Source organism: Eumetopias jubatus, unplaced genomic scaffold (genome assembly GCF_037043125.1).
Source record: "Eumetopias jubatus isolate StellerSeaLion01/CBP00866 unplaced genomic scaffold, mEumJub1_p1.0 scaffold_7, whole genome shotgun sequence".
Taxonomy (NCBI): Eukaryota; Metazoa; Chordata; class Mammalia; order Carnivora; family Otariidae; genus Eumetopias; species Eumetopias jubatus.
Window position 1 is genome coordinate 12,975,315 of NW_028274813.1, and position 223,902 is coordinate 13,199,216.

Consider the following 223,902-nt stretch of genomic DNA (forward strand, 5'->3'; position numbering starts at 1 on the left):
TGCAGAACAGAGAGCAGGGCTTTACCCATCATGGTGTTTTCTTTCTTTTTTTTTTTTTAAGATTTTATTTATTTATTTGAGAGAGAGAATGAGAGAGAGAGCACATGAGAGGGGGGAGGGTCAGAGGGAGAAGCAGACTCCCCGCTGAGCAGGGAGCCCGATGTGGGACTCGATCCTGGGACTCCAGGATCATGACCTGAGCCGAGGGCGGTCGCTTAACCAACTGAGCCACCCAGGTGCCCCCATCATGGTGTTTTCTAAGTAGATGCTTTTGAATAAGAGAATGAAAAACAAATGATCTCTTCCCTAGACTTCTTTATATTTCTCAGAAGAATGAACACTGCACGAAGCACAAAAAAGGTATTCATATAGCTATTGATCCTTTTCCGAAAATTTAAAGCATGCCTACATTTTCACCAGGACACCCCCCCCCCTTTTGTACTGGTTTCACATTTATAGTTGAAGGCTTTTTATATGAGTTTGGGACTGGTTGGATAAAATGGGGGAAACCATTAAAAATGGCAACACCTTCTTTAAACATTTCTTTTAATTTATATAAATGTGTAAACATTCACCAAATTTTGATGCATTGACCAAGGACTTGGAGTATATGCTAATAGGAGTTCCTTCTAGTCACTTTTGTCTAAATAACATGCAAACCTCATCTGTAATTTCCAGTTTTGGTCTCTATAAAATGGTATGATGTTCCTTAAAAAGTTAAACATAAAATCATCTATTTCCAAGTGTATAAAAGAATTGAAAGCAGAGAGTAAGCCACATGTACACCTATGTGCATAACAGCATTGTTCACGATAGTCAAAAGGGGGGAAACAACCTAAATGTTTATCAACAGATAAGTGGATAAACAAAATGTGTGGTATATACACCCAATGGAACACCACTTGGCGATAAAAACAGAATGAAAATTTGTTGGATGGCCCTTGAAAACATCATGCAAAAGTGAAATAAGCCAGTAACAGAAGGGAGATTATCATATGATTCCACTTATATGAAGTCCCCAGAAGAGACAAATTCATAAAGATAGAAAGTAGAGGTTACCAGTGGTGGGGGAACAGGACATGTGGGGTTATTGCAGAGTGGGTATGGAGTTTACATTGGGGATGATGAAATGTTTTGGGTACAGATAGTGGTGATGTTATTCCAACATGGTGAATGGGGTTAAGCCATCGAACAGCACACTTACAAATGGTTACAATGATACATATTAGGTTTTATATATTTTACCACAACTTTTAAAAGTTGTAAAAAACATTTGAACCTCTTCTCTGAATCTATTCTAGTGCAATAATATAAAATGCAGGCATTTTTTTTTTTTTTCAGAAGGCTCTTCACCACAATGTTGTTTCTAGTTATGAAATATTCCACAGAACTTAAAAGTCTATTAGCTGGTGATTTGTTAGGCTACTAATATATATCCACATTACGGACAGCCATTAGAAATCATGCTCGCAAAGAGATTTTACTAAATGTTAGTTTTATGAACATTATATTATAATATATGTTATGATTTTAAAAAAAAGGCAGGGTATACCGCTGTGCTTTGTATGATTTCCAGGTATGTTAAAAATAAAAAACCTAGAGGCGTCTGTCACGCTCAGTTGGCGGAGCGTGTGACTCTTGATCTTAGGGTTGTGAGTTTGAGCCCCACGTTGGGTGTAGAGATCACTTAAAAAAAATAAAATCTTTAAAAAAATTTAAAAACCTAGGATAAAAATATTAGGAGAAAGTATCCCAAAACAGTAGCAGAGGTTGCCCCTACCTGTTTGGGGAGAAGATTACTTTCCCCCATTTCTTTATTACTTCCCTGTGTTCTCCAGTTTTCTTCAGAAAACATGTATTACTTTTATTTATTTATTTATTTTTTAATTTTTTATTTTTTTTTAAAGATTTTATTTATTTATTTGACAGAGACAAAGCGAGAGAGGGAACACAAGCAGGGGGAGTGGGAGAGGGAAAAGCAGGCTTCCTGCTGAGCAGGGACCTGAGCCGAAGGCAGACGCTTAACGACTGAGCCACCCAGGTGCCCCAAACATGTATTACTTTTAAAGACCAAAAGCCAAAACCCAAAAATGTCCCAAACCCCAAATCTTCAGTGCAGCATATTTGTTGCTTATTTGAGGCTGCCACATCCTCCCGGGTACAAGACTATCTTCTTTTCTGACAACTGCTACTTTAATCCTAGTTGTTGAGGTCAATCTAGCATTTTCACAAAGAGGCACAGGCTTGTCCACAGAAACGCACGCAGATGAACGAGTCAGTGAATGAATGAGTGAAAAGACTCTAAGGAGGAGACCAGCTGGGGTGGGGAGGAGTGTTTCATTCTCCCCCACTGTAACCTCACCATGAAAAATTAGGTTCTAAAACCACCGGTTTCCGTTTTCAGGATAAAAGCAGATGACCAAGTCCCTTGAAAGTAAATGTAAGGTCAAGGTATTAAGTTCAGTTTTTGAGGTGAGTGCAATTTAATTGCTCCCTAGCATACCATCCAAAGTAGATTTATTGACGTTGATCCTGCCTTTAAAAATAATTAAAACAAAATAGCTTCTTCTTTTTTTAAAAAAAAAAAAAAGCCTGCCAATGTGTATTGCACCAGAAAGACCCGGTAAGCAGGGTCTGTTTGTCAGGGTGTTATTAAAAAGAAATTTATGTTACTCGGCCATCAGTGATTTCTCAGCTCCTGCGGAGTTGCCATGGCCGCATGGCTTGGCATGTGACCCCCTCCCCGCCTGTAGCCTCATGATTCTGGGCATTTGCAGTCCCTGGTACTTCCTGGGCTGTGTTGTGCCTTTTTGTTTTTATTCTTACTGCTCTGTCTGCCTGGAATGCCTTCTCCATCCCTTGCCCGCACCCACACATCTTTCAATACTTAACCCTACCATGGCTATCCCTGTGAGTTTTCCCCTCCCCGCCTCTCCTAGTGGGCTTGAGCTTCTCGCCCCTTTTGACTTCCACTAGGTTCCTATCAGAACCCCCAAGACACTATTGCACACACTCGTTCCCGGGTCTGTCTCCTCTTGCCGTGAGCTTCCTGAGTGGAGGCCTGCTTGGGATTCAGGTTTATAACCCCCGTAAGTGGCCTCGGCATACAGAAAGCTTCGCCTCGGGAAGGACTGTTGAATGAATGAGAAAACCACCCAATTGCTTCTTTGGTGGTGTTGAGAACTGACTTAAAAGGGGATATTACAAGATGCATTTGGTCAGGAGGAAGGGGCAGCCCTGACTCCATTTCTCTGTTCCCACGTTGGCCAGCTCCAAAGTCAGGCCATCCTGTCTCTGAGACTCAATGAATTGCCTCCTAATTCGTCCCCCTGTCACCTGCCTCTGTGCCCTGACAAGCCACCCTAATCGCCCGTGGTCCGTTCCGTGCACACCCCAGGGGTGATGAGAGAGATCACGTGAGCATGCCCCGGAGAACAATTTAGGACTTTGATTATCATCCCCTCGTTTTAAATTCTTCTTTGTTGTGCACAAATGATAATACAATGTTTGTACCATTATTAATAACTCTTGTCATTTCAGGGATTGTTCTAAGCACTTTACATCTATTCACTAATTTAATTCTTGCAACTACCCAATAAAATAGATACTATTTTTATCCCCATTTTTCAGAGGCGGAAACTGAAGCACAAGGGCTAGGAAATTTGTCTAATGTCATAAAGCCAGTAAGGGGCAGGTCTGGGATATGAACTCAGGCAATTTGACTTGCTAGCTCTAACTATATTCGTAGTGCTGACTATGCTGTTTGTAGACATTAGTAATATAGTGTGCAATAAATATTAAATAATATGTACATACAGGACATGCATGCCCCAATTTTTTACTGGTGAGAGTGTATGCAATAAAATAATTATACTCCGTGACTTTTTTAAGATTTTATTTATTTATTTGACAGAGCGACACAAGTCAGAGAGGGAACACAAGCAGGGGGAGTGGGAGAGGGAGAAGCAGGCTTCCCGCAGAGCAGGGAGCCCGATGTGGGGCTCGATCCCAGGCCCCCAGGATCACGACCCAAGCCGAAGGCAGATGCTTAACAGCTGAGCCACCCAGGCGCCCCACTCTGTGACTTTTTTCAATCACTGATTATGCCAGAGGTTGGCACCATTTTTCTGTAAAGGGCCAGATAGTAAATATTTTAGGCTGTAGGCCAAGAGGCAAAATCAAGAACATTATATAGAGAATCAGAGAACAAATTTTCACACATTTTTATTGAAGTCAAAATATAATAGTAATTGAATATTTTATTGTATCGGTCTACCAATGAGAAGAGTGGAATTATTTTCTATGGGGTATGTGGGGTTCAAAGTTCGTCAGATCGATGGTGAATGTTCACCTGTAAAAACCGTTCTTAACTCATGGCCCAAAAACAGTGAGCAGATTCTGCCTATAGGCCACATGTGGCCCATCCCTCTGCCACTGTTGCCCAAATTAGTGCAACCTCCTCCACAATACAGCCCCAAGGATCTTTCCAGCTTTGACTATTGCTATTCCCCTGATGATTTTTTTCCATCCAACTGGATTACTGGTGTTCCTCGGACGTTCTCTGGTTTCTACTGAAAGGCCTCGTGGTCCAGCAGAACAAGCAGAAGTAAAGAAGACCTGAGTTCACATCTGGATTCTGTCACTTTACAGCTCTATGCCTTTGAGCAGGTGATTTAACCTCTCAGTGCCTCAGTTTTCCCATCTGTATGTAACCTGGTTTTAAAGCCTCAACATATTGTGGGTAAAGATGGAGTCACCAGTTTTCCTGGTATTCATCCCCACCTTCTCATTTAGGGTCCTTGGTCCCTGTTGAAGCTTCCCTCATGACTTCTAGGGGTCCCACCCCTATAAGCCCATACCTGTTGGGCACCACCATTGTCCAGCCAAGGCACCATGGACTCTTCTGGTGCCCTGGGTCCAGACCCCACCAATGATACCAGAGTGATATGGTGGGTCATCTGGGATGACTTGGGAGGGAGGTTGCCTTGTCCTGTCTATAGTTCACTGTTAGAGGGGCGCCAGAGCAATCTACTTACGGCTCAATATTTAAGAGTTTCTGGTGAAATAATCCTTCCATGTCAGCCTCTACTCTACAGAACTCTCCTGGAGCCTGAGCCAGGAGAAGCCTCAAAGGCCCAGTCCAGAGACTAACGTCAGAACCACCCTATTTCTCCAATGACCCTGAAATTCTTATCAGAGAAATCTCTCTGTGCCTGGTTGGGTTACTTTTTCTCCTGGGATGTTCACTTTTGAAGGCTTTTTAGCTCCTCTGAAAATGGTCTTCTGTTGAGCTTATCCAACCCATTCCCTTGGACTTGAGGTAACACCCCCTCCCCTCCAAACATTACACGTCCCAGGGTGAAGAATAACAGCAATGACTTATTGCAACTTTCTTTTGCATTAAATAACAGCTTAGAATAAGCATACAGAGCTCCATTTCCGCTGATACACACTGCTGAGTTCCTCTTAGATCTTTCGTTCCATGTTCTGGTGACCTGGCTCCTCTCACTCCAGATGACATAGCTGATGGTCGCAGTGTCCCCACATGCAGCCTTCTCAGCAAATGTCTACTAATGGCTTCTGGGGGGGTGGTTCCCAGATGCAAGTGTGCACAGGTTATGCAGGGTCTGTAGCATCCATTTCCCCTCGAAGGCTCCAGATGTGTCTGCCTGGGGTGAACAGCATCACCTCTGACAGGTGCAGCCCTCACCTGTCTGTAGGCTGCAGATACTTAACAGCACTGCACAGCTGTGCTGCATTATTTAAAGTCACGATTCCGTGTGGTCTCAGCTGGCTTGTACTGGATAGAAGTGGATGTTCCCAGCCTGCTTCGGACCGGTCCCCAGAACTACATCTGTATTGCTACCATTCCCCCATAGGAATCACTGTGCAAATATACTTTGAATAGCTGCCTAATCCTTCATCATAAAAATATGTTTTATTTAACCATTGTCTTATTGTTAAGCAAGTATGTTGTTTTCAAATGGTTTGCTCTTGTAAAAATTGCTTCAGTGAACATATTCGTGCCTGAATCTTTGTTTCATTCAGTATGAAATATACACAATAAAGATGAAACTGAATGACAGAGCAGACACTGTTTGAGTGTTGGTCATAATCTCCCAACCAAAAGAAATTTAGAAGTCCCTGCTCTCCTGATGGCTGGGTTGACTTAGAACTCAGTGTGGCCACACCACAATTCTCCGTTAGTTCCCCAAAAGACTGTAATTGTAAAAGGGATTCTTCGGGAGGAAGGAGACCAGCACATAAACAGAGTTCTTGAAAACTTAAGGAGAATCCATGTGTTCTAGAAATGGTCTTTGCACATCATCATTTGTATATGGAGAGTCAGCATATTCCAAGGACTTCCGAGGACAGGCTCACTTTCTTTTCCAAAGTATCTTGTTATTTCAAGTGCCTTGTTATTTAAAGAAGTTTAATTATATAAAATAAACTGCAGTCCATTGCATCAGATGGGATGACATCAACCCTGAAATGACTGGAAATTTCATCACTGAGTAACCTTGGGATATTTCTGAGATTTGTTTCCTGCCCCCACCTGGTACAATCCAAATGCATGCTTAATTTCTCCAGCAGAGGTGAGACTGTGTTTGCAATCACAATACCGCCACTTTGCGCATTATCTCAGTTGATTCTCGGAATAATACTCTGAAGTACAAACAGCTATTTTTATTATCTCAGTTTAATAGTGGCAGAAGCTCAGACTCAATGATGATAAAATGTTTCTGGTCCATTTCCCAGTTTCCAGGCAGGCCTCTGGCTAAAAACCACCCCTTGTCACCAGAGTATGCAAACTGAGCGGAGAAGCTACTCAAGCACTAAATCACTCCTGGGGTTTCTTTTTATTTATTTTATTTTATTTTATTTTATTTTATTTTATTTTATTTTATTTTATTTTATTTTATTTTATTTTGAAAGAGAATGCAAGCAGGGGGAGGGGCAGAGGGAGAGAGAATCTCAAGCAGACTCCTCACCGAGTGCGGAGCCCAACATGGGGCTCAATCTCAAGACCCCGACATCATGACCTGAGCTGAAACCAAGAGTCTAACACTCAACTGACTATGCCACCCAGACGCCCTGGAGCTTCACTCTTAATTAAGAATGGACAATGAAGAATCTCCAGATACTTCAGGAAAAGACTCCATAATAAAAGAGGGAAACTAAAGTAATCAGAAAAAAAATGGGTGTTAGCCAAAACTACTGTGGTCCTCATTTCACAGGACATGTAAATCAAACCATCACACTGTATGCCTTAAACTTATACAGTGATTATTTCTCAATAAAACCAGAACAAAAGTAAAAGTAAACAGGAAAAACACAAAAACCTTGGAGGAAACAATTATTGGAGGACGAGAACATAAATCAAAGCAAACTGAACTAAAAAGCTCCAATTAATATATTCAGAAAGACTCATGAAGCTATTTCATCTATAAAAGAACAGGATGCTGTGGCAAAGAACAAACAAGATGAGTTCCTATAAATTAAAAATATGCCTGTTAAAGTCATAAAAGAATCAGTAGAAAGTGTGAACATTAAATTATGGTATTCTCTCTGAAAGTAGAACCAAAAGACAGAGATTTTTTAAAAAAGTAAGAGGGGCACCTGGGTGGCTCAGTCGGGTAAGTGTCTGCCTTCAGCTCAGGTCATCATCCCAGGGTCCTGGGCTCAAGCCCCATGTCTGGCTCCCTGCTCAGTAGAGAACCTTCTTCTCCCTCTCCCTTGGCCCCTCCTCCCTGCTCATGCTTTCTCTCTCCCTCTCTCAAATAAATAAATAAAGTCTTTAAAGAATTATAAATAGGCAAGAAAGAAGACATATAAAATAAATACAGGAGGTCCAATATCCAATTAATAGTAGACTCAGAAAGAGAGAGCAGAGAAAACCAAGGAAGAGAACAGTAGCAAAGAAACACGACAGAGTAATTTTTCAGCACTGAAGCCCATACATCTTTAGACGGAAAAGGCCCACTGATTGGTAAACACAGAGTTTGAAAAAAAAGATCCACTTAGTCACATAATCTGATTTTATTTTATTTTTTTAATAAAGATTTTTATTTATTTATTGAGAGAGAGAATGGTAGAGAGAGAGCATGAGAGGGAAGAAGGTCAGACGGAGAGGCAGACTCCCTGCTGAGCAGGGAGCCCGATGCGGGACTCGATCCCGGGACTCCTGGATCATGACCTGAGCCGAAGGCAGTCGCTTAACCAACTGAGCCACCCAGGCACCCCATAATCTGATTTTAAAACATCAAAGTTAAAGAGAACAATGGAAGCTCCCCCCAAAATAAAAAGTTCATCTACAAAGGAGTGAAAGTAAAACAGATATCTCATGGGCAACCCTGGATACTAGAAGGCAAAGGGTAATGCCTTCAGTATTCTATAGGAAAATGATTTTACCTCTAATGTCATACTCAGCCAAACTATCATCCAAGTATGAATGTAGAATAAAGATCTTTTGGGACAAACAGGGCTCAGAAAATTGACTTCTTGCACACCATTTCTTAGGAAGATATGTGAAAATGTGCTGCAGCAAAACAAAGGCATAATCTAAGAAGTAGGAAGATGTGGATCTTGGAAAGTCTGGAATTGACCCAGGAAAACCATCAAGAGAAATTCCATCATGTCAGCTATACAGCAGGAGGATGGTGGGCCTCAGATGGGAGGATTTAAAAACTCCACAGAATATCTGATTGGATGAAGAAGCTTGGGGGAATACAGAGCAATAATAAAGGAAAATGCCACAAGATAAAAGAAAGACAAATGGAAAATCCAAAGGAACAGAAAGTTGTACCACGAAAAGAAGAACAATCTTCATAAACATTTTGCCTCTTCAGAACACAATATTTAAAAAGCCACAACAATGTAAATGCTGTATAAATGATTTTCATTATTTATGATCAGTTTATGGGAGAGTTAGCTATCAAGAAGATAATGTAAATATTCTTTATCCTTAAAATTGTATATGGCAGAGATTGAGAGGTAGACACAAACGGTAAGTGTGGTGTTACCTTCATCTTTTTTGTGAGCAGTCAAGAGATAATTGCCCTTAGTTGACAGAATAAGAAATCAAAGGAAACCTATAAAAAACAAAATTTCGCGTAACCTTATAAAGAGGAGAGAGGGTGTTGGTGAAAATCATTAAAGCCTCATTTATCATGTAAGGAGGAAACAAGATAAGGTACAAAATAAATCAAGCAATAGCGATAAAAGCAAATTACTTAAGCTATAGAGGTGACACCAGAAGAAATACCTAAAAGAGATAAAAATGATTGTTTCCGAGGACTGGGAGAAAGAGGAGGTGGGGCAGAAATATGTTCACTATGCTTGTGTATTCAGTCCTGCACCATGTTGGTGTCCTATTCACTAATCACCCATTCCCACCCTGTCTCCTTCATCTCGAGCTTTCCAGCCCTATCTTGTCTCTTTGTTCATTTAGAACCTTTGTTTGTTTGATTGGTTGTTTGGTTGGTTGGTTGGTTGGTTTAAAAAGTCAACTAGTACAAAAGGCATAACCTGACTCCAAGTCTCCACGAACATCTGATCCCAAACTAGAGTCTTCTAGCTGTTAACACGAAATGGTCCGTTTTTTCACGGAGTATGTAGGAACATCTGGGGATGTTCTGAGCTCTGCAGACAGAGGAATAAGGACTTGCAGCAGGGTGAGGATGGCCCAGGCAAGATGAGCTAATGATGATGATGATTCTGATTCTGTGTGTCTGGCATGAAGAAAAAATGTTTACTACCTTTTTTTAGTTTTCTATGCTGTGTAACAAATGACCGTGACCTTAAGCAGCTTAAAACAACATCCATTTAGTATTTCACAGTTCTGTAGGTCAGAACTTGCCAGATCAAATGGGGTCCCTGGTAGGGTTTCACAAAGTTGCAGCTGAGGTGTAGGCCAGGTGGGGCTCCTGTCTGGGGGCGCTGGCAAAGAATCTACTTCCTAGTTCATTCGGGGGGGGGGCTGAATTTAGGTCCTTGTGGTAGGGCTGAGGGCCCTGTCTTCTTGTTGATTTTTGACAAAGGGTTGCTCTTAGCTCCTAGAGGCTGCTCTCAGGTCCTTTCTATAGGGCCCCCTTCATTTTAAAGCCAGGACCAGAATATCTCTTTTGAATGGGAGACTTTTTACACTTCTAATCTCTGTGACTTCGGCTGCCAGCTAGAGAAAACTCTCAGCTTTTCAAGTGCTCACATGATTAGGTTGGGCCCACCCAGATCATCCCAATCTTAAAGTCAACTAATTAGTAACTTCAATGACATCTATAATAACCTTTTGCTGTAGAACATGACATAGTTACAGGAGCAACACCCGAGGACAAAGGTCACGGGGGCCATTTTATCATTCTACCACACTACCCCGAAAATGACTGTTATTTTTATATATGATGTACTTTATGATAAAAATAACATAGAAAAGTACAAAGAGGAAGTTTAAAAAAAAAAAACATGCCCCGCATCTCACCAGAAATAGCCATCAACATTTGGAATGTATCATCTCAACAGGTCCTTGTGCATACAACCCCAACAAAAAGATCAATATACAACAGTGGGATTTTACTTTGCAAATGACTTTTATTTTTTATTTTATTTTATTTTTTTTAAGATTTTATTTATTTATTTCACAGAGAGACACAGCAAGAGAGGGAACACAAGCAGGGGGAGTGGGAGAGGGAGAAGCAGGCTTCCTGCCAAGCAGGGAGCCCGATGTGGGACTCGATCTCGGGACCCTGGGATCATGACCTGAGTCTAAGGCAGATGCTTAACGCCTGAGCCATCCAGGCACCACAGACTTATTTTTTTTTTACAGGTTTTATTTTCAAGTAATCTCTACAACCAACGTGTGTAATCTCGAACTCACAGCCCTGAGATCAAGAGTCACACGCTCTACCGAGTCAGCCAGGTGCCCCTGCAAATTACTTTTAAGTAAAATGATCAAAATTAATCTTACAGAAAAAGAAACAGAAGTAAAACAGAAGTTGCTGAACTTGAGCTAGATGTTTCTATACCACAAAAAATCTTACAAGATCCCCTTTGAAGATAAGAAAAGCTAATATAAAAATCATCAAGGGGCGCCTGGGTGGCTCAGTTGGTTAAGCGACTGCCTTCGGCTCGGGTCATGATCCTGGAGTCCCGGGATCAAGTCCCTCATTGGGCTCCCTGCTCGGCGGGGAGTCTGCTTCTCCCTCTGACCCTCCCCCCTCTCATGTGCTCTCTCTCTCTCATTCTCTCTCAAATAAATAAAGAAAAAAAAATCATCAAGAAGTTGGTATCATGCTTGCTTAGAAAAGCTGCAGTGATTATTTCCCTGCTGTTAAAGATGAATAAATGTACATCCTTCCAGGTCCTCCCACTGCAACTTTTCCCTTACTTCCTAATTTTTGTTAGGTATATAATTATTTTTAAAGTGTAAGCGTTTGCAGTATTTACATTTTGTTCTTTAACCATACATTCCACAGCTGTTTAGTCTTAATTCCGTATTTAAACAATTCAAAATTTTTCAAAATTTTTTTAAATCCTTAATTCTCTTGATTTCTTTTGGTTCATCCCTTGGTTGACTGGATTTCACTAAAAAGGATGTTTTTCAAGAACGTGGCAACCCTGAGTTCTTTCATGTTCGAGAGTGACTGCCAATAGCCTTTATACTTAATAGACAACTTGGCAGTATATAAAATTCATGAATCACATCTTCATGCTCCTAATGTTTTCAGAGCTTGCTTTATTGTCATTTAATATCAGGTGCGGCTTTTGATTTTTTTTATCTGGTATATTTTATTATTGATCAGTCTGAACAAATTTTACCTTGACACAGTGTGTGCTTTCTACCTGCTGACTCAATCTTCATTTCAGTTAAGTTCCTTCTGTTCCGTGTGTTCCAGGTGCTACTTCAGGCATGCCAGTTGCTCATGTACTAGGTCTCCATTGTTTATTTTCCATAACTATTGCATTTTTATAATTTTTAATATTTCTTTATTATTTTCCACATTGTTCCATTATGTTTTTTACTTGTATTCATTCTATTTTGGGTTGTTTTTTTTAAGGATTTTATTTATGTATTTATTTATTTATTTATTTAGAGAGTGTGCACAAGCGGGGGAGAGGCAGAGGGAGAGAGAGAATCCCAAGCAGATTCTGAGCTGAGCGCAGAGCCTGACATGGGGCTTGGTTCCATGACCCTGAGATCATGACCTGAGCCAGAATCAAGAGTATGGATGGTTCAGCCAACTGAACCACCCAGGAGCCCCCATATTTGGTTGATTCCAAAGTGGCTTTCCTCTCTTTACTTTCTTGAGCTCTGCCACTCAGTTTCATCATCTTTTGTTGCTATATAATTCTTTATTTGTACCCCTGAACCTCCTCTTTGAGATTTTTTTCTGTAATTTTGTAATTTCCCCACTGAGATGGGGTATTTTTCTTCTTCTTTTTTTAACATTTTTAAATTTACTTTAGCAGTGGGGAGAGGCAGAGGGAGAGGGAGAATCTCAAGCAGACTCCATGCTGAGTGCGGAGCGCGCCGCAGGGCTGGATCTCATGACTCTGAGATCATGACCTGAGCTGAAACCAAGAGTCGAATGCTTAACTGCCTGCCACACAGGTGCCCCGGGGCATTCTCTGTTAAAGAATTACATGGAAGGGGTGGAAGAAGAATGTTGATGTACTTGGCAGCTTCCTTTGGTGCGTTTCCAAATCTGTTAATTTCTTCTCCATGAAAGAAGGTCTCTTGGATTCTCAGGTTTGGGCCTTGAAGAGGTTACTGAGGCCCCCAGTGCAGCCCTCTCCGTCTAAAGCTCTCTGGGTTATAATCTAGCAATTACCTCTGTCCCTTACCCTATCACCTCCAGAAGACTCCTTTGGTGAAGAGGCCAGGTCACAGACAATAGAAAAAAAAATGAGCATCTGCCTGGTTTCTCCTTGGCATTGACCTTCCCTGCTATCATCCTAGTTCTTTGCTACAACACTACCTGTTTCTCCTGTGAGGTCCTTGGATCTTGTTACTCAGATCTAAATTTCAGTTATTTGGGTACTGTTTCTACAATTTTTGCATCTGCATATCACCTCTATTATAATCAAGGTTCTTCTTCGAATCAATTCCTAAATTTTACTTATTTAAAAAGGGGGCATATCACTATCAGAAATGAAAAGCCAGGGGCACCTGGGTGGCTCAGTCGGTTAAGCGTCTGCCTTCAGCTCAGGTCATGATCCCAGGGTCCTGGGATCAAGTCCCACATCGGGCTCCCTGCTCAGTGGGGAGTCTGCTTCTTCCTTTTCCTCTGCCCCTCCCCCTGCTCGTGCTCTCTCTCTCTCTCAAATAAATAAATAAATAAAATCTTAAAAAAAAAAAAAAAGAAATGAAGAGCCAGTACTGTTTGTGACAAATAGGAGGTAACTATGAAATGCAACTAAAACAAAACAATGCTGGTATGTTTTAGCCAGGCATGGGTGTCTGCTGGAAGCCAAGTCTGAGGGCCACATATTCCTGGTTAGAAAGAGAAATTACTACAAACTAGAAATAAGTTAAAGACTATTGGCACCAAACCAAGACTTTCTTTTCTAAATGAATCACTTTTTCGTTATGTTATTTGATGTAATTAAATGACTGTCTGTGTGCCACCTAAACTTGTTTCCTGTTCCCCCAGTCATACAAGGCCCCCTGGCCTTTGAGAAACCCCACTCTAATTCAAGGATCAGTGACCCAGTCCCTTAGGACTGTGACACTAGCATCGAAGAAAAGGTGTTTCCTCCTCAAGGCTGGAGGCAGTGTAGGTTGGCTTTCAGCATTTCACCAATTTCAGTCCCAATTTTACAGTATTTGGCAGGCAAACTTCATGGCTTGTGGTTTGAGGTTTTGAGAGTTTCCTTGTTTCATTAAAAAACGGAGCTTTTTCTGTGTTTTCACTTTGTTTTGTTTTTTTGTGGCTTCCAGCAGGTTTTGAGGGTGGAGGGAGTGCTGGGGAGGTGGGGGGTAAAAATATCTCGACTATCACTGGATACGTCTCTGAGGTGCATTCCTCTGAAGTTGTTTCTGCTGTGCACCAGTTGGCACAGGTCCACAAACCAGAGCTCAGACCAGATCTTCCAGCTCAGCCCAGCACTCCATGTCTGCCACATTCCAGGATTTCTAAGCTCCTATCTGGGATGCCAGAAGGTAGAGTGCGAAACTGTCTTGATGCTGCTGCCCCCTCACCGAACTTTCTTCCCGTTTGCGGACCCCAGGTGTGTGTGCCTTCCCAACATCCTTGCTGACAACAGTGGCCATATGTCAACTTCAGCAGTGGATGGGTGTCTCCCGAGAGTATGAACCTTACACCCACTAACTGTCGGTCTCTGTATCCCGCAGCGAGTCCCTTACAAGTTACTGGATCTCTAGCGCACAGAGAAGGTTCTGACCAGGTCAAAAACAGACTCAAGATGTTGATCATGTCACTTTTGACTTTTTTGAAAGAAGTTCTTTCTTCTCTGAGTATATATCTGAATGTTTTGATAGAGTCAGTTGGGGTGGGGGGGGCAAGACGTAGTAAGCCTCTGGTGTTCCCTAAATCTTATAAATCCAAAGGTGAGGAGCTTCTTGCTCACAATGCATGAATAATGAGGTCATTAAGCCCTAATGGCTAACACCAAGTAAGGTTCTTCCCGACTTTGCTTTGACCCTTCCCCCCATGCTAAGGAAAAGGGAGGCCAGAGCATGGCGCCACAGACACAGGCCCACAAGATAAAGGGGTGAGCAGGGGCCCCATTCTGGCACCAGTAACCAGCAAGCCTGGTGGAAAGGCAGTTTCTAAGGGGGAACAAACATATTTTCAAGCTTTTTCTCTATTACTCTTCTGGGCCTTAGCAGAAACGGATGTTCTCCTGGACACCTTCCCTTTCCCAGCCTCTTCACAAACAGGTCTGTCCCTACTACTTGTCCATCTCTCAGGGTTAGAGGGAACAGTGATGTTTTCCTTAATTCCAGCAACTACATCCAGACCTTCATTAACCATCTCATGTGCCTTCAACAACTTTTCCTCCTTGGATTTCAAGCCATCCTCTCTGTCACTGTCAGCTAAGCTCTTCCCACCCATTTCATTTGGTGTGTTCAACCACTGATTTGTCATTTTTCTTCCTAAACTATCTAGCACCATCACTACCTATGAACAGTTGTTATTGTTTCAAAACTCCAGTGTGCTCTTATTTACCTCCCTCTACTCTAATGGTTGTGCATTAGAGTTGTACATTACAAAATTGGTTCTACCTAACAATCACTTTTTTTTATAAAATATTTATTTATTTTTTAAGATTTTATTTGTTTATTTGAGAGACAGAATGAGATAGAGAGAGCATGAGAGGGGGGAGGGTCCGAGGGAGAAGCAGACTCCCCGCCGAGCAGGGAGCCTGATGTGGGACTCGATCCCGGGACTCCGGGATCATGACCTGAGCCGAAGGCAGTCGCTTAACCAACTGAGCCACCCAGGCATCCCCCTACCTAACAATCACTTGAGGAACTTTAAAAAACATCCCAAAGTTTATGCCTATTCTAGAAGCTTGGATACTGAGATGAGATGACTAAGTTATCCCCAAGTCTACAAGGTAATCCCTGCCCACTTCCAGCCCCTCCTCCCTCTCATGCACTTTCCCAATACTTATTAATTACAATGGGAAAAATAACACCTTTAGAATAATCTGGCAAATGCCACCTTAACCAAATGTTCAAGGATAACATCACAAGTATTAAGAATATAAACTTCTTGTACCCCTGATATGGTGAATTGACAACGAGCATATCACCTCTGTTACTCTTGCCAAAAATGCATTACTTCAAATTTAATCATAACAAAATATCAGACAAACTCAAATCAAAGGGTATTCTTCAAAATACTTGACCAGTGCTTTTCAAAAGAGTTAAGGTCATGAAAGACAAGGAAAGGAACTTGCCAAGGACTGGAGGAAACTAAGGAGCCATGACAACTACATGTAATGGAGGATCCTGAATTGGATACGGGCACAGAGAAAAGACATGGTTGTGTTCCAATAAAACTTTATTTATTGACATTGAAATTTAAATTTCACATAATTTTCATGTGCCATGGAATATTCTTCTCTTAATTCTTTCCCAACCATTAAAAATATTAGATCATTTTTTTTTATGGAAAAAGTTGTGAAATTGGTAGAATCTATAATTTAGTAATGTACCAATATTAATTTCTCAGCATTATTGGTTGAACCATGGTGTGTGACAATAACATTAGAGGAAGCTAAGTGAAGGGTATGTGGGAACTGTATTGTTTTTGCAACTTTTCTGAAATTTAAAATTTTTTTGAAAATAAAAAAAAAAAAAACACAACAAAAAACCTCTCTGGGTCCCTCCAGCTAAGGCCTTCCTTCTCTGTTTTCCTCCAGGGGAAAATTCCTTGAAAAATATGTCCACACATACTATTTCTACCCCTTCACCTCCCATTTGCTCTACCAAAACCACTCTGGACATTGTCACCAATGGCACCCAAGTTGGCAAATTCATGGGATCTTTCCAGACCTCATCTTATGTGACCTTTCAGGGCATGTGACTCAGCCAACCACTACCTCCTTCTTGAAACACTTCAGCTTCCAAAACACAAAACTCTGAGGGTTTTCTTCGAATACCTGCAGCTCTACCTTCTCATTCCAACATCCAAATGTTGAAATTCCTTAGCTTCAGTCCTTGGGTCTTCTTTTCTTCCTTCTGTACATTTTTGCCCCAGGCAATCTTATTCATATCTCTGGCCTCAAATACCATCTATCTGCCAGTGATTCCTAAATTTATATCTATCTCTATGCTAGACCTCTCTGCAGAGCTCCAGACTCATATATCCACATAGCTACTTAATATTGGCTTGGATGTCTCAAAATCTTCACTCTGATAATATGCTCTTCCCTTTGACTCACCCCTCTCATTAAATGATACCACCATCCTCTTACATCCACCTAGTTGCTCATGCTAAAAAACTTCAGTGTCATTTCAGGGGCCCCCTTTTCCTCACCCAGCAAATCCAATCCTTTATGATGACCACAATACATATCCAGAAACATTCCATTCCTTGCCATATCTACTGCACCCATTGCCATCTTTTGCCCATACTACAGTTATAACCTCCCAACTGATCTCCCTGTATCCTTTCTTGCTTCCTCCAGCCTAGGCTCCAAACACTACCTGCAGTGGCCTTTTGAAAATCATATTCCATTATATCATTCTCCTGTTTACATTCCTTCCATTGCTTCAGACTTCACACAGGAAAAACTCCAAAAATATTAATAAGGCCTTCCATACACTTCATGGTTGTGTCTCTGCCTCCCTCCCTAACCTCATCTCTCGCTCACTGTGTTATGGCCCCACGGGCTTTCTCTCAACCCCTAACATACATAGACGCTTTGCCTGCCTTGGGACTTGGCATCTGCATCTTCCTAAAATTTTCTCCCCCACCCTTCCTCCTCCAACAATTCCCTTGTGAAATAGTCAGGATAGGCTAGATTTTTCTTTGGTAGCAAACAACCCCAACATCTTGGTAGTTTATATCTGATGTTTATTTATTGTTCACATCACAGTCTGATGTAGGTCAAGGGGCTCTTCTTCTGGTGGCACCCCCATATTCAAAACATGGCCTTTGTAGTTGCTGTGGGAAGAGAAGAAAACGTAAGTGACTATGCAGGGGGTTCTCTGGCCAGGCCTGGAAATGGCTCACATCATGTCTGCCCGCACCCCGTTGGCCAGATCACAGTCACATGACCCTCACCTAACTGCAAAGGGGAAAAAAAAGTAGTTTTCCTGTGTGTCCAGGAAGAGGAAATGAGATTGGTGAGCAGCAGACCAGTTCCTGCCACATCCTGGTTAAAACCTACTCATCTTTAAAGAATCAGCTTAAATAATACTTCCTTATTAAGGCCTTCAGGTTCCTCCAACCTAAATCAGCCCCCCCCACCATTATATTTTATTGTAGCAGCCTTTTGTTTTCCTTTACAGCATGATCACTATGGAAAATTTACATTTCTTTATGTGATTACTTAATATTTATTTCCATTTCTAGACTGTAGGCTCTATGAGAGCAAGGATTACATCTGTTTTGCTTCCACTGTGTTTCTAGTGTCTTTCACAATACTTGGTATATAGCTGGTGCAAAAGTTGTTGAGTGAATAAGTGAACAATTGCATACAGTCATTCCCTGGTTCCAAATAGCACACTACTTATGCAGGAGAAAAGCAAGTGAGTCGACAGTCATGGTTTAGTGGGATAAATGTTCCAGACAGGTAAGCCTAGGTTGCTCAGGCAACCTGGAGGGGCTGTCAAGCCTTCTCTGCTTTCTCTTCCACGGCAGTCTAATCTAGGAGTCTGCAAACTATGGCCTGCAGGCCAAATCTGGTTACTGCCTGCTTTTTATAGCCCAAGAACTAAGAATGGCTTTTATATTTTTAAATGGTTGAAAGGAATTACAAGGAGAAGAATATACTTTATTATATGAAAATTATGTGAAATTTAACTGCAATGTCCATAAATAAAGATTTATTGGAACATAGCCATACCCATTAGTTTACTTATTGTCTATGGCTGCTTTCACACTACAATAGCAGAGTTGAGTAGCTGTGAAAGAGACCACTTGGCCTGCAAAGCCTAAAATATCTATTGCTTGATCCTCTACAGAGAGTGTTTGATCTTTGACCTAATCCATGCTTAGTTTAAAAGGTCACTTCTATGTGAAATACATCCAAATGCCCATCTTTAATCTTCCCCCTTTCCCATTCTCAGGTCCACTGCCAGAAATTAGGCCCCCGTAAATTCTGTGAAAATCAAAAAAAGGAAACCTCACCAAAGTGGAGTCAGGAGGTGAGAAGGGGGAGCCTACTATTCCACAGCAATTAGGGGGGAAAATTGGCAATTACCGACTCCAATAGGTGAATAGACAAGAGGAAAGAACCCTCAGTTACAGGCTCCAACAGGGAAAGATGTACATTGCCTCTCCTACATGAAATTGACTACCCATGCAACTCAGCCAATGAGAAACCATCATCCCCCTGAACTCTTGCTTTTCTCCAATGAACTTTCCTTCAAAACAACCCCGGCCAACTTCCTCCTTCTCTATTAAAAAACATTCCTCTCCTTTGTTTATTGGAGTTGCCTATAGTTTTACCACAGCTTGTGCATCCGAAGTTGTAATTCTTTGCTATTCCTGAATAAACTCCTTTTGCTTGTAAAAGTTTACCGCATAGTTCCCGATAGTTCTCAGGTTAACAGTTCTATCTTTCCAACGGTATTCTCGCCCTGTTAGCTTTCTCCTCTCCTAAGTCCATCCTTCTCACTGTAACTGAAGCTAACTTCCAAAAGAACAGCTTTGATATTGTAACTACTCTTTGGGACTCCTCAACCTGTACTAACTAAAACCTGCACTGTTTAGTATGGTAGTCAATGTTCTCCGTTGTCTGACAGCACCTTACCTTTTTAGCTCTCTCTCTCTTGGGTCATGCTTCCATCCAGTCTTATTAATCATTTAACCCACCCTTGCCTTCTCTACCTCTAGGCTATGCTCACAGTTACCATTTTTGCATGAAAGATCTGCTGCTGATATTTCTATCTTACCCATCCTTTAAGTTGGTTATCTCGAATTCCTCCTTGCCCTAGAAGCCTTTCCCAGCTCCCCTACCGAGAATAATTATTGTCATCTGTGTCATTCTGTTTGTATGTTTTTTTCCCCCAAATTCTGCTTTATATTTCCTGTGTATATACAAATTGTTTCTCACGTTTGTATTGAAAGCTGTTTAGGGGCAGGGATTGTATTGTATTTTATTAATCTCTGTATCCATTTGGTGCCTTGTATGTATCTTGTACAAAATGGAAATACCTATCCTTTGCAAACGTCCTCATGGCGAGCTGGGATTGTGAATTTTTGCAATGTCTAAGAACTACCTGCACTTACGCACAAATTCCACTTAACTGGTATAGAGCACACTAGCTCAAGTAACACCTTCCTAAGACACGCCGTCTTCCAGCTGGGCACACCCCTGAGGTTCGCCGGCTGGGACCCTCAGACGTCCGCAAACACGTGTGTGAGAAGCGCCTCCCTTCAGGCCCCTCCTCTGTCCACGGTGATTGGCGGACCAAACATTCCAATCAGCCATCCCCGCCTCTTTCAGCAATAGCCAATCACAGACTCCAAGTCCTCCTGACTACTAGACACTGTTTACTAACAGATCGAAGCTGGGGAATAAGGGGTGTGACCGTTCTGGGTAGGTCAGGGAAGGGAAGGTCCTGAATGCGCGTGCGCACCAGCGGGAATGGGCGGGGCAGAATCTCAGTTCTCACCAATCGGAGCGGTAGCGTTTCTCCCTCTCCTGCCTCCCCGCCAAGCAACAACAATTCGAGGAGCGGGGCGGGGCGGCCCCTGAAGCGTCAGAGAGGACTGCCCAATGAGAGCCGGCGTTGACAGATGCGCGCGCCCTGTGCCCAATAAGCGATAGCGGCTAGAATGGCTCCTCTACCTTGCTGACTGTGGGCGGAGCGGCCCGAAGGAGGAGGCGGCGGAACAGGGGGCGGTTTGGTTGCGCGGTACTAGCGGTGCCCGCCGAAGGGGGAGGAGGCGGAGGAGCGAGCGGTGCGGCCAGAGCGGGAAAGAGACTCGTCGCTGCGTCCGAGTTCTGGAGCTGCCGCACCCCGGCTCCTGGGTCTGCAGCGGGACCTCTGAGGGGCCGGGCGTCCGCTGTCTCCTGGATCCCCGCGTAGGACCCCGCGGGATCGGAAAAGGGAGAAGATGGAGGAGGGCGGCAGCGGCGGCGGCGCCGCGGGGACCAGCGGGGACGGCGGCACCGGGGGAGAGCAGCTCCTCACTGTCAAGCACGAGCTGCGGACGGGTGAGCGACCTCGCCCTCTGGCGGCCGGGCCCGGCGCGGGGGCGCGCCCCGAGGGCACGCGGGTGCCTGCGCGGGCTGGGGGCGCGGGGCCGGGAAGTGGGCGCGGGGGGCGGGCCCGGGGCGGGGCCTCGCGGGCGGGGCTGAAGCCGGGGGGTACCTGGCGGTGGGGGCGCACCCGGGGGGCGCGGGCCGAAAGTTTTCCCGAGCCCGGGAATGCGCTGCGGGTGCAGGGCGTTGGGGCCCGCGAAGCGGCGGACAGCTGCCTGTTGGCACTAGTCTCTGAGGATGTCTTCGCGCCCCCTTCCCGCACAGGTGACTGATCGGTCACTGCATCCTGTCCGGGGCGAAAGGTGCGCCTGCCTCTGTGTGGGGTGAACGACGCTTTGTTTTGGAGCCTGACTCGCTTCTCCTCCACTCCTCTGCTTCCCTAGAGGTGGTCCCGGTGGGGGTTTGTGGAACCATCCCCTGAGGTGCCAGGGTCCTGTACGAGCTCAAGGGGTGGCTGTCCCCAGGGCTTTTCATGAGTCCGGTCTGTAGTGAGGCAGAGAGGGATCGCGGGCTCAGGGTCCGAGCGCTTTTATTTGCAATTATCATGAAACACTATACTTGGCCTTGAATTCTTTCAGAGGTCTTTTGAGAAGAAGGCTCTGTAAATGTAAAGCTCTAAGTAAAAGCGGCTAAACCAGTCCGCTTAAGCGCTCACGTTCTAATGTTCTAACGTTTGAGATCACTAGAGTTGCTCCAAGCTTTATACTTGTTAGATTACTTTATTCGTTGTGTGGGTCCGAGTTGTTCATTTTGGAAAATGTTTATTTGGACTAATCAGTACAGTTTGGGTTTAGATTTGTGGAGCCCGGTCTGGTATTAGAGATATTTTTTCATTTCTGGACAATACATTTTAATACATTTAAAGAGTTCATTATTACTATTCAGTGTTCGTGTGAGCATTTATTAAGGTTTATGATTCAGCTTGTTTGGCATATAGAGATACTCTTTTATTATGTAGAAACAGAGCTTATGCAGCAGATTTCAGGTGTATGCCAAGTACACCTTGTTACCATTTTGAACAGATTGTAAAGTTAGATCTGTCACCTGTTCCTTTTCGTTTTTATTTCTAATGAGATGGCTGGTTAGCATTCCACCGAGTGCCCGTGTGGTGAGTTAATTTAAGAGGGTTGTCAAATGCGTGTTTACTCATTTCAACGTTTTTTTTTTTTTTTTTTTGGTGGTTGTGAATTTCTTACGTATCTTGCACTAGTTACCCCATAATCTTTTGAGTTCCTAACATAATCTGTGTGGGTTTGGTTGGTTTTTTTCTCTTTTCATTTAGTAGACAACTTACGTTTTCAGAAGGCCATTAAGTCATTTTTTTTTTCAGTAAACACTTATTCAGTATTAATATCTGATTTGTGCCAGGCTCAGTGTCAGGTGCTCTCTGCTGTGGAGATACTGAATTTCTTTTTTAAAAATCTTATGTAACACTTCACTGATTTATATAGGTAGAATTATGCTGTATCACACAAAAGCTACTTGAAGTCATATGCTCCTCAGCCCCTGGCCATGGTGCAACAAGGAGCTTTTTGCTAAATGACCAGAGAGCAGCCTACTTGTTATTAGTAGTCAACCAATTGCTCAGTTTCTGGGTTTTGCAAACAATGCTAGTTTTGTAGAAAGCAATGAGTACTGCTTTACTTCTCCTTCCCGGCTAACCATGTGAATCATCACCTTCAAGTTTGCGTTTTAGAAATTTTTCTGATAGATGGTGAGATTATACTGAATTCATTAGTACTGTTAACTGTCAAAGGAAATGAACAGTCATTTTGATTTATTACTGAACATTGGAACAACTGACCGGATATAGTGGTCAAAAGTACTGTTAAAATATAGCTTGAAAGATTTGCTCATCTTTAGCCAACTGCACTCTTGTCAGCACATGATGTTATAATAGGCACCAAAGTAATTTGATCTGATACAGTTCTTTGCTTCTCAAAATGTGGACAAACATTATAGCCGTATCAAGTCAGCAGTTGGTGATTGCCCATATGAGCCCAACACTGTATTGTATGCTCTAGGATGATTGAAAAGCCAATGAAAGCCACGTGGAAAGTGTTCCAGTTGTGTAGATTGCATAGCATGGTATCCTCGGACATGGAATTGGAAGACTTAATTCTAAATCCTAGCTCTGCCACTTACTTGCTGTGTAGACTTGGGCAAGTCACTTCACTCTTTCAGACTCATATCTCTCGACTACAAAATGTGAGAGTTGAATGCGAGCCTGCTCAAAGAGTGCAAAGCAGTTTGCTCGGCACACGTAAGGCACTCAGGAGATGTTGGTTGCATGCAAAGTCTGAAAATCACTCCATGGTGGTACCTTTTCTTAAAGTGTGCAGACTAACCCCATGTAACTTAGAAAACAAATCACTCATTTGGTGCTTAGCCCATGTCACATTGCTGGCTGTCATCTTTTTCTGTGTCTGTCTTGCCTTCTGAAGTAGAACTCCCCATGATCCCTGCTACTGCTTAGCAGCCTGTGTGTATATCTTCAGTAACATCTAACACACTGTAATAGTCAATGTACTTGTCTGTGCTAGACTGTAGGGTTCTTGAGGGCAGACACCATGTCCTTTTTCCATTTTCAGCCCCTGGCATATGGTAGGTACTCAGATATTTGTTGAATGAATTCATTGAATTGATGAAAATGCACGACCAAGCCACAAGCAGTGGTTTATCCTGTCTCCCAGTATCTTGTAAATGTTAGGAGGTTGATAAATTGGGGACAGTAATTATAAAAACTGAAGAATGAAGAGTAAAGGATTGATTACATCAGTTAAACATATATTTCTTGACACTTTCTGTTTTCTAGACTAAATGGTGCTGATGATACCAAAAATGACTAAGCAAATATCTTGCCCTCTGATAGTAGGGCAGGAGGCCATGTGAGCCAGTAATTAGGATATATTGCCATAAGTATAATAATAGAGAGATACAGAGTATAAAGGTAGCAAAAAAGAGGTTAGGACTTTTAGTTTTGAAATACTCAAATCTCTCTATTGAACAACAGCAAAGAGAAAGAGAAAGAGGGGGGTATTATAGGAAGGATATTGGATTATCTTACCCATTCATTTATTTCAGAAATATTTCATTACCTCTTAAGTACTGAGTGCTGTTGTAGATGGTGGGGTCACAAGACAGATACATTCTTCCATAGTAAGGGCAGGGTTGCATCAGGAATCCTTGGAACCAGAGACATATGTTCTGTACTCCCTCCATCTTGAATCTTTTCTTATTTCCACGTGATGGGCTTCATCCCTCTCCACTGCCATCTACCTTTTCCCACATGGGAAAGAACATGGCTGCTGGCAGACCCCAGGTTTTACATCATACAAGCTTTAGGCAGAGATACTGCCTTTTCCACAGCTTCAGGTATAGAAATTTCAGGGCAGGACCTTACTGACCTGGCTTTGGTCAGATGCCTACTTTCAGATCATCAATTAAGGCCAGGGAATGGGATCATGATTTACTAACATGACAGCTACTACAGTGAACATGCTGATGGAGGTGAAACCAAACTTAGGAGAGGAAGGGCTGCTGGGAAGACATTTCCTTAGACATCCTTCATCAGGAGAGAGAGCCTAACACTGAAGAGAGGGTCAGGGAAGGGGTATTAATTATATACTGCTGTGTAACAAATTACCCCAAAACTTAGTGGCTTAAAGCAACATGATTTCTGTGGGTCAGGAATTCAGGAGATGCTTAGCTTGATGGTTCTGACTCAGGATCTCTCAGGAGATTGTAGTCAATACGTTGGCCAGAACTGCAGTCACCTGAAGATTTACTTGTCTGGGGCTGGAGATTCCCCTTCTAGGACAGCTCACTCTCGTGTTGTTGGCAGGATGCTTCATTTCCTTCCATGGGGACCTCTCTATACGGCTGCTTGAATGTCCTCACGACATGACAGCGGCCTCCCCCAGAACAAGTGATTGGAGAGAAAGAGAAAGGTGGATGCAGCAATGTTTGCTTTTTTATTTTAATTTTTAAAGAAGATTTTGTTTGTTTATTTGGGAGAGAGCATGAGAGGGGAGAGGGTCAGAGGGAGAAGCAGACTCCCTGCTTCTCCAGGATCATGACCTGAGCTGAAGGCAGTCACTTAACTGAGCCACCCAGGTGCAGTGCAGCAATGTTTATTAAGCAGAATTTTTGAGATATAATTTACATAAAATCCACTTGTTTTAATTGTACAATTTAGTGAATTTTTAGTGTATTTATAGAGTTATACAACCATCACCACAATCTAATTTTAGAATGTTTCCATCACCCTAAAAAGAAACGTCTTGCCCATTTATATCACCCACTCCACATTTTCACCACCCATCCCCAGCACTAGGCAACTGCTAGTTCTACTTTCTGTCTCTCTGTGCATTTGCCTAGGGACATTTCATATAATAGAATTTTACAATACGTAGCCTGAACATAGTGTTTTCAAGATTCATCCATGTTACAGCATGTATCTTCACTTCATTTTTTTTAAATTGACAGGTACTATTCCATTGTATGGATATGCCATATTTTGTTTATCTCTTCATTAGTTGACTGACATTTGGGTTATTTTCACCTTTTGGCTATTGTGAATAATGCTGCTTTGTACATTAATGTATAAGTTTCTTGTGTGGATCTATGTTTTTGTTTCTCTTGAGTACATTCCAAGAGTAAAATTACTGCATCACACCTTAAGTCTGTGTTTAACTTTGTAACTTTTCCAAAGTGGCTGTACCTTTATGGTCCCAGTCCCAGTGTACAAGAGCTCCAGTTTCTCTACATCCTTGTTAACATTCGTTATTATCTTTTTGCTTGTAGCCATGCTAGTGAGTATGAGATGGTATCTCACTGTGGTTTTGATTTGTGTTCCCCTAATGACTAATGACGTTAAGCGTTTTTTTGTGTGCTTATTAGCCATTTGTGTATGTTTGGAGAAATGTCTGTTCAGATCCTTTGCCAATTTTTAATTGGTTAATTTGTCTTTTTATTATTGAAATGTGAATCTTTATGTATTCTACATATAAGTCTCTTACCAGATATGTGACTTGCAAATATTTTCTCCCGTAAAGTGAGTTTTTTTGCTTTTGTGCCTTATAGGCACAAAAGTCTCTAGTTTTGATGAAGTCCAATTTATCTCTTTTCTTTTGTTTCTTGTGCTTTTGGTGTTGTATCTAAGAAATCATTGACTTACCCAACCTTAAGAAGGCTTATGCCTGTTTTCTTCCAAGAGTTTTATGGTCTGAGCTGTTACATTTAGGTTTTTGATCCATTTGTTGAAAGACTATTCTTTCCCCATTTTATTGTCTTGGCACCCTTGTCAAAAATCAAATGACCGTAGATATATGGATTTATTTCTAGACTGTCTATCCTTATGCCAGCACCACACTGTGTTGACCCCTGCAACCTTTTAGTAAGTTTTGAAGTTTGGAAGCATGAGTCCTCCAATCTTATTTTTCTTTTTTCCAAATGGTTGTGGCTATTCTGGGTCTCTTGAATTACCATAGGAATTTTAGGATTAGCTTGTCAGTTTCTGCAAAGAGGCCAACTGGCATTCTGGTAGGGATCACATTGAACCTGTAGGTCAGTTTTGGGAGTATTGCCATTTTAGCATATTAAGTCTTCTGATCCAGGAACATGAAATGTTTTTTCATTTATTTAGATCATTTCTTTTAACAACATTTTGTAGTTTTCTTTTCTTTTCTTTTTTTAAAGATTTTATTTATTTATTTGAGAGAGAGAATGTATATAAGCAGGGGGAGGCACAGAGGGAGAAGCAGACTATCCAGGACCTGGGATCATGACCTGAGCCAAAGGCAGATGCTTAAGAGACTGAGCCACTCAGGCACCCAACATTTTATAGTGTTCAAAGTATAAGTTTGTATTTCTTTTGTCAACTTTATTCCTAAATATTTTGCTGTAAAAGGATTTTTTTTTTTACTTTAATTTCTGGATTGTTCATTGTAAATATATAGAGATATAATTTATTTCTGTTTGTTATCTTGTATCCTGCAACCTTACTGAATTAGCTTATTAGTTCCAATAGTTTTTAGTGGATGTCTTAGGATTTTCTACTTATAAGAAACTTGTAAGTTTTCTACTTATAAGATCTGCAAATAGAATAAGATTTTCTTCCTTTTCAATGTGCATGTCTTCTATTTAATTTTTTTGCTTGATTGCCCTGGCTGGAACCTTTAGTACAATGTTCAGTAGAACTGGTGAGATCACTCATCCTTGCCTTGTTCCTGATCTTAGGGGGGAGGATTTAGTCTTTTACCATTGAATATGAAGTTAGCTGTGGGTTTTTCATAGATGCCCTGTATCAAGTTGAGGAATTTCTCTTCTTTTCCTAGTCTGTTTGGGTGTTTTTATCATGAAAAGGCATTGGGTTTTGTCAAATGCTTATTTTGCATCGATGCAGATGATCATGTTTAGATAGTAGATATTTCTCTAGTGTCCCTAAAGAGTGCAGCTCAGTATCACCTTGATTTTAGCTCTATAAGATCCAGTTTTAGATGATCATGTGGTGGTTGTTTTTTGTTTTATTGATGTGGTGTATTACATTAATTAATTTGGAGATGTTAAGCCAGTCTTGCATCCCTGGGATAAATCTCAGTCCTCAGTCCTTAAGTCAAGAGGGATTCAAGTGTATTTTGTATTTGCAGTCTACTGGGGAGAAAACTTTCTCAGGTGGCAAGTCTCCTGTCCTCTCGGACCCAACATTAATCTCTACTCCATGGCAAGAAAGAACCTTGAAACCTCAGCTTCCTGGAGACACAAGTGGTTTGGTGGGCAGGATTGAATTCTTCCTGTGAAAAAGAAGCTGATGCTTGGTGAAAACTCCTCTAGGGAAAAATCTAACATAATAACATCATGTGTTGACTGAAACTTCGCAATTAAATACACTGTTGAGAGATGTCAGTCCCAGAATGCAGTGAGAGGGAGGGGTTGTCACAGTTATTTCCTTTGAGCTCCCATAATGATTTACAGATCTCTTTATGCACCTCAAAGGTGTGAGCACTCCTACATTCCTCTGGTTTGTCAGGGAAGATGAATAGGGTCTAAAATAGAATCTTTCCCTCATTAGGTTTGTCCCTAGCAGTGTCCCTTTGGGCTCAGTTATAGCTGTTCCTCCAAAAATCAAGTAAGCTGCCTGGACTTTATACCTTCCTAAAGTACTGAGTGAGCTGGCTGTCTCACCTTTTTTTTTTTTTTTTTTTTTAATATTCAGTAGGCATTCTCCCCTGTGACCGCAGAGAGAGAAGGGAGGTAAAGTTCCCAATTTTTAGTACAGTACTTGGTATTGCAGTTACTTTACTTCACACTCAAGTTTTTGTGTAGGTGTGCTTCTTTTTATAACCATTGTGTTCCTGACAAAAAAATTGTGTAAATAATATTTTTGTTGTATCATATTATTTGGAATACAGAAGGTGAACTTGCTACTTAAAAGGATTCTGTGATTAACTCTTGAATTACAACTTTTTTTATTAAGTTCCCTATTGGTTGCTTTACTGTTACCATATAGGTTTGGCCTTGCATTGCTGTTTTCTGACACCATCCTTACAATTTAGGTAGCTGCAAATGGATAAATGATGGAGTCTTATGTGGTAGGCTGAATAAAGATACCCACACCCCTCAAGATGTCTGTGTCCTAACCTGAAACCTGTGAATATGTTTCCTCGCGTGGCAAAGAGACCTTGCAGATGTGATTGAGTTAAGTCTCTTGAGATGAGATTATCCTAGATGATCCAAGTGGGCCCCATGTAATCACAGGGTCCTTATAAGAGGGAGACAGGAGGGTCAGACTCAAGAGAGGGGAATGTGAGATGACAGCAGAGGGAGAGAAGGGGATGTGGCAGTGGAAACAGAGCCTGGATTGATGCCATTGCTGGAAGGGGGCCATGAGCCCAGGAGTGTGGGCAGCCTCTGGAAGCTGCCAATTAGATATTTCTCTAGTGTCCCCAAAGAGTGCGGCTCAGTATCACCTTGATTTTAGCTCTATAAGATCCAGTTTTAGAATTCTGATCGCCAGACCTGCAAGAAGACAAGTGTGTGTTGTTAATAAACCATGAAGTTTATGTTGATTTTTTTTTTTTACAGCAATAATAGGAAACTAATAAATTGTGCTTAAGATTGGATGAGGCAAGAGATCATTTTGCCCCAGGCCTGGGTAACTGGGTATGATAACAATGTGGAGCAGTCAGTTATTTAAGCAACTATTTTAGTAGAAACTGGTAACAAGTGTTCTTAGTAGAAGTAGAATGGTGTCCTCTCTAAGGAATCTCCAAGAAGACATTCCTTTCTGATCTTAGTACCAACCATAGCTGAGCTGCTTTTGACCAGCTGTTCTGTTTTCCATAGGAATGCTGTGAAGTGGGTCCCTCTTTTATCAAATTGGGGCTAGAAAGCCTCACAGCTCAAGCCTGTATCGCATAAAATTGTGGTCTGGCATGCATCTTGAGCCTCTTTCTAATATCATTTTATGTCTCTAATCTTTCTTCTTTTCCTTTCTTCGTTAATCCAAATAATTTGTCTTGAACCTTTTCTGGACCATGGGAGGAATTAAATGCATTATATACACAAAGTATAAATAATATGGACAATATGGGAAGATATTTGACTTTCTATTCAGTGTTTTGCTTCTTAAATAAAATCTTTGTCATATGGTGTTCTTGCTATTTTTTTATTTCTCCTAAAAGAAAATAAGTGAGGTCTTTGATTAACTAATAGCACTTTTGATTTTTTAAAAAAATGATAAAGTGAGAGAAGTAATGAGAAATCAGTAAGATAGAGGCGTCCTTTTAAAAACAAATTCTATTGGCAGAAGGGTGGAGAGCATACACAGGGCTGTCTTTGTCCCAGGTGGTTATTTACATTGGTGGAATATCCCTTCGTTAGCTAGAAAATTCAGTCAACTGAAGCACTCTGTCCTCTAACCATATCAATGCTGGAGTGAAATTATGTTTTTCCTAAAGGAAAAACTATTTAAAATATGCAGTAAGGGTAATGTTGCACCTCATATCTAAATATGTTGTTTCCTTAAGAGGGCGTGAACGCGGAATCCTAGCAGATTTGCCCTGAGACTTTCCCATGAACTTGCCCCGTTTGTCCTTTATATTTACATCATTTGTTTTGTAAGGAAGCATCATAATTATGGCTAGATTAAGATAAATCTAATGGTCCACACACAAATAACCTCATAATCTTGACCTAATTTTGCCATGTATAAGTTGGGCAAAATAGGCACAGTTTTATTCATCCATTAAAGATTGTTGAATTCCTGCTGTGTGTCTGGCACCGTACCAGATGCTGGGTTTTCGCAAGGAACAAATTAGGTATGGCTCCCACCCTCACTGAGCTATATCTAAGAGAAAGACCTTAAATACATAATCATACAACCAACTGTGTGTTTGCAATTGTGAAAAACTCTGTGAAGAGATACAGGGCTCTGTGAGACAGTCTAATTGGGTGGCCTGGCATCATGTTAGGGGTGAGGAAAGGCTTCTGTGAAATAGTAGCATTCAAGCCGAGGCCCTGGCTATCACTGGGTGCTGAGTGGGGGAAGTGACACAGATGGTCCTAGTATGGGAAATGGCTTGGCACACCGGGGTTAGTGGAAGACAGGCCTCTGTGGCTCGTGCATCATATCCAAGCAGGTGAGTCACAGGAAATGAGGCTGAAAAGGTAGCCAGGGCCACTTTGTGAGGCATTTGAAGGTTATGATAAGGTGTTCAGGTATTATCCCGAGTGCAGTGTGAGGTCATGAAGGATTTTTCCAAGACGAGTTTTGCACTCTAAGAAATGGCTCCCACTGCTGTGAGGGGAATGGGCAGGAGAATTGTGAGAAGGGAAACCAGTTAAGAGCTGTTGCAGAAGTTCAGATGGGACATACAATTTGGGGTAGGGAACAGATTAAGAATTGTGAATATGTTTGAGATGTATTTAGGAGATAGAATCAGCAGAACTTGGTGTGGTATTGATGGGAGTTTTCTGGCTGAAACAAATATATGTTTGAAGGTGCTTTTTGTTCAACTGGTACATTAATTTTCTATTGCTGCATAACAAATTACCACAAATTTAGGGGTTGTAATAGCACCCATTTATTAGCTCACAGGTTGGTGGGTTAAAAGTCCTCCCAGCATGGCTGAAATCAAGGTGGTAGCCACACTCTTCTTATCTGGAGGCTCTGGGTAAAAATCCACTTCCAAGCTCATTCTTGTAGTTGGCAGATTTTAGTTCCTGTAGTTGTTGGCCTGAGGTCCCGGTTTCCTTGCTGGCTGGCAGCCGGGGGCCTCCGTCAGCTTGTAGAAGCCATCTGCATTCTTTCTCCTTTGGCCCTTCCACCTTTAGACAGTGGAAATTCAAGTGCTTCCATGCTTGGACTCTGACTTCTAGATCCTCTTCTCTAGGCTGTGTCATTAGGTCAGGCCTACCTACATAATCTTCTTAGCATTAGGTCAGTGATTTGGGACCTTAGTTATATCTATAACAATGCCTTGATTACAAGAGTGATATCATATTCATTCACTCAAGGGGAGGAGATATGAAAAGGGTCATGGGGGGCTCATCTTAGAATTCTGCCTTAGAACTCACAGATGGTGAACCAGGGATGATGTGTATGGGGTGGGCAGAAAAGATAGGACCCAGTTTTATGTGGATCAAAGCAAGTTTGAGATGCCTTTGCTATATTCTGATGAACATATATGGCGATAGTAATCAGGGATAATGGAAGCTTGCCGTGTGCCACCTAGTAGGTGCTATCACCAACTCACTGAATCCAACAACCACCTTATGAAGTGAGTATTATTATTATTCCAGTTTTACAGATGGGGAAACCGAGTCTTCAAGAGGTTCCATGACTTGTTCAGGGTTACCCAGGAAGTAAGTACAAGAACTAGTTTTGAAATACAGGCAATCTGGCCCAAGGCCCATCTAAACCACCGTGTGTTACTTCATTAGTGGGGTATGGGTCTGAAGCTTGGAAAAGATGTCTGTGCTGCAGGGAATGATCCTAGCTTCACTGGCATTTAGCTGACATGGAAAGCCCAAGTGGAAGTGAGATCATCTTAGGAGAGATTGTAGAATGCAGAGAGGAAGAAAACTCAGAACTGAGCCCTGAGAAACTCTCACATTTAGAGGATGGGTAGAAAAGGAGTTGCCGCGAAGGGGCACTGAGGGGGAACACCGAGAAGGAAAGCCGGGAGAGAAACTAGGAGTGCTGTGGCTTGTGGAAGCCCGGGAGACATGGTGCTTCCGGGCGTGTGTCAGATCCGACTGGTCAGCTTCCCACCTTACCTGGAGCAACTGTGGTGGTGAGTTGGTGGGGTAAACCAGGAATGGAACAGGATGAGGAATGGGTGCAAGTGAAAACAACTTTGAGAGACTTGGTTCTGGAGGAGATTAAAGAGAGAGACTTCGCCGGAGAGAAGCGGGGGGGGGGGAGGGGAGGGTTCGAGGTGGGTATTTTTTGTTGTTTTAAGATGAGTGGTGCTAGAACAGTCTAGGTACCACTAGTCTGAATCCACCACAGAGAGAGATTGAAACTACACCAGCGAGGGTGGATAGGTGACGGCAGCAAGGTCCCTGAGAGGAAGGGGGACATGAAGTGAGGGCAGAGATTGGCCTCTGATAAGAGAAGACCATTATTTCTAGTATAATAAAAGGGAAGAGGGAGAGGATACAGGTGCATTTGTGGATTGGTGGCAGGGAGATACGGGAGTTTTGAGCCTGTGTATTTTTCTCCTCTGTGAATTGTGAAGCAAGGGCAATTCTTCATTCAAGAAGAGAAAAATCACTTCATTGTTTTAAAAAATTGTTATTCTGGTCTTTTAAAAATTCTTAGATAAAGAAAAACACGCAAAAAGTTAACACAACGTACACGCTATAAGATGAGAGTTTACGGAATGTTGTAGAACAGCTTACAGAAAGGAGTTTTCAGGCAGAGCCATTGAAATGCTTCTGTGCTTTCACAGAGGTCAGTTCTCTGAACATGTTCTCTGGATCATGCCAAAATTCTTAGTAAGCATAATGTTCTTTTTCTTCTTTTTGAAGTGTTTTATATTTAGTTCAGTTCTTCTAAGTTAAATTTATTTGGTACACGTATTGGAAAAAAAGGCTGTTTGTTACTGCTTTACAAGCATTTGTTTTCCTATTGACTCAGTTTTCACATTGGCCCAATCATGTCATTCCAAAATCAGTTGGATAAGTAAACACTGCTGTTTTATACCCCAAAAGTACAGTGAGTCTTCAAGGTAAGTGACCCCAGCAATAAGAGAAAAGTGGGCAGCATTGTTTTAAAGTACACAGATATTAAATATAACTTTGTTCTGCCTCCAGCAGAATGCTGTCCAGAGACATGGTTTGAGGCCCAACCACAAATCTAAACAGCTTCAGAATAGCTTACCACCTGGCAGTTAAAAGGAACCTGATGTGCTAGCTATTTAGCGTATTTTCCAGCCCAAATACATTCCCTGCAGTTGGGCTAATTGGACCCTGCAGACAGGGGTTAAAGATTCGAGAATTCGCAGCTATGTGTATGCTGTCAGTATGGTGCTGGACACCCCCTTAGGTTAGAGCTTATCTGATAAATGGTTTTAGAAATCATTTATTTCCCCCTGAGAAAAAGAAAAAAGAACTAAAATAGCAGAGGAAGAGTTGTTTCTCACTGCATACAATTGTCACCTTTTGACTGAAACTAAAATTAATCCAAGAAGCTTATGTTTTTGTAATGTTGAGTAAGAAAAGACAAGATTTCATAAGAAAAGTTATTTTATAACTTTATTAGGTTGGTCTCAGCAAATTAGATGCTAAATACATATTTCCTAGTTAGTGTATTAAAAATAAATCCAAGCATATTAAATAAAGAGGATTGAGTCAGATTGTGCTCTCACACCTCTTTTTGCAATCTTCCACTTCCTCAGAGAGCTTACTCCATTCCCCCCCTTCCCCTCATCCTCAAACTCTCCTTCCCACGAACACATTTGAATCGTCTTGTTAAAAAAAAAAATCTTTGGTGGCCCTCTAGTTTTTGCTGTCATTCTCTTTTCCACCCGTTTTTGAGAGAGCAGTTTATACAGCTGTTTCTACTTCTTTATCTCCCATTCAGTCTTTGATGTGCTGTTAACATCAGGCTTCCATCTCAGTCTGCCTGGCATCACGGTTCCCTCTAAAGTCCCTGAGGTCTTCCTATTTTCCTGATCCAGTGGAAACGTCTCTGGTTGACTTAACCTCTTTCAGAGCAGTTGGTACTCAAGTGTTGCTACTGTCTTCCCTTTACCCAGGGACCCCGTGCCCTTCCTCCTGGTTCTTCTCTTTCGCTAGCTGCCCCATCTCCGTTCCCCATCTCCCTGGCCTCCATCTCTCTGCGTGTCTCGTAAATGTTCATAATCCACTGTCAGCCCTCTTGTAAATGTACATGCTCTTCCCGGGAACTCCAACATGATCATGGCTTGAACTACTATCCAAGTCTGTTTTCAGCTTAGCTTTCTTCATTGAGTTTCTGATCGGTTACTTCCAACTGCCTGCTGAGCATAAAACATGTGGGTAGCCCACAGGTCCCTTACACTGTCAAGTTGAGTAATGCTTCTTCCTCCAGCTTTTCGTATTATATTTAGTGGCACGCTCATTCTCCATCCTGCCAGGACCCTAGCTAGAAACATCCTGGACTTCCTCCTCTACCTCACATTTTCCCTGCCTACCCATTTGCTCTCCGCATTCTGTCCGTTTTTTAACTCTGAAATACGTCCTTTATCTGTTTCTTGCTCGCCCATTGCCACTATCACAGTCTAATAATCAGTGTCTAACCTAATGGTAATAGCTATCATTGCCACTGTCACAGTCTTATATCAGTGTCTAACCTAATGGTAATAGCTATCATTTTTTGAGCTTTATGTGTTAGGAGATCTGCCAAGCATTTTGCCCATCTCACTGACTTCTCACAACACACCTGTGTGGTTAGCGTTGTCTCTGACAGCTGTTAGTGCACAAGCTCCTATCCTGTCTGCCTCGCTCTGGAGTCCTGCTGGCGCCAACGATTCTGTGTGGGCTTCAGCTCACTAACTCACTTCAGTTTGACGGTGTCTGATTTCAGGTACACATGCTGCACATTTTTCACTTTCTCACCCAGGACTTGCACTCCTGCTCTAAGGTTTAGGATCCTAGGGGGAGCTGGCTCAGCAAGCAGAAGTGCATATCCCAGAGGTGTACAGAGTGAACGTCCCACTGGGGCAACCTTCAGCATTGGGGGATGGAAGCTGATAATAAATGCTTCTCTCTAGTGACCTGAGGGTGGAAAATTCTGAGGGGCATTCCATACATTCCTCCAAAGGTCCAGATTAGATTGAGTTGATAATGCATCCTTGTATGGGCTTTTCCATCTTCCCTCTTTCACTCTCCTGAGTTCTTTCTTCCTCACTACTCACTGGGATTACCTTCCAGATCAATCACACGTGCACGTGAGCCCCAGCGAAGACAGTACCTAAAGTGGCTCTAGGAAGCATACCTCAGATATGGGGGATTGGGGTGGGTCACTCACGGGTGAGATTGCAGCAGGGACATATATCATTGGTGGTAACTCCCGGCATGTGTGACAGAACAGTTACCGAGACTCTTACCTGCAAGGCATTGGAACTGGCTGGCATTGAATGGAAGGTGAAGTGTTGGCTGATGGGGTATGGGGACAGTGGTGATTATGAAAGGACTCTGAAGTTGACTGACCTCTTTTACCTTTGGAAACTTTGAAAACAAGAGAATGACAGACGTAGGCCTGCCGACTATCAATCAGTGCAGGGTACGCTGTGAAAAGATCCTCTGTGGCAGCATTTGAAAAGAGATTGCCTGCAACACTCGGACCGATGACGCTAAAGAAGCAGGCCTGGGATTTGATCTTAAGGGTGGTAGAGCCGTATATCTTCTTTGGTGGGTTTGTACTGTGTCAGCTGAGCTGAACTGAGAATGACGTTTCCCAGAACTCCCCTCCGGGTTCTGGGTTAACACTGGCCGCAAGAGCTATTTTGCACAAGATTTGAAGGCAGAAGTAAGGCAGTAGCCGTATTTCTTTTACATGGGAAGGCTGGTGTGAGGCACTGTTGCATCTGCCCCACATCCTTGCCGATCTGCTGTGTCATATTGTTGGCGTGCAGGTTTCACCAGGCCTGCAGTTCTTTTAGCTCCTTTGGGATCACCTGCACCAACTTCTTAGAATCCTTGGTCTGGGTGTGCGGCTTTCCCCCAGGTTACCTGTCTCATCGCAGATGGAGGCATGAAGGTAGTGAGAGACAGACAGGTTCTTCTTTGTCTTCGTGGGTTCCAGCTTGTCTTTGAGATTGTGGTTTATCCTGGCTCCTTCCCATATCATGTCCACCTTTCCTTTCCACTTGCCCGCCCTGCTCTCTTCAGACTCAGCCCCAGATGCAGAGACAGTTTAACTCCCATACCTGTGTGAGGTCAAACCCTTATATAAGTCCCTTATTCTATATCGTTCATGGTAGGTCTTCTTCTTTGTCCCCTCGACAAGTGTTTAGGGCCAAAGTCAGCACCCTCATATGGGAAGAATAGGACCCTGAGATATGTGATGGGAACATCTGGGTGGATGAGCCTGACAGTTTTGGACCCCTGAATTTCCCTGATCCTCCGGACAGGCAGAACTCATGCCTTGTTAGAACAGAACAGCCTTCCCTTGTTTGGAGACGATGCAAAGATCTGGCTGAGGTTCATGCCTCCCCAAATGATGCTTATCTTCTTTGGAATCTGCTCTGCCTTCTACACCTCCTGCCTCTAGGACAACTAGATGCAATCCTAGCATAATATAATCAGGGATATCCTTGTTCTGGGAGGAAATACTCAGACAAATAATCCCAGGACCTAGCTAATATGTACCAATAGGAACAGAGGAGTATGTTGGGGACTGGATCTTGAAGGTATGGGGCCAGGTGGTAGTGGTAGAATAATGAGGCTGGATGGGGGAGATTTTATTAACATGGGAGCACTGTTCATAACTCAGGATTTAATATCCTAGTAACCTGGTCCTAATATACTGCGGGGATATTTTCTTGAATCTTGGGCATGAATATGACCTACAGTAAATGAGATAAATATGCAAGAATGGCTTTGGCAGAGTATCAAGGTCAGAAGTCTTCGAGAAGAAGGAATATTAGAAAGGATTTATTTTATGAGACTAGAGAACGTGCTATCTGATCATGTTCCTTAGGCAGGTCCAAAGAAAACACTTAACTCAACAAGGTAATACGGAATGCCCTGGTGAGGGGAAATAGGCTGGGCTTGATAGGAGATGCTTCCGTGGGACTAGGTTCCCTAGTGTCCATAGACATGATAGGATTCTGGAATAACAGAGGCTGGATGGCGGCACTTATCAGGAGCAAGGTGGATGTAATTATCATAATGGGCCGGAGTGGCATTCAGGGTGCTCTGACCCACAGACATCTGTGGCAATGGCTAATAGATCATGGGACCACAAAAGATGGACAACAAACCAGGATGTTAACTTGATTAAGACCTTCATCTCCGAGGGATCTGAGCCTTCATTTGACTTGCCCTTGGACTGTGGTTGCTCCAAAGGCATCTTCAGCGTTATTTATCAGGCACAGAGCAACAACAAACACCCTTATGAATTCCTTGAGTTCAAGATAAGCTCCTCCCTGTCACCATTACGTAGGAGCAATGCTAGCTCCTCCTTGAAAGACTCTGGGACCAATTAATTTTTTTCCAGCTTTATTTGAGATTTAATTGACATATAACGTATAAGTTTAAGGTGTACAATGGGATGATTTGATACACATGTATTCAGTGACCCAGATGGGAGGGAATTTGAGCTATACTCTATCCGTTGGGTCTGAAGCACCACCTCACATCATCTTCCAACTCTTTCATGCAGGCTTTGACTCACTGTGCCCTGACAGTGGCTTATCTCAAGTATGCTTACTGCCCATCTTTTCCTTTCTGCTCCAGGGCTTCTCCAGAGCCACCTAGCAGGAGATAAGAGGTAGAAGGGCTCAGAGGCTTGTTCAGCCTGGAAGTGCCTGCGAGTGAATGCTCCTCCTAGGGCAGCCCTTAACTAGAGGGAGCAGACGCCAATGGAGAAATGCTCTCCTTGTCTTTGCACGGACAATTCTAACAGCTTTCTAAACATTTTCTGAGAGTCTGGCAAGATTGAGTTCCAGTTGCCCACAGCAGTGGGCATCTCAATAGGGTGTCCTCATATTGGCTCATGCTCCTTTCTGGCTTCACCCTCTGTGGTCCTTTACCTCTCCTGCCAATTAAATTGTCTCTCTACAAGTCCTTTTGTGATGCTCTGCTTTTGGGAGAAACCCAGGTTCAGACAAGTACAATTGCTATTTGTGTGTGTATATGTGTGTGTGTGTGTGTGTGTGCGCACGCGCACGCGTGTGTCTGTCTGCTTACCTATCCATCCATCATCCATCCATCATCCATCCATCCATCCATCCATCCAACCAACCACAAATTAAAAATAAGAGGCTTAGAGTGGTAGGAATAATTGCTCGGCACAGCCTTAGTAACTGGTAGAGATTGAGTTCATCTGAAGCCAAAAACACGTGCTCTTCTTCCTTGATTATACTGCCTCCCCACCTTTGAAGATGAAATCAATAGACCTTAGCTTGTCCTTCGAAGTCCTTTGTGATCTGGCCCTACCTGCCTATCCATAGGGGTTGTTCATAGTTCACCAGTCTGCAAGTTGTAATGTAAACATGCTCATTCCTTTGCCAGTACATTTCTTTCCTTTCCCTATGTTTTATTGTGGGGAGATGCACCCCTCACAGTCTATTTGGAAGAAGTGTACTTTTTCTGTTTCTTTTCTAAGTTTAACTCTTGTTGCATTTCTTTTTTCGGTTGTTGTTTGTTTGCTCATTTCTGTTCTTAGTTTTTGTATTTCTGTTTCAGGATTTTTTTTCATATCACAAATGCTTGTTTGAAGATTTTAAATTGAGTTTGGAATGTTGTGCTACCATTTTCTTCAGCTTTGTGGCTTTTGAAAAGGAGGGGGAGGGATTTATCAGCTGAAATGTTTTTATTAGCATTTTCTGATTGTCATAGTGGTTTTTCTCTGTCTGTGACCTGCTTTTTTTGTGTATCTGTCTGTTCATTCCCTACTTGAAGAGTTCTGTAACACCCTTCTCTGTGCACTTTCTTTTATGGATGGTGTTGGGGGGGTGGGGGCATGTCTTGTTTCTCTTTCATTTCTGTGGCATCCTTAATTCTTTTCCTTTTCTCTTCTTTCTCTTCACTTCTCTATTCCCAAGGGTACATCTCCTTCTACCTGGTTTGCCCTCCAAAGCTGTGCTTCTCCAAGTCTCTCCTGCCATTTCTGTCCGAGCCCTTCTTTCCTAGCTAGTGCTTTAAAGTCCTGGCGTACGTGTATAGTCTTTTGGCTTTTATTTTGGATGCTTTGGGAGCATGATTTTTTTCTTGCTTTGTCTAAGTCCTTGGTGCTTCTTTGTTCTTTTCAGTGTCTCTTAGGTGTCCCTCCCTGTCTCCAAACCTCCAGACTTGGTTGTGGGGGTGGTAGGAGCTCGGTTGGAATTTGGTCTGTTTTTCTATTACAGGTCATTTGAAGGTTGTTGTATTCCCCCCCTTTTTTTAAAGATTTTATTTATTTATTTGAGATAGAGGGAGAGAGAGAGAGAGAGTGCATGTGAGCACAGGAGCGGGTGGGGGGGGGTGGCAGAGGGAGAGGGAGAAGCAGGCTCCCGGCTGATCAGGGAGCCAATGGGGCTCGGTTCCAGGACCCATCAGGACCTGAGCTGAAGGCAGATGCTTAACTGACTGAGCCACCCAGGCACCCCAGGTTGTGGTATTCCTTAATCTTGCTGAAGGCATGGTTCATAATGTGGTTTTATTTCCTCTCTTTGTTGGTTTTATGGTAGGTGTTTTTTTTTTTTGGAGGGTGAACAGGAAGATTTGAAATCAGACAGCCTTTATCATTTCCCTTACCCAAAGTTTCTCTGTACTTTGAAACCCTGAGCACAGACTTTACATTCTTCTCTTCTTTTGAAGTCTTCCCTATAGTTTTCCAGGTTCCATGCTCAGATATTTGTTACTTCTTTGTGTTCCTAACTACTTTTACTTCTAATAATTACATTTTTTATATTGCATTGTAATTATATGTTTCCCCTCCCCCCATCAAATTGTGAATGTCTCTAAACCAGCAAACCACATTTCTTTGTTGTGTTACCATAGTACTTACCCACTAAATAGATGAATTTACTTAAAGCAGAAGAGAAGCAATCAGTTGATGAGTGCCACCTCTATCAGCTGTGAATAATGTGAATATTTAAAAATCATACTGATCTTCAGTTTTAAAATTTGAATGTACCATTTAAAATTTTTGAATTGTACCATTTTAAGTAGAAAATCTGAATAGTGATCAACTTTGTATTATAATACCACTAAAGTTTAAGATAACAAATGTACCACTTTCTCCCATAGAGTTTCTAATATTAATTGATGAATTCAAAAAAATTGCAATGACTTTCATATATATCTTTTCTTACCTCTAAGATTGTTGACTACTTAAAACTCTAGAATCTAAAATGATTCATGGTTTGTTCTTTTTTTTTTCTTAAACATTATTTGCGAAAAGGTTCTGCAAAATTAATGTTTTTAATGGATTTTTTTAATGTATAAGTGTCTTTCTGCCACTTTCTATGTAAGACATATTTTATGTGCTACATGGCTAAAATTCCATACTTACAAAAAAGACAAACTTGGGTTCTTAAATACCCAACGCTCAATTTGTCTGATTGACTTTGGGTGTAGATATGCCAGAATCCCATCCTGTGGTCAGTTACTGCTACTTTTTAGCATCTTGCCAATCTCTAGCCTGTGCTTTTTCTGTAACTGGTTTTAAAATGAAGAATTTCACAATAAAGAATTTAAGGAAACTGGATATGTGAAAATTCAGGCCCTTTACATAATAATTATTAAATATTCTGTTGATAGAATTTTCTACCCAACTTTTTATAAACATTTTTTTTTTAAAAGAGAGCAATTTCTTCTCAGACTAAGGGGACCCATGTACTCCATGTGTTACTTACAATATTCCATTTGGTATTGTAGGCCATGATTATTAGACACAAAAATTAGACAAAATTTTGGAAGATAAGTAAGATATATAAAACTTTATTGTAGTTCATGGGATGAAAAAGGCTGACTTCATCCAGAATTCCCTGCAGAAGGATATTGTTATAAATAGCAGGCATTAGTCAACATTGTACTGCATTGATTTACTAATGTACAGATCAGAAGGGAAATTTGTCTCTGTAAATGAATTTGTTCAGAAAATAGATTTGTTAGTTTTCCATATTCTGAAATTAATAAGGAAAAAGAGAAAAGGGAACAGAAGGGACAGTTGCCTGATATTTGTGTGCCGTAAGTAATAGGCATTCTTTTCAATATTTTTTTTTTATTGAAAGATCATTTTCTTAGTTTTACTATTTGTAAGCAAAATTTAGAACTCTACCATTCTGTGTTTTGACTATTTTTGCTCTACTCAAAAGAAATACTAAGTAAGCCACATGAAGCTAGAATTATGGAGTAATTTCTTTGGAAACACTTTAATTTTAGGTGGACATGACAAGAAGACATTTGACCCTACTATTTTTATCATTGTCACTGGTGAGCCATTCAGAAGATTGGAACAAACCACTTTTTTGAGGCAGTGCATGAGATTTACTGTACCATAATCAGTTGTGATTGCGTTTTTAGTAGTATAATTCAGGCAGGTGCTCTACCTATGCATTCTCATTAATTCCTCAAGTGCCCTGTGCGGTAAGTGCTGTTACTGTCTTTGTGGTACAGAAGATGAGACTAAGGTTAAGGGCTTTCTCTGCTTGAGTTTACACAGGTTGCAAGTGGCAAAACTGGGTGTGAATACAGATAATTTTGGACTCCAGAAACAGCTCTACCTAGCATTTTTTTTTTCCATGACTGATTTTTCACCCTGCCTCCGAAGCACATACCTTGATATATTCATTTATTTATTTTCAAGTTGGAGGTGGTGCTAGGTCTGTGGTGGTGAGGAGTGAGGGTGGCAAGCCAAGGAAGAAAAGCTGTTTTTGTATCTTTAGAAATTTGTCAATTCTCATTACTTTAGTTTTTTGTTTTGTTTTGTTTAAGAGGTCACTTTTAAAAGCATGTATCTTTTCTGATAGCTGTAATGAATGAACACCCATAAACCTACCAACTAGCATTATCTAATCTTAATATTTTGTGATGTTAAGCTAATACCTGTTTTTCAGGAAACAAAGCATTGCTAATTCAGTTGAAGCCTCTGAACCCCTCCTTGATCCCATTCTTCTCTTTGTCTTGTTTTTCAGAAGTGACCACTATCCTGAATTTAGTTTTTGTCATCCCAGAACTGCTTTTATACTTCTATAGCATAGGTATATGTCCATAAATTACAGTACCTAATGATGTTTTACATGTCCTTCTCTTTACATAAATGACATTATGTTATATACGCATCTTTATTACCCATAGGTGTGTCCTTATTACCTATATTATCCACATCCTTCCTTGCTAACATTGTAAGTGAGAGTTGTTTGTATGGACATTTTATAACTTTTTAAAATTTATTTTCACTGCTGTATGGTATTCACCTGTATGATTATATAATAATTTCTTTATCTTTTGTCCTGTTGATGGACATTTAGGTTTTTAATTTTTTGCTGTCATGAAGTAATATTGACTGTTGTATATGTCTTCACATACATATGTGCAAGGGTTCATCTATGGTATATACCTTTGAATGGGATCACCGAGTTGTAGGTATGCACACCTTCAACTTTATTCAGTATTGCTAAATTGCCTTTGAAATTGATGCTATCAGTTCATATCTCTACCGGTATGACAGGAATTAATTTTACTTTATTTGCCAACTCTTGATATTATCAGGTTTTTAATTTTTATCGATTTAATGGAAGTAAGGTAATCTCTCTTTTTGAATTAGCAATTCCCTGAAGTTGATAGGTTTAATAGGTTTATTGACCGTTTGGTTTTCCTCTTTTGTGAAATTGTTGGTTCTTGTTACTTGCCCCCTTAAAAACTGGGTTTTCTGTTGGATTGTTTGTCATTGTGTAAAAGTGGTTCTTTATGCTGCATGCCTTGTGGTTACATGCCTTGTATCCCTTTCTTTTTTATTTCTTCCAAGTTTTTATTTAAATTCCAGTTAGGTTTTTTTTGTTTTTAAGATTTTATTTATTTATTTGTCAGAGAGAGAGAGAGGGAGAGAACACAAGCAGGAGGAGCAGCAGACAGAGGGAGAAGCAGGCTCCCCGCTGAGCAAGGAGCCCAACGTGGGGCTCTGTCCCAGAGTCCTGGGATCATGACCGGAGCCAAAGGCAGATGCTTAACTGACTGAGCCACCCAGGGTCCCCTAAATTCCAGTTAGTTAACATACAGTGTAGTATTAGTTCTGATGAGTACTGGGTATTATATGTAAGTGATGAATCACTAAATCCTACAAATGAAACCGGTATCCCTTTCTTAACAGAGTTTTCTGGATATAATTTAACCTTTTCTTTTTTTTAAATGACTGTGAAAAACATTTAATATGCTGTGTTTTGATAGCAGTGCTGAAGATGTGTGAGACTGTTGGCGTTCCCATATTCAGGTGGTCCTAGACTGCTGTGCGTTTTAGAAGTATTTTGTTTACTTTTTATAGTATTTCCTTTTTTCTTCCTTTGTTTCTTGTTTCCATTCTCTTGCTTGCCCTGCATTTCATTGCTGCTTCTCTGCTGTCTGATTTTAGATAAAATTATCTGGGGGAAGCTCTAAGGATTAATGTTGTCTTCTGTGAAGTGAATGTGCTTTCCGCAAATCTTGGAGGCCTGTCTTTCTCAGTTGGGGGCTTGTATTTGAACTCTGGGTGTTGAATTTGCTGAACCTCCAAATTAGTGTGAACATTGCTACCTTATCAGTAGTGATGGTAAGCTTTTGAGACTGGCATGTATTGTTGTAAACCAACGTAAAAGTTATCTTTAAAATTCTAAGTTACAACTTCCCAAAGTCACTTTTTTTCTTTTGGGTTTCCCAGTGTAGCTGGATCAGTAAAGAAATCTTTCTGATTTTATGTGTTTGGCTGGGACCCTCCAACTCTGCTTAACAATGCTTGTTGAATTTTTATGTTCAACAGACTTTTCTGTATGTTTTGTTTTGGGCCACATGGTGTCATATGGCCATCCTTCTGCAAGGGAGGCTGTGAAATTGAGTATTTAGCTTCCTGACCTCTCTAGACAAGAAGGAGGTGGTGGAGACCAGTGTTTTTAGGTGGACCAACCTGTAGTGTCTGCCATAAAGAGTACGCAACAAAATAATCCATGTCGATACTTAGATAGCACTACAAGGCTTACACCAAAGCAAAATCAGTCCCTGACCCTCCTGACCTTCCATTCTCAGTTTGTAGTCTCTTCTAATATTGCCTACCAATTATAAGTGACATTTAAAAGCTCTTGAGTCCTCAAACGTAGACCTTTATTTCTTTGCCCATCTACAATAATGGAATTACATTACAATTTTGGTTGAATCCATATTCAACCCTTAGTAGATAGCTAAATAAATATTCATTGCTGAGCTAAATGTTTCATGTTTTTGTTTCCTTCATTACATAAACATTTTTTTCCTAGAGTTAAATTACCCCAGTCTTTTCATTTATTTAATTTTCTCCGAGACTCTGAGTGTTACCACATGTTTTTAACAGCTCTGTAAAATACTTTTCAATATGATTTTCTGTAGATGTGATAATCCATGAGCTCTACTTTTTTCTTGATGACATTCCTTCTGGAACCTTCTGTCTTTTTTTCATCAGGATTTGTTGCCCTCTCTACAACTTCATAATTGTCATCATGGGACTTTACTTCATTATCATCTTGGGAATGATGCACTTATTCCTGTTTTCTGGATCCTGTGGCTTTTTTCCCTTAAATATTTCTCAAATCTGAAAATGTCTTTATGATGTTCTCATATGTGTGATAGGTTGGCTTGGTACAGAATTCTAGATTGAATTGTCACTCAGGATTTTGAGGCATGTCTCATTATCTTCTAGTTTCTAAGGATGCTGATGAGAAGTTTGATGCATTCTGATATCCAGTGCTTTGTATATGATTTTTTTTTTTTTAAATCTCAGGAAGGTTTTAGGATCTTCTCTACATCCTTGGTTTGGAATTTTGGAATTTCACATATACACAGAAATATAAATTTCACATTTACATTTGGATACTATATTTTTTTATTCATTATGTTAAGCACTGAGTGTACCCCATGAAACTCTTGTAGTTCTCAGAGTGTTTTTTTAATTATAGATTTGATAATTTCTTCCTCTTGGTTCTTTTATTCACGCTTTCTAGAATTCTGTTAGATTATTTTGTAACATTCTTATTTTTCTCCCCTGTTGTTCATCTCCTTCCATTTTTTACTTTACTTTTGGCCTCTTTCTTTCACTTTATCATCCAGATCTTCAAGACATTTTTTTCAGATATTAAAAATTTCTAAACACTTACTTTTTACTTTATTCTTTTTTTTTTTTTTTTTTTTTTTGAGCAGGCTCCATGCCTAGCATGGAGACCAGTGTGGGGCTTGAACTCACAATTCCCAAGATCAAGACTTGAGCTGAGATCAAGAGTCGGCTGCCTAACTGACTGAGCCACCCAAGGGCCCCTCCTTTTTTTTTTTTTTTAAGACTTTTTATTTTTAAGTAATCTCTACACCCAGCGTGGGGCTTGAACTTAAAACCCCATGATCAAGAGTTGCATGCTCAACAGACTGAGCCAGCCAGGCGCCCCATCGGTTTATTCCTTTTAAATTGTACCCCATTTGTGTTTTATGGTTAAAATATATTTCTTTAAGGATATGAATTATACTTTCTATAAAGCTTTATTTTTCTTGTACCTTGCGTTACCACTCTTTCTTCTGTTTCCCTTTTTTCTTGTTTATTTTGATGTCTTGTATGTTAGGTATTTTCCTCAATTACTTTGTGATCCTTGACTGGTAACCTGAGTGAGACACTAAAACACTGGTTAGAAACTTTGTGTGAGGGATACTTCCATTGCTAGTTGGAGGCTTATACAGTAGAGCTTTTGTATTGGGAATGCCACATGTCAGTATCAATATGGCTTTTACTCAAGATTGTCCATTTCTCCCAAGAAGGATCCTTCAGACTATTATTTGGGGAGCACTAGCCTGGTCCTCTGCTTTCGGAGTGAGCAGGGGATATGTGGGCTTCTATTTAATTTTTTGTTTTTGGTCTCCTGCCTCATCCTTGTCCCTTGCTATATCTGATAACCACAAATCTGGTTCTTTCCATCTCCAGATTATTAATCCTGTGTCATGTGAGTGTGGGGACCTGTGGAGTAAAACTCCTTGAAAGGCTTTCAGCCATTTTCCCTGTTTTCATGTTTCATTGCCCTCCTCCCAGTCAGTCAATGGTTACCTCTGCCTCCATATCCCAAGCTTTGTTGGGGTCCCCTAGAGGTAATTTAGCTTGCTCAGGCATTTTCACTTGACCTTTTTCCCCTCTCCTGAGTCATTTACCGTTCTTTTTTTTTTTTTAAGATTTTATTTATTTATTTGAGAGAGAGAAAGAGAGCATGAGCAGGGAGAATGGCAGAGGGAGAGAAGCCGACTCCCTGCTGAGCAGGGAGCCCGATGTGGGGCTTGATCCCAGGACCCTGAAATCAGGACCTAAGCCGAAGTCAGACACTTAACTGACTGAGCCACCCAGGAGCCCCACGGTTCTTTCAAATGTTTTCTATCCTCAATGCCTTGTAGCTCAGGATTATAGAATTCTTTGGGTATTATTAATTGTGGAGTGTGTTTCTGTTTCTTGTTTACCTTGTTTGGGAGCAATTTTTTGGAAAGACTAGGATATCGAAAGGTCTTTCCCGTCTTGAAATTAGAAGTCAGTAAATGATTTTATTTCAGTGACTTATAGCCACAGTTAACCTGTGTCGTGCACTTACTATATATATGTGGCGCCAGTGTGTGCATGCATTAGCTTATTTAATCTGTACCGTATCTGCTCTGGCCAGGCGCTGAGTTTACTAAGAATTTTGAATATTTTAGTTCTTTCCATCCCACAGCAAATTTTTATAAGGCTGGTACAATTAGTATTCTCATTTTACAATGGAGGATACAGAGATACAGATAGAGGTTAAGCAGCTTGTCTGAGAATGCATCGCCAGTAAATGGAGTGTGGATTCTGATCTACACAGTGAGGCTCTAAGCCCCTACTGTTTTAGAATGCTATGTGTAATTAGAAGTGGTTAAATATTTGTAGAACAAATGTTTCAAAGTGTACCCGGGGTTTTAATTTTTTAATTAGGATGAAATTTTTATAGGTATGCTTTTGCTTAACTGTTGCCCAGTTACTACCCTTTTTGTTAATATGAAATCTTAATATCTTTTCTCTGTTTTTTTGGCAGACAATTTCAATATCATAAATAAGGGCAGCTGAGCAAAGTGGAAAGCCCTTTTTATTTTATATTTTAATTTTTTTAAAAGATTTATTTATTTTAGAGAGAGAGAGTGTGGGGAGGGGGGTGCGGTAGAGGGAGAGGGAGAGAGAGATTCCAAGCAGACTCCCCGCTGAGTATGGAGCCCCACACGAAGCCCAATTCCATGACCGTGAGATCATGATCTGAGCCAAAATCAAGAGTTGGGTGCTTAACTGACTGAGCCATCCAGGTGCCTGTGGAAAGCCCTAATTTTTAAAAGCCAGTATGGTTTTCATCTTCATTTTAGTAGCTATTGAAATAGAAGGCAATAATAAAGCAAATAATAGGAAAGCAAAATTGAATTTTTTATGTTACTTCCCACAAGGAGTCTATGGGTATTCAGTTTTTAATTATTGTAATAGTCCTTTAAAGTTCCCTTTTGCAGGTACATAGCAAAGAAAGAAAAAATCTTTTTCTGTGGTTAATCTTCCTTTACCATGGATGTCCTTGACTTATAAAAAATGTTTATGCTTATCAACTTACTATTGTCGAGATATTATAGATACTTTAGAACTTGCCTGTTTATCTTCCTGATATATAGCCCAAATTAAGAACTACTATAAATCCAAAATTAAATACTTTCCTCTATGTTTACTACCCTTTCAGCTATGCTGATATATTTAAGTTAAACAGGTAATTAATAACATCTAAATCTGTATGTAGGTAAACATCTCTGGGCATATAAATGTAAGCCTATGTGTGCATATATTAGTGGTTCCTTTTATTAAAAATTATGTAATTCTCTCCAGAAGGGTCTTATGGTTCAGTTATCTTCCATAATTTAATGTTGGTAATAGGCTTTAACTTTGGTAATAGCCAAATTTGTTTAACGGAAATTCTGATTAAAGCATTTTAGTTGCCATCATTTGGCCAACTAAAACATTACATGTATTTGACAGGCTTATTTGGATTTACTGCATGTCATTTGAATTTCATTAGATCATGATTTCTTTGGTTTTAGTATTAAGAGTCAGTCTAGTTTTCACATGCTAAGAAGTACATTTTCTTATTGCTGTTAACAGAATTGTATAGGCATCTTTTAGGTTTAAGATGCATTTCTATTGTAGGGATTTCTGGTTCTCCTACTGGCACAAGACAGGTCTATTTGTAGCTGAGTGGAGTCATGTGACTAGTTCAGAAGAATGAAATTGATCAGAGGTCACACCTAAGACTTCAGGCCTTGTGCCTTTAATTGCCACTCTGACACCTGTCAGAATGGCTAAAATTTAACAACACATGAAACAACAGATGTTGGCAAGGATGTGGAGAAAGGGGAACTCTCTTATACTGTTGGTGGGAATGCAAACTGGTGCAGCCACTCTGGAAAACAGGATGGAGGTTTCTCAAAAAGTTAAAAATAGAACTACCCATCACATCACATGCCCTTTCAGTTTTCCCTCCATTCCCCTGTGATCCTCTGTGCTGTTTCTTACATTCCTCATATGAGTGAAACCATATGATAATTCTCTTTCTCTGACTTACTTTGCTCAGCATAATACCCTCCAGTTCCATCCATGTCGATGTAAATAGTAAAATTTCATCCTTTTTGATGGTTTAGTAATATTCCTCTGTGTGTGTGTGTGTGTGTGTGTGTGTGTGTGTGTGTGTGTGTGTGTACACACCACATCTTCTTTATCCATTCATCTGTCTATGGACATCTGGGCTCTTCCCACAGTTTAGCTATTGTGGACATTGCTGCTATAAACATTGGGGTGCAGGTGCCCCTTTGGATCACTACGTTTGTATCTTTGGGGTAAATACATGGTAGTGCAATTGCTGGGTCGTAGGGAGGCTCTATTTTTAACTTCTTGAGGAAGCTTCATACTGTTTTCCAGAGTGGCTGCACCAGCTTACATTCTCACTAACAATATAAGAGGGTTCCCCTTTCTCTACATCCTTGCCAACATTTGTTATTTCCTGACTTGTTAATTTTAGCCATTCTGACTGGTGTGAGGTGGTATCTCATTGTGGTTTTGATTTGTATTTCCCTGATGCCAAGTGATGTGGAGCATTTTTTCATGTGTCTATTAGCCTTTTGTATGTCTTTGGAGAAATGTCTGTTCATGTCTTCTGTCCATTTATTGAGTGGGGTATTTGTTTCTTGGGTGTTGAGTTTGATAAGTTCTTTATAGATCTTGGATACTAGCCCTTTGTCTGATATGTCTTTTGCAAATATCTTCTCCCATTCTGTAGGTTGCCTTTTAGTTTTGTTGACTGTTTCCTTTCCTGTGCTAAAGCTTTTTATCTTGATCAAGTCCCAGTAGTTCATTTTTGCCCTTGCTTCTCTTGCCTTTGGAGACGTGTCTATCAAGAAGTTGCTGTGGCCAAGGTCAAAGAGGTTGCTGCCTGTATTCTGCTCTAGGATTTTGATGGATTCCTGTCTCACATTTAGGTCTTTCATCCATTTTGAGCTTATCGTTGTGTTTGGTGTAAGAAAATGCTCCAGTTCCATTCTTCTACATGTGGTTGTCCAGTTTGCCCAACACCATTTGTTGAAGAGACTGTCTTTTTTCCATTGGATATTCTTTCCTGCTTTGTCAGTGATTAGTTGGCCAGAGTTGAGGGTCCATTTCTGGGTTCTCTGTTCTATTCCATTGATCTGTGTGTTTGTTTTTATGTCAGTACCATACTGTCTTGATGATTACAGCTTTGTAATAGAGCTTGAAATCCAGAATTGTGATGCCACCAGCTTTGGTTTCCTTTTTCAACCTTTCTTTGGCTATTTGGGGTCTTTTCTGGTTCCATACAAATTTTAGGATTATTTGTTCCAGTTCTGTGGAAAATATTGATGGTATTTTAATAGGGATTGCATTGAATGTGTAGATTGCTCTGGGTAGTACAGACATTTTAACAATATTTGTTCTTCCAATCAATCAATGAGCATGGAATATTTTTCCACTTCTTTGTGTCTTCCTCAATTTCTTTTGTAAGTGTTCTGTAGTTTTTTTAGAGGATAGATCCTTTACCTCTTTGGTTATTACGTTTATTCCTTGGTATCTTATGGTTTTTGGTGCAATTGTAAATAGGATTGATTCCTTAATTTCTCTTTCTCCTGTCTCATTGTTAGTGTATAGAAATGGAACTGAATTCTGTGCATTGATTTTATAGCCTGCCATGTTGCTGAATTCCTGTATGAGTTCTAGCAATTTTGGAGTGGAGTCTTTTGGGTTTTCCACATAAAGTGTCATGTCACCTGCAAGGAGTGCGAGTTTGACTTCTTCTTTGCCAATTTGAATGCGTGTGATGTGATGAGCACTGGGTGTTATATGCAGCTGATGAATAACAGAACTCTACATCTTAAATTAATGACATACTATATGTTGGCTATTGAATTTAAATAAAAAAATAGAACCACCCTAGGAGCCAGCAATTGCACTATGAGATATTTACCCAAAGGATACAAAAATACAGATTCAAAGGGGTATATGCACCCCAGTGTTTATATAGCAGCATTATTAACAATAGCCAGTGTAGGGAGAGAGCCCAGGTGTCCATTGACTGATGAATGGATAAAGAAGATGTACACACACACACACACACACACACACACACACACAATGGAATACTACTCAGCCATCAAAAAGAATGAAATCTTGCCATTTACAACAATGTGGATGGAGCTAGAGGGTATTATGCTAAGTGAAATAAGTCATTCAGAGAAAGACAAATACCATATGATTTCACTCATATGTGGAATTTAAGAAACAAAACAGATGAACATAAGGAAAGGGGACAAAACAAAAGAGAGAGAGGGAAACAAACCATAAGAGACTCTAACTACAGAGAACACACAGGGTTGCTGGAGGGGAGGTGGGTAGAGGATGGGTTAAATGGGTTATGCGGATTAAGGAGGGCTCTTGTTGGGGTGGGTGCTGGGTATTGTATGTAAGTGATAAATCACTAAATTCTCCTCCTGAAACCAATATTACACTATATGTTAACTAGAATTTAAATAAAAATTTGAAAAAAATTTGCCAGTATGACACCCTCCAAAGCTTTTTATTCCCACTGCTTTAGCAACTGACAGTACTCTAGATGGTGGCTTCTCTGTGATCCTAGGTACTGGAGTAAAGAAGACACGGAACAGAACCCCTAGGTAAACCACAGTGCACATGAAGAATGAATGAGAAGTAAACTTGTTTTGAGCCATTGAAATTTTGGGGTAATATGTTACTGTAATATAATTTAGATGATTCTCAGTGATAAAACCTCCTGCAGGGAAAATCTCGTATGAAGGCATTTGGAATTTTTTAAGACTATAATGCTGCAAAGGATCCACCTTTTTTTTTTTTTAACAGAAAAAGATACTGACATTTAGCTTTCAATTGAGGGTCAGGTGGGGATGGGTTGGAGGGTTTTTAACTTTTGGAACACTTCTAAGAGACTCCCAGACCAAGCTGGAAACTTCCTAGTTGCCTTGAAGATTTTTGGGGGGTAGGAGAAGAGAGGACTTCAGAAATGACACTTTAACCATGAGCAAGGATAGATCTTTTAGATTTGGAGGATAATGACAGTTGCCTGATTCCAAATCTCCATATACATCGCCCCCCCCAAAAAAACTCATGATATTAAATAGAAGATAAAACTACTTCTGACCCATCTCATCGGCTTTGCTGGAAGACAGGGAATACCATACTCTTCAGATTACATCTAAGTAGGGAAAGAAAAACCATACCAAATTCTGGCAGAGCTCTTGCTACAGAAGTCCTGTGGGGCATAGAGTGGGAGAGGGAAGTCTTAACAGAGTCTTCGAAAAAGAAGAGAGAAGCACAGAAAACTGAGGCAAAACACAGGCAAAGATCACCCTCAGAAAGAGAATGTCAACAGTATGTTGGAAAATACTGATTCCAGCCCTGGGACTTGGTAGCTCACAGCTTTGAGCAAGGAAGGGGCAAAAAGGAGGAGGAGCAGAAGTGGCAATGTGAAAGAAGAACTGCTTCTGGAGAATAACTGAGGAAGGTGTGAGCATCTGGGGGATGTGGCCAGTGAAGGGAAAGAGAGAAAAGGAGAAAATTACAGACCTTGCAGAAACAAGGTAACTTACCTACTAATGCTTTCTTGTCACCCATTAAACAAAGTGAACCCCACTAAACTGATAGGCTCCTTTTATACCACTAGGAACCCTGTAGACCAAAGACCTAAAAATAGAAGAAAAAAGAAAATACAAAGCTATTATAAAAAGAAAATAGAAAATGCAAATTGAACATTCCAGCTGATGCAGTCTCCCCTAAATCCAGCTGTTATGCAAAACAAACATAGGAATACAATACTCCCAACCGAATAAATATCCTTAGAAAAGCACTAGGTGATGTTGAAGAACACCTTAAATCAGATATTCAAAAACTAAACAAGAAATGGACAAAACAAAACCCTCCAAAAATTCAGCAATGAGAGTTGATCAGATGAGGGGGAAAAAAAAAAGAAAAAGAAAAAACAATCATATCGGAATGAAGACTAAATAACAAAGACCCAAAGGAAGAATAGATTCCAATGAAAATGAATAAGGGGCATTGGAGAAAAGCTGTGAGACATATCCTAGTAATACTATTAGACTTTAAAGATTAAACAAATTCTCAGAGCTTCGGGCCAAAAGATCAAATAAATTACACAGTGGTAGAATAATTATCTGACACCAGACTTCTCAAAAGCAACGTACACAGCAGGGCAACCCTGGAGTGACTTTAAAAAAAAAAAAAAAAAAAAAAACAACTTAAGGAAAGGAAATGCAAACCAAGGATTATACTCAGACAGTTGCCTTCAGGATTGAGGCTATAGAAAAAGTTTTGAGTATGCAAGAACTCAAAGAATATCCTACACAAGTGGTCTTCCTGCGGAGTCTGCCAGACAGTGAGTTCTATCCAAACAGACTGGGGAAAAGGACTGTTGATGAGCTGGTAATATTTATTTCTAGAGCTGGGACTAAAACAAGATGGGGCCGTACATAAAAGAACAGCATGTAAACCTTAAATTACATTGTGTATATAACTATTTGTAATTTGTATTGCATAAGAACACTTAGAACATAAGTATGTGTACATGTTTGTTCCCAATTTTAGATTTGATTTCAGTTTTACTTGAGGTCACAGCAAAAATCTAGTTTTTCACAATGAAACATCCAGAAGCAGAACTAAGAAACCATGCAAATCATGTAAACATTCTCAAATTTATGCATTTATTTCCAAGCTAAAAAGATGGTTGGAAAGGGGTGTTAGGACCTGACTCTTCAGATTGCTCAGCCTCTTTTTCTGCTTCAGCTTCCCCACCATGTATCCTCTAGTTGCTGACATTCGGATATTTCTTGGAAGTATACAGGGAGGTGAGCACCGGTTATTTGATGGGAAGTGGCTTAGCGATGGCCTGGCAGACTATCTTAGAAACATGGACATTATTGGTGTACTTCACATTCCATTGGTTTGACGTTATAATATTTGGGTTTCATCATTCAGAGTTAGATCATTACTCTTGTACTCATCATGATCTTATTTTTCTGGGTGAGTTGGCCATATGCTTTTTGGTTCATTTCATATGACTTAAACCGGTAAATAAGTTTAAGGTCAAATGATTTCATATACAGGTAATTTTATACACTAGAAAATTATAGGCAAATAGTTTACACCAACTCAGTGAGGCATCTCTTACAGTATTTTGAAACACACATACTACATGTGTATACAATATAAGTCCGTGTACAACATAAGTCCATACACAGCATGAGTATTTATGTACAGAAGACGTAAATACATATAAAATGGCATAAATATACATATCCTAGCTCTGTTCATGAAAAGGCCTAGAAGGCAAGATCTCCCAGTATCAGTGAGCACATCTGGCACCCAGATCTTGGCTCCTAATACCATTTACCCTTAAAAGGAATCAAGGCGGGCGCCTGGGTGGCTCAGATGGTTAAGCGTCTGCCTTCAGCTCAGGTCATGATCCCAGGGTCCTGGGATCGAGTCCCACATCGGGCTCCCTGCTCCTTGGGAGCCTGCTTCTCCCTCTGCCTCTCTCTCTCTCTCTGTCTGTCATGAATAAATAAATAAAATCTTAAAAAAAAAAAAAAGGAATCAAGGCTACTTGTAAGAGGAAGCAAAGAAATGCTAAAAAGGAAGGAAGGAAGAAAATAAATGAAGGGATCATGTCAGGACACAGAGGCCAGCTTGAAGATGCTTCCACAGACCAAATCTGGGTCAATTTCTGCAGGAAAATATTAAGGACAGGAATGAATTTTAAGCCACTGAAAAAATGGTCATCCATGAATATTCTGATGATAGGTAGGAAGAAGGGAGGACTCTTCTTAAAGTACGGTGCTAACTGATAAACACAGAAGGGGTGGAAGAGGTGGAAAATTATTATTACAAAAATTATTATTAAAATTATTATGGTTATTGTTATTATTTGTTAAAGATTTTATTATTTCGTAACCATATAGTAAAGATTGGTTTAGGCAAGAATCATCAATGGATGCTAAGTCTAGGTGTGGGAGTTTGATGAGGAACAGGATATCTTAGTGGCCCTGTAGTGTCTCTCCACAGATTGCTTATTGCAGGGGGAAAATCAGTACCTATGTAATCGAGAAACTGGACCACCTTGACTGGATGATCAAAACTAACATCACCAGGGTGCCTGGCTGGCTTAGCCGGTAGAGCATGTGACTCTTGATCTTGAGCCCCATGTTGGGTGTGTAGCCTATTTAAAATAAGAAATAAAATAAGTAAATAAAAAATAAATCAGTAAAACTAATGTCACCAATATGGGACAGACAAACATTGTACGCTTCTGGTTGTGATACCCTGAGAAGTACACATCATTTAAGTAGTACTCGAGCTGGTATGCACAACCTGAGTCATGAGCAGACTTCGGTCAAACAGAATTCTGCTTAAATAAACAACAATAATGATCTCTATGTTTCAAAAACATCAGTTGTAAAAGACCAAGCTTGAGGAAGTCTTCCAGATTAAACAAGATTAAAGGGACATGACAAAATAAATGCAATATGTGATTGCATACTGGATTTTATACTCAAGGAGAAAGTGCTATTAAAGGATGTGTTCGTTGAGGTTCTCCAGAAAAAGAGAACCGAGAAAGAGAGAGAGTGTGTATAAAGAGATTTATTATAAAGAATGGGCTCATGTGATTCTGGAGGCTAGCAAATCCAAAATCTGCAAGGGTGGGCCAGCAGGCTGGAGACAGGAGAGGTGATGATCCAATTCTGTTCTGAAGGCAGTGTGCTGGAGAATTCTCTTCCTCAGGACAGACTGGTCTCTTTGTTCTATTGAGCCTTTCAGCTGATCATACGAGGCCCACCCACATTGCGGAAGACTATCTGCTTTACTTAAAGTCCCTAGATTTAATTGTTATTCAAAAACACCATCACAGAAACACCCAGAATAGCGCTTGACTATTTGACCAAATATCCATATGCCATCTCCTTAAATCATACTTAACCTCCAAGTAAAGAGAATAACAAGGTGAAACCTGCAGCTAACATGATACAGCTATCCTGTGTACAACAGAAAACACATTAACCATTTTGCAGAAGAGGATTCACAGTTCTTGAGTGATGTTTACTTTTCTCCTTGGTATCCGTCCTGTAAATTAAATACTATGATGTAAAGTCAATACATCATATGTTACGTGATAAGGGAATAAGAGAGGGGAGAGAACAAAGATGCTTGTTTTATACAAGTGCATGCATGCACGCGTACGCTAATAACAAAATACGGAAGAAACACTTCTTCGTGCAGTCTTCATTTCTGTGCCTTCACAGTCCTTGAGGAATATCCCAGAAAGGAGCTGTGGTGTTGTAACCATCCACTTCCAGGTGGTGGCTGCATGTTGTGTAGAACCACCTGTACCCAGGCCTGGGTCTTGTCTTTTCTGTCTCCTGATCTTAGGGACCTCCTCATGAGGCCATAGGTGCAGGCTGGGAGAGCAGAGGTAGAGTGGCAGGAGTGAAGACCACAGGCATTTGGGCCACTTGCTCAGACTGTTTGCTTTCGGGGCCTACTCAGCCCCAATCTCATGTGTACCACTTCCATTTGATGATGGAGACTTGTGTACACACCTGACTTTATGGAAGACAATCGGCTTTACTCAAAGTCTACTAATGAAATACTAGTCTTATACAAAGAACACTCTCATAGGAACACCCAGAATAATGTTTGACCGCATATCTGGGCACCATATAGTCCAGCCAAGCTGACACGTAAAATTAACAATCACAACGAAGATCAGACGGTTGACAAATCAGGGTAGGGAGCATAGATTAAAGTATTTTTATCAATATTAAATCTTTGAATTTGCTAACCAAACTGAGGTTACTTAAAAGCATTTTTAGAAATACCGAAATATTAAGGGACAAAGATGCATGGTATGTGCAAACTACTCTGAGTAGATCAGAAAAAATAAGTCATGTTGTGAGAGTGTGTGGTTATGCGTGAGCGTACGAATAAGAGAAGTGTGGCAGAATGTTAAAGATTGGTAATTTTGAATATGAGAGTTGTCCATTAGCAACTTTAGATTTTGAAATCATTTTAAAATAAGAAAAAAAATTTAAGTGACCAGGGAGCCCTATCATAGTGTTTAAGAGGCACAAAAGTTCTGTGACTTGTTACATGGCAACACCATTGTGCTCATACCCTTGTGATAAAATCGGAGGTGTTTATTGCTTGACATGGTTTCAGGGAAATGGGTTACACACTCCCTGTCTGAAATAAGAAAAGGAGGGGACAACAGGGGGGCATGGTCCTGTAGAGCTCTAGTGCCCCAAAGTCCTTCCAGAGCACTCCTTGACCTTTCCTTCTGAATTGCGAACTTGGGGGTCAGAGGATGGTAGTCTGGAAACTAGAAAAAGGAAAGGGTGTTGATAAAGTTCTTTCTCACAATAGAATCGGGCTTAGAGGCGACAATAGAATTGCAGTGGAAAAATGAGGTTATGGCTTTGGAGGGACAAAGTGCTGCTGTATTTTCTTACATCAAATTGAAATCTGACTCTTGGGAATATTACTTTGGACTGTTTGAAAACTACTTTACATCTTGCATGGAAGGTACAATTTAAAATATGTCAACAAATACCAAAATAATTTCTGTGGCACTTGGGAATCTGGAGTGTTTACTTTGCTGTAATGGTTTCAGTTTTTATCATGTGTAAGTTGTCTAATGTTTTGCTTGCCAAAATACTGCAGCATGACTCCCACTGCAAATGAAGGTAGACCTTCAGAATAAGGCAAGCCATGCAGAATGTCAGTAGTGTGGCTCTGTTCTTTGTTTATCCAGATTCAGGTTCAAAGTGTGGTTGTCTTTAAACTGTCAGCTAGTGATGGATAAATTAACACTAAGTGATAAACTAATACTGAGGAAGCTTGCCTCTGAAAATAAATCTCCTAAAAACTCTGATGCAATCCTTTTGATGTGCCATATTGTTCCCTAAATTGTCTTTTTCTTCACATTTTTGTGTGTATTAATCTCAGTCGTAGGACCTGGCCAGGAAATGAAGTTTTCAAGTTGATGGTTCTTGTAAAGCTGTATGTTTTATAATAATTGTGAGTTTTCAAATAATCTACTATCATAAAATTCTTTACTGTCCACTGGTCATCTTCTTTTGGAAATCCCACAGACATTTTACATACATTTAGTTCACAAAGTTTATGTTCACCAAGTCTGTATACACCCCCACACACATCTGCATATTAAATAATATGTTATCGAATCACATGCAATTATAGCAAGGACAGAAAAACTTGTAACATTTAGGAATAATGCATTAATAAGTAATCTTTTTATAAAATTGAAGAACAAGTTGCTTGGATAATGTAGTGTAAGATGTACCAAAAATGTGTGCATTTTGAAAAATAAGTCTTAGAAGCTTTGTATTGCTGTTAGAAAATATGTGGCTTTTCTAAAAAGCAAGCATTATCTTTGAGAAACAGGTATGGGTGCAAAACAATAACCAAGTAAACATCAAGAAAATTCTTGTTGAATCTGAAAATCTCTTCTTTATAACATTCATGTTTAAAAAATACTGTCATGGGAAAAAACCCAAAAAACAAAAAAATACTTTCATGGTTCTTTATAGCTCTCATATTTTTGTATCGAAGTATAATTTACGTACAGTAGCATTCACTCTTCTTTGCATACAGTTCTGAGTTTTAACAAATGGATACAGTTCATGTACAACATTTTGAAAATTGATCTTTTCTTTTGCTGCAAGTACTTTATGATTTCATGGTCATTTAAGGATTATCATTTTTTTAAAGATTTTATTTATTTATTTGAGAGAGAGAGAATGAGAGATAGGGAGCACGAGAGGGAAGAGGGTCAGAGGGAGAAGCAGGCTCCCTGCTTAGCAGGGAGCCCGATGCGGGACTCGATCCCAGGACTCCAGGATCATGACCTGAGCCGAAGGCAGTCGCTTAGCCAACTGAGCCACCCAGGATTATCATTTTTTAAAAGATTTTATTTATTTGAGAGAGTGAGCGAGAGAGAGAACACGAGCAGGGACAGAGGGAGAAGGAGAAGCAGATGCCCGATGCGGGGCTCGATCCCAGGACCCCGGGATCATGACCTGAGCCGAAGGCAGCCGCTTAACCGACTGAGCCACCCAGGCGCCCCAAGGATTATCATTTTGAACTGAAGAGATTGTACTACAGCTATTCAGAATTTCATGATTTTAGTGATTTCCAGTGTTTTCACCCTGTGCCTAGTAGTAGTAATAAATATTAAGGAATTCAGTTTTTCTTTTCTTTCCCTGATTTCAGTGCCTTAGTGTAGCCTTTATCGTTTCTGGCCTCAACCATTGTTACCAACCTGTGCGTTGGCTTTGCTGTCTTCGTGTGAATTCCTTTCTAACTCATTTTCTGTCCTGCTGCTGGTTTCTCTCAGGTACAGAAATGGTTATCTTAATCCTCTGGGTAAAATCTTCCCTTGGCTCCTCTTGCCTTTAGAGTAAAAGGCATACCTTTTCCAGCCAGAGTCTTTGTGAATTGGGAGTCTTGCCGTGTCTTCTGGCCCTTTCCTTCTCTTGCATTTGCCTGTGTGCTAATTGCACATTCCCAGATATGCCATGTTCTCGGTCATCTTGGTGCTTTTGTGTGTTTTCTTCTGACAAGCAGGCTTTTTTTTTTTTTCTTTTTCCATCCGTGCCTGACTTCCCCAAACCTTCAGATGTGGTGAGATGCCCTCCTGGTACTGTCTGCCTCATAGCTCTCCAGTAGTTCTTGTGCCATGGGGTTTCTTCACTCGCCTGCGTGCCTCCTCCGGACCCCGCGCGGCTTGGCATCAGGGGGTATGTCTGCTCCAGTGTCACCACTGATTGGCACAAAGTTGGATTCAAGTAAGCATGTAGCATATTTGTTCAGTTAGTAGACTGTGTAGTTACATGTAGAGTATGATGGCTGCATAAAACCTACGACAGAGGTAGGGAGAAGAAAAATATCTTATCCCAGCAGTGGGCCCCAGAATTCTTTGTATAGAGGGAGCCGCGCTGGGGGCAGTGCCTTGATATCAAGCCCACTTAGGGATGTGAGTATGGATGTTGGCGAGGGCTGAGAGGTCAGGAGTGGAGGAAGCCGCTTGACAGGACACGAGGGAACCGATTTGTTGGTTTTGCTCCTAAGAGGGAAGGAGGGAGAGAGAAAAGGAGGAAAGTGAGGAATTGGTGAGATAAAGACCCCCCGCCCTCCCTCAAGGCTGGAAGATGGTGAGAAATTTGGACCGTTCCTCCTTCCAGTTCCCCTTTTCGTTGCCATGTGTGCCAGCCCTCTGCCTTTCTCCGGAAATCTTCACTGAAGTCTCTTCTATTCAAGAATGTGTTCTGCCCGTGTTCGGGTTTTATTACTGTCTTTTCTAGAACTCAGAGAAGGACCCACTGTTGTGTCTGGATTGGTGTGGTGCGAAACAGAGGTGGTGCCTGAGGAGCTCAGAGGGAGCTGAGGACATCAGCTCTCCTGGGAATTGTTAGAAGCCTGGGGGCAGGGCGAGGCTCTGGACTGGCACAGGCCATGGCTCTGCCAATTTGAGTCCCTTTCGTCTATAGCTGGCAAGCCCCAGTTAGTAACTAGGATACATACACGAGAAAAGACTGGAGATGAATGTACAAAAGGAGAGTAGCTCGTATTAGAATGGTGGGGTTATAATCGCCCCTGCCTCTGAGACTTTCTCTGATATAGGTCATGATAGAAGAAAAGTTTTAAAAAGAGGAAAAAGGCTACAGTATTGTGCTGTGGTCTCATTCACACCAGTACTTGGAAATTAGAGGTTCATGTTGATTTCTTTAATATTGAAGGTGAAACTAATCACTGAAGAATAGGGAATTTGAGCCAGGAGTGAAACTCCTTTCTTTACCAAAAACGGGAACTTTTTTATTAACTTGTTAGGCTTTGTTCCCCGCCCCTTTTATTTTTTAATTGATGAGATAATGTCTCAGAGAGGAAGACAGACCTGGAAAGTGCCTGAAAGTTGGACACCAAGTGTTTTTGTAGACAAGTGTGGTGTTTAAGCTTTCTAAGCTGATGTTCTGTAGATCACAGATTTATAATAAATTGTGATTTAATTATTTCATCGGTTTCAGCTGCAGCAAGCTCTTTCCCTACTTCCTACTGCACTCACAGCTGAATCTCACAATGCTGCTTTCTGTAATTGTTCTCCTTTTCTTCCGAGATGAAAACAGTCACAGAACCATTGACAAGGTCACAGTACACTGCTGCAGAATCTTGTAGATACTGCTCTTAATGAGGTATTCCTTGGTAGTGACAAACAGGGTTCAATGCTGGATCATTCTGTTAATTGCGTTTCCTCTTCGTGCTCTGATTTCATGCATATAGTTATGATTACAATCTCAAAAGACTGATATATCAACCCAAATGACATCTTACCACTTTAGAGTGGGACATATCAGCAACTACACGAAACACTTGCATTTGCTTGACTAGTGCATTTTTTCTTTTGGGGTGAGGGTCTTGAATTAAAATTGGGTTGCTGGTGAGTATGGACTTAGAAAAAAGGGAGTTGGCCATGTGCTCTATGAGTGAAAGGCTTAGGAGCACAGGAAGGCCATCTCCAGGATAGGGGTGTTGCTTCCTAGGGGGCCTGATGTTTGAAGCTGGTAATCAGATTGTCCCTCGGAAAGTGCTAGAAACACATTACCCAACTTGGCATTCTGTTTTTTAGTTTTCATTTTTTCCAGTCTATCTTTTGTTATCCATTCTTTAAATATTTTAGTTCTTTTGATTAGCATAGTTCAAGTTATATGCTGCTTACACTGCTTTTTATCTCCTGCGGTGACTTTTTGTAGATCTCATTTCATCCCCCTGTACATTTTAGCCAAGCGGGTTTCTGAGGCATTTTACTCTTACTTCTATGCACTGCTTCCCTTTGGAGACCATTTGTGTCCAGTTGAAAGGCTATATATAATCTTTTTTTCCATCCTCTACATATCCTTATTCTTCACTCTGTCTTTTAATCCTTCTCTCTAACCCTTTCTGTCCTGGACCCCATTACTTCACTTCTGACCTTCTCTCTCATCTGACTGTTAAGTTAGAAAAATATTTCCTGTGATTTTTTTCCCCCATTTTCACTCTATTCCTTCCTTTCATAGCCTTAAATAGCATTATCTGTACCCATTGTTTTTAAGGATGTTTTGTTTATCTGTCTCCATCCATAACTCTGACCTTCCAGCCTAGACTTCAGGATAAAACCTGACTCGGGAACAGCCAAATGGAAGAGATTCTTAGAGCAAGGTATTGGTAGTAGGGGTGCGGGAGGGGAATGTGGAACTTCCATGCCCTCTCAGGGAGCGCTGCCATCCCAGCCCCTGTGTGTGTGCACCAGCCTGAGCCTCTTAGAACCATTGTTCAGGGGTTTTTCTGGAGATTTCTTGATCTAGCCATGACTGGTTAAATCATTGGCCATTGGTGATTAACTTACTCCCTAGCCCCTCCCCCTTCCCCGGGAGGAGGCAGAGGGGAGGGGAGGGCTGAAAGTCGTAGGTCTTTCTAGCAGCCAGCCCCCATCCTGAAGCTATCTGGGCCCCCTTACCCCCCCAGTCATCTCAGCATACAAAAGACACTCTTACCATTCTGGAGTGTCCTAAGCTTCAAGGAGTTGTGTGCTGGGAACCTGGACAAAGACCAGATATATATTTCCCATTGTACCATGTTTGACTTCATTGGTAATCGGGTTTTGGGGGGGCATTCTTTCTTTGGATTCTATACACTGTTCATTTTTTCGCCTTTTCTCTGGCTCTTTTCTTCCTGCATCCTCACTCCTGGTCTTCATTAAGACTTGCCCTTCTTTCTCTGTGGTCTCCCGAAGGCTTTCTCCTTAACGCATTTGCTCTTCTCCCAATAACTTTTTTTCTCTACCCTTCTAAGTTCCCTGGGACCCCTGTAACAAAAGACAGATTAACAAGAGAAAAGTATACACATTTATGTAACAAGTTTTATGTGACGTGGGAACCTTCCTAAGGAAATGAAGACCCAGGAGACATAAACTTAGCATTTTCATGTTAGGTTTGATGGCATGGAAGGTCATAGAACAGGGGTATGAGAGGGCAAATGTATGAGGTAAGTGTAGTAACCTGGGAGAAACTTAGCAAGGCCTGTTTGTTCGGATTCCTGCCTGTGTCCCCTGTCTCCAGAAATAGGGATGCTCCTTTGTCTTTGTCTAGCGAGGGTGCCTCTCGCGGGGAAGTTTTATGACTTGCTTCAGGGGGTGGTCAGAAACTCCTTCCCTGAACCTGCTGTTGATTTTCAGATTCCTTCAGTTTAAAATATTCAGTATGCCAAGGTGCTGTGTTTGGCAGGTAGCGTGTTGTAAAACCCCGTCAGCATGCTGTCTCTGCCAAACTTCAGTTCCTTGTCTAGAACTGTCTACACGGCAGCCTTTTTGGGATGCCCTGCCATCACTCCAAAATCAGTGTTGTAACCCCAAAAACTTCCCCTTTCGACCTTCCCTTTCAACTTCCCCTTTCAACAGAATTCATCAGTAACACTACCATTTACTAGACTTTCATTTCTTGTACTTTTTAAAAAAGACTTATTTCTTTGAGCGAGAGAGCACGCACACGCAAGCGGGAGGAGAGGGAGAGGGTGAGAAGTAGACTCCGTGCTCCGCGGGTGGCTTATCCCAGGACCCTGAGATCACGAGCCGAGCTGAAATCAAGAACTGGGGGACGCTGACTGAGCCACCCAAGGGACCTCATTTCTTATACTTTAGATATGGGGCCAATGCGGGGTGGGGGGGAGAAGAAACACAGTTCAATTTATTTATCTTTGAAAGTGGGGACCCTGTCCTGTTTGCTTTTGTGGTCTCAGCACCCAGGTTAGGTATTCAGCAAGTGTTTTTTGAACTGGATATTGTAGTGATTCTTAGGCTCATTCTCTCTTTATTCTAGTTTCTACTCAGACCGGATTCTTGTTAGCACACATCTAGCTGATCGCAATAACCTCTCCCCCTTTTAGCTTTAGTCTTTCTTTGCTGCTATCCACATGGCATGCTATTGCCAAAGTAGTTTTCTAAAACCTTACTTTCATCTTGTCAAGAGCCATTGCCGCTTATTGAGTCAACTCAGACTAATTAGTCTGGCATTCTAGGTTTTGAATCAGCTAGTTTTGTGTCCCTGTTTGATGTAGTACTTCTACTGTTTTTCCCCACACAAGCCCATCATAGCTAATTAGGACCATCCTCTTATTCTGTACTAGGAAAGTACTTATTCCAACTTATGCTTTTTTTTTTTTTTAAGACTTTATTTACTTGACAGAGAGAGCGAGAGCGAGAGCAGGAACACAGGCAGGGGGAGTGGGAGAGGGAGACGCGGGCTTCCCGCTGAGCAGGGAGCCCGGTGAGGGGCTCGATCCCAGGACCCTGAGATCATGACCCGAGCTGAAACATTTAACCGACTGAGCCACCCAGGCGCCCTTCCAACTTATGCTTTTGCTCCAGATACTCTTCCAGCCCAGAAGGCCCTAGCTTTTCTCACATTTTCAAATCCTTTAAGACCTGACAGCTGGCTCAGGTGTCCCTAGGTACCCAGTGAGTATTTGTTAAATGAGTAAATGAGAACTTGTATTCTCAATGAGCATTTTTAAGTAGTTTCACGTGATAATGATATTCCCTTTATTGCCCATAGACTCCATAATCCTTTCTAATAAATTACATTTCTTGTAGCTTGTTGCAAGTTTAATAAATGATTAATCCGTTGAATAAAATCTGGCATATGAGTACCTCCCTCATATGCTAACAACTTACTTGAAATGGCTTCAGATGCATTATTCCTCTTCTTTATTCTACTTTAATTGTAAAAGTGCTTTAAATTAATCCTTTTCTTAGCTTTAATACAAGTGAATTATTGGATCTAATCAAATGATTTTGGCACATGCTCTGAGCAATTACATTTGTGCAGCTTAGCAGAAACTATGGCAACAGCATGAAAAATGTGTTTTTCCTGATTGTTTTCCTCCATAAAATTGGGAAGTTCTGACTTACACATATCAACTTAAAAGAAATGGTCATAGATAATATGCATTACAAATTATATTTGATAGTAGAATTGCCTAGAAAGTTGGGTTAAGAAGCCGGGTATCATTCATAGGTTTATGGCTCAAATCCTGAAAGAATATGCCAAGGAAATAATAATAGTAATCTTTGGTGGGGATACGGGAGATTTTCAAGGTCTACTTTAAGCCTGTTTATATTGTCTATTTTTTTTAAGCCACAAACCAGAATTATTTTATAATAATAGTAGAACAAGCAACAAAGCTATTTAAATTTGGGAGAAAAGACAATAACCTGATTTTTCTAAATTTCGTATTTAAAAAATTATATCGGCCATATTTTTCTACATAGCACATAACCATATTATTATTTGAGGAGCCAAATGAATCCAGTTGTGTAAAAAAACCAAGTACTTTATATTCATTGTGTAAGACAAGATTTTTCCTTTAAGAGCTATTAATAATTCAGACTTTTCTAAAGAGAATCTGTTAAACATTGAAATTCATTTGAGTTTTGGCAAACATTTTTAAAAGATCCATTGACTTCTTGTAAAAGAATTTGTGAAATTCAGCTTTAAAAGTGATTTCCTAACCAGGAAGAATGCATTATAGGATAATAACACCAATGAAGAAGTAAAGGATTTTCAATGGGGTAGTTTCTAATATATTAAAAAGAAAAAAATTGGTGACAACTGCTTTATGAAAGCATTACAACTGTTCACAACTATCTTTTCTAAATGAATAAACTGAGCAATGCATTAATGTAAAAAACCACAAATGCTTTTGATGAGAGGAGACTGTCTAAGCTGATTAATTGTAGAGATAGGCCTAACGTAGACCTTGAAAAGTTTAGAAATACTCTCTTCGTTTTAATCCAGGCTTACTATTTAACAACTCAAGAGGTGTAGGCATCACAAGAGTTGCCAGATATCAACAACTGGCATGGCAGTACTATTATGTACCAACTAAATAGCTCTAGTCTTAAGTTTGTTGATATTCTTTGGTATTTTATATATTTGTGAAGCGTTTTCATAAGGCATTCTTTCTGTGGGAAGGAGTTAATCGTTTTAGTTGGAAATTAGGAGCTGAGGGTAAGGTTTTGGTGCCAAGTCATTATAGCCAGAAATTCAGAAATGCCCAAACTCTGCCCAGCCAATATACTCTTTCCCCTGGAGTCCTGAGGGGACTGTCTGCAAGAAGCAGTAGCCCGTGGGACTCAGAGTGCCACATTAATAAAGGCTGTGCAAACTTCTAGCACATTAGTGTAGAAACTCTCCTTAAAAGTGCCTTGGTGCAAGTAGTTCAGGCTTAAGGCCTAAGTCAGGACTCCTACTTCCCTCCCAGCCTCATCTAATCACCATTTTGGGACCAGCATATTGAGGTGTGTGAGTTAAAAGGTTGGAGGGGAGAACAAACTAGTAAGTGAACCTCTGAATCTGCTTTGTTGACTGCTGAATACAATTGTCCCCCCGCCTTATCCACGGGAGAAACGTTCCGAGACCCTCAGCAGATGCCTGAAACCACACATAGTACCAAACCTCCTATATACTATGCATTTTCCTATACGTACATACATACACACCTATAATAAAATTTAATTTATAAATTAAGCACAGTAAGAGATCAACAACACTAATCAGGACAGTTAAACAATACACTGGATTAAAAGTTGTGTGAATATTGTCTCTCTCTCAGACTATCTTAGGGTACTGAACTTACCCTTCTTGTGATGATGTGTGAGATAATAAAATGCTTTCGTGATGAGCTGAGGTAAGGTGAATGATGCAGGCACTGTAACATAGTCTGACCTTCTGAGGATGCATCACAAGGAGGATCCTCTGCCCCCTTGGCCAGTGGTGATCTGCAGGTAACTGAAGCCGTGGGTAACTGAACCTGTAGGAGGTGAACCTGTGGAGGGACTGCTGTATAGTAAAAGGAAAGTGCAAGAGAATGGCCATTGGGCCCCCATGGCTCAGGTCAGGCCAAGAGTTTGAGGCAGTAACACAGACCCTGGGTGAAGACTTATTTTAACACAGGGACCCCACCTATAGCTAACTGTGCCCAGTCAGGATTTTGGGCTCTTGAATAATTAGGTTAGTAACTTCTCTTACCTACAGGGAGAACTAGACAGGGGGTGGGCAGAGGCTCACCTGACACAGGAAAAGGAGCTCCTGCAACCACAATAAAGTGCCATTTATTTTTACATATGAAGGAAAACAATGGACAGTCCTGTCTGTCAGTTGTAAAGGCTTATTTCTGGTACAGTCTGGCCCCAGGCGTGGAGTACCTTTCTCACCATCTGATCAGCGTACATTTTGGACTTCACTAAGGCATGTAATGACTCAGAAATGCAGATTTCTGTAATTGGCTGATGTTTACTTCACCTCCAGTGTGAAATACAATATGTAAATATTTTAAATCTTGTTCTAGTAAATGTTGGTGGTGTTGCTGGGAAGTTTGAGCTCTTCATCTGAGGTTAACAATTTAATTAAGAGAAAATGTAGTTTATTTTTGGACTTTCATGTTCAAAGGCTTCTACTTATAATAACAAGTAATAGCATAGAAATGAGAACCATTTAAATACCTAGACTCACATGCTCGACTATGTGCTTGTCAGTGCTTAGGATTCTATATAGTATCCTATTTACCATTTGTTTGTATGTGTTTTGTTGTTAACACAATGAAAAAGATCTTTATAACTAGTAAATTCTCCCCATGCCTAAGTATTGATAGAGCTTCCTATTGATCTGCTTCCATATGTCTGATTACTTACTTTGCCTAACAGATGTAATGTAAAAGCGTTACATGGATATTAAGTTCAAGACCCCTGAGGTGTCTTACATCAAATCACCTTTTTAATTTTATTTTACTCTTTGAAGTTAACTTGCTAGGGCAGTAAAGTAGAAACTTTATAATTGCAGGGGAAGAGAACCTTTCCCTTCTTTTCTTCTAGGTTCTTTGGCTGGCCTAATAATTAAATTGACATAACACAAATTAACAGAGAAAAAACATTTAATTTTGTATGTACAGGAGCCTATACAGATAGGAGGCTCAAAGAAGTCACCAAAGCAGGTGGCTTTGTGAAAAATTGGTAAGACTGAAGCGTTTGGGTTTGAGATAGTAAATTAATGAGGAAGTAACAGAGTTTGTTTATATAGCTCTCTGGGCCCCAAATCCCCTATTTCTGGTAATAAGGATGCCTTCTACCCTCCTGGTACAGGGAGGGTACTTTTCAAATGAGAGACTTATTTCCTTGCTTTTGGGGGAGGGGGGGCAGAGGAGGTCAGTGTCCTCATTTCTCAGGCTGTTTCTTAAGTAACTTAAATCAAAAGAATCAACATGCCAAAGCATATTTGGGGGTGGCGTATTCTGCTTCCCTTCATCCTGTTGACTGTATGAAGGAAGACTTTTGTTTCTTGTAATTTCAGAAAAGACCTCCTCCTGGAGAATTCCTTAGCAGAAAACAACTGTAAAACCTGGATTTAATATAAAAAGCAAGTGAACAGAAGCAGATAGGCTCTACTCGGGTGTACATAGTTGGAGGAGAGAAGGAAGGAAGCTATAAGAAGTAAATTTGCCTTTTCGCTGATTATAGCTTCAGGCTAAGTACAGTCTGTACTCTGGAGACTCTGGTGGAAAAACAATAGTCTCTCTGGCCAGGGGGACTAGAAAACTGAAACCAGAGTGCCCTGATCACTGAAGATAGTAGAGAAATCCCAGAAGAAGAGCCAGAGGAGGGGGAGTCCTTTGTGAGCACACATCTCTTGCCTCTGAGCCATGCATGAGTACAATGGACTCGGAACAGCTCAGCTGGAGACAAAAAATCTGAACTGGACTGGAGCTGCCTCCAAAGAAAAAGAGTTTACAGTTTAGGCCAACCCAAGATATTTGCCAGCTAAGCAAAACAAAGAACTCTCACTGGAGAAAAAAATAACAATTTCATAGTCTTCACAAATTAACATTTCTACAAGCCATAATTTTCCCATATATGGAGAATCAAGAAAATGGAACATATCTGAAGAGGAAGAAAATCAGCTGAGTCCTACCCTGAGATGAATGAGATATTGGCAGTAGCAGACAAGATTTTTAAAGCAGCTGTTATAATATCCTCAGTGAAATAAAATGTCATGCTCTCAGTGAATAACAAAACAAGAAATCCTATCAGATAAATAGAAACAATGGGAAAGAACCAAATGGAAGTTCTAGAATTAAAAGATACAATATTTGACATAAAAATTCAGTAGATGGATTTAACAGTTGAATAGAGGTGCAGAAGGAAAAGTACACGAACTTGAAGATAGAGTGATAGAAATTAATTTGAAGAACAGAGAGAAAACATATTGGAGCAAAAAATGAACAGTCTCAGAGACCTTTTAGGTTGAATTAAACAATCCAACATGCACAGAAATGGAATCTCAGAGGACAGAGAGAATGGGATAGAAAAAATTTTTTGAAACGCTAAAGCAGAAATTCCCCAAATTTGATGAAAAACAGAAACCCACAGATTCAAGATACTCAGTGAATATATACCAGGCTGATTGAACCCAAAGAAGTCCACATCAAGACACATCATGGCAAAACTTTGGAAAGCCAAAGATAAAGAGCAAATGTTGAAAACAATAAGAGAAAAATGATAACATTTCTAATAGAGGAGCAATGATCCATTTAATGACTGACTTCACCTCGGAAACCACGGAAGCCAAAAGAGAGTGGAAGAACATATTTAAAGTGCCGGAAGAAAAGAAAAAAGCCTGTCCTCCCAGTATTCTTTATCAAAGGAAAATATCCTTCAGAAATGAAGAGGATTCCAGAATTAGTGGTGGCAGTGACACAACCGTGAGTAGACTAAAAGCCACGGACGTGTACCCTTTAAAAGGGTGAGTCTTATGGAATATACCTCAATGGAAAAATTTAAATGAAGGCAAAGTCTTGTTCATATAAAACAAAACTCAAGAGAATGCACTACAAGGAATGTCAAAGGAAGTTCTTCAAGGCTGAGGAAAACTTATACCTGATGAAATTGTGGATCTTTGGAAAAGATAAAAAAAAAGATCATCAAAAATGATAAATATCTACAGAAAAGGGAAAGCCTCTGTCTTTCCTCTTATTTTCTTTATAAATCATATAAGTTGTGCATATATAGCATATATAGGAGATATTAACTCCATTTAATATGTATCTATATTCCATGAAGAATGATTGCAAAGTTTCTATATTTTTAGGGAAATGGTACAGTATTAATTATAAGAGGACTGTGAGTAATTAAAGATGTATACTGTAATCCTTAGGGCAACAACTACACTAATAATGCAAAGAAGTAGAGCTAAAATGCCAGTGTGAAAATTGAAATGAAATTCTAAAAAGCATTTAAATGCTATCTTTTGTTGTTGTTTTAAGTCAGGAAAGTAGAAACGTGAGAACAAACAATAGAAAAGACAAGGGGCACCTGGCTGGCTTGGTTGGAAGAGCATGCGACTCAATCTTAGGGTCATGTGTTCAAGTCCCTCATTGGGTGTAGAGATTAATTAAATAAATACAACTTTAAAAAAGAAAAGAGAAAAAAACAAGTTGGAAACAAATAATAAAATAAAATGGTTGACCCAAATCCAACCATCTCAACAGTTACATTAAATTGTTAATAGATTAAGTTCAATGGGTATAGAGTTTGTTTGCAAAATGTAAAAAGTTCCAGAGATCTGTTGTAAACATAGTACATCTAATTAGCACCACTATATTATACACTTAAACATGGCTTGGCGGGGGGCAGGGGGGTGTCTCAGTTGTTAGGCATCTGCCTTCGGCTTGGGTCATGGTCCTGGGGTCCTGGGATTGAGCCCCACATCAGGCTCTCTACTCAGCAGGAAGGCTGCTTCTCCCTCTCCCGCTCCCCCTGCTTGTGTTCCCTCTCTCGCTATCTCTCTCTCTGTCAAATAAATGAATAAAATCTTTAAAAGAAAAAAAATGGCTAAGGTGGGAAATTTTATGTTATGTGGTTTTGACCACAATTTAAAAAATTTTAATTATGCATTTGGTTAAACTTTGGAAGGACACTGAAATCACTTATCCCCCTGAAATTTTTAATTCTAGAAGTTCCTAGTTGGGTCTGATTTTCTTGAAGTTGTAGGCCCAGAGCATTGTTTACTTACAAATGCTTACAATAATGCTATGGCATATAGCAAGCTCTGTATGAATTTAACTCACTGAATCCTCATCACAACCCTATGAAGTAGGTATTATTTTATTTTATGCCATTTTATTATGGACATTTTCAAATATACGGAGAATTTGGAAGAATGACATGTTGAACACTCTTACACTCACTATCTAGATTCTGTAATAAACATTTTATCTATTTGCTTATCACATATCTATCCATACCTATATTCATCCATTAATCCATCTTATTTTTTTAATGCATTTCAAAGCAAATTGTAGACATCAGTATGCTTTGAGGGTAGGTATTTTTATTATCCTCATTTTACACTAGAGGGTACCTGAGACAAAGAAAAGTTAAGTAATTTGTGTAAGGTCACGTGGCTTTTAAGTGGTAAAACTAGGATTTGGGCCAAGCCTGCCTTAACCACATCTACAGAATGCTGGTTCACATTATATTATAGGTATTACCATAAAAAATACTTTTGGGATCCAATAAATTTGACAAAAACGTATCTCAGTTTTGAAGATTCACATACAGATTTTCATCTGTGAGGTTCAGCAGTAAAGAAACCCGATTAACTTTGTTTAAGCCAACCATTTCAAGTTTTTTTGGCTTGAAAGCATGTTTTCCTCCCAAATATAACATCTGTTAACATCGTGTAGTATAGGACCAGAATCAAAGGAATATACTTGGGAAAATACTCCTTCATATGATATCCTAATTTTGTTTATTTAGGATAGAATATGTTTTTAAAGAGTTTATACTTTTTAAAACAAATTTTAGAGCTGGCAGAGATCTTAGAATTTATTGAGACTAGTGCTTTCATTTCAGAGATGAGGGAACTGAGACACTGTAGTTAAATGACTAATGCAGGCTAAATCATGTGCAGGTGCTTAGTGGCAGAAATGGGAGTAGAGGGGCGCCTGGGTGGCTCAGTCGGTTGAGCGTCTGACTCTTGATTTTGGCTCAGGTCATAATCTCAGGGTTGTGAGATTGAGCCCCACATTGGGCTCTACGCTCAGCATGGGCTTGAGATCCTCTCCCTCTGCCTCTCCTTCTGCTCGTGCTCTCTCTCTCTCTAAGATAAACAAATAAAATAAATCTTTAAAAAAAAAAGGGGGGGGCGCCTGGGTGGCTCAGTCAGTTAAGTCGCTGCCTTTGGCTCAGGTCATGATCCCAGGGTCCTGGGATTGAGTTCTGCATCGGGCTCCCTGCTCGGCGGGGAGCCTGCTTCTCCTCCCTCTGCCTGCCTCTGCCTGCCTCTCTGCCTACTTGTGCTCTCTATCTCTCTGTGAAATAAATAAATAAAATCTTAAAAAAAAAAAAAAAAGGAAGAAAGAAATGGGAGTAGAACCCACCTTAGATGCTGGGGATGATATTTAGTGGACACTCAATAAATATTTGTTAACTAATGATTATGTTGTCTAAATCTGTCCCGTTTTCTTTGTACTGCATATCTAGCTATATATTGGAATTTGTGTTTATTTTCAGATTATCTTGATCAGTAGTGAGTCTATTAACACTTTATTTTTATGTTAACTTCAGGTACAAATGATATAGCTACTAAATTCTAAAAAAGTTTGCCTATAATATATAATATACAGAAAATTGCACAAAACATAGCTGTATGGTTTAACAAATAATTATAAAGTGAACCCTGGCTTAACCACCCAGGTCAAGTAATAAAACATTGCTGGTATTTCAGAAGCCTCCATGGGCCCCCTCCTGTTACTGATCCCCTTAATTATTTCTTTTTTCTCTTTCTTTTTTTAGCTAATTTAACAGGACATGCAGAGAAGGTGGGGATTGAAAATTTTGAGCTCCTCAAGGTCCTAGGAACTGGAGGTAAGTCTTAAAAATTTTTTTCTAAGCCAAAAAAAAGTGTTTGTTATTCTTCTGACAAAGGACTCATATCCTTAATACGGAAATCGGTTAAAAATTTAAAAAGCATAAGAAATCCAATAGGAGAACTGTCAACACGAACGAATGATTCATAGAAGAAATACAAAAGGGAAAATTTGGAAGAATTGGCAAAGATTTAGGAAAACCAATTTCTTTTACCCTGCTGTTGGGAATGTAAAATTAGTTCAGTCTTTACATAGGACACAATACTAAAATCACTAACATTTATAGAGAGCTTGTGACTTGCCAAGTACTCTGTGAAATACTTTATACTGATTTAACTCATTCAGTCCTCATTCCACTTTATTCATATCCAGTGGTCATCATGTTTGATAATGAAAAACCCAAGACCCTTCAGAAACCTTAACAATATGAGTTTGGTTAAATGGAACATGGATCTTTATGTTCTATAATCTATACAATTGGATTGAAATGATCTGTATTTAACATTTTTGAAAGTTCTCCATACTGTAATAAGCTTTAAAAAAAAGGCTACAGAAGAGAATGTACACTATACCATTTCTGTGAAATAAAAAATGGTATGAATCAATGTCTCCATGTACACTTGACCCTTGAACAATACAGGGGGTTATGGGCACCAATCCCCTGCACCCTTGGAAGTCTGTGGGTAACTTTTGATTCCCCCAGAACTTAACTACTAATAGCGTCCTGTTGACTGGGAGCCTTCCCAATAACATAAACAGTCAATTACATATTTTGTATGTTGTATGTATTCTATACTGTAGTTGTACAATAAAGAAAGCTAGAGAAAAGAAAATGTCATTAAGAAATAATAAGAAGTAGAAAATATATTTGCAGTCCTGTACTGTATTTACCCAAAAAATTCCATGTATATGTGGACCCGTGCAGTTCAAACCTATGTTGTTCCAGGGCCAACAGTCTATGTGTATATATGAAATTCTCTGGAATATACACCAAAATGGTATCAGTCTCAGGTGTTAGGATTTTAGATGATCTTGGTTTTCTTCTGTGCCTCCTGAGTTTTTGCTACTGCTGTTCTTGCTGCTCAAGAGTCAGGGCCTCCTGGGTGTATGGCCCGTGCAGTTGCAGCCATCCCCACACTCAGAAGAGCCCCATGTTAGGTGTAATGCTCTGCTGTCACTGTTCTGAGATTCTAAATGATTCGTGAACAAGGCACCCCACGCTTTGATTTGGCAACAGGCCCACCAGTTATGTAGCTCGTCTTGCCAGGAGTGCACCTCCTCTCCTCTGCTCTCCCTCTGGAATGTGTTGTTCTGCAGTTACACCGCAGTGAGAACTTGAGACTCTTATTTTCCATCCTCCAGGTAGAAGTGAAAAGGAGGATTTTAATTCTTTTTTTTTTTCCCTATCCTCAGCAGGTCTATTGTCTCTTTCCTGGAAGTGGGGAGAGAACCTCAAAGGATAGACCATTCTTCTTCCCCAGTAGAGTTTAGCTTCACGCTCTCAGGGGCCCCTTTACCTTCCTGGATTCCCAGCCCCTGACAGGAGGGATTGCCGCTGTTCATATGAGCGTATCCGCCCATACTTTCCGAAGGGCCAAGCCTTCTAGCAGGAGAAAAATCCTTTCTCCTGGGCTTCCAAAATCAGTCCCAGGCACTGCCCTCCCATACTCATGTATATGTAATTTGTCTTTAGGTCATTTGGTGTTGAGCCTTTATGCCTCGGGCCTTGCCATACAAGCTCTTCATAATTTTCCTGAGTAGTTTAGCATATTGTGTAGAGCCAGCTTCTACAGCTGCCAGCGAATAAACCCTATGATTTATTTTCATCAACTAAGTGTCTTATTGTCAGGAAGAGTATCGTATAATTGTCAGCTTGGGAGATTTTACTGTGCATTCTCTCCTTCAGATCATTTGTAAAGATGTATTTTTAAAGCAAACTAGCCTCATCCTACCATATCACTAAGAAATCATGCTTTCAGAATACCAAAATCATGTCTTTTATCCTTACGTTTGCTTCCTCTTTCAAAGGCAGTATCAACTCAAAGGAGAAAAGGGGTCACAATTGTATGGTGACTGGATTTCCTTGGAAATAGTGCTTGTGCCATTTTGTCAAAGGGTTTTCAGGTCAATTTATGTTATAGCCACAGAATTTGTTTTATCTGCATGGTTTTTATTCTGATAGCCCTATTGCAGTGTAATCACATGCCTTATTGTTCATCCATTTAAAGTGTACAAATCAGTGGTTTTAGTATATTTACAGAGTTACGCAACCATCACCACAACCAATTTTAGAACATTTTCCTTACCTCAGAAAGAAACTGTGAACCCTTTACTACCTCCCAAGATCACCATCCTCCCAGCTCTAAACAACCACTAACCTACTCTCTCTATCTTTTGATTGGCCTATTCTGGATATTTCATGTAATTGAATCATGTAATTGGTGGTCTTTTGTGTCTGGCTTCTCTCACTTAGCATAAGGTTTTCTAGATTCATCCATGTTGTAGCATGGATCACTGCTTCTTTTCTTTTTATGGCTTAATAATATCCCACTGTATGGACATACCACATTTTGTTTATCCATTTATGAGTTGCTGGGTTGTTTCTCCCTTTTAGCTATTATGAACAATGCTGCTCTGAGTGTTCATGTATGAGTTTTTGGGTGAACATAAGTTTTAATTTCTCTTGGGTATATATTAGTGAATTGCCATTTCAAATGATAATTCTATGTTTAACTTCTTGAGGAACTACTAGACTTTTCCTTTTTTTTTTTTTTTAAAGATTTTATTTATTTATTTGACAGAGAGGTACACAGCGAGAGAGAGAACACAAGCAGGGGGAGTGGGAAAGGGAGAAGCAGGCTTCCCGCAGAGCAGGGAGCCCGATATGGGGCTCGATCCCAGGACCCTGGGATCATGACCTGAGCTGAAGGCAGATGTTTAACGACTGAGCCACCCAGGCGCCCCACTACTAGACTTTTTCTAAGGTCGCCACACCACTTTACATTCCCACCAGCAGTGTGTGAGGGTTTCAATATCTCTATATCCTTACCAACATTGTAGCTGTTCTTTTAGAAGATAAGTTATACAGATCAGACTAAGATCATGTTTTATTCCAGATATCATCAAAACCAAAAAACTTTCATTTAATATTATTAGATAACTTTTCTGAAGCAAAATAGACATGGAATCTACAAATCTTCTCAAGCCCCTGTTAAAATGTGATATTAATTAATTTTCATCACTGAATTTTATAACATGTAACAAAAGCCATGAAACTAATTCTGTTCCTTGATCTGTCAATTTTATATTTGGCAGTATATTCCAAATACATAAGTAGAAACAGAAAGGCAGTGTATGTTCTCTTTCTGATAAGATGACAGCTTGCATATCCTGAAAAATCCCCCTCATTTTTAAACTCCTAAAGTGCTGGATAAAATGCCTTTAAAGAAAGTCTACTCTATGGTCTAGGTCAGCTGGTAAGAATAAGGAAAATCCTTGGAATCCAAAAAGAAAGTGGGAGCAGGAATCTAGAGACTATATAAGCTCCCTGAAGGCAGAGGTTATTCTGGGGAAATCTACCAGTAAATTGTGAGCTAGTTCTTTGGATTTCCCATTTTTATGCTTGGTATGAGAGATACCATCTAAGGCTCCCAAGAGGTAGAGAAGGCTACTGCTTAGCAAAAGACTAAGTGAGAAAATCCAGCCTGCAAAGGGAGCCGCAGAGGAAATTTTCCTGCCTCAGCATTGGCTCTGGGTGAAGAGAATAAAAAAAATAAACAGAAGCCTTCCCTGAGCATTCACAACAAAAGCCAGGCATTGTGCAGGTTTGCAGCTTGAATTTGTACACATTTGTATGATCCCAAAGAACAAAAAATAGGTAAGAATTTAGTTTACAGTAGTACCAAGTTGGTAGTATTCCCAGGTGCCTAGGAAAAGCAAATGTAAGTCCTCTTTGAAAGAATGAACTGTTACCTAGACCATAAAGAAGTACTGAAGAAAGTTTTATAGACATGATCTTAATTGCGAATGATCACAAGCATCCGAGAAGCAAGTCACCAGACTGTTGGAATTATCAGGTATGAAATATGATACATATGTTTATATGGTTTTTAAAATTAAACAGAACTTTGATGGTAATATTCAGGAAAAAAGACATACTACAAAATGACTGGACAGATTTGAAAGAGAACCAATAGTACTTCTAAAAGTGAAAAATAATGCAAATTATAAACTCAGTAGATGGTTTACTAGCAGATGAGATCTAGCTAAAGAGAATTAGCAAATTGAGAGATGGATTTGAGGAAAATAGGCAGAATACAAAATGGAGAAAAATGAGATGGCATTTATAAAAGAGAGATGAAGACATAGAGGACAGAGGGAAGATACAAATTTGTCTAATCAGAATCCCAGAAGGAGCTAATAGAGGAGGGGTAGTAGCTGAGAATTTACTAAGATTGATTGAAAATATGAATTCACAGATTGAAGAAACAGAACAATTTCCAAGCAGACAAATAAATGGAAAGTTTTACATGATACATCATAGAGAAGGGGATGAGCACCAGAGTAGGAGAGATACCCTAAAAGCAGCTGGAGTGAAAAGACTTATTTATGAAGGAAGAGCAGTGATCAGGCAAACAGATGCCTTTTTAGCAGCAACCATGAAAGCCTTGGAAGACAAGAAGAATACCTGCAGAATTCCCAGAGAAAATACCTGTTAATTTAGAATTTTATACCCAACAAAACTATTTTTCAGACACACAGAAGCTGAGTGTGTTTTCCACCAACACATCCTCACTGGAAGAATTTCTAACAGATCTCCATGTAGGGACAAGGAAAGTAACCTCAGGAGAGTTTCTGAAATGCAAAAAGGTTTGGTGGGTAAAGAAAATCTAAAAAACCATAGTTGTAATGTTGAAATCGTGGGGTTAAAAAAAGGAAACTGAATTATTGGACAAAAATAGCATACAGTTTGGGAGGTGATAGGAATTAGTGTTCTGAGGTACTATTCCTCAAACTTTAACATGCTCACAAATCTTGAAATGTGTAAATTTCCAAACCAATTGAAAAAAGAATAGAAAACCTTAGTGTCCTATAACTGTTAAAGAAATTGGTAAGTAAAATAGGACAGCTCTTGATAAGAGTTTTAAGAATGAGTTCTGCCAAACATTCAAGACATAGATAATTCTAACCTTCCACAAACTCTTTCAGAGAATAGAAAAAGTGGGATTCTTCTTTCCAGTTCATTGCATGAGGCTAGTATAACTTTGATTCCAAAAACCACTAAGCGAATATGAGGGAGAAAAATTAGAGGCCAGTTTCAAACATGTAAGATTTTTAATATCAAATTTATAAAATCAAACCTGGTGTATACTTTCTTTCAACACAATTAATACTTTGTCCTGTTACCTGCCTCAGCTTTTTGAGTGGTGTGATCACAGGTCCTTAAGACAGTTTTGCAAAGGTGAGGAAAGAGATTGTTAGTAATGTTTTACCTTGGCATTTTCATTTCATGCTTTTTCACTGTCATATTATTGGTCTATTGTTAGCTGTGGATACTGCTTTTCCTTTTGTCAGCTGACAGTGTGCTTGCTCTTATGAGAACATGGAATAACTAAGATGTCATTGTAGGTATTTCTGTATTTAAAATCACATTTTTGATGACTAAATGGAGTAGGTGGAAACTTTTCTTATGAATATAATAAAATCTCAATTTTTATTCAAAAATTTCACCACTAATCTTTCAGTTTCATTACCTTTTTAAGATAATTTTTTCCAGCACTACTTAGAATAATAGAAAAGCCTCATCAGATGTCTTTATGTGTCATGCCAGGTTTTCTTTGGAAGTGAAACTGAAAATTCTTCTGATGAATTAATTTTTATGTATTTTGAACTATATAAAATGCTATTCATCCAATATCTTGAAGACTTTGTGGAATATTACAATATCAAAGATTTGCTTTTTGATCTCATACTTAAATGCATGTAATATTCATTTAAAAATCTCTTTTGGGGCGCCTTGGTGGCTCAGTTGGTTGAGCATTGGACTCTTGATTCCAGCTCATCATGGTCTCAGGGTCATGGGATCACGCCCCACATCGGGCTCTGTGCTCAGTGCAGAGTCTGCTTTTTCCCTCTCCCTCTGTTCCTCCTCCCACTCGTGGGCATGCTCTCTCTCTCTCTCTCTCTCTCGCAAATAAATAAATAAATAAAATCTTTAAAAATAAATAAAATAAAAATTTCTCTTTTACACAGACTTTGATTTATTTCTCTTTTCAGTTGTCTTGTTTCTGTTGGTATGTCACTGATCTGTTGATCAGTTTCCTAAGATAGAAACTTGGAAGTAATTTATTTTTTTCTCTTTTTATTTTTTGTTTCTCACAAAATCCTATAATTTTTCCTTCAAAACGACCCTTGGATTGACCTTTTCTGTTCCTAATGCCGTCACTCATATTACCTTGTACATGGTTTGTTGTTAGGGTTTTCCTAACTGTTCTGCCTTTCTGCAAGTTCTCTCTTCCATTTTATGCGTTTTACATATATTCTGTTATAAATGGTATGCGTCCTCATTAAAATTCAACATTATTGTGCTATTCTCCTATTTAGAATTTATAGTGCCTTTTTTTTCCAGTTAATTAATTCAAATCCAAATCCTTGCTTTCAGGCTTAGCTTTGTTTTCTCTTGTCTCTTTTTGTCCAGTTACCCTGATATTCCATCTACTTTCTAGTCTGGTTAATTTTCTTTTACTCCCTACAATTATGCATCCTTTTTCCCATATTCTGATGCTCTGTCTTATCTTGTTCCCATTATCCTAGTGCTCTTCTCTTCTGCCTGTCTAAATCCTGCTCAGATTGATTCATTCTCTGAATTGGGGCACTGAAAGTCCTTTGCAGAGAACACAGCACTGAGTGGTTCTTTGAATTTTCCTTCATATCTGCTATTTTTCTTTTAGATTGTAAGCTCTTGGGATCATCCCTATATATTTGTCCATCTCTGTTGCCCTGCCCCGTCTCCATAGCTTATAACAGTATGAAGCATAATAATAGTTTAACGAGTATATATTTCATGCTCTTATCTCTAGCATTATTTTTGAGATTGATACTTCCAAGTCCAGGAAATAGCTTTGGTTCATCTTTTAGAATTACACTTGCCCCTTGAAAAATGTGGGGGATGGGTGCACATAGTTGAAAACCCAGGTGTAACTTTTGAACCCCCAGAAACTTAACTACTAATACCCTCCTGTTGACTGGAAGCCTTACTGGTAATGTAAATGATCAATTAGCACATATTTTGTGTGTTATATGTATTATGTACTGTGTATTTAACAATAAAGTGAGCTAGAGGAAATGTTAAGAAAATCATATGAGAGAAAATACATTTACAATATTGTACTGTATTTAAAAAAATTCATTTATAAGTGGACCCTTGTAGTTCAAACCCATGTTCAAGAATCAACTGTGTCTTGTTTCCTGATGAAATTTTGGATTGTTTGTGAGAATACTGATACTCTTTATTTCTCTCCTTTTCTGCTGCTTTACTTTTAACCATTTGCTTTCTCTAGGACATGTGTCCAAGTATAGGTGAGGAAAGTCTTTAAGTGTACCCATTGTGTGCCGTAGTATTTCTGATGCTTAGTGGAACATGATGGTCTTAGCTTTTGGAATTTTCTTTGTTCATTATACATGATCCTGTACTTTGGAGATCTTTTGTCATTATGCCAAAAAAATAAATAACTAATTTTTGCCATATAACCAACCATAAAGGGTGCAGCTGAGTTGATTTCATCTTCCAGTTTTGGTGCATTCATAATTGTGAAGTACTTGGGTATCCAGGATGCCATTACAAGATTCAGGTTTGAATCTTGAAAATCCCTTGAACTCTGAGAGCCTAAGTCCCTATTGACATAAGTCATTAATACCTATCTCACAATGTTGTTATAGGATTAATAAAAGAATGGCTATGAATTGCCAATTGCTAGATAACCATCAGTTGTGGTTATTTATTGAATAGGAAACTCTACTGTAAAGCTGTACCCTAAATTAGAAAAACAAAATTATTTAGGACTTCTTTATAGGGATAATTAGTTTTTCCATATAGTCACTCACTCTGTTAGCATATCTGGGAGTAATTTCAACTGAAGTTATTTTTTATTTTTTGAGAGAGAACCACATGTGTGCATGAGTGGGTGGGGTTGAGGGGAGGGGCAGAGGGAGAGGGAGAATCTTAAGCAGGCTCCATGCCTCACGTGGAGCCTGATGCAGAGTTAGATTTCACGACCCTGAGATCACAACCTAAGCCGAAATCAAGAGTTGGTTGCTTAACTGATTGAACCACCCAGCTGCCCCTCTGAACACCCTTTTTGTACTTTAGGTTGACAGTCTTATGCTATAATATACAGAAAATGAGTAATAAAATATTTAGATTGCCTAACATATAGTAAATGCTGTATAAACATCTGCTATTTATGTAACTGAAAGGGAAAGAAGCCCAGCTTCTAAATGAGCTAATATAATGCATTACCAAGGTGTTAGATTAGCTTGGTATGTAAGTGAATGTTATTTCTTAACAAATATTTTACTGTAAAGCCTAAAATATGTCCAGCAAGAGGAAATACAACCACCACAGATCTCCCAGTTTTCAGCTGATTCTTCCTCGTCTACTCTCCACACTGCAGCTGGAGTGGTCCATCTTAAGTACAAAATTAGACCTGTCACTTCTCTGTTTAAAACTTTCAGTTCAGGGGCGCTTGGGTGGCTCAGTCGTTAAGCATCTGCCTTTGGCTCAGGTCATGATCCCAGGGTCCTGGGATTGAGCCCCACCTCGGGCTCCCTGCTCAGTGGGAAGCCTGCTTCTCCCTCTCCCACTCCCCCAGCTTGTGTTCCATCTCTCTCTGTCAAATAAATAAAATCTTAAAAAAAAAAAATAAAACTTTCAGTTCATTCCCATTGCTTTCGGGATTCATTCATTCACATGTATTTATCAAGAGGCAAGTACTGTTTTGGGTGCTGGGGATAGAGTAGTGAACATTAAAAAAAAAAGATATATTACATACAAACTTGCAAGTTGAATAATAAGGATCTGGTCTTCATTTAATATAGAATTATTCCTGGGCTTATGAAACCTTGGAATGAGTACTGGCAGAGTATAGGAATTCACAATGCCTTGCCACCAGGAACGTCTGATGAGCAACAACCATTTGTGCCTACCTCAGTCCCTGGTGCCCTTATAAGAAGGTCACTTTTTCTTTGCCTTGTGGGGTTTTTTTTTCCTGACATCTAATCAATAGCAGATCTTGCAAGCTGTTCCCTGAAAACACTTATTTATCCAATAGAGAGACTTACCTTTTGTTTGCTTACCTCAGTCTTAAGTGCCATCCTTGAAATGGTGACTCTGGTAGTTCTTTACTCATTGTCCCAAGCTCAGTGAAAATCATTCCTGATGGGACAGCCTTTTCTATTTTTATTTTTAATTTTTACTGCAGGGTTTTCAGAAACACATTTTATTTATTAAAGGAGTCACTTCTATTTCTCTTGGGTAATTCGCCACTAGAGGGTGCTAGAAATTGCACTAGGCAACTTTCTGGTGAAATGATAGAGGGGAAAAACTTTGGTTGAAATCATACAGAAGACTGTTTTATGAAGTATGATGACATAGTCATCATTTGTCATTTTATTCTCTTAAGTGTTCGGAAAGTATCCCTATTAAAATACGTATTTTCAAGGCACGTATTCATTAAATTGTCAAAATTGTTATTCAAAAAAGTTTATATCTGTATCTGTATATACCCACTATGCCTTATGCTTCAGTGTAAACCTACGGTGTTTATGAAAATTTTAGAGGTTAAATGTTTGTAGTGTTTTATGCCATAATCATAAAATGATTCCATATGAAGATGTTGGTTGACATTGTCTCCCTAAGTGTAAATACAATTTGATTTATTACTGATGCTGTCCTAGGTCATGTTTGCTAGAAGCAGAGCCCAGGACAGGGATTTAGGTGCATGTGATTTATTGCCTGAGAGGAATGCTCTCAGGAGAGAGTGAGGAAAGCAGAAGGAGCAGGGGAAGAATCTAAGCAGCATGTGGTCTAAGCTGGGGTCTAGATTCAGCCTGAACCCATGGGAAGTTTTGGCGCCAAAGTGGTGAGGCAAGACTGCCTATGGTAGTCATTGACTGTGGGCTGCTTGGGTGGGGGCGGGGTAGGGAATGGTGGAATGTACCCTCCCAGGTGAGATTGTGACTTCTGTCTACCTTAGGCCTTTCTTCAGAGGCAGAAGGAGGCAACTGTGGGCTACTAGCGGCTGGGGTATGGGTACCCTGGCCTATAAAAGTGTGATCTGGCAGAGCACAATTCACGTCTACTACAGGTGGTCATTAACACCGGTCATTAAGACATAACTGTGTAGCTAGGGAAATGGCTTGTTTGTTGAGGTATAAAGAGAATAATTTATGAATGTGCTCCTTAGTTGTTCTTATTTACTTGTTTTTGTGTATTTTTCTTTTAGTGAGATTCTCTGGTAATCACATCCATGGGTAATCATTTCCAAGTCTAGACCTCACAGTTGGACATGGTTTCCTTTGTAACTTTTTCTTCTTTGCTGTTGGACCAGAATCTTTGGTTTTCAAGTCATTTGGCACAAGGGGTCAGAAATGGTCTGTGGTTTAAATGGGTCATCCATATGGAGATAGTCAGGAGTTGGCCATAGCCACTTACATATATGCAATTATGAGCTGGTTTAATGCATGTAGTGTCTTAGTGCTTTCTCTGAATACAAAGTGCTGATCTAGAAGATTATTATACAATTAGTCTTTAATTACTCAAACTAATGGAATATGCATAAATGATACCCCCAGAAAGTTAATCCTGTGACTATTTTTACTTTCAACCTTTGTACATACTAAGTCTTTTTTCGACGCTATCACCATTCATGAGGAAATGTACTGATTTGTGTTCCTGATTCAGCTGTACTACTGTTTCTGACCATTGAAGGAGTTAAGCAAATGGGTGAAAGGGCCTTGGTTAATTTAAAAACTATAATTGGATTAAATCTAGAATGCTGATGCTTTTTTTGTCTCATCTAGATCCTCTTTATTATGTATCTTCTAGAAGATATAAATGTTTATGCCCCGAACAAATGGCCTACCTGGTGTTTTTTATAAAAATTACTGCTTATGATTTCATATGCTTTCACTATGTCTCTCTTGCTTACTTTTTAGCATCTGTTTATTTAATCATGTTTTGGATTCATAGCTTTTCCTTACATGCTTAGAAGAGTAATCTATTTTAGTCTGTCTACCTTCGTTAATTTTAGAAATTTTGGGTGTTTTTTATTTTACAAATGAAAACAGTGGCCAATTTAAAAAAATAGTTGTGTTAAATGGCTCAAATTCTCCTTTTTTTCTTTTAAAATTATATTGAAATACTTAGTTTTCTAGGTATGTATTTTTTTAATATTTGGAATTGAGTGTACAATTAAGATATGTTGTATAAGAGAATTTAGGAAACAATGCTTGTTTGATAAATATGAAAATCAAGTGCATTTTATTTTTAATGTGTTTTGAAATTTACCTACTTTCAAAAAGAGATTTAAGGGCATTTTCAAAGATAGGTAAAAAAGAGAGAACCTAAAAAAAAAGACGGCGACGACAACCGAGTGAAAGCCAGATAAAAGGGAAGTGGAGTAGATGTCATAGACATCTGGGGTGAGACAGGCATTGTAACCGAGTCTTATATTTACCTCTGAGGTAACTAAGAGGCAGGGATGAAGGGAAAACTCTGTGACTTGCATGATTTTCTTTTTCTTTCTTTTTTCTCTTTTTTCTTTTTTAAAGACTTTGTTTATTTGCGAGAGAGAGAACAGGAACGGGGGAGGGGCAGAGGAGAGGGAGAAGCAGACTCCCCACTGAGCCGGGAGCCTGACATGGGACTCAATCCCAGGACCCTGAGATCATGACCTGAGCTGAAGGCAGATGCTTAACCAACTGAGCCACCCAGGTGCCCCATAATTTTCCTTTTAAAGGCAAGGCATATAAATTCATCTAGAACAGTGGCTTTCAAGCTCTTCCGATTATTACCCATAGGACGAAATAGGCACATTTTGTATTGCAACTCAGTATGTGTATTTATGTTATGCATATAGACATATAAACACACACACACACTTTTTTCCACTGACACTTACATAGTGTTTGTTATCTACCAGGATGCTTGTATTAATTTATTTAATCCCCACACCTTATAACGTAGGAACTATTACTATCCCTAGTGAGGAAATTGAGACACTGTTATCTTTTTTTTATAATTATTATTTTAGAGAGAAAGAGAAAGAGCACAAGCGGGGGGAGGAGGGGAGAGAGAGGGAGAGAGAATCTCAAGCTGACTCCCCGCTGAGCACAGAGCCTGCCATGAGGCTCAATCTCACAGTCATGACCTGAGCGGAAACCAAGGGTCAGATATCCAACTGGCCGAGTCACCCGGGCACCGAAGACACTGTTATCTTAACTGTTTTACCCAAGGTCATATAGTTACTAAATAACGTGTCTAGGGCTCAAACTCAGGCAGTCTGTGTACTGACCATTGCTCTGCACTACCCTCTTTTCCCCTCCTATGTGGTCAGATTTGTTTACATTCATATATACGTACACATGCACATGCATATATAAAGAGAAAACACAGGTTCCATGAAATACTTGTAGTGTATTTGGTTCTCTTTTAGTTTTTTAGAATGCTCTTTGAACCCATTAAATTGATACTGTCATCCCCTAGTGGGTCACAGCCCACTGTTTGGAAAAAACCTGTTCAGGCAGACTTGTGACAAGCGCTGAAGTTATTGAATGGTTCTTATATCGTGAACATTAAATCATATCATGAGAATAGCATCTTTGACAAAAGAGGTGGCGGTATTATTGAAAACACATAATTGTATTTTAGGTGGTCTCTTTAGAAAGTGATACACATAGGATTAAACTGTATTTTACTGATGTGTATCTGAGTAGAACTGAGCTGCTACTATGGTCCAAGTGAGGTGCTTTCTATTGCTCTGTCCACATAGGGTAGATTTTGGAGAATTACTGGGATGGACAATGTTTCTTTTTATTTCTTTTATTTTTAGAGGGGGAAGGGGCAGAGGGAGGGAGAGAATCTTAAGCAGGCTCCACTCCCAGCACCTGAGCCTGACGTAGGGCTCAATCTCACGACCCTGAGATCATGACCTGAGCTGAAACCAAGATTTGGATGTTTAACTGAATGAGACACCCAGGCACCCCAGTAATGTTTCTTTTTGATTCTAAGGTCTAATTAATCAGATGTTTCAGATGAATCTTTAGAAGTACCAAATTGTGGTTAGTCAGTTTCACTGTTGCACTGAGAGTGTGTGTTTTTTGTGGATGATGGTGCCGCACTAAACACTGAAATGAAGCTAATTCTCTGAGATTGATGATGGCAGTTTTACGGGGCTTCATATGTACCACTCTAGCGTTACTCATTGTGTACATTCAACTCTCCTATTGACAAGGATACCAGTTTCCAAGAGCAGGACAAGTGAAATTCAGAATTCCACGAGTGTATTTCTTGCTTGGTTCCATTTCTGACATTGCTGTTTTGGGGTGAATGAGGTTCCACAGGGGAAGAAGGAGGGAAGGCATGTGGCCTGATGGTCAGTGCCCAGGACGTATCACATGTGGAAAGACAGAAACCTTTCCCCAGGTTAAATTATATATGAGAAAGGGATATGGCCAGGCATTGTAATTCATTCTTAAGTGGTTGTGGCAGATTACAAAACAGTGGCCATATATGGATGTCATTTTGTTTGGACATTTTCCTGCTCTAGAACGGTAGCATCTAAGTTTCCTGAGTTCACTTTCACCGGGGAATGTTGCCAGGAATCATATTTAATACCCAAATTAAAAGGGATTGCTTCAGGGTGCCTGGGTGGCTCAGATGGTTAAGCGTCTGCCTTCGGCTCAGGTCATGATCCCTGGGTCCTGGGATCGAGTCCTGCATCGGGCTCCCTGCTCAGCGGGGAGCCTGCTTCTCCCTCTGCCTCTCTCTCTCTCTCTCTCTGTCTCTTATGAATAAATAAATAAAATCTTAAAAAAGGGGGGGGATTGCTTCATGAAAGCTCATTGTTCCTTCCCCAGAGGGAAGGAGCTGGCTGGGTATGGCTCTGTGCTGCAGATCTGCGTTACTGGTTTCTTTCATTAAAGACTCAGCTTCAACTTCAGATCAAAATTACTAACCTGAGAAGAAGGTATTTGGCTCTATACCATAGAGCTCATTCTTTGGTCTAATCCTGTGCACTAACTTGTTTGTTCATTTGTTTTTCATGCGCTCAGTATTATTTGAGTTTCCATGATGTGGCAGCTCAAGTTACTTGCTAATGATAGTGAGTAAAATCAGACAGTGTATGATTTTATGTATGAAACAGACATGTTTCTGATCATCTCTGTGACAAAGAATGTGTGGTGTCACGAGAACATAAAATCAGAGGAGTTGTGCTAGTCTAGGAAGTCAGAAAAGGTTAGCTGTCTGAAGGAGTCCGCTAAATGAGGTGCTAAGAAGGCGGAGAGAGGAAGGTAGCAGCTAGATAGTAATAAGGATTCTCCCAATTGTAAGGGCAGTTGGAAATCAACTGATTTGAGCCAGAAGGGTTATATTTTTCTCACCAGTTCAGATGACGTCGCAAAAGCTGTGTTTACCAGGTTGAGGATGGAAGTAAGCTGGGAGGCATAGTTAATGTGGTTGATGGCCAGGTCACCCTTCAACAAGATTCCATTAATCTGGAAGGAGGAGAGAGGGATGGGTTCCAGCAGTGATGAACATGATCCTCTCTCATATGACATGATTGGTACTTGTGGTTAATCAAAAAAAGTTGATTAAAGTGGAAAATCACTTTAAAAGGATATATATATATATATAAATACTCTGAACATATTATTTTCACTTAAAAAAGATAAACGTTCACTTACCAGTCTTTATTTGTAGGCACAGGACATTTTCTTTGAGAATAATTTCTTAAACAATAGTTTATTTTGTATAAACTACACTTGTAGTGCAACATCTAAAATTAAGTTTCGGATTCTTTAAAGTGGAGTGAGAACCAGACGCATTTGAAGTACTCTGAGTACAAAATCCTTCTACATTTCCACAATTTCCCCCCAAGCCTTTTATAGTGTTCCACCCACACCTAGCTTTTCAGCAGCTCTTTTTTTTTTTAACTCTCTTGCTTTTATGTAGTTCTTCCAAAGTACTCAACCTCATTTTTCTCTTTTCTTTCACATTTACATTTTAGTGGTTTATGTAATATATGGTTAAATTACATAATAACAGTAACATCGACAACAGGAGTCAATGGGTGAGGCCACGAGTATCTGTGAGTGGTAGGAAGCAGACGGCTGAGCTGTGGGGAGACAGAAGCGCACGGGTGAACCAGCCCGCCCCAGGCATTCAGTGTGCGGCACTGTGTTGGTCAGAGGGAAGGGGAGGTCTCAGTTGTCTAAACGGAAGTCATTAAGAATTTCTACCATATATTTTTTAAAAGGCTGTGGTTCAAGTACGGTAGTTTCGGCTACAAGTTCGGTATGAACCCAAAGTGTAATGTGGATGATAAGCAGTGTGTACAATGTACACAGTTTTAGATAGCATTAGGAAAAATTTGAGTGACAGGAAACAATGATCTCCCAGTGATTGAGCCATTTGGATCCCAGTGAGAACAGCATGTCCCAGATGAGCACTGTAATGCAAACTAAATAAACCAGGGACCTGCTAGAACAATGGTCCTTAACCTCTTCCTCCAGAATAATGCATGTAAACACGTAATTTTACATGAATTTGATCTTAGGGCATTGTAAAGTGATTGCTGTTTTAGACTATAAAAATATTTTTTTACCAAATTGTGAGCTCATTATCATTTTAATGCAAGGAGTAAATGCTACTTCCTAAAACTTTTTAATGAATTCACATTTTACAAATAAAGTGAAAAGATCAGTTTAATTATGGTCAAAATACATTTCAGCAAGAAGGCTGCTTTGTTTAGCTTGAAAAAGTAGTTGAAATTGTGCAGCGGCTTTGATATGGCAGCATGAATGTCGTCTTGTTTTAAAACCGTCAGTCAGTTTTAACTTTTCTTTATTATGACAACAAGTGCTAAAAACCTGATTAATAATGGTAATTGTGGCAAGTGGAATAAGATTCCTACATTGGAAAAGCAAACCAAGACCTACTCCACGGAGCTAGACGTTTCCCCGTGGTTCTTGGTTTTAGTTCCTTTTACATTATTTGCTTTATCCTCAAGCTGTTGAGATCATTGTCAACAAGGTTTGCCAACATTGTGCTGTCTGTGTCAGCTAGGATAGAATTCTAAAGCCACATTTCAATTTGAACAAAAGTAACCTTCATAAGATATCTGTAGTTTTCCTCTGAGCCGTAGAACTCTTTTTCCAGCTTTGGAGAAGTTTACTTACGCATCCACTCCAAAAATGGCTGCTTGGCTAGACAACCACGCAGGTCTTCAGCAGAACCCAAAATGATGTCTGTAGGGCCTAGAATTGAAGGATTTATTACATTCATGTGATCACAGGTGTCTGTCAAGCTAAGTCAGGAATGAATCCTTCTTGTCATGGATTCTTAGAATTGACTTTCCCTCAGTCTCAAAGTAAGGAGAACTTCTACCCTCCATCAAGCGCTGTAAGACTGGTCCTCTGGAAAACCAGTGAACTCCATGCCCTCTTTTGCTCGTATTACTTGGCAGGGTATCTTGAAAAGGCCCTGGTGCTGCTGAAATCAGTAAGATTCACAGCAGTACACAAGACTTCTGTGAGGATTGCTGATAAAGCATTTTGAAGCCATTGCGTGTTGATGTGGACATTAGAGTCACACTAAAGCAGGAAGCTCAGTCTCTTAAGTAGAAAAGCCAGATGTGTTGCCAAACATCCATTTTAGGGGCTCTATCTGAGCAGGAAGTACTATTTATTTTTTACGGCCAAAAGAGTTTTCACCGTTGGTAACCTTTCCAGTTTGCAAAAGATGCTTTCAAAATTGGAATTCTTCAGTGATGTCAGCACACACGTAACGAATGAAAAGCCAGGAGTTGGTTGGCTGCACTGGAAGGCAGGCAGCGTTACAAATGGGAAGGATCTAATCCTGCCATCAGTTCCAGTTTTAGTGGCCCCTCTTAAAGTACTGGAAAACATGTGGATGGTTCTGGAGTTGGGGGTGCTGTTCAGCAGAAGGACTACTTGACTTTCTCCCTCTGTACTAAGCTGCAAACCAGCTTACCCCGGGACGGTGGCTTGTGTAAAGTCTCTCCAATGATGACTGTGTTTTCTTCCCTGTTGCCGTGTGATAAGCAGCCTTATGCGTGCTTCAAAAACAAGACCGTTTGGAGGCAACTGTGTTTTAGTTAGGCAGCCTACTCGTAAGATCCTGTTTGTCTGAAATATTTGTTATTTGGAATGTTGTAAGGCACTTTTCAAATTTTGTTGACAAAAGCATCTTTGGCACTTACTGTGTGATAAAAGTACTTAATATAGCTTTAGTTAATCATGGCAATTATAAAAGTAAAAACAAGATTTGTAAGCTTTATCACACTTTTTCCCCTGACATTTTTTGATAGATGAGAAAGTAATTGTATTGGCAGGATATATATGTAGACTTTAGCTTATGTTATTGGCAGGCTTCTGGATATCATCACATGGCAAAGAAGATGACTGTTTATTATTTGACAGATAGTTTATAATGTAGCAATAGGATGATTTTATATTACTTGACACATCCATTATCATCCTGTGCTATCTCATATTTACGTGGAGAGCGTAATACAACATATTTTTAAAGTAACAGGAAAGAAATCAAAGAAAAAATGTTTATAACTCACAGAGCACATCAGTGGAACCTCCTAGTGGTGAGAAGTCTCAAAATCATTTACTTTAAGATCGGTTTAAGGAATAGGGACATTTTGCGTAGGTGAGATGGCATGATAGTGTTTTTAAATGGTAAAAAAAAATTGTAGAAGAAAGGTAATATTCTTTTTTGTAAGTCCAGAGGGTGTAGGAGGACCAACAGATAAATATTATAAAAAAAGGCCTGTTTCCACTCAGTGTAGGGAACATTTTCTAATATTTCCATCTCCCCTCTCCATCAATAAAATGGGCCACTTTGCAAGACTTTCTCCTCTTAGAAATTAATAGCACTGTGTCCATTTCACCAATAAAACACCTAACCTCTATTATCACTTCTGCTTAATGTCTGACTCCTTCTTTATTTGCCTGTGAAGTCAATCACTGAAGGGAGGCAGATGGAGCATAGCTCAGAGTGTGGGCACAGGGCTAAGTGGGCAGGTATGTTCTATGCTTCAGTTTCTCCATCTGTGAAATGGAGGTAGTCCTCCTCATCTACTTACAGGGATTCTATAAGAATGGAATGAGCTAATGTACCTCTAAAGCGCCTGACAAGTACTCAGATGTCCTGTGCTAACACCCTGCATTGGTCAACACTTACACTGAAAGACTAGCTACAAATAATCCGAACAGCCATCTTCCAGCGATGATGGAAGATTTTCTTTGTTGGAGAGGTTATATGGGTAACATAATTTCTAAGGAACATTCTGGAGATGGGAATCTCAGAGAACAGGAATTCAGGGCAGGTGCCATGCGTGTGTAGGGAACACAAAAGCCCCATACTTGTAGGGGACTTCATTTTCTCCCAAGTTTATATCATGGCTGACTCTGTGGACGATATAGCACATTTCATTAGAATATTTTCCAGCTTCCTTTCAGTGCTTCTGAATAGATTAGCTTTTTTCATTTTTATACTTCAGGTTAATTTGTTAGGTTCTGAAAGTTATCATTTTCTTTTTTTGGTTCACTTTTACCTCACTAAAATCTCAGTCTATACTTATTTTATTTGTAATGAGATAAGACACAAACCTTTTGTGAACTTTCTCTGTATTCCAGAATGTGTTCAGTATATCTATGGTAGTGATTTTACTAAAACCCAGAGCATCCAATTTCTAGTATTTGTGAAGAATCGTTTTTTAAAATTCATTTTCGGTAGAAAATGTGGTTCCCTGTAGCTTGAATCAGTTCTGCCACTTCTTACCCAAGTCTTTTGGCTGGTTCCTTACGTTCCTTGAACCCATTTCCTCATCTGTGAAATGGAATTACTGAAAGTACCACCTTCATTGGCTGTTCTGAGGATTAAGTGAACCAATATGTGGAATATGTTTAGCGCAGAGCTGGCATAGACAAGTTCCTTAGGAAGTGTTGGCTTTCCTCCTCCTCAGGAGTATCGCAGCCTTTCACTGATCCGTTTGTCTGTGTATATCATCTGTTTGGGTACTAATTTACTTCCCGAAGGACTGACCTGAATAACACAGAGGGTACAAGCTTAAAGCTTAAAGCTCTCTCACACTAGTGAGTGGATCTGAACAGAATTATGTGCTCAGTACTGTGAAGGTGAGGGCAGAGGGCAGGGAAGCACTGGTCTGGATCAGAACTCAGACTGGCTCCAGAATGGTCTGACTAAAGTCTTGAACTTCAAAAGTGGGACTGGGTTGCCCATCCCAGGAGGTATTTAAGAGGGAAGAGAATTTACATGCTGTAGAGATGAATTGGGGACCTACCCCTTCCCTGTCACAGTAGTGTTTCTGCCTTTCTTCCACCCCTCTTTGTACCCCTTCCAGCCCTCTCCCCCTTTCTCTGGGGAAATAGATACAGATACCTGCTCTACCTGCTCTGCCCAGGGTACACCGTGCTCCTTCCGGTGCCCCCACTTGGGGGAGTGGCGCCACACACAGGATGGGCCCAGCTGAGCCCTTAGGGAAAACTTGGTGAGGCTGACCCACTGAGCCATGACTTACTGCCTGGAGATGTAAAGGGGCTTCTGTCAAGATTGCTGACATTTTAGGGCATTTTAATGTTTTTTAAAATCTGAAGATCTCTTTTGTTTGTAACTGTCAGCTTCTGTTCCTTTAGATTTTTCAGTAAGTATAGAGGGATACTTGAGGTGCTTGATTTAAATGTGTGAGATTCTTATTAAGAATTATTTTCATTTGTTTACATCAGCAGCAACACCTGGAGATCTTATCTGATGTCTGAAATGTCCCAGATGTTCCAGAATTGGACTGTGGTTAATTGACCATAATAACAGCTAGTTTCCTGCAGCTAAAAATATTGAGAAAATACCAGTAAAATATAACTTTGTCAGCAGTGGTTGGATATGTAAATACCAAGGTTTAGACCTAGAAATATATTTGGCATACAATTGAAGAAATCTATGAAAGAACTAATTTTTAAAGACTTTATTTATTTGAGAGAGAGAGAGAGAGAGTGCACGAGCAGGGGAAGGTGCAAGGGAGAGGGAGAAGCAAATTCCCTGCTGAGCAGGGAGCCCGACACGGAGCCCCATCCCAGGACCCTGGGATCATGACCTGAGCTGAACGCAGATGCTTAACTGACTGAGCCACCCCAGGCGCCCCTCTGAGAGAACTATTTGAAACAGCAATGAACAACAAACAAAGAATGTTTGTTTGTTGTGCATTGTAACTTGCAACTTCCAATGAATTACCGTTGTGTGTGGTATTTTAACTGTTTTTATTTTTTCTTCTCATTTTCAGCTTATGGAAAAGTATTTCTGGTTCGTAAAATCAGCGGTCACGACGCTGGCAAGCTGTACGCCATGAAAGTCTTGAAAAAGGCCACAATAGTGCAAAAGGCCAAAACCACAGAGCACACAAGGACGGAGCGGCAAGTCCTGGAGCACATCAGGCAGTCACCGTTCTTGGTGACCTTGCACTACGCTTTCCAGACAGAAACCAAACTTCATCTCATTTTAGGTAAGTGTCCATCGTTGGTAGACTTCTAACGAGAACGCTTTCTCTTGGGTCTTGAGTTGCAATGAACTCAAAGGACAGCATACTGCAGACTTAGAAGAAATGAAGTGTTTTGACCTTCATTCTTCTCTTTGTGGTGGCAATTCCTGGAACATCCTGAATTGCTCTGGGTTTGGGACCTCCCAGCCTGAAGGAATTTATATTCTTCTATTCCACATTCCTTTATTAATCTTAAGAAATACTTGGGTCATTAGGAGTGTCTGCTTCCCTGGGCAGTGTACTTCCACTTAAATGTGAGGAGCTGAATGGGGAAGTGGGCCACAGTTTCTGCTTTAGGAGTTCTCAGGAATGTCCAGGTTTGGGTGGACAAAGGGATATTTATGGAAATCGGTAACTGGGAAAAATAAAAAAGAACGTCTTCTATTCTTGGAGATGCTTTGCTTTTCTGGTGATAAACGTACACATAAAGGAGATGCCAGTCAGTCAACAGATCACTCCCATTTCTACCCATAGGCACTTTCTGAATCCTTTCCTTTCCCAAATAGAGTTGGACCATCATATATGAACTTTGAAAATATCCTCTGTTACGTGTTGTCCGATTGCTTTGCAGAAGAGTTGCACCATTTTCTGTTCCTACTAATAGTAAATGGTGGTACTGCTAATATTGCACTCTGTCATCATTGACTATTTCATTTGTTACAATTTTAGTCCCATTCTTGTGATAATTTGCATTTACATATTAACGATCTTCTAGTTATCTAACCGTTCTGAGGATTAGATGAGCTAGAATTTCACATAGTGCTCTGTAAGCATTAGCTATTTCTTGAGTGCCTATGGTATGCCAGCACTATGCTAAGTATTATCCATGGTGATCACTGACCCTTACAACAGTGCTGGTAGAGTCCCCCATTAGTGATGTTGAAGGTTCTAGAAGCTGTATTTCCTGAAGTTACATGGTTTGTGTAAACTTGAGAATGAAGGTTGGAACTTAGGTCTGACTCACTTCAAACCTGCCAAACAGTGCTGCCTATATTCTTTGATTACTGGTAGTACAAACAGGTTCTTAAATATATTGGGTAATTTGTTGAGTGCATTTTGGAAATTATACTTGTGTTAATGATGCCTAAAATTGCATTCACTTTTTGAGTCATGAAGTTACACTTCAGGCTCAGTTTGCAATGCTTAGCATCAACTAACAATCCTAAATCTCTTACATAGAGAGGCCACACCCTCCCCTGCCCTGTCACAGTCCCCATTAATGTCATTGTCTGCCTGATGTCCTACAAGTCAGTATCATTTGGCTCTTCTTTCTGCCTCCTATGTGTATCTGCTCAGCTATGTTATTTACTCATTCTTAAATATGTATTCCTGGAGTATTTTTACCTAGTTGTCAGGGGACAAAGCATTTTAATACAATGGTTTCAACTCTTCCAGCGGCAGAACTCTTACCCCAAGTGAAAACATAAACAAAGAGAAATGAGTACCACTACCTGAATCTAAGCTCAAGGGCACCAAGCCCTACCAGTTTATTTCTATCCCTGCCCTACAAGAATTTCCAGGGAAGCTTTAGGAAGTCCATAAAGACTGGTTGAGGAATAATTACCTTGTTTAAGCTTCTCCTTTTACAGTGAACCAGCTCATAAAAGTTAAATCATGTGCCTAAGATCATACAACTGATATAAGCCAGAAGTAACAAGAACGCATCCTCCTAGACCACCCCTTCCAACGCAGCTCCTCTCTGCCCTCCTCCCTCTTCTTCCAGTTCTCTTATCATAACTGTACTCAATCTTTTTTTGTTTCTTTTTACTGCTTATTGTAAATAGTGTAGTTTTTGTAAACCATGTTTTTAATTTAAAAGTAGAGGAATGGAATATTTTGTATTTGATTAAAAAACAATAGTGTTTAGTAGGGTTGCTTTTTCGCTGTTGGTTCTCCATTAATTTTGCTCTTTGTTGGCCCATAAATAAACAAATGCAGAACAAAACAGGAAAATTTGTTTCTCACACCAGCTCAAGAGTAGAATGTAGACTAGAATAGCACCTCGGCTCCCTCATGAGTGAGGCAGTACATTTGAAAAGCATGCCCTCTACTTTCTCTCTGCATGGATATATTTAACATAATTTCTCTTTGTGCGTGTTTATAGTTGTTATTCGACTTTAAAGACAAAACTTTTCAGAATCTTAGAGCAAGACTTTATTATAAACCGTCTTTATGGTTCTATTTGCAGTGCTTAGAATACGCAGTAGGTCAGTTTTCCAAATACTGTGCTGTACCCATAGCCCTTATTTTGCCATAACAAAATACCACACACTGGGGGCTGAAACAACATTTATTTCCTCACGGTTCTGGTGGCTGGAAGGCCCCGATCGAGGGGTCGGCAGTGTTGGTTTCCTCTGAGGGCCGTAAGGAAGTACATGCTCCAGGCCTCTCTCCCTGGCTGGCACGTGGCCTCCCTCTTGCTGCCTCTTCACATGGCCCTCCGTCTGTGCATCACACCCCTGGTGGGGCTTTTTGTGTTCAGTCATCCTCTAAGAAGGATACCAGTCAGACTGGATTAGGGCCCACCCTGATGACCTCATTTTATAAAAGTAACTTAATTACCTTTAAAGATCCAGTCTTCATATACAGTCACATTCTGAGGTACTAGAGGTTAGGGCTTCAATATATTAATTTGGGGGTGGGGTGGGGGCACAATTCAGCCCGTAACTATCCCTGAAGTTTATTGATTAACCGACTTTATCCAGTTTTGTGTACTGTTAGAGGTTAATAGCAAGAATTTTCATGTGGAGCTCTTCAGGGACCCAGCTGACCTTTTTGTCTGAAGAATAAGTAAACATTATAGATCTTTTTAAAAACCGTATTTTTTTAAAACTATTTATTACTACAAAAGCACATATATGCATATAGAAAATATGGGAAAGCAAAAATAACATTTTCACTACCCAGAGTTTACCTCATTATGTAGCAACTGGTTATTACTTAGTATGTATCCTTCTAGATCTTTTTGCCCGTGTGTCTGCCTGCATGTACGTTTTATCAAATGAGGTTGTCTTGTACATACAGTTTGTAACCAGTGTTTTTTTCTTTCAGTTAATGATGTCTGCCTTTCCTGGTTAATAAACTTTCATTTCATTTAATACCCAGTGGTACCAGTTATTTATTGCTCATAATAAACCACTCTACAGTTTAGTTGCTTAAAACAATGATTTATTTTCTCATAATTTTGTGCGTTGGCTGGGCAGATCTCTGCTGGTTTGGCCCAGGCTCGTTCATGCGGTGCTCAGCTAGCTGGAGAGTTGGCTGGGCTTGAAGTGCCAGGATGGTTTTGTTCTCATGTCTGAAAGTTGGTGTTGGCTCTTGTCTGGGCCACCTCTCATCCTCCAGTGCAGCTTCTTCGTAGCATGGCAGCCTCAGGAAAGCTCATGAAAGGCTGCCAAGAGGGCCAAGGTAGAGGGTGCAAGGCCTCCCAAGGCTAGGCTCTGGAACTCATACAGCCTCGCCTCCAACACAAGACCAGCCCAGATTCAGTGGTAGAGAAATAGACTTCACTGTTTTTTGTTTTTTTGTTTTTTTAACTAAGGTATAATAGACATACAGCATTATATTAGTCTTAGGCATATAATGTAATGAATTTGATATTTGTATATATTGCAAAATGATTACCTAAGTAAATCTAATTAATGTCCCTCATCACACATAGTTGCAGAATTTTGTTGTTGTGATGAGAACTTTGAAGATTTAACCTCTTAGTTTCACATATGCAATACAGTGTTATTAATTATAGTTGCCATGCTGTACATTATATCTTCATGACATACTTATTTTTTTTCTGACTTACTTATCTTACAACTGAAAGTTTGTACCTTTTGACTCCCTTCACCCATGTTGCCTCCCTCCCCCCACCTCTGTCTCTGGCCAACCACCTAACTGTTCTCTATACTTATTAGCTTGGTTTGTTTGTTTGTTTCTTTTTAGAGATTCCACATATAAGTAAGATCATGTGATATTCGTCTTTGTCTCATTTATTTCACTTAGTGTAATGCCCTCAGGGTCCATCCATGTTGTCACAAATGACAGGATTTCATTCTTTTTTATGACTGAATAATACTCCATTGTGTACATACATACCACATTTTCTTTATCCATTCATTGTTGATGGATACTTAGGTTGTTTCTATATCTTGGCTGTTGTAAATAATGCTGCAGTGAACATGGGGGTGCATGTATCTTCTTGAGTCAGTGTTTCCGTTTTCTTCAGGTAAATACCCAGAAGTAGCGTTGTTGGATCATGTGGTACTTCTATTTTTGATTTGTTTTAAAGATTTTATTTTTAAGTTAGCTCTGCACTCAACGTGGGGCCCAAACTCACAACCCCAAGATCAAGAGCTGCATGCTGAACTGAATGAGCCCACCACACGCCCCTCTATTTTCATTTTTTTTTAAAGATTTTATTTATTTATTTGAAAGCGAGAGAGGGAACACAAGCAGGGGGAGTGGGAGAGGGAGAAGCAGGCTTCCCGCCGAGCAGGGAGCCCGATGCGGGGCTCGATCCCAGGACCCCGGGATCATGACCTGAGCCGCAGGCAGACGCTTAACGACTGAGCCATTCAGGCGCCCTCTATTTTCAATTTTTTGAGGAACCTCCATACTGTCTTCTACAGTGGCTGCACCAGTTTGCGTTCCCACCAACAGCACACGAGGGTTCCCTTTTCTCCACATCCTTCCAAAGACTTCACTTCCTGATGAGGAAACTACAAGTAATTTGTGGCCGTCTACCACACAGGTCCATGTTCACTTTTCACTAATTGTCATATAGTATCCTTTACAGCTGATTTGTCCAAACCATGATCCAGTCCAGGAACACTCACTTGGTTGTTATGTCCTTGACATTTCTTAATCTGGAGCATTCCCTTTTTTGTATTGGTCTAAGAAAATATCTCGTAGTATTTGTTAGCTTATCCCTCTCTCTACTGAATTCCAGTAGTTGGGAAGTCAGATCTCATCTTGGTAGATTGATATGAAATGTTTCAGCTGGAGTAAATCATAGGTGATATTGAATGTTTCATATTGTGTCACGTCAGGAGAACCCTATTATCTGGTTGTTAGTAATGCTGAGACTGAATTACAGAGCTGACAGTCTGCTCCCTTTATATAACAGGGCTGTTTTTTCCTTAGAAGTGCAAATAACTTGTGTGATATTTTGACATTTTATGGTTTTAACAATTAACACTCGATAATTACTTAAACCATTTTTTTTTTTAAGATTTTGTTTATTTATTTGACAGAGAGAGAGAAGCAGCGAGAGAGGGAACACAAGCAGGGGGAGTGGGAGAGGGAGAAGCAGGCTTCCTCCTGAGCAGGGAGCCTGATGCGGGGCTTGATCCCAGGACCTTGGGATCATGACTTGAGCCACCCAGGCGCCCCTTAAACCAACTATTTAATTATGAGTTGCAAAATGGCGATTTTCTAAATCTATCATTTATTCTGTATTTATTGGCTGGCATTCTTTTGTCAAGTACGGCCTTTTTTTGTCATTCCTTGGTTACCCTGAGATACAGTTTCTAATGGAAAGGCAAGAGTCATTCCCTTACCTGTCAGTATTGAAAGTAAGAAGTTAAAAAGCTAACTCAAATGGGGCTGTATTTCAGGGTCCCTGATACCAACTCCTGTCAGTCATAACCAGAGGTAGCCTCCTCTGCTTATTGTTCTGACCGTTTTTTTTTTTCCACTTAGCAGTGTATCCTAGAGCTCATGCTGCACAAGTTCATAAAGATCATCTTGTTCTTTTTTATCGCTTCATATGCAGTTCTGTTCCATAATGTGCGTGACCAGTTCTCTACTAGAAAGGGCTGTTCCTAATCTTTTACTTTGTTGCTTTGGGTATAACTTGCACATGTCATTTTCCACTTGCATAGGAAAAAACTGTGCTTGATTTCCGGAAGGAGATTACTAGATCTCTATTTTGCATTTATCCTTCCATAGGAGTTGTAGCATTTTACGCTCCCGCCGGCATTGTATTGGAGTGCCATTTCTCCACGGAGTATCGTCACACTTGCAGGTATTTACCTGTCTCATAGATGAGGAGCGGCAGCTCCGTGTAGAACTAATGTGCATTCTTCTTAGTGAGAGTGAACATCTTCGCTTATGTTTAAAAGGTCATTTTTTTTTCCTGAGAATTATTTATTTGCACCCTTTGGCCATTTTTTCCTTAATTTTTGAGGAGCTCTTAGAATAACCATTTGCAACATGCGTTGTAAAAATTTCCCTGCTTTCCATTTGTCTCTTGACTTTATGATGTTTTTACCATGTAAAACATTTAAATTTACGTGTAGTGCAATTTATTTTAAAACTATTTTTATGGCTTATGGATTTTGTCATAAGCCATAAAAGATCTTCTCAACTTTGAGGTTATAAAGGAATTCACCAATGTCTTTTTCCAGTGCTTGTATAGTTTTATTTTTTGCATAGAGTATTTTGATACATGGGAACATAAAATAGTATCCAACCTCATCTTTTTCAAATGGCTCCTAGTTTTCCCAGCACCATTTAGTAAAAAGTCCAAGTTTACACTGACTTGAGGCTCTGCCTTTCCCATATTTTAAATTCTCATATATATATTAGGGTCTGTTTCTTGATTCTTTGTTGTGTTTGGTTTGTTGAATCATCTGCCATAATCATGCTATTTTAGTTTATCAGAGTTCTACAGTGTGCTTTAATACCTGGCAAGGCTAGTCCCCTTTATCTTTTATTGCTCTTATTTTTCAGAATCTTTTGGAGGCCCATCATGTTTGTTTATCTTTTAACAAGAACTTTAAAATCAAATTGTCTAGTTCTGGAGCAGGGGGAGCTTGTTAGGGTGGTTTTCATTGGGATTGTTTTGATTTGATTTGATTTTTTTGAGAGAGAGAGAGAGAGAGAGAGACTGTGTGCAAGGTGAGGTGGGCAGAGGGAAAGGGAGAGAGAGAATCTTAAGCAGGCTCCACGCCCAGCACAGAGTCCAACGTGGGGCTCAGTCTCACGACCCTGAGATCACAACCTGAGCCGAAACCAAGAGTCCAGTGCTTAACCGAGTGCACCACCAGGTGCCCCTTCCTAAATTTTTTAAAATTTAAAATAATCCCAGGGCACCTGGGTGGCTCAGTTGGTTAAGCATTGGACTCTTGGTTTCGGCTCAGGTCATGATCTCAGGGTCGTGAGATCGAGCCCTGCATTGGGCTCTACCCTCAGCACAGAGTCTACTTGAGAATCTCTCTCCCTCTGCCCCTCCCACTCATGCTCTCTCTCTCTCAAATAAATAAATAAATCTTTAAAAAAATTTAGGGAGAATTGATACTTTTATAATACTGGTTATTCCTGTTTTAAGAACATGGTAAATCTCATTTGTTGAAATCTACTTCTGAGACCTTGGGGAGTATTTTGTCATTTTCCTCCTACCCAAATTTCTTAAGTTATTCTTAGATATTCTGTCATGTGTTACTGTTGTACACGGGGTCTTCTCTTCCACCATATCTTCTAGCTGAGAACTGACAGTCTTTGTACGTTAATTTTATACGCTGCTGTCTCACTGCATGTTCTCACCCTCCCGCAGCGCTTGTGTCCCGCCCTGTTCTTTCTCAGCCGGCCCACAGCATGCTGCTTGGTCTTATCTCTCAGTTTTGCTGAAGGAACAGGTTATGGAGGTTTCTAATCATTCTTGCTGTTCTTTAGGACATTTGGGGAGCACATCTAGGTTGCCACCACACTCCTCCTAGGATTCGTGGCTCACTGGGGATTTCTTGACCAGTTTCATTTCCTTGGGATAACATTTGCCTGATTGGCACAAGCTTCTCCAAATGATAAGATTCTTATAATGTCAGTATTATCTTGACAGATACTTACCTTTGACATCTGTTGGCTATGGATTATAGTATTCCTCTCAGAACTGAGTATGTACAACTGTTTCCTACAACACCCTTTCTTTAGTTACCATTGCCTTCCATTCATTTCTGTTGTTTCTCCGGTCTTTTGTCTCAGGGCTCAGGCACGGGTGGCTAGACTTGTCCTCCCGGCTGTAATTTGCTGAATGATCCTATAAAACCGTCTGTTATAAGTCACATTTCTGGTTGTTGTTTTTTTTTTTTTAAATTCTACATCATTAATATCTTCTTAGGCTCTGTTGCAGTTTATATCTAATGGCATCATATAGATTTACTGGATTTTCTTCTTTATATTTTTTTAGCCTTTCCAAATCTTATAACATGCAGATCATACTTCCTTTTAATAACTTTTTCTGTACCTCTCTCTGTATAGTTACAACAAGAAATATACAAATATTTCCATCTGTTTTCTCTCTCTCTCTCTCTCTGTCTCTGTCTCTTAAAATTTGTATTCATTTTAACTAACAGCAGGAGGGACTTCTATGTGGAAAATGATCTATAAAAACAATTTTTCTTTTGGTGTTCTCTGATCTGTTAGTGGTAATTTTGTCAAAACACCAGCTGATTTATGACTGTAAACTACCAGATTTATCAGTAGAATTAAGACATTAAATAAGACAGTGAAGAAGCAAGTCATGAAAGGTTTTACAAAGGTGATGCCAAGGAGCATTGTTAACAACGAATGCCACCCCAGCCTTGTAGACAGTTCTGTCACTGTGAGTCATCCTTTGAATATGAATTAAAGGTATTTAAAACATTAAAGTTTTGCTTTTGAGTATTAATGTCTCTTAAAATTTACAACATGAGCATGTTGCTGAGATGGTAAGAGTTGGAGTGGATCATGATACATTGCAGTCAGTGATATGTAGCAAAACAGACAGTAACTGAAGGGGTTTCTTGCTTTGAAGTGAATATGACTGATTCATACAGCACTGACAGAAATGTCTTAGAACTTTATCATGATTTTGATAAGCTGGAACACATTCGCAAGGAGGTGCTATTAGAATGTTGAGCTAAAATCAAAAGAAAGAAAAAGTAAGATGACTTTGGCATGACGTTAAAAAGAAATTATTTTCAGGTGTGTGTGGTACATCATGTTAAGACTGTACTTGAGACACAAGACAAGACAAGGCACAGTCGAGAGATTTGGGTGGTCTGGAGGAGGAAGAGTAGATGGAAATGAGAACCAGAATGTGTAGGAGTTAATGTATTTGAGGCCAGTCTGAAGGAAGAGAAAAATTTGTAGGAAAAAAAAAAAATAAAAGAAGGCCAAGTAATAGTGTGTGGTAGGAGTAGGAGGGGAGGGCAGACTATGGGACTAGAAGCAGTTAGCTCTTTGGAATTTGCCGCCATAAGAAGAAACGTGAGAGAGAAATGCTAAATAAGAGAATTTGAGCTTAAAAAGGTTAGAGGGATGCCTGGGTGGCTCAATCAGTTAAGCATCCAACTCTTGATTTCAGGTCAGGTCATGATCTCAGGGTCTTGGGATGGAGCCCCACATTGGGTTCTACCCTGGGCATGGAGTCTGCTTAAGATTCTCTCTCCCTGTCCCTCTGCCCCTCCCACTCGTTCTCCCTCTCTCTAAAAATAAAAAAATAAATCTTTAAAAAAAAAGGTTAGATGACAGAGGTCAGAGTATTCCTGGAAATAAGTAGGTCTTTGGAGAATGAAAGCAGAACTAGAGGATCTTTCTTTGAAAGGAGATGTAGGATTTCACCCTTCTTTTTGTCTGTTCATTCAGCTCCGCCCCCCTGCCAGCTGATTTCCATGAGATTGCATCAACAAAACATAGCCTTAAGGAGTTAGCCCAGCTCTTTTCATGGTTATCTTTTTGCATCCTCAGTGGAAAGTAGTGCTGTGTAGGTCATTTCTGTAATCTTCAGTAGCATTTGAAGACTCATCAAACTCAGTATCTTGAGTGGATTTCAGTTTCTCCACCTGTTAATAGAAGTATGTAAACGAAGAACAGTGGAGAGTTTTCTGGGTTCAGCAGTAAGTCAAGTCAGACGTGCAGAGATCTTGAGTTACTGAAACTGTCCTCCACCAACTAACAATGTATGTTCCTTCTCAATGAAGTGAATTTGTTCCATGTTCTTAATTCTCTTATAGCATGACTTCACAACAGTGATGTGCATGGTGTGAACAGAAAAAGTTATTGCAAATACTTAAAAGTGACTTTGAATACCTATTTTTTGTTTTGAAATGGAAATAAAAAATATGTATATAGAAAGTAATAATTGTGGGGCGCCTGGGTGGCTCAGTTGGTTAAGCGACTGCCTTCGGCTCAGGTCATGATCCTGGAGTCCCGGGATCGGGTCCCGCATCGGGCTCCCTGCTCGGCAGGGAGTCTGCTTCTCCCTCTGACCCTCTCCCCTCTCATGCTGTCTCTCTATCTCATTCTCTCTCTCTCAAATAAATAAATAAAATCTTTAAAAAAAAAAAAAGAAAGTAATAATTGTGATTGAGAGCAGATGCTGTTTACTTTCATGTTAATTCCTTAAGATATGTTTTCCCAGTCTTATTGAGATACAATTGGCATATAACATTATATTAGTTCAAGATGCACAATGTAATGATTTGAAATATTTGTATGTTACAAAATGATTACCATAGTGAGTTTAGTTAACATCCATCACCTCACATAGTTATAAATTATTTTTTTTGTGATGAGAAATTTTGAGATCTACTCTCTCAGCAACTTTCAAATATACGATACAGTATTGTTAATGAGAGCCCCCATAAGATACTCTCTGAACTGTATGAATAATTTTCTGTCTTAGGGGATTACTGAAATCCTAGAAATTTTGTGGGGATCTTCAGTTCAAGTTCTTAAGATTAATTCATTGTTTTAAAAAATAAATTTACTAATTTAAAGGCTACTTCTCTCTCTTCCAATCTCTACCCACCTTCCTATACACACAGAGAAGACAGACAGACACACACACACACACACACAGTGTGTTATTCTAAATCCAAGAAGGAAATGTGATTGAGGATGGGGTAGGCTTACAATAACAAAATGAAATCTACTTGCTCTTATTAAGTATCTGTGTAAATTGTCATTGAAATACATAAATTACATCCCTTATATGAAAAAAATTGACCTAAATTAAAGGCACATCATTCTAGTAAAATAGAGAAAAAGATTTTTATTTTATTAGTTTTGAGAGAGAGAGAGAGAGAGAGAGAGAGTGTGTGTGTGTGTGTGTGTGTGAGAGAGAGAGAGAGAGCATGGGGAGGGGAGGGAGAGGGAGAGAGAGAATCCCAAGCAGACTCCACGGCCAACATAGAGCCTGACATGGGGCTCGATCTCACAACCCTGGAATTATGACCTGGGCTGAAACCGTAGCCAACTGAGCCACCCAGGCACCCTGAGAAAAATATTTTTTTAAAAGAAGCTATGTAAAGAATCTGGCATTGCTATTTTTAATCATTTCCTACAAGGACATATCCATGCATTACAGTACTAGAATTGCTGCACATTGGTAGAAGTCTTTAGCACTGTAACTTGTTACTTCTCTAGACAAACTTCACCCGAACTTTTGGGTGAAGCCTTTCCCCCCCCCACAGTCCATGGGCCTAATATTGAGCCACTTTAGAAGCATAGGTGCCCTCTGAGGACTCTAAAGTAGAATACATAATGGCTCATAGGAGAGATGATATGCGCCTTCCCGTTCTTCAAGTTCACTGTGTAGATTGCCAGGAGGATTCTTTGGGATATTGACCCCTTTGGTACAAGAGGTGAACTGCATCAAGGTACTGTCAATTCTAAAACTCTTCATTCATGCCGCAAATATTTGCCCGCTTCCTGTGGGCCCAGTGCTTGGAAATGGTAGCAAACCACCTAGACAAGATTCTTGTCCTCAGGGCCTTGTAATCTAAAAGGGGTACAGACATTAAATAATTTAGCACACAAGTAATTAGTTGAAGTGAGTAGTTGGAAGGAAATGCAGAGGGCATTAATGAGGGCATGTAATGAAAATACCTAGGTCTAGTCAGGGTTGTCAGGGAAAACCTTCCCAGAGAAGTGACATTTTCAGTGTAATTTAAGAGGAAGAATAGAAGGTAGATGAGCAACAGGAGGGGATAGGGAAGAACGTTGCAGGCGCAGGGCTCCATCTAGCATGCATGAGAGCCCGAGACTGGAAGGAGCCTTAAGAGGGCTACCAGAAGGCCAGTGTGAATCCAGTGGAAAGAGTACTGCGCAGCGTGGTTGTGAGGTCAGATCCTGCAGGGCTTTTAGATCTTGGAGTCGGATGGACTTGTGTGAACTTGAACAAGTCCCTTGGTTACAAGCATGATCTATAACTTACTAATGTCTCTATTAGCCTTTTCTGCATAACGGACTAGGCCAAATTAAGTGGCTTTCACACACCGGTTTTGGGGGAACTACGTTTGGGCTCGGCTCACAGGGATGGTTCTCTCACTTTGGTGTCCTTGAAATCCTTCTCTTGGTTTGCAGAGGGCAGCTGAGTAATAAATTTGTATTATTTAGAGCCATCAGGTCTGTAGTAATTTGTTAAAGCAGCAAGAGGAAGCCAAAAGAGGGTAAGTAAGGAGAGTCAGATATCCACATAGACACTCTTAAAGAAGTTTTTCCATGAAAGGAAGAAGAAAGAGAAGATGGGACATGCAAGATTTAGGGAGAATGGTAGTGTGTTTTAAAATGGGAGAGATTTTGTGGTTTTGAATTTTCACATTATTTGTGTGATTTCTGAGTTATTTTTATGCTTCTTAGAGACACAGCATCAGAGTGCTCATCTGGCACTCCCAACTACGATCACATGAAAATCTTTAAAAGCAAGTTAATTGCACTTGAATAAAAATCAGATCTCTCTGCAACTTTAAAACTTGATTGCACTAAAATATCAATTCTATAGGAACATTTCTCTTTAGTTTAATACTAAAACTAATTATACCCTACTAGTACTTTATGGTAATATATGTTAAACATTTACAAGCCTTGAAATTATGCTTACATTGAGAAAGTAGATGTCCAGACACCATAAATTTGAATTTTATGTTTTAAATCGTTACAGTTAAACTTGGCATTATTTTTGTAATTGATCTCTGTAAATACTAACAGTGGTTAATAGTCACCATGCCATAAGTCCTTACTGTATCTCTGGCCAGGTTTAACACTTGATAGCTCATTGAATCCTTATGACAATATTATGTGGAGTTTATAGTCACATTTTACAGGTATAGAATATGAGCCATTAAACATAAAAAGATCCATTTGGCAAATACAAAAGAATTAAGATAGAATCATTTTTATCTTATGTTGGCTTTATTGTGATTTTTTTTTTACAAATCTCTGCTTTCTAAAATAATTTTTAAAAATTTGCATATGGTTAACATAGTTTCAGGTGTACAACATAGTGATTCAACTTTTCTGTGCATTATGCTACCTCACCACGAGTGTAGCTACTGGCTCCCGTCTGTCACCGTGCAATGCTATTACTATACCATTGACTATATTCTCTATGCTATTATGCTTTTTGTCCCCATGACTTATTCATTTCATAACAGGAACCTTATTGATCCATTTTGCCCATCTCCCCACTCCCTTCCCTCTGGCAACCATCAGTTCTCTGTATTTATTAATCTGATTCTGCTTTTTGTTTGTTTATTCATTTGTTTTGTTTTTTAGATTCCACATATGAGTGAAATCTGGTGGTATTTGTCTTTCTCAGTTTGACTTAATTTCACTTACTATAATACCCTCTAGGTCCATCCATGTTGTCGCAAATAGGAAGAGATCATTCCTTTTAATGGCTGAGTAATATTCCGTTATGTAAATATACTACATCTTCCTTATCCATTTGTCTATCAGTGGACACTTAGGCTGCTTCCATATCTTGGCTCTTATAAGTAATGCTGCAATAAATTAGGCATGTTTTCATGTTCTTTGGGTAAATACCCAGGAGTAGAAATATTGGATCATATGATACATTTATTTGTTATTTTTTGAGAAACCTCCACACTGTTTTCCACAGTAGCTGCACCAGTTTGCATTTCCACCCACAGTGCACGAGCGTTCCTCTTTTTCCACATCCTCACCACCACTGATTATCTTTTGTCTTTTTGATTCTAGCCATTCTGACAGGTGTAAGGTGATATCTCATTATGGTTTTGATTTGTATTTCTTTGAAGATTAGTGATGTTGAATACCTTTTCATGTGTCTGTTGGCCCCCTCTGGATGTTTTCTTTGGAAAAACATCTGTTCAGGTTCTCTGCCCAGTTTTTTAATCTGACTGGTTTTTGGTGTTGAGTTGTATAAGTTCGTTATATATTTTTTATATTGACTCCTTGACACATAATCATTTTCATATAAGAAGCTTCTTTTAGTTTACTCAAGGAACCAGCAGTCAATACAGGTATCATTTAAGGTATTCCATTGTGTGGACCGTGAAATATATCAAGTCCCTCTGCTGCACACTCACGTTTTCTTCCCCTCTTCTTTATTTTGCATTGAAAAATTTCTGTATCTTGGAAATGCCTATCAGATTGGTAAAAATTTAAGCATAATGGTATCAAGAGTTGGTGAGACCTTGGCTTTTTAAGGCATTCATTCACTGTGGGGAATGTAAGTGGCTATAAGCCTTTTTGAGGAAAATACTTATAAAATATTGTCAGCAATTATGAAAATTTAATAGTAAGTATGTTACAACTTAGCAATCTGTTTCTGTGAATCTGTCCTACTAATCTATACCTGCCCAGACAAACATAGACCAACCAACATAGAGAAGGTATGGTGGAATTAGAAAATCATCATTGGATTCTAGATGGCTAGGCACTAGTTGGATGAGGAATACAGTATTTCTACAGAGTCTCAATTCATCTCCCCACGATTTACCAGTTAATTACAAAAGGCAACAGTATCTTTACTATGGAGAAACCTGGCAAATACCACACTAATGATATGATCAAAATGATATGCTCAAAATTAACACCAGTATTGGGAGAACTAGCACCACATGCTTCCTGATATTTTCTAAGACAGGTAACATCATTTTATTGATACTCCTTCCAAGAACGCATAACCTGCATGTAATTATGAGAAAACATCAGGAAAAAAATGAAATTGAGGGTTTGAGTTCACAAGGTAACTGAACTGTCCTCTTCATAGATGTCAAGATCAAGTAAGAAAGACTAAAGGTCCAGACTAAAGACCTATATCTCCAGTGCATTGTGTGATCATAAACTAGATCCTGGACTGGAAACAAAAGTAGCTAGAGAGAACATTAGTGGGACAAATGACAAAATTTGAATAGAGTGTGCGTTAAGATAATAGTGGGGTTTTTTTTTAAGATTTTATTTATTTATTTATTTATTTAAAAAGATTTTATTTATTTATTTGACAGAGACACAGCAAAAGAGGGAACACAAACAGGGGGAGTGGGAGAGGGAGAAGCAGGCTTCCCGCGGAGCAGGGAGCCCGATGCGGGGCTCGATGCCAGGACCCTGGGATCATGACCTGCGCCGAAGGCAGACGCTTAACGACTGAGCCACCCAGGCACCCCTTAAGATTTTATTTTTAAGGGGCACCTGGGTGGCTCAGTTGGTTAAGCGACTGCCTTCGGCGTAGGTCATGATCCCAGGGTCCTGGGATCGAGTCCCGCATCGGGCTCCCTGCTCGGCGGGAAGCCTGCTTCTCCCTCTCCCACTCCCCCCGCTTGTGTTCCCTCTCTCTCTGTCTCTCTGTCTCTCTCTCTCTCTGTCAATTAAATAAATAAAATCTTAAAAAAAAAAAAGATTTTATTTTTAAGTAATCTCCACACCTAACATGGGGCTCAAACTCACAACCCTGAGATAAAGAGTCACATGTTTTACCTACTGAGCCAGCCAGGCACCCCTAGATAATGGTGTTTTTATCATAAAGTTTCTGATCTTGATAATTGTACTATGGTTCTATGAAAGGGTCTTCCCCCCCAACCCCCCTTAGGAGATGCACACTGAAGGATTTAGGGGTAGGAGCATGATGTCTCCAGCGTATTCTCAGGAAGAGTATGAACATATATAAAAACTAGAGAGAGAGAATACTAAAGCAAATGAAGCAAATGTAAACAATTGGTGAATTTGCATAATGGTTATGTGGGGATTCCTTGTACTGTTCTTGCAAATATTTTTTGTAAGTTTGAAATTATATCAAGATAAGTTTCAAAATAAATAGATAAAACCCACAGGTAAGGCATTATGACCTAGGAAAACTTTTTAAATAGGGCCCAGACGTAATGACAGTTCTCACCAGTCTTCCTTGACTAAAGATGATGCCAAATTTCATGTCACTGTTCTATATAATGTAAGCCTGTGGAACAAGGTCAGAGTATAACTCCAAAATGGTGTTATTCAAGTGTGTAGCTCTCTTCTGCTCTTTGTCCAAAGCCATTATAGTATATCCAGAAAGATGTATAGATTACATGTATGGACTTTGTATGTATTATTTCTCACAACTGAGTATTTGATGAGATTTGGACTGCAGACAATTTGAGGTTCTAATCTCTGGCAAGAACCTAGACAGTAGCTCTTCTGTGTTGCCAAATTCAGATTCCTCTGCTTTAACAGGCAGGTGGACTAAGGTGATGACCTCTTAGGAAAAATTAAGGCACCTTCCACAAGGTTGGGGGTATTCCTGCAGGCAAGGCCAAGTACCCCCCCCTTTTTTAAAAGAAAACAGCCCATAGTCCATTCCTACACGACAATAAATTAACTCTCTTAAATTATGTGCCGTAAATGTGTCAGTGATAATTTTAGCTTGGCACATTCTCAAAAAAGGTTGAAACTCATTGTTTACTGTGCCTATTAAAAAAAAAAAAACAAAAAACATCTCAGGGGTGCCTGGGTGCTTCAGTGGGTTAAGCATCTGCCTTCAATTCAGATTATGATATCGGGGTCCTGGGAATCAAGCCCTAAGTCAGCCTCCTTGCTCAGCAGGGAGTCTGCTTCTCCCTCTGCCTCTTCCCCTGCTCATTCTCTCTCTCTCTCTCTCTCTCTCTCTCTCAAATAAATAAAATCTTAAAAAAAAAAACAAAAAACCTCAGTATAGCCACCCTAGAATGTCTGCTTTTGAGTATTGTGGCATTCAGATGAGCCCTCTGAAACTTAATTGTGAAAACTGTAAGCTAGCAAAATTATATGACCAAATATATAGAATTATTGGCTCTAAGCCATTTACATATTTGAAGGACAGAACAGTTGATCTTAACGCAGTTTTTTGGACAGTAATTGGCAAGACCAACTGCATGATGAGGCTGCTCCTAGTAAGTGATAGTAAAACCATATTTGGAAGGGGTAAAGGGCAGTTCTAATATGGCATAAAAAAATCACTCTTTGGAGTCAGACTGCCCATGTTCATAATCCCTCTTTTCCCACTCACAGGATATGCAACTCTGGATTATTTGTTTAGCTTCACTATTCTCTAGAGAGTACATGTTTTCTCTGGGGATTATACTGTTAGAATAGTACCTAAGAGCACTGTTTATGAGGGTCACATTCATTGCCATATCTAAGTGGAACAGGCACTTAGAAGGTATCCAGCATCTCTGGTTGTTATTACTTCTTTGTCTGGTCTCAAAAGTAGCAGGCTGTGCTAAGATACAAATTTTAAAGGAGAGCAGCCAAAACCCTGTTTTATGTCACTGAATTCCTACCTGTCAGTAGCCCTTTCCTGCTTCCTGACTTACGGGTTATTGAGATGCTGCATCCATACAAACAACAGGAGCCAGGAATGTTCACTGAGTCAGCGCCACGTGGTCCCTTTTTGTCATATGTCCAGAGAGGCAAAAAAGACTCAGGAATATCAGTAAAAAACAGAACATTCTCATGCTGTTTCTGACAGTTTCCCTGTCATAAAGAGAATAAAAACAGTCAGCATTGGCTTAAAAAAAAAACAAAAGCAAAAACCCAGACTTCATGCTTGCAAAGAAATTGGCAGAACCTTAAGAAATCTAATTTCTAGAAATCTAATGAATCCATAATTTGTACAGAAAAGTTATTACTCAGGGTAGACGAGTTGGCATGGACCAAGAGCCCACCAGGCGGGGTGGACCTGAAATAATTCTAGTAATAGACAGTCCCCACACAGGAGCTTTATTCAGTGTGAGGTTTTTAGTAAGTCTTTTAGGTGAAGAAATGTAACTTATTGCTCAATAGGAAAGGGATGGGGTTCCTTGAATTATAAAGCTGAGAAGACTCTTCCTTTCAGATGTCTCTAAGATCTGGGTTTTCACAATGTCACCGACCACGTCTATGCCATTACTAACTGTCCCAGAATGTGCCTGCTTTCCTGAGTCTGGTGTTCTCATTCAAAAGGGTACAAATTTTATAATTTATTATAAAATAAGACCATAGGGCTATTGCTAAATTCCTATTTAGCAATAGCCCTATGGTCTTACCTAAATTTTGTTTTATTGTTGTCTCACTGCCTGGCTAAGTTGTTTTTCCTTAGGGCATGCCAGCCCCAGCCTTATCCTAATAGAGTTGCTAGAGCTCTTTTTTTTTGGAAAGATTTTATTTATTTGACAGAGAGAGACAGCGAGAGAGGCAATACAAGCAGGGGGAGTGGGAGAGGGAGAAGTGGGCTTCCCCCGAGCAGGGAGCCCAATGAGGGGCTCGATCCCAGGACCCTGGGATCATGACCTGAGCCGAAGGCAGACGCTTAACCAACTGAGCCACCCAGGCACCCTTGCTAGACCTCTTGATAAACACACAGGTGTTAAGACCCCGGAAATGCAGTCCCAGCACATCCTCAGGAGTCAGAGATCTTGTTGAAAATGAAAACCCCTTGCTCCATTTCACTTTTTAAAGCTCTGAACCTCACCAGTCCAAGTCTAAACGCAAATAAGCCCCAGGACAGTGATGACAGCCAAGGGAGAAATCAGCAGGACGTGAGCTCGGTGCCGTGGGGAAGCCAGAACTGGGTGTGCCTGCTGTAACGATAAGGTTGATGGTGCTGGCAGGCTGTAGGCCGCTACTCTCGGCTGTTGCCCATGTGCCGGCAGCCAGCACTCACTGCTTTGTTCGTAAACAGACTTGATAGGAGCTTCTCCTTTCCAATTTTAATGCTGTTTTTAGGGGTGATGTTCCTTAAACTTTGTTTTTTGGGTTTTTTTTTCCCTTTCCTTTTCTTTTCTTTCTTTTTTTTTTTTTTCGGCTTACGACTCCCTGGAGAATCTGATAAAAGCTGTGGACCCTCTCTTCTCAGGAGAATGCACAGATTCTTATATATGCTTGAAAACAATTGCGGATAATTTCAAGGGATGTACGTGAAGCGCTTTCAGGATGGTTCATGGAACCTCCTCTTCATGCTCTAAATCCATCATAAGAATTCCTCTCCCTCAGAGGGTTCCAGAAGGTCTCTTTTGTACCTCTTAACAGTCTCAGGAGATAAAATGGAGGGTAATGATCATGATAATGGTAACTACCCTTTATTGAGCTTTTACTGTTTGTCAGACACGGTGCATTCCTCATGTCCAGAAACGAACTCTGGATCATCCTCTCCAAACCTATCCTTCAGCAGCCTTCCCCATCTCCAGGTAACACCAATTCCATCTCTTCAGGTGCTCGGGAGGGTCCAGATCCGTACCCCCACACTGCTGTCACCTTCCTCCTAGCCACCATCCTCACTCACCTTCCTCTTTCACAGGTGGTCTCCTCATTTCCACCCTTGCTCTTCTCAGAACAGCAGCCAGAGCCATTGATCCTAGGAAATTGCAAGTCTTATCATGCCACTGTTCCATGGAGAATCCTTTAAAAGCTTCCTATTTCATTCAGAGGAAAAGATGAGATCCTTCCGGTGGCTAGCTCAGCTCCAGAGGCCACAGTTCACTTAGACCACAATACGTTGTGCAGTGCACAGCATACAGGGCAGCCCCAGTAATGGTCTGCAAGACCTTGCACGAGCTACCTCACCCCCCTAACTCAGTTACTTCTGTGACCATGACCCTTCTCCTACTTTTTCCTCATTCACTGTGGTCTAGCCCTGTTAGCTTCTTTCCTGATCCTTAGATACACCAGGCCCTCTCCTACCTGAGAGTCTTTGCACTTGTTATTCTGCCAGGAACAGTCTTTCCCCAAATATCTGTTTAGTTCATGTCTCCACTTTCTTAAATTCTTTGCTCAAAAGTCACCTTGGTGAGGCATACACTGACCACTCGGATTAAAATGCAGTCCTCATCTCTGTCCTGGCATTTCCTTTCTACCTTTATCCGTGCTACTTTTTCCATAGTAACCAGCATCTTCCAAAATATTCACAGTATCTAATTTACTTATGTTTCTCTCTTCCCACTGGAATGCAGCCTTCATTAGGATGGAGATTATTATCTGTTTAGTTCAGTATATGTGTGCAGTATTAGAAAAGTGATGGATACATAATAAGGCCTCAGAGTCTGTTGAATGAAATGAACAAACTGTAGGAAAATATATTGTTCACTGTTTATAAATATGGTTTTAGATTCAGAGATTAAGCAGCTTGCTCAAAGTCACATACTCGATGAATTACCAGTATAGCTAGGAATTTTGGATTTTCTGACACTCAAGACCTGTGTTCTTGAATACCAAAAATATTTCTTTCCAAGGATGTGTAAAATAAGAGGTCAAAGTGTAGTCCAGAAGAGGCAGTCTTACAAGGCCGAAGAGTCAGAAGTTGGAGTTTAGGGCTAACAGAGTGGCTGCAAATTGTGGAGGAGAGGCACCTGCCAAGAAGGGAAACACGGGTGAGGTGGTTCGGAAATCTGTGTGTGTGGACCGACTTCTCAGCATTGATTGCATGGGCCGAGAACCTCCGTGGCCCAGACGAGAGCAGACAAGAGCTGGAAGTCTGAAAGCTGAATAAAGATTCCAGCAGCTCCAACCTCAGGGGAGACAGTTAAGGGTTAAATTCCTCCCAAGGTACAGGGACTTGGGAAACTCAGAAGACTCATCAAAATTCTAGAAGAGCTATACCGTAAGAGTAAGACTCACACTCCCAGAATCAGAACTAAATGATGGTAGTGAATTTTAACCCATTGAATAAAATAAACCCATGAGTCCCTTCAGATATAAATAAATTAATTAAATGATGTAGGTTGGAATGGTTACATGGTTTCAAAGTACCTCTCCAAAATTACTTGCTAATTACAAAGGTGAAATAGATAACTTCATGGTAGAGAAGCTAAGGAGGTACTGCCTTAATCAGATGATCAAAGTGAAAATCATTAATATTAGGATGAATTGAAATCATGCCCCACCTGAGATGATGCAGCAAGAACAGTGTCACTTCCATGATTTCCTCCCAGTGATGCACACCTGAATATGATTATGCAGGTACATCAGACAAACTCAAATTGTGGGACAGTGTACAAAATATGAAGCTTGTAATCTGCAAAAGTGTCAAGGTTATGAAAGTCAAGGGAAGACTGAGGAACTATTCCAAATTAAAGAAAATAGATGACTAAAGTTAACATTTGATTCTGAACTGGAACCTTTCGCTATGATATTTTGGGAACAACTAAGGAAACATGAAATTAGGATTGAGGATTAGATGGTAACAGTATATTCGGGTTAATGTCCTGACTTTTTAAAATGATTAGGTTGTGGCATGAAATACAAATGCAAGTATGCATATGAGTGATGGGATATCAAGTTGACAAATTACTTAGATGGTTTATGAAAAAGTTTTATATACTATAAAGTATTTCCTTAAATTTGTAATTATTTCAAAATAAAATGACAAAAAGCAATTGTATTTCTGTATACTAGCATCAAACCACTGGAAAATGAAATTTTAGAATATCCTTTACAGTATACTTTTCTTAACATAAAATGCTTGGGAATAAATTTACTCTGTAAATTATACATTGCTAAGAGAAATCAAAGAAAATCTAGTTAACAGAGGGGGCTACACCATATTCATGGGTAGGAACACTCATTATTGTTAACATTGCCAGTTCTCCCTAAATTGAACTATAGATGCAAAACTGTCCAAATCAAAATCCAAGCAGGCTTTTTTTTTGGTAGAGATTGACAAACTGACTCAAATTTTCACGCAAAAACAAAGGAACTAGAATAGCCCATCTAGTCTTAAAGAAGAAAGAATGTGTAAGGCTTAAATGATCTGATTTAAAACTGACTATAAAGTCACAATAATCAAGGTAGTATGGCATGAAATATATGGATCAGTGGAATAGAACAGGGACTCCAGAAATACACCTACACTTAATATAGCTTTTTGGTTTTTGACAAATGTGACAAAGCAGTTCAGTGGGGAAAGAAGTAATGGTTGTGCTAGAACAGCTGGATATTTGTATGGAAAAAAAAGTAAATCTCAATCCTTACTTTGCTCTATGCACAAATATTAGTTTGAAACAGACCCTAAACAAAAGTTAAGCACATAAAGCATTTACAAGAAATCATAGGAGAATATCTTTATAACTAGGGTAGGCAAAGACATCTCAAAACACTAACCAAAAGGAGGAGGAGGATGGGAGCATGATGAGAAGTAGGAGAAGGAGCAAGAGGAAGAGGAGGAGAAAGCCGAATTAATAAAAATTAAACATTTCTGCTCAAGAGACACTTTTTTTAAAATATTTTATTTATTTGACAGAGAGAGACACAGCGAGAGAGGGAACACAAGCAGGGGGAGTGGGAGAGGGAGAAGCAGGCTTCCCATGGAGCAGGGAGCCCGATGCGGGGCTCGATCCCAGGACTCTGGGATCACGACCTGAGCTGAAGGCAGGTGCTTAAGGACTGAGCCGCCCAGGCGCCCCTCAAGAGACCCTTAAGAAAATTAAAGGCAAGCCACTCACTCAGAGGTAATATTTGCCATACATGTACTTGACAAAGAACTTATATCCAGAATACACAAGAATGCCTTTAAACAATAATTTAAAAAAAGAAAATGAGAGCTTGCTCCTAGAATAGTAATGTGAGGAGTTACATGGACCTGCTTTCCAGGGAAACAAACATAACTAGTAAAAGTTATTTAAAATAAAAAAAATTTTTAAATCTCTGGAGGTTGGCCTGTGGGTGGGCATTCAGCAACTGAAGAAACATTTATTCAAGAAAATCTAAATGTCAGTAAAAACAGAAAAAGTGGGTGGCTCTTGGGCCTTGACCTCTGCACTCCTCCATGCTGTATGACAAAAGCTCCATTTGGGTGGGTGTGGCCAAGAAGTTGGGGCCTTCTCTCCCCTCAGCTCCCAGTTAAGGGATATAGTATCTCATTAGGAGGTTGCAGGACACTGGCATTTTTTATTCACCCAGCTCTGTGTTACAGAGGCTAAATTCCTGGAAATGTGGCTGAGAGGTTGGGAGCTCCCTTCCTCCACCGAGCCCCCACTCATAGGGCAGAAGCCTTCCAGGCTTGGAAGGTTGAGAATACAGAGTTCTGATGCCCTTGCCCCACCTCATTTACAGGGTGAAGATTCTGTGCTGGTAGAGGCAAGCTGAGAAGACCAGAGACTAGTGCCTTCATGCAGCACCTTGTTAATAATAAAGCAGGGGTGTCACTCTGAGAGAAGTGGGCCACCGTCTTCACCCCCAGCTCCAGAGCAGTGGATCAGAGATTTCCCTAGAGAGAGAGGTGTAGTTCATAAGCACAGAGCTCTGAAGTTCTTACCAAAAGAACTGACTTTATTTGAAACAAAGTATGTGGGAAGTTCAAACCTAAGGATGTTTTTGAGGGAGATAAATGGAGATTTTGGTGGTAAGCAATTAAGAGGAGGCTCGGTAGCTCCATTAGAGCAACGAAGTAAACTGTTGGAGTACCAGAGAATATAAGAGAAATAGTCAATTATGAAGAACACTCTTGGGGTCAGAACAAATCTCAAACACTGGCCTCAAAAACTAACCCTACAAAGGAGCCTGAATTTATTGACTCAGACTGTGGAGTACTTTATGCCCCAGGGCATTATTGAAAATAATAGCTCAATCAGCTGGCAATTAGTGAAGCCTAACAACTGGGTGTAATACCAACAGAGGCAGACAGCTTACCAGGTCAGGAAAAGAGAGTAAAAAAGAGCCCTGCCAAACCACTGTGTGAATGCCGAAGGTTGTGCCCTCTAAGGAGCAGCATCAGAGATTTCTTACAGATAAAACAGACCATACAAGAATACCCAAGTTATTTAATAAATAAAGAAAAATAATAATAAAACAAGCCTCTGGTAGGGGTAGGGAGTTGGAATCAGATAACTTGAGTCCACAAGAAAAAAAAGGAAGAGAACCAAAAATATAAATAAGAAGGCTAATATGCTAATTGTAAATATATACTAGTTCTCCTCTCAGCTTCTTTGAAAGACATAAAATGTATAAAATAATAATATATATTGGTGGCTTTGTAACATGTAGTTGTATAACAATTGTATAACACATATTACTGTATGTGTATAACAGTAATAGCATAAAAAGGAGAAAGACAGAATGAGCTGTATAGGAGTAATATATATGTATTATATATATATATGTAATATATATATCACAAATTGATATAAATCTGAAGCTGTTTTTGATGTTAATGTGCATATAGTAAGCCATAGAGCAACCACCAATAACTAAAAAGAAGAAGTGAAATTCATTGAAGGAATTAAAATATCACACTAGAAAATATTCACTTAGTGAAACAGAAAGTAGTAAAGGAGGAATAGAGAAAAAAAACTATATAAAATATATAGAAAACAAAAAAGTAAAACAGCAGGCAGAAATCCAGCTATACCAATAATAACATTAAATGTAAATAGACTAGACCATATAATCAAAAGGTAGAGATTGTCAGATGGGGGAAAAGGATTCAGCGTTATGCTGTTTATAGGAGATACAGTGTAGATTCAAAGACCAAATAGATTAAAGAAGAAAGAAAAAGATAAATCACACAAACAGCAACCACAAGAAAGCAGGAGTGGCTTGCTAATATCAGACAAATAGACTTAAAAACAAAAAATGTTACCAGAGATTAAAAGGGGACACCTCATAATGATAAAAGGACCAATTCATCAGAAAGACATAATAATTATAAACAAATGTGTGCTTAACAACATAGACCCAAAATACATGAAGGAAAACTGACAGAAGTGAAGGGAGAAATAGACAAGTCAACAATAATACTCCACTTCAATAATGTATAAGATTAGGCAAAAGAGCAGCAAGGAAATAGAAGATAAACCACCTAGATATAACAGACATCTGTAGAACTCTCTCCAAACAACACAGCTGAGTACATATGTTTCTCAAGTACAAGGAACATTCTTTAGGATAGACCTAGGCTGTTCAAAAAAACAAAACAAAACAAAAAAAACCTCAATAAGTTAAAAAAGATTAAAATCATACAAAGTATCAAAGTATGTTCTCTGACCACGATGTAATGAAATTCGAAATCAGTAACAGAAAGAAATTTGGAATAACCACAACTGTGAAATTTAACAACATACTCTTACATAACCAATGTGTCAAAGAGAAGTCAGAAAATACTTTGAGATGAGAGAAAATGAATACACTACATATCAAATCCTATGAGATACAGCTAAAGCAGTGTTTAGTGGGAAATGTATAGCTGAATTGTCTAAATTTAAAAAAAAAATGTATTTCTTTTTAAGAAGAAAAAATTTTGAAAAGGACTCAAACCAGTAACTTAATCTTCCACCTTAAGGCAGTGGAAAAAGAAGAGCAAACTAACCCCAAAGCAAGCAGATACAAGGAAAATAATAAAGATTAGACCAGAAATTAATCAAATAGAAAATGTGCCAACAATAAAATGAATGAAACCAAAAGATAATTCATTGAAAAGATAAACAAAATCGACAAACCTTTAGTTAGACTGACCAAGGAAAATGGAAGAAGACTCAAATTAGTAAAATTAGGAACAGAAGAAGGGGCATTAATACTGACAACAGAATTTAAAAAGGTCATAAGACAAAACCATGAACAAATATGCCAGAAGTTAGGTTAAGTTAGATGAAATAAATTCCTAGAAAGGCACAAACTATTAGAATCGACTGGAGGAAATACAACATCTGAATAGGTCTTTAACAAGAAGGAGATTGAAGGAGGAGGAGGGGGAGGAATAGTAGTAATAAACTAACCACAATGAAAAGCCCAGACCCGGATGGCTTCCGTAATGATGCTACCAAACATTTTTTTAAGCTTTTTTTTTTTTTTTTTGAGAGAGAGATCATGAGCATGGGGGAAGGGTAGAGGGAGAAGCAGACGCCCCACTGAGCAGGGAGCCCCATGCAGGGCTTGATCCCAGGATGCTGGGATCATGACCTGAGCTGAAGGCAGATGCTTAAACAACTGAGCCACCCAGGCATCCCACTACCAAACATTTAAAGAGGAATTAATACCAGTCTTCATAAATGTCCAAAATATAGAAGAGGAAGAAACACTTCCCAACTAATTTTATGAGGCCAGTATTATCCCAATACCAAAACCAGACAAAAATATGATAAAACAAGAAAACTATAGACCACTATCTCTCTTATGAATAAAAACACAAAAATCCTCAACAAAATACTCTCAAACTGAATCTAGCAACAAATTAAAAAGATCATATACTGTGGCCAAATGGGATTTATCCCAGGAATCCAAGGGCAAGTGAAAATCAATTAATATACCTTATCAGTCACGAATAAGGGACAGAAACCATATTATCATCTTGGTGGACACAGAAGAAGCATTTGACAAAATTAAACATTCCTTCATGATAAAAACACTCAAAAAAGTAGGAATGGTGAACTTCCTGAAAATCAGAAGCCTAAAAATCAAGAGCCTTTTTTTCCCCCTAAAATCAGAAACTGAGGCAAGAATATCCACTTTCACCCCTTTATTCAACATTGTAGGCAAGAAAAGAACATAAAAGACCTTCACACTAGAAAAGAAGAATAAAACCTGTGTTTACAGATGACATTATAGAAAATCCTAAGGAATCCACTAAAAGGCTATTCAAACAAATGAACGAGTTCAGCACAGTTGCAGGATGTAACTGCATTTGACGTGATCTTGTAAATAGGAAATCCCAAGGAATCCACTAAAAAGCTATTCGAACAGATGAACAAGTTCAGCACAGTTGCAGGAGGCAACTGAGGCCATTTGTATGACCAACATACAAATTCTGTACACCTGCACTGAAAAATCTGAAAATGAATTTTAAAAACCAATCCATTTACATTACAATAAACACTTAGGAATAAATTTAGCATTAAAGAAGTATAAACCTGATACTCTGAAAACTACAAAATGTTGAGGGAATTGAGAGACCTAAAATAAAAAGATCCCATGTTTATGGGTTGAAAGACATAATATTATTAAGATGGCAATACTCCCCAAACATCCACAGATTCAACACAACCCTCTCTCAAAATTCTAGCTTATTTCTTTGTAGAAATCGACAAAGTGATCCTAAAATTCATAGGGAGGTCAAGGAACCTTAGAATAGCTATATAACAATTTTGAAAAGGAAGAATTAAGTTTGGTAAGACTCAGCACTTGCCAATTTTAAAATAAACTACAAAGCTACAGTAATCAAAGTGTGGCACTGGAATAAAGATGGACATATAAATAATAGGATGGAACTGTGAGTGTCCAGAAATAAACCCTCACAGTCCATTTACAGTCAATTGATCTTTCAACGAAGGTGCCAATGAGGAAGGAATAGTCTTTTTAATTCATGGTACTGGGACAACTAGATAGCCAATTTCATATGGACTTGTATGCAATTGGACCATACCTCACATCATATACAGAATTAATTCAAAATGGATCAAAGATGAAAAGTAAGAGCTAAAACTATAACTTTCTTAGAGGAAGATGGGTAAATCTTTGTGACCTTTGTTTTGGCAATGGTTTCTTAAATATGATATCAAAAGCACAAGCAGCTGAAGAAAAAACAAATAAATTAGGATTTCTGGGAGGATGGAGTGGTGAAAATGTTTTAAAATTCAATGTGGTGATAGTTGCATAACTCTGAATATACTAGAAACCATTGATTTTTATGCTTCAGATGGGTGAATTTCATGATATGTAAATTATATTTTATATAAGAAAGAAAATCAAAAGAGGCAAAAAAAAAACTTAGACCCTTCACTAAAGAAGATATTAAAATGTCTAATAAGCCATGGAAAGATACTAAATATCATTATTACTCAGGAAAATGCAAGTTAAAACCATAATGAGACACCACTACACACTGAACAGAACAACTAAAATTATAGTGACTGAGAGTACCAAATGCTTACCTTATAGAAATTCCCACTGATGTCATATCCCAGCCACTGATCTAGAGTACCTGCCCCATAGGGACACGCCAGGTATACCACTTGGCAGCTTCTGTGTCTGCTTTACAGCTGTGAATACCTGACTGCTGGATAGAGTTGGCTATTGACCTTGTGAAGTATGCAACCACATACCTACAAATAAAACGTGTTTTTTTTTATGAAAGTCAGGTCATCACCTTTGGCTCTTGGTCTATTCCAAAAGTAGGAAGTAGGTTACTTGATGCTGTTTTAGGGTTTGTTTGTTTTTTTTTTTTTTTAGTTACTTTTTTGTTTTCCCAATAAATGAAAAATAAACCACTGTCTATGTTCCAGGCAACAACAATCCACAGTAGTTACTATTCCCATTGTATGGACAAAAAACTGCAGCTGAGAGAGACTTCATTTGCTCAAGGCAGGACACAGTGAAACCATTGTCTAATCCAGGTCTGTGAGTTACAAAGGCCAGGTCCTGTGGACTAAGAGAAGAGTACATGGGATTCTTTTTATGACACACTTGCCTTTGAGTGTCAGGATGGTTTTCTTCAGAGTCTATTAATATTTATTCCACTGTAAAGAATTTGTGTTTAATAATATATCTGTTGAGTGCTTACTGTATGTGGGTACTTTGTTTGTGGAGGTGAATATATTTATTTGGACTTTAAAAAGCTCAGAGTGTAACAGAGAAAGCAACTGTGCAAATAAACATTTTCAATACAGCAAGATAATTGCAGTGGTAGAAGTCTTTAATAAGTACAGTGGCTAACAAAAAAGGAAGTGATCAACTCTGCTGGAGTGGTTATTGAAGATGAGAAAATTGCATAGGACATACAAGGATGGGTAGGAGTTTGTCAGTTGGTCAGCTGACCTGTGGGTGTCTATTTCTGTGTCATGACTAACTGTGGAAACCATTTATGCATAAACATCAGCATTAGATTTAAGCAAATAACTACTTAAAGGTAGAAAAAATTCATTGTTAGTTGGCAGGAATGCTGTGTTCTTTACACCTTTTTAATAATTAGCTTTGTGTTAAGATATAATTAAAACCTCTTAGCAAACTACAGAAGCTGTAGAGGGGGCAATGCTTTTTACTGGCATACGTTTCGTAAAATACATTGCAAAGCAACCAGCTATTAGAGTTCTTTCATTCTGTTGCATCTGCTTTTTGGAATTTAAAGTTAAACAGACAAGATGAAACAAATTTGCAAGTTTATGAAGATTTTGCTTTGTTCTCTTTTCAAACTGTGCTGAACTTGACAAACGAATATACTCGGGATACATGTTTTTCAAGTTTTTAGGAGGAAAGCTTTAAACTACATCTGTGACTGTTTTCAGGGTCTACACTGTGTGTTAAGGTCTCAGTGGTTAGTTTCTAATGAAACTACCATCAGTTTATCAACAAATATCTTATTGGAGCTAATTATGAACACAATTACGTTATTGCTTTTATTATTATTGAGCTCCCTTATGTATTTATCACTGTAGCCTGTTTTTTTTTTAAAGATTTATTTATTTGAGAGAGAGTGTGTGTGTGCATGAGTGGGGGGAGGAGCAGAGGGAGAGGGAGAGAGAAAATCTCAAGCAGATTCCCCACTGAGCATGGAACCTGACGTGGGGCTCGATCCCACAACCCCAAAATCATGACCTGAGCCGAAACCAAGAGTCCAGTCGATGCCCAACCAACTGAGCTACCCAGGTACTCCTCACTGTAGCCTGTTCTGTCTCTTATTTCATTATTCCTCTGGAGATAAATAGGGCAAATTGAGAGGGAAATGGGAATATTTCAGTATCAGGTGTTTGACTCAGCCACATTATGCCACTTTTCCTTTTGGGCTGCGTGGATCGATAATGGTACCTGCTACCTAATATACATTTTTGAAAGGTTGCATAGAAAATTCTAGAAAATGGGGAACCTGCTTAGAAATAGCGACTGGCAGCTATTACAAAGGAAGGGCTGGGATTTTTGTTTGTGTTTTGGTTTGTTCTTTTCATTTTTTATCTTAGTTATTGCAGTGGCTGGTGTTTTGGTACTTCATAGCAGGATAAGTATTATACAATGACAGCAGAGATTTCTAATACACTGCATTTGGGAAAACGTATTTAAATATATGCAGATGTCATGTAATAGTTTTAATGGCAATAATCTATGCAAATCCATTTGATTGCAGCGTAGGATAGTCATTATCTTAGGCCACTGTATTACTATGTGAATTTAGTAATATGTTCCAGAGGAAACTGTATACTATACACAAAGAATTGTGCAAAAATAGTATATTAAAATCAGTGCCTCTGGTTAATCCAAAATGATTAAGAGGGAAAATTACCTTAAGTTTATGAATACAAGTCAAAGAAAGAAAAAAATATATTTCATTTTTAGATTATATAAATGGTGGAGAACTTTTTACTCATCTTTCTCAAAGAGAGCGTTTCACAGAGCACGAGGTGCGGATCTATGTTGGAGAGATCGTGCTTGCCCTCGAACATCTCCACAAGGTAAGATGCTCAATCTTTGGGAGTTCTTTTTTTTAAAAATCTGTTAATTGAGGTAATGCTGGAGCTAAAAGAGCGAATGTTTTAAAGCGTCACTGTCTTCGTGGAGATTCTAAAAGCACACTTACACACTATTACCAATTTTCTCAATTCTGTAGTTCCCTTTTTAAAAATCTACTTTTTTTTTTGTAGTTCCTGTGATACAGATTAAAAAGGTAGAACCCGAGCAGTTCTTTGGTTTTATTCATGAAAAATCCTAATGCTCCTTACAAAGTATCATTAGAATAAAAGCTTTTCATTCTTAAGATAAGCTTTAAAATGAAAACAAAAGTCATAATATATGTTTCCTTAATTGTGACTTACTCCATTGCAGACTCTGCCCGTGTGTCTGCAGGGTGTATTTCCTGATCAGGTTGGAGAATATGAGTTATTTGAAAGAAGTGCCTGCCATGGTATTCGGCTACCCCACTCTCCCACTCTGGTTTGCCTTTGCCTGTGTCCCTGAGGCCCGCCCATGCTCCCTCTCCCTCCCTCCTCCTTCACGGCCTCCCTATAGCATGAACTCAGTTGCTAAAAACTTTGAGTGGAATTCATGTCTGTGATGCTCTTTGAACTCTATTAAAATCAGTTTGAAATTTAAAAAAACATATATTGTTTCATATACTGTTAATCTTGATCCAGGAAATTTTGAACAAAGTTTTTTGAACTTAACGAGGAAACATTATTATAGAAGCAGTCACTGTGTAGACTAGGCGTGTATGTGTTTCCTTAGAAACAGAAAGCACTTGAGCGATTTTCATCAAAGTATGTGAGACCACGAGACCAGTGTGACTTGAGTACCTACATTAGGATGAGACAAGTACATACGAGCCACTGTTCATCAGCATGAATTCAGACCTGCACTGGATTAGAGATGAACAGAGATTAAAGTGGTGATTATGGGGCATAGACAAGGGTGGAGAGAGATGGAGGGAAAAGGCAAGGAAGAGGGAGGACACTTTTAAACTGGGAGACTGGGATTACAAGATGGAGGCAATGGATGGGCGGGTCTGTGAGAAGAGATGGCGAGAAGATGCAAGCACGGAAGGCAGGGACCAGGAACAGGGGACATCTAGCTGGAGCAGAGCCCAGACTGGGCAGGCAGGCGCTGAGAGTCAGAGTAGGAATCCTAAGAGGAGTGGATGACCAACGCATAAGAACAAGGGGGAAAGGGAAAAGGCCCCGGTGGGCATGGGAGGCAAGACTGCAATGCTTGGAGAGAAAGAACAGAGGAGCAGGAAGGGAGCTGACGCCTTCCTGCGGTGAGGGGCCAGACACCCCATTCCTTTGGGTAGAGTTGTTATGTGGTGGCCAGCTTTTGCCTGAGTATCTCTGTGGGATATAAAGTCGTTAGGACATCTTCATACATGAACCAAATTGGGCCCAGGAACGGGCTGAAAATATCTTTGAGTTTTATGCTTAGGGGTACTAGATGTAAGTTTTTATAATATAAAAGTGGTGGTGGAAATCACCATAAATACCAGCGTAAAAACAAAACAAATACAAAATTCTGATGGATAAGCTGAACTCATTTTTTGTGTGAAAGCTTTAATTCCACTAATTCTCTTTATTAAAGGAAAATCCACAAACATCGGTTATTATTAAAACAGGGTAATCAGAACCACAGAAGTAGAGAACATGATGAATACTGGATATACGTGTAATTGATATGGAGTGAAAGTAATACAGCAAATCAGACCTCAGCTAAGTTTCTCTTAATCTTACTACCCTAAAATAAATACAAAGAGATACAACATAAGAGATACTAAGCCAATAACATTAGCCTTGATACAGTTGCTAACATGGAGTTTCCGGGGAAGAGACAAAAATGGAAGTTTACTTGGAAGTGATGAGGTAAAGCAGATAGTAAATGATTTATTTCTAAAATTGCTTCCAAAGAGTTTCTTTTAAAAAAAAAAAAAAAAGTCATACTGGTTGTTAGATGCTTGTGAGGCTTCAAGTCAAATGTCTGTTCAGTAAATTGCAGGTATCATCCTTTCTTTCCTGTAGAACACTGAAGTTCTGGAAGGAAAATTGCTTTGCATTTTTCCTTGCGTAATTTGTTGTTTCAGTTTGAGGAAGTTATTACAAATCTGCTTTTTCATATACTTAGTGTTGTGGAAAGCAGTGTTTCTAAGTTTAAAAACATTTCATTCAGGCTGACATAACATGAAATGTGCAGTGTACATCTATCAAGAACTTCTTGTGTGACTTGTATAGATTTATTTAGCTGAAGAAATAGCTGGAGTGCTTTACTATAAAACTTACACGCAAAACAAAATGGAAGGATATATAAATATCTAATTGACTTATTTCACTTACTTAGAACTAATGATCAACTAAAATTAACCTATGATCTTCAGCCTCTTTGTTTAGGAGCCTATTACTCAACAAGTCTTTATTAATTATCTATTTGACACTATACAAGATACTACTAGACAAATGCATGAAAAGTGAAAAACAGAGTTAGTGTATGGTTATATCGAGACAAGCGGGAGATGCCTAGAAAATACCAGTTATTTTTAGGTAGGTACAGTGTACTCTTAGGTGTGTGAAAGAATAAAAACAAAGACTTGACCAGTGTGGGATCTGGTTAGTCAGGAAGGTCTCTGAATCCACTAGGAAGTGATAGACATGAATTGGCTAAGAGTATCAGAGGAAGATCATCTGTAGTGAGGATTAAATACATCCAGAAGACAGAACAGGAAGAACGGAGTTGACAGTTGACAGTAGTCAACGGAGAGACCCCACAGAAGCTGGTCCAGTGGGAATGGATCTTCATTACACAGAGAAGAGGTCCAGGGAGCCCAGCAGATGAACCCTGAGATGGATGAATTCACACTGGCCCTAGCCAGTGACTAAGAGCCATTATAGCATCCTGAACAGGAGAATCCTTTTTTGTTTGTTTTTTGGCATTTGGCATTCCTTTTTTGGTTTGTTTTTAAGGTCGATAAAGACTTTCCTAATTCATTTTTTGGAAATTGTTATTTGAAAATGCGTGTTTGTTTGTTTTTACAGTTGGGAATTATATACCGTGACATTAAGCTTGAGAACATTCTACTTGATTCTAATGGCCATGTGGTGCTGACAGATTTTGGTCTGAGTAAGGAGTTTGTGGCTGAAGAAGTGAGTATTACATTTTAATTTGAAGTTAGTAACAACAGAATGTAAACAATGATAAAAAATGAGTTATAGAATAAGCATTTATCAGGAGAGTACCATATGGATTATGGATTTTTGTGCAGGTTTGCCTAGGGGAACATCTTGACGTGAATGACTATAAAGATTTTTAGCTTAAAATTACCATCTTGTTAGAATTGCACTAAACCTTTGATGTTTATATCAGAACTCCCCAGTTTAAAACTAAACTATGCATTTAACTTTCCCTATAAAATATAACTGAAAAATGTAAATAAGCCTTTGGGCCCTTGAGAATTATGCCTTAGTTGGTAACCAATAGAGAATTACAAAACGAAGGACATAGAGTTTACATTGTATTTACAAAGTAGGACATGTCCTGATGTCCCTTTCAATTCACTTGACAAAAATGACAAGGATCTACTAGACCAACTTCTTTAATAACCTTGCTGTTTTTGCTCAAACTAAAATGTAATAGATAATGTGCAGATTTTAAATATGGAGGACTTTGCTTTTTCAGTATTGATTAGTACTTGTTTACTATTACAGATGCATTTAATGACATTTTAAAATGTACATCTACTGTTCTAATTTAAATACTAACGTAGCAGTTGTAGTAAAAATTATATTTTTATACTACTGGTTATGCAAGATAATGAGGTAAATTTGAATGCCAACTCATTTTTATCTAAGAAATTATTGGTATAGAATACAGAATTACAGTGAAATTTTTGTAGTGAAGGACTTCGTGGTTGTAAAACACCTCATTCTTGAGTTCCACATCAGGTGTGTCTGTTTCTGATTGTTTGCTTTTTGTAATATTGCCAAAGCAGTCCTAGGTGAATTCCATAAGTGCTGAAATTATAGAACTAAAGATCCCAGTTTTTTATCGTATCCGTATTCGTTCAGTTCACTTATTCAATAAATATTTAGTGACCATCTCTACTATGCTTGGTACTAGATAATGCAATGATGAAGAAGGTGGAAATGGTTTCTGCCTTCATGAAGTTGTGGTTATAATTATATTAATTATCTCTGATGGAAAATTCATAGTTATAAAATAGATGAATTTTTGAGGAATTTACTTCGGAGTCTGATTTTTAAAACTTTTTCTCCTTTGTAAAACTTTTCATGGCAACTTCAGTAAAATGTGACAGGTTAAATATGTTTACCGTTGCTTCCTCATTAAACCCCCTACACAAAAGTAAGGGAGTAAAATAGGCATGTACTCAAAAGAGAAGGAAGAAAGTAGCAACCAAATTTTGGAAGATGGACAGCAGGAACTCTAGTTGTAACTGAGGTAGCATTCCCGGTCCCAGTTGAATCCTAAGTTAGTAATGTGAGAAACCCCAAAACAAGCTAATTTGCACTTCTGGCTCCCAGACAGGGTCAGGAATTGGGGGCACCAGGTGTCCCTCAAAGTAGGAGCACAGGTGATTGGTTGCAAGTCTGTATAAGAAACAGGGAGCCCCCTCCGATCTGCTGTCTACCCGATTCACCCAGGCAACCGTGCTTTCCTTATCTTCAGGGAGGACTGAAAGGGTTAACTAGAAAGACTGGATTCAGGGATGATGGACTGAAGGTGAGGACAGAACAAGGGAACTAGTGGTTGAAGTGAAAAATGACACAGTGAGTCATGGAGCTCCCATGGCCTCTTCCTGCCTCTTCATTCTGAGAACATGGCTTCCTGGACAGGAGTTTAGAGGATTCCTCCCTGAGAAACTAAGAACAGAAACTCTGCAGATGCTGTCGGGTGGTGGTGTTGCCAGGGAACTAGCCCAGCCAGATCTTTCTACAGAGATGTCTGTGACTTGACAAGCCCAGCACATGCTGCAGATCCATATTTGTGATGAAGTCACCATTCTTTTTCTATTTTGATTTCACTATATTTCAATGCAAATAGTTTCTTGTGTCTGTATTCCAATGTGATTATGGTTTCCTCTGTCATACTGTGCACTCAAAAACATTGTTTTGAGAAGGGGTCTGTGGGCTTCAACAGATGGCCAAAGGATCCTTGGCATGTGAAGCACGCCAGCATAGAGAGATTTGGTGATCGCCTTCTCCTCTCTCCATGGAACCGTCCATGTATTTGCTCATTCACTCCATCAGTGTTTGTTGAGGGCCTTTTTCATTCTAGACATTAGGCTAGGTTCTGGTAAGACACCAATGAAAAGAATCACTTAGTGACTCCTGTATTTATGGGTACGTGTGGCTGATCGTTTGGCAGACTTTGGCCCTGGGAAACAGCAAAAATAAACAAAAATCAAACATGGATCAGGGTTGCTGAGTTTTAATACAGAAATACAAATTAATCAGAAATGCCATGTGACTAAATCAGCCAGGTCCCTGCTCACCAGAGAGACTTGTGTGTTCTGTTAATCATGCCAGCAGCTCCTTGGCAAGGGAACAAAGAGAGTTCTTGTCAGATACCATGAGTTTTGAACACTCAGTTGTTTAGGTGCAAAAATGAAATATTGGGTGGGGGGGTACCTGGGTGGCTCAGTCAGTTAAGCGTCCAGCTCTTGGTTTGGCTCAGGTCATGATCTCAGGGTCATGAGATCGAGCCCCATGTTGGGCCCTGCGCTCAACACAGAGTCTGCTTGAGATTCTCTCCTTCTGCCTCTCCCCCTGCTCTCCCTCAAATAAATACATAAATAAAATCTTTTTAAAAAATGAAATATTGGGACTCAATCTGAAGTGGAGAAATAACTTACAGATTTTCTTATTATTCACTGAATACAACCTAGCTGCATTTAATACAGTTATGTGTTAAGGTCTGTGTCATTAAGCTTTCCACTTTCATCTCTTCTCCTCAGACCACCAGCTCATTCTTCCTCTTCCCGTAGAGGACATACTGTCACACTAGGCTTCAGGTTTAACTCTCAGAGCTGGGATAGGAAGTACCCCTTTCTGAGAGCCCTACAACAGGATCTAGTGGTTCTTTGCTCCCCTGATGCCACCCAGCACCTGTTCAGCAAGTTTCCCTGCCTCAACTCTTTCCACCTTAAAAATATTCCCACCAAACAATTTCTGTTTTGATTAGCTAGCATTCCTTTTTGGTTTCACATGTCACCCTGACTCCTTTATATCGAAATACCGTCTTTCTTGGAATGAGTTTCTTTTTTTGTCCATCCCTATTCTACCTTGTTGGTTTTCAGTTTAAACTCTAGTTTAAGGAGTTTCCTTGGTTTCCAGTGTATACAGAAAGATTCTATAACTCCAGCTCCAACTGACCTCTCTCCTCTTCTACCTCTTCCTCTTGGACCCTTTTATCACCATTTAAGCATGCCTAGTCTCTCCCGTTTTAAAATTTTAAAGATGGAGAGATGGATGGATGGATGGATGGATGGTTGGATGGATGGACGGATGGATGGACTAATAGGTAGATAAACAGAATCTATCTCAGAATTCCATATTCCTTTCCAGCTCTTGTGCTCTTGTTCTCTGTCAGTATTTGTCTACACACTCTCTTTACTTATCCACATGTCATTCGTTAATCGGCTCCAGTTTGGCTTGCACACCTACTGACTGTCTGTAAGCCTTCTTCAAGATCACTATTGACCTCAGTTTTAGATACTTTTTAGTCCTTTCTTACTTGACTACTTAGTAATGTTGAACTGGATATTGCCTCTCTCTTTGGCTCCTGTGATACCATGCTCCCCTGGCTTTCCCTCTCTCTGTCACTGTCTTTTGCAGGCTCTTCCTCTACTACCCAGGGGTTCCTCACAGTTCAATACTAAGTACTCTTCTCTCTTTGTGCTCTCCTCTCTACCTTTATGCTGGTGATTCCTAAAAATATATGGCAACCCTGACCTCTTTTCTGAGCTCCAGATCCAAACATGCTTGTAATGTATTTCCATGTGATGCTCTCATAGACTCCTTGAGCTCAACATTGCCAAAACTGAACTAATCTTCCCCGGCCCAAATATGCTTCTCTTTCAATATATTGCTGTTTTGTGTGTTACAAATTCTGCCCTCATTAGGTCTGGGAAATTTATTTCTATTAATTTTTAGGAATTTACTTAGTATAAAATACATATACTTTTAAAATAACAGTTTAAGTTTCTGCTCATGGTGTAATATTCATCTCTCTGTGTATTTGTTAATTGAATAATTGAGCAAATATTGAGTACTATATATCAGGTATTGTACTTACACCCTAGAAATATAGTGGTGAACATAACAAATTCCTTGTCCTAATGAGCCTATATTCTAGAGGTATTTGTCAAATATGCATATAATTAATTATTTCTAGATTATAGTTTGCTAAACTGGATTGTATACAGGTTAAAATTGGTTTATTTTAGGAACCTTTAAAAATCTTTTATATGATAATGAACACTTTCCAAATTTGATACTTTTCATATGTTCTGTTCTCAATCATAGAATTTGATAAATCCCTTGAGATTCTGAGAATAAAAGAAGACATTTCTAAATATCTGCAGGCTAGTCTATGTCCTTCATAGGATCTCTTGAGTGTGCAATTCAAACATTTGTTGAGTTTCTGCTGTGAGTCAGACAGTCTGCTGGTTTTGGGTATATGATTCTAACACTGAAGACTTTAAAGACATTTATTTTTAAAGGGTGTCTGTTTTTACCTGTTTATAAACAAATAATGTGAAAATGATACATTAATGTCCTATTAGTTACCCTATACTTACATATGGCATGTGCATTCTGTGTTTTCATAATTTCACACTGAACATTTAAAAATATCACAACAGATTACTAATGTGAATCTACAGGTAGCTAAATAAAACTAGCAGAAAAATAATGTCCCAACATTTAAAATAGAAGGAGCTAAACTAATTATAACATACTGCCATGGTAGCTCTACTTTAAAGGAAAGGCCTATGGATTAGTGACTCTTTTCTCTTTCCAGAAAATAGAAAAGTGCACCTTTGCTTGGTTAAGAGAATGTTGTTCATTAATTTTTGAACATGTAAGTGGCCTTTGTGTACAGTGGATAGAACATGTATTGAAGGAAGAGGATCTTTTTCAGGTCTCCCCTCTGTAGCTGTGTGACATTGGGTAAGCAAGCCCTGGTCATTAGCCCTTCTCAGGCTTAGTTTCTTCATCTGTAAAATAATAGCTGTCATATCTAATTCATAGGATCATCATATCACACAAAGAGTTGATGCTCATGAAAGTATATTCTACAGTGTGAAGCAGTAAGTAAATATTAGTTTCTGTGTGTGAGACATACTGTTCAAATTTTAGATTACCGTGAACAAAACTAAAATGTACAAATGAGAATCGTAAATTACTCTCCCTTTCTGATTTGTAGGAAAGTTTTAAATTACGCCTTTAGTAAATGCCTAGTTAATAAAGTCATTTGCAGTATTCTGCTGCTGTGACATATATGTCTCAGGATGCCTAGGTGAGCTTCAGGATCCATGAAGAGCATGTGTGCTTTAGGAATCAGATAACCCTACTCTTCCAGGAAGCTTTTTAGTTACTTCTTGTCCCCTTCCTCAGTTGATTCACAGTGAGTGATATATGTTGACGATTCTTTTCATGTGCATATCCTCCTAAAGAATGTTGTCAGGTTGGGACGCCTGGGTGGCTCAGTTGGTTAAGCGGCTGCCTTCGGCTCAGGTCATGATCCCAGGGTCCTGGGATCGAGTCCCACATCGGGCTCCCTGCTGAGCAGGGAGCCTGCTGCTCCCCCTGCTTGTGTGTGCTCACGTGCTCTCTCTCTCTGACTAATAAATAAATACAATCTTTTCAAAAACTGTATTAGGTCTCTGTAAATAAGTCCTATCAGTCGTTCACCAAAATCAGTGACTCTGGGATAATTTTAGTTATTTTAGGGTAAACGTTGAGAGGAAGTGTTGGGAAAATAGGAGATCTAGGGGTGCCTGGGTGGCTCAGTCATTAAGCTTCTGCCTTCGGCTCAGGTCATGATCCCAGGGTCCTGGGATGGAGCCCCACATTGGCTCCCCGCTCAGCGGGAAGCCTGCTTCTCCCTTTCCCACTCCCCCTGCTTGTGTTCCCTCTCTTGCCTTGTCTCTCTCTGTCAAATAAATAAAATCTTAAAAAAAAAAAAAAAACGAGATCTAGAAACCATTCAGAGCATTTTTCCATTGCCCCAATCTTTCTTCTGCTTAAACAGTATTACAATATACAGATGCTAACACATTAGTTTCAGCCATTTGTTTGTAAAGTTCTTCTGCCAGATATCGGAGTGGATCCCTTACATTTGGTCAGGAGGAGGGGAGGGAGACAGACAGGGCTTTGCCCTCAGATGTCTGCCTCACAGATTCCTTTATAACTTTTCTTACAGTAGAAATTATTGGCTCCGGTAAGATTTATTGTAATACTCTTTCTAATTTTAGGGCAAGTTCAGTGCACAAGTTCAGAGGGTAGGTTTAATGTAAATGACATCACAGAGCAGGCAGGGACAACTTTTGAGTGGAGATTCTTTTCACAGAAACTTCTATAATATATATTCCATTTGTTCAAATCAGGTTAAATATATGTAATTTTTATTTACTTTAAAATTATATTTAGCAGTCACATTATTCTATATTAATGTAGAGTGTATTAATCTGAAAATCATTTTTATCTATTTTCTAAGAAAAGGGGGAAAATTACTTAAAACCGATGCAGAGTGTCAGGGACTTTCAAACCCTCAAGGGGAACTTAGCAGAAAATATTCTGGAATATTAACTGATATTGCATAAGTGTGATTAATAAATGTTTATATCTTCCAAATCTCTTTTTAATTTTTTATGTTTTGAAATATTTAAATTAATAAAACTATTAAAAATGATATAACAGAATCTGTGCACCCACTGTTCACATATACAATTATAAACATTTTGCATTTTTTTCCCACTCATTCAGCAAATATCAACTGAATGTCTTCTGTGATCCAGGCACTGTTCTATCTGGTATTGGAATCTAGCGATGAACAAAATAGTCTTTCCTCTAAACAGGGAGGCAGCCAATAACAAGTAAATAAGTAAAATATATATGAAATATGTTAGATATTGGGAAGTTACAAGAAGACAAATACACTAGGAAAAAGGGATAGGGAGTTTTAGGGTGAGAAATTGTTGCATTTTTTTTTTTAAAGAGGGGGTGGGAGGGGCAGAGGGAGAGAATCTCAAGCAGACTCTGTGTTGAGTGCAGGGCCCAACACGGGGCTCAGCCTCACAACCTTGAGATCATGACCTGAGCTGAAATCAAGAGTCAGACGCTTAACAGACTGAGCCACCCAGACACCCAAAACAGTTGCACTTTTAAATCAGGTTCAGGAATGGTCTTGCTGAGAAGGTGACAGTTGAATAGAGACATGAAGGAAGTGAGAGTGTGAGCCATATCAGTATCTTAGGAAAGAGATGTTTAGGCAGAGAGATCAGCTGGTGTGAAAGATCCAAGGCGGGAATATGCCTGGGCTGTTTGTGGGACAATGGGGAATGTGGTGTACACGTACAGAGCGGGTGAGTCTCCAAGTAGCAGGGAGTAAGCGCGCAGACGTGGCACAGATCATGCAGGGCACTGAAGACTCTTGTAAGGGCTGTGACTTCTTTTAGTGAAATGGGGGCCATTGGGAAGTTTTGAGTAGAGGAGTGAGATAGTCCGACTTATTTTAGAAAAGTAATTCTGTTTGCCAAGCATGAAATTCTTTTGGTGGGACAAGTCTGGAGACATGGAGACCAGATAGGAAACTGTTGCACTAATCCTAGCGAGAGATGGCAATGCTTTAGACCGTGGAGTGGCAGAGTAAGTTGTAGTAAGTAGTCAGATTTTAGATATATTTTGACATTAGGAATGAAATTTCTTGATGGGTTGGACGTGGAATGTGAGAGAGCAAGAGGAATCAGGGGATCCCTAAGGTTGTTGGCCAGAGTGGCCGAAAAGATGAAGTTGCTATCAACCAACATGGGGTGGGCTTCTGATGGAAAGATTCTGGGTAGATAGAAGAGTGCATTTGAGCAGCTTGAATTTGAGATGACTATTAGACTTACAGAGATGGCTAGTGGGCAGTAGGAGATTTGAGTCTGGAGTTTGGGGGAGAAGTCTCATGTAGAGATATAAATATAGAATTTGCCAGTATATAAGTAATATTTAAAATCATGAAAACGGAGGAGGGGGCGCCTGGGTGGCTCAGTCAGTCAAGCGTCTACCTTCAGCTCAGGTCATGATCCTGGGGTCCTGGGACTGAGCCCCTGCATTGAGCTCCCTGCTCAGTGGGGAGTCTACTTCTCCCTGTCAATCTCCCTCCCTGCTCTCTCTCTCTCAAATAAATAAATAAAATATTTTTAAAAATTGGAAGAGAATATCAATAGAGTAAGTACAGATAGGAAAGAAAAAGGGACAAAGCTCTGAACCCCAGGCTACTCTGACACTAGAGTAAAAAGAGGAGGAGGCGATTTTGGCGGCTGGTTTTAGGTTGGGGCCGGCCCGCATCTAAGGCAGGAAGATGGTGGCCGCAAAGAAGACGAAAAAGTCGCTGGAGTCGATCAACTCCAGGCTCCAGCTTGTTATGAAAAGTGGAAAGTACGTGCTGGGGTACAGGCAGACTCTGAAAATGATCAGACATGGCAAAGCGAAACTGGTCATCCTCGCCAACAACTGCCCAGCCTTGAGGAAATCTGAAATAGAATACTATGCCATGTTGGCCAAAACTGGTGTCCATCACTACAGTGGCAATAATATTGAATTGGGCACAGCATGTGGGAAATACTACAGAGTATGCACACTGGCTATCATTGATCCAGGTGATTCTGATATCATTCGAAGCATGCCAGAATAGACTGGTGAAAAGTAAATCATGCATAATTTTTCTTTAATAAAACTGGCCACAGCTTGCACTGTAAAAAATAAATAAATAAATACATACATACATACATACATACATACATAAATAAATAAATAAAAAAGAGAGGAGGAGGCGCCAGCAAAGGAGACTGGAAAAAAGGGACTGGGAAACTGGAAGAAAATAGGCAAGTGTGTTGTCTTGGGAGCCAAGTGAAGAAATGTTTCTAGGATGAACGCGATCAACTATGTCAAATACTGTTGTTAGGACAAATAAGGTGAGGACTGGAGATTGAGCATTGGCTCAATCTAAATCTCAGGAGAGAGAGAATGGGAATAGACATATTGTCCTCCACAACCTAAGGCTCTTGGGGTTTTCTGTAAAAAGGAAGAGTGACATCGTGTGGGGAGGACAGCAGAGGATGGAGTGGGGTCAAGAGAGGTCTTTTTATTTTAAGGTGGGAGAAATGGCAGACATCATATGCTGGTTGACACATTCCTGAAAAGGAAGTGGAGGTCAGTAGAATAATGATAGAAGGGAGAGGATTGCTGGAACACTGACCTTGGGAGGGATAAACTCAGTGCATAAGTGGGGAAGCTGCACTCAGCCAGTGGCCTGGTCAGTTCATCCTTAGGGAGAGAGAAGGGTGAGTTACTGGGCCCAGACGCACGTGGCTGTCAAGAAGTGGTAATGGGAGCTTATGGAATGTCTTTTCTGACTGCTTCTATGTTCTCGCTGAAAGTGAGGAAGGAAAAGGAGACATTGGAGTTTGAGGAGAGAGGAGAAGATATAAAATAAGTAGCCACATCTGTGGGAGAGTGAATGAATTAGGAAATGAGTGTGTTTGCTGGACAGCATTGAAGGCCCACTTGAGGCTCATGGTCATGGATTTAAAATGAAACTGGTCAGCCTGATTCTGTGTTTTGCTCCAATCACATTTAGCTTAACAAGCGCAGGCAAAGAGTAGATGGTGGGTTGAATTTAATCTTGTTTTAGTACCCCTACTTCATATGTATATATCCATAAACTATATACACTGTTAGCTTATGTTCCCAAAATGTACATAAATGGCATATCATATTGCAAAGTATTTTATTTGACTTATTTTTGAAATTTATCCAAGTTGATAAATATGAATCTGTTTCATTAATTTAGTTTCTGTATAATATTCTTTTAAATGAATTATCTAGTTTACTTCTCCATTCTCCTACTGAGATACATTTAGGTCTCTGTGTTTTCTTAGTGTTGCAAGTGTTTTCTGATATTACTGGTTTTCTGCAGTTCTTTAAATATTCTAGGTACCCATAATTTGTAATTATGTACTTTATTTCTTTTCCAAGTCTTTCACTTGTCTTCAGTAGTATTTTTGCCATCATCAGATTTGACATTTTAATAAAATCAAATTTACTAATCTTTTCATGTTTACATTAGATTATTTTTAAAATTTTAATTGTGATAAAATACACATAAAAATTATCATCGAAACTATTTTTAAGTGTACATCAATAGTATTAACTATATTCACACTGTTGTGCAACAGGTCTCTAGAAATGTTTTATCTTGCAAAACTCAACTCTATACCCATTGAACAACTCCTCCCCAGTTTTCCCTCCTCCTAGCTCCTGGCAACCACCATTCTATTTTCTGTTTTGTGAGTTTGATTACTTTAGATACCTAACATAAGTAGAATCATACAGTATTTATCTTTTTGACTGGCTTACTTCAGTTAACATAATGTCCTCAAGGTTTATTAATGTTGTAGCACGTGATGGGATTGCCTTCTTTTTTAAGGCTAAATAATATTATATGTATATATCATACTTTGTTTATCCATTCATCCACTGATGGACATTTGGGTTGCTTCTACTTCTTGGCTCTTGTGAATAATCCTGCCATTGAACATAGGTATACAAATATCTCTTTGAGATAATGCTTTCAAGTTCTTTTGGGTATATATCCAGAAGTAGAATTGCTGGATCATATGATTATATTATTTATTTTCCCCCATGATAATTTTATTTTTAAATTTTTTTGAGGAACATCCTTAATGTGTCCCATAGAGGCTGCACCATTTTACATTCCCACCAACAATGTGCAAGATTTCCAGTGTCTCCACATCCTCGCCTATACTTAATATTTCTGCCTTTTTGATAGCAGCCCTCGTAATGAGTGTGAGGTGATACCTCTGTATAGCTTTTATTTGCATTTCTCTCATGATTAGTGATGTTGCGCATCTTTTCATGTGCTTGTTGGTCTCTTGCTTATCATCTTTGGAAGAATGTCTGTTGAAATTCTTTGCCTAGTTTTTGATCAAGTTATTGCTTTTTTCTTGTTGAGTTGTAGTTCTTAATATATTCTGGATATTAACCACTTATCAGGTATGTGATTTGTTAATTTTCTCTCCTATTCTGTAGGTTGTCTTTCCACTGTTTCCGTTGATGCAAGGAAGTTTTTAATTTTGATATTGTCCCATTTGTCAGCTTTTGTTGCTTGTGCTTTTGGTATCATATCCAAGAAATAATTGCCAAATCCAGTGTCATGAAACTTTCCCCCTGCTTTTTCTTCTAGGAGCTTTATAGTTTTAGGTCTTACATTTAGGTCTTTAGTCCATTTTGAGTTAACTTTTGTATTGGTTTAAAGTAAGGGTCCAACTTCATTCTTTTGTGTGCAGCTGTCCATTTTTCTCAGCATCACCTGTTGAAGAGACCATCCTTTGCTCATCACACGGTCTTGACACCCTTGTTGAAGATCATTTCACTGAATGCACTGTAAGGTTTATTTCTGGGCTCTCTATTTTTTTCCATTGCTCTGTATGCCTGTCTTAATTCCACTACAAAGATGTATTGTTTAGTGTAGCTTTGTAATATATTTTGAAATCAGGAAGTGTGACACTGCCAACTTTGTTCTTCTTTCTCAAGATTGTTTGGCTATTCGGGGTCCCTAGAGATTTTGTATCAATTTTTTTTTTAAGATTTATTTATTTATTTATTTGAGAGAGAGAATGAGAGGTAGAGAGCACGAGAGGGAAGAGGGTCAGAGGGAGAAGCAGACTCCCTGCCGAGCAGGGAGCCCAACGTGGGACTCGATCCCGGGACTCCAGGATCATGACCTGAGCCGAAGGCAGTCGCTTAACCAACTGAGCCACCCAGGCGCCCTCGTATCAATTTTAATATATTTTTTTATTTTAAAAAAAAATGCCATTGGGATTTTGAAAGGAATTACATTGACTCTAGATTACTCTGGGTAGTATGGACATTTTCAAATATTATGTCTTCTAATCCACAAGCAGGTGATATCTTTTCTTTTATTTCTATCTTCTTTAATTCCTTTCACAATATTTTATCATGTTCATTGTCAGGTGTTTTGTCTTATTGGTTAAATTAATTCCTAAGCATTTTATTATTCTTGATCCTACTTTAAATGGGATCTTTTCCCCTTAATTTTTTTTGGATTGTTCATTGTTAGTGTAAAGAAATGTGACTGATTTTTGTATGTTGATCTTGTATCCTGTAACTTTGCTGTATGTGCTTATTATAACAGTTTTTTGTGTGGAATTTTTAGGGTTTTCTACATATAAGATTACATAATCTACAGGCAGAGATAATTTTATTTCTTCCTTTCAGATTTGGATATCTTTTTTTTTTTTTTTGGCCTAACTGCTCTGGCTAGGACTTCTAGTGCTATATTGAATAGAAATGGTAAGAGCAGCCTTACCTTGTTCCTGATTTTAGAGGAAAAGCTTTCAGTTTTTCACCATTGAGTGTCACGTTTACTGTAGGCTTTTCATATATGGCCTTTACTGTATGGAGGTAGTTTCTTTCTATTCCTTCTTTGTTGTTGAGTGTTTTTATCATGAAAGGGCGTTGAAGTTTGTCAAATGCTTTTTCTGCATCAATTGAAGTGATCATGTCGTTTTTGTTCTTCATTCTGTTAATGTGGTGTTTTACACTGATGATTGACTTTCAAGTCTTGAACCATCGCTGCATTCCAGGAATAAGCCTCACTCAGTCATGTCACATAAACCTTTTAATGTGCTGTTGAATTTGATTTGCTAGTATTTAATTGGGATTTTTGTATCAGTCTTCATCAGAAATATAAGGCTGTAGGTTTCTTGCAGTATCTCTTGCTGACTTTGGTATCAGAGTAATGCTGGCCTTATCCAATGAGTTTGGAAGTGTTCTCTTCAGTTTTTTGGAAAATTGAGGAGAATTGGTCTTACTACTTCTTTAAATGTTTTTTAGGATTTTCCTGTAAGCCATTTGGTCCTGAGCTTTTCTGGGAGGAAGATTTTGATTGTTGATTCAGTCTCCTTACTGATTATGTGTCTGTTCATATTTCCTATTTCTTCATGATTCAGTCTTGATAAATTGTATGTTTCTAGGAGTTTATCCATTCTAGATTATCCAATTTGTTGGTGTATAATTGTTCATAGTAGCTTCTTATAATGCCTTCTCTTCCATTTCTGATTTTATTTGAATCTTCTCTCTCTCTCTTTTTAAATCTAGCTAAGATTTTGTCAGTCTTGTTGATATTTTCAAAAAACCAACTCTTATTGTTAAATTTTTTTCTATTCTAGGTTTCATTTATTTCTGGTCTACTTACTTCTTTCCTGCTGCTAACTTTTGGTTTAGTTTGTTCTTTTTCCAGTTCCTTGAGGTGTAAAATTGGGTTGTTGATTTCCTTGATTTTTTTAAAACAAAATCTCTTTTTATCTCAATGCAGTAAGATATTTGCTTTTCTTTTAAAAATTAGCACAATAATTAATTTTTAATTTACTAGGAATTAATTTTTTTAAAAGATTTTATTTTTTTGACAGAGAGAGACACAGCGAGAGAGGGAACACAAGCAGGGGGAGTGGGAGAGGGAGAAGTAGGCTTCCTGTGGAGCAGGGAGCCTGATGCGGGGCTCGATCCCAGGACCCTGGGATCATGACCTGAGCTGAAGGCAGACATTTAACGACTGAGCCACCCAGGTGCCGCGGAATTAATTTTTGTATATAAAACGAAGTGGGGATCTTATTTTATCTCTTTTTATATATTAACCCAGTTGACTAAACTATCATTGAATAGTCAGTTATAACTATCTTTTCCCTACTGATTTGAAAGGTAACTTGTACATGCCAAATTCTTGTACATGCCTTGGAGCCTATTTCTATTTCTATTCCTATTTCTCTTCATTCAATTCCATTTGTCTGGGTGCCTCTCTCTAAATCAAAATAAAAAATCTTAAAGGCTCTGAATGTGTAGTAAGTCTTGAATCCGGAGAGGTGAGATCTTTCTTCTCTTCACTTTTATCCTATCATTCTCTCCTCCTTTCGTCTGACTCTTCACTGTGTTCTCTATTCTTATCTTTCATTCCTCCATGTGAATTAATGGAATTGAATTTATAAATTAATCTGGAAATAACTGTGGTCTTTGGATACTGAATCTTCCTACCAACTAATTAGCATAAATGAATATTCATGCTTTCCCATTTATTTAGTTATCTTTTATTTCCTTCAATAAGTAATGCTTTATACTTATATTATTAGATTCATTTCCATTAACTTTATAATTTTTATTCCTGTCTACAAAAATTAGAATATTTATGGTTTTGGGGCAGCACATAAGAATGTTGCTATCTTGTAGATAGCAATGTTGCTGAATTCATATTCCACTACAGATTCACTTGGATTTTTTTATGTAAACGACTATATTAAGAGAAAAAATCAGAACCACCTTGTTACTAATGATGGCTTTATATCTTTGTGATTCTCATTATTTTTACTTTGTATGTGTTTGTGGGTGGATGATTTGGTTTGGCTTTATTCTGTCTACATTTATTTGTGTGTACTCTTGCTTTTTACTTTAAGGCTGCATGTCTTGGGTTTTACAATTAGGTATGATATTTACTCTAGATTTTTGATAGATGAATTATATTCTTAGTTTCTAGTTGTTTACCGATATAAATTCTTATGGTTTTTCTCTTTGGTCACCTAGTGTTGTGAGTTATATTAATAGAATTTGCTGTTGAATGTTAAACCATCTTTCAATTCTTGGAACAAACTTTACTTTCTGTGTTGTTGTTGTTTTATACTTTGCTGGATTTTGTTTGCTGATATTTTATTTAGGACTTTATTGTCAAGTTGACCTGTAATTTTCTTTTCTAATATTACATTTGTCTGATTTTGGTTTTGAACTTATACTAACATCATGAAATGAATTTAGAATCATGTATGTAGATAGAAATCCTGTTCCTCTGAATATTTCTTCTTAATGCACCTCTATAACTATCAGAGTGCATATTTTTTTTCCCTCTTAGGTGAGTGTGAGTAGCTTTTCAAATACTTACTTAATTCTTTAAAAATATTTATAATAATATTTAGGTTTTCAGTTTCTTCATGAGTCAATTTTGGTAAGTTATATTTTTATAGAAAATGTTATATTTTTTTCTTTTTAAGTTGTTTGTCATCATGTTGTTCATAGAATTCACTTATTTTTGAATATTGTGAGTGTAGTAATATTTCCTTTTAAATTACTAATATTATTGATCTGTAACTTTCCTCTCTTTTTCTCTTTGTCAGTGTGCTAAAAATTTGCCTCTTACTCTTTTCCAAGAAACAGCTTTTGTCAAACTTCTCATTTTTTTCTATTTCTTTGCTGATGTTCCTTTATTACTTTGTTTCTTTTACTTTTTGAGTTTTTCTTTCATATGCTTTTTCTAAACTTTTGAGTTGGACCTCCAGCTCACTAACACTTAATCTTTTCATTTTTAATGAAACTGAATTTTAAGAACAGCTTTAGCTTTATCTCACAAGTTCTGATCTATGGCATGTTTACTGTTATTCTAATAGTCTAATATTCATAGTGTTTTTTCTTTGGGCCATGAATTATTTAGAAATGGGTTTTTAGGTTTTCAAATATATAGGATTTTTTGGTTATCTCTTTGTAAATGAGTTCTAATTTTATTGCTTTCTGTTTGGAGAACAAACTATATATGATCTTATTTCTGTGGAATTTGAGATTTGCCTTGTAACCTAGTACATGGTTAATTTCTGTTAATATGACATGTATGCCTGAAAAGAATGTGTGTTCTGTTATAAAAGTTTTTTGTATTCTCATAACATCATGCAAATCTTCTATAGCTTCACTAATTATTTTCCTGCTTGATTGGTCAGTTATAAAAGAGATATGTTGAAATGCCCATTACAGTTGTGGATTTGTCCATTTCTTCTTGAAGAGCTCTCCATTTTTGCTTTATATAGTTTAAGGCTTTTCAGAAAATGTTGAGGGTATTCAGGTTTGGAATAGTATTATTTCCCTAGTGAAATGTTCCTTTTATTATTATGTGATAACTCTACCAAATTTTAATAATCCTTTTTGCCTTAAAGTTTATTTTCCTGCTATTAGTAAAAATACTCCAGCTTTCTATTGGTTAGTGCTGGTCTGATATATCTTTTTCCATCTCTTTACTTTCAATATTTCTTTGTCATTATGTTTTAGGTGTGCCTTTTGTAAATAACATATAGCTGGATTTTGTTTTTGATCCAGAGAGTTTCTATCTTTTAACTGGTGAGTTAAATCTGTATATTATGATTACTGACATATTTTTACTTATTTCTCTTATCTTGCTATGTGTTTCTCTTTATCACAATTTCTCTTTGCTTTTCCCCCTCCTTTCCTATTTAGATTATTAGGATTTCTTTATTTCATTTCTCCGTAATGGTCTAGAAGTTATATATACTCTATTTCTATTCTTTTAGTGGTTATTACCTTGAAATTTTTAACTTATATACTGACTTAACAATTATGTCTGTAATTGTCATGACCACTGCAAGAACATGGAATGTTTTAACTTCAATTATCCATCTCATTTTCTGTGTTACTGTTACTTATTATTTGGTCCCATGTTGTGTTATATTCCCCAAATTAATCATTATTCTGTAATTTTCATTTTATAAATTCAATACTTGTTTAGGATTTTCTCACATTTACTGGTTTTCTCTGTTCACTATTGCTTCTTACAACTTAACTCTTTTCTTGTGAGTTCAGTTTATTTCTGAAGTGCCTCCTTGAGATGTCTTTTTAACAACGCTTAATGAATAGTAAACTCTCTTTCTCTTAAAATGCTTTTATTTTGGATTGCATATTCGTTGTTAATTTAGCTATCATAGATATATCTAGCTATGGACTGGTTTATCTTTTTATTTTAAAATAAAACATATGCAAAAACAATAAATGTACAGATTAGGGGTTATTATAAGGCAAGCACTTATAACCATCACTCATGTTAAGAAATAGGAATTTGCCACTCATGGGTATATTTTTATTTAGTTTGCTTGGGACTTTTGCAGTATTTTCTCAAATACATCTTCTAGTTTGCGGATTCTCTCTTTAGTTGTGTCTACTCTGTTTAATCAGCCTGTTTTTTATTACTATATTATTTTCATTTATATAGTTCTATTTGCTTTTTCATATCTTTCTAATCTTTTCTGTACTGCTATGTTGTTTTGTGGATATTGTCCTTCCTTTATGTCTTTCATCTTTTACAACATACTAATCTTTTATAGATTGTTGTTCTAGTATTTCAAGTAATCCCTCTGTTTGGTTTGAGGAGTCCAGTTAACATATTTAGAAATTTTGAGAGTCAAGGGCTTTCTGTATGTGAACCCTGATCCAGCTAGGTTGTGGAAATTTCTCTGATTCTGTCATGTGTTCCAGAGTAGCACCACGTTGACCAGATTTTTTCACTTCCCCATACCATGGAGGACAGAGCAAATTCAGGGCCTAAATCTACAAGAGGCATAAGCCTCGGGATTTGATTTCACAAGGTCAATATTTATGTGTTTGTTTTCTAAGCTAAGGCCCTCCCTTTGTGCAGCTACAGCGTAGGTCATATGCCTTCCTCACTGGTTTTCTGCACCCTCTTCATGGCCGGCATCTAGGGATTCCCCTTCTTTCTTGTGAACACAGTCATAGATGATTAGCAGTACAATATTTACTTCTTTTAAAAAATCAAATATTTCTAGATACTTGTGAGGAGATTTGTCAAAATTAGGATGAGAAAAAACACAAGAGGGAGAAAAAACTTTTCATTGGTAAATTTATGTTTAACTTACAAATTTATCATAAACAAATAAGATCAGAATAAAACATTAGCAAATGAAAGCTAGGGATGATTTAATCTAGTATTTATTGAGAAATGCCTAAGAGCTTGAATTCTCCCTTAGAAGGAAACCAGTTTTTTGTCCAGTGCTATCTGATCTTTCTCTCTAAGGAACAGTGAAACCTCCTTGATCAGCTGATCACTTAAGCATAAGAATACTCTGTATTATCTGCCAGGATGGTACACACATACTGCTTTGACCATTTTTACATTCAAGTAAATTCTCATTCACAGTCTTTTAACTCTGTGCTAGCTTTAATCAGTAAGTTGCTTATAAAATAGTGTGGACTTAAATGCTGCATAGGTTGATTGCCTTTTCTCCTTGAGAAGAATATTACCATAAAAATACTTTGAACAAATAAGAAACAATAGAATTCAACTATGTTATCCTAGCCTTTTTATATCATAGTTCATAAAATATTACCTAAAAATATTTCCTGCCCCCACTACTGACCTTCCCCTGTCATACCTCATCAGTTTATCTTCTTGGTAGAATTATTTGAAAGGCATTCAGTATGCACTCCCGATAACATGCATCTTCTTAGGCAGATAAACACAAATTGAAAAGTAAATTAGGGATATGTTTACAAATAAAAGATAAATTCTTAGGAAGTCAAGGCTGATACACCGTAAGTAAAACCCAGAGGGAGCAACACTTCCACTGAGGAAGAGGAAGCAGATACAGAATTGCAGGAGGCTAAATGGTAATGTTTTAAAATAACAGAGAAACTTAAGAAATGCTTTGTTCACTATTATTTCTCAGTAACTGGAATTTCCCAACACTTAGGCTTTAATTTTTCTGTCTCCTGGAATTTCAATCAAATAGATAATTATTATATTAATGTAGATACTACCTACTCCCTTCCACCACCGCCACCCCCCAAAAATACATAAAACAAACACAAAACAGATAACCTAAAGTGAATGAAAAAGGAGCTCAAAAATCACACAGAGAAGGTAGACGATACCTCTTTGGGCACTTAATGTGGTTCTGAGCTTCCCCTCTGTTGAGACAATCAAGAACTGAGCCTCCATAGTTCTCATTGTCAGAGAAAGGAAGACATGGGAAGTGGTGGTGACTGTCAAACCTTTCTGGCACTTACTAAGATCTATGTGTTTCATACCCTCTTTACACTAAACTTATGAATATCTAGTGTTTTGAAGAAGAGAGTACATATTTTCTTGATCCTCAGCTTTTAGTTTAATCATTGTCTCATACTTAGAAGGAAATGTGTCTAATTTAAAAATGGTTTGACATGGAGCTGCCTGTAAATGGAAGTGAACGTTTATATTTGGTAAAAAGACTGTTTTTCTAAATAAATAAAATCTAGAGAAGCAATCAGTCAAAACTCATTATCTTTTTTTTAAAAGATTTTATTTATTTATTTGACAGAGATCGAGAGCAGGAACACAAGCAGGGGGAGTGGGAGGGGGAGAAACAGGTTTCCCGCTGAGCAAGGAGCCTAATGCAGGGCTTGATCCCAGGACCCCGGGATCATGACCTGAGCCAAAGGCAGACGCTTAACCAGCTGAGCCACCCAGGCACCCCAAAACTCATTATCTTTTTATTCCTAAGCCAGTTTGGAGAATTATTTTTATTTTTTCTTTCAGTATATCTAAACTTGATTTAGGATATAATGTTTTAAAGGTATCTTTTAAGATGAGATTAAATAATAAACACTCTGACTTAACAGTCAGTTATAATAAACAATAAAAAACACTCTGATTTTCATGTTTCTTTATGCCAGCTACACAGTGATTTTGGCTTATCCCAAAAGGCTATTGCATAATAAATAGTATATTAACTAAAAACACTGGTTTTATGAAGTTTGGGGTTTTTTTAAAAAGTAATTTTGTACTATTTCTTTTTTAATACTTCAGTAAACAGATGAATGCTTCCTAACACATTTTTCCTAAGCATGTCTAACAAAGTTAAAAATTATTCGTTAACTTTTTATGCAGAAACTAAATGGAATCAATTTTATTTAGCTTTAATTTTTCTAGTAGTTTAATACAAGATTAGCATTTGGTACTGAAATGATGAAGCAGAGAGATAATATTTGATATATGGTTTGTATTAGCTAGTCAATAACATTATTCTGCCAGGTAACAAAAAAAATTTTCTGCAGCTATAAGCATAAGTAAATTATTTCTTTTAGTTTCTGGGGATGTAATCTTTCAGCAAATGTAGCACTTTTATAAAAAAAAAGAAATGAATCTTAAACCATATTAATTATATGACATATAATATATGTATATTATGATTAAGTAGTTTTAATACACTTGTTACCAAAGTGTTTAAATAAATTCATTATATTTATTGTCTCTGTGCTTAACTTCCCCTAATAAAGTAAAGGACTTCTACTGATTCATTCTATAACATTGCTAGAGTAGTGTTCTTTACTTTTAAAATTGGTAAATAAGAGGAATGCTTATTTTTCTTAAAACCTTGCTAGTGGAAGAAGAGTAAAGTGTAAATTGAAGTTTCCTTTAAAGTAATTTTGTAAAATATTTTAATGGCACCAAAGTGCCTTAAAAAGTTTCAGATACAGCCATAAGAATGTATCTTGTTAAAGAGGAATTTTTTTCCCCTATTTAATATATCTGTATAATAATTTAGATATTTACTCTCCTTTCTTTCATTGGAATGTCTTAAGACACAATTGCTCATTAAATCTAGACCTTTTTTTTTTTAGATTTTTTTTATTTATTTGACAGAGAGAGAGAGAGACAGCAAGAGCAGGAACACAAGCAGGGGGTGTGGGAGAAGGAGAAGCAGACTTCCTGCCGAGCAGGGAGCCCGATGTGGGACTCGATCCCAGGACCCTGGGATCCTGACCTGAGCCGAAGGCAGATGCTTAACGACTCAGCCACCCAGGCGCCCTAAATCTAGACCTTTTTAAAGCTCTACAAAAGAGAAACAACTGTCTTCAAGAGAGAGTCTTTTTATAAAATAAAAACAATTTTACGCATCATTCGAAACATATGATTGGCAGTGTCAAACCTAAACAAAATAAGGTGGGAAGAAATATTTTTCACCATTTTTCATCTTTGGGCTCCCTATTCTCCTTCTTAGAATTTGGTCTCTTTTTTACCTTAAGGGTTCCCAGTGTTTTCCCAATATTGCCTATCTGGAAATAAAGTACTGAAGTATTAGACAGTTTTGTTACCCTACTAGGACTATTTGAAGTTTGCAAAAAGAATGGTACAAGAAACCAATAATTGAAATATACATACATACTGCAAAAAAGAAGAGTGGATGGATGGATGGATGGGTGTGGATGGATGGGTGGATGGATGGGTGTGGATGGATGGGTGGATGGATGGGTGGGTGGATGGATGGATGGGTGGGTGGATGGATGGATGGGTGGATGGATGGATGGATGGGTGGGTGTGGATGGATGGATGGATGGATGGGTGTGGATGGATGGGTGGATGGATGGATGGATGGATGGGTGGATGGATGGATGGGTGGATGGATGGATGGGTGGGTGGGTGTGGATGGATGGATGGATGGGTGGGTGTGGATGGATGGATGGATGGGTGGATGGATGGATGGATGGATGGGTGGGTGGATGGATGGATGAATGGATGGGTGTGGATGAATGGGTGGATGGATGGATGGATGGATGGGTGTGGATGGATGGGTGGATGGATGGATGGATGGATGGATGGATGGATGGGTGGATGGATGGGAGGGTTTCAGGCAAAGGAAGTCTTTGGATAGGACATGCACCCAGGACTCACTATGTAGTGATGATCTGACCTGGTGAGAAGGGGGGAGTCTGTCAAATAGATTCTACCACTACTTTTCTACTGTGGTGTATCTCAACACTAACACGTAATACTGGCTTTTTTTTATCATTTGTCTGGTTTGAAATCAAATGCCTTTTTGTTTGTTTGACTGTTTAAGGCTGAAAGAGCATATTCCTTTTGTGGGACTATTGAATACATGGCACCGGATATTGTCAGAGGTGGAGATTCAGGACATGACAAGGTATGTTCTACACTCCCTTATGTCTCTCCATGAAATGTATAATAAGAACCCTAGTTAATAACTCGGGTCCAGTCTCTTCATCAGAGCCCTGTTTCTGGTATTGTCTTACCTTCATTGTTTTCTCCCCTTCGCTTTGGATACATGAACAAATTATGATATCTAGAGTTTTAGAGGAAAAAGATAGACTTTGTTGATTATCTCTTGAACAGAAATAAGCTTTGTAACAGTCCTTGGAGAAAGAAAAAAAATCCTGCATTCAAGATAGTCCAAGTTTGTTTTCCTTACACCCTCTAAAAACCTCACTTCCCTTTGTTTGTGCAAAGTGAAGATTGTAGAGGAAGCATCTTAAGCAGTTTTGTTGTAAAATCTAGGTCACATATTTTTTCTCCCTGTATTAAAGGGTAAGATTTCTTTGGTGCCATCTTAATGCTTTTGCTGTATTAGTAATTTTCTCCAAATAAGGAATTTTGACTATTTTTTATTCCTCATCTTCCCTTCTCCCACATCCCTTTTCAAAATCCCACGTATTCAGTCCAAGTATCTTAAGTGTGGAGAAACTTTGGTCTCCTTACTAATACTAATCATATACTTAAAGCCTGTTCTTCAAGTTGGTGTGGTATTGGTTTCAGGCCATATGATTAGGAGTCTGATTGTTGATCTGTATCATCTCAACAGCTGCTTTTAAATCCAATAGCAAAACATTCTGAGGGTCCTGACTCCGGTGGCAGTAAAACGGCTTGTATAAATAAAATAATTGAATTGCTGGTTTCATTTACTGCATGGTATTCTTTGAAACTGTTGTCCCCAACAGTTTAATAGGAATTTATAACTGTTAAAATTTGAAAATTACCTTCTAAGACCTAATGTAACCGATTTTTAAGGATGGAAACCTTATAGAACCTACTAGAATTCCTGTATACCTGAGTCTGGAATATAGCTAGTCAATAAATACTCTTTCCTGTTCGTGGAACACCTTGATGACTTTGAGGTAATTAAATGTGACAATATATGCAAAATGCTTATTAGTGTACCTGGCTCCACACTGTTCCTTTTATGATTGCAGTCGGCCAGATCATGTTTTATATGTCATCGTTACGTATTTTCTTTAAAATAGCTCTAGGTTCATAAATTTTGCATCATCTCTCTGAAATCTTTGCCCTGAAATTTGGAAGCAGGGTTAAAAATTTTAGCACCCAGTTAATATCTCTTGGTGTAAGTTTGTGTATTCAACAAATATTGAAATCTTGATTTGCCTAATTATAAAAGAACTAATGTCAGCGTTCTTTAAACTCGGCTCTCAGTTCAGGTAACTGCATTTATAAGTTGCTTTCCAATTTAGGTCTCATCTTATTTTATATTATTTAAGTATCTTCATGTTTCCCACAATTGAAGACTCACATTAATGAAGATGTATGTGATTGGTCCTATAAGAAGAATTGAAAATTTAGGTGGTTATGAAATATGATACCATTAGATGGGATTTTTTTATTTTTGTTCTTTGAGTTCGAGGAATTTCATAATATTTATTGGCGCTAAATAGTTAATAAAAATACTGAATGTTCCTTTTCTTTTTCCCCATCATAAGTCTAAAGATTTTACTTAGAGTTTTTAATATTTGGGGTGCCTGGGTGGCTCAGTCGGTTAAGCAACCGCCTTTGGCTCAGGTCATGATCCCGGAGTCCCAGGATCGAGTCCCACATCGGGCTCCCCACTCAGTGGGGAGTCTGCTTCTCCCTCTGACCCTTCCCCATCTTGTGCTCTCTCTGTCTCTTTCTCTGTCTCTCTCTCACTCTCAAATAAATAAAATCTTTAAAAAATTATAATAAAATAAAATTTAAAAAAAAAATTTTTAATTAACCAAAATAAAACCATTACTTAATGATTTAGGAAATAATGAAAACACTTTTAGCCCCTTGATTGACTTCACTGTGTTTAAATTCTATTCTGAGAATACCCGGACATTTGTTCTCTAAATGTCTTTCTTGCAAGTGCTTCATTTAATATTTCTTACACAGAAAGCTATATACAAAATCTTTTTGTTAAAATATTTTTCAAACATATAGTTTTATTCTGTTCATTTTCCTTTCTTATAAAATATATATTCATATTCTATAAAATGATATTATTGTTTTATAGGCAGTTGACTGGTGGAGTTTAGGTGTTCTAATGTATGAATTACTAACTGGAGCATCTCCTTTCACTGTTGATGGGGAGAAGAATTCCCAAGCTGAGATATCTAGGTAAGATTTAACAAAATAAAATAAATGTATTGTTTTCTCAAAGAAACTTATCAAATTTCTGAAATTAAGGCTGATAGAAAAGATAATCTTTTAAATGAGGGTAGACAAAATAATGTTCAAGTGGTAAATTTCCATTTATATTCATATAGAATGTAGATATATAACATTTATATTTCTTTATATTTTATGTGCCCACTTAGATCTTAAGTCTCAAAAAGATAGTGTCAAATTTTTTATGCAATCCAAAGCACTTCATATATTATCTTAACCTAGCACATCATATATTGAGAAGTGTATTTGTTCGACATTTTTTCCCTACTGTATACCGAATGTAATTTCTTTGCAAATAAAGAAAAAGTAGTGATGTTTTCCACTCACGGATATATAGGCTCAATAGAAACAAATACCATAAAATCACCCTCCTGTAGGTTACCAGAGTAGCTTATTCTATTCTTTTCTTCATAGCTGCTGTCACAATTGCAGTGTTTCGTATGTGTTCATAGTTACATGATTCACGTCTGTCTGTCCCACTAGATTGTAAGCTCTGTGAGAGCAAGGTGCATGTCTGGCTTTGACCTTCAGGATTGTATGCTCATGTGCCGGCACAGTGCTTCCTGTGCAGAATTCAGTAAATATTTTTGGAATGAAATGGATTAATGAACAAATAAATGAACAGTGATAAAACATTATACTGATTACTAGTTATGTTTTTGTCCTGTTTTTACTTGAATTCTGTAACTTTGAGAACAGATTTGACATTAAAAATTAAAAATTGAGACTTCCACCAAGATGGAATAACAGGGACCCGATTTACTTTCCTGCCTGGAACAGTTTTTAAAATGGGCAAAATATATGAAACAGCACTATCGAAGACACTGAACATCTAGCAGTGAAGGACAGTGAACACAGAGAGACGGAAAATAAATGAGGTGAGCCCTCTGATTGCCCAGCTTACTGCCTTGAGAGAGTATCCAGGCTGCAGCACAGGGAGGGGAGGCCCAGGCAGAGTGGAGGAGATGGAACTGAGTCCAGGAGGACCAGGCAGCTAGAGTTTGCAGGGCAGAGTCAGAGAGACGTCCAGAGACTTGCAGAAGGTACCTCTTGGGTATTCAGTGAAGTACTGATAAGCACTCATGTGTGAGGGAGCTACTCAGTATAGTTCAGATGTGATTTCTCTCTAAACTGATCTATAGATTCATCACAATCACAGTCCCAGCAGGCTGTTTTGGGGGGTTTTTTGTTTTGTTTTCTTTTGTTTTTCTGTAGAAGTTGACAACCTAAAATTCATAGAGGCATGTAGAGGACATAGAAGAGCCAAATCACCTTTGAAAAAGTAGACCAAAGTTGATTTCAGGCCTTATAAGCTACACTGATTAGAACACTGTGGTGTTCATACTGAGATATACAAATCATCAATGAACTAGATTAGCAAGTCCGGAAACAAAACCACACAGATATAGACCATTGTTTCTGTTTTTTGTTTTGTTTCGTTTTGTTTACAAAGGTGCAAAGTCAGTTTGGTGGAGAAAAGATAGTCTTTTCAGCAAATGCTAGAACCATTGGCTATCATATGGGGGGGAAATGAACTTCAATAAATACTTTGCACTTTATAGAAAAATTAAAAATAGATCATAGACCTAAATGTAAAATCTAAAACTACAACATTTCTGGAAGAAAACATAAAGGAAAATCTTTGTGACCTTGGGTTAGGCAAAGATTTCCTAGATTGGACACAAAAAGTGCAATCCATAAAAGAAAACACTGATAAATTGGACTTCATCAAAATTAAATACGTGTGCTCTTTGAAGGAAACACAGAGACTGGAAAGACAAGCCACGAAGTGGGAGGAAATGACACATCCTTCCTCTGATAGATGACTGGTATCCAGAATACATAAGGGACTCTCAAAACTCAAGGCGAATAAAAGCCCTCCATTTTGAAAAATGGGCAAAAGATTTTAACAGTTCACCAGAGAAGATCTATGAGCGGCAAATAAGCAGGCGAAAAGATGACCAATATCATTAGTCTTTAGGGAAACGCAGACTAAACCACGGGGAGATGCTACTGTGTGCTCACTGGAGTGGCTACCAATGAAGAGTCAGATTATAGCAGGGTTCTCTGGAGGAACAAAACCATTACGGTTCATAGGGGATGTATTATAAGGAATCAGCTCACATGATTATGGAGGCTGAGAAGTCCCAGAATCTAACGTCTGCAAACTGGAGACCCAGTCCTGAGAATAAGAGGAGCCCTGTGGGTGTAAATCCCAGTCCAGTGGCAGAAGACCAGCATCCTGTGTTAAGCAGGCAGGCAGCAAGGGCCTGAATCCTCTCTTCCTCTGCTTTTTTTTTTTTTCCTCAGGCCCTCAAGGGATTGGTTGCTGTCCACCCACACTGGGGAGAGGATTCTACTTTACTGAGCCCACCAATTCAGATGCTAATTTCATTGAGAATACCCTCACAGATACACCCATGGCAATGTCAAATTTGGGCAACCCATAGCCCAGTCAAGTAACACTTTGGATTAACCATCACAGGTCCACCCCTGTTGGTTTGGCAGCCATGCACATCTCCTTAAGCTGAACTTAATCTCGAAATAAAGACAATAACGAGGTCATAATTCCACCAAACGTGATACAGCTATCCTACATACAATGGAAAACCCACTAACCCCTTACATAAAATCCTTAAATGATGCTCGCTTTTCTTGAAATCCCGTAACTTAGATACTGTGATAAAAATTAACAGTACTTAAATGTCATGATATAAAGTCAGTGCATCTTGTCTTACATGATAAAGGAATAAGAGGAAAGACAACAAAGACATATTGTAACATATGTATTAAAATGATTTATGCACACGTATTCCCACACAGATACACGCATAACAAGAGGAGGAAATACAGCAATTTTTGTAACAGGTTTTGGGGTCATAGGTGGTATTTATGACTACCTTCTTCCACTACCAACTCTGTATTTCCCTCGTTTTCAGCAAGTACCTTGTGGAATGACCCAGACAGTCATTCCTGAAGAATCTGGGCCTTTAGTACTTCTGCCTAGATTGGGTTGTTAGAGTTTTCAATTGACCTTAATCACAGGGCATGGTAATACTAATAGATACCCTAAGGGATCTCCTGTATTTCAGCCACTCTTCCTTACTTTCATTGTGGAGTAGTAGTCCAATTTCCCCTTAGTAGTGAGGATTGATCACACCAGCCAGCACGAGAACTCCCTTTGCTGTTGATTTAGAGGCACAAGGAGCCCAAAGTAGTTGGGTGGCTGTCTTAATTTCCAACTCAATGGAATCATTCATGTGTGTCTCTTGGTGGAAGCATTCCTTTTCCTAGAACTAAGACCTCTAGGCTAGCAAAGCATAAAGTCAGGGGAACAGGAAGCAAACATTTTGCTAGTGAGTCACTTGGGAGTACTAGTGAGTGGCGCCATTCCCAGTTCCACCCCATGATTTCTGGGTCCATGAATCCTGGTAGGGGAGAAACTGCACCATATATTGGATGTGGATTCAGAGCATTTACAGCCTTCTGGAGAACCTTGCTAGAGCCCTGAAACATATTGTCACCTAGATCACACTGTATCTGTGTCTTCAAAAGGCCATTCCACTGTCCTATCACACCAGCTCCTTCAAGATGGTAGAGAACTTGGTAAGCCCAGTGAATTCCATGAGTGTGAGCCCACTGTACACTTCTTTTGCTATGAAGTGAGTTCCTTGATTAGAAGCCATGCTTTGTAGAATACCATGACAGTGCTTAAAGCATTTTGGAAGTCCACAGATGGTTGTTTTGGCAGAAGCACTGCATGCAGGGAAAAGTAAATCCGTATCTAGAGTAAGCATCTGTTCCAGGTAGGATGAAACATTGCCCCTTCCGTAATGGAAGCAGTCCCAGGTAATCAACCTACCACCATGTAACCGGCTGACCACCCTGGGCATTGGTGCCATATTGGGCACTCAGTGTTGGTCTCTGCTGCGGGCAGATTGGGCGCTCAGCAGGAGTCATAGCCAGGTCAGCCTTGGTGAGGAGAAGTCCATGCTGCTGGGCCCGCACATAACCTCCTTCCTTACCACCACAGCCACTATGTTCATGGCCCACTGTGTGATGATAGGGTTGACTGGAGAAAGAGACTGACTGGTATCTACGGAAGAGATCATCCTATTCACTTGATTATTAAAATCCTCCTTGCTGATGTCACCCTTTGGTGAGCATTCACATGGGACACAAATATCTCCACATTTTTTCCCCCATTCAGAGAGGTTTACCATGTACCTCTTACTCATATATCTTTGTCAACCAGACTTCCTTGTCACCAATATTCTTTTTTTTTCCTTTCTTTCCTTTTTTTTTTTTTAAATAACGTAATGTATTATTTGTTTCAGGGGTACAGGTCTGTGATTCATCAGTCTTACACAGTCCACAGCGCTCACCATAGCATATACCCTCCCCAGTGTCCATCACCCAGACACCCCATCCTTCTGATCCCCCTCCACTCCAGCAACCCTCAGTTTGTTTCCTGAGATTAAGAGTCTCTTACGGTTTGTCTCCCTCTCTGGTTTCGTCTTGTTTCATTTTTCCCTCCCTTCCCCTATGAGCCTCTGTCTTGTTTCTCAAATTCCTCGTATCAGTGAGATCATATACTTGGCTTTCTCTGGTTGACTTATTTCACTTAGCATAATACCCTCTAGTTCCATCCACATCGTTGCAAATGGCAAGATTTCATTTTTTTTGATGTCTGCATAATATTCCATTGTATATATACCCCACATCTTCTTTATCCATTCATCTGTTGTTGGACATCTAGGCTCTTTCCATAGTTTGGCTATTGTGGACATTGCTGCTAGAAACATTGCGGTGCAGGTGCCCCTTCAGATCACTACATTTGTATCTTTGGGGTAAATACCCAGTAGTGCAATTCCTGGGTCATAGGGTAGCTCTATTTTCAACTTTCTGAGGAAGCTCCATACTGTTTTCCAGAGTGGCTGCACCAGCTTGCATTCCCACCAACGGCGTAGGAGGGTTCCCATTTCTCCGCATCCTCACCAATATCTGTCGTTTCCTGACTTGTTAATTTTAGCCATTCTGACTGGTGTGAGGTGGTATCTCATTGAAGTTTCGATTTGTATTTTCCTGATGCTGAGTGATGTTGAGCAATATTCTAATCTTACTTCTTCCAAGTCCCTGACCATCCAGCCAAACCATTGGCCACTGCCCATTAGTCAGTGTAAAATTGCACGTCTGGCCATTTCTCCTTCCAAGCAAAATGAACATCCAGGTCACTGCTCCAAGTCCTGCCTGCTGGGAAGATTTCCCTTCACGGTGTCCTTCAGGGATGTGCCAGAAAGGAGCTATAGCGCTGCAGCTGTCCACTTTCGGATGATGCCTGCATATCATACAGAACTCTCTGTAAACAAGGCCTGAGTCTTCTCTTCCTTTGTCAGCTATCATAGGGAACCACCCATGAAGCCATAGATGCAGACTGGGAGAGAGGAGGCGTTGTAGCGGGAGCAGGGAGGTTGGGCATCTGGGTTGCTGGTTCATGTAACTTGTGCCTTCGGGACCTGCTCAGGCTCCATCTCGTGTCTACTACCTCCACTTGATGAGGGAGTGCTGCTGATGGATCAGATAACACCCCATATATGATGGGCATCTCAGGTCTCATGGAACTTGGGGGCCCATGGTTAAGTGTTCAGTCTCTGTTTAGGCCCAGTAGCAGACCAAGAGCTGTTTCTCAAAAGGGAAGTAGTTATCTGCAGAAGATGACAGGGTTTTGCTCCAAAATCCTGTGAGTTGGTACTGCAGTTCACCTATAGGGGCCTGCCAGAGGTTCTAAAAGCTTCCCTTTCTCCCACTGGCACCTCAGGCACTATTGAATCTGCTGGAACATACGGCCCGAGGGGCAGAGCAGCTTGAACAGTAGCCGGGACCTGCTGCAGAGCTTTCTCTTGTTCTGGGCCCCACTCAGCAGCAGCTTCTCAGGTCACTTGGAAAACAGGCTGGAGCCCTCCTCCCAAATGAGGACTGTGTTACCTCCAAGATCCGAAGAGGCCCGCTAGGCATCGTCCCTCTTTTTTAATTGTAGGAGGGGTCAGATGCAACAACTTATCCTTCACCTTGGAAATAGTATCTTGACATGCCCCATACTGCTGGACCCCCTAGAAATCTAGAGTAGTTTCTACTTCTTGCTCACCAGGTCCAATCAGCATAAGGTCATCAGTATAACAGATCATGTGTGATACAGAAGAGAAAGGTGATCAGGAGCCTCAAAAACAACTAAATTAGGACATAGGGCTGGAGAACTGATGTACCCCTGAGGTAGGACAGTAAGGGTACATTGTTAGCCTTGCTAGCTGAAAGCAACTCCGTCTGGTGGGCCTTATGGCCAGTGATGGAGAAAAAGGCATATGCCGGATGAATAGCTGTGTACCGGGGTGTGTGTGTGAATTTGCTCAAGCCCCGAAACCACATCTGGTACAGCACTGCAGTTGAAGTCCACCACCTGGTTAAGTTGATGATACTCCGGTGTCCTCTCCAAGATCCATCCGTCTCCTGCACAGGCCCAACAGGCAAGGGGGTGGCTGGGGATCACCACTCCTACGTCTTTCAAGGCTCTGATGGTGGCACTAATCTCTGCAATCCCCCACGAATGCTCTATTACTTTCAGTTTTACGATTTCCCGAGGTAGAGGCAGTTCTGATGGCTTCTATTTTGCCTTTTCCGCTATAATTGCCTTGCCTCCACAGGTCAGGGAACCAATGTGGGGATCGTGCCAGCAGCTAAATCTGTCTCTTCTGATTATGCATTCTGGAACTGGGGAAATAACCACAGGATGGCATCAGGGACCCACTGAAGCCACCACGAGTTGGAGCTGAAACTCTACTTGTCACCTGACCTCCATAAGCCCCTACTCTGGTGGGCCACAGTGATGTTTGGGATCTCCTGGAATTAGTGTCAGTTCAGAGCCAGAGTCTGGTAGTCCCCAGAAAGTCTGGTTATTTCCTTTTCGCCAATAAACAGTTCCTCTGATAAAAAGCTATAGTCCCCTTCGGGGAAGGCCGGGAGAAAGATTCACAGTATAAATTTTCAGGGTCCTTCCTGAAGGCGACCCACCTTCCCCTTCATTCAAGAGGTTCTGGGGTATGTAAACTGGCTCAAGTGTGGGAATCGATTGAGGGGCCGTTGACTGGGGGAGGGCAGAGGAGACGACAAAGGGACACCAGGAACCTTTGGAGGGTGGTTGGGTGTGTTCCTCTGTTTGGTTGTGGCAGTGATTTCACAGGTGTACACGTACGTCAGAACTTAACAAAGCATACACTTTGTGTGTGGGAAGTTTACTGTGCATCAGTTTTACTTTAATAAAACTGTTAAATTTTTCTAAACATACCTATTATAGGACAGATTAGGAAGGAAATAATTTCTCACTATTCCAGTTTACTTAATTCCAAAGTGATCAGTAATATTTCTTGTTAAAGTCATTAACTTAAAATTTTTTAATATGACTTTGCTTATTTTAAATGGGCCTCTTAACAGTTTGGAGATGCCTCAGAATTATAGGAAAACTTGGTCATGGTCTTGAGCATTTGGGTCCCTTTGCAAGGTCATATCTGTCATGGTGACAGGTGCAAAGGGCAGCCTTAATCTGACAGCATTAAATAGAGCCTCCTCTGACTGATTCCCCACTCTCTGAGTCCACGTCCACAAGCAGTCTGCTTACAGTTTTTCTTTCCTTCATAGGACTGCCTACAGGGAGGTAATATATTGCTGATTATGATGGCAGGAGTATTCTAAACCAAGTGATGTTCAAATTTAAAGTGCTTTTATTTTATTGCCTTTAGATCAATCATTTGGCATTCTGGTTTTAGAAAGAGAAAGAGCCTGAATCGGGGTGTCTAAAATCTTGAAACTAGAACATACTTTTCAAGAACTTAAATAGGATTCTTGCCCTTTAACCAATTAATTATCCATTTTGTCATGTTGTTAATTTTCTTTAAAGCTTAGTGTTAACCTATGATTACATGGTTTTTGGTTGTTACTGAAATTTGTAACAGTGTAATAATTAAATTATCCTACACTACCTTTTCCTTTCAGGGTAATCATTCTGGTTGTCTTTCCTGGTGTAAAGTCTTTCATAGTCTTTCAAAATATATACAATGGGATATTATTACTCAGCCATAAAAGAGGATGAGATTTTTACCATTTGCGACAACATGGATGGACCTAGAGGGTATTATCCTATGTGAAATAAGTCAAACAGAGAAAGACAAATACCATATAATTTCACTTATATGTGGAATCTAAAAAGCTAAACAAACAAACAAAGCAGAAACAGACCCATAAATACATAAAACAAACTGGTGGTTGTGGGGGCGTATAGAATGGGCAAAACAGGTGAAGGGAATTGGGAGATCCAGGCTTCTGGTGACAGAATGAATAAGTCATGGGGATGAAAGGTACAGCGCAGAGAATATGGTCAGTGGTGCTGTGATCCTGCGTGGTGACACAGGGTAGCCACACTTGGGAGGAGCAGAGCATAGCATACAGACTTGCTGAATTCACTATGCCGCACACCCCAAACTAATGTAACATTGTGTCAACTCTCCTGCCATTAAAAAAAAAAAAACATAAATTTAAAAAGGGAAAAAGAAATGTACCATTCTGATAAATGCATCATTATCTTGTCCCCTGTCTTAATTAGCCAAGGGCGTTTTTCTCATCACTGAATTCTTCATGTTTGTGATCTTCCCTGAATGCTGCATACTTTCTAGAGCTTTTTTTTTTTTTAGAGATTTTAGAGATTTTTTTTTAGAGATTTTTTTTTAAAGATTTTACTTATTTATTTGTCAGAGAGAGAGAGAGAGAACACAAGCAGTGGGAGTGGCAGGCAAGGCAGAGGGGGAAGCAGGCTCCCTGCCGAGCAGGGAGCCCGATGCGGGGCTCGATCCCAGGATGCTGGGATCATGACCTGAGCCGAAGGCAGCTTCCCAACTGACTGAGCCACCCAGGCGTCCCCTTTCTAGACTAGCTTTTACTTGAGCTGCTTCAAAATAACAGCATATCCAAGTTATCTACCTGCCTGTAACTGTTAGGTAGCCTAAAACCAGAATAAGAATGTTTCTCTGGTATATCAAATCTTAGAATACAGTAAGAATTTAGAAGGAGAGGAAAACTTTCTCCCTGCCGTAAGAATCCCTTCAACAGGGTCCCCGTGGTCCCCTCCCTTCTGTGTGAGTGCCATCAACGAGCGGATGGCCCAGGCATGCAAGGTACTTTCAGGGAAGCCCCTTCCATTATTGAACAACTTCCTTGTATAAAATCCTGCCTCCTTAACATAAGCTGAAATCCACTTCCTCTAACCTCTGCATGTCGATGCTGGTCCCATCCTCCAGTGGACATATCCATGTTTCTTCCAGACATTGCTTTAGGGATCTGAAGATAGTTTTATTAACGATAAAGTTTTTGTTAGCTTTTCTGAGTCTGTCTTATTTTTATTTCATGTACACAGCATGTGCTTTTCTTACTTGTGTGTCTCCCGCTAGCTTTTATTCGCTTTCTGTGTAGAACCCCTTCTTTCAGGCTCTGGGTTACTGCTGCATGCGAAGGTGTCCATCCCGCCTCTAGTATCTCTTGTTGGTTCTTCTGGCCGCCCCTCGTCCTTCACTGGCCTGGGGCTTTGAATCCTGTGTCCTCACCTGAGAATCAGGATACAGAGGGTCTGTGTGCAGTTCTTCCGTCCTCTCTGACAGCATTGTGCCTCATTTTCTCTGACTTTGAAATGTCGAAAATATTTGCCATGAGGTGTTCATTTGGCATTTCATAATCCGTCAGTAAAATATGCTTTGTTAATGTGTCTCATTGTACTGTTATAAGCATAATGTTATATAAGTTCAGGTCTCGATGTTATCAAAATAATAATAATATTTGCTGTACAGTTTTGGTCAGGGGTTAGCAAAACTACAACCCGCAGGTCAGCTCCCTTCCTTCTGCCTGTTTCTGTGTGGCCTGTGAGCTCTGAATGGTTTTTACATTCCATGTTACATTCTTGAGTGGTTGAAAAAGTCAAAAGATGAACAGTATTTTCTGACACGTGAATATTATATGGAATTTGAGTTTCACTGTCCATCAGTAAAATTGTACTAGAACACAGCCATGCTCCTTTATTGGAGGATCGTCTCCGGCTCCTTTGGGGACCACTGCAGCAAAGGTGAAGAGTTGCCCCAGAGCCTGCATAGCTTACAAAGCCTACAGTATTTATTGTCTGGCCTTACATTGCTTATTCCTTATCCATTGCTAAGTAACAAACTGCCTCAAAACTCAGTGGCTTAAAACAACATTCATTGACTGTCTCAGAGTTTCCGTGGCTGAGGAATCTGGGCACAGCTTAACTAAACCCTCTACTTCCAGGTCACTCACAGGCTGCAGGCGGAGTGCTGGCCGGGCTGTAGTTCTCTCAAGGCTCACCTGGGAACAGATCTGCTTCCAAGCACGTGTGTTTGTTGGCAGGATTCGGTTCCTCTGGGCCATTGGACCGAGGGCCTCCGTTCTTGGCTGGCTGTCAGCCAAAGACCACCCTTCAGTGCCTCACCAAGTGGGCCTCTCTGACTTGGCCACTTGCTTCCTCAAAACGTGCGGGCAGGAAGGGAATGGAGAGGGTCTCCAGGAAGGGGGCGGGGGGGCTGTTTTGTAACCTAATCGTGAAAGTGGCATCCTGTCACCTTTACACACAGTATTGTTTATAAGAAAGTCACTAGGTCAGGGGCGCCTGGGTGGCTCAGTCGGTTAAGCATCCACCTCTTGGTTTTGGTTCAGGTCGTGGTCTCAAGGTTGTAAGGTGGAGCCCGGCATCGGGCTCCGTACTCAGCGTGGAGTCTGCTTGAGATTCTCTCTCTGCTCCTCCTGTTCATGCCCTCTTTCTTTCTAAAATAATTAATAAATAAGTCTTAAAAATAAAAGAAAAAGAAGTCACTAGGTCCTGCGCATACCTTAAGGGAAGAACTAACATGAGGGAGTTACTGTGACTACAGGGAGACTGTGATCGTTGGAGACAATCTTAGAGGTGTGCCTCCCATGGGTCCTTACAGAAAGTTTGCTGACCTCCGGGTTAGGTAACTGACTTCTTAATTGATTAATTGTCCTCCCAAGGAGTGTCTCTCTTTAGGTAATTACTATAGTGCCTTGATTTTATGTGTCATAGTATAGTCTTCTAAAGCAAAATTAAATTAGTAATTCTCTTGGATTCTTTTATTCTATCCATGTCGATTAGTCATTAACACCTTGAATTAACTCATTTGTATTTTTTAAAATTGTCTGCTTATAGATGTCTTGCTTTTAGAGTTATGCATAGAATAACTATAAGAAGCATCATTATTTCTTACCCTGTTTTAAGAGCTCATTTCCCACCCCACCCCCCGGCTTTCATATCTTTCTTACATTTTTATGATAAAATCCTTAATCAGCATATTTTATAAAGCCTTCTTGATTCCCAGTGTGCTATTCATTTTTTCTTTTCTTCCTCATTTTAGGTATTTGTGTACCCATTAGCAGCATCTGTGTTGGGAGGTTTTTTCCCCTAGTTACCCCCAAATCCATTAATGTTCCTCACAATAGATTTCATCTACACATTCTTCCACATGACACAATTGCAGCAGCTGCAAGGTAGAGTCCAGTGATGAGAAGGGGTGTAGCAAGGAGAGGAGCGGGGTGGAAATGACCCTGCCCTTGGTACTCATATTTCTCAGCTTTCTATCTTACTTCCTCTCAGCATCCTTTAGCTCAGTTTACTCCTGCTTCCCTTGCATAACATGTGGGGATGGAGCTGAATCATACTGTATTATTAATTTGCCCTCTGAAGCACTCTCGAGGGGGGTCGAGGGTTTAGAGCCCTGAATAAGATGTAAGAATAGTCCTTCCAGCCACGGGGAGAGCCCATCAGAGGCGCTATCAGAATGGTTAGCATTTGGGGGTGCTTCTCAGTCTGTCAGTGCTCCCCCTGAGACCTGGCCTTCTGTTGTTCCTGCGAGGCCCTGTTTAGGCCCTTCACTGCCCCCTCTGATTACAACCTCAGCCAGTTCTCCACTGGTCCCGTCAACCTGAAGTCGAAAGGGTCAGCCTCGTCCGTACCGGGAGAGGCTGTGGAGGTGGCCTTCTGCATTCATGACTCAGTCACTTAGTTCCATTTGGAGTAATCGTACTGTTCTTTATGGGCTCGTGGTTCTCTCTGGCCTACCCAGAAGGACCTCATCCTTTTGGAAGATAATCTTGGCTCTGTACTCTAGCTCTTTGCTCTGACTCTGGCTCTTTTCCGTTTAGCAATCTCTTTGAAATTCTTTGCATTTCACTCCTCTCTTGACTCCATACTGCCTTAGTTTATTGTCACATGCAGTCTCTTGGTCCCAGGGAACCCCCGAGGTGTGGTTCTCCACCCTCTCCCATCCCTTTCATCTTGCCCATTAAGGAAAGGTGCTTTATTTTTTTTTTTAAGATTTTATTTATTTATTTGTCAGAGAGTGAGAGCACAAGCAGTGGGGAGCGGCAGGCAGAGGGAGAGGGAGAAGCAGGCTCTCCGCGGAGCAGGGAGCCCGATGCGGGGCTGGATCCCAGGACCCTGGGATCATGACCTGAACCGAAGGCAGACGCGCAACCAACTGAGCCACCCAGGCGTCCCAAGGAAAGGTGCTCTAACAGAATAGTGGAGTGGGTGAAGTAAAAGCTTCCTGAGCATTGTCTGGGTCACAGAAAAGAGTGGAAGGGAAGAGGGACAGGGATGAGATCTGCCAACAAAAACCACAGTGTAGTGGGGTCCCAGCTTTAGCCTAGACTGCACCCACCCTGCGATTTAGACACGTTCAGGCATGTCTGACAAACCGGTCTGGTAGATGCACTGGGCATACTCGAGTGCAAAGGGGAGGAGGCCAGCCAGAGCAGCTCGGTTCCCAGAGGCCTTAGCCATCGGGCTGGGGGGCAAGGCACGGTCATAGTCATATCCATCACTTTTAGGGAGAAGATGCTGTATGTTGAAAAGAAAAGAAAGCTCTTTTACCAAAATCTTTACAAGCTCATGCACACATCTTTACTTCCCCGAACCACCCAAGGAACAGAAATGTTCTCTCTTGTGCTCCAGAAGCCATGACAGGAGTGAGCGCCCCTCAGGTAATTTGTGAGGCAAAAGAAGGAAAAGAGATGCTGAGATGTGAGAGTGAAGGAGAGTATTGCTCACATTAGACATGCCCTGGGGGCTCCCAGGAGTTACTGGCTGAGAGTTTGAGCAGAGTTACAGATTTTGCAGGAGTAGGTAAAGAATCTCATTTGATGATCCTTACTGGCAAGGTCTAGGGAAATAACGGGGTAGGTGGATCAAGGAGAAATGCAGTGACAGCCAAAGGGAGGTGTCCCCTCTGGGCATCCACTGTCTCAGAGCAGGCACACTCCTGGGGACGAGCCGCACTGAGGGCGAGGCTCACCCGGGCACAGCTGTGCCCCAGCCGCCGTCTGTGCCGAGAAGTCACACACCTTGTGTCCTGGAATCCTTACAGCCCTGGAGGACAGGTAGTGCTGTATGCTTGCTTTACAAACGAAGAAACAGCTTATCTTGCCTCAGGACTCAGAGCTACGGGAGCTGGGCCTGGGGTCAAGTACAGAGTGACTCCTGGGTAGTTGCTTCTTGCTCTCCCAGGGCGCACGCTTGACTCTGTCCTGCTGTTTTCTATCCTAGTGGGGCGGGTGCTTATTGCAGGTAAGGGACGGGAAGTGCTGGCCTGCAGACAAGAGGGGGACCGATGAGTAACTTTTACCTCGGAAGGCAGAAGCGAGAGATACAGGCAGACTTCTCGTCCTAGGAAAACTTACATACTGTCTGGGAAGATTGGGAATAAACAGACGACAATTCATAATACCAGGGAGTTTTGAAAACTAGTGGAGTGTTAAGATGCATGCTGTGGAAGTACAGAGGTAGCACGGACCCGTGGGGACTGGGAGTGTGAAGGAAGCAGCCATGCAGGCTGGAGAGACCGCACGGGCCGGGCCGGGAGGACCCACCAGCTTTGTGGAGGCTGAAGGTAGAAAAGAGGGCCTTTCCGATGGTGGGAAATACCCACAGGGGCCTACTCATGGGAGCTTCAAGACTTCCTGGCCTTCTTGCCACGCTTGCGTGCTGTTCTCTGTGGGTTTGTGATCTTGTAAATGAAGTTCATTTTATTGCTCCTATTCTAAAAGTAATGTTCACTCTAGTGTAAAATGTGCATCATAACCCCCAGAGACAAACACTGCTGATATTTTGATATATTGTGCTCATACTAGAAATACAGTTTCCTATTTTCCAGTTTTTGCTTAAAGTTTTACACATTCTCCAATTACAGGCTCTCTGTAAACATAATTTTGCAATGGCTATGTAACATAACCATTGAATAGATATACCACAGTATTCTTAACTATTTAGAGTAAGTGAAGTTGGCTGGAAACTCCTCCTAACTCAGGCAGGCATATGAGTAATCCTGTAATTCTGGGACCGCACGGGAACCAGGAAGTGAGAATCAACAATATTAAGTTATGAAATAGGGAAGATTGTGAACTTTGAAATGGAGGGCAAGTAGAAATAAACAACCCAAGAGAAGGCATGCCATCTGTGAAAATGCAAAAATGTTATCTGCAGGCCTCTGTTGAAACTGAGGAAGAAAGATCCTGAGTGAGCAAGGTATCATGAATGGAAAACAATCAGACATTTATTCATTCAGGAAATATTTGTTGAGGGCTTGCTGAGTGCTAAGCAGTTCTCTAGGCCCCAGGAGAAAAGCAAGGAACAAAATTGCTTTTTTTTCAATTTTTACGATTTTATTTATTTGTCAGAGAGAGCACACGAGCACAAGCGGGGGAGCAGCAGGCAGGGGGAGAAGCAGGTTCCCCGCTGAGCAGGGAGCCCGATGCGGGACTCGATCCCAGGGCCCCAGGATTGTGACCCAAGCCGAAGGCAGACGCCCAACCGACTGAGCCACCCAGGCGCCCTGAAAATTGCTTTTTTTAAAAAAAAGGAGTCCCTATTCCCTCAAGAGTTTACATTTTAGTTGGGAGAGAGAATTAATTGACAAATATATAATAGTCTTTAGATTCCATGAAGCAAAAAGAAAGGAGAGGGATGAAGAGGCTGGGTATTTTGTCAGGATGGTTAGAGAAAGATGCTCTGATAAGGTGACAGTTGAGCAGAGACCCTAGTGGAGGGAAAGTGAGCATTGCCCATCGCCCCGATACCATTGTTGAGACAGTTCCTTATTATGTTTTAGTAAACGTATGAAACACGTGCGATGTTTCATAGGCTCACTGTTTCTACATTTTATTATGAAAATGTTATTTCTCTTAGAGTGGATACGCGCCTACCTGCTTCCGCCATGATTCTCCCGTGACTATTTGACCATCCTTGCTTGTTCTGTGCCTACCATCCATCCATCTTGTTCCCCGTCATAGTTTTAATTCTAGTCTTGGTGTTCACACCCTTTAATCCATATATTCTTAAGCTCATCAGTTGTGAATTTCTTTGACCACAGAGGGTCTTCAGAAACATAACATTCATGAATAGAATGAGATTGTATATTCATTTTTATATTATAGATTTAATTTTATTTAATTTTTCTTTTTTCATGTAATTCCTCAATCCATTTGGAGTTTATTTCGGGTTGTGGTATAAGGCATAGGTCTTGCTTTGTTTCAGTATTTCCCAAATAGCTGGTTTCCCCAACACATTTGTCAAACAATGTGGCATTTCAGATGTTGGCTGGTCCCTTTTCAAAAACAATGTAAGTTTTGTGTATGTGCCTGGATATTTTTCAAGTTGTCTCCTCTGTTCATTTGATTTGGCTGTTGATTTATTTTGCTAGCACCTCAGTTTTACAGTTTTGTCTTGTAATACCATCTGTGTAGTTGTATGTAATACCATAACGTGTAGTTAACATGTAGAATCCTTCCCAATTATTTTATTTTTCAAAATCTTCTTAGCTCTGTTATTTGCTTATTCTTGGAAAAAATACTAAAATCATCTATGTTCTAAAACACCTGCTTAAAATTTTAATTGGTATGTATATTTCTTGATTTATTTGAAAGGAATCTTGCCTCATCTTTAAAACAGGGATAATACTCGCTGCCTTTGGTAGGATTATTGTATGGATTAAATGATAACAAACACAAGAAGTGTTTACCATGATATATCAACGCAGAGCCTGTTGTGATTTTACAGAGAGCTCTAAGGTTTATTTGGGCCCTGCTCCATGGCAGTTCTTCTGGAGTTTCCCAGATTCCCTTTGAAGCTAAAAAGAAAGAGCTCTGGGCTACTACCAGTTCAGAAATCAAGCACATTTGAAGGTAAAGGGGAAGCGCACCTGAGCTATGTCTCCCTGCTCTTCTTGCAGGGTGTTCTGGGATGGTCACGACTAGCACCAGCTAGAACCAGCATCCTTCACCCACATCCCCCATTTCTGCAGTGCACATTCTGTGCAACTGTATTAGTCTAGGCTTCGGATTGGCATTCACGCCCACAGGTCACAGTGGGCTGGAATCTGGCGCCAGTTTTACTTAGCTTTCGAAGATACAGGTCAGGAAACAGAGCATGAGCACGACAACATCAAACACCTCTTCATCAGCGGTCCTTCCCATCACCTCCTCCTGGCTTCCCAGCCCACAGAAGACACACTCAGCCATTAGTGGTGAGACCAAGTGGGTGGGTGTAAACCACACCAGCATGGGAAGCTCCGCACAGGAACTGTATCTTAAAACTCCCCCGTGCACAGCTTCCAAGCGCCCCACCCCCCACCCCCCGCCCAGGGACACCCTTGGGGTAAGAGATAACACCCAGAAACTTGAGTTCTCTGAGTTTTAAATAGTCCTGTCTGCTCACACCCCTCAGGGGTAACTTCGCAATAACCAGGCACAGCTGTCATTTCACATTTATCTTGGCGCAGTACGTTTCAAGGAAACAGTATAAGAGGAAGGTAAATCCCAGATCATCTTCCGGTGGAGAAAAGATTGAAGCCTGCTGGGGGCTTTCTCCTCACCACCCCACCCACTCCATTTCTGGCCCTCTTCCTGGCCCTACAGTTCTCTGCAGGATTAGGCTTCAGAACCTCTCCACGCACTAAGCAAACCCTGTGCCACTCTGTGTACCAAGACAACAAGAAGCCTACGAAGTGTTCCTGCTGTGGTGTCTCCTTCTGCGGGGCCCCTGTTCTCTCCTGCGAGCTGGGTGGATGCTCGCCATTGCCTGCTGGACCTCCCACCACTGCTTCTGGCCGTGTTAGCTTCTCTCCGCAAAGGGAAGTTCCGGGGCCATCACCGGCGATTCTTCTCGTTCCCTCGTCAGCCGCGTTCTCAGAAATCCCTTCACATTTCCACTCCGTGTCTTCCCATCCCTGCCTCGTCCCCATCTAAAACTCTAGTGCCCGGCACCTGGCACCTGCCACACACCTCCGTAGCTCGCTGACGCTGTTTGTGTGCCCAGACCGCCACCCCAAGTTGTGCACGGGGTCTCTTTCTGCCCCTCTTTCCAGTTTGGCATCTCGGTGGGGCCACCCTGTTCTCTCTACATCTCTCCTTTTGTGGATGAACCCGCCACGGCTGACCTGACCGACTGTTGCTTTCCCTGGTGCGGAGTAGACTTCCAGTAAAGGCCAACGACTCGGGTGTAAGAAGTAACAGACATGCAGGATCGGTACCCTCAGACGGTGGCGGCTGAAGTGCCTATTTCCATAGCCCGAGTCAGCAGAAGCGGATGTCAGCAACGGCGTGTCTGTTGCCTGATGCTTTTACACAAGAAGGTCCTGCCTGCAAAAAGTACATTCAGGGTGGAGAAAATGGAAAAGTCTGTACTTACTATTCCCTGAGAAACAGGGTGGCCAGTGTCTCTGCCGGATATGCCTGTGCCTGATCTGAGGAGAGGATCGTCTCTAACGCCGAAAACCCTGCCGAGCAGTGAACCATGGGCGTGTACTAAAGAATCAAAAAGAAAAAAAGAGTACTGCTTATTTTTTTCCCTTGTTCTGCCAGCGTTTCCTCGCGTCCCCAGGATGGAGTGCAAGAAGTCGGATTAGATTTGAAATGAACAACACTGCTGGAATTTTCAGTCCAAAACCACTGATCATTTCCCTGATTCTTGGTGGCGACTGGCTAAGGTTTTGTCTGTGGCGGCTCCAGCAGGAGGGAGTCTAACGGTAGCGCACATAGGTGAAGCATTTGCTACGTCGCAAGGGCAGTGGTAAGCCCTGTTCATCATGTTTTCACCCGTGTAAGCGCCACCATACCCACGTGAGATTAAGGAAACCGTGGTATTAAGGAGGTTAATCAGCTATCTCAGAGTCATACCACCAGTACTCCCCAGAGCCAGTTTGAATTCTGGCTGGCCCCAGAGTCCATGTTCTTACCAGGCTGTGCTTTTACAAACGTGTTACCTGATTTTGTTCCATAACGGTTATTAATATTTTAATACACACCAGGCAATCATTTTGCAAATCCAAACAAAGGAATAACTATTCATCTCCATGTATACCGTGTTAAGCTTCTTAATTTCAATTTGTCCCCTTCATTATCCCTTCTCATTATTGATCTTCCTTTTAACAGGGGCAAAAGGTACATTTGGTTGGATTGGTTTCTTCCATGACCTTAGAATAAATTCACATATTTCATCAAGAACCTTGATTATCTTGTTTACCTTCCATAATAAATAGTAGATGTTATCTTTGAGTTCCTTATAGGGCTCACCTGCCTGTTTTATAGTAGCAGATAATGAAGCAGGTGCTTCCATCCCATGAAAAGCCCCAGGTCTGGTGCTCATTTCAGATATTAGGAGTGGAGCCATGTCCAAGTGGCTCTGACTCTCTGGCTTGGCCTGCCTCCGCTCCCCCTTCCTGCTGGGCCCTGCTGTTCACTGGCACACAGGGAAGGAGAAGAGAGGCAGGTATGGTTGGAGTTGCTTTTGTCCTTTCGAATCTGAGGGCTGGATTGACTTCCCTGAGTTTATTAGGAGTTGTTTCCGTTGGGAAATCTTTCATCAGAATCAAGTCCATAGATGGGAAGTCCCAAGTCTTCATATGTTTTTTTCCAGTTAAATATTTGGGATGGTGGCTTCCCACTAGGAGTGCCTTATACTGAAAAATGATCCAACACTTTTTGTTTCTGCTTTTTTAAGTTTCAGAAATTTGATTTCATGCTATCTCGTTTTAAATACTTTCGCTCCGTTTTTCACGTATAGCTCAGTTTCAAAGTGTGTTGCACGATACTTGTTTTGCTAAGAATACTGTCACTATAACTTCATCCTCTGGTTGTTTTAATAGCAAGTTTTATCTGCCTACAGGAGAATATTAAAAAGTGAGCCTCCATATCCTCAAGAAATGAGTGCTTTAGCTAAAGACCTAATTCAGCGTCTTTTGATGAAAGATCCCAAGAAAAGATTGGGATGTGGTCCACGTGATGCGGATGAAATCAAAGAACATCTCTTTTTTCAGGTGAAATATATTGAACAGATGGTTTCATATGCCCTACTATTTGCAGGGTGCTTGGCATTCTTGGTGAAGTGAGTGAACGGGGGTCCCTTTTGGGGATCTTTGCTCCCTATTTTCACATACATTGCACCTTTTTTTTTAAATGACGGGGAAAGTCCAAAGATCAGAATTCTACTTGGAGACACCTAAATGGTCTTTTTCTCCCTAAGTGAAGTGAGAGTGGGGAGGACCATAATGGTATTCAGTCTTTCTTAAGCTTATTGGTTCCAGTTTTGAGTATTGGTTTCTATTTACGATTTTGAAATTTAGGCATCTGGACCAAAGAGGCTTTTATTTTTTACTTTTCTCTCAGTTCATGAGCCATTCCTGCCAGTGTGTTCCACCTTTTAGACAATGATTTCATTTTTTCCTTCTTTCCTCAGGAGCTATCTCAGACAATTAAAAATCTACCTATTTCTCAGTTGTGTATCTGCAACATAGAATTAATTGTTCTTTTTTTTTTTTTTTTTTGCTTATCCTGAAAAAGCCTAATGAGGCCATTCTGCAGAGCACCAATACATCTGCTCAACTTAGTTTGCTCAATTTATTAACAACAAAAAAAAACAAAAAGAAAAACCTCCAAAATTTTAGATAACTGGGGGGAAAAAAGTTAAGTTGGCCAACTTGGCTAGTTATTTCAATCTAAGCGGTCAACCTGGAACACCATAACCTCAGTTTTTAAAACCCTGCACTTACGACTTTTTTTTTTAAGAGAGAGAGGGAACACATGATGCACAAGCAGGGGATGGGGTGTAGGAGGGGCAGAGGGAGAGGGAGAGAGAATCCCAAGCAGGCTCCAAGCTCAGTGCTCAGCGCAGAACCCAGCTAGGGGCTCCATCTCAGGACCCTGAGATCATGACCCGAGTTAAATCAAGAGTCGGATGCTTAACCGACTGAGCCACCCAGGTACCTACCCTATGAACTTAGGACTTTTAAATAATTTCATCGCCTCAACAAACATGACCTCTAAGTATTCATGGTCTAAAGGGACCATCCAAGTTTTATTTTTATTCTGCAAACTGAGTTTTTACAGTATTATCACCAAAACAAATGAAAATAGCATAACAAAACAAAGAAAAAGCTCTGCTGTAGAGTAAACTTTATGTCATCTATTGTTTTTTAAATATAGAGAAACAAATAATGGCTGAGAATAAGAATTACCTCTCTATTTCTATACTCAAAAAAATAACATCAGTCTCTCAGTTGTAACCCATTTAAAAATCTATTACTATATTCTTTTGGAAGTTCAGTAACAGAAATACATTTGGAATAAAATTAACTTCTCAGTGTGTGCATTTCATAAATTAGCATGGCTTACAAAGATTAATATTTGAACAAACTATTTCAAATATGTTTTTGAGAAATCTGGCTCAAAATTTAGCAATAAGGTAAGATTTAAGAAAGTACTCAAGCAAAATGCCTCAGTCATATTTCCCTAGGATCTTTTTCTGTGTGGTTCCCTATATTTGTGAATATTACAGTATGTCCTTCATATTAGAGAAATTTTTCTTTTCTATAGTTTGGAATAGTAATTTTAGGTTATTTAATTGCCTTGCTTTTTAAATAACAAGGACACTTTAGGAAAGACCAGACTCCAACTGGTAAAGAGCTAAATGGAGAGAAGGTGGAGAGGAGCATAATAGCATTCAATTTTCTACATACCAAACGTTCTCCTGATAACAACATATTCCTTTAAATTACCCCTTTACTCTAGAAGTTTCTTTTAATGTGTGTATAAATAGCCAAGCACAAATCATATGCTTGTAATGGAAAACATTAGAGCCACACAGAGGACAGAACACTACTAACTAGAAAATCAAGAGACTGACCTTTCCACTAGCTAATGTTTAAGTGAAAAAGGTTCGTTCTTACTTCCAGCCTTCAATTTCCATCTGGATCAAGTAAAGGAGATGAGCTAAATGATCTCTAAAGCCCATTCTAACTGAAAAATGTGATGATCTGTAATCTAATGATTTTTTTCTACATTCCCTCCACAAGAGGGCATAATAAAAACATTTGTTAGTTGATTAAACTTAGCCAGTGTCATCAACCATCTCTGAAATCAGAATGCATCTTACAACGGACATTGTAACCATTCTAGTTGATGATGCCTTTTCTTTCTTAATGGTACATAAAATAATGGTTTATCTCACTATAAGTGATGACATCTTAGATTTGAGGAAATATGTTAATAGGATAGCTGTAGGATTCAATTCAGTAAGTAGTATCTGAGGTTGTTTTAAGTGACAGAAGGAGCACAAAGAAAATAGAGCACAGAGTTGAATTTGAATAAGATAAAACAGCACTTTATCAGGCAGTAAGCGACTGGCATGGGGGGAAAGAAGCAGTATTTAAAAAGCTAGAATACAGTTAAATGCAAAAAAGATGATCACATCAGTATGATAGTATCATTTATACTTAGAGACATAACCAAGTGCATGATTTATAGTGTGTTTATTGTCTAATCTGTCCAGATGACCAGGAGGGAAACCAAGTATAGGCCGAGAGCCGCTTTAACACTGCCTCTAGAAAATAGGGATATTCCTTTAGAGTTAATATTCATATCCATAGAGCATTGAAAGGCCCTTTATGACAGTTCAGTTTGTTTTGTTCTGGCCTCACACCTTTCTCAAGAGGGTCAGGACAAAAGTAATTTTTCTGTTATGCCTAACGGTGGACTAGGGATAACCTGGTGCCCCCCAGAGGACACCACAAGACCCCACAGCGACAGAAGGCCATCTCATCTTTAGGACATAGCGTTGGCTGGAGCCATCAACTGCAGTCAGAAAATGTGCTCGTGCTTGGGGGGAAAAGAAAAAAAATATTTTTAATTATTGGTTTGAGATATGTGCTCTTTCCCTATCAACCAATTAAAACCCCAGTCTGTCTTTGTTATTCTTAGACAATTCTCAGAAAATACTTCAACTTTGTTGGTTTCTACTTTGTACCAATTTTCTTTCTCTGTTTTAGAAAATAAATTGGGATGATTTAGCTGCCAAAAAAGTGCCCGCGCCATTTAAGCCAGTCATCCGAGACGAATTAGATGTGAGTAACTTTGCAGAAGAGTTCACGGAGATGGACCCCACCTACTCCCCCGCAGCACTGCCCCAGAGCTCCGAGAGGCTGTTTCAGGTAATCTCCAGGAGCGTGTTCACGTACAGAGGCCACGTGTGCCCTGGAAAAAAAGATCAATTTTCCCATATGAAAAGTGTTTTTGGCATCTTAAAAATAAGATTCTCTAATCTCTTCAAAATTATCAAATATAGAGATACTGCACATTAGTAACTGAAGCTTATGGTCTGTTAAATAGTAGATATTACTTCTGTGGTGTTTTTTTTTTATATAAAGCGGTGCTGATTTCTTACTTGAAATTTTATTTCTGTTCAGGCTCTCTTATAGAAAAATACAATACTACTTTATTTTACCTCTATCCATATAAAATTTTCTTCAGTTCATAAAAACTGTTATCTGATTCTTTATCTTCAGTGAGTAATCTAAACTGCTTTCTAACTCCTGAAGATTTAGAAAAGATTTTATACTTAGAAAAAGATCTTCCTCAGACTTGCAATACTCTAACTTTTAAATGGCGTCAGAGCTTCCCTTCTTGACCCTCATTAAGTATCCCATTAGTATGGCTTAATCTGGTCACCTGGGCTGTGTTTCTGGACCTTAATGACACTAACATCTAGCACATGACTGAGCACAGAGTAGATATCTAAAAACTGTTCTTCGAACTAATGAATTTTCCAGCTTGAACAGATTAATCATCTATCACTGTACCGCTTTTGGTTCAGCACATCGTTCTGACATTTGATTTTATTTCTTTCCCAAAACTCAATTTAAAATTTTTAGTCTGAGGAAGGATAATGAGCCAAATAATTGCTAAATTAGAAACAAACTATAGCCTTTGGAATAAAAATAAACAAGAGCCTTTGGACCACTTTGTTTAATACCTTAAACTCTACCCTTTTGAGAAGTTAGTTGTGTTTGTAAGCGAACTTTTATCAGCAATGCAGAAGAATTACAGCTGTGATCTCCTCCAGTCCCATCCATGTTGATGTAAAAGTTGGGTATTCATCCTTTCTGATGGGACTGGAGGGGATTATGCTCAGTGAAATAAGTCAAGCAGAGAAAGATAATTATCATATGGTTTCACTTATTTGTGAAACATAAGGGATAGCGTGGAGGACATTAGGAGAAGGAGGGGAAAAATGAAGGGGGGGGAGTCGGAGGGAGAGACGAACCATGAGAGACTGTGGACACTGAGAAACAAACTGAGGGTTCTAGAGGGGAGGGGGGTGGGGGGATGGGTTAGCCCGGTGATGGGGATTAAGGAGGGCACGTACTGCACGGAGCACTGGGCGTTATACGCAAACAATGAGTCGTGGATCACTACATCAAAAAACTAATGATGTATTATATGGTGACTAACATAATAAAATTAAATTAAATTTAAAAAGTAAATAAATAAAAGAATTACAGCTGTGAGTCAGATATTGGGGGTGGAATAGGAAAGAAGGTTTTTCTGTCTTTACTTTTGAATTGGTTTAATTCTACCAGAAGATGGCATTCTCTCCTTCTGAAAATCATCTTTCTATTGATTTGAAATAACCTTGCATTTTAGATTACAAATAAAATGAGATTCATCTTAACACATATTTGAATGTTTTTCAGTCTTTTTTCTTGATTTTAGAAAAAAAATTATTACAGTCTGGTCTGTGCTAACGTGGGAAATTGCAAATCCTCATTCTTTACTCTTTTTTTAGGGCTATTCCTTTGTTGCTCCTTCTATTCTGTTCAAACGTAATGCAGCTGTAATAGATCCTCTTCAATTTCACATGGGAGTTGAACGTCCTGGAGTGACAAATGTTGCCAGGAGCGCAATGATGAAGGTATAGACGTGGTTAATTAAATGACATAGTTATCATTTAAATACCAACACTAATTAACATTGTCAGGGCCGGTGAACATAAGAGACTTACCATTTGACTAAGATGCGGTTTTAGGAAATGAATAAGTGGAAATAGCAATATTTGCCCTAGAGAATTAGTCACATCAATTTCAATGAACTCCTTTTTACAACGATAGCCAATTAATATGTCTTAAAAAGTTATATAGATGAAAGTAGAAATGAGCTAAAAGTAAGATGAATCTTAGAAGATTCTAAATGTATCCCATGCATATTTATTAACATAAATAATGTTTTTTTACTCTATAATGTTATTTATCCCTCTGCATTCCTAGTATTTTCTTAAGTTAAATGATGTTGGTTTCTTACCAGGACTCCCCATTCTATCAGCACTATGACCTGGATCTGAAGGACAAGCCGCTGGGAGAGGGAAGTTTTTCAATTTGTCGAAAGTGCATACACAAAAAAAGTAGCCAAGCCTTTGCAGTCAAAATAATCAGCAAAAGGTAGGACCGTGTCTGGCATTCTTTTGTGTGGATTCATCCGGTCAATGAATTCTGTAAATTAGGATTTTTATTTTAAAATCAATGGTTTCTTGTAAGGCTTTTTCACCCATGGGTTTAGCCATTCAGCTCATTAGCCTGATCCATTATCCTTCTGACTCTACTAGATGTTTGCTGTTAAAAGTAATCCATCTGCGACATAAATCATAGGGTGACAGGCTTTCGAGGTTCCTGCGAGAACATTTTCTGTTGCAGCGGCAATCAGATGTGCTTAGCAGCTGTTGCTGTTCCTGATAGTTACAGATCTGAAATACTTTTTTTTCTTTTTTTTTCTGAAATGACTTAGCAATTTGCTGGTAGCTTTGCGAGCCAGCTCGTCATTTCGGTAACTCATTATTACCTCCATGATTATGTATTCCTGTTACCAAAATGTCAGGCAAGTCAGGCATCTGTTTCTTCATAGGACTGGCTCTCTTCTGATTCAGAAATAATCATTGTCTTGGGAATAACGCATTACTTGTTCTGGTGGGTAAGATGACTCACCACTATCATAGAGACCTCACTTTGATACTTGGACAGTTACATTCCGAATGCACTGTCAATAAACACAAAATTCGGGTTGGGACAATCCGGACATAAGAACTTGGTGAAGAGGTGTATGTATGTGGAGTCTAACTGCTCTCATCTTGCAGGATGGAAGCCAATGGTGAAGAGGTGTATGTATGTGGAGTCTAACTGCTCTCATCTTGCAGGATGGAAGCCAATACTCAGAAAGAAATCACGGCTCTGAAGCTCTGTGAAGGACACCCCAATATTGTGAAGCTGCATGAAGTTTTTCACGATCAGGTATTTGACACAATTTTTCTGTGCATTCTAATTCACATAGAGGGTTCTACTTTTTACCAGTCTTGTTGGTGCTGCGGGGTCAGAGTCAGGGTTGTGGGAGAATACCCAGCCCCTAGAGAAGGCAGAGAAACTTCCTACCCCTCCCCCAAACCGATGCATCCTTTCACGTCCGCTCTTCTCCCTCAGCAGTGGGCACATGGGACATGGACGGAGGAGAGAGGGGCAGGGGCCGGCGGCGCTGTCACAAGCTGCACTCTGCTTGTCACCCACTCAGCTGCTGCCCACCGTAGCTTAATCACTGGATAGTTCTCAGTAGTCCATTAGTTACCAGCCTTCAACCTTCTTTTCACTTCCGGAATAGAACTTAGGAATAGAACTTCGAGAGTTGTAAGCCTGATTAATGCAAGCTAAAGAAGAGAGGCGACGCAGAAGGGCAAAGCTGCTCCTCTCATCTTACTCCAGGGGCCAGGTCACGCTGCCCCCTCCTCTCCTGGTCCTGCTTTCCAACAGGAACCGAGTGCAGAAGTGCATACCTCTGCACGTGGGAGGATCACCACTGTGTCAGGTCCATGCCTCTTCCCCTCCCCTCCACTGCCACCTTCCATGACAAAAACTGCTCCGGCACAGTTACCGTTCCCCCTGGGACTGGGTGAGATGACACGCTCCTACTTAAGACAACATGCTAAGCACAAGAGCCAAACCCAGTCCTGGATGCGGCTTACCCTAAGTTTAACAAAGAAGAAACAGACTGAGAAGGGTCATGAGACTTGTCTGTGGTCACACTGCAAGGCCGTGAGTGTCTCGTCGGGAAAACCTGGGCTCCCGTCCTGGGCTGTCTCCATGGTGCTGCTGTAACACCATGTCCTGGGTAGGCCATGGCCCAGTTCTCTACCATACTGAAAGTTCCCAGGGTACCATGGCAGTGATACTATGTCTTAACCACAATAACCTTGCCCTTTATTATTGCATACCTCACATGGGCCAGGTACCGTCCCAGATTCCACATGTGTTATTCAGTCCTTATAGTAACACCTTGGGATGAGAAAATGGAAACTCACAGAAGTTTAAATAACAGGGTCTCACAGTTCGTAAGTGGTAATGCTGGGCTCTAGACCCAAGCAGTCCAACTTCAGAGCTCTGCTGCCTTAGGGGAGGCAGAAACATGGAGTGAACACCCAAAAATGACATTGTCATCTACTTGCTCTGTGGTTCTCATAGTCAGAAAAGGAATATCTTTGAAGTGAGGGCTTTGGGGAGCTACTCTCCGTGCTCCTCTACTTGTCGCCACATCGTCGGGCTACCCAACTCCACTAGAAGTAATGAGTCCCCCATCCACTGGAGGTGCTTAAAAAGAGCCTGGACATTCTCCTGTTGAAGATGATTCACATGGTCGTCAAGGGATTGGAGGATGACCTTTGACACCGCCCTCTGGTTTTGGGCTTGTGCCCAGCTACGTCCCCGCAGAGACATTCAGTCTCTTACGTTCAGGCGATGTCAGATCTCAGGAACTGCATCCCTAATTTTGTACTTATGCCACGGGATCAATTTATTATTTGTTATTTTTATATTAAAGAGTTACTGAAGGGCGCCTGAATGGCTCAGTCAGTTAAGCATCCGACTCTCGGCTTTGGCTCAGGTCATGATCTCAGGGTTGTGAGATCAAGCCCCGCATCAGGCTCCACGCTGGGCATGGAGTGTGCTTAAGATTCTCTCTCTTCTCCCTCTGCCCCTCTCCCCGAGCTCTCTCTCAAAAAAAAAAAAAAAAAAATATTATAAGTTGTGTCATGATATAATCCTATATATACTAGTACAAATATATAAAGATATATTATCATTCTGCTATTGATATCTTGGGTGATTTTTTCTGTATAGATGACACAGTTGCCCTGATCATCCCCAGGTGCACATAATCTTCTCTTCAACTAATGGGTGAAATCGATGCGGGTGGCTCTTCAGCCTCCGACTCAGTGTACCGGGATCTGTATTCATTTCCTCTTGCTGCTGTAACAAATTACCACAAACCTAAGCAGTACCAATTTATAATCGTACAGTCTGGAGATGAGAAGTTCAAAATCAGTCTCCCTGGTATAAAGTCCGGGTGTCAGCAGGGCTGGTTCCTTCTGGAGACTCTAAGGGACAGTCCATTTGCTTGCCTTTTTTTAGCTTCTGGAGACTGCTCACGTTCCTTGGCTCGTGAACCTTCTTTATATCACTCCAGTCTCTTGTTTCCATAGTCCCATCCCATACTGTTGGCTCTGGTGGATAATTTAGACACTCTTCCCATCTCAAGATCCTTAATTACATCTGCAAAGTCCCTTTACCATATCAGGTAATGTCCACACGTTCTGAGGATTTGGATACGGAGGTCTTCAGAGGGCCATTATCCAACGGTCTCACATACATTTTCTCACCGTTACCTGTTTTATCGGTGAGGGTCCTAAAGCTCATAGGTGTTAACTAGCATCCCCAGGGTCATAAGTAAGTAGCAGAAGTGCCATCCCGATCCAGGTTTGACTCTAAAACCTATCTTTTAAACCACTTACAGGTATTGCCCTCCATTTTTTTTAAAAGCTCACTGGCCTATGCTTGTAGCCGACCTTCAACTTTGACAGTATCTGTTGTATGTAGAAACTCAAATTAGCTTGATCTCTGGTAGCCTGGAAGCAATTCTCTTATTAAAAAGGTTCACCTTTTAAAATTTGCCCAATATGTACAGGATAATTACCTTTTTTATGAAGCTTTTTTTTTTCTGGATTTTGCTAATTCAGAAGGAAGCTTATTTGTTCAGTGATGCTGGTTCTGTAATACATAGCACCTGAATCTCTTGATTGGCTATCTTTTTAAACTACACGTTTGTGAGAGCTGATACAATTCCTTTGCTTTTTGATTGCTCCTATGTTACTTTCTTTATGGACATGTATGCAAGGCATAGTAAATAGATAATTTTTAAACTATTCAATTAAGATAATGCCATTGGTATCCAAAGCAATTATTTAAAAACACACACACACACACACAAAAACAGTAAAACACCACGCTGAGCTATGGGTATTTGCCACAGATATTAATAAGGAACCCTGAAACTAATCCGTTGAGCTCTCACAGGAGGTTCAGAGTGCCTTTTTTAAAAGATATATTTGCCATTCGGTGGGTGGGTCAGGCCTCCTGTGGGCAGTTGCCCATACTCTGTCGTTAATCTTCTCCAGTATTTAAAGCAGATGATTTCACATTATTATCAGCACTAGGTCACACTTTAAAAAGAAAGATCTGTAAACTTGATAAGAGAGGGTTGGAATGGAATTCAAATGAAAGAATTAGTCAAGGAAGGGATATATAAAGATTTCACTGCAGCACTTGAAATTTTCCATGACCAAAATAGAATTCTAAAAAAGCCACATTATCCTTCAATTCTTTCCTCTCCACCATTAAGGCTTGCTGTTGATTATTTTAACAAGGGATTATCTAAATTTATTGGCGATAGTTAATAGTCCAGGAATGTTTCATCTGTAAATACACTTCTCTTCATGAAAGCCCTCCGCGTTCTTCTTTCTCTTCCTTTCTAGCTTCACACGTTTCTGGTGATGGAACTTCTGAACGGGGGAGAGCTGTTTGAACGCATTAAGAAAAAGAAACACTTCAGTGAGACTGAAGCCAGCTACATCATGCGGAAGCTCGTTTCGGCCGTGAGCCACATGCATGATGTGGGCGTGGTGCACAGGGATCTGAAGCCCGAGGTATCACGTGACGCGCTCCCTCCCGTCACTCAGTCTAGCCTCCTTAGTACCAAACACCCCCCACGGCCGGGTGGGCTCTTCTTGTTTCGTTGTTTAGGGCTTTCTGCTAAATAGATACTTGCAGAGATCCCGTTTCTTGGATTCTCTTTCTCTTCTATTTTAGTCTAAAATAAATTTGTCTTTTTTTGTCTTTTTTTTTTTGCCAGCAGATCATCTTGAGGTTATATTTGTAAATGTGAGAGCCTTTTATGGAAGAAATACTTTATGCAACAGTTGTGGGCTAAAAATAGCAATGGAAATTTTTGTAGCAGAAAATAATATCCTTTCTATATGTGTGTCATTTTAGAGGGGTTTTTTTTAATGATGTATTGTGAAAGCTTATTTTCCATTTTTGTTATCAAATTGATTAGCTCATGAATAGGAATGTATATAATTCTGTTCTAAATATTTAAACATAAAGAATTGTCTTGGTTTAATTAGTTGTACCATCCCTATATGTGCTTCTCTTTGCTCATGTATTATATTTATAGAATTGTGTAGCAATGCAGAAGCAGCCCCTTTTTATATATTTCTTCTTTCAAAAGGATTATAGAAAAGATTCTAGCTCCAAAATATCCCTTTTTAGTATCAAAAATATGAAAATTCCCTCTTCAGGAAATCACCAAAATATTAATGAAAATTAAAAAACAAAACCCAATAATTTATAAAAGCATAATAATGACTTATCCTTTATCATATGCAAAATTACACATATTTCCTCTTTAAAATAGAACTTCATTTTTAATTACCATGTGATTATAATGCATTGTCAAAATTTTTTTAAATAATAATTTACTTGGAGTTTATTTTTTGTGTTAAACCACAAAAGAATATGTCTCTAACAGCACTATTTTTTGCCTGTTTAAATATCTTGGATCATTGGTAGGAAGAGGATGTTTTAAAAATGGAATTCTTTTTTTTTTTTTTAAGATTTTATTTATTTGAGAGAGAGAGAGAGAGCACAAGAAGGCAGAGGGGCAGAGGGAGAGGGAGAAGCAGACTCCCCGCTGAGCAGGGAGCCCGATGCGGGGCTCGATCCCAGGACCCTAAGATCATGACCTGAGCCGAAGGCAGACGCTTAACTGACTGAGCCACCCAGGTGCCCCTAAAAATGGAATTCTGTGCATCCAAATATAATTGATTCTAAAGCATATAAACTTCTGTCTTTGGACTTCCTGTTACTGTTATTCATATTACTAGTAATTAGTCAAAAGTGAGTTGTGTTTTATGAACTTGCCACTATGGTCGCTCCCCCTCTGCTTCCTTCATCCGCGTTCTCACTCTCCTACAGAACACCCACTGAAAATATGGTGCTCTGTACATCAGAGATTAGCGATCTATTTTTAAATGTGAAAGCACACCACTTAAATGTTTTCTTGATAGACAAGGAACAAGCATGTAATTTTTTTAATTGAAAAGATCTGTTCCATGACTGTATAGAATTCATTTTCACATGTTTTATTCTTTGATAACTGGCCATCTGTCATCCCATGAGTCTCAAATGAGGCAACTGTCCTCTCCAACAGAATTTAAATTTGCCTTCCTATTTTACTGATAAAAAAGATACTTATGTTGCTTAATTCTTCTTATTTGTTACAAACCTTTTCTTTCAAATAATCATTTGAAATGAAGAATTGTCAGATTATTTAGGACATTCTACTACAGTTATAGCCCTAAATCAAAATAAACTTTGGAGAGAGGAAAATGTGCCTTTGTACTAACATCTTCATAATAAAATAACTTTCACTTGGACTTTTAAATGGCAGAGTATATTATTTCCAGACTAAAAGTTTAATTCCTTTCCCATTGATGTCATATTTTAAGGTCTGATTATATATCTTTTGGTTGGTATTTACGTGGCCCTGGCTTTCTGCTTAAGCAAAATCCTAAATTCTAGGTCAGCAGCAGACAAATTTAGAAGCCCGCTAACATTCCTGGTGGGCTGCTTTGTACTTTTCAAACCGGACCCCCTAATCTTGAAAGATTAAGAAAAACTACATCAAATTAGTTTCAGGTGGGATGAAGCTGAAAGACCCTTGCTTCCTGCCACTCCTCCCCATGCACACCCAACTCTACTCGGAGAGTGGAGTCTCCTTCATTTCAAGAACGGTGGCTAAGGGAGTCCTCTGCCAGCCTTAATATAGAATAAACTGAAGTCCTTTCCAAAGGCTCAGCAGGCTCAGTGAAGCCGGGGGCCAGGGGTGCTTTCACGCCTCTGCACATAGCCCAGTGCTTGCGCCACAGAGGGGCTCGGCAGTCATTTGCTGAGAGACTTCTCCCAAGTGCAAGCGTGTGAACCCCAGCTCTGATTTAGTAGTGGTGAACCCTACATTCAATCACATCCACATTTTAATTCCATCACAAATTCAGGATCAAGCATTGTATGATAGAGCATTTAAGAAAACTTTTTAATATTGTTGCTTTTCTTTCCTCCCACTTTATTCATTTTTAACTTTTGAATGGAAGGTGTAGAAGATTTTTCTTCTTGGTATGAATGAAGCCTTCTGTGATGTCTTTTATTTTAGCTGGAATAATAGTAACAAAGCAAATGACGTTCCAGATCTGAGGAATATTTTAATAAACATAAAGACACATAACAGGTTTTGTCAGGATATCTGAAGACAATATAATCGGAGTCACTTATTGTGGGTACTAGCTTGATAGACTAATAAAAGTGATGACTGTGCATCACACAGTTAGCATTTATTAAATGTGTGATAAACACAAAAACAATACAGTAAAGCCTCAGTGACTGAGAAGGCTTGGCAGACGAGGGATTCAAGAGAACAGTGTTTTCTGAATAACTGAGGGATATTATCCATTAAGCATCAAAAAATGTTTAAGTATTAATTGTTTTGGAGAAAATATTTCTGAAATGTATGTCTTTACCATGTCTTCTTTCTTTCTTTCTTGTTTGTATTTTTTGAGGTTTTTTTCTATTTATTCAAGTAATCTCTACACCCAACGTGGGGCTTAAACTCACAATCCCAAGATTAAGAGTCACATGCTCTTCCAACCGAGCCAGCCAGTTGCCCCACCATGTCTTTTTTTTTTTTTAAGATTTTATTTATTTATTTGACAGGGAGAGAGCGAGAGAGGCAACACAAGTAGGGGGAGAGGGAGAGGGAGAAGCAGGCCTCCCGCCGAGCAGGGAGCCCGATGCAGGGCTCGATCCCAGGACCCTGGGATCATGACCTGAGCCGAAGGCAGACGCTTAACGACTGAGCCACCCAGGCGCCCCCCCACCATGTCTTTTTAATAGGATATACTAGAGACAGCTATTTTATTTATGACTATTCAATGGACAGATATTTACCAAAGCACCTACTATATGAGTGCACCAGGTTTTAGGAATAGAGTCATAAATAAGGGGGACACATAGTCCCTGCCATTAGGGAATTATGGCCTAATGGGGGAAGAAGACTGAATTTCTAATACCAAGATGCTAAGTACCAGAAAGAAAAAGAAAATATACTAGCAGAAAATAGAAAAAGTCCTAACTTCAGTTTGGTGGCACATGAGGGTGGTATCTCCAAACGAGGAGTAGGTGCACGTGAGCCATGTCAGAAAGGAGATTGATGGAGGAGGTAGAGGGCAAATACCATGAGAGAGAAAAATGTAGACAAAGACTCTGACGTGGGAAGAGGCGTGGTACAGTCGAAAGTGTTTCACAAGACATTATACAATTGAAATAATACAAAAAAGTGTAAGGCAGAGAACAACAGTATGCTGACATCCAGCTCCCAGATCCTCCCCATCAGATCTCTCTCTGCATTTGAATCCAGTATCATCGTATAGCTAGATACATAAATGGCATCCCCAAGTCCCAGGACATTATCACGAGAGACTAATTGAAGTGTTTGTATCTTGCAGAATTTATTGTTCACTGATGAAAATGACAATTTGGAAATTAAAGTAATCGATTTTGGGTTTGCACGCTTAAAGCCGCCTGATAACCAGCCTCTCAAGACGCCCTGCTTCACCCTGCACTATGCGGCCCCCGAGCTCTTGAATCATAACGGCTACGATGAGTCCTGTGACCTCTGGAGCCTGGGCGTCATTTTGGTGAGTTCATTTCCCTAGGGCCATTAAACCTAGGCAGTTTCTGGACGGCCTCTTACGTGTCTCTCTCTGCTGTTTTTCTTCAAGTTGTGGGGAAAATTGGCAGATTGGTTTCTTTTCTGTACAACCAATGAAAGCTCTGACCCAAGACTATTTCCCTTTTTTTTTTTTTTTTTTTGACATCCATATGGCCAACAGACACATGAAAGAGTGCTCGGCATCGGGGAAATCCAAATCAAAACCTCAATGAGATACCACCTCACACCAGTCAGAATAATTATTTCCCTTTTTTAAAATTTACATTGGAGACAATGTAGGAGCTTTTCTTTTGGTTTATTTTGAAATATTGAAGGCACTGTGTTTTATGTGCATAAGAGTTTATATAGCTTTTTTTTTTAAAGAAGCAATAGTATATTTTCAAAAGATATGTTTTTATTTTGGTTTACTTTGAAATATTGAAGGCACTGCATTTTATGTGCATGGGAGTTCATAGTTTTTTTTTAAAAGAAACAATTTTCAAAAGATAAGCATATTGGATATAATGTGAAAATAGCAAAGTGACTTATTAATAGGAAAACATTAAAAAATACATTGTTAGATTTTCAGATGAAAATGTAATTAAAGAAGAGAATTTAGGATAAATTAACAAATTAATAGATAAAGAGAGAAATATTTATAGTAACTTATAGTAATCATGGTAAGCATGCTTTTCACAAAATGTCCTTGGCTGTAGTGATCAGAAACAGAACATTAAGTTAGAAAAATCTTGGCATGTTTCTTCTCAAAATAGCTTGACTTTTTCTGCATGTAATTTGTAATGCATAATCTTTGAGAGAAAATTTCAGACAAATCCAGAAAGATTTAAGGAACAAGTGAAATCACTCATAATCTCATTGTGTGGAGATGATGTGCTCGAGCTTCCCTGCTCCCAAACCCTGGCCCCGCCTTCCACCACCATGTTATGTGTGTTTTCTGTCAGCTACGTGGGTTTTTTAACAAATGAGATCATATCACACATGTGGTTTGGGCCTCCAGAGTTCATTTAACCATTTCTTTACTAATGAGCAGTTAGTGTTTTCTAGTGTTTCACTAATTACAAACTACGCAAATGAAATTTTTTTTTTTTACATATATGGCTGCATTTGTCTCATTATTTCCTTGGAGTAGACTCCTACGAGAAGGGCTTGCACATCTTTATTTTGACATATATGCCTGGATTTCCTTCTAGAGGTTTAACAGATCATGTTCTCATCAGCTGTATGTGAATACATCAGATACTATCGATTTCAATCTTAAATTATTTCCTACTGTTGTAATAATTTGCATACATTTCTTTGATGGATATTCAGTTTTGAGCATCTTTTCATGTATTTGGACATTTGTATTTTCTTTTTTATGAATTGCTGTTTATGAGCTTTGCCCATTTTCCTGTGGGGAAATTTTTCTTATTTTAAAGCTCTGTGAAGAATTTTAATCCTCTGCCATTGACAAAAAATCAGATATTTTTTTCTGATTTGGTTATTTGAAAACTTTGTTCATAGTAATATGGGCCTTTCTTTTGGGTTTTAGGGCGGTTTAATGGAGAATTTTTTTATTTCTATGTAGTAAGATGTCAGTCTTTCCTTTATGATATGTGGCTTTGATGTCAGATTATCCCTCCACCCCTACCCCAATCCAAGATGATAAAAACATTCTCCCAAATTTTCCTCCAGAATTATATTTTATTTTTATACTTAAATCTGCACTCCATCTGGGATTTATTTTGGTGTCAGCTTGTTTTCTCCCAGTGGCTAGCCAGTTGTCTCTGCAGGATGGTTCTTCTTTTATTTTTAAGTTTTGTATGGTTTTCATTTCAGCAATTTTAAGTCATTATTTATAATTTTCAAACTAAAATTAAATATTTATGAATAAGATCTTTTAAATAAAAATAAACAACTAACTTCTATAGATTTGAGAGAGTTTCGTGTTAAGGACTTAAACCTATCACATTTTCATTAGCATTCTCCTAAAAAATTAGTCTAAATCAAAAGGAGCTTTCCAATTTTAGTAGTAATATAAAATTACCCCTTGTAAAAGAGCCTTTACTTTAAATGTAGGTCAGTTATAATCATCACCCTCTTTAAGGTTTTAAAAGACAGTCTTAGACACGCGGACAGGTATTTTCAAGCTTCCGAATGCCGTATCTGTGGAAATAACTTTGTGTAATGGCGTGGATATGGAAGCCACGCTTCTCTCTTGAGCTACTTGTCAAGTTGTTAAGACAAGCAGGGGACAGAGAACAGCTTAAGTGATAGCACAGAAGTGCAACCACAATGTCCAGACTGTGGGAAGTTCCACAGGAGAAATAACCCCGTTTTTCCTGTGACAAAAAAGATAGCCCGAGAACCTATAAACTAAAAGATGCTTCTGAAACAATATTTACACTTAATTGAATTCTCATTCAAGCAAATTCTAATTTCAATTCTATTTATTAAATTCAAACTCTAAGTCATACAGATGTAATTATAATAGATATATACAATGTATGTGACACAGTTGCAAAAATCTGAATATTGATTGGATACTGAATGATATAAAGGAATTACTGCTGATTTCTTTTAGGTGTGATCATGGTGTTGTGGTTGTGGTTTTTAAAAAATCTTTGCCTTCTAGAGATACACAGTGAAATACAGACGAAGAACAAAGTTGGCACATGCATTAAACGGTCACAAAAAAACCAGAGTGCTTTGCAAACTTTTCCACATGAATGAATGCATACCTCCAGAAGATCTAGATACAAAGCCTCAGTTATTCCATAGCAAGCACAAAGTTTATTTGGAGTCTCTGATTTGCCTTAGAAATCTATGGCCTTTTGGGACCCCTGGCTGGCTGAGTTGGTGGAGCATGCAACTCTTGATCTCAGGGTTGTGAGTTTGAGCCCCACATTGGGTGTAGAGATTACTTAAAAACAAAATCTTAAAAAAAAAAAAAAAAAAAGAAATGGAAATCAATGAGCTTTTGTGTGTTGTATCTAATAAACATGAATGTGGCTATTATAATATGAAAATAAGGGGTGCCTGGGTCGCTCAGTTGGTTGAGCAACTGCTTTGGGCTCAGGTCATGATCCTGGAGTCCCGGGATCGAGTCCCGCATCGGGCTCCCTGCTCAGCGTGGAGTCTGCTTCTCCCTCTGACCCTCCCCCCTCTCATGTGCTCTCTCTCTCTCTCATTCTCTCTCTCTCAAATAAATAAAATCTTATAATATGAAAATAATTAACATTACCCCCGTTGAGTAAAACAAATACTCCAGGAAGCTGCATCATGTAGTCTCATATGGCTTTTCTACAACCCAGTCTGCCTCGTAGATATGCAGTCCCTGTCAGAAACATACAGGACTTTAATTAAAATAGAGCTTACCCAGTGTCTTAGTTTGGTCGTGCCATAACAAAATGCCACCGATTAGGTGGCTTAAACAACAGAAACTTATTTTCTCACAGACTAGAGGCTGGAAAGTCCAATACCAAGATGCCAACAGTGTTAATATCTGGTGAGGATTTTCCCCTTGGGTTGTAAACAGCCACCTGCTCTCTGTTTCCTCACATGGCCTTTCCTCAGTGAGTGTGCTTGGAGGGAGAGCATGAGTGAGCAAGCTCTCTGCTGTTTCTTTTTATAAGGACAGTAATTCCATTGGGTCAGGACCCCGCCCTTATGACTGCACGTAACTTTAATTAACCTCCATAAAGGCCCCTGTCTCTAAATATAGTCACATTGGGAGTTGGGTCTTCAACATATGAATTTTTTTTTAAGATTTACTTATTTGTTAGAGAGAGACTGTGCATGTGCACTTGTGAGCAGGCAGAGGGGCAGAGGAAGAAAGAGAGAGAATCTCAAGCAGACTCCTCACTGAGGGAACCTGAAGCAGGGCTTGATCTCATGACCCTGAGATCATGACCTGAGCTGAAATCAAGAGTCGGACGCTTAACCAACTAAGCCACCCAAGTGCCCCAACATATGAATTTTGGAGACAAGCAAGCATTCAGTCCCTAACACAAAGTATTTATGTAGGATAGGATTATATGCCACCCAATGGGTATATGTAATTCCACTTAAAACATAATTCTTCCAAGTGTTTTATTTAGGAGACTTTATTGTTTTACTTTTCTCTCAAAATTTTATTTTGGAAATTTCAGACCTACAAAAATTTGAGAGAATAATACTGTAGAACATCTAACATTTTGCCACATTTCCTTTATCTTTCTCTCAAATTCTGTCTTGTGTGCACACTCTCCATGTGTGCGTATATAGGTACATATATGTATGATATATATGTGTGGTCACGCACATGTATAGATATATCCTTATGTATGTAAATACTTGTTTGCCACGCCATTTGCAAACAATTTGCAGGTACAAAATTATTTTTAACACAAGTTGATTCCTGGATAATCAACTAAAATTGTAAGATCTTGGAGTTAAGAGGAGCCTAAAGTTTATTTCTACCTCTTCTAGAGCAGGGATCTTTTCTACAAGGTCCCTGATCCCCGGTCTCCTTTAAATACTTCTAAAGATGGAGAATTAGTTTTTCTGCCCAATAGCCTGTTGCATTATTACACATCAGAAAGCAAGAAAACTGTCTTTATAAAGGTTACTTTTTTATATTTAGCTACATTCATATCCTTTAGGAAGTAGGGTAGGATTAAGAAATGGAATGTATTTTGGAAAACTGTTTGGCAGTATCTATTGAACATATACAGACCAAATGACCCAGCAGTTCATCCTCAGGAATAAACCCAAGAGAAATTGTATTTTTATGTTCCAAAAGATGTGTATAAGAAAAAAAAAAAAATATATATATATATATATCATTTCAAAAATGCCCCAAACTGGAAACAAATCAAATGTTCATCAGCAATAGAAAGGTATTCTAATCTGGGCTACGTGGAAAGCAGAACCTGAAGCTAAAGTATGTTTCCTCATGTTCCCAAGGAGCATAATCCCAGGAGAAGGAAGAAAGCAGAGAAAGAGGGATTGTAGAGGATGCACACGTGGGTTGCTACCTGTTGTTGCATAGTGCAGCTGATCACTCGAGTTCATGAACCAAGACCTCTAAAGAAGCAAACTCCAAGTTTGCAGGGACAGAAACATGAATTTTTTAAGTGGGCCATGTTCCCATAAAATCTAGATATGCGGGCAGTGCCTGGGTGGCTCAGTCAGTTAAGCAACCGACTCTTGATTTTGGCTCTGGTCATGATCTCAGGGTCGTGAGATCGAGCCCTGCATGGGGCTCCACTCTGGGCATGGAGCCTGCTTACGATTCTCTCCCTCTCCCTCTGCTCCCCCAGTTGCGGTCTCTCTCCCCCTGCCCGCTCTCTTTCTCTTTCTCTAAGAAAAGGATCTAGGTATGGCGGAACCCAGCACCAGCTGATGGTTCAATACAATCCTCAAGGACAGAGCTCCAACCCCACAGGGTATTGTCCTGAGCAGGTGCCGTCGCTGAGTTTTTCATGTTCTAATAGACCATCTATCAAGCCAGCTCAATTTCCTTTCTTGCTCCATCAGTTGGTCATCGGGAACCCCTCCTCAGTGAGGCCATTGCCTTGAGTTAAGGAAGAGTTGATGCAGCAGAGATCGGTAACATACGCCCATGGATGTAACTTACTCCTGCCTTCTGGACCTCCTAGGGCTGGTTCTAAGTGTGCCGTGTCTGTAGTACATGGGGTTGCTGCTGCGACTTTATGAGTCAGCACAACTGCTCATCCTAGCACACGATGCACTGCTCTTGATATCCCTCCTGTGGGTACACAAGGTCTACTAGGAACCAGGAGCATCCAGGAGCTGTTTTTCAGAGAGTAGTTCTCTTTCTACTCTCTTTTCAGAGAGTAGTTCTCTTGCCACAGAAGGCAAGAACCGCACCCCAGAATCCTTCACGTCTGCTCTGCGACTCTCCTCATGCACTTGCCAGAGACTCTGCACAGCATTCTTACCTTTCACAGATACCTCTACCACAGTCGAGTCAGCCAGACCCTCTGGCCTCGGTAGAAGGGTGGTTGTGTTACAGCTGGGACCTGCTGCGGAATCCTCTTTATTCCGGGCCCCGCTTAAAACTGATAGCCCCCGCAGTCACTTGATAAATGGATTGGAGCACTATCCTCTAGAAGAGCGACATACGCTGTCACCAAAATCCCAAGAAGTCCACTAAGTCCTGTGCCTCTTTCTCAGTGGTACGAGGTACAGCAGTTTGTCTTTCAGGGGCAAGTCTCTATGCCCCTAACCATGGGAGCTCTAAAACCTTTACCAATGTGACAGTTCCCTGAATGTTTGTCCAGTCTGTCTCCCATCCTCTGGCGTTCATGTGCTTAGAAGGCATTTAGGATATGCTAGTTCCTGCTCACCAGGTCTCCCTTCATGAAGACATCAATACAGAGGGCCAGCATGGGGTTCTTGAGGATGTCAGGATGATCGCGGGCCTAACAGACTGTATTATAACAGAGCGGGAGAGTTCAGACAGCTCTCAGACAAGACAGTGAAGGCTGTCCTTGCCATATAAGGACTTACTGCTTTGCTCTTTCCTATTGATAGAAATCAAGAAGTAGGTGCTTATCAGTGCCAGCACCATATTGACTTGTACCACATTCAGCGTGGCAGCTGATCCCGACTGGCCTATTTTAGCCAGGGCCTGCAGTTCCTTTGGTGTGGACACTGTTCCCCGTTCTCCTGAATTCTTCCTCCGCAGGGACCGCACTCCTTGATGTGGTTGTGTGTTAGCTTTCGCTTTAGACTCTGCTCTGTGGGGAACCCAGGCTAAGATAGTTGGTGCCAGCAGCGATCTAGAAAGTGGACCTTTAGGAAGGGACTTTAAAGTTGCATGGCTTGCTGTTCTGATTCCCCCACTTTGCATCAGGAATGGGGTCCCTGCTGCCTCCCAACCAGAGAAAGAGGAGGAAGGGAAAACGGAGTGAGGTTGGGTGTCCCACTGAGCTGGCTAATGCGCTTACCAAATGCAGTGGGTTGCTCAGTCCTGTTACATTTATTATAAAGATGAAGAAAGAGTCTAAGAGAGCTTAACAAATTGCCCAACTAGTAACTAAACAGCTAGAAAGTAGAAGCTGGTACGTAAAAAAGCAGGAAGCCAGGTCTGTCTGACTGAAAAGCTCATGTTCCCCTCCCGCCATGTGTCTTGTCTCTGGAGTAACATGGCAGATGGCGGAGGCCCTGGTCACACATCGTGGAAAGTTACACCGTGGGGGGTGGGGATTGGGGGGCGGGGGGATGTCTTGCCAGCTCAAAAGAAAAATGGCTTTCTAAGGAGACCGAGCAGCTGGAGTAACGTCAGGGGGGCCGAGGAACTGTGGGTGCGGAACGCGGGGCGGGAACCCCGGGGACCTCAGAGGCTGAGGCGGGCGGGCGGGCGAGGGGAGCCTGCAAGGTGCCAGCACGGTGCGGGGTCCGCGTCGGGAAGTCTGAGGAGGGAGACGCCGGGGAAGAGGTGTAGGCTGGTGAGCGTCACTGTGCGGGAAGGGTGAAGGAGAGAAGACTGAGGGACGGTTTTGGTTTTCTTAAATAGTGCTGTCATTGGTCTTCGGGCGTCTTCGCATTTCCCTCCTTAGAACAAACAGCTTCGCGTCAGCTTGCTCCGAGTCAGTACCTGAGGTCTCTTCTCCTTGGCATCTTCGATTTTCAGACTCTCCATCCTGGCGAGCGGAGCTTTTATCCTCTCAGGCACAGTGTTCTCCTACAGAAAGTCCGGGTCCGCCTGGAGCCTCCTGGTCTCTGGTCTCCTCAGAGGAGCCAGGATTCTTCTCCTCTCTTTCTGGCCCTTCATTCCTTCGTGTTCAGTCCTCCTCACCCAGGGTTTGTGGACTGCCCACCTAATTGTATCTCCTGCTTTCCCCCTCTTAATGTCTTTTTTATTATCCGGTCTGGGAGCGTCCATCTTTTCTGAGGCCAGTGCGTAAGGGCGGCGCCACCATCTCGCCGTCATGAGGGGGAGCCTGCTTGTCAGACACGTGGCCACAAGAGAGAAATGGCGGAGTCCGTCCAGGTCACTGGGACTTCTCCCTGGGTGCCCACCTCCTCCTGAGGGCTGAGCTTGAACCGGAGACCCTCCTCTTTGGGTCCCTTCGTCAATAACTGCCAGGGCGGGCGGGCTCCTACTGACAGCACCCCCGTCTCCCCGCGGTGCGGCGCTTCTGGGGGTCTGCGCTCGGACACTGTCGCTTCACCCCACCGTTCATGGCCGCCTGTCGCCTCCGCGGGCCCGTAAGTCTCTCAGCGAGCAGAGAGAAAACCCTCCAAGAAGTTTTATAAGTCCATATTCAGTCTCTGCTGCAAAGACAAACCTTACTTAGCTTTTCAGTTTTTCTGTTGACTTTTTAAAGGGCAAAAACCTTAAACATAAATCTTCAAACACATGGCCACAGTGAAAACAGGTGGTTGTAGAGAATTCATTCTATTTAACGCCACGATGAGAAAAATAAAATTAAAGTGGTAATTACAACCAAAATAGGAAGGCCTAAATTAAAAATGTTTGAAGCCCTTAACTACAGTTAATGTCCTGAGGAAAGGATGTATGGAACTGAGTAGAGAAAAAAAAAAGTTATTGAAAGGTTCTGCTATCTCTCAGCTTTCTGTTAATATTAGTACTCTCTTTTCTGAAGTAGTTGGAGTATCCTTGGTTTGTTCTTCTTCTTGCTCTTTAAATGTTGATCTAATAAGTTGTCTCAGTTTATTTACGAGGCTTTGAAATGTGTTTGTTGCTTCAGTGAAAGAAGTCTACGTAATCTTTTAAACCCAATAATGCTACTCGTAGTATTTGGTAAATTATGCTGATGAAGTTAGTAATGAAATGACTAGCATGGCTTTGACAATGACTTTGGCAGACATTCTCTTTTGTTCCTTTTTTTTTTTTCCTTGATAGTATACAATGTTGTCAGGGCAAGTTCCATTCCAATCTCATGACAAAAGTTTGACATGTACCAGTGCGGTGGAAATCATGAAGAAAATTAAAAAGGGAGATTTCTCCTTTGAAGGAGAAGCCTGGAAGAATGTATCCCAAGAAGCTAAAGATTTGATCCAAGGTAAGACTCTAATGAAACTTTACATCGTGTAGGATGTGTGGCGATTGAAGTGGAATCCTGCCCATTCACATATATCTGTTAATGACTCAAGAAATTCACATGTGTTCTAGAAAGTTTCCAGGTTGCTCTACTGAGCCTTATTTTTTTCTCCACTATCCCTTAGGAACCTTACCCACATCTGCAGGGTCCACAGCATCTCAATCTAACACCTCCCGAGTGCACTGACATTATTTTACTATCTTTTCCCCCAAAATATGCCCCCTCCCATCCCCCTCTTGCACTGCCAGGCAGCCAGAATGGGCGTCACCTTCCACCCCCCCACCTTCCTCGCCTTCCACAGCCAGCCACCCAGTCCTGCAGTTCAGCGTCCGGCCTCACCACCCCCTCGTCCCCATTCACGTGGCCGCCCTCAGTTCCCGCTCTCCTTTCTGTCCTGAGAGCCCACAGCCCCTTTCAGTTCGTCTCACTGCCTCTGCCTTTACCTGTCCGGTATCAATCAGCAGAGCGACCTTCCTCGTATCGAGATGTGATCATGCCCCTGTTCTGCTCAAAGTCCTGCAGAGAGGCCCCCGTTAGCTTCAGGTCAGACTCCCGTATGGGAGCGTTTGAAATCAGAGCCTTTCAGGACCTGGCCCTGCCTGCCCGGGCCTCCTGCTTCCCTCACACTGCCTTTGAATTCTTCAAATGTGCCAGCTCTCAGATTCCCGCATGATGCCACGCTTGCTCTTTCTAATCCTGGGGCACCCCTCTTCATCCAGCCCACTTGTCTTCATCCTCCAGGACTCATCTTCTGGAAGTCCTCCAGGGTGACTACACTGTGGTCAGAGCCGTCCCCTTGGGTCGCCGACACACCGTGTGTGGGGATGTTGCTATTGCACTTGTCTCCTGATGCTGTCAGAGTTAGTTTTTGTCTGTGTATCTCCCCATAGCTCCTCTTTGGGTCTCCACCTCCGTATCTCTAGTGCCTTACTGCACTCGCTGGCTTGTACGAGGTGTTTGTAACATGAATGAAGTACATCTAGGTATTCCCTGTTCCTGTGGAGCTTTCCAGTCACCGGTGGGAGTCTTTGTGTTGGGTGCCAATTTCCTCCTGATTTGAGAAGCCAGTTAGCCTGCAGTAGACGTAGGCTACTGTGGGCCTTGTCATTAACATTCAGGATTTACTAGGGAATTGAAATGTATATGAAAATGTAATGACCTTTGTAGAAGGTTGACGCCTTAGCGAAACCACTGTGTCTATGTGAACCTAATTGAGATTTATGTTTGAAACAAATCATAAAATAAAAATGTCTTAATTATTCCCCTAGGACTCCTCACAGTCGATCCCAATAAAAGGCTTAAAATGTCAGGCTTGAGATACAACGAATGGCTTCAAGATGGCAGTCAGCTGTCCTCAAATCCTCTGATGACTCCGGACATTCTAGGATCTTCGGGAGCTGCCGTGCAAACCTGTGTGAAAGCAACCTTCCACGTAAGGCCCTGCGCTCTGCACATGGCAGGCGGGTTTGAAAAGGAATCAGACGCGTTTACTCCATAACTTCCGAGACGCACTCTTAGTAGTACATTTAAAAGAATGTGTTATTTTCATTCTAGGTATGTCTTTATAAATCCCTCCATGATGTAAACACATTTATTAACAGAAAGTATGTGGGGGACCCGAGTCACTGCTAACCCACAAAATACTTAACTTGCCATTTCGGATGAGTTTGTGAGCGAGGCAGTAGTTTGATATTTGAAGAGTTGAAAATTTTCAGTAGATAATGAAAACAATATGCATTATGTTGGAACTTTTATCTCTCAAATAGCCTAACTCATTTTCTTTAAAAGCTGTACATAAACATGAGGAACTAAGGCACATGTGCCAAGTCTGTTCACTCCCTCAGCATCCATTTATGCGTTACATATCCTAGAGACTGTGAGGGATAGGGAAAAGAGTATGTGCATTTGTGCCAAGCAGAGGCAAATGCTTGAAGATAATTGTATAAGGAATAGATGAGTTAAGGCAGAAGTAAATTACCTCTGAAGGGATTATCTTGAGAGAGGGAAAGGGATAGCGTTTCTTTTTCAGCTGCAGAAATGGACTAAAGATTGATGAACTCGGATATGTTGAGGTGTAAAGGGATTAACTGCAAGAGTTTGTACAGATGATCCCCGTCTTCCCAGTGACATCTGATGCAAAGCTATCAAGAGTAACCCCAGTGACACCCAAACTTGAGGCTAAGAGAAGTGGGGACAGGCAGCTGTGAGGAGAAAGCCAGCCTGAGGCGGGTGGAGCTGAGCCTCTCTGTGCAGATGAAGTATCCGAGATACACCCCAATCACCCCGACCTGGAAGTGGGGAGGAGGGCCCATAACGGATCCAGTCTGCTCTGTAGGGGGGCTTTGTGGGCAGAGTTTTAAATCTCAGACACAGAACTAGTAAAAGTAACAGGGGTTGAGAGGCTGGTGTTTTTTATTGAGAGGTGGCACTAACTTCTTCGAAAGATTAATGAGAATCCTAACTCCTGAACAGCCTGGCTGGGTTGATTTAAACAGAGCCCTTGAGACTCTTGCCATGAGTTTCCATACCCTGCCAGGAGGTTTGCAAATGATGGTCTTCAGGACCTTGTTCCCAGAGCAACTTGCAGCTGTGGTTGCCAACCGAACGTTGTCTTCTGCTAGAAGTCCTGGCTTCCAAGTGAACTTCGATCCCTTGACCTTTACAGGGGCTCCCTTTCTTTCTCCCCCAGGCCTTTAACAAATACAAGAGAGAGGGGTTTTGCCTTCAGAATGTCGACAAGGCCCCTTTGGCGAAGAGAAGGAAAATGAAGAAGACCAGCACCAGCACAGAGACGCGCAGTAGCTCGAGCGAAAGTTCTCACTCGTCCTCCTCTCACTCCCACGGGAAAACCACGCCCACTAAGCCCCTGCAGCCCAGCAACCCCGCGGACCCCAGCAACCCAGACACGCTCTTCCAGTTCTCGGACTGAGTGGCGCGGGGACGGTAGGAGTGTCACCGATGACGACCCATTGCACCTTGAGTGCCCTCAGCATGTGCCTGAGGTGATGTCTTACGCTTTTCAAACCGTGTCCTGTTGGCCTGTTTTGAAGCTGCCTCTTAGGGAATTATTTCAGGAAAACCCAGTTGGTTATCCTTGTCCAAAAGCACTGGACAGAGAATGTTACTGTGAATAGAGCACCTGTTATACCATCCAGCGACCTAGCACGATGCCAACGGGACTGTTCTGGAAAGAGCAAAGGTGTCTGTCTATAAATCTAATTTTAGGGCCTGGTTAGGTTTGAGCTGTTTGCAGAATGAGTCGCAGGTTTTTCAGATGTCTGCCGGCGGGAGTCACTCGTACTGTGATGATGATACCTTTTGCTTTGCCTTGTGGACAGCGCGGGTTTTTAAGAGATTTGCACCCCCTCGAACAGTGATTTATCAGAGGAAAAGGTCTGAGGGTTTTCAGAATGATGCCGTAGTGAATTGTATGTGTGGTGTACACTTATTTCTTGAGAGAGGATTTTAACTTATTGTCTTTATTTTATGGTTACATATGATCGTAACCTGTTATTATTAATCTTTTTCTAAGAAGTAAAAAAAAAAAAAAAAAAAGTACAGGCACTTAAGGTCCCATGCTCTGTATTTGGGATCCATCTGAGATGGATGGATCTTAGCATCTGCATGCTAAGCTACATATGTTTTTAATTTTGCACTGCTCTTTCCTGGCGATTTGTTTTAATGGTTATTGCAAAATATTAAGGTACAGGTCTCTGTTTTAAGTAATATTGCACTTTATGAGAGAATACGAATAAAGCAAACTATTTTGTAAAGTGCACTGTTTAAAGCATATGTACTGCATTTTTGCCAGTTTTTCCATCATCCACTTTAAATTTGTCCTCACACCCCCCTTTCTACCTTGTATGCGCAAGTGGAATGGGCATAATCATAAGCCACTTAGGCACCAATACGAAGAAAATCTAAAGGGAAATTCTATGAAACACTGTGCTTCACATTTGTACACTGTGTTGTGCTGCAGCGAGGCGCACCCTCCTGTAGGCAGATATTATGTACATAATATTTCAGAATCATGACTATGACTTGTCTTGAAATTTTTCTGTTAAATTTTAAATCCAGAAAGCATATTTTATAAACTTATGCATTGCTCCAAAGTTCTGAATTCCTGCAGAAAACAAGTGCCATGTGATGAAGACATTTCACTGGAAGATTGCTGCATTTTCAAATACGATTAATTCATTCCCTATGCAAAAAAAGAAGTGATAGGATTTGTATGTTGTATTTTCTTTTAAAGCCATCACACAAAATGTCAGGACTGAGAAAAGTGATCTTTGCTATGTTTACAAGAATCATGTTTAAAAAGATAATGCCCGACATGTTTATTTTATAATTTTTGTTAATGATAACCTCTTGAGCATTGGTTTGGACTTGGGGCATGATATTTATTTATTCCTTTCTTGAGATAATAGCAGCATTAATTTCAACCAGTTATGAATACTAAAAATATTGCGCTCTATGTAATAGTAGTATATTTATTACTAAATCAGTGTATATATTAATAGCACAGGCAAAAAAATGGCAAATATTAAAATATTTTCAAAATATTGTATTATTCTGTTCACATTTTTGTTCACAGTGGTTATTGGAAATAACTTTCTATAGTTTTCAGTGGCCCAAATGACTCCATGATTCTCATGAGTCAGTGAAAGTTTTGTACCTCTAGCTTGCAATCTTTCCTGGTCATGACGGGAAATCTTTACATGAATTATTACCAACCTATAGCAAATTCACAGAATGTGATTCCATTCAGGCGCAGCGATTTAATAACCAAGAAAATGTCCATTTATATCTACAGTTGAATAGATTTAGAAATGTCTAAGTTAGCTCTTCAGGTCATTTGTTAAACTGTCCATCCTGGTAGGAAATACTAATTGTAAAATATAAACTAAAGGGACTTTGTTGCTAATGGAAAATGATCCAGAAAAATAGTTAGCATACCCTAAGGATTGTTGGGCGTCATTGACTCCCGGAGAGTGAAATTGAGGGGTTTCCTTTTCCTCTGTTCTCAGTGCCTCTTCTTCTGCAGGACCTGACAGAAAATGGAATGGGTGAAAAGGCAGGCAGAGTAACAGGAGGAAGGACAGAGAAGGCTAATCCATCACAATGAGGCTCCCTGAATAACCCAGAATGGGCTTTTGGAACAACCTCAAAAAACACTCGGAGTGGTGCCCCCTTGTCAAATATCTTCATCCTCACCCTGCTTACCAATTCCAGAGAGACAGCTCTGATGCTGAGTCTGCAGCACTTAGACTGTGTACAAGCTGTTCGTGGCTGGTGACTTGCACTTTGAAATTCACAAAGCTTTCACTGAGTCAGAGCAGGAGTAAACTCAAAAACACTTCATATGAAAAAAAAAAACACTTCATATGAAAATGTTCAGTGAAAGGACTCCTTTTTAGTATTAGGAGTAAAAAAGAAGTAGATCTATAAAAACCAAATATATACATAAATTTGTATAATATTAATTTTGGAGATAAGGCCAAATCACCTTTCCCCTTTTTCCGTGATTGATTTTATTTGCATGTTGTTTTCACACCATCACAAATCCTGATGCATATATTTTATGACTACATATGGCTGGTTGAGAGTCAAGCAGGTAATAGAGGAAAAACATTTTAAAAGACCAGTTTCTTCCACTTCTTAGGCCAGATGCTGTGGCTGACTGAGTTACATTAGCTATTTTGAAGTTCATGCATTCTTCCCAACTTCTATAAAACGATGAGTCCGTGAACCCCCTGGGACCGAAAATCAAGCCACCTGGAGTTAATTTCAACATGCATCTTTGTGTTGGAGTTGCAGATTCATTTGCCCAGGAAAAAATGCTTTTTAATGTTTTTCTATTGCTACCGATTTCTTAAATAACTATGTAAAGGCTACATGTAAAATACAAGGTAAGTAACTTTAAGGAAGCCTGGAGGATAACAGTAACTACTTTTTTATAAGGGAATTTCTTTTGTATCTCACTTTACTTTTTTTTTAAAGTATACAGTTGCTTGTCTACTCGTTCCCCATGCCGCCATTTCAAATGCTGTTATTACCATATTTATGAAGATCAGGGTACCTCAGAATGGTGAGAGTCTGTAAACTACTGGCCCCGTTTGTGCCTTAGGCCACCTGATTACTTTGAGTTTGCACGTGGTGGCCAATAATAAGAACAGGATTTTGATATTCGTTTTATCACACTTGTAATATTCTTTGAGATCTAAATAAATAAGTTAATTCTGATGTGCCACTTACACTGTATCAAAATAATTGTCTTATAGATGAATTATCGTAACATAATGAAATACCATACAATTATATGACTTTGGCCCCTCAGATGTCCTTCACCGTGACACCCGACTTCTGGCCTGTCATCACTTCTGTCCCCTACATGAATGCCCATCTGCACTCGATACCATTGTCTGGCACTAGAAAAAATGTAGCAGGCTCTCCCGAAATTCTGAATTTAAGTGCATGCAAGTCATTCCAACACTCCAAGAAAGGGAAAGTAATCAAAAGATAACAGAAGAAGTATGCATAAATAAATATTTTAAGTCTCATCTACCCAAAGGAAATAGCTGCTACAGCAACTTAGAGGTTTTATTCGCTGGCTGTTTAAGTGACTTACTTCCAAAGTTGTGACATTCTTTGGGGAGAATATTTTTCTTGAGAGCAGTTATTTAAATCATGTGTGTATGAGGACAATGTGTCTTTTCAAGGGGGCGGTATTTTCCATCCTAAGAACATGGGGTTAGCCCCGTTTCACTTGTCATCTTCAGCATTTCTTTCTTCTGAGCTTTCAAGATCTCGCTTCTGAGCCCTGTTACTTGGCCACCCAGCTCTCTGTTAGGTTAACTCAGTAAATGACGGTTCCCCAAGGGCATTGTCCACCTTCTGGTTCATGAATTCGTGAATGAAGCAGGAACCAATATTTTACATTTTCCTACTAGTAGACAGAAAAGGAGTACGAAACTGAAGTATCTCCCAATTCCATCTGTCTCGACTTGTTTGCACTCATCCAGATAGGTCCTGTTGACTGCCAGCCATTTCCTATCCACGAGGACTTCCAGCCACATGGTAAAAAGCTTGTTATTTTGCATCTAGAAGACTTGGATGAAAAGACAGGATTCTTGGTAGTTACTCATCAGGCTTCATTTTCCTGGCGTATTTCCGCGGGGATGGGTGGAAGGACATTTTGTGATATTTTTCTAGTTGGAGTGCTGCTTCGGTTATCAAGAGTTGAATGCTTCAGATAGGTCAAGCTGGTATTTACCACAGCAACTTCTCTGGACCACAGACAACTGGGATAATACTCAGCTCTGTGTCATTTCCATTGCTTTACAATCTTAATTTGTATGGTTTTATAAAAGTTGTCTCCACTAAAACAGATTCCAGTTTCATCCTTGTTCCTTCCCATATGGAGGAATTTTTATCTTTTCATTGATGTTTTAAAGCCCTGTACTAAGAGGGGCACCTGGGTGGCACAGTTGGTTGAACTTCCGACTCTTGGTTTCGGCTCAGGTCATGATCTCAGCTTCATGAGATCGAGCCCCGTGTTGGGCTCTGCGCTGAGCGGGGAGTCTGCTTGATATTCTCTCCCTCCACCCTGCCCTCCCCTCATGCTAGCACACACTCTCTCTCTAAATTAAGAGAAAAAAAAAGCCCTATACTAAGAAGAAGAAAATAGAACAAAAAAAAAAAAATGCCATGACTTGGAAACGGAAATTTAAGCTAAGTATGAACAGTATACTACAGATTTATTTTTCTGCTATTTCCGCTTGTAGGTAGTTGGGAAAACCATTGCTTCTCTTGTTTTCTTTGTTTAAAATCCAGTTAGGTTAACAAACTTGACATTCTTAACTGCAGTTTTATTTTTAACTTTCTGAGAGGCTGGTCACGGAAAATGTGCACTATTGTGTTGAAACGATGTGTGACAATTATCCTCATGAAAGACTTGCTGGCTATGCAGACATTCGATCATTTATAACAGTTTATTTTAGGTACTCTAGTGCGAGCCTATTTGCTAAAGTTATAAATGCCAGTAGAAGGAGAGATTAAATGTACAATCATTCTCATTCTTTTGATGAATAAGAAAGGAAATACAGAGGTGCTACATTACACATAAAGTTAATGCTTTAGCGCTCAAGTTCTGAAAAACATCCTAAGAACTTTAGAAGAAGAGGAAACCACATTTATACATACTTAGAAGAATTTTTGAAAGACTGGCATTTTAATGTATAGCGGGTGTACTTCCGTCTAAACGGATATGTATCCTTGGGTGTGGAATTGCTGAAAATAATCTAAGCTGCAATAATCTATGTAACTATGTATATTCTTCCTCAGTTTACAGAAGGACAAGAATTTGTCTTCCTAGAAAGTAAGTGGAAGATAAAAAGATGAAAGACTTTGTTTTTCTTCTGGGTGAACGATGAAGAGGCGAAGTATAGTCCCACCGTGGTTCAGCTGAATGCAGGCCGCCCATCGCCATCTGGGGTGTCTTCCCTGCCTGCAGTAATTGTACTGTTTCTCGCTTTGTCTTCTGGCTTTCCAGTTGTACGACTGCACGCAGTAATGTTTCCCCACACTGATACGTCCCTCGTTGCTTCTTAACATATCCAGGTATTGACTACTGTTTATAGATTGTAATTGAGATCGGAGAAGTACTTGATTGGGGCAGAGAGGGGAGCACTGGGGATGAAAAGTATGTAGGAATAAGGAAATAAGGACACTGTGTGAGAAAGTGAACAGCCCTACATCTCTGAGATACAAATAATTGACAGGAACATGAAGAGGGCTACTTTATAAAAATGCTATTTCAATAGCCATTTATATAAATGTCTTTAATAATTTTGTCTGCTGGGTGGATAGGTGAGCTTATTTAAGATGTCTATACAGGCTTTGTAAGGTGGTTATTTTTTTTCTCGGAGGCCCATGTGATTGCTTTCTCCTCACCGTTTCCCTACTCCCTCCCCAACTTATCCTACTGCCTTCTGTCCGGACCATTGCCATTCTGTGGCCAAAGAGAGCAGTTCAAACGGAGCACTAAGACTACATATGGTTGTAATCATATTCTTTAAAAGTTGTAATGCAGTATGGCATATAAAGTGCACAGATCTTAAGCAGACAGCTCAATGAATGCTTATGTATGTAGGCACCCTTAAAACCATCCCCTAGATCAAGGTGAGGCTCCCAGTCCTTACTCAGACTTAACCACTGTTCTCACTTCTGTCTCCACAGAATTGTTTGCCTGTTCTTGATCTTCCTGTAAATGGAATTATAGTCTAGTCTTTTGTGTCTGGTTTTATTTGATGATCATGATGTCTGTGAAATTCATCTACGTCGTTGCACGCAGCAATAACAATAGTGTGCTCTTTCTCATTATTGTGTATTCTTCTATCAGGTGAGTATATCCCAATATATTTAATCCATTCTACTGTTGAACATTTGAGTTGTTGATAACTTTTAGCTTTGATGTCTGAAGCTGTCATGAGCATTCCTGTGCATACCTTTTGGTGGATATGTGCATTCATTTATCTTGGGTTTATACTCAAGAAGGAAGCTCACTGAATCATAGGATGGATGTACATTTAGCTTAAAGGATATTGCCAAATAGTCTTCAACAGCAGTTGTACCGATTTACACTCCCACCCAACGATGTGTGAGAGTTCCGGTTGCTCTACATCCTCATCGGTCCTTGGTACCAGCAGCCTTTTTAGTTTTAGCCATTCTGTCAAGTGGGTATTTCATTGTGGTGTTGGGCATTCTGACAAGTGCATATTCTATTGTGGTTTTAATGTGCATTTCTCTGAGAAGTAATGATGAGTAGAACACCCTTTTATATCTTTATTAGCCATTTGGGTATTCTCACTTGTTGAGTGCCTATTCAGGTCACTTCTTTATATTTATTAGGTTGTCTGTCTTTTTCCTATTGATTTGAAGGTTCTTTGTATTTTATTGATGTGAGGTTTTGTCTGATATATTGTTATAAATCTCTTCTCTTTGGTTTGCTTTTTTGCTTTCCAATTGATGTCCTTCAATAACCGGAAAGTTCTAATTTTTATGAAGTTCCGTATATCGGTTTTTTATGCTTAATGATCTTTGTGACCTGTTTTGTCAGTCTTTACCCAAGGTTATTATTCTTCTAAAAGCTTTATTGTTTTACCATTCACATTATATCTGTGATCTGTCTAGCACTGATATTTATATATGGTATGAGGTGTAGTAGTCAAAGTTCACTTATTCCATGAGTGTTCACTTGACTTACCACAGTGTCTTGAAAATCTCAGTGCATTGCAGTTATAACTTTTATAGTCTTCCCATCTGGTAATGTAAGATCTCTAACTTTGATTTTCTTCCAGATAGTCTTCGCTACTCTTAACCCTTTGCATTTCCATATATATTTTAGAAACAGTGAGTTTCCTTGGGGAGGTTATCTATTAGGGTTTAATTGGTATGGCATTGTATATATAGATCAATTTCACGAGAATTTTATCTTCTCAATTTTGAGTTTTGCAATCCATAGTCATGGTACATCTCTCTATTTATTAGGTCTTTAATTTGTCTCAGCAAGGTTTTAAGATTTACATGGAGAGGTTGGATTTATTTTTAGATTATTAAAGTTTATATTTTATTATCTATTTTCTGTTAGTATGTAGAAATATAATTGGTTGGGGTTTTTTTTTTTAGATTTTATTTACTTATTTTGAGAGAGAGAGTGCATGAGCTGGGAGGGGGCAAAGGCAGAGAGAGAATCTCAAGCAGACTCTATGCTGAGTGTGGAGCTGGACGCGGGGCTCGATCTCACAACCATGAGATCATGACCTAAGCTGAAGTCAAGAGTTGGACGCTTAACCAACTGCACCACCCAGGCGCCCCTATATTTGTTTTTTTGTACTGCCTTTGCATCTAGCAACCTTACTAAATTCACTTTAATTATGCTAATTCTATAGATCCTTTTGTATTTCTTCACGTATACATTCACGCCTTCTATAAATCATGATAGTTTCATTTCTCCCTTTCCAGTTTTTCTTTTTTTTTCCCTTACTGAGTTGACTAGGACTTCTAGCAGAATGCTGAATAGAATTGGTGACAGCAGACCTCTTTGACTTGTTCCTGAACTCAAAATAAGAATTCAGTATTTTACCATTCAATATGATGTTTGCTGCAAATTTTTAAAGAGACACCACTTGCCAATTAAGGGGTTTTTTTATTCCTAGTTTTCTGAGAGTTTTAATTAAATGTTTTTTTTACCTCTATTGAGATGATCGTGTGGTTTTTCACTTTTGTTCTCATGTAGTGATTAATTACACTAATTGATTTTCAAATGTTGCATTCTTGGAACACACACCATTTGGTCATGATGTATTATTTTTATATATCAGCGGATTCAATGTGCTAGTATTTTGCCTAAGATTTTCGAGTTGTCTTTTATTTGGAATATTTAGTCCATTTATAGTTAATGTGATGGTTGAATCCTGGTCCCACAGTTAGTTTTCCATTCCTCCCATTTCCCCTTTGTTCCTCTATTTCTCCTTTTCTGCCTTTTTTTTTTTTTAATGAACCAAGTACTCTCTGTTACCCATTTTTTTTTCCTACCATGTGAGTATATTGGAGATTTTTTTTTAATTCATTGAGCAGTAAATTTAGAGGTTACAGCATGCATCTTTGACTTACCACAGTCTACCTGAAGTTGGTACATTCCCACTTCCCAACAATATAAGAATTGTTTCACAGTGTAAATCTGTTTACCCCTCCTTCCTTCTGTGTTGTTGCCATGTGTTTTACCTCTATCTTCTATGTATGTTTTAAACATTACAACTCATTATTTTATTTATTATTATTATTACCATTATCTATTTTAAAGAATCAGTATATTCAATTTTGTTTACCGACATATTTACTCTTTCTGATTTTTTTTTTTTTTTTTATTTCATCCTGCCTTTTTTTACTTCTGTTTGGGATTGTTTTTCTTCTGCCTAGAGAATTCTCTCTCTCTCTCTTTCTTTTTTAAGATTTTATTTATTTATTTGAGAGAGAGAGAGCACAAGCAAGGGGGAGGGATAGAGGGAGAAGTGGACTTCCCGCTGAGTAGGGAACCTGACACGGACTCGATCCCACCCAGGACCTTGAGATCATGATCTGAGCCAAAGGCAGATGCTTAACTGACTGGGCCACCCAGATGCCCCTGGAGAACTCTCTTTAGTATTTATTTTAGTGCCAGATCTGCTGTCAATGATTTCCCTAGCTTTTGAATTTTGGAAACTTTCTTTTGCCTTTATTTCCTTTTGTAACACCTTTATTGAGATAAAATTCATGTAACATATTGTTCACCCACTTAAAGTGTACAATTCAATGTTGCCTTTATTTTTGAAGGATATTTTTGCTGAGTATGAAATTCTGGGTTTAGCACTTTCAAGATGTCATTCCATTCCATAAGTTATGTAGAAAAGTCAGCCATCAGTCTTACTGTTACTCCTTTGAAGGTAATATATTACTCTTTTGAAGGTAATGTATCTTTTTTCTCTGGTCACTTTGAAGATTCTATCTTTGCCTTTGATTTTTAGCAGTTTGACTGTGATATACCTATGTGTGGATTCTTTATCTTCCCTAAGGACAGTAAACTTGTTTAATCTTTTGATTGATGTTCTTCCTTAATTTTGGCAATTCTTAACCAGTCATTTTTCAAATAATTTTTCCAACCTATTGTCTCTCTCCTCTTTTCTAGGATTCTTCCAAACCTTTCATCATGTTCCATATGTATCTTACAGTCTTTCTGTGTTTTTCTGTTTCTTTCTCCCTGTGCTTCAAGCTATGTAATTTTTACTGATCTGTCTTCCAGTTCATTTATCCTCTGTTCTACTAGATCTAATGAATTTTAATCTTAATTTCATATATTGTATTTTCATGTCTAAAATATTCATTGACTGTCTTTTAAAGATTCCAGGTCTCTGCTGAAATTCTCAAACTTTTCCTCTCTATTCTTGTACATATTAATCAAAGGAATTTTGAAGTTCTCGTCTGATAAATCCAATGTCTGAATTACTCCCTATTGGTTGGCTCTATTATTCATAGATATTTTCTTCTGGTTTTCAGTCATTTAGTCCTGTTTTCTGGGATCTCTCATAAGTCTGAATGAATACTATACATTGTGTATTAAAGATTACAGAGACTCTGCATGGAGTTATCTTCTTTTAAGATGGTTATGCTTTAGGCAGATTACCATGACCCTCTTGAAGATTGACTTTAGACTTTGTAAGGGCTGGTTTCTGTTTTTGCCCTTACTCCTGCTCCAAGAGCTCAGCACAAAGAGCTACTAAAAGCTCTGCTGTCTTCAGCCTCACAGCTGCTGCTGCTTACTGGGTTTCTGGAGACTTCACCTTGTGCACATGATTTGGGGATGGCAAACACCTCAAGGAAATAAAGTGACAGCATTGCTGGCTCACTTCCCTGAGGTTTCCTCCTCTCTGGAATTTTGCCCTTCAAATCCTAGCTGCTTTAGCAGCCCAGACTCCTACCTTTGTCTCCTCAGCCAAGTAGGATTGCTGCTTTCCACTAGGAATATATTTCCCTGTGCCAAGAATTTGCAGTGCCTTTTGAGAAGTCAGAATGAATGTGGAGCTCACACCAGTGGGCTTCTTAGGGCTCCTGGGTGGGTTTGCTCTCTGATGCTACATATTTTATTTAGCTTTCCTGTTGTTTTCAGGGGGAAAATTAGTTCCAATTACAAGCTATTCTATTGTGGCCCAAAGCAGGAATCTGGTGGTGATCACTTTTAATCACCAAAGTCATTTCCCCACAGTGGCTTCGGGCAATGAGAACTTGGTTGTCATGGGTTCACATAGGAGGGCACTCCATTTATTCATTTGCTCTTTCACACACAGTTTTCAAGCTCCTACTCAGGCCAGCTATTGTGCTAGACACAGGTAATACAGCAGTAAGTAAGATTGCTACCACTTGGCGAGGTAGAGCCTTTTATTTCATAGAAGAACTGGCTACTAAAGGGTTTCTGTGTCATGCTTGTATTATTTAAAGGCTTTTTCTTATGTGTGGGTGAATGAGAGACAGACTGAGCTCAAGACCTTTAGAATGACAACACCTTCCTATTTTATACAAATATTTTTAGCCTTTAAAAAATTCTGCCGAGATTAACCCAGTTCACAATTCACACACAGTACATCAATACGAGGCCACTTTTTGAAAGCTAAGGCGTTATGCTTAATTCCCTATCTGTGAGTTTCCACATCGTACAGACAAGACAAACACATGAAAGACTTACTTTGGAACAGAAATATATTACAATTTGAGTTAAAGTCCCAAGAACTGATTCGTGGAGAGCAAACTTCGTCCTGAAAGTAAATCTTTCTATGAGCATCAACATGAGATCTAATCAGCCTACCTGTGGTTTCTCATTTTAACTTCAGTTTTTAAAGAACATTTCATATGCTACAAAGCACTTACTTATTAAGTGCTTTGAGATACTGAAAAAAAAATGGCTTGGTTTTCCCAGTCTTCCAGAATAGCTTGAATGTCACTGGTACCAAGAGAAAAATACAACCCAAGCACATGTTACTGTTAAGATACTGTGGTCAAATCAAGAATTTTACTCCTCTGTTCTTTGTTACTCTTTCCCACTTTAGAAACTTCACATATTCTGGGGAATGATAATTTGTAGTTCCAATTTTAATCCATTTTCATGTGATTAAAAGGCTGTCAAAGAACTAGAACATCATATATAGAAGTTTTGTAGAAGCTAGAGTATACTCATGAGGACAGATCAAGAATCTTGAGCACTTGTGGTTTGGTGTCCTTGGAATTACAACCCTTTTGGAATGGTTTAAGAGCTACCAGTTAAAACAAAGCCAGACACAAAAGGCCACTTTATTGTATAAGTTCATGTATATGAGATGCCCATAATAGGCATATCCGTAGTGACAGAAAGTAGATTAGAGTTTTCCAGAGGATGGTAGGAGGGAGAAATGGTGAGTGACTGCTAATGCATGTAGGTGATGCGAGTAGGTGATGCTTTGGGGCGATGAAAACGTTCTGGAATTAAATAGAGTAATGGTTGTACAACATTGTAAATGTACTAAAAACCACTGAATTGTGCACTTAAAATGTTATGTTCTTATGTGAATGTTATCATAATTTTTTTAAAAATCACACACACACAAACTACCAGCTATAAAAGATAGAGTTATTTTGATGGAGCCAGTTCTAACACCTTGCTATTCTAAGAATACCATCCCCACTTGTTATTTATTTGGCAGCAACTCTGAAGCATAATTAATATTATGGTTGGAAAATCATCTCTTATAAACAGAAATTACAAACTTTTGGGAGACAAAATGAATATGAGTCTTGCAGATAACACCAAAATTGCAACCTAACAGAGAGGGCATCTCCTCTGGATCGTATTTTTCCCAGGGCTGGGTAACATTTGTGTAGATATCAAAGTGCTGTGTGTTTTAACGTTGGTCTCATCCAGTATGTGGTTACTTTTATCTCTGCTCTAAAGGTTCATCTGTTGCTTTGGGCCTCTCTGTCCTCATGGGACCACCGGGCTCTTGGTTTGCATACATTTTTCTTTGGTGAATACTTTTCGCAAATGTGTCTTCTCTTATCAATATTAACTTTTGCTCAGAAGCTGATTCATGTGTCCAGTTGACTGAAATATTCTTTTACTTATTCATGAAATCATTTGGAGCAGTTGTCTTTTTCTCAAAGATGGTACCATCGAAACCCCAGAAAGCCATGCCACTCATGACTTTTCCATCTTACTAAGTAGTCAGAGGCTGTGCTGTCTCCCTTAACTCCTCAGTATACGGTTAATGTATCTTTATCCTCGGTAATTTATGTACACTCATTAAACATAAAAGTGTTATCAATATGAGGAGGGGCTTATAAATTTTTTTATTCACAGATTGAGACATCACACGAAACTTTGCTTTTGTTTCTGGCAACAATGAACTGTACTGAAGAAAAGTAATTAGACTTTGAAATTTTCAAGATGCTTTTTTATAGCCAATGTAAATAAAGTTGTTTCAAACTGCAAATTATTTCACCTAAAATCTTTATGTGGAGAATATATGTTGTAACACACTAAAATCAGTACTTTTTATATATGTTGAATGGTAAATGTTTTGAAGGTATTTTTAAATAGTAACTAGCTATTGAAAATTCTTTCTTAAAGGGTCACCTGGCTGGCTCAGTAGGTGGAGTGTATATGACTTTTGATCTCAGGGTTGTAAGTTTGAGCCCCACATTGGGTGTAGAGGTTACTTAAACTCTTTTAAAAAATAAAGGCATTTCAGAATCACTCAGTAAAATAATACTATAAACAAATATTTATCTTTCCAGTCCATTCTTGTTTTAAAACATATATACCACCACACTAATGATACAACACAATACTTTTTTTTTTAAGATTTTATTTATTTATTTGAGAGAGATACAGTGAGAGAGGGAACACAAGCAGGGGGAGTGGGAGAGGGAGAAGCAGGCCTCCCGCTGAGCAGGGAGCCCAACCCAGGGCTCAACCCCAGGACCCTGGGATCATGACCTGAGCCAAAAGCAGACGCTTAACGACTAAGCCACCCAGGTGCCCCTTAAGATTTTATTTTTAAATCTCCACATCCAGTGCGGGGCTCAAACTTAGAACCACAAGATCAAGAGTCGCACACTCCACCAACCAAACCAGCCAGGTGCCCTACCTAATTCTGATGAATCTTTTAGATATGGGAGTAGAGTCTGCTGTCAAAGTATTCTGACCTTTTAATTTCAGTGTCTTTGCTTTTGAGTCTAGTGTTAGCTTTCTAAAGTCAGAATAATCAAACCCTACTCAGCCAAGAATTCAGAAAACTTGTTCTACTGATGTATCTAATGATACATTCAGTGAAAACCTTGAGTGTTTAGAAATTCTAATTAGAGCTTAAACTAACTTCTTTGTGCCCTATGTACGTCATGAACTTGAGAAGATAAGTATTTGTGGCTATTCTACTTAATGTATAGTCTTCATTATGTAGGCTCTTTCTTTTAGTCGATTGCTACACTGGTTTCGTGTTAAGTTTTTCAGATGTTAGCAGACAGAGGGTTTTGTTTTCAATATGGTAGCATATTCAGGGATTATTAAAGTATAACTTACAATGTCAGATGTTCATAATTGCATCATAACTACTTAAAATTATCTGTCTTGCTGTGATCCTTACCTATACTGGAATACTCTCTGGTGTGAATGCTCAACCAACCAAAGGGGTGAGATAGCTGTGTTAGTTTCTTTTAAAAGAAAAGCTACAGGGGTGCCTGGGTGGCTCAGTCAGCTGAGCATCAACTCTTGATTTCAGCTCAGGTCATGATCTCAGGATGAGATGGAGCCCCATGCGGGACTCTGCTCAAGGCAGAGTCTGCTTGTCCCTCTCCCTCCCCATCTGCCCCACCCCCATCCCATGCTCTCATTCTCTCTCAAATAAATAAATAAATAAAATATTTTAAAAAATTAAAAGCTATGGATACAAGCAGTTCAAACTAGGAACACCAGATTGGTCCCCTAAGGAATTAATTCAGCTATAACAGGTGATAACATTCCAGAGTTCCAGGATTGTTTTAATGTAGATTTAAGGATGGTTAAATTTTGATTTAATAGAAAGCCTTCAGAGTGCTAACTTTTATGCGTTTAAAAACATCCATCGAAAGTTGGTATTTGTTTTTTTTTTTTAAGATTTTATTTATTTATTTGACAGAGAGAGACACAGAGAGAGAGGGAACACAAGCAGGGGGAGTGGGAGAGGGAGAAGCAGACTTCCCGCTGAGCAGGGAGCCCAATTGGGGGCTCGATCCCAGGACCCCAGGATCATGACCTGAGCTGAAGGCAGACGCTTAACGACTGAGCCATCCAGGCACCCCTTATTTTTTTAAAGTTTAAGTAAGGAATGCATTTCATTTACTTGGTTGACTTCATCTAGACATAAATGTGATGCTTATTTTTTTTACTATCGACTTCATTGTTGCTGTCTTAATGGGAAATTTTAGTTTGATTAGTCAATTCTTTCTGCTAGGTTTTGGATTTTTAAATTCTTTTATTTGGTTGGTTTTGGGTTTTTTTAGGGCGGTGGGCGGTGGTACCCTAAGAAGTTTCTGCAGTAGAAAATATCATGAAACCATATATGTTCCTTATATAGTTGTGGCATTTACAGGAGTTTTTCAAAGCTTGTGTTGGGAGATGGGGAAGATAAGCAAAGCATCATGGCAAATTCTTTTTCGCCATAGTAAATTCATCTTACATATAGAATGACAAGCATATTTAGCACTTTTTGCTAACACTGGGCTTCTTTTCAATGTGATTGCTTTGCAAACTTAGTAATGTTCCTCCCTGATAAGAGCCTGACTGGCACTGATTTTTGTTTAAAGATAAATATGTTTAATACAGAGAAAATAAAAGTTGCACGTATGCCTCTCACATGGCAAACTATAAATGAGCAGTACACCATTGCAGCATTAGATATGAACCATTAAACTTGGCGTTTGACATGGAAAGTGTTCTCAAATCAGATCTTTACTCAGGTGGGTTTCCTGCGCTTGGACTAATACATAAATATTTGCTCCTTTGGAGGCATTTGGATATTGGAAATAAATTATTTGCTTAGGAACCACAGACTTGAGGAACAGTTTTAGGTGAAATTTCCACTCTTAACCTTTTGGTCAACGGATTGCTTAGGCATGATGCTCTATTTCTGTATTCTAGGACTATTCCTGAATAAATATTATTTATTTCTTTGTATTGACCAACATATTATTAAATCAGCTCTCTTGTGTTCAGAAGAGCCCTGAGAGGCTGGAGGATATTGTGTGCTGAAGTTAGAGGCCAAGTGACCTGTGCAGCGAGCCTGTGGCGAGAACCAGGGCACCGGGAGGCTGGGCCGTGAACTTGGAGCCCACCATTCACGTCTGGCGTGGTCCATGCCTCAGCTTTGCCTCTCAGTGCTCTGTTTTTGTTTTGGTTTTTTTATTGTTATGTTAATCACCATACATTACATCATTAGTTTTTAATTCAGTGTTCTGTTTTTAACAGTTGTACTTCTCAGCATCTTAAGAAAAGCACATTTGTCCTCTCAAAGAAAACAGGGTTACCGAAAAAAAGAAAAAGAAAAAAGCCCTCACGTGATCCCTTCTGTCTTCCCTGCACACTTGGTTGTCATTGAGAAGTAATATGTACTATGTGTGACACTTCCCAGGAGTATTATTGCTGATTTTAGGGAAGGAAGTAGGGAGAGGTAGTTGGTCCTACATTTCCAGGCTGGCCGCAGACTTAATGAATCTGAGCGAGTCACTCCGCCTCTCTCTGCCTCCATTTCTTCAGCCATGAAATGGGAATAATCGTCCCTGTCCTTGTCTGCCTCATGAGCGTACTGACAGGTCAGGTAAAGAAGAGGAAAAATTCTATAAGGTGCCTTGATCCCAAAGATGGACAGAATATAGATGTCGCCGTTCTGTAATAATGAAGACTTTCTTTTATATAGCCACTTAATTTTAAAAGTGTCTTTGCCTGGTTCTCTATAGTGAATAATAACTGGTATTTTGAAATGGAAATTGAGAATAGGTAGGTTTTAAATTAAATAGAAGTTTAATATTTTCAGCCATCACATAGTATTCGGAAAAGTTTATAATGTATATTATGGTTTTGAGTGTGGGTTTTAGGTATATTATTGTGCTCAGCTCATTTGTAGGAGTCTTGTTATTTGAGCCAACTTTGTGTATTTCAGAGGGCTACATAGTGGATCAAACCATAGTCATAGCAGGATTTTTAGCATCTCTAGAATCTTAGAGTTTAGGAGCCTTGGAGCTCACCCAGTGCCATTTCCTACCAGACACAAGGTTCCATCTGTTGCCATCACTGGTGGGTGCTTGTGGGGCCTCTTGCTGAGGACTCTGGGGCAGGAAGTGGGCTGCTACCTTGCTTGTTTGCTGTGTACATTTTGTTCAAGAATTTCCTAAAACTTGGAACTAGTCATGTGTTACATTAGAACATGCAAGCATTTTTAATTTTTAATGGAATATCATCTTTTCAAAGGGCCCAGATTTGTAATATTTTCTGGGGTTCTTTTCATGGTTTCTCCCACTGATAGGTTGTTTTCTCCATTTTTCTAATAATTTGAAAATATTCTCTTCCCTTTTTATTTGTACCTTCTTCCATTTAGCATTAATGGTAGCAAGAAGGGAAGAGTTGTTTATTTTTTTTTTTACATTTATTTAAGTAATCTCTCCACCTAATGTGGGGCTCGAACTCACGACCCCGAGATCTAGAGTTGCACACTCCACCGACCGAGCCAGCCAGCCGAGTTGTTTTTTTTTTAAATAGACTGAAATCATGATTTTTTTCTTGTCTTATGCGGCAACTGGACTGATTACTAATCTCTTATTTAAAGGTCCTTCAAAACTAGAAGCCATTCATTTCAGGTAAATGCCTGATAAGTGGCATGGGGCACTGTGAGGAAGGAGAAGCCATGGGGCCCAGAGTAGAGTGTCCCAATGCCCCAAGGCTGTATTTCCTTCTAAGGAGCACATTTCCTGGAGACACAGCATCCCAGTGGAACCAGCCGCTGGGTAGGAAGGATGTGAGACAGTTTGTCAACTTTTCTTTAGCAGTCAGGTGTGGGGGCATCATCCAGCCTTGACGTTCAACTCCATCTTTGTTCATCTTTGGGAAATGAGGGTGCCTCAATTTTGCTAACTCATCCAAATTTGCATCGACAAAGTAAATCACTTGACTCATATCTTTTCTTTTCGTTTTCATTTCTCTCTCTCTCTCTCTGCCGGTTCCTTCAGCTTTCTCCCACCTTTCTAAGGGAAGCTGTGCTTGATCTTGCTCAGTCCCAGTTACCATGTTAAGATGAGTCAGCCTTAGACTCTAACCCCTGTAACTGTGCTTATCTGTGTGTAGCCACCAAATAAATTGAGCCTGTTTTCCACAGCTGCCTGCTGTGTGGTCCCACCAGCTATGTAGTGCCCAAGGTGGCCTGCGGGGCAGGAGAATCGCCAACCAGAGCGGATATGTTTCTAAAATAAAAGACCTCTCTTCAATGCCCCCTTTAAAAATCTCTTTTGAGACACATGGGTGCACATTGTCTCTGGCCAAAACTTGTTTCCAGTTTCAAAGCGCTGGTTCTCACGGTGTCCTTGTAACTTTTTTGTTTCTGGCTCTGTTAGTTGCCTGAGAAACAGCTAAGCCCTCATTGCCTGAATAGGAGAGGAACCTCTGTTGCATCCCGACCCCACCACCCCTCTGGTTTCCTGCCTAGGACCAAGTACTCATCCGCCTTCCAGGGGGGGAACTACCCTATTTGCAGAAACTTGCTTGCCTTTTCCTTTGTCTGGTCTTTCCGTATTCGCCCAGCTTCATGAGGTCCTTGACTCCCGTATCTTGTCTCTTTCTCTCCCGCTCTTACTCCCGGTTTTCCAATATGGGAAATTCCTTTTTTTATTCAAGCAAGAAGCCAAAAGTGCTCTTAAGTGAAGTCTCTAGATAGGGTTTGCTTTGGAAGTAGATGATGGCTTATGTTGGTTGTAAACATCGATTTGGACGGCAATTAGGACAAGTTTATAACCTCTTTGAAAAAGCCCTTCTGGGGCAAACCTTTGACAAAGTCCCTCAACTGGCATGTAATTAGAATTTTATATGCATGGCTTTTTTTCTAGGTCTCTCTAGAAGAACATAAGACCTTCTTACAATGCAAGAAATAAAATTATTCTCACATCAAGAATCAACTTTATTTTACATCTGCCTTTTATGCCATCTTTTATTATTTTTATTAGTATTCCTCTAGCAGTAATTCTCCCCAAAGGGAGTAACATTTTCTTCTTCTTTTTTTGCTTGATGCCTCCTGCATTTAGTAAGTAGCAGCTTTTTCTTAGCTGCTTTCTTGAATCCCATATTTAAAATATCTTACGGTTGATTTTTAAAAATTGATTAATTCTAGCTGGGCTAGAAGCATCGAGTATTAATTTATAGTGAACTTTCCCTCTTCTGGGATTTATGTAGAAGAGCTAAAGGTTACAAATATTTGTTTTGCTGCTGTAAATATGCACAGTTATTTTAATGTCCTTTGAATGCTTTCTTACAGCGATAATTGGTACTGCCATTGATTAAAGGTAAACAATACAGAGTTAAGAATTTTTATACTATGAACTATTTATTGAGAATTTTCAGAATGCCATAGCTACTTGTCTTTAACACTTATAAGAGGCATGCATTTTTTTCCCTTCATGGTCTTAAAGTTAGTCTTCCCTTTGTTGAGGCAGGTCTGAACGAGTTGTATCGACTGGAAAACATACACGTATCCATATGCGGATGTAGTGTAGAAATGTGATGTTTTCTTGCTCTGGGGGTTTGACCAGAAGGTTTGTGTATGGGTTTTATTTTTAACAAAGCAGTAAGGGCTTACTTTTAACCAACTTTTGTGTGCGTAAAGATGTATTTGTTTAAGCTTTAAGAAAAGAATAAACCTGTCGATGTACAAACACCTGACACCTGATTTGGATTTGTGGGGGGAGGGGGGATTGGAATTACATAAGATTCTTAAAGAAACACAACAGTATATGTATCAGTAATTCTTCGAAGAATGACTCACATTAACTCGTACTTAAACTGTGTGGAGCTAACTGAATGCAGATTTTTCTTTCTTTTTTTTTTTTAAGATTTTTATTTGTCAGAGAGAGAGAGGGCACGAGAGCACACCTGCACAAATAGGGGCAGTGGCAGGCTGAGGGAGAGGCAGGCTCCCCGCTGAGCAAGGAGCCTGATGCAGGACCCTGGGATCATGACCTGAGCCAAAGGCAGACGCTTACCCCACTGAGCCACCCAGGTGTCCCACGTTAAGGATTTTTAGATCGATATTCCTGGATTATCTGGGGTGTGGGCCCCTAAGTACAATCACCTATATTCTTACAAAAGGGAGGCAGAGGGAGATTTTGCCCACACAAAGAAGGCTGCTGGCTTTGAAGGTGGAGGAAGGGCCCCGCACACCTGAAGCTGTGGGTGGTCTCTGCAAGGGCCAAGAGATGGATTCTTCCCAAGAGCCTCCAAGAAGAGCCAGCCCTGCTGACACCTGGATTTGGTTCTGGTCCCCCAGCATGCAGGTGGGGGCTCTCTTCCCAGGAGAGGCAGGCTGTCAGCATTTCTCAACCTGACCCAGCTACCTGTGGCTCAGACCAAGTCCTGGGCAAGTGCAGGTGGGAGTTGGGGGCTCCCTTCCTCTGCCTGGCCCCTGCTTGCGGGATAGACTCCACCGTGGGTACCGTGCACTGAGAACTCCGGGCCCCAGCGGCTCTGGCACCTGGGGCAGGCGTTCCATGCCGGGGGAGGCAAGCCTAGAAGACCCGAGGCTGCGGCCCAGCCCCAGACCCACCGAGCACTCAGCATCTAAGACCTGGTGTCACTCAGAGGGAAGCACGCTGCCATCTCCAGCCCCACACAGACCCTGGGAGGTGGGGGGTGGGGGGAAGGGGTGTTAGGGGTAACATCAGGGGCTGATGGCTAACAGGGGGGCAGGGTTTCCTTTTAGCAGTGCCGAGCATTTGGGGAAGATGGATTTTTTACTTACCCTGGGGGAGGTATCATTTAAACCTCACACCAACGCAGATGTAACACCAAAGAGACCCCTCTTAACCTCCAGGACACAAGAGTGCCATCCCGCAGCGCCCCCTCGAGGAACACCTGCCTCCTCCTTCCCACCCGCCTCCTGGCCCTGCTTGGGACCAACACCCCGAGAGCTTTCCTCAAGACGTTTTCCTCCAGAGTTCAGCCAGCTAGAACAAAACACTGGGAGTACAATAAACACCTTCAACTTAGATGCTTAGTTCATTATCTGGCCTGAGAGTAAAGCTTCGTTGCCTTCTGCTGACCCTGGAGTCCCCATGGCCAGGCTGCCTCGGGGACATCCGGGACACTGTTCTCCTGCTGCCCCCAGCTGAAAACCTCAGAGTGTCTTTCCTAAGGCTTTGTTTTTAAACGGGATGCATAAAGAAGAGCAATTTTTTGGATTTTTTTTTTTTTTTTTTTTTTTGCTGAAATGAAAGGCTGCTTGTCAATTGTTCATGACTCTGTGGCCTGGCTCTGTTTGCACATTTTTAATATTTCTTGGCAATGATGAGCCGGCCTCCTACTTCCAGAGCCCTCATTCTCGATTCCTATCCCCCTCCCCTCCCTCTCCCTGGGAGGGGGGGGGACTCCCACAGGGTTTGAGGCTCATGGCCACAGGGAAGTGAGATGGGGTGACGTCAGCAGGATGGCTTTGTGAGGACCATGTCCTTCGTGGGTCTCCCTCTGATCAATTCTGGGATCCAGCCACAGCCTCAGAACTGCAGGCTGGTGCTTCACGGGCTGTGCTTCTGTAACTTGGGTCAGGGATGCTGTGTGTGCGGCTCTTGGCCTGAGCTGAGGTGGACGTGATTGTCCAGTCCCCAGCCAGTGCCCCGGATTAACAGCCAGCCTGGGCACGTGCTCGGCTATTTATAAGACAAAGAAGAAATAATCCCCAAGGGTAACACCAGGTGACACCAAAGGCCACGGACTAAGCTGCCACAGAAGGGTGTGGGGTGAAGGGTTGGCGTGGGACCACGGGTGGCCCACAGGTACCCCGTAAGTGCCCGGTCGGCGGAGGGCCCAGCTGCATGGGATGCCAAGCCACGAGACCAAGGCAAGAATCTCATTTTTGGGAGATGATAATGTATGTCAAGCAGAGCCACCAGTCAGGACTTCCCACATTGTGCCCTGTGCTAGGGTGGCTGTGGCTGGAATCGATGTGGAACCTCCAGGAAACACAGATGAAGGCCACCCTGGCTTTGTCCACGGAACACTGTGGCCTGAGCACAAGTGGCTGGTCTATCCCAAAGAGTGGACGGACCAGGCCGGCAAAACGCAGCATCAGCCCGCGGTGGGAGGCCGGGGAAGACCTCTGCCTCAAAACCCTGCTTCCTTGGCAGGCATGGTCCCCCCTCCACTCGGCACCGCCTGAGTTCCGACCCCCCGAGAGGGCAAACCGCTCACTGGGCCTCAGTTTCCTCACCTGCAAAACAGGGGTGATGTTATTGTCATCCTTCCATCTCAGGCAGCTGAACATTCTCTGGAGTATTTATTTCTTGGTACTGTCAAGCCTATCAGAAGTGCCTTGATACTTCCAGACTGCTCACAAGTTACAGTAGTTAGGAAGGATTACAAATACCGAGGGAGGGTCCAAGGCCAGTGATGCACCACCGGCCTGAGGGGGGAGCCTCCGCGGGGGCGGGGAGCCAGCTCCACCTGAAGGTCTGGGCATGGGGGTCTGACCAACAACCCCCCCCACCCCCAACACACACACACACTGGGGTTATTACCAGGATGAGAAGGGGCCGCGGAGCGGTGGAGTCAAAATTTCAACTCATCCACTCTGGAGGCGGAAAACTCTAGCGACGGGGATAATCGTGCTGGCGATCTTCTAGACCCAGGGCGGCTCCCCGGTGCCTTCCCAGATCAGACGCTGAAGCTCCGCTTCCTTGCGGCCCACCCTGAACAGCTGCCGGCCCCAAGCACAAGAGCAGGTCGCTCACGAAGCTCGGCTCCCGAGTCTGCGGCTCTCCGGGCGGGCATTTGCTCGGGAGGCTCCAAAGGCCGGGCTGATGTCTTATTTCTTGCGTTCAGCGCTAGCGCACAGGTGTTCACTGCCCCGTTCCTTACGCCCTTTCGCACGTCAGGAGTAGTTCGTAAGGATTGTTTAAAGGACAACGTAGGCCTCTCGCCTCCAGCAAGGAGTCGTCAGTTCTGGATTTCAGACCGTGGAGGAGAGTCACACACGTTCCCCGGGCCGTGGCTCACCAGTTCCAGAACATTTCCCTGAACAGCTGGTAAGGAAGATGGTCCGCCCGAGCATGTTGGATTGTGAGAGGAGATCACCCAGGGACTGAAATTTTCACCCAGGGGCCCTGGGGGGCTCAGTCGGTTGAGTGACTGACTCTTGGTTTCAGCTCAGGTCATGAATTCAGGGTCGTGGGATCAAGCTTCCCCCCCCCCCACCGCCGTGGGGTTCCGCCCTCACCGTGGAGTCTGCCTGAGATTCTCTCTCCCTCTGCCTCTGCCCCTCTTGCTTGAGCGCTCTCTCTTAAATAAATAAATAAATAAATAAATAAATAAATAAATAATAAATAAATAAGTTTTTAAAAAGGTAAAATAAAATTCTAACCCAGATGATTCCCAGGGTGACTGAGCAGATGATACAAAGTTCAGTCTGGGAAGCTGTGTGTGCTCACTCTGGCGGGCCCTCAGGCCTCGGGGCCACGGGCCTGGCAGAACAGGTCACCCATGGAACTGAACCCATCCACAGGCCCTACTATGTGGGACACCCTATATTGAGCATGCAGGGGGAAGGGGGAAGAGCAGGGAGGAGATGTTAAGATCTCTGTTCCTCTGACCAACACAGGAGGCTTTCCTCCCCATAGTCAAGGTATATCTTGCTTTCATTCTCAGAGCTCACAGCCCCCAGGGTCAGCCATTCTCCACCTGGATCTGGGCTCTGGACAGTTCTGTCAGTCTTCCTGAGGCCTGGGCATGTTCTCTAATCTTTCCCAACCCCTGAGGGATGTAAAAATAATGTCCCAGCGTCCCACTTGGGTTCTGTGTGTGAAAGCAACAAAAACTACCTCTGAATAACTTAGGCAAAAAGGGAACAGATGACAGGAAATGGGAGAGCTTGTTGGACCAAAGGAGCAAAGAGCTGGGCTTGGCAGGGGCTGGGATCTGCACTGGCCCTGGGGCCTGAGGAACAAACACCAATGGGTTGCTTCCTCTGGGCCCTGGTGCTGAGCAGAGTCTGAGCCAGTGTGGAAGGGTGGGCAGCGTGTGACTGCGCATGTGTGTGTGTATGCAGGTCTGTCTGTCTTTTTTCCTTCATCCTTATGTCCCTCCAGGCAAGCCTGAACCGCCTAGGAGGGAGGGTTCTACTGCCCTGGCTAGAGGAGGGCCGGCATCTTCTCTGACCGAATAGGTGTTAGTTTGAGGTCATTCCTCAAAAGCCAAATGGGAGCATAACCAGAAGACAGGAGTCTGGACTCAGGGGAGAAACAACATTAGCAGCCCCAGCCCCACCCCCACCCCACGTCTGCTCTGCCTTGTGGTTTTTGTCCAGGCTTTTTAACAATCCATCCGTCTCCCCAACAGATCCCAAAGTCCAGGACAGGGACATTTTCCTGCACTTGTATTTCCCTACGAGGGTGGGGGTTGGAGGGACTTCGGCACCCACCTGATCACGACGTAGCCGCCTAATAACTCCTGATGGGAATGAGTTCAATCAAATCGAAGAGAAGAGAAATGGAAGATTTAAAGATTTTATTTATTTGACAGAGAGAGAGAGACGGAGAGAGAGAGTGAGTGAGCAGGGGAGGGGGAGAAGGAGAAGCAGAGGGAGAAGCAGGGAAAGCAGGGAGCCCGATGCAGGGCTCGATCCCAGGACCCCGGGATCATGACCTGAGCTGAAGGCAGATGCTTAACCGACTGAGCCACCCAGGCGCCCCGTGGATCTTTTTAACCTACTTTCTGGCAGTTCAAAACATCTTTGCACTCTCAGGTAAAGTGGCAAAGATTAAATATATCAAACTGGCTTTGTGTCTCTGAGGCCTCCGTACCCTGGAAGCCCCTTTTGCCCCCCCCTTCACCCACCCTGGGCTGGGTCTTTCTCTGTGGTATTGCAGAATACTAGAAATAATTTTGCCTTTTACTGTCAAGACATTGCGTCCAAAAAGGAGGGGTTTAATTTAAAATATGAAAGAAGCCTCATTAGATGTCAAATACTCATTTCCATCCTTGAGAAAGAAAGGAATGCAAATTACAGCAAAGTTGTGCTGATTTCATCAGTCCACTGATGACAGGGCTACTGTCTTTCCCTTTGCTCGTCACCTCAAATGCAGGTCGCCTATGTTTTCCCAATAACTAGTGCACCTTCCTTTCAGAGTTGTAATGACTTAGCCACTGTGATTTCTTCGAGGAAGGGGCCCACCATCACAGGAGCAAGCTGGTCTGCTTCTCGTGGCCCACACGTGAAATAGGCAGCTTTCCTATTTTCTATGGAATAAACATCAGAGTTCAGAAAGAAACCCGTTATGGTCAATTTATGGTCAACTGACCTTTTCTAAGAGTGCCAATACCATTCAATGGGGGAAAGAATCGCCTTTTCAATAAAGTGTGCTGGAACAACTGGACATCCACATGCAAAAGAATGAATTTGAACCCCCTACCTCACACCGTATACAGAAATTAATTCAAAAATGGATCACAGACCTAATCATAAGAACTGAAACTACAAAATTCTTGAAGAAAACATAGGTGTAAATCTTCATGACCTTAGGTTAGGCATCCGTGTCTTAAAAACAATACCAAAAGCACAGATGACAAAAGGAAAAACTGACAAATTGGATTTCATCAAAATTAAAAATATTTGCCCTTCAAAGGACACTAACAAGAGAGTGAAAAAAGAACCCACAGAATGGGAGAAATATTTGCAAATCATATATCTGATGAGACTTATATTTAGAATATATAAAAAACTATTGGGCGCCTGGGTGGCTCAGTTGGTTGGGCGTCTGCCTTCGGCTCAGGTCATGATCCCAGGGTCCTGGGATCAAGCCCTGCGTCGGGCTCCCTGCTCGGCGGGGAGCCTGCTTCTCCCTCTCCCTCTGTCTGCCACTCTGCCTACTTGTGCTCTCTCTCTATCTCTCTGTCAAATAAATAAGTAAAATCTTAAAAAAAAAACCTTTTTAGAGTATATAAAAAACTATCATGACTCAATAATAAAAAGACAACTAATCTAATTTTAAAATGGACAAAGGATTGAAAATGGGCAGAGGAACTGAACAGACATTTTCCAAAGCTGATGGCCAATGGACACATGAAAAGATGCTCAACATCACTCATCATCAGGGAAATGCCAATCAAACCCACAATAAGATTATCACCTCACACGTGTCAGAATGGCTAAAATCAAAAAGACAAGCTATAACAAGTGTTGGCCAGGAAATGGAGAAAAAGGAACCTCATGCACTGTTGGTGGGAATGTAAACTGGTGCAGCCTCTATGGAAGACAATATGGCGGCTCCTCAAAAAACTAAAAATAGAACTACTATATGATACAAAAATTCCACTACTGGGTATTTACCCAAAGAAAATGAAAACACGAATTCGAAAGGATACATGCACCTCTATGTTTACTGTAGCATTATTTACAATAGCCAAGGTATAGAAGTAACCCAAGTGTCCATCGATAAATGAATGGTTTTTAGAAGATGTGGTGTATATACACGATGGACTACTACTCAGCCATAAAAAATAGAATGAGACCCTGCCATTTGCGACAATATGGATGGACCTAAAGGGTGTCATGCTACGTGAAATAAATCAGAGAAAGAAAAATACCATATGATTTCACTTATATGTAGAATCTAAAAAACAGAACAAATGAACAAACAAACAAACAACGACAAAAAGAAAAGAGAAACAGACTCATAA

General features: G+C 40.1%; 1 protein-coding gene and 1 pseudogene across 1 annotated transcript; both read left to right on the forward strand.

The window, feature by feature from the left end:
- The first annotated feature begins 20,518 nt into the window (after positions 1-20,518).
- Positions 20,519-198,946, forward strand: RPS6KA5 (ribosomal protein S6 kinase A5). The gene is made up of 17 exons (XM_028099153.2): positions 20,519-20,859; positions 72,834-72,905; positions 93,517-93,735; positions 124,246-124,361; positions 127,416-127,523; positions 149,360-149,443; positions 151,580-151,683; positions 171,011-171,161; positions 174,168-174,329; positions 175,964-176,089; positions 176,479-176,612; positions 177,362-177,455; positions 181,019-181,189; positions 185,102-185,293; positions 194,186-194,345; positions 195,653-195,816; positions 197,074-198,946. Exons 1-17 carry the CDS (start codon positions 20,760-20,762, stop codon positions 197,311-197,313), a joined length of 2,397 nt encoding a protein of 798 aa, XP_027954954.2. The 5' UTR covers positions 20,519-20,759; the 3' UTR covers positions 197,314-198,946.
- LOC114205636 (large ribosomal subunit protein eL30 pseudogene) lies at positions 135,918-136,349 on the forward strand (annotated as a pseudogene).
- Positions 198,947-223,902: the final 24,956 nt, after the last annotated feature.

Coding starts and splice junctions, on each gene's coding strand:
- RPS6KA5 (XM_028099153.2), top strand. CDS start 20,760: ATGGAGGAGGGCGGCAGCGGCGGCGGCGCCGCGGGGACCAGCGGGGAC. Junction 127,524..149,359: donor AGGAGTTTGTGGCTGAAGAA/GTGAGTATTACA, acceptor TGACTGTTTAAG/GCTGAAAGAGCATATTCCTT. Junction 171,162..174,167: donor AAGAACATCTCTTTTTTCAG/GTGAAATATATT, acceptor TCTCTGTTTTAG/AAAATAAATTGGGATGATTT.